The sequence below is a fragment of the Hesperophylax consimilis genome, chromosome 3 (assembly GCF_061612785.1).
Source record: "Hesperophylax consimilis isolate HC1 chromosome 3, BYU_Hcon_1.0, whole genome shotgun sequence".
NCBI classification, from domain to species: Eukaryota; Metazoa; Arthropoda; class Insecta; order Trichoptera; family Limnephilidae; genus Hesperophylax; species Hesperophylax consimilis.
In genome coordinates, this window is record NC_142838.1 from 13150032 (window position 1) to 13438389 (window position 288358).

At 35.1% G+C, this 288358-nt stretch overlaps 9 protein-coding genes across 14 annotated transcripts; 4 read left to right on the plus strand and 5 right to left on the minus strand.

The window, feature by feature from the left end:
- Positions 1–2712: 2712 nt before the first annotated feature.
- Positions 2713–8441, minus strand: LOC149424983 (uncharacterized). The gene is made up of 4 exons (XM_089648342.1): positions 8189–8441; positions 6850–7637; positions 5193–5382; positions 2713–4404 (listed from the first exon to the last, which is right to left on the minus strand). The coding sequence occupies exons 1-4, from the start codon at positions 8321–8323 to the stop codon at positions 4258–4260; spliced, it is 1260 nt and encodes a 419-aa protein (XP_089504468.1). The 5' UTR covers positions 8324–8441; the 3' UTR covers positions 2713–4257.
- Positions 8442–10256: 1815 nt separating this feature from the next.
- On the plus strand, positions 10257–125291 carry yki (Transcriptional coactivator yki). 3 transcript variants are annotated; one of them, XM_089648359.1, is made up of 6 exons: positions 10257–10907; positions 94794–94900; positions 99597–99761; positions 117638–117807; positions 118679–118993; positions 121672–125291. In XM_089648359.1, the coding sequence occupies exons 1-5, from the start codon at positions 10423–10425 to the stop codon at positions 118982–118984; spliced, it is 1233 nt and encodes a 410-aa protein (XP_089504485.1). In that variant the 5' UTR covers positions 10257–10422; the 3' UTR covers positions 118985–118993; positions 121672–125291. The 3 variants fall into 3 exon arrangements, with proteins under 3 accessions (XP_089504485.1, XP_089504479.1, XP_089504492.1); XM_089648353.1 differs by having other exon boundaries at positions 10260–10907; positions 118679–118969; XM_089648366.1 differs by lacking the exon at positions 99597–99761 and having other exon boundaries at positions 10261–10907; positions 118679–118969.
- A 5386-nt stretch (positions 125292–130677) lies between these two features.
- On the plus strand, positions 130678–146629 carry LOC149424985 (uncharacterized). Its single transcript, XM_089646957.1, has 18 exons — positions 130678–130947; positions 131353–131462; positions 132143–132233; positions 132873–133058; positions 133144–133535; positions 134008–134076; positions 134190–134358; positions 134876–135055; positions 135227–135379; positions 139675–139836; positions 140726–140835; positions 140923–141013; positions 142365–142550; positions 142639–143015; positions 143236–143304; positions 143640–143808; positions 145985–146164; positions 146279–146629. The coding sequence occupies exons 1-18, from the start codon at positions 130785–130787 to the stop codon at positions 146452–146454; spliced, it is 3033 nt and encodes a 1010-aa protein (XP_089503083.1). The 5' UTR covers positions 130678–130784; the 3' UTR covers positions 146455–146629.
- A 151-nt stretch (positions 146630–146780) lies between these two features.
- On the minus strand, positions 146781–167888 carry LOC149424986 (myrosinase 1-like). Of its 2 annotated transcripts, none has more exons than XM_089648386.1 (9): positions 167764–167888; positions 163167–163261; positions 161137–161405; positions 160178–160582; positions 159482–159781; positions 158706–158840; positions 158466–158572; positions 157342–157477; positions 146781–149370 (listed from the first exon to the last, which is right to left on the minus strand). In XM_089648386.1, the coding sequence occupies exons 1-9, from the start codon at positions 167808–167810 to the stop codon at positions 149359–149361; spliced, it is 1506 nt and encodes a 501-aa protein (XP_089504512.1). In that variant the 5' UTR covers positions 167811–167888; the 3' UTR covers positions 146781–149358. The 2 variants fall into 2 exon arrangements, with proteins under 2 accessions (XP_089504512.1, XP_089504504.1); XM_089648378.1 differs by lacking the exon at positions 146781–149370 and adding an exon at positions 156152–156194.
- A 12032-nt stretch (positions 167889–179920) lies between these two features.
- Positions 179921–211088, plus strand: LOC149424987 (double-stranded RNA-binding protein Staufen homolog 2-like). Of its 3 annotated transcripts, none has more exons than XM_089648397.1 (15): positions 179921–180088; positions 180231–180371; positions 186581–186744; positions 188382–188803; positions 193342–193576; positions 195545–195819; positions 196248–196425; positions 196719–196846; positions 197016–197222; positions 198012–198255; positions 199304–199483; positions 201699–201803; positions 207862–208049; positions 208495–208673; positions 209203–211088. In XM_089648397.1, the coding sequence occupies exons 2-15, from the start codon at positions 180247–180249 to the stop codon at positions 209264–209266; spliced, it is 2694 nt and encodes an 897-aa protein (XP_089504523.1). In that variant the 5' UTR covers positions 179921–180088; positions 180231–180246; the 3' UTR covers positions 209267–211088. The 3 variants fall into 3 exon arrangements, with proteins under 3 accessions (XP_089504523.1, XP_089504532.1, XP_089504541.1); XM_089648406.1 differs by having other exon boundaries at positions 207865–208049; XM_089648415.1 differs by having other exon boundaries at positions 195563–195819.
- A 3952-nt stretch (positions 211089–215040) lies between these two features.
- Bug22 (cilia- and flagella-associated protein 20) lies at positions 215041–217761 on the minus strand. The gene is made up of 2 exons (XM_089650894.1): positions 217341–217761; positions 215041–216343 (listed from the first exon to the last, which is right to left on the minus strand). Exons 1-2 carry the CDS (start codon positions 217614–217616, stop codon positions 216026–216028), a joined length of 594 nt encoding a protein of 197 aa, XP_089507020.1. The 5' UTR covers positions 217617–217761; the 3' UTR covers positions 215041–216025.
- A 1968-nt stretch (positions 217762–219729) lies between these two features.
- Positions 219730–257561, plus strand: hpo (serine/threonine-protein kinase hippo). Its single transcript, XM_089648428.1, has 9 exons — positions 219730–219918; positions 237261–237519; positions 238475–238702; positions 239669–239987; positions 241071–241204; positions 243846–244011; positions 244313–244574; positions 252382–252502; positions 252595–257561. The coding sequence occupies exons 1-9, from the start codon at positions 219905–219907 to the stop codon at positions 252751–252753; spliced, it is 1662 nt and encodes a 553-aa protein (XP_089504554.1). The 5' UTR covers positions 219730–219904; the 3' UTR covers positions 252754–257561.
- Positions 257562–259638: 2077 nt separating this feature from the next.
- LOC149424990 (phosphatidylserine lipase ABHD16A) lies at positions 259639–261387 on the minus strand. The gene has a single exon (XM_089650895.1). The coding sequence runs from the start codon at positions 261230–261232 to the stop codon at positions 259721–259723; it is 1512 nt and encodes a 503-aa protein (XP_089507021.1). The 5' UTR covers positions 261233–261387; the 3' UTR covers positions 259639–259720.
- Positions 261388–264944: 3557 nt separating this feature from the next.
- LOC149424991 (uncharacterized) lies at positions 264945–272374 on the minus strand. Its single transcript, XM_089650896.1, has 6 exons — positions 272288–272374; positions 271933–272033; positions 270336–270453; positions 269674–269759; positions 269302–269434; positions 264945–266527 (listed from the first exon to the last, which is right to left on the minus strand). The coding sequence occupies exons 2-6, from the start codon at positions 271993–271995 to the stop codon at positions 266349–266351; spliced, it is 579 nt and encodes a 192-aa protein (XP_089507022.1). The 5' UTR covers positions 271996–272033; positions 272288–272374; the 3' UTR covers positions 264945–266348.
- Positions 272375–288358: the final 15984 nt, after the last annotated feature.

Here is a 288358-nt window from a genome sequence, read left to right on the forward strand (position 1 = left end):
CGTTACGTACTTAGTAACATTATTACAACACACAATAAATAGTACATGAAGTTTATAGTATACTCGTAGATCACAGAATAAAAGTAAACACTGAAAGTAAAACCTATGAATGTCAAGTTCTATGTTTAGCAGTAACAGTCTTGCAAAAATGGCACGCATTTTATTTGTTATGTTATAGTCTACAGTTTTCTTATATCTTAAACCCTATTTACGACTACATTATTATTATAAGAAACAACTATCGTTTCCTACATGTATTTATGACTAACACAACAATGTCTACAAACAGATCTATATAAATCAGTGTTAATTGACCACAATAATAAAATGCGGAGAAGATTATCAGTGAAATATACACTTTCCGGAAATCCCATTTACCTAATTCATCTATTGTCAAACACATTTCTTAACATTTAAGATTGTAATATATGTTATGAGTATTTGATGCATATTTTAAGCAATTTGTTCAACTGACATGTCTGACTTAAATCATTTAGTGTATGGGGGATATCCCTACTAAAAGCATGACAAATTCTGGTATATTAATATTTCCAAGTTTACCTATGTGAAATTTCCATTAATTCAGACTTAAGAATATCATCCGCAATAGGATAAACATGATTTTTACTTATTTTCTATGAATGTCAGGCAAAAACATATAAAATTTTTGAACATTAATTAAACTGGTGTCAATTACTCTCACATAAAAATAAAATAAAAATTATCTGAAACATGCTTATTAAAAAAATATGGTATCATACACTAATCTATCCACGTAGTAGGTACATTATATTATATTGGCTTAAATTGACAAACTATTTTTTAATCTTCTAATACAGATTTTTAAAAATTGACTCCTATAAAAATAATATCAGTCTACTTAAAAAGTTTTCTCTCTCAAAATTTATTTGCATTTAAATAAAATCAGTGCATTTACCGGCTTGGAATTCCACAATTTTACTAGGTTTCTTAAAATGTAGGTAGTAACTTGATTCTATGTATTGTGTAAGTAAGCACTGACCAAATTCCACTTTGTCTACTAAACCATTGACTATGTATTACCGATGGGCCATAACTCATTTTATTAAGAGTGGAAGCCACGAAAGAATCGACTCGATTGAACAGAAGCCGTGAGCTCAGAGCGTTTGAGCAATGTGCTAGCCCGATATGGCGCCCCAGGTTCCCTGCTCCCAGCGTTTGAATGATTGTACGACTCTTGGTACCGGTACGCCGCCTCATACCATGGGAAAAATAAGATGCTAGGCAGTTAGTAGGTGTAGGTACTACATACTCGTATGTCCAAGTCCAGATCTCAGACTGTCAGACGCCGTTCACATGAATATTTAACCGGTCAGCAACGTAAGCAGATATACACGATAAAATAACGATAGCAGTCAAGTACAATAAGCGTGTTTACACGTCAACGCGTGTGTTTCCACAAAAATCGTCATAACTCCGTTATTCTTCTAGTGACATCCCTAAAACAAAAAGTAGAATATTCGTATTGAATGAAGCTTCACATCTCTATTCAAAGTTATCCATAGAAACCCGTAAAAAGACCTACTCAGTGGAAGCAAATTTTACCCGCCAAATCGTAAAACGACGCCAAGAAAGCCGTTTGACGTGCCGACCCGCCTCGCAAGTTTAATTATTTTTTTAAAAATATATTTTGTATGAAATGGTCAAAAAGTGAAGTGACAGAATTGTTTATTGTACATTTGTACGATGAAATAAGTGTTTTTTTTTTACATTATCCGTCATTTTAGTATCGTTTTTACATAAAACATTACAGGTGAGTCATTTTTACAATTTTTTCATGTTTCCATTCTAAATTTAAATATTTACAAATGTTAATATTTATTTATGATACAACAATTTGAAAGCCTATTTTGTAACCTTTCTAAAACAGTTTTTACTATTCGGCTCCGTTCAGTAATGTTTCATTTATAGAGCTTTGATTGTGAGGCGGTAATAACACAACGTTTTCGTGAAATTGACATTTCGGTAAAGACATCTTAGCTTCAAGTTCGCGAAAAGTCGGAGGGGTTAATAACAATCAATAGTTGGATAATTTTTATTTAAGAGTAACCATTCAATTGAGCCATGGTACAGTTTACCGGGAGTCGTACGAATACCGCTAATCAAAAAGTGCTAGCTCCATTTTGTGGCTCATTTGTGAACGACTCATCACTACTATGTACATACTTCCATGTTAATATTTATAAAGTTTTTCTGTAAAATATTATTTGGTAGGTATCTTATTTGGCACACTTAACCTCGTATGCTTGGTTTGTTGAATCAACAAAATAAATGATCTACCTGGGATTCCTGTTCAAAGAGTAGAAGTCAACATTATCATCACGGCGCTACATCCCAGGGTGGGATTAGGCCTCCTACACAAATATTTTCCAAAGGCTCTTGTCCCTGTCCTTAGGCCCTCACCAGTCTCACCAGACTCAAAAGTCAGACCACATCTTCCCTAGACTGCCTTTTAATCACTCGGCCTGATCATGATTTTCTGTATCCTTCATCTGACATTCTTTCTACATGGACGAGGCCAGCCCATCACATAAACTTATAATGGTTTCAAACCACAGACCAAACATATTAACGTTTCAACCACAATTATATTCTTGAGTTCATGTTTCATTTTAATTTTATAGGTTTCATTCTATTGTATCTATTATATTTTATTGAGGTCCAAAAAATTCCACGTAACCTGGTCTTTTTTCATTTTGTATATGAACAGTTTGCTTCCTTTATTCAGAACTTTTGACCACGGTAGTGAAAATCTAAGAAAAAAGCGGTTGGAAGTAGGTACAGTACTCTTTCACTAATCCTCCAAACCAAAAACCGGGCAAGTGTCCAATTAGTGGAAGTGGTGGTTTATAGTGCTAAACTAAATATGCTAAAAATTAAAACAGGTGCATATTTCGTAAAAACCATAGGCATCCAAATTAATAGACTTGCCCAAACGTGAAATCTGGGTATCATTATGACGAGCTGGAGGCAAACCAAATTTACACATTTTTGGCACCAGGAGAGTTCGAGAATGCTTTGAATAAACTATGATATCAGTTGTACATTGACCACCGAAGAGCGCACACTGAAATAACCAGACCATACGCAGAAAAGTAAAGTTCGCTAAAGTAAGGTTAACAGCGCAGTCCATTGTAGGTTGTGCAGGATTCGAATGTTTTTTCTTATCGTAATCGCCTGGCGTAGCGACGCTAAAATTGAGTGAGGTGGGTAAATTTGTTAACCCGATTTGGGATATGTAGTGAAGTTTTTTACACAGCCAGCAATTTGCGCCTTAAAAGGATTATGTAGTAATTCATAGGCAGATTTTATTTTTGAGGGCCAAATGGTGAAATTACAAAGCGAGCCTGTATACTGTCAGATTTATTTATTGACAAATCACCAAAAGTGGGACGGTCACGTCATCTCCCGCGCTCTGCGCAAGTTGGTTTGTTCCCCTTTCCCTGATTTGGCTCATCTATTAATTTGAATTTATGGTAAAACATTTTTACTTATACTGATTTTACACTTGCGAAAAAACTTAATGTTGTTAACTTATTCAAACAAAAAACATGGCAGAATGAAACAAACAGAAACACATGCGACAGTTGTTGCTAGAATACACAGGGGACTAACTGAAATGTCCAAAAACAGTTCGGTCAGTTCTACCAAGCTAGATGGCAGTATAGTAAATGTATAAGATTAAGATTACCCAACCCGTCGGTGTACAAACTTGACGCTCAAATCTTGGCATGTGGCGGACTACTGATTTTAACATATGAATACTGGCGAATTATAGAACATGATTTTGTGCTTTCGATCAGTAAAATCACAGCAGATTATAGTAGTTGTCGGATAATTGAGCAGCGGATTACTGAAAGAGTACTTCTAAAGGAAAATGAGCACATAATCAATTTTAGAGGGGAGAGTTGTAAATAATAGCTATTAATTAAATAAGTTGTTTCTTCAATAGTCACATAATTACTTTGTTGCGTCATTTTAATTATATGAAAATGAAATACTTTGGATACACCACTTTTAATTAATAAAAATCCACATGTTTCAAAACCATTCATCAGGATAATGAAAATTAACTAATTATATTAAATATTATTATTGTTAATTTTCATTATCCTGATGAAGAAGTCATTGGCTTTGAAACATGTAGATTATTATTAATTAATTAACATTTCAATTGGTGTACACAAAGTATTTAATTTTCATGTAAATAAGTTGTGTTTAGTTGGCACGTTTTTCTCTGTCCCTTTCTACTTCCATCGGATGCATTCTTTTACGATGGGAGAAGCAATTACCAGAGCTGGCAAAAGCCTTAGTACAGTACGGGCAGCAATATGGTCGTGCTCCTGTGTGCTGATTAATATGGAACTGAAATCAATTAAAAATACACGTATTCAGTTAACATTACATTAATTGTTACCAAGAATTATGGAGGAAATTCGGGAATTTTAGTAAATAGTGTAACTCCTGGGAATCTAGCACAGTAGATCGATAATGTCGTTAACTTGTTCCCGAGCCTGATTGCAGATTGCAAATGAAAGAAAAATAGTTCACAGCGGTTAAGTATTCTTAATTTATTCGACGTGAACTGTTGTTTGTTTGTTGGCGATCTGCAGTCATGCTTGGGAAAGATGACAAGTCACCTATACTATTGATAAAAATCTTTATCAATCGACCGTGCAAGATACCCCGGTCACCAGTAGCATTCAACTATAATAAGCAAGAGACATTGACACATTGAAGATGATACTTGAAGGGCTATGGTGAATAATTATTATGTATCTCATAAAAGTCTTCTGCATTCCAGAGAATATAATATCTTAGAAGTTCTGTGATACATCTTTAAAAACCTTTTGGGAGATTCTTTTTGATAATCTTTCAGATGATTTGGCATAGCATTCTTATACATATTGCAACCATTTTTTTACTTTAAACACATCATTTTTTTTAATTGTAATGCAAACATGTATTTATTGTCATGATTATGATATTAAATTATTATTAATTAAATTTATATATACAACTCAGAGTTTGACGGCAGTGAAATCAGGAAGTACAGGCGACTACTTTTTTTTCACCAAAATAAAGGTTGTTCCTGATTTCACCACTGTCCTCACTGTGCTAGAGTATCATGGACTACTAAAATGAGTACCTACCTTCAAATCCTGATTCCTTTTAAATGTTTTATTGCACAGAGGACAGTTGTGTGGGCGGGCATCACTGTGCGTGATGCTGTGGGCTCGCAGGGTGCTATTGGTTGGATAAACCCGACCGCAGACAGAGCAAGAATGGACTTCTCCGCCGTGATATTCCTTGTGCCGAACCAGGTTCGAGTTGGTCTTAAATCTGTAATCACATAATAAATTGAAAACATTTCCCTCAAATATCTACATTTTATAGTTTTTTAAGTTACTATTTGAATAAATAACATAACACCGCTGAATCAAAATAAAAAATACCACCATTCAGATTTGAAAGTTGCTTGAAATGGCTAAGAGTTAAGTTTAGTAACCCGATAAGAATAGATAGATTCTCTCGTTTCCTTACTCTAATCTTCTTCCTGATCCACAAAGTTATAGAACAGAGAGCGATAAAAAACGTATGACAGCAATCTATTTAATGGGTGTTGCAGACCACTAAATTTGGTTGAGCGGTTGCATCAATCTGGTTGAGTTGAATGTAAAGTTGAACCGTGTGGAGATATGTTGTACGCGAAAAGGGGGCGTGGCTATCTAGTTGAACGGTTGTACCACCAGAGCATCGAGCCACCAGCACCAGTTGAACCAACTTTACTGCGAAGTTCTTGTGATCCTTTTGAAGCAGTTCAAAGGAATTGAAAACGATGCAACAAATGAAACCGTACAAAGCTAAAATTTTATTCATTTAGTAGAACTGAATTTTTTTTCATTCCATGAGCCATTTTTTTCCCACATTTTTTTTTTTATAGATTTTTTTTTTATAAAGTCGGAGGCATGCTGCGCTTGTTCCACTGGCAAACTCACTTAGCACTGGCAAAATTGAACCAACCATCACGTCGTCTGTACGCAACACTCAACGGTTGACACACAACAGTTGAACCAACCAAATTGAGTGTCTATAGAGGGTTTAAGAAACCAAAAAGAGGGATATCATTATCTTGGTGGAATAATGTTAAGGTGCTGGTAAACAAGCAAGATAAATTATAAATCAAGATAGTTTGTCTTGCGCGTCTATAGTTTCGCGTGACGGCTGTTAATATTGCCGCGTTCCGTCAAGATTGCCATAATGTGCCTATAAAGGTTCTGGTAAGCTTTTACGGCAAGAAGTTGCATTAAAAGTTGTTCATTTACCAGAGCCTACAAAGATTCACAACACACAAAAATGATCTCCTGCAATAACTCCAAAAAACTTGCATACATTTGGAAACAAAATGGTGAAATTATTTTTAATATTAATCGAATTTGAAATTGTGACCAGCAGAGATGCACGTAATATGTAACAGAACGAGATGGAAATAGATTTGGCTTAGCAATATTGACATGCCGAACAAACTCACCGGCAAGACAGGGCAATTAATATGTCGACAAGAATAGGCGATACACGACAATCTTACGAAATCCTGCCTGAAAATACGGAAATCTCGGTGGCAATACCTTTCAGCAAGAAACTTGTTCGATTACCTGAGCCTTTAGACTGTCAGTCAAGCACAATGAGATTGAAATGTACTTGTTTACTCCCTTTTCAGGTTCAGCTGAGTGAAGACATAATATATTTGTTTACTTGTAGTACAAAAAAAAAATAGATTTACAAAATTCTACAACAAATGGAACTCACACTCTTCCACATATTTCACACCCATATTTTCCTTTGGGGCGGTGTGTATCCATATGAACTTTCAAATTTCCTTTGGTAGATATCTCCTTTTGGCAAATTGGACAAGAAACTCTCTCGTAAATACTGTCCCGCACCTTGCTCTTCAAATGCAACCAGGAGTGATTCTGTAAAGCGATGCTAGACAGGAAACTCCTCGGGCAAAGACTGCAAATAAATGGCTTCACGTCGGCTCCATTATTCTTCTTAGTAAATTTAATTGGTTTTAAATCTGGCAACGTCTTGGGAACTTTCTCAAACTCTTGTTTAATTATAACTTCCTTTTGCACCAGCTCTATTGTTAATGAATTGCCTCGGTTGTCACCATTTTGGTGAATAGCATCTTGAAAATTATTGAAGGAATAATCTTTCGCTGAAGAATCACTACAGTTTGATGTATCGTTGGTTCGACTGTCCTCAGTGTCACAATCCAGGAACATCATTGGATCGAGATTTACTTCCATTTCTGTGACATCAGAATCAGCTTCAAGGGGACTAATATTGTTTTCTTCAATAGGACTGGGCTCCTCCTTTTTCACTATAACATAGTTGCCGTTGTGCATAATTACTGGTAATCTAGACAAGTTTTTGTCATCTGTTCCTTTATTTGTATATTTGTCATCCGTTATCACAATATGTTCATTTAATTTTATTTGAGAGAGCCGAGCCATTTCTGCAAATAACCTGAAGCCATCAAGCCTTGTGCAACAGCTGATGCAAATCATTTTGGGTAATCTGTCATCTGAAGCTATCTACAACAATCAATACAACCATATTATAATTAAAAAAAAAAAACTTTAAATTCTTCCTCCCGTCTGACTTTTGCTAACACAATAATTATTTGGAGAAACGTACCAAGAAAAAATTATGAACACAGTCCTCAAAACCAGGCTTTTTTCATTTCTCCTGTTAATATGAAATCCTACCACAATTTGTGGTGTAAAAGACAAAAATGTTTTCGTTTTGTTTGTTTCACAAAAAAATAAACGACATATTTGTGCATTTACGTCGTTTCGCTTACTTATAAAACAGCTGCACAATTCGTCAACAATCAAATAATAACAATTTAGAGGGTATATTTTTTAAAAGTAGACAGCAGTTTCATGACCATAAAAAGTTTACTAAACACGCACTATAAAATATAACGATATGCTGTCAAAATACTATCATATTATTGAATCTTGAATGTTGACATTTTATGGGGGTTGATTACCCCTACACTAAACAATCACATTATGAGCACGAATCTGGTCAGATTCCAATAAATGTCATGTTATAAACACAGAAATGCATACTGACTCACCTCTATGTGGAGATATTTTGTGATTTTTTCAGGCAGCATCATTTTTTCTCCTTCCTCCCCGAATATCGTGATCCCTACTTCCTGCTCAACGGTACAAATCCGGCAAAAATGTTCAAATCTTGGTTCAATATCCATCTTGTTTTCGTTTTTTAAATACAACTAAACGTAATTCATTCCGACCCATCGCACAAAACATAAATTTAAATTATTTGCTTGATTATTTTAACGATCTCTTTTAGTTTAACACCCTGACCCTGTGGAGCGACGCTCGGCGACGCGGTCGTAAAAACATCGCAAGCGCCGCGCCGTCGATTGCAGATTGACGTTTAGGGCTGTTTAGGGCAATTACAGAATTACGGCTGCCAGCGGGAGACGCACCAAACATTTTTTTAAATGATTTTTTTTTTAATTTTTATAAATCTCCTTTATTATTTGAGAATTTTATTAAAAATAAGATTTTATTTTGCACCTACTATGTACTAATTATATTTTGGTTTAGTTCACGTATTCTATCACAAATAAGTGTTTTATAAAATGGTTTGGAGATTTGCTGAATACCAGTAAGAGGTTTTTTATATGTTGTAACCATAGATGGCACTAAAGGAAATAATACAAATACCTTGCATTCATTTTTATTCGTGGACGATCAATGGCAATCAATGGGCACCTAAAAAACTATAATAAAATTTACCATTATAGTTACAAATTATACATTAGATATAAAAAACCTTTTTTTTAATTATGGCGTTGTTCCTTTTGGATTCCTTCCTAAAACAAAAGCAATTAAAGATAAGTAGATAGGTACCTTTATACATGGCCACACACCGATACACCCTTCGAACTTTCAAAAGGTTTTCTCAAAAAGGGAAAAATGTTACCAAAATGTGTCTTAATTATTATACAAAAACAACTATAATGCATTGCTTATTAATTAAAATGAGAAAATATGGTTTGGCTAATAGATAATAAAGATAACATTATTTGATAATAAATTATTTTCCTTTGTATTTATATTAATATATTATGTTGCGTATACATTTGCGAACCAAATTATGGGAAAGGAACGAAGCAAAAGCAAATGGCGCGAAACGCCGCTTGCGGTCGCTTCGTTTATTTACCATAATTCGAGGCCCGGCTCGCGTTTCGGTTTGCAAGTGTATACGCAGCGTTAGAATCGATGACGGGTTCTACCAAACCCTCACAATAGGGGTTTTGGTTCTACTCATCTAACATGGTCTAAGGCTAGCATTACACTTGTAAGTTTTTTCGTAAATTTACGACTTCTAGCCAATGGGCATCTTGCATTTTGAAAATCCAATGCGCCCATAGGCTAGAAGTCGTAAATTTACGAAAAAACTTACAAGTGTAATGCTAGCCTAAAACAACACAGCTTTACAAAAAATATATTTATTATTATTAATTATTACACTATTAGTATCTTAAAATTCTTCAAAACCGCATTTATAAGAAAAAATAGTATTGCTGAAAAGGTACTTCATATATTTTTCTACATTACTAATAGTTTTACAATATGAAATCAGTCGAATCGTTACTTAATATTTTTACTTTAATGAGTAGTTTCTTAGTACCTATATTTATTTAATAAACGCGGTGTACAGGTACAGACAGCTATTTGATTTCTGTACTTATTACAGAAAGGAATCTCGCTTTATTATTTTGTAATTCTGGTCAATACTGGTCTAGTCACTAGCAAATGTCGTACAGTCGATATTGTCACAGGATCAGATAAGCTGAACACGATCTTGTGCAATTTGAATGGCCTGCTGGAAAAACGATTATTTTTGTTCTTTAAAGGTAGGTATTTCCTGGCCTCTTTGTTGTATGATTGCGACATAGTGTGGAGTTGAGTAGGAATGCTGGAAGAAGCTGGAGCTGGAGTAGTGTGGAGTGTGGACTTGTGTGGACTACGGCCGGGGTCCGGGAACGAGTCCGGGTGTCGGTGGCCGCGCGCTGTGCCGGCGCGGCGCCGCGCCGGACCGATCCGCGGGGATAGGGGAAGTGGCCGGCGGGGCGAGAGTGCGTGGGCCGAGCATTCCTCGGCGCGGGCGGCGAGCGCCAGCCAGTCAGCAGTCCTCAGATCGCAGTCAGTCGGAAAGTGCGCGCGGAGGCGGCCGCTTCGCGAGTGTGAGTGTTGTGTCGCGACTCGGAGGTTGCCTTTTTTTAGTTTTGTTTTGTTTATTTTTTACCGAATCGCAAAAATAACAATCTTAAAGATGGCTCTCAACTCTGAAGTGGATCAGAAGTCAAACAATCTGGTGCTGCGAGTCGACCAAGACTCCGATTCGGATCTGAAGGCGTTGTTCGACAGTGTTTTGAAACCGGACTCGAAGAGGCCACTGCAGGTGCCCCTGCGCATGAGGCAGCTGCCCAAGTCTTTCTTCATCCCGCCGTCCACAGGCTCCAAGTCTCCGTCCATATCACACTCGCGGGAGAACTCCGCGGACTCGGCCTTCGGGTCGTCGGGCGGCCCGGCCGTGTCCCACTCCAGGGCTCACAGCTCGCCCGCCTCTCTGCAGCAGACCTACGCCGCCGGGCTGGCGGGGGCCCCTAACCCTGGCGCTCCGCCCACGGCCATCCGCCATGCCAAGCAGCGCTCATACGACGTCAGCAGCAGCGTGCTGCTCGGCGAGGAGCTGGGGCCCCTGCCCCCGGGCTGGGAGCAGGCGCGTACCCCCGAGGGGCAGATCTACTACCTCAAGTAAGACATCACTCATCACATAGTCCGTTTTGCCAAATGATCACACTTTGTTATTGTTTATATTCAAACAACGATCTAATCTGCAGTCGGGCGACAGTGAAACACCCATCAGATTTGTTTCCAAATAGTAGTACTCAATTACAAGTGTAAAGGTATGCTTATAAACACAAAACTAACAAAACCCATCAAGACAAAAGTCATCCGAAGGGAAAGAGACCCCGCTGCCCCGCATCTTCCATTTTAAAAGTATCGACAGTCACCTGTTGACGCAGCGGCCATGTTGGGTGGCACGAAATTTAGACTGTTATTCGTGTGCATCTCCCGACAGGTACTTTTCACACAGTACGCAGGTAAAAGTAACATAAGTCGGGCGCACAGGTGGGCCAAGCACCAAGCACTCGAGCAGCCAACATCCAAAATCCAAACGGGGCTCGGGTAGTTTTAGTGAGACCGGGTCATAACGAACAGTACAGATTACTGGTTTTTAAAAGTATTATTTACCTCCTAGCACATCACTATTCTCTCGCAGATTTTGCTTGCATCGGTAGGTAGATACAGGAAAAACATTTTTATCAAAGGAACAAAATAATTTTGTTTTTGTTTAGGAAGCTGAAGAATAAAATAAGAAAACATTAAAATAACATTTTCGAATTGGATCGCCAGTCTCAATTTAAACGGAACTGATAAACTGTATCTTTAGGCGTTTGCGGGGTAAGAGGGGACTGCGGGCGGGTGTTTCAAACCAGTTAAAAACTTTGTTGATACTATCGGTGTACACAAATACATTCAAACGTGTCCTCTTTAAAATGATTTGCCTATTCTAACCCAAGAATATTGACAGTTTTTTGTCTACTTAATCTTGTAACTTATTAAACTTTTTATAATATGGAAACCAACAGATACATTTAGTTTAGATAAAATGACTGATATTGGATAGGTAATTTTATGTCAATATTATTATTTAGCTATTAGCTAACGTAAAGGCGTACCGCCGATATCTCCGTTGTTGCCTCTCCCTATTTTTCATAAACGATACAATACATGCAAATAGAATTTACAACGGGGCTCTCCGCGGAAGGCCGCATCAAGTTGTTCTTCAGTACCTACCTACGTTCATTGGTCTTCAGTAATGAACTGGTTATTTTCTTTGAGCAGGGGCGTGCCGTGACGTTTTTTACTATTTTTTTATGACCGCACTGCTTTGAATTTTGGTTCCTATAATTCTCATCGGTAATGGAATCGCTTCTTTTTCACATTCACTTTCGTGAGTTATTTTATTATTTGTGATTTTCAAGGATTAAATAGTTAAATTGCATTGCTTATCAACATAAATCGATATAAAGATTCTGAATAACAGCACAGTACTACTGTAACGTTGAGAAAAAAAAACATTATTTTTACCGTCTAAAAATATTAATACCTTGTTAGACACAAACAAAACGTGTACGTATGGGAGTTTGTACAATATAACTTCTTAATATAGTAAACATCAATATTAACTCAGCTGTTCTTTCACACAAAACAACGACTTTCTTAAATCGCAATACGAACAACATAAATTTAATGAGGACGTTGCGAAATTTAATTGACATTATGAAGTTAAAACCTTATGTTGTTTTAAAAAATAGATCTGAAAAAAAGGAAATAATGTTATTTTGAGTCAGGTAATAGACAAAATTTTAATTGTAAAAGTAAAAAAAATGTGTAAATATTATTTCCCTTGTCTTATTCTGGTGGAGACCTATCGCTTCGATAAGGCGCCTCCAGTGTCTCTTCGTCATCACCTGTCATACATAGATTGTGTTATTTATGTATTTTCGTCAATTTTTTTACGTGTTTTTATCATTTTTATACTTCCATTCCGTTACTTTTAAGTTTCCAGCAATACCAGGTTACAAGAAGTCGGGATTTTTTCGAAATCTCCCTAGATTTCATTAAAAAAATTCTCCTGGAAGATATGATTTGAGATTTTCACGGCCAAAAATATGCCGTGTTGCACTACTTCTTTAGGCAACTTTTCGATGTGTGCCACACATCTACCCTGATGTCCCTGATGGTGGACATTTAAATGCTGTCCGAAACTTTGGTTAAAGAAAGAGGTAGCGCAATACCCCAAAAATAAATCACCATAAATATCTCCTGGAATTTAATATTTTTCCCTAGGTCTAGAAAAAATCTTTAGACATGGCAACGCTTTCGAACTACATTTTGTTGCACAAAGCTCCGTCGAGTGTACGAGTACCTTGCAACTACTGCATCTTGGATTCCGAGTTTGCCGAAGTTAGCCGAAGTGTGACGGAAACAGCCGAACGTCTCGACGGTCGTAGCTTGCAATGGTAAATCGTTCAAGAGGGATTCCTAACAATGGAGTTACGCTAAGAAATTCTGGAAAATAATCAATTTGGCGTTAATTTATTATCATTTATAAGTTGAATAAAGGTTTACTGCTACTTATCTACCTATTGTAATAAAAAACGGAAAAAGCTGTTCCAAATTTATAAAAAAATATATATACATACATATATACTAATGTTACATTTTTCCTTAAACCGATTGATTATTTTACCGATCATTTTCATATTCACTCTACTGTTATTTTCTATGTATTTTCACTCATTAGTTTACTGTCCAATATTTCTAATACATTTTTAATATTAGATTGGAAAATGTTTGTAACTATTACCTACTATTTTTGAGCAATTATAGTAAACATTTATTATTTTTCAGCATTAGATAATATTTCTTTACTAACTGGGTAATTATAGTACACATCTGCCCTGATAATGGTCACGGTAATGCTATCCGATACATTGGCTAAAGAAAAGGTAGCGCAACATGGATTAATACCCTAAAAATAAAACACTAAAATACTTTTGGCCGTGAAAATCTCAAATCATATCTAAGAAAATTTTGCTTAGTTCGAGCCCACGGATACGACCACAGCGTATTTTCTCTGTTTATTTCTTCAGATATGGCGGCTCCCTCATGGGCCGGTAAGGAATCAACATAAACCGAGTAGCGCTCCGTTCCATATATCATTTTACGTGGCGCGAGAGCAGTACCGCTTGCCCGTTTATATCATACTTTCAGTATACAGGCAAGCGGTACGTATTTTAAGAAGCTTCTCGATATTACCGAGATCAAGGAATCTTTAATTTTTTTTTAATTAATAATATTTCTTTTTAAAAAGTTAGTCCATGGGCACAAGAGCTACTTTAGTTGCAGGAACAGTTTTTAGAACATGAACACTCGAAATTAGGGACGGTAAAACAAAAATCTGCAATACTGACCGTTTGGTTGCATCTGCAGACCCGCGTGCGCATTTTTGCTGCATCCGACTTATGTCGATACCTTACCGGTCCATGAGGAAACCGTCTAACAAAGTCTCATACGTTCGACGCTTATATCAAAATGGGAGACTATAGCGGAATTCTCAGCGGCAAGATTCTGCAATAATAATGAATCACTTCGGTTGGCTGATCTCCCGAGTTTCCCTGCTCGTTGGTTGTGTTTACGTGTATAGACGTACATATCGTGTGTGGCGACTTGTACATCATGTGAGGCCACGTGTATAGACGTACTACTGTGCTAGTGTATTTGTGTGTGCCCGTTGCGTCGCCCGCCGCTCGCTGCCTTGGCCGGCACGCGTGTTTGTTTTTCCTTCACAAATAATATATACTGAATGCACCGAGCAACCAAGGCCTACAGTTTTATAACATTATACTGGACGTTGTGTCTGGCTCCAGAATGAACCCAGCGATGAATCCTAGAGAATTAGTCACTGTGCGCACAACAAAAATTAACCATTACAATGTTTACAAAACCAACATTCGTTGCTGTTAGAGGTGATTTTGAAAAAATGATCCAAATACGATGGTTCTGCCGCTGAACCAATTAACCATCCTCTGTGGTAGGCAGAGAGAATAGACTGCCAAACAAATCTGTTTTGTCACACACTACTGGCGGCTTGATTCTCTTTCTCGGGAGTTTCCGAGTTCTTCTACCATTCACTTCCACGACATATATTCTCATTGCACTCCTTTCTTTGTTCATCCATTCTACACGCTCAAAAACTCTCTAAGAACCTTTTTCCTTATCTTATTCATTAACCTTACATCAGCATTGCATTATTTCCTAATCTTCATACATGGTTAACACGGCCATACATGGTTTTACACACATTCCCCACAGGGATCTCATATCTACAACGTTCAGTATATTTCCATCCTCCCTCTGCAAGGACCATACATCAGGGTTTGCACCAGTACTTCATTGTGAACTGCTAGCTTCACTTCTTTGGACATTTTATTAGCGCCCGCCGCGTTCAGTCCTCTGTTGAATATCCTCAGCCACTTTGATTATATTGTAGACATCCCAATTTGAATATGATTATCGTATATTATTTTTCATCGTTTGTCTGATCATTACATTTAAATGATCTGTGTAGATTGGACCAGTCTGCTTACGGCCGGAGATGTAACCAAAGCTTCAAAGTTGGATTCGCATTGAACGGAGCTTTAGTAAGGTCGCCTAGGTAGACTAGTAAAAATAAGCAACTATCAAAATGCCGAGAGAGCTTTTTACACACAACAATAACTACTATCGTCTGTAATGTGAACGCACTATCAAAAACATACGAAACATTACAAGAATGCATGCAATCCAATAATTTATCTCATGTTTCTCTTGCATTCGAAATGCTGGAATGAACCATAATAAATATTTTGACACTGGTTCGGTAACGGTACGAAATCGACAAAACCGGAGAAAAATGTAAAGTTCGCTAAGGTCTGCATTGCAGCCATTGTGGAAGTTTTCTGCGCAGGGTCTCCACTTTTTGTCGATTTCGTACCTTTACCAAGCCAGTGGGACGACGCGACGGGCTTTCATTAGTATCCAACAATAATTCTTAAGCCTGCTCTTGACTTCACTTGCAACGTCGCAAAACTTTTCCTACGGCGAGAGGGCCCGAATGCTACCTCTTAAATCTCGTACCGCGCACTTGTTGCTTGTGTTATCAATAATTATGTAGGGGCTGTCATCACTCCCTCCAAACCTCAACGCTGATGGCATAAACCTTTAAGTGAGTGCAGTAAGAAAACGTGGTAACTTTCAGCATGTCTTTCATCTCCTCAAACATTGATTTTGACAGTAGCTGGGTAAAGATGATAAAATAATAGTTTAGGTCAGGTTTGTTGTTTGTGTGTTCTCTTGTTTGCTCTTTTTCTTAAATGTACTGTTTTGTCTTGAAACCGTTAAAGGTAGGGCAAGTAAGACCATCCCTGAAGTAGACGTAATAGTCTTCAAGCCTAGAATACATGAGTCTGATTGGGGAGCTCCCTCTAGGCGGCGGCGCCCCCACCGGTCACAAGGTCGCCGGCCTATATTCTATTTCGGCATCCGTCGGCCGACGCGGGAAGCGTCGCTACACGGACGCCCGACGCCGACGTCTCTCCGATTCTTGATCGCCAAAGTCAGACGGAATAATAAAATAATAATCATTGGACAATGAAGCAGTTCTCAGCTCTTATGTCTTGATACCACGTGGGTTTTCCTAATTTAGCATTATGAATAACTAGCCTGATGGGGTATTTAGTGACATAAAAAAAAAGTGGTAATCCCTAGTGATGGGGACAAGGGAACAATTTCGAAACTCACAACGTGTATCTATTTATTCTAACTTTCCTTTTTAAAATAAGTTATTTTTACTTGATATATCGGTGCTTAGGGTTTATAGCTCTTGTCCATAACCTTTCTCTCATACACGATGCACATAATATCTTGAAGAGAGTTTACAATGGAGCTAAATAGAGTTCTGATGGAGTACCATCAGAATTATTTAACAGACAAAACATATCATTTTAAAGGTAACCGGATAAATCAGAACACTTATAAAGTTTTGAAGGTTAGGTTTCAATTGACTGATTTGACATGTCACATGAGAACGGGTCTCTTCTACGACTCGTTCTTAAGTTCAACAACTCTGCTGTGGAACGATTTTCCGGCTTCTTGTTTCCTCCCTCCTGTAACATGGGTCTCTCCTTCCTCTCCTCAAAAAGAAACTTTATTTTCGGATCACCAAATTCGTACAATACATGGTTTTATCACATACAAACTTTAGAGATCTCATTTTTACTGCTTTTAGTTTGCTTTCATTCCAAAAAAAATATTAAAAATTTATAATATTAACTGGAACATTGTGATGTGAGCTGATGGCAAAATATCTGTCATAAATACAGACCCACAAATTTGAATTCACGAATTATTTGATCCCCGGCGCATGTACAATTATTGTACAATGTATCACTACCGTCGCTTGTACTGATTCATCTCCATTAGACCTGGTACCTGGCGCGGGTCCAACTCAGAGGCGGCGACTACAGAACCAACCGTCGATCTCTCGCTAGTATTTACTTTAACATTTGTCCTAGGTAATAATAATGCTGTTGTGATTCGTTCTCCAATCTCCATTTGATTACCGGACAAGAGTTCCGAACACTCCAAACTGATTTGGCACCCCTAATTTAGGGATGGGGTTGTGAAGGATATGTAGAAGAATCTGACTATTCAGGTCTGATTACCAAACACCTCTAAAGCCATCTGAATTATGATCACCTATTTTGTTAAATATAAATTGAATAAATATTCTTCCGGGATTTGAACCCGTAGCCAAACAAAAATATCTGCGTAAATTATTATTATTTTACACCTGCCAAGTTTTCCGACAATCATTTTCCTTACCATGTTTCGGGATTTAGTTGGCCGGCTGACATTGGCCAACTCCATTGAGTCTAGAGATGAAGCGCCAATTCCTTGGGTAATGTTGTTTTTTTTTTTTCAAATTGTGCAAAACATTCATACTCATCTGGTTATTTATAACTTCTACCGCGCGCCGCTCGTGTCTGCGTGAGTTCTTTCCAAAACGTCTAATTTAGACAAAATATGTACTATAAGTATACAGCAAACAATTGATAGGGACGGGAAAGTATGCCTTTTTTCAATGTTAACGAAATATGTAAAATTCCAAAGCAAACAAATGAATGATAGTTAGAGTTCAAGTGTTATCTAGACGGAGCGAATGAACCTTAAAATTAACTCCGAAACCAAAAATATTGGTTTTAGAAAAAAATATCAAAAAGAAAGTGCGTATCTCGCAGTCGAAAGATCGGAAGAAGCATTGCTTTTTTTCTTCGTCTTTCAGCAAGTTTGTCCCAACGCTCAATAGCTTTTTATTATCGTATCGTTCCATTTTTATTAATGGCGTAGTTTCTACTTGTCAAATGTCAAAAATGAGAGCTTCAGAAGTAACATCTACCGAAATAGCGGGCTATTCAAAATAACACCTCTTATTGGAAAACCCTGTAGTTAATACTAGATATAAATAAGTTTATCTTTCCACTTCACAGATCTGAGATCACTTATTTATTTTAATATCTAAAGCCTTTGATTGTTCTTCTGGAAGTGGTCTGGCTTATTTTCACTCAATATATTCCAATTTAATTCTGCGTTCTTGATAACAGTATTAAAGTTTCCACGATTCGCGTACCTCGATGTCAACGAGGTCAGATGAGTATTAAAAGTTAACGTTTATTTTCACATCGATTTGTGATTGCCAGATTGAATATTTTAAAAACACGAAGTGCATTGGCTGGGGTTAGGACTATATTATGATAGCTTATCTCAGTGCACGTGGAACCGAGGCTTTATTGCGACTAATATGGATTTTTGAAACCAAGTGAAACGGCTGGCGCCGTTGTGGTGATTAGGTCCAAGCCGCGCTGACTGGGCAGTGAATAGGTTAAGAAGTAACTACAATGCACGTACCTTTACCTACCTAGAACTATAAAGATAAAGAACTTATGGCCAGCCCGCATACATTACGCCTTGACATTCAGTGTGTCCATTGTGGGACCAGAATCCAAGAAAGTTCCCAGGAAAATAACGAAGGCCGACAATATAAGTACTCTCAGTATGTCTGACTCGTGGCGAACGTTTGCTTCATGTTGCTGGTTTCTTTGGCGATAGTCCTTATCAGTTCCCGATTAGATAGGCTTTATCATTCGAAAGATCGGTCTTATTTTGCAAAATATAAAACAGTTTGTTGTGTTGTTCATCTATGTTTTCTCTTCGCTGAAATTGTTTTAATTTTTTCCTTGCTAGGCTGACATTTTAATCTGATTTCAAAACTTCGAAGTTATTATTATCAATTTAGTATAATATCAATTAAAAAAGCAAACTGTTCATATTATATTAAGTTCAGAAAACGCGCTTCAAACTAGGAGGCCCCCGTTTGTTTTAACTGTATGGCGAAACTCAAACTTATCTTTTGCGAAAATCGTCTTAGTATAATGAGACATAAAAATTTTACGATTGTCGGGAAAATATTTGATGTATGAATGTCTCAGGAAGATTTGGCAAATTCAGGGTAATCAAAAATGTTGCGCATATTTGATGGATGGAACAGGGAGTGTGCGTATGTGGTATTTTGTCCCCTGTGTGTTCTAAATACCTGATTATGCAAAAAGTCCTTTAGGTGATTTTTATGAAAGTCATTGCTTACATACGTTATCCAGTTATATTTATTACGTGAATCTGGAAGACGATCTTTCCCAAACGCGCACACACTTTGTGCGCCCTATTTCCAAGATTAGCCGAGTTTGCGATTAATTTGGTAAATATAGTGCAAACTTGTGTCCTGACCTCGTGTCAAGCAATCTGTCTGGCATCACTAAGCTGAAGATGATTCACGTAGCGTCTGCGAGAGATTATAGTCTTGCGTGCTGTTTGATGTTGTCATGCAGTCGGGAGGAACAAGGAACAACGCCGACATCAAGCCAAGCGTCGCGTTGATTCTGTCGCACGATCTTCGTAGGTAGCGGTAGTAGATCCTGGTCTTTATTGCCATTAGTGGTAGATAGTTGTTCTTGTTTGGTTCGTGTTGGCTGCAATCACGAAATCACTTACATCACTGTTCAGTGGCGTGAACTCCATACAGACTGGAAAGGTGTGCCTAACCTAAGAAAAACGTACTATTCGTCAAATATTACTATTACTAAACGTAACTTCTGTCTGTTTGTGCGCTTAGTTCTTCTAAACTACCCAACGGATTTTGATAGGGTTTTCACTATCATTTAGATAATTTCTTCCGGAAGGTTTATGTATATAATACAAAGAAAAGTCGATGTTTTGTAATCAAGACGTAAATAAATTTCATTTCTAACGCTGGATAAACCGGTTCCATGCCAACTCAACACAGTGACTATTCAACACACTTTTAAAAAGTGATTCATCACTTTCAAAAGTGTTTCATCACTTTCCATGACTTTATATAACTTTTTAAAGATGTGATGAATTATCATTTTGGTGATTTATCCGGTCACCGGATAAATCATATGAGATACATCAAAATAATATGCTAAGTAATCTTAAATGGGCTAAAGAAAAGCCCGCGATGGTATATTATGTCTAGTATTTTATTATGATACTACAGCTCTTATCATAATAAAATACCATTTTTCAAATATTCAATGAATAAAAATATCATACCCGAACTGCAAAACTACCCACAGTCCATCTTTGGTCATATAGCCAAGTTGTTCAAATCATCTCTATTTATAAATAAATATTCTGGATGCTTTAATTAAATACTGCGAGTAGAACACATCTTGGGCTTCAAAATAATCGATCATTTTTTATATAAGCCCGGGAAAAATAAAGTCTTCGCGGTTATAGTTTTATTGAATAATGTGGCACATTAAGTTCTTCCGAAAAATATCGTAAAACATTACAATATTTATGCCTGAAAAAACAAAAAAAAAAATAATAATCTTTTTGCGATGTTTTTTTTTCATAAATAAGGTGGCTGGTGTTACCTTACCGCCATCAATATAAGGCATTTTATTGTTAGTGGCTCAATTCCTAATGTTGCACGACTTAGTGCATCCCTTTAAGAGGAAGCTACAAGCCAAAAATGTGTATATTCTTGTTATACCTTGTATTGTAGGTAATAGGCATTAAAATCGCTTGACAAATGGAGTCTAAAAACGTTCGATTTCAAGCACTAAACTGGTTTTTATTTATTTTGTAAATAATTTTATAGGAAAGCAAAAAAGTCAATCAAGTGAAACTGTCACAGATAATCTTAGCTTTAATACTGTATTTTTTAAAGTTGTTTCCTTTACGCGTTCATACATTTCTATTGAAAAAAATTTTTTTTTAGTAGCTTACATTTATATTTTTTACTAAGTAATTTATTTTTTATTTGTATTCTACTAAAGCGAAACGATAGGAAAACCTTCAATTTATCTAAAGCATATTTTTTGGTATTCATAATGTTCACCAATCCGCTAAAAAGATCAATCAAAATAGTGATTTAGCATTAAGCTTCGCCTTAAACTAGTATAATCACTAGCGCAGACCCGTGAAAAATCACGGGATATTATAATTTTAGGATTAGTTTTTTTAGTTTATGTAAAGAATACATCAGACATTGTCCTTGCTATCAAGAAAAAATATTCACGATAATGTACTAATTTAGACGTAGGTACGTACTTTAACGCTTGTCTGAATTCTTGACACATCAGTTCCAATTTTTCTTCATTGAACCAGAGTTACGATCACTCATAGACAGACAGCCCCGCAACCAAAATTAGTATTTTTGATGGTAAAGAGCATTCCTACTCTAAAATCACTGATCTATAATTTATTTTATTTTCGATAGAACTCTATTTTTCATCTCTTAAAGATTGTTTTCTGTTGGAACCGTCGATCTTCCTAGCAAAATGTAATAAGTACAATAATTAGGTTTAGGCGTTTTTTGGATAGTAAAATTTAAAATGTCTTCCCCAGCACGGGAAATCCCAGTAGGGAAAACATTATGTAATAAAGTGATATCAATACAAATCATAGTAAATAAATCATTGTTTTTTCATGTGAAACCGCATAAAAAACCCAACTACTCCCAACCGTCTGGAGCCAGTGAGACTATGGCTTCCCCAATTGGGGTATGTCGTGAGGCTGAAGGTAGTAGAGAGGGGAAATAGATGGGGGAGAGGAAGGTGGGGTAGTATCTGGCTATTCCGATCTGGTCACACGGCCAAAGCCATTTCAAACAACGTTTCAATTCTGAATGGTGGTCTTACATCAGGGCGATACTGAGAGTGTCTTCCACTCTGTAACGTTCCGCAAATATACAATATATTATTTGTAATTAATAAATTGTGAAATAACACAAATTAATCTAATAAAATTTACTTACGCACGCAGGGATTTGAACCCGCGACCTCCAGATTGCTCCAGAGAGCCTTACCCCTCTACCAAAGAGGCTGTCTGTCCAATTATAATTATTAAGTATAATTATTCACCGTTTATTTAGTCGATTAAGTTTAGGCGTCAGCGAGGTTTTACAATTTGTCAAATTTGAATGGACGTTTTGTTTGTCTTGTCGCCGTAACAGTTGGGCGACGGACTTATCGTGCGTCGTGCCAGTCGTTATCCAACCCGCCAGGTTTGGTCATCCGTCGTAATGAGATGCAGGTGAGCTGGTTCCGTTAGGCCCGCGCCGGAAGCGGGGCGGCCTTGCCGGTCTCCGCCGCCGCCCCCGCCCCCGCCCGCAGGAAGCGCGGAGCACCAGAGGCAGTACACGCCGCGCCGCGCCGCCCACGGCAAGCAGCAGGCAGCAGACACCGACGTACTTCAGCAAACAGCCACACATGAGAACTTATATCACGCTACACGCAAGCGACGAACCACTGTCTTTTGGCGACCTTGCTGACGAATTGTGAAAGTTTTATTGTAGATAACTGAAAAACGTGCAGCGTCCAACTGACAAGTAATGAGGGGTGTGTCGTAAAAATCACTTCCTGGTTTTACAATTTCCTTTTTAAAATAATAATCGTGCACAATTTTTCATATTTATAGTATATTATTATAGATTTGGCACATAGGTAGGTACTACTCCTAAAAGTAGGTGAGGGGTAGGTAAATTTAATTTGATTTATTTTCGTTATTTCACAACTTACACATTTAAAATAATAGTATATTTTTGGCACGTTTCAGATTGACTCTCATTAAAACATTGCTTGAAATGGCTTTGGCCGTGTTTGATAGCCCAGGTACTTCTCCACCTTTCTCTTTCCCATTTCCTCTTCCCCACTAACCTCAGCAACATACCTCAAAAGGGGATGACAGTCATTGAAAATGATGGTAAGCTTCAAAGCACAATTTTTAGATTTCATTGAACCGGTGATACAGGCATAACTTAGTTTTTTTAAATTATATCTCGTGTCTAATAAAAATTTAAGGAAGACTCTATGAATCCTTGAATGACAGATGACTACTTATTATAATATACGAGTATAGTTTTATAATGTACCGTACCGACCTCATGAATGAGTCTGGCTTGTTTAGGGATGAACATATTCGACATGTGGCCTGCGCGTGCGCAATGAGGTCACTCAATTTCTATCAATGAACCGTAGTAGAAATGTAGTGAGTAGGTACTATATCGTACCCAACTTCCCATTCATAAATTGGGGTGCCTAATTAGTGTATGGCCAGCAGTCTGCTATTATAACGGTTGTAGCCGTAAATACAATTAAAAAGGTTTGACGTCATTTAGGGTACCTGTCAAAAATAATTGTTGGAGTTGATATATTCCGACATTTTAAAATGTATACCAGTTTAAATAATTTATTTTAGTTATTGTTGTATTTAAAGCGACAAAAATACAACTTATACTACTCTTTTTTTTCAGTGAGATTTAAAAAAAAATTATCGAGTTTTAATTAAAGATGACAGAAAACAGTACTAGTAGTTTTGTGAATACTTTGTACAAACCTCGCCTCCATAAAAAATATGTTTCTAATTTTACCTAAGATTTGTAAGCAGGTACTTAAATACATACTAAATTAATAAACACGAGATTTCACGTTTGAAACACACTGAGGCAAAATTTTCGTCGTGCGTCAGCTGATTCTATTTTTGTATAGCTACTTATATGCAGAGAAATTATTTTTGATTTTATGCGGCGCACGACAGGTTAAGAGGAAGCTACAAGCCAAAAATGTGTATATTCTTGGTGTACCTTATATCGTAGGTAATAGGCATTAAAATCGCTTGACTAACGGAGTCTAGAAACGTTCGATTTCAAGCTTAAAACTGTTTTTTTATTTATTTTGTAAATAATTTTATATTAAAAACAAAAAAGTTAATCAAGTGAAACTGTCACAGATTATCTCGGCTATAATACTGTATTTTTTAAGTTGTTTTCTTTACGCGTTCATACATTTCTATTGAAAAAAATAGTTTTTAGTAGTTTACATTAATATTTTTTATTGAGTAATTTATTTTTATATTTGTAATCTTCTCAAGCGAAGCGATAGAAAACCTTCAATTTATCTGAAGGATATTTTTGGTATTCATAATGTACACCAATTTGTTGTAAAGATTAATCAAAATAGTGATTTGGCATTAAGCTTCGCCTTAAGGTTAAACGCAACGCTCGTTGTATTCTACGTGTTCACAGATGGCGTTAATTAATTAATTTTGTTTAAATACGCTTTTGCAAGGTATTGCTTTACAGTATTAAGACAAATTATTTGTTTGCGCCCTCATATACGCAATATGAATATGAATAAATAGTTTTGTCCATATAAAAACTCAATTCTATCGAGAAAGGCATACAAATACAATATTGGATTGAATCATCGGTAAAATATTGTATTTGTGTGCCTTTCTCGAAAGAATTAAGTCTTTAAACGAACAAAACTATTGATTCATATTCATATTACGTATATACGGGCGCAAACAAATGATTTGTCTTAATATTGTAAAGCAATATCTTGCAAAAGCGTATTTAAACAAAATTAATTAATTAACGCCATCTGTGAACACGTAGAATACAACGAGCGTTGCGTTTAACCTTTAAACGGCCACCATCTTTATCCGGAATCGGAACGTATAAAACAAATCTACAGACAGATGAAATATCAAACGGAACCTCGCTACGCTCAATCAATAAATGCTTATTTAACCCTAAGCGGCGTTAGAAAGAAAATCATATTTCACTGTTCGCTAGAAATTCTCGTAATATGTGGAGACAACCATATTATATGAATATTAAAACAAATTTTCATTAAAATATTCAATCTGTAAAATTGATTTTTCACTCTAATTGCATATTATAAGAAAGTTATTTTAGATAAGAATCATTTAAAATCTGTTCAAAATTCATGAGATAAATAAATAATTGCTGCAATATGAATTAATAGGAAAGAAGGAGAGAGTAGTTGGTTGTGGCAGTTTGGCAGATGCGCGCTCTGATTGGTCGGCGGTCGTTGCTCGATCGCGATCACACTCCATTGTATTATATTATACTGATTGTGGAAATGATCATAAATCTCCCGTTTGTCATCGACTCCCCATCTCATCATGCCCGCATACACTCCACGATATAAGTTCACGTTTATTGTGATTTCATCCTTTGAATAATAAAAATACAATTTCGGCATTAGATACCATTAATTCATTTTGATTTTTGTTAGATTATCAGATGTCAATGAGATGTACAGAATTGTATCGATCATTTTAAAATACTTACATAATATACATATACATATGAGTCCCTTTCGTGTAGCACACGCGACGAAATAAAATATCAAAATGGTGTCTGTTCTGTTTTGCATAACGACTTAACGGAAATCATAAGTCTTTCTTCAAAGCTTTGAATCACAAACCAAGGAAGGGTTAAACCAACTTCGGGGTTTAACCCTTCCTTGAGGGGGCTGTCAACTGAGTGAACATCATCTCTACGATTTTTTTCACACTGTAAGGGAAGGGTTAATACGTGTTTTTGACGTGTTTAAACAGAGAGATACAGACTTTTTTTCTGCATAAATATGCAAGAGAATTTCGTGGTTCGACCTTAATTGTAGAAAATTATTATTTTTTTTTTGAAAGAAAGACAAACATTCCCGGGTCACGAATAACCTGACAATATTTGAAAATCTCCTACTACCATCACAGTAAGCTGAAAATGTTGCTTGTGTTGTGATGGAGGACTTAGCCAGCCGAGGAATTGAACACACTACGCCTGGGTGGGACCGAAACGCGTTGTCAACTCAGCCACCGACCGGTCTATATAAATGTTCGTATGGTAGACATATATTTTACGAACCATTATTACGAGATGGGGGCAACCTGTTAATATTTCTTTATAATGAAAACTATTCGTAAGTACATAAATAATATATAATATAATGGATGCTAAAAACAATTGATATATTTTTTTAAATATTTGATCAAGTGTTTGATCTTACTAGTTAGTACATATTTACCAACTGAAAGTCTGGAGGTTTTATTCTAGAACCCAAACAAACATATTGTACTCTCGGAGAAACACCTACCTACTCAAAAACCACGAATACGTTTTTAAATTTTTTTATGACGTCATTGCAGCTAAACCGTGGGATAAATTGTCAGCGTACTCGGCATTCTCACATATAAATAATATTGTCCAATATTAATAAATAATGGTGTTTCGGTTCATTATACAATTCAATGTTTTGAATTCCTAGGCTTGTTTTGCTGACGATGCAATCTCAGGCGCAGTACTACTAATAGCAATAATACAAAGAAACTGGGTAGGTACCGAGGTGATACCGCTTTCCGAGCGCTGGTTTTAGTTGCCGACTTTAATTCCTTCTTGCTGGCTCCTTGCTCGTGGGAAAGTAAGTACCACTGCATTAAGATCGTTAGTATTATGCAGTGTGTGTTGAAATGACTTGTACGAAGTGAGGCACAATGGCTCACAGTGTGCCCGCTTAGTTTAAACTTAATTTGAATTTAGAATAATTATTGTTGAGGAAATGCATAACTAAGTATTTAAACGAAAGTTAACTTTGTGGTGCCCCAAGATGGCTGTTTTTCACATTTAACTATGTCATTTTTTCAACGTCATCGTTTATTCCTAAATGCAGTTTTGGGTGCTGTCATCTTAGCACACATTTTTAACGATATAGGTACGTAAGAGATACATTTATAAGCGAAACGTGGCAGCATTACGCATCTATTCGGTGTCATATTGCAAAATGCATCTTGTTTCAATGTGTTCTTTTTTATATTATTATTTTCGTGAACAGCGTTACTATTATATTTGTCATTCGGATGCCACTACTTATGAACTGATAATTGTTCATTCATAGCACTATCGATCGAATGCAGTTTTGTATGCAAGCACCAAGCTCGAGCACTAATGGGGGTCAAATAATACATTAACTGGCCATCTTGGAGATCCCAAATTAACCTATTTGATTTTTTATCGAATGTATTCGATGTGGATTCTTATTGTAGACTCAATAAACTAAATACTCCCCAACTTCGGATAGTAAAGTTTCAGTTTTTTGTCATATTATTATTATTTTGACATAAAAATTAAAACAATTATTTCTAGTATAAAACTTTCCGGTTTTTTCTGAAGTGCGTTTGTGCAGTTATTCACAAAAAAATATAAAGACAAACTTTTAATATAATTTTACCACACTGTAAACAGCGCGCTATTCAAAATTCCGTGCTAAAAAAATCACATTATTAATACTGCCCGAGAGCGAGTCCGAAATGAATTCCGTACGTGCGTTGTAAATTCAGCTCCTATGGGTCTTTCTGTTCTAAGAAATAGTTCATACATAGTTGCCCGGGTGCACAACGCCTATGATATGTATCAGCACAAAATTTGTATGGAATAATATTTTGTAAGAATCAATAGATTTTTTCTTTGATTATCGTTAAAAATTAGTTAATTACTGAAGATATTACATTTTTATATAAAAAACGAATAGTTTCTTGCACTAATTATGATTTTCGTACTCAAAACATGTTTTTGTAATCTACAACTTTATATTCATTAGCCTTACTTGATCTTTTTTTGCTAATCTCTGGTGAAGTGGTGAAATTCGTTTAGATTTTAGATCTAGGGAAAAATATATACTATAATAAGGATTTATAGACATGGGGATTTTTTCTCTCTTTTTAATCTCCTATTGAACTCCCATTAAGAAAGTTCACAAAACGCCTCTGTCTCCTTTTACGTCATATATTATAATGTTGTATATTTTATTTAGTTGTGGTTCCTGGTTCCAGATAACGGGAAGGTTGTCTCCGAAACAAGAATTTACAAAATATTTCTTGATTGGATTGATTATACGGAGAAAAATGAGTATTACTGTTTTATTAAAAACGGAACAGCATTCCGTTTCCTAATAATCATTTCATACATTTATATATCGGAACTCGTGTACATGGATCTGCGTTTGTCTTGATAATATACAATGACGAATGCGAAAATATTAGAATTTTTATGAACACGTCATCATCTAGACCAGTGATACTCAACCTTTTTCTTCTGCGGGCCACATTCATATGTTTGTAAAGCTACGCGGGCCTTTGAAATCCATGGGGGGGGGGGGGTTGTTAGAGAATTTCTGTAAAACATAATAATTCCCCACAAAAAATTCTAAATGAGTGCTCCCCACAAAATATTTGAAATCTATGGGGGGGGGGGGGTTGTTACAGAACTTCGCTGAAAAATTTCGCACAGCCAAAAACATCATATGTAATTCCCCACAACAATTTTTGGAAATCCATGGGGGGGGGGGTGGCTACGGAATTCCATTTTCGAAAATTTCCGGCCGCAAAAAATATTATATCTGATAGATATATAAAAATAAGTTGAAGAGGTTTTTGTTATGTTTAGTAGCCTAAATGGCGATACATCGCCTTCGTTGTAGTAACACTGGTAACCATTTAACTTTGGAACTGTCAAAAATTTATGTGTTGCCACGGTCAAAATTATTTGCGCGCATATTTGTCTGTCAAATCTTTGTTTTTAGAGATAGATCTAGCGTGTGCAGTTATGGTGTGCAGTAGCAACACTCTTATACCATATTGTATTATATAGATAGTATATTATACTTATACTATCCTCTTCGGGTTTCAATGCTGTACGTCAAAGTCGCAATTAATCTCAAATTAACGTGATATAGAATGCCAGATTTTGTAAATCATGTTCCTGATATTAAATGTATTGAGGGCCGCACAAAATAGCTCGGCGGGCCGCATGCGGCCCGCAGGTTGAGTATGACTGATCTAGACCATGTCATCGACATTCGCGTTTTACTGATGGTTTATTAAGAAACCTGTCAATTCATTTGTTAAAGGCCTGCAGTCCCGTTTTTAACTGGAATACGAATGTTATTATATTTGTATACGAACAATGGATCCCCAAAATTTCCACTAGCGGTGCCATCGCCTGAAAAATAAGCATGTCGATCTTCTTATTATTTGTCTAATCAAGGGTTTACGTTGTTTTGTGATTTGTGTTGTAATTATTTTTTTTAACATTGTTTTTTCTTCTTTCTAGGTAAGTTTCCATTCAGCTTGCAAGCTCTTCCCGAGGATAAGCCCATAAAAGTTTCACAAAGGGAAATTACGTGAGTTATAACTCCATAATAATATTATTAGTTATCTGTATTGCTATTAATTTACTAATAATTAATTAAGTACATGCATAATATAGATCTTCTAAATCTAAAAGCAAGATTAAAGATACCGTACTCGACGCCTTTTTCCATGTGAAAGATTTTTCTGCCAACGCATAAATTTAGGCACTATTTATTTATTTATTTTATTTATTAATCTTAAGTTAGCTCACATCTTCGTGTGTGCTAATAGTTGAAATATCAACACCTAAATGCACCGATCTGTCATTGACACTTTGCAGTATATATCACCATTTACTAAACCCTATACTAATTCAGGAACCTGTTAATTATTGGGGACCTCGACGTACTGGACATCGGAAAATAACACCTGCAAATACGGGGGTACAAATTACTCCTCCTCTCTCTCCTGAACCAACAAGACAGAACACAACATGAATATATCAACAATAACACCATTTTGTGAAAAATCAAATCAAGGGCGCTCTACAATTTTACTTACTAAACTATAATAAATTCTAAAAAAATCCCACTCATCCAAAAATCGCAACAAAATTTATAACAAAAATAATGCTGGATACACAATGTAGGGAGATCCGAAATGGAAAAAATTGTTATACTAACACCAAAAACAGACTTTGGGAGGCAAACAGGGTATGGGTAGCGCCGCCCTGGGAACCATTCATTGGATAACCAACACCTCTGCCATAGGTCACCCCAAGTGGTTCGTTTGGCGACTTAGCAGGGGTGCCCAGGTTTATCGGGTGAGGTGTGTATAGTACACTGTATTGTGTACACTGGCAATAATATATTAAATATAACTAGCTGTAGTTAACTAGTAACTAGGTAGGGATTTACGCTTTTTTCGAAATCAGTTATGTGTGCAAAATTTAATCAATCTCGGAATAAACTGTAAATTTGTATAAAAAATAAAGCCAGACCGTTATATATGTATGTTTGTTGTTTTAGCTTCATATTATTAAAATAATTACATTTTAAAATTATGTAAATGAAATCCTCAGCACGAGAGATCCCAGTGGTGATATCATTCTTCTCAAGATAATACAACATTTATTTATTATTTAATTTAGTAAAACCAAAAGTAGTAAGTAACCTCGCCCCTCACTTCTTCTTAGAAAACACTTGTACGTGAATAATGTGTCGCCCTAATTTATGTTGGTAGTGGTTGTAGCTTGCTTATTTCACGAGGGATAAAATAATGTTCCTACGCAAGACATTACGACACTTCTCGGAAGAATCATATCTTTACGACCATCATATCTCTGATAACGCTAATTAGAGCTTACCGTGTCACCGTGCCGTGCTCTTTCGTTCTTGTTGTCTGCAAGATAACGTCTAACTTTACTTCGAGAATCTTTCTTCAGCATTTCTACACATTTATAATAGTTCCTACCTGCTAATTTTTATATCACCATTTTTTTTAAAAGCTCACTTACAGCTATAAAGGTACTTAGCCATTAGAAAAAGTTCAGATTGTTCAGTTCAAAAAGAAATTGCAAGGATCAAAACATGATGAAAACGCGATGCACCACGTCGTGTAACATTTGGAATCGGGTCGCTAACAATAATACACCTTATGTAGATGGCGATAAGGTTTAAATTCCCGCTAAATACCTGCCGCCTGTTTTGATTTTTGGGAATAAAAAACTTGTATGCCAAAAAGTGTTTTAATTGATTTTGTAAAGTTCTGGCACTAATTTCGAAATGTTTTACAATCATTTTGTCAAGAACTTAATTTGCCACATTATACAATAAAACCATAACAGAATAAGGGGTTTTTAAGTAGAATATTTTGAAATTTAAAACAATCAAGTCGACATGATTTTGCATTACTACGGAGTGCTTCGCCTCCTCTTCTTCCTTTCCTTAAAAAAAGACCCTTCACACAGCATCCCAAAAGATGACAGGCCCCGAGGGAAGTTATTTTCCTCGGGACTTCCTGTGTGGCGTTAATATGAAATATTTGTAATTTTGCGCAGTACCTACCTACCTTCGTAATGCTAAAGTAAATACCTAGGTTAGTACTAGAAAGCTCAGATGTAATTTTTCTCTTATTTTCGTGGATATAACATTAAAAAAAGATGAGTTGGATTCTTCAGTGTCTTCTAATATTTAATTAGATCGAAATAGTCGTGCGTAATTCGGGAATGTACACCTTCAGACAGAGCGCAGCAGAGCTGACTGCGAATTCTATTATTTTGATTATACAGCATGGCGTGCATATAAGTAATTACGCCCCACGTTAATGGGTCGTTGTTCATCTCGCATACTATCCATTTGCCTCGTAGACTTTTTATTCTGTTGTCCGCTTTCTACTACCTAGAAAATATCTCATGTAAACGGTTTACGTAACATGTGTCCGTAACACTTATTTAGTACATAATGCATATACCGGTTACCGGTTACTTGGCCGCCTCTGTTACCAAACTCCCCGGTAACGAGTAACGATATCGCTGGAATCGCCTGTTATTTTTTAAGCCGACTCTTTGCCTATACCGCTCAGAGTTGTGTGCGGTTGTGAAAGCAAAATGGGTTGCGTTCAGTTTTGATTTCCTTTCATTTTTCGATTGTCCATTACCGAGTAATTAGACATCGGCTAACAAGGTCGGGAGAGCGCAGCGCTCGGATCTGTTAAATGTCTGTTATCTGGAAATTAATAACAAAGCTTTCGATTGTAATTATATGATAGGATTTCAAAGTACTTAAATATTCTCCGTAGATTCGCGATTCATTATGTATTCATAAATACTTGGCAGTTGCTTTTTTCGAGCTCTGGGAAAACGACTTGTGCATGATTCTCACACTAGTATTTTTTCAGGTGTTTGGAAATTATTCATCAGGGTTTTGAGCGAATTAGTGTTTTTCTGGTAAATATTGACGCCCAACACGAAACATCTGTCAACAGCGGAGTGTATTGTTCCGTTGTGTTGTGATATGAAACTCGAGCAAGTTGAGCGAGTGGCGGTAGCGAGCCGGAGCGCCTGAATGGTATTTTTAAATGTCCGCCATGCATTCTGTCAGCTCGGAGAACCGATATTATAATGGCTTCATTCCACGTGAAGAGTAGTCGGCTATGAAGTGTAGCAAACTGATTAGTGTCGCGTGTGACCTGGCGCCACAGGCTTAACTCCTGGCAGTCCTCGCCACTCACCAGTCAGTCCAGTCACCACGGAGTACGGCAATCAGCGGAGACACTTTGGGAGTAGCGCCTATACATTATTACGGATCATTATTAGAATGGACCGGACCTGTATTGCTTTCGACTCGTTGGTATACTTTTACATGTAAATGCGCTTAACTCTGGCTCAGTATAGATAGACAGCTTGAGTCCGATTCGCACGAACCATTATTTGAGTGGAGTTGCTAATTTAAGCGACGTCCGACGTTCATGCAGAAAGCTCGCTAGAAGCTACTAGCCACTAACTATAAACTCTAACAAAGGTATATTTGAGATTTGCCTTTTTACACACGCGCTGTTTGAATTTTGTATCCCTTCGCGAACCTGGCTAATGTGTAACACGCAAGACCGACAAATCAGCCCCGGCCAGTTCATTATTCTCGGCAATAAAGCCTCAAATCGAACAGTAGGTACTAAATCAAAGCGACCAGCCGTAAGCCGTAGAGCCGTCAGCCGCGTAAAGTTTGAACACTGATCCCATGCGCCGGCAAACTGCTCTCTGTTTTGGGTGTGTTGTTCTAAATGCGTGGAACAATACTTATACATATGTGTATATATATTCTGTCAGAGTCTGCATTACTTTACGCTGCTCTGTGCTCATTGCTGGCTGTTCCATGTATCGATGTACCGCTTCATACATTACTATGTTTGTTGCTATGGAAACTTACTGGCGCCTGGCTCCGGCCGGAAGTTGTACCTATTCGTATTTAAACACTTCTTTGTCTTCGCAACTACTTTATTATTGGTAAACAAACATCTATTTTTCTAAAGCAGCAATAAATAACCAAACAGGGATACACTTCACAAGACTTACGGAGAAGAAGTCTTGAATGTCCTTTGACGCTGGATTTATGGAATAAAGAGATGCTGTAAATTATGTGGACATTTGAGGATGAAAATAATACTCCGACATCTTGTAAATAATGGAACTTTTTATGCTGCTTATAAACACAATAAAAATTGCGCGAATCACGGGAAGGAACGAAGCAACCGCGAGCGGCTTTTGCGCCATTTCCAGTTACATTATTCCTTTCTCCGTTGTTCAGCTCGGCCGTTCAGCTCGCGTGTTTATACTCACCCTTAGGTGAATCAAGACTCTGGTAACGACGAATTCGTAACTATAATTCATTTTTTGTATATTTAAGATTAATAAAAACAGTACCTTACAATTAAAATATTTTATTTAAAACGGTGTGAAAATTTTATAAAACGTTTTTTCAGCTATAAAATTTGCGGTAAGCACCTGATTTTATTTTTCTAGACAATGAATTAATAATTTACCGATGTATTTATTTAAAAACATCTGAGATTTTAGTAATACGTTTATCAGAATAATTTATAATAAACCCCGCGAAAAGATCAATTTTCAAGACATGTGAGTGCAAATTCGACTGCAGGCCCGTCCAATCAAAACCTTCTAGATATACACTAGGAAGTTTTGGTCCAATACTTCTTCACTTAATTTATTCCGACTTTATTTTTGGGTATTGTGTCATCAATAATCAATAATCAATAAATCAGTAAAAATAATTATAAAATAGTTTTTTTTCCCTCGTGGTATAACACTATTTCTGAATTTATTTATTTACAGAAACAAACATCATCGTGAACTCGTTCCGCGTTTATGATTTCCTACGTCTGATCTTTGTGAATATGCACCAGAGTTGTGCATTCCACAGAACCGTTCGGAAGACTTAAGGCGAAGCTTGAGGAAGCTACAAGCCAAAAATGTGTATATTCTTGGTATACCTTATATCGTAGGTAATACTCATCAAAATCGCTTGACAAACGGAGTCTAGAAACGTTCGATTTCAAGCACAAAACTGGTTTTTATTTATTTTGTAAATAATTTTATATGAAAGCAAAAAAAAATAATCAAGTGAAACTGTCACAGATAATCTTAGCTATAAAAATGTATTTTTTAAAGTTGTTTCATACATTTCTATTGAAAAAAAAAATTTTTTAGTAGCTTACATTTACATTTTTTATTGAGTAATTTATTTTTTATTTGTATTCTACTCAAGCGAAACGATAGAAAAACCTTCAATTTATCTAAAGCATGTTTGTTGGTATTCATTGTACACCAATTCGTTATAAAGATGAATCAAAATAGCTTCGCCATGATGCTAAATCACTATTTTTCAATTAATCTTAATGACAATTGGTTTAAATTTATTTATTTTCATAATTATGAATACCAAAAAATATGCTTTTCTTATCGTTTCCCTTGAGTAGAATTGAAATAAAAATTCAAATTACTCAACAATTTTTTTGAATTTAAACTCCATTTTTTTTTTCAATAGTCATGTATGAAACCATACAAGAAACAACTTTAAAAAATAGAATATTATAGCTAAGATTATCTGTGACAGTTTCCCTTGATTAACTTTTTTGCTTTCTTATAAAATTGTTTACAAAATAAATAAAAACCACTTTTATGCTTGAAATCAAGCGTTTCTAGACTCCGTTTGCCAAGCGATTTTAATGCCTATTACCTACGATATAAGGCCTACTACGAATATACACATTTTTGGCTTGTGGCTTTCGCTTCTACTGTGTTCCTGCAATCGGGTCTCAATTTACTCCGTCAGTACTTGTTACTCGTGCATTTCGCAAGGTTACTTGTAAAGTTGCTGTCAGGTAAACTTATACTTATTATTACAAAATCGGCTAAATACATGCTGAATATAAATTTCTTCCTAGAAATGCACGTGACTCGCTTTGTTTACAAAGTCGCAAATGTATTTTTTCACATCGACTGCAGTTTTCTGGCGCCAACATTTTTCGAATGTCCAATTTCTATGAATGGACAGAATTATGACTCACTATGTTCGTCGTATGAAGTGAAGCGTTAGGTTAATTTATATTATTTTGTTCACTCTACTGTAATCCTGTAAATTACCAAACAAAATAATTAAACTTACCTACTAATTTCGTCTGTTGATGCATGGGTAAGTAAATAATGTGAAATGTGCATGCGTAATGCGTAATATTATTCATGTTCAATTAACATAATTTTTTTTTTTTAAATTGACACTTATCATATCAGGCAAGCCATACAAGCCAAGTAGGTACCAAAATTATTTTATTAATTAACATTTCTTATTTCGAAATGCGTATTTGTTTTATTCAATGCTTGACAGAATTTATTAATAGAGTGGAGATACGTAATTGAGACAACGTGCTTTGTTTCACAGGCGTCATATACATATTCTTTGAATGGCTATTATTTTTCACAAGCGTTGCTACATTTTTTGTTCAATTAGTATGAAGATAACGTTTCTTGTTTTTTTTTAAATGTCATTGGATAGATAGTCGTAATTTTTCAAGTTTAGTTACATTCGATAGGTTAATTTCTTATTTTGAAACATTGATGTATAATATTTAGATGAGACATGAAGCGAAAAAATAGGTTCCACTTTTTTACCTCGGGTAAACTTCGGTTTATGGGCGAAATTCCTAAAAAATAAAACTAGTTATTTTTATACTAACTTTGGGCCGGGGAATCCGAATCTGGAAGAATTAGGTTGCGGCAAGCAATGTTAACTGAATTACACGACTTTAAAATTTCGACGCACAAACAATTTAACTGGTTAATAACTAATTAACTAATTTAACTTTACCTCTAACTAAAACTATCGAATCCGGTCTATGCGCAACGCTTATATATCACATATAATAGTGGAACACGTTTCAAAGAAATAACGCTTCTAATATTATAGCCAGTGGCGGTTCTTCCCTTAGGTCAATTGGTGTTTGACCCCCCAAAATTATAAGACAATAATAATAATCAATTATTTGCATCAAAACAACTGGCCTTATTCTTAACCCTTGGGACCTTCTAAGACCCAAACAGTCCCAAATGCCGTGCGCGCATTATACTCTCCTAAGACCATATTTGTCCCAGAACGACCGCACATTATTAAAATGCATATATCTCTCTTCCTCTCATCTAAAAATTAATTATTTCTTTTATGTCAGAAAGAGAACGAAATAGTGCTTGTTATTGTCTTTGAAAAAATGAAAGCTTCTAGAAGGTTCGATCCGTGCAAATCAACAACGTCTCAAGGGTTAATTTATTTAAAATGTAACACAAAACAGTGGCGGCGGCGAGTGACAGTAGTGACATCTGTTGTCTCTAATAGAATCTTTCATTCACAAGTCCACACGATTCGCTGGGTCAATTTAAAGAATGTCCACTTTGGCATCTTCTGTCCCTATGCGCGCCATAGAATAAACGAGATGGCACTATATTTTTCGTCGAAGTAAAAATTAGTTACCGAAGAAAGCTTAGGGACGCTTAGGTCATGACCGTGGGGGAGACAATATGATGAATATTTTACGTTTTACAGAGATGTTGACATAAACAAATTTCGGTTTTTCATTTTACACGCTTGTAATGTGTGGAACAACGGTTGTTTTTCAATTGGATAGTTCTGGAAAGGTTTGGAATAATTATTTATGTTGAATGAAACAAAACAAAAAACGTAAAAGATCATTGAAAAATAGAATCAAACTCTTATTTTATTTACTTTAATGTTGTGCACAACTACATTAAAACTTAATATCTTAAAAATAATTTGCCGTAAGTACATGGATTGTGTATTTATTTCCAAAGTATTTAGAGTCGCGGACTCTATTAAACTATAAGACTATAACAAATTGATATAGATAATAATATATAGCTATTTTTCACAATATCAAATAAAGATTAGTCACACATTTTATTTTTCAAATGACCTACCACGACTAGATCCCTAGAGCCGCTTCTGATTATAGCTCTATGTATTGAAAGGAAATTATTCTGGGACAATTTTTGTTTTTACAAATATTTGCAGCTTCACAAATCCTACAATTATCGTATCCAGTGAGTTTCACGGGTCTGCGTTAGTTCGTTCATAAATGAATAGGGTTTACGTGTTCACAGGAATATCTTACTGTACTCTTATCTCAGGTGATTAGTGCTGGAGGCTACTTTTGTTGGGAAGGTAGATTCGCCCCCTTTAACCGACCAACCTGTCTGCTTACATGTGAGCTTGAACAAGGCCACCGCACTGTGGGACGCTCAGGAAAGCTCGCATTTAGTTCCTGCGCCAATTCATTCCATTCATATGGGCATGAAAGCAAAATCATTTCTTTCAAATGCAGCGAGAGGGACGTACTGATATTGTCCCATCACTGTCACCAGCCGTATTAAATCTACGTCTTATGAATAAATTGCTAATATTATTTATTAGGTATATATATATTTTTACATTTGATCAAACAGACGAAGTTTGACTTATAATGTTATACCTAATTAAGTTAATTAGTTCACGAAAACAAAAAAGGTTAACATAATATTCGGCTTTCGGCATTGTCACGTTTCGTGTTAATTAGCATACAATGAACAGCACACCTTACAAGAAGCTGTTATATGGTATCACGATTTAATAGGATTTACTATTTTTTTTACGAATAAATTTTCTACAACGATAATATATGCCATTTTCGATTTGCAGCCAAAATTTTTATTCGTTAATATGGCGGCGTTGATGTCACGCCGGGCAACCTCGGTGCAAACCGTCTTACCAGCCAGTGGCATTTTATACGTCATAAAGACGTTGTAGCCAGTTTGAACCGTTTCGGAATGCGTGATTTTAGATCTTTTTTTAAAATCAATAATGAAAATTACACATGAAAGTACAATGATCAGAATCAGAAAAATAAAATTAAAATCTTCCACACATTTTTGTCAGTATTCATAGTTTGTAAAAATACCCCATTGTTGTAAAAAACCGATCTCTCCTGACAATGTAAGGAGAAAAGGATCTTATTGATGGTGTTCGGACTCTACGTCCCATGTCGGGACTGTCGGGTTCTCTGTGTGTCCGCCTGGCCTTGGGGCGAATCCCTCGCCGGACATCTCAGAACCCATCCCATCCCTCCACCCACCCGACCACCCCCTCACACCTCTCCACACGACACCCTTGAACCACTGCAGATATCAGAGTTCATCGCATCAATCGGTCCCTAGCCTAAAGGAAACCAAAACCAACTGAGTAACGCGAGCTTTCGTAAAAAGACCGATCCGAAATCATATTACCATGCAAAGCACTTTTTAATATCATCCCTCTTTTTACTAACTGGTCACATTTAGCATGAAGCATCTCCGCAGCATCTTGCTTTGTACGTTCGTCTATAGAGTTCATCGAATCTGATTTGAACAATCTCTTAATTGCGAGTGTGTGTAAGAAGCACGGCACTGTCTCGAAAGACCCTCGTGTTCATGGTGTTTCCTGGTGGCCAATTTTCTTCTTGGTGGTTCAGATTTCTTATCCCCTCCTCCGGGCGACTGCCGCGGTGTGGACAAGTCAGTAAGGTTGTGCAATTCCCATGGAAGAATGGTTCTCTATATTGCCGACCACTCGCGGAGTCGAGGAGTCCTTTGTTCGCCCTACATGGAGGACCATTTACATTGCGAACATTCACACGGCTAGCAAAAAATGCTTATTACTTGTATTTATTTATGATTGTTATAGCGTCCACTCACTACTTGCCAGCAGATGGATTAGCATTCCTTGTGCATTCTGCAGTTTCTGCGGATATCGAGGATTAACATAAATAATACCAATATAAGGATCACTCATAAATAAGTTTCACACGCTTGGCTATTTCCGTTATCCTTCTTCAACCCACAGTTATGTACCTACAAACAGCTAATACTATCCTCTAGGGACCGTCCTATATTTATTTATATATTTTTTTGTTAGTTAAACATTTACAGGTACTGACGAAGGAACTTCGCCAAGCTCAATCAATTATTATTTGTAGAAATCTTATAAATTCAGGGGCAGTTCATGTCAATGTCTTCATTATTGTCTTAATAATAATAATAATTGAACCATTTGTATAGCGCCATTTTCCCGAGTATTGGTTAGTTAAATACCTTGACATTACGTGTAGGTATTATATTAATATTCACTTCATCCCAATCATCTTTTCGGACATAATACACAACTTCCTGATAGTCTGCCGTTTCGTGGCACCATTATGGAATAAATAGCTCGGGCATGTGATCGAAGTGGGGCCATAACACGAAAGTATCGCTATTTTGCATACAAATGGCAAAAACTCTTAGAACTTCGCCGCTGGCGTTGCATTTTGACGACAGTGAACGTAATATATTATTTCGTCAAGAAAGAATACTGAATTTATTCAGATAGGTAATTGTTAGTTCTGTTACTTTTTTTTAAAACAAAGATTTAACCCTTTTCCTGCGCCGCATTCTTCGGATTTTTATAAACACCTGCAGATCCTGTTTCAATAGCGCAACAATTAGCTTTTGGAACACGTTTTCAGTGTCAAAAAATAAAGTACTAAAATAATCCGGGGTTACTATGCTTCCGAAGGTATAACTTTGCTCCAAAAACTGTGAATGTTTAAATTTAAAAATATATATTTCAAAGCAGTGGAACATTTTTAATTATTATTTCATCACTGGAAACATTCTAAATTTAAATAAAACAGTTTTATATCTTTCAACTATTTTGTCTATGATAATTCGTTACCCTTTGTTTCAAATAATAAATTGAATTGTTGCGATGAAATATAGTGAGATTTCATTGATGCATCTCCTGTTTTCATTGAAAATTATGATATTTAAAATTTAGGTGCAAAGTAAACTTGCCCATGGTTTTATTTATTTTGCTACAAACTTCTGTATTTTTTTTGGCGAACCAAATATTTCAATGTAAAATTACGCCAATCAAATACTTGAGTAATGCCTTAGAAGGAAAACAAGCTAAAAGTATACATTATAATGATTTATTAAAAATAAGTAATGTAGTTTGGTTAGGAATTTTGGCCTCAAATTCAAATTTAAGTTTTGTATGAAAACATTTTTAGTAACCGTTAGTACATTTTTTTCATTTATTCAACGGACTTGAGAAAGATAGAGCAAAGTACATCGGATTGCAGTACATAATACTTTTATGTGTTTTCTTGTATAAAATGTAATGATATCATCGTATTTCTAATATGATTTGGTCTCGAAATGAATCGGTTTAACCCTTGGTGGGGTTCGGTCTCAGGTGGGCTAACCTTCCCGGGCAGTGCTGGAAATGGTATAGGTACATATTATAATATTCCTCTATTAGTTCTAAGGCTTCTCACTTCGTGTTGTAAGCAGTGGCGGCTCGTGACTTTTGGGTCACTAGAGTGCTAATATTACAAAAATGGCTTAATTGATGTTGTTGTAGCTGAAAACGATTTTTATTTTTCGAAAAATTGATTTTTTGTATTAAGATTTTCAGCAATTCCGTGCGGCGCACGGCTATACTGAAATTTCCTGAAAATCTTCATACAAAAAATCGATTTTCGAAAAAAAAAAAAAAAAAACATTTTCAGCTATAATGACATCATAAATGCCATTTTTTATAATATTTGCACTCTAGTACATCCAAAAGTCACGAGCCGCCACTGGTTGTAAGGTCCATATTTCATGTAAGTATTTATTTATTATTTTACGGATACATCGTCCATTAACAACGTATAATAACATTACAAGAATGAGAAAAAACAGAGATGACTGCGTGGAACTACGCGTGACTTATTAACATATTTTTGCGTATTTATGGTTAAAACGGCATTAAACCAAAACCTCCTAGATCACAAGGCCGGGACACTCATTCAAAGCAACCTCCTAACTTTTATGGGATTTTACCAAAAATTTCGTTTTATTTTTTTTTTCATTTTTTCTTATTTATTAAAACATCTTAAAATATTAAAAAAAATAAATTAAAAACATTTTTGGAGGTTCTCATACCCCGGTGGTTTTGACTAAACCCGGCTTAGGACCGGTCTATCTATACCGAAACGGAACCGGTGTGTAAAAATCTAATAAGACGAAATATTGTCTCAATATTTTATACATTTCTTTCCACCTTATAAACCCGTCAGAATGTGCTGGCCGCCCCCCCAGAAATTCATATAAGAGACAGACGGTGACAGTTTTTAATGATGACAGTGTATTTAGCCACTTGTAATATAACTCTTCGTTGATCGTAACTCATCGACTTGTTTAGTTTGGAACACCATCACAATATTTCTACAACTTTGTTGCTTGAATACTTCAAATCTAAGTTTTGTAACAGATCATAACTTAAAGTAAAGTGTTCCACTTGGAATGTGTACATTTCTAGTTTTACTACCTGGCAATCCCGAGATTGGAATTTAAAAATATGTTACGAACAATATGCGCGTCGCATCGTGTTTTAGTGTTAGACGGTTGAATATTATTTTAGCCATAGCTCATGATGGTAATGACGCTGATAGCTTAAAAATAGTTTTCATGACCTAGAAACCTAATCTAATCTAAATCTAATCTAATCTAAATCTAAACACCTAATCGACTTCTTCCTGATAAAGTCGGCAATCCACGTAGACAAGGATGCGGGAAGTTCGTAAGAGGGCAGGTTAAGGCCTTGGAAATATCCAGTGCGACCGTTTGGGTCTCACCGTAACTTTCCAGGCACCGCCCCAAACATACATCACAAACGCGAGAAGATCTCTGCACTAACGGTTCCGCCGGAATCCGTGGTTCTCTTAATCTCGAAGTATGTGAGCAGTTTGTCGTTGATCACACTTTCCATCACTTGGGCAGAACAGATGTGATTGCTATGGGGAGATAGTTGTAGCTGTTCTGTTTTGTCACAGAACCCTATAATATATTAAGTAATTATTACTTAAATAAATATGATTTCATTTTGTCTGCGGTCAAACTTCCAGCACTGCGGGCAGTTACCAAGTTAGGCCACCGAGAGGCGACCTCAGGTAGATTTTCCGAGAAGGATGCTGTTAAGTCCCATACACAGGTACACAGGCACAGACAGACCTGCCGATCCCTTCCCTCTACCGATCCCGCCGCGGGCGTGGGACCATTATCCTTTCCTTGGCACTGGCTCAGATTCTCTGGATAACGTCCATCTTTTGAAAATACCCTCCGATTGACGCTAGCCGCCGGGGCCCCGAATTTACATAAATAAAAACACACCCAGATATTGGTCGTTGGCTGATTTACTTCAAAAAGCGTTAAATCCGTACGTAAATAATGAGATTTAACGTGTAAATGTATGTACGCAATAATATTTAGACATACATATGGTAGTGCTGTGAACAATAGACTTCGCGTCCAAAAAGTATATTTCTAATTTTACCTTATTTAAAAATCAAAACAAAAATTTCCTCTGAAATCATAAATAAAAATATTTTATGTAACTTTTTAAAATAATTAAATAACGAATAATTATACATTTAGTCCAAAGAAACGTCAGTATCTCAATAAAAAATCGTTTTTAAAACTTTCTTTAGGCAGGTGGTACCATAATATTCCAAAAACGCGATAAAGAAAATCCAAATATACACGACGATTTCACATTTTTAAAAATAATCATTACCGAACCGTTAAAACGGCCCCCATCTTGAATCCGAAACGAAACGTAAAAGTAAATTTACTGTCAGACGAAGTGCAAAACGGTTGAGTTAAAACAGCCATTTATGTATACGAATTGATTTGATACATAAGCGGTGATTTGACGAGTTGAACCTGTCGCTATTATAATATATGAATAATTTAGCCCGTCAAAACTAGTTACATTAAATTAAGTATTTTTTAGTCATTGCGAAACTTGTTTTTTTTTACAATTTAGAATATTACGATAATGTGGTGATCGAAAAATTACTACGTTGTTGAAAATATCTTCTTTATATAAAAATTCATCCTGCTTGTGTCCGTGTTCGCAAAACTCGAAAAGCAGTCGACCGATATCGCTGAAAATTTCAAAGTTTGTTCTTATTAGTGCCAGGAGTGTTTAGAGAGTAGTTTTAATGGTAAAAGAAGTCGGGAACGCCCGAGGAATATGCAATATCTCAGCACCGTAATGAGATAAGAAGTTGAATCAATTTCCATGTAATGTAGTTTTTTAACATTAACATTGTGGTATAGTGGTACAGTAGAGAATGGTGGAAGAAGTTGGAGACGCCGGAGAAAAACATTAGCAATAGCGAAGTGTATTTATACATATATAGGTACAATAACGTCAAGATTGGATTTAAAAAAACATCAATTACTTTGAAAAAAAATGTTATTAATGAAACTGCCACCTCGCTTCACTCAAGTACATTAGCTGAGATTCTATTGGCCCGGAGAGTGGTGACCAGTTAGAGGCACCTGTCGTAAGCATCTTACCAGACCGCTATTATAATACACGTTAATATTATGTCGGTACCTAACCGCCTAGGCTGGTAGGTACCCAAGGACAATCATAATATTAATATTATGACTGCTGGCAATACCGGATATTCGATTTTTGAATAAAATATTTACTGATTTTCCTAGAAAAAATGGGTTACACAGTCTTCTAAATACACATGACCAGAGATCTACTATGCATAGGTACCGTCATTTTATGTGGTACATCAAGGGCAAGTTTTCATTGGACATGTCAGTACAGATACGAAGAAAACAGGTCGCGGTTGGGATGGCTCGGGTGCACCTGCACCCAGTTTGCATTAAATCGTTCACTTATTTCTGAACCAAGCTTTACTTTCAAATGTTGCTTTCTTGCACTGAACATGCATTGTTGAAGCTCGTTCTATTACTTAGGTACCTACCAGTGTAGAGCTTTTAAGCAGACCCATTTGTTCTGGTGATATTTCCTAACGAAGGTTGGCTATCACAATGACAATCTTTATTCTGCTTGTTGCAGCTCGGATCAAATCAGCGAACTTTACTTCTACCAGTCACTTACACAAATTTAACAGACATAATGTGTAGTTTTCTTCTCTATTATTTTTGCCATCAGTCTTGTACGGTACCGGTTCTTTGTTAAGTAAAACTTATTTCTTATCTAATATAAAAACTATTTATTTATTATTTTATTAACGCCCTTTTAGGGGCTTTTACATATGAATAGTAGAAATGATATATTAATACATTACATATTTATTATACATAACTAAACTGACTCAGTAACAATATTTTGTATTTTTTAAGGGGGGGCTAGGGTTAATTCGTACGAAAAAAGGCATTTTTTTGTGAATTTTTTGTGACAACACAGTTAAAATTTCTTTATTAAATCTAATAGGACAGTAAAGTATGACATTTTAAGAATGTTGTATAAAATTTTCACGGAGAAATATTAAAAAACACGGCAATGGCAGCAATTATTCGGACGTGTCTCAAAAAAAAGTAGAATGGCGGTGCCCCTCATAACTCAGTGCTGGGTCATCTGAAATAAAAAAATCAAAGTTCATTCGTTAGATAATAGTTTTTCCCAGGTAACGCTGGGAGGGTTTTTCGAAATTTTAATTTTTCACTTTTTTGGAACACTTTGAAGGGAAAAACGTTATTTTTAGTGAAAAAAATCGGCTTATTTGTTATTGTAAAATAATAATTATTAACAAATTTGAAAAAAACTCTCCAGCGTTACCTCGTAAATTATGTACAAAAATAGTTTTCAAAATTTCAAAAGGATCGGTGCAGTAGTTTTGAAGTTATGACGGTCACCGACTTTGAAAACGTGAGTTGTGGGAAAAACGCTATAAAGTTTTGAACACTAAAAAATCTGGTACGTTTATAAGCAAATTTTATCGGCTTACCTCACACTGAATCATCAATGCCAGGTTCATAAAGGATGTTTCTATCATCCATGATGTCTAAAGCACCTTTTTGCTCCTGTCTACGACGAATCCTGCCTTCTTTAGTTTGTTTCTCAGCTTCCTGCTCTGCTCGGCTTATACGTATGGTCGGGAAGGGATTAAAATCCGACAGGTATAAAAATACTCGTAACTTCGTCAATTTTGCTCCAATCAACTTGAAATTTGAACACAATATTCTTAACATATTAAGCATTTATTTAAAAAAAAAAAATGATTTTTTTTTTTTTTTAAAACCCTAGCCCCCCCTTAAGTGATTTGGCACTTCCCTGGTTTTAAACGTTACAAAACATTTTTGAAAGGTCTCATTTGTAATGAAAATCTTTAATAATATATCTTTATTGTAAAAAAAAACAACGAAAACTAAAAGTATATTATGTGAAATACGATGTACAGTGGTTTATAAATAGGTAAGCACAGAAAATTAACATTTGAAAATAATATATAAACAGTAGGTAATATGTAAATAATATACACTTAGTTATATAATATAATTATAAGTTGAGGTTTCTCATAGCTCGCCTGGCTACTGACTAGGTTAGCTTGTGTTGAGGCAGTCATTTAGCAAATTATTTTATAATAGGTACCTACTTTTGAATTTATTCATTTCTATTCTCTTACAAACAGTTTACATAATAAGAGCTTTCATCCCGGGATCATGAGAACCGGGAATCCCGGACCATATGCGGCACCGTAATCCCGGTGCTGCGCTTGTCTCAATCCCGGTAATACGGGATTTTCTGGGTTAACGTCGTTGATTCAAACGTGGAAATGTCTTATTTTTTGGCGGCATGTCGTTTATTGTGCATTATTCTTGAGATCTTGAGATGCAGGATACAGGTCATAACGATTTTGTGGTAGGTTATATTTATTGTAATGTTGCTTAGAAGCGAAAATAGTTCTATTGGAGCCAGAATAACAGTAATTTTTCTGTAGGTACAGGTAAATTATTATTTTAAAGATACCCTTGCTTGTTTAGTGGTGTACGGGGTGGATAAAAAAAATATATATATGTATATTTTTTTTTTAGTGAGTTTTATTAATCACAATGTACATTGTGATTAATAAAACTCATTAAAAACAAAAAATGTCTAGAAATTGTTACATAGTGAATGCCAAATAAAATAAAATAAAATTGTTTTTGTTAGGAAGCTGAAGAAACGAACAAACAAAAACCAAACAAGTTCGAAAAAATGTTTTGAAACTTTCAAAAAAAATTGTTTTTGTTAGGAAGCTGAAGAAACGAACAAACAAAAACCAAACAAGTTCGAAAAAATGTTTTGAAACTTTCGATACTATCGGTGTGCACAGATACATTAAAACGTGTCCTGATTAGCCTTTATCTACCTTTTCCACACAGAATAAACCCACACTCCATTGTTTCTCGTAACGTCTTATTACTTACGAGATCGAATATTTTCGTTTTGTTGACTGTCTCCGCGCCAATCCACTCCCTAAACGGGCCGTCGCAACAAATAATATTAATAATTATTTTTAGGTCGACATTTCCTTATTTCATTCGTACTTTTGGATTTTGTCAGGATTTGCACGGTCGCAAATGAGAACTTCCGCTCGAAACATCCGCTTTGACCAAACCATGTATGCGTTCCTTCCTTATTTACTTTTATAACGCACATCCGATTATTACAATCATTTTTTCGTTTCGTTTGTCTATCAAAAGTCACGAGCGTAGCAACGTCAGCGGCACACAACTAACTTGCCAATGAACGTCAGTAAGTAGCACCACTATAAACTTGCAAATTTTCAAAAGGCGAAGCTTAATGCCAAATCACTATTTTGATTAATCTTTATAACGAATTGGTGAACATTATGAATACCAAAAAATATGCTTTAGATAAATTGAAGGTTTTTCTATCGCTTCGTTTGAGTAGAATACAAATAAAAAATAAATTACTCAATAAAAAATATAAATACAAACTACTAAAAAAATTTTTTTTTCAATAGAAATGTATGAACGCGTAAAGGAAACAACTTTTTAAAAATACAGTATTATAGCCAAGATTATCTGTGACAGTTTCACTTGATTAACTTTTTTGCTTTCTTATAAAATTATTTACAAAATAAATATAAACCAGTTTATTGCTTGAAATCGAACGTTTCTAGACTCCTTTTGTCAAGCGATTTTAATGCCTATTGCCTAAGATATATACATACTTATTTATATGTACATATAAATAAGTCGTCGCCGTGTGGACTGATTTGTTTGTTGTTTTTCCCTGTGAAATGTGAATCCTAGTTTAATGAACTCAAAGTTTGTTTTGAATTTAATTGTCATTTTCAAAATTGGAACTGCTCGTGTGATGAATAATGTATTAAAAAAAGCTATAAGTCAAAATTGGAATTATATTATCCCGTGATTTTCACGGGTCTGGGCTAGTATAATAATAATATAACACTTGCTTATTTCAATAGCGTCATTTTTATTTTCTAAAGGACGCTTTACAAAGCAAGAAAATTGTGGTGTGCAAGCGAGTACCTATCTACATTATCTATTGTGTTTGCGATCAAATCATATTTTAGAATTTGATAATGCCTTTAGAGGGCGAAACAGCTGTCACGCGTAATAATAATTACACAGCAGAACTTGTTTAAAAATAAACTGTTTTTATAAACCCAATAATAATATTATTGTATATATAAAAAAATATTTTAGAATGTTTATTTACCGTAATATATTATAGTGATGTGCACCCGGGAGTTCCCCGATTTATAATAAATTCCCCAGAGTCGGGAATTTAGGTTTTTCTTTTTATGATGTTTTGGGAGTAAATCTAATATGGCACGTTTTAAATTGACATAGAAAATGTATTAGACAACATTAAAATAAAATAAAAAAATTCCCCCAGTATCGTAATTTTTTCGAAAATTAAAAAAAAAAAAATTGAAAATACCCTATTCAGTACAATTCATAATTCCGATGGCAATATGCCATTCATCTTTTATACCTTGGCATTAGCCTGACGCAAATATCAACACTTTGACGGTTAATATTATCGTAGTATTTTTCAAAAATTGTAAATATCATTCTAGGTGATTTCACGATTTATATGAAAATTCCCTTAAAATTCCCCGTTTCGGGAATATTTCCCAAAAATATTCCCAGGAATTTACCCATCACTAACCATATACAATAATAATATTATGTTGCATCAATTAACATTATCATCAATGAATTTTATACACGAATCTTTGAATGCCCGAGGGTAGTAGAGCAGCAGCGACAATAAGGAGCGACTTAAGTATAATAATAATTTACTTTTATATTGATTGTTATGTGGACCGGTTTCAGTTTTATTATGTTACTTCCCAGCCGCGCTGGTGGTCCGTATAAAATTGTACTGATCATAATACGTATTTTAATCAGGCGACGCGGGGTGACCACTGACCACCCAGGAAATCACAATAATAATTGATGATCCTCGCGAATTTGACTTCATGCATATGTAAAGCCTTCATTCATAACACAGGATATGTTTAAGTAGGTACCTTATAAATTAATCCATTACGAGCTGGCTAACTCATTTTATGCAGATATTGTTTTTCAGTGTAGATTCGTTGTAAAGTCGAGGCATTCATTATTTTTTTATAATTACTATGGACCTGCCGCTGAGTCTCTTATAAACGCTAGAGTTTAACGTAAATAAAACTTAAATTAGGTACGAGACCCGATTGGTTTTGTTAAGAGGAAGCTACAAGCCAAAAATGTGTATATTCTTGGTATTGTAGGTAATAGGCATTAAAATCGCTCGACAAACGGAGTCTAGAAACGTTCGATTTCAAGCACAAAACTGGTTTTTATTTATGTTGTAAATAATTTTACAAGAAAGCAAAAAATTTAATCAAGTGAAACTGTCACAGATAATCTTAGCTATTTACTGTATTTTTTATAAGTTTCTTTACGCGTCCATAAATTTGTATTGAAAAAAAAAAATTTAGTGGTTTACATTTATATTTTTTATTGAATAATTTATTTTTTATTTATATTCTACTCAAGCGAAACGATAGGAAAACCTTCAATTTATCTAAAGCATTTTTTTTGGTATTCATAATGTAAAGTTATCTTATTTTTGTGGACATTCTGTAACTATTTGTGACTGAATCGACTGCATTTAATTGTTGCATCGGGTTATCCTCGTTTGCGGACAATGTAAATCCAAACTGACAGCAAGGAAAGTAGCAAAGATATGATATTATTATAATCGAATAAATTTTTTTTTATTATCAACTGATCGAAGTGACTCCTGCTTTTAAGTCTACATACAACTTAACTTGTTTGGATTCCAATAACATGAGCCATTTGATTTGTTTTGTACCTACATACTGTAAGGAATTTCATAGCACGTGTTTGAAATTTGAAGTAAGTCTTTTCGTATTCAGCTATGGATGACTCCAACCTAAAAGCGGTTTGTTCTCTACCAAGCTCAATAACACGTGTACCTCAACGAATTAGCGATGGATCATGGACTCATTTTATTAAGAGCGGGAGCCACGGTACCTGCTCAATATTTTCGTTCAGCTCAAAGAGTCGACTCAATTGAACGACGGCTTAATTGAACGGGAGCTGTGAGCTCAGAGTGTATGGGCAATGAGAATACTGCGCTCGCCCGTTACAGGTCCCCCAGTACGGCTCCCCCGATACGGCTCCCCCGATACGGCTCCCAGCGTAAGCATATAAATGATCGTACGGACGGATGTCAGACTGTCGGACGATGTACACGTATGTAATAACAATCAATAATTGGATAAGGGTGGAGACATATTACGCTATACGCATCGCTTGACATATTCGTGGCTTGGCATATTTCATCATGTCGATCGCCATACACTACCAATGAGAATGTATGGCGAGCCATATGCTGAAATAGGCCAAGCCACGAGAATAAAACATGGTCTGTCACAGGCCTAATTTCAATGGCGCTATTTTATTTTGTTAAATCGATAAAAAGTTTAACCGTTCAATTGAGTAGTGGTACGATTTACCGTGAGTCGTGCACAAACGGCTCTTCAAAAAGAGCTAGCTCAATTGTGCGGCTCGTTCATGAACGACTGATCGCTACAACGAATTGTTTCCTAATATTAATGTAATACATTCCTGATTAAAATCTTTTCTTAGCATTTGAGAGCGCTCTCACCACAGACATTCAAATGAATAGACGAGCCAATCGGGAAAAGGGGGACACGTTGCGAGGAGCGCGGGAGGCGGCGTGACCGTCCCACTTTCGGTGATTTTTCAAAAAATGTATTCACATTATAGGCAACTCGCTTTGTAATATCACCATTCGATCCTCGAAAATAAAATCTGCTTACAAATTACTGGTTCTTTTTTACAATGGCGCGCAAACCGCATATCCCAAATCGTGTGAACAAAAGTTCGACTTGCTTCCAAAATTTAATTTATTAATTTTAAAATAATACAAAAAGACAATATTTTAAAAACTCCTTCTACCACCACAATAAACGGAAAATGTTGCTTGAGTTGTGATGTAGGACTTAGCCAGCCGAGGAATTGAACACACGACGCATGGGTGGGACCCAAACGCGATGACCACTCTGCCACTGACCGGTCAATTAAATATTTTGTTAATTATTACTTATACAAATGTCTACTTTACCCGCCGTACTCAATTTTAGCGTCAGGAGATTCGTTTAAGAACGAACGTTCAAATCCCGCACAGAAAAATCCCACAGTGGACAGCACTGCAAACCTTCGCCGTACTTTAGCGAACTGCGAATGGTCTGTTTATTTCAACGTGCGGTCTTTGGTGGTCAACTTACGATGGATGTCATAGTTTTTTCAAAGCATTGTCGAACCCTCCTAATGCCAAAAATATGATCACGTGCTTTGCCTACAGCTCGTCGAAATGATACCCAGATTTCATGTTATGACAAATCAATTTGGATGTCCATGACTATCACAAAACATTCAATAAAACGCACTGTCTTCAACGATAGTTTTTCACGATCTCGCTTAGCAAGCTTTTCAAGCAACCTTCGAGGCAAAACCAAAATTATAACAACACAAGCGCTGAACGCTGTATCAGCAACAGGGTAACACACTGTTTGGGCGCTGGAAGATATTTACGTGCTGTCTGCTGTCTGTGAAAACCTTTCTGCGATGCAGACACGCGTGATATTTGTTTAAAATATGAACGAAATTATGATTCACTCGGCTATTAATTTAACCAGCACGTAGATAATAATTATTTTTCAGTAAATTTGTGTTATGAATTCTTCACGGCTTCGGTACTGTTCTAATATGCTAGCAGCAGATTGCGACTGAAAACTGTGCACGTTCATACCGCAATACTAACTTGTTGAATATCCAAGGGTTCTATTTTTTTTGCGGCCGCTTGACACAATTCGTAACGGGCAATGTTGCGACCTAAAACGATTGGTTCACGCAACTTTAGTAAATAAATCGTAAGGCTAACTCACACTTTTTTTTAACAAATTAAGAACAGAAAAAATCAATTTTCGTGAATCCCCTGCATTTTCACGGTATGAGCGTGAAATTCTCTGTATTTTTCTACTGGATAAAATCTCAACTTATTTCACTTTTCTGTCACTAAAGGCCAGTTGTTTCCCAGAATTTTAACAATTCATCAAATTTCACAGTTAATTTTCAAATCTAGTGGTTAGTGAAAGTTCTCCTCAAGTTCTGTTATTATTCTACCATGGGTCGGTTGTTTCGCTAAAGGAAGAAGAATTACTGAAAAAATGATAATTTAAAGAATCTCTTCAAATTATTCGTAATCTGGTTACAAACGGGATTGCAGACTTTTAACGAATGAATTGATATTTTTCCCGATAAACTTTTAATAAAATACCAATGTTTTGTCACGATATCGGAACACGCGTTCATACAAATCTTAATATTTTCGCATTTCGTCTTTATATATTATCAAGACAAACGCAAGTGTATGAACACGTGTTCCGATATTATTACGAATTTACTAAAAGTTTATCAGGAATCGGCCTGAAATCCTGTTTTTTACCGGATTATCAATAATTTGAAGAGACTCTTAATAAATTAGCAAGAGTCATTTTTCACCGTGTAAACTGAAAATTTTTAATAATTTTTTACAACTATTGAAAAGAATGTGACCTTACAGAGGGGTACCCCGTTCTAAGATCACATTGCACATGGTTATTTGTGTGAATTATACATTTGTTCAAGTTTTTGTTGTTTGTTAATTTACTTTTTTGAACAATAACAGTACTCGAAATTTAACTTTGAAATTTGTTTAATTGTTCAAACAGGATAGGTATTTGTAACTAAATATCATCAAAATAATATATAGTAGGATGTGCACGCAATGCGCAATTACGAGTAGGTAATTAGTGTTCATCAACACACGAGATCTCTCGGTGGTCTTATCAAGGACACCGATAAATGTAGCAAAATAATGCTCTTTCTTATGAAATTCAAATACTGAATGAACTTTATTTCATCACTGAATGAATGGTGATCTTGCACTAAGACGATAACGAATACTTCTTTTGAAACGACCTCCACTTTTTATCTCTGACAAAAACTCAATTATACTTTCAACAGCTGAATAGGTACGCATTTTCGCTGTACAACATTAAAGGAACCCGTTATTCATCAAATGTCAATCATCTTATGAAAAATGAATAGAAGAAATTCTAGTAAAAAAAATTCACAGCAGACTTAATTGTTTTTCATACTTACAAGTTTTGGCAATTGGAAATGAAAATGACAAACAGTAAAACATTCCTTGTAACCTACAACTCATTGTGCGACACACATCAATCACGATTTTTTTGACTGCCACCAAAATGAAAATAATGTCGCCATTTTCTCATTCGAAATAATAACCGATCACTGTCAGAAACTAAAAAATTATCTTGCAAAATCTACGTAATATTCTTCTCGTATTATTTTGGCAACTTTGTTCGATTTTACACATAATTTGTTATTTTTATGTATTATAAATATCCACCTTGAAAATATGAATTCATAGAATTATTATTTTGTTATTGCATCAATCATATTGATGTCATAAGAGTTTGCATTTTCACTATATTATTCGAAATTATTCAAATTTTTTTATTATTATTTTATTACAAAATCACCGAAAATAATTTTACAACTCAAATCACTTTTTATTTTGATGAAAATATACTAACAAATCACTCCGAAACGGGGAAGCATCTTCGCTGCGATGAACTTTTCCTGTGTTACTTTATTATTATAGTGGTAATGAAATCACCTGGAAAAACCAAGCAAACAACTCATCATTATTATTATTATTATTTTGTGGTTGGATGAAGCGCATAAAGAGTATTGTGTTACTACGGCGCGGCATCTGTATATATTAATTCTACACGCGGTCTTATTCTCACACGTGTCAAATTGCAAGATCGTTTTTATGTTGTAAAGTGTATCACACCTGTTTTGGAGAAAAACAGACGTCCGACATATTAATAGTAATATTAGATGTCCTAGGCTCTGTGTATCCTCTGATAAGGTTTGTCTCAGAAATTCTAACATAACACCTTTTTAGTAATAGATTGTAATGATTGATTGGCGGTAGGAATGATTCCGGGTTTGCAATCGTATCTAAGTCTCAATACCTGCATTATCTACAGCTAATTGCCATCTATGGGTAAGCTCTTAAACTACTCTCTAGGATATCAAGTCTTCCATTACAACACAAGCAACATTTTCCGCTTACTGTGGTGGTAGTAGGAGATTTCCAAATATTGTCAGGTTATTCGTAACCCGAGAATGTTTGTTTTTCTTTTAACAAAAAAAATATTCAGGAATGCAATTTTTTCTGTTTAAAAACTAACCATCTATATTTACATCGAGAAATAATAATATCATATTCTTTTTAATAGGGAAAATTTGCACCTTATCATAGGGAAACCAAAAATTGCATTGATTGAGTGGTAATTAATAAATTTGTTGTTGTTTAACAATTCGTTAAAACTAACATAAGGTATTTGCGGTACTTTTAGAGTGGATGATAATGTCAGTATCACCCTTGTGAGAGATCACTACTCCGAACTGAAACTTTTGCGATGCTTGAAATGTCTTTCAAGCATCGCAAAGCATACACTCTTCCCTAAAAGACCTTCCACACAGCATCCCCAAAGATACCGTAGGCTCCGAGGGCCGCCTGTGCGGAGCTAATGTAAAAAAACCTCAATTGGGAATGCCACAGTCTCACTGGCTCGGTGGAAGCAGCTGGAACTCTTGTGCGGTATTCACATTTAAAAAAGCGCTTGGTCCACAGGCCGCAGAAACAGGGCGACCTCCTGCGCTGCACGATCTTCGTTTCCGCCCGGTACAGCCCGCGCCGCTAATAACATAATGAGAAGGCAATGGCGTACGTTCTACCGAAATGCAATAATACCGCAAAGAGCTCACTCTGCAAGGCACAAGGCACAAGACACCGGTCGTGTAATCGTGTTGCCGAGGTGAACCGAAGAGAAAGGATAGGCCCACGAAGGCCGACTGCATCGAGGAAATGATCGCGGCTACAACACCACGGCGCGGCGCGGTGGTGACAGAACACAGAACCGGTGGCGGAGAACTACACTGTGCCAAGAAATCCACTGTTGATTTGCTAGTTACTCACCGCACTTGCCTCGATTTTATGGTATTTTGAACCTTAAAAAATGCTCCTTGCATACAAAAATAAATTTCATTCGCTTGGCAAAGAAATAATGTATCTTACTATTATTGTAACTTGTTCCGTCATTTGCAAAAAATATTTTCGTTTTTCTTCATTATGTTTATTTATATTTTTTATAACATTAGAGAGAATTTTGTTTTATTTATATAAGTAGGTATCCTAGTAAAACTACATAATGTTAAACTAGTGTCAGCCGGGCATAGCGGGCCGCTCGGCATTTTATCTGGCACACGAAGGGTTAAAAAGGTTAGCGACCGGTGCTTCTTTACTTTTACAACATATTGCTAGAGTGCTAAGTGAGGTTAGGATGGTCTTAACATGTAACAGGGGCGCATTGAGCGGGAAACACCGCGGAGATTGCCTCGACATTTTACCCACATATTCCGATGGATCGGAGCGCGGGTTAAGAATTAATCACTTATTTGGTATAGTGATTGTTATGAGGAAGCAATGTCTATCATTCACAGTAAACATAAAATAACGCTTATCACAATAGTACCTACTGTAACTGAAAGTATGAAGTATGGTTAAAAGATAGTGGGTATGCTACTAAAAGAATATACCTGTTGTGTTTCATAGTCTTAATTCTCTACCTTCCGAGCTTGTAACTTCTTACAGTCCTACGAATTATACCAGTTAAACTCTACCCACAATAATTATACCAGTTAAAGTCTACCCACAAGAATTATACCAGTTAAACTCTACCCACCAGAATTATACCAGTTAAACTCTACCCACAAGAATTATACCCGTTAAACTCTACCCACCAGAACTATACCAGTTAAACTCTACCCACCAGAATTATACCAGTTAAACTCTACCCACCAGAATTATACCAGTTAAACTCTACCCACCAGAATTATACCAGTTAAATTCTACCCACCAGAATTATACCAGTTAAACTCTACCCACCAGAATTATACCAGTTAAACTCTACCCACAAGAATTATTATTCTCTACCGACGGACAATCACCACAAGTACTTTAAAAGGTATTTAGTGTTTTGTGGTTATTGAAGCTATGTGCACACTTTATTCATGCTTTACGGTTTGGTTCGATCGACCACGATGACTTGGAACCATGTTCGTCATTGCGTTTAAACGCTCTAGCAACTCGACATGAGACTATTATACAAGAAATACATGTACCACCGAGACGCTCAGTTAAATAATAAAATTCTGTCGAAAATCGAACATGAATTACTGCCCTTGAATCTTTTCGCATCGAACAATTCGCTTGATATCGGACAAAAAGGCATGGAGCGAGAAGGTACAGATCAAGAATGAATAAATTACTGTTGATATATATTTAAGTCGGTTTGCTTGTACTAAGGGCTCAAAGGTTTAAAAAAAATTCTAGCGCGACAATCCGTACACTGTACTTACCTTAGAATGTAAAATAGCACACGTCAGTCATTTATCACAATCGAATGATAGATTATACCAACAGCAACTATGATAAAGTATCCAAGCAGCTATCACCGGCAATCTGTTTCTGAGGCGACCCTGGGCGAGCAGTCACCTCGCAAGGCCGCTCGGCTCCCACAACCTCATCCAACGGCAAACTCCGATCAAAATAGACTTCGTCACACGGCGAGACCAAGCTACAAGCTTCACCGCAGTCGATAGAACAACGCCACTCTACACAGAACATACTTTAGCAGACTGTACCGCACTTCTATCACTATTATTTCTTTGCCTTGCCTAACTACTATTCCGATAATATAAGGATTTGTAAGGATTTGTGGATTTGTGGATTCTATAGCCACACTAATTTTTCTTATTATCGTATAATCCCGCTTCCATTTCAGACTAACTATATGTTCATTCGCCTTTCCTAAATATTGTTCTCATAATATTAGGATATGTAGATACACACGGAGAAAAAATTATTAAGAATCTCTTCAAATTATTGATAATCCGGCTGAAACGGGATTGCCGACCTTTAGCGAATGAATTAACAGATTTCATGATAAACTTTTAATAAACTGTGAATATATTATTACGATTTCGGAATACGTATTCATTCGTTAAAGCCCTGCAATCCCGTTTTTAACCAGATTGCCAATAATTTGAAGAGATTCTCAATAAATTAGCTACACTCATTTTTCTCCGTGTAGCCATATTCATTCTTTTTATCATTGCATATTTCCTCTTCCATTAAGTAGGTACTATTCGTACATTCGCCTTTCCTAACTCCTATGCCGATATTGCAAGGATTTGTGGCAGCCGCAATAATTTTTCTTATTATTGTATAATTGCTCTTCCATTTGTTTCGTTCATTCGCCTTGCCTAACTACTATTACGATAATATAAGGATTTATAACTTCAATTTGTTGGAAACATGACGTGTATTCCTCGTGATGTAATATTGCTTCTCGTAATGAGTACTCAGTCTAGCTAGCAAAAACTGTTTTAAAAATAACCTGTTGCTGTACGCAGTTGATATCAAACAATAAAGGCACAAAATATTACGATTCAGGTTACGTAAATTGAATAGTCTACCTGCCAACAATTGAGTACATAATTTATTAAAATTAAGAGTTCTAGCTGTCATTTTGTATGTCTTGCTCCTCTTATTAATACGCTATTAGTGTTAAACCATTGTTTATATTGCATTGTACCTTAGCACTTTATTTTCGTTAGTCTTAGCCGTCGATGGAAAAAGCGTGAAGTACAGAGACAATGGTTAAAATCCATGTTACACGTTGAGTGAGTACGGTGAAAATCAGATACGAACCCGGATGCGGCAATGGACACTCGGCAGGTACTGTGTGCCGTGTGCTGTGGAAGGTAGTATCTGTCTGTGGCGTGTCTTTATGGTCCATGACATTGTCCGCAGATTTCTAATTGCACATGATTTCTTTGCCCGCAGTTGCTTTGACATTTTACGTTATCTTTTCCGCGGATCTTTTGCTTATTCTTGACTTTTTTAATTTTGTTCTTTGCTAATGCACGTCATCTTTCACGTGCTAATTATTTACCTATGAAGAAAAAACCCGTTTTAATCAGATAAGACATTATACATATATGTCACTTGTTGCTTCTGCTAGAACATATATTATTACGTATATACGTTTTCCGGAGATTATAAATGCATTTAGTTTTCTCCTTGATCGTTATTAATTTGTTTTAAAAACACCAGATAAAATTCTTGCATAAAAACTAGAGAAATTAGCAAAATCTCCAACAACCTTGCATAAGTGATTACAGGATGTTTTTAGAGTTAGATGAATCTTAATAAATAATGTGTAAAATGCTTACTTTGGCATTCTGTTTATTTCTCGTTGGCTTCTGGCCAACTTTCTGGCAGGAAGTGTTTTTGAGGATGGACAATTATTTTTGTTGTTTTTCGCCGGCTAAATATTATTATGTGTACCCACCTTTCTTTTCAACTTAAATTAATATTTCGTAAAGGTCGTTCCATGACTTTACGGAGTGATTCACAGTTCCTGGATCTCATTATAATGTATTACATTTATTAGTTCCGAAAACTATGACTGAATGTTTGTCGTGAAATCACGAGCTTTCGAAATGAGAATGCCAAAATACCTTTAATTACGGTTGAGGTTAATTCGGTGCCGTGTTCAAGTCATTTAGTAGGCAACAACACTCGTATGCTTCTTGATTTCGTGGGGAAAATACTGACAAATCTTTATTGCTTACTGTAATAACACAACATTACTTATTATATAGAAGCGTTAAAAAAACTTTTGGAGCCGGGTCTATGCTTCTTAAAAACCTAGGCGCATTTTAAAAGACCTTAAACAACTTTACCTGGTAGCTATTTTTTTCTAATTTATAAAAAATCTTAACTTTAGGACTCGGATTTGATCGAAAACGAAAGCACGAAAAAAAAATACTACAAAATCGACTTGAAATGTGATGTAGAATCACCAGTTTTCCGCGTGTACTACGAATTTCCGGACACCGTGTATAGTATAGATTAATCAAAGAAAACTTACAGATTTCGCTGGTCGTGTTTAGATTTGAGAGATGAACTGTCATTAAGAAAACAAATGTTAACCTACAGATGATTTTAATTGGTCAAGTAATAGCATTGTGTAATATTTGCAAACGTATTCAACCTTAAATCCTATCGGAGAAAACCTCCGACCTAAGCCAACCGCTGCACTTGGTAATATAAATATTATGGTTCTCCAATCTTACTCTATTATCTTTGTTACGACCAGTTCCTGTTGAGCCAGTTGAAGTGTTTTCCTAGGTTACTGCATCCGGAGCCATTCAAGCGGCAATCCTGGTAAATCACGGTACTGTTGCACGATATAAATAATACGGACCAAGCAGTGCTCGTAGTTGCAGACACATTAGTATGTATCTGTTGTAGTTATAGGCAATGTAGTACTTGTAGTTCCTGCCATGGACCTCACAGACCTCACACGCGATGGATCGATACTGCACCGAATGTAGTTAAGTAAACTGTACCGATGATGAAAAATATAAACTATTGAGGAAAATGTACCGAAAAGCCTATAAGGCCCACCCTAATTGCTGGTACTGCTAACATTTTCTCGATAAAAAAAGTAAAATTTATGTGCTTTCAGGTTGCTTGTGTTTCGAATAATATGAAAACTCGAACAATTTTTTATCACAGTTAAATTAAAATTTAACAGCTCCTCCGTAGCTCATGCTGGAAAAGACGTTTTGTTTTGAAATAGTCAAGTTGGCTTAGAGATTCCTACCAGGAAAAGATGTGAAAGAGTTTTGGCTTTAAAATCGAAGTGCCATAAATAAACCACTCACCGAAGTGCTAATTTCGGTTGTGCGTGTGTCCTAGATAACCTGGTTCAATGAACGCTGGAATGCTTGATTGTAAGTGTCATTTTCAAAATTGGAACTGAGTATGTGAAAAATTCAGAGAAGCAATAAAGTGCCTACGCATAATATAATATTTTAACAGTAAATTATTTTAATAATTGTCATTTTCAAAATTCGATCTGATTTGTCGGGAATTTAGACTTAGCCCTATTTTTTTACGGTTCTGGGCTATTGCAGACAATACATTATGTGGTACTGTTTGAAGAATTCTCATTTAAACATCAATTTCTGTTATTTTCTATGCAACATGGATAATGTTTTAAACTAACAATATGACTAAATTAAACATTAAAAATTCAGCTAGGAAAAACCCTGACTTTATTGTATTTATTCTCTGTGACAATAGATCAACATGACCAAGAATAAAAAAAGGTTCTCCCATAAAAACGATGATATTGTGGATTAACCCATTCCGCCTTATCGATATAAAGTCTATTAATATTTAAAAGTAATGTGACTCACGCTGCTGTAATATGCTGTAACCGTCCCAACTGCTCTTCGTCCGTCTGGAGCCAGTGGGACTTTGGCATCCCCAATCGGGGTATGTTTTGAGGTTGAAGGTAATGGAGAAGGGAAGGAAATGGAATAGAGGAAGGAAGTAAAGTACCCGGCTATTCGGATCTGGTCACCTAGGACAGCATAAGGCGACTTTTCGATTCTGAATGATGGTCCTTTACAACGGCGATTAAGTATTGTCACTGATTAATTAACAACATTCTTTATTTGAAATGTGTATTTATTTTGTTAAAATGTTTGACAGATGCTTATATGCATTCATAGAGTTAAGATACGTTACTGAGACAGCGCGTGTGGTTTCACTCAACTAGGTCCATTGTACATACTTGCGAGTCATTCATATAGCCATTTCATTCGTACACACATGTTCTCTGAACGGCTATCCTTTTTATAAGCGGTGCTATATTTTTGTTCGATATTCGAAAGGAAAATGTATTGTTTTGAAAGGCAATGATCCTGAAGCTAATCCTAACTAATATTATAAATTCGAAAGTGTGTTTGTTTGTTTGTCCTTTTTTCACGTCTCGTAACAGAGTGACCAATCAACGTGATTATTTGCATAGGGATAGTTGGAGGAATGGGAAGTGACATAAGCTACTTTTCATCCCGAGAAAACATTTCATTCCCGTGGGAAAATTCTTTGTACGGTATATTTTCCCTAATACAAAATTTTTCACAAATTTTATAATATCTCGTGATTTTTCACCGGTTTGCGCTAGTACTGTCGTAGTTCCCTGCGTCCTTTACAGTGATATAACTGTGAGGTGTGTATACTCCTCGGGCGCCATGGAAACGCTAGCGTGACGTGTGATGTGTGGTGTTATGTAGTAGTGGCGAAGAAGACGATACACGAAGCCCCGACACTCGAGAGAGGTAACAATAATAATCCACTTTAAAGAATAACGACCCCGGCCGAAGGCACTCTTCTGTGAAATTTGGGAAAAGTCCAAATTTGCATAATCGATTTTGTATTAATCGGTGCTTCTGAAATGAAGAGATGCTTTAAATCGAGCGGCCGTTGGAAAAACATTTTACTGAATCGAGCCGTCTATTTCGTTGAAACAGAATAATAATGACCTGCACATGGAAAAAATAGAGTACGTCTTTTTTTATCAAGATACTGTTAAAAGAATGCTTGACCAATTCCCAATAAAATATTAGTTATTCAGAATATATCTGGAAACGTGTTCAACGCAGGTGGCCTTGTCGGAATAAATATAATGGACAAGATGGGAAAATATTATTATTTTAAAGAACACGTGTTGACTTCCTCATAACATATTCGTGCTTACTGATAGTTTGTTAAATTTTCCAAATCATTCGTTATAGGCCTCATGTCATACCAGTAAGTCTTCTCTTTGTATTTGTATACCTTGTACGACGTCCCCGGTGACAAGGGGTAAGGCTCTCGGAGGTAAATTGGGTAAATTTTGTTTGTTTAATTTGTGTTATTTGACAATTTATCAATTAAAAATAATATCTACTATATTTTCGACACGTTCCAGAGTGGAAGATATCACCCTGGTGTAAAACCACCATTTAGAATTGAAACATTGAAGACAGACAGTTGAAAGCAGCTGCTCTTGTGCGGTATTCACATTTAAAAAATCCAGTTTTTCAACTACAACTACAATACAACATATGAATATTTGTTGCGTTGACTTTAAATTGACAAAAATGATAAAAAAATATACAAATTTTGTGATGCTAAAGCTTACTGTTAGAAATCTTTTACTACGACAGTTTTTTTTCTTCATTTTATTTAAAAAGTACCGAGCTGTGTCGTTACCAGAGATGTGCAAAATGGGTACCCAAAACCATTTGAAATGCAAAATGGAAATGGGTCAAAACTTTTCGATTTGAAAATACAAAATGCAAAATGGTTTTTAGAAAAGCATTTCAAATGCAAAATACCTATTTTCAAAATGCATTGAAAATGCAAAATGGTTTCTCAGGTCAAACAATCAAAATAATTATAGAATTTTTAAACGATTTTGTCATTTAATAATGGACATCAATGTAGAACAAACATATTACATGATGGTAAATCCAAAAACACCACGACTACGGATTATGAAACCACAAAAAATTTGCGCGGGACTAATGTTGCCAACGTAAAAACATAGAAACTGCTATCTATGTAACATTTAACATTACAGCGTCATGGCACCATGTTCAGTATATGAATCAGTATTTTTTGTAATGGTATCACTCAATTGCCAGGGCTCCTACCAGGGAGCAACTTGACAAATGTAAATTATCTCTCATAGCGAGGTTGAGGACCGACTGATATTTGGGGCTTATGAAAAAAAGATGAGTGGAGATAGTAGGAAGAATATTGCAAAAAAGCATTTAAAATGGAAAATGCATCGAGAAAAGCATTTAAAATGCAAAATGGTTTTTAGAAAAGCATTTAAAATGCAAAATGGAAAATACCATAGACATATGAATATTAGTAGACCTACCCTAAGTGATTAAAAGCGTATTATTCCCCACTCCCCATACCGGTTCCATTGGAGCCGGCTGGGCTCGCGTATGGCTTCCCGTGAATCTTGAGAATGTGACGTCATCATTCTTGTTCGAACTAGCGTCGAGCTATGGTCGAGGCATTTTACGAAATAACACGGCAAAATGGTGGCTTGTGATCAGAGATGTACTTTATTTCAAATAAATCCATTTCAAATGGAAATGCAAAATGCAAAATGGGTATTTTCCATTTTGCATTTTAAATGCTTTTCTAAAAACCATTTTGCATTTTGCATTTTAAATGCTTTTTTCAATGCATTTTCCATTTTAAATGCTTTTTTGCAACATTCTTCCTACTATCTCCACTCATCTTTTTTTCATAAGCCCCAAATATCAGTCGATCCTCAACCTCGCTATGAGAGATAATTTACATTTGTCAAGTTGCTCCCTGGTAGGAGCCCTGGCAATTGACAAAAAACATTGATTCAAATACTGAACATGGGGCCATGACGCTGTAATATTAAATGTTAGATAGCAGTTTCTATGTTTTTACTTTGGCAAAATTTGTCCCGCGCAAATTTTTTGTGGTTCATAATCCGTAGTCGTGGCATTTTTGATTTACCATCATGTAATATGTTTGTTCTACATTAATGTCCATTATTAAATGACAAAACTGTTTAAAAATTCTATAATTATTTTAATTATTTGACATGAGAAACCATTTTGCATTTTCAATGCATTTTGAAAATAGGTATTTTGCATTTTGCATTTGAAATGCTTTTCTAAAAACCATTTTGCATTTTGCATTTTCAAATGGAAAAGTTTTGACCCATTTCCATTTTGCATTTCAAATGGTTTTGGGTACCCATTTGCACATCTCTGCTTGTGATATGAAAACTTGTAAAAATAGATGTGAAAAGGAGAATAAACCCAATTGTCGTATTACATTCCATATGTAAGCATTATTTTAAGCTTATTCACATCGTATAATATGGATTAGTTGTAGAAACATATACTATCACATCGAGATACATCTGGACGCAAAATACAAAGCCGTGTGCATAAGAATCAGGGATGTGCCTTTGCCTTTTGCGCTTTAGGTACCACGTGTTAGGTACGCGCTTGTTTCGTATGTACGGTACTGCTGGAACGAGAAGGAGTGCATATCACGTAATGCGCTAGGTTATACCGAGTGGCGATGTGTGATAGAAAATCATGTCTTTTGTTTTTAATTGAAAAAATGTCATCGGAAGGCAAAATGATGTCCAAATTTTTACTCCAAATACTCTTAGGAATCGCTGGTAAAAACTGTGTTTTTATAATTTCATTTGTTTTTTTAGTTGTTTCACTTTTCTTTCTTAAAGATTTCAATATTTTATTATTAATAGGAACATAGCGGTTGTGACAACCCTCCAACATTGGTCGAATGTAGCGATTCCCAAGTGTGCGCATCGTTGTTACTGGGAAGTAAATTATGAACACTTATAAAAGTGTCTTAACTAAATACGTAAACAAAATATTCGACTCTGAAAATAGAAGAAATTTTTTTTGCCGAATTTGGATTCGCAAATTTGTTCATAACGTGGCGAGTAATTTGCGCTCCCATGTAAAAATGTCTATTCATTCAAAAGCAGATTTTACTTTTAAGAACTAAATGGTGATATTAAAATGCGAGATGCCTATATACTGTCAGATTGATTTATTGACGAATCACAGTCAGCTTTACCCCCTTCGTTCTTCAACAGTTGATTTTACCCCTCACCTTTAATTTCTAGTCTATATATTCATATGTCTGTGGAAAATACCCATTTTGCATTTTGCATTTCCATTTGAAATGGATTTATTTGAAATAAAGCAAATCTCTGGTCGTTACCACGTAGTTGTCTTTCACTTACTAATTGAACTAAATTAAATAATAGTATTAATTTTCTGTCTGTCATGGCCCCTACCAGAATAATGGTGATTATTATCCATGGCCTTACAGCATCAGTTCTGATGTGCAGACAGACAATGCACCGTGTCCTAATATCTCCAAGGCAAAACGGCTTACCTACTTAACCCAGAAATTAGCAAGTCTTCTCAATGTTTACTGGTAGAGTCAGAAGAGACCAATAATTATATCCGTAAAAATTTGTCCGCCTTGGAATGAACCTTGCAGGTGTGCGAAGGAGAGGATTATTTCTATAATCCTTGGCATTTGGCATTACGTATTGTAAAGATAACCTGATTCAACTGGGGCACACCCCTTTATTAGTTGAACTCTTGAATTTTGGACCTCGAAAAAGGTCCTCGAGTTTGTGCCTCGCGGTAACTTTCGCAATTTTTGGTGTTGGTCTGATCTTTGCAAAGTGCAAGAGAAAGGAGGCTGTTGGAAAATCGGGTGCAATTGAATTTTACAAACTAAATTAGAATCTAAAGCCCAACCTGAAATTAAACCTTTTATAATGCCACACCAACCTTTTTTACACAACTAGTAATAAAACAAACGCTGCAGCCAATTTCCCCATTTCTTGCATCCTTCAAACATTCAACTCAATCCAAACAAGCACAAATAGCGATATATTTTTTGATTCTCTCCCTCTATTTAAGAAAAACTTTTTAGCACACTGAATTCGCACACTTAACACACACCCCTCTCCTTCCCTAAAATACTAACTAAATTAACTAAAGTAAAATGTATAATATACTACTTATGTCTATATGTCAGCGACATGTCATTGGGACCAATTATTGTATTAACTTGTATAACTTTGTAACTATTGTCCTCTACGTAATTATTTACTGTTTTTTTCTGCAATAAAAATCAACTAAAATACTTGTGCCTAATGCAATTGCAATCTTCTACGTAAATCGAAAAATCGTTGTATTTTCTGGGGTTACTTTCTTACTACTCAAGACCCTTTTTGGTGCCCTGAGGTATCCTCTTACAAAAGTTATAGTTTGACAGCAATTTTCTTTATTTTCAGGGTGTTTTTAGATATGAAATTACTGAATTTTCTCCTTGATTTCATCTTGAATTTTCTTTTATTTAAAAATAAATGGTTAGTTTCCGTATAAGTAATATGGATCTAAAAATATGATGTCTTGTTTTATTTTGTTCGTAGCACCGTCATGATGTAAATCGACTACTATTGTAAATTTGGAATTCATAATAATAATATGCGGTTATTATTGAAAACATAATATGTATATTAAACAAGAAGATAATACACAGAAAGTTAGAGGCGTTGTACACGTAAGACACAGATCCTGGGTTCGATTCCCTGTTGAGATCGTTACCCTTTTATTTTTCTCTGTCTTGTTCTGTTTCATGTTTTGTTTAGCTTTATTAGTAGTATCTTCTTCTTCGATGATATATTACATTGATGGGTATAAACTTCAAAATTTATTAAAAGTTAATCCGATAAAATTTAAAAAAATGACTTTTCATTATTCAAAAATTCATCACTTGCTTGATGATATTTCCATCGACATAAAATGAAATGTAAAGATTAATGGTAATGACTAGACATCGGATTATATGCATTTGCATATTTGCATATGCAAATGCATATATCTATCTAATTACGACGTTAATGCATATTTCAGCCTTTTTTCCCAAATCGTGCATATTTCGTTTAGCGGGAGGTGTCATCTACGTATAGGGAGCTGGGTGACTCGGACGCTAGGGGCACGAGCGCGGTGGCTGACTGACTGAAACGGATTGTTATGCATAAACCACCTTACAAAAGCGTGGATGAAAAAATCTGCATGTTTGTTTCTGATGCTGCGCCATACATGGTGAAAGCTGGCCAAGCCTTTTTATCCAAATTTACTACACATTACCTGTTTAGCTCACGGGTTTCATCGCCTTGCAGAAGAGATACGGCAAGAGTATGGGAATGTTAATAAATTGATTTCCTCTACAAAAAAAGTGTTTTTAAAAGCACCGTCGCGTGTGCAGTCTTATAAAGAGCAATTGCCAAATCTAGCATTGCCGCCAGAACCCATAATTACTGGATGGGGTACTTGGCTAAAGGCAGTATTATTCTATGCTGAAAATTTTGAGGCCGTAAAACAAGTAGTTGGGAAATTTGACAGTTCTGAGGCCATTGCAATTCATTCAAGCAAGCTAGCATTTGAAGACGCATACATTAAACAGAATATCGCGCAATATCTCAACATATTTCCACAAGTTACCAGATACCATAAAAAAATTGGAAACAAAAAACCTTCTCCTAATTAAAGCAATAGAAATACTGAAAACAATGATCGAACTCGCCAACGCCCTTCCTAATTCAATATCAGAAAAGATTCGTAAAAAGTTAGACTCTATTTTGCTTAAAAACCCGAGTCTTGAAGATATGAAGAACATTAATGCCTACATCGACGGCACAGGTCATACCCTACCTAAACAGATATCTCCAGAAATGGCGCCAAATTTTAAATTTTGTCCAATGACGTCAGTTGACGTAGAGAGGTCGTTTTCTGCGTACAAATTAATACTGGGTGACAAACGTCACAAATTTGAGCTCGAAAATTTGGAAAAATACTTAGTTGTATATTGTCACAAAAACTATGCATAATTTTAAGAATATTTCGCTGTTTTTGTACGGTCTTTAATTAAAATATATAAAAATATAAATGGTTTTTTGATTTTGCATATTTTGGGCAAATCAAGAGTTTTTAGTGCATATTTCGGCCTTTTTTAGTGCATATTTGCATGCTTATTTTGGCACTTTGTTAGTGCATATAATCCGATGTCTAGTAATGACATTTAAAAATAACTGGATATTTTAATGATCTGTGATCCACTTATGTAGAATTTTCAACTAAATTTATCATTACAGAATTTAGTTACCAGCATAATAAAGTTATGAGAGTCACATTCTATTCGGATTATCCTGAAATGTCTATGGTACCAGGAATATATACAAATTTAAATGAATCAAGGAGTGTGTGTACTTGGTGTATGTACATGTACGTACACACAGAGTTGTGCGGCGATCCATTCGTCTACCTACACCTGCGGTGAAATAGCGTAATGATAGTTAGTTCTGACATACATTTACAATAATATAGTATTTCAGTTGCACTCATTCTACGATTTGTTGATTTCTTTCTCCGCTGTACGCCAAAGTTTATTATTGTATTTTTTCGTTTTGACAGTTCTGACGTCACTGCGTTATCAATGATGGATTACTTGTTATCTGTTATGTGTTGTTTTTGGTGATTCCCCTTCAACATTATCTAAGGTACACGTACAAATATAATTATACACGACGAAGATAATTAGTACACTTCATTAAATGCGTGAATTTATCCATTGTTTGTATGTATTTGTGGCTTATGACGTCATAGTTGACATTTACACGACTACGACACTGCTGGCATTTACCTGAGATTCGTTGGGACTAGTCTCCACCTATTTTACTGCTAGTGAACTCCGCGATGATTCGTTATTGCTAATGTCTTTCTCGGGTGTCTCCAACTTCTTCCACCATTCACTACTATATATCACAATGTTACTGTTAAAGAACTACATAACATTGACTTAAATCGACTCTGTATCCCGGTCGTCCCGGACTTACCACTCTCTAAACACTAATAAGAACAAAGTACTTTTGTACATTATTTTGATGTATCTTATAAGGTTTAGCCAGCGTTAGTGATGTAAGCGCCCTAAGATAATATTTTTACGACTTGATCACAAAACATCGACTTTCCTCTACTTTCTATAAATATAATATGCATTTATTATTTATATAAACTTCCGGAAGAAATTCTCTAAATGATATTGAAAACCTTATGAATATTTGTTGCCTAGTTTAGAAGAACTCAGAGCACAAAAAGACAGACGCGGAGAGCGACTTTATTTTATACTATTTAGAGATTAGAAATTAAGATAATCCACTGTTATACGGATATAAGGTTGGTTATATTTACTGTAGTCCTGCCGCTGAAAGCCTTGTCGTATCCTCTCGACATGACATACCGTCGTTATTTTTAGAAAGAGGAAGTGGTTACAATCGAGCTCTCGGCGGTACGCCTATACGGAGCGAGTTCATCGGCACAGTCGGCCAACTGTGCTGGCGGATATTACAATAAACATAAAAAAAATTAACCATTCACAATAATGTTATGAAAGTTTTTATTCCCATTGCGAATTACGCCGTGACGGTCAGTGAATTACCGTGCTGAAGGGCTGAGCTATAAAATCCCTTATATTTTTATTTTTGTTTATATTTTCAGCTTTTTAAAGCACCGCACTAGATTCCCGAAAAGCATCAAAAATTTTAAAAAAATGTGTGTTTTTTTAAATCTTAATATTCATGGACGAACAGTCACCATCCCCTATTGATTACGAATACATGACACTATTTCAATATATAATGTATGTGTAATATATATGTATAACTATATATCTACATAGTGCGAATGTAAATGAACCAAGGAGTGTGTGCCAAGACCGAGTTGTTTGGCGGTCTATTCTCTCTGCCTGCACCTACGGATAAATAGCATGATGGTTAGTTAGTTAGCTCCTCTGTGACTTCTCCATTCTATCTTTCTCATAAACGAAGCGTGTTATGCTACGTATACATACGCGAGTAGAACTGCCGAACTGAACCTCAACTTACGGGAATGGAACGAAGAAACCGCAAATGGCGCGAAAGGCCGTTTGGTGTTGGCTTCGTTCCTTTCCCGTAATTCGTGGCTCGGTTCGATTCTTAAGAGGAAAGGCAGCGCGGCCTTTTTCATACAAAACTTAAATCTGAATGTATTATTTTGTCAACACGTTCCACCTTTACAGCATCTGAATCTACTCCGCTGCATTCTTATTGCCATATATAATAATATTATGTACACTCGCAGCATCAGATCTTCGTTTATTTGTTATTGTAGCAACTATCAACCCGTCACAAGATATATGAAATGCTCCCACGTTCCTGAGCCAATTGCATGTTATTTTTTTCTATTCCATTAGACTTTCGTGTAAACTGAAAAAAAACAAATCCGGTTTCGCAAATATTTATGGTTTATTAGGTTATTTTTAATCTCTGTGCGGTATTTTTAGCACAGTTCGAATCGCACGTCAGAGTTGAAGTATTTTAGCAGAAGTTCTATCGTTATGTCTTGTACAATTTCTATTTTGAATTGAGTTATTTGCCAGTCCGATGTATTTTGGCCGATACTGCGTTGGCGGGACGGTGTTTTCCAAATACATTCGCGCTTCCTGTCACACACTCACCGCTGGGCTCTATTTCAGGCACTTTCCTTGTCCCCTCCATCTGATTTGCTATTACCAAAAGCTACTTCTCAGATGTTTTTACTTACTATCGTCATCAGCCCCTCGTGTTCGTGGAAAACTGACCCTATTTCATGGACCTAACTATGGTCCTTCACTAGTACGTATACAACGGGAGTTAGACGGGTTAGAATTTATCAAACATATTCATTATTTCGGTTTGTGTCATTTTAGAAATCATTGTGTCGAGAATTCAGCGATAAAATAATTATTTATAATAGTGTTTGTAAAGGTCATTCATTGCATATAATATATTATTTTAATTGTTAATTTGAAAATATCTCTGTTTGTTTGTTCTAAGACCCTTTAAAGGTGAGCTCTGGCGTCATGAATTTTTTTAAATTTTTTTACCGAATTTTCTTCTTTTTTTTATTGCTTATTCTTCTTCATAAAACTTGCTTAACTGCCAAAGTCAGCAGGTTAATTCGCAACGTCATTTCTATCACATATTTTATCTGTCAAGAAATATAGAAAAAAGTGTTAAAAATCGGTCAGCTATATTCATATCTTCCGCTGCCATCAAATGTCCCACCGCAAAATATTGAATTACATTATTAAATTCCCTGAATTAGTGATTCAAAGTCTAAGCTTTGTCATTCGCGGTGAAACATATTTTCACCGCGAATGATATTTTTTGTATGAAAACCATAACCATGATAACATTGAAAGGCTTGTGACAGATTTTGAACACCTTCATATTACGGATGCTACTGACACGACGCGTCGTCAAAATTGGTAAAAATAAATTGACGTATTATTAATTTGTTTGGCTACCGGTTCCTATAATCTGTCCGATAAGGCGGACAGCGGGCACACGAGAATAAAAGCCACGGATCACATAAAATACAAGAGATCGCCGTCCCTTGGTGGCTGAGGAATGTGCCGTGTCTAGTTTAAGAAGATAATCACACCATCCCGTTCAAGCCCAGCTCCGCGGCCCACAGCTGATGAATCCTCCTATATAGTGTTTTGAGCGTTTAGTTAACCATGCGAGTGCAGGTTTGTAATTGCGACTATGTATTGGTAGTTGATATTGACCGTTGCAGACTGACCACGTGACGTGGCCGAGGAGATTTTCAATATCGATGATGCTCGCCGGCGGTTATTTTTGACTCTCCGCTGTGAGATGGCGCGTATTCCAATGTGACCAGCAATCCAGCATTTTAGAGTGGGAATTATGTGTAAATACAGAGGAAAAATAACGGAAGGAAATCCACCGGTACCATTTCCTCGTGATTTCTATAATTTTTACAAATTATTATAAAGCTTCTGGTTCCTGCCAAGTTCCCACTTTTGCTAGAGAAGTATGTAATTCGTTTCTCATAGTGAATTGTTAAAATTCACCTTTGCCTCTTGTAAATAAACAGCTCAAGTACCTACCTATTAGGCCTCCATTGATCCCGTGTAAATCTAAAATACTAGGCATTCCGTGCAAGGCTAGAAGATTCTCGATAGTAAGGATCTCTACATATATATTTTTTTTTTACTCTTTTTTATTACATCCTATAGTGGAAGTTGGTATCCACCTCTGGCCTGGACCTCCCTAATACTGAATTAACCTGCTTGAATGGACAGAGGAGAGTGCTTCATCCGATTCAATCCGATATTAACACTCTGCTTCTAATGCACAGTATTACAAAGAAGCCAGGTCAAAGGAACTAGCAGCTTTGATAATGTCTGTCCATTAGGCATTTATGTGAAAAGACCTGCCAGACTTTCTGCCTGTCTGACTTGGACCTGTTTGATCCCATTAGATGACATCTTCAACCCTCTCAATAACTTTACTAATCTCCTCAGGACCCCCTTCCCACCTACGAAGCGTCATAGGTTGGCGACAATGTGTGTGGTACTGTATTGGTTGGTCGCCTGACTGTGATGCTCATTTCGCAGTGTATGCACAACTGGATAAAACATTATTCTATGAATACGTACGCGAGCCGAACTGCCGAGCTGAACCACAACTTATGGGAAAGGAACAAAGCATCCGCAAAAGGCGCGAAATTTCCGCTTGCAGTTGCTTCGTTCCTCTCCCGTATTTCATGGCTCGGCTCGCGTTTCGGTTTGCAAATGTATACGTCCCATTACGTGCGCTGACGGCTACATTGTTTGCTGAGAGTAATTGTCCGCTGTATCTGTTTACTCTTCAGTAGTCTCTCTCTCTCCCAACGACTACGACTCGGCTAACTTTATTTATATTTATTGACATGAAAACATCTTTAAAATTGATGATTGAAATACTGGTATGTATAGGTAAAACTTTCATAAAAAAATTGACTGGAATAATTCCTTATTGTGACTTGTTTGGCTTTCCAGTTCGCTGTCAGTACGTAATCAGATTATGTGCTACCGGGTAAATAATAAAAAATTCAACCACAGTATTATTATTAACCGTTTGAGTGCCAAAAAAATTAAAATGCCACCAAATAAACATTATTTTTTATGAAACTATATATTTTTTTAAAACCCCATAAATTCTATGAATTTTCAAGGATTTCGATGATTTTTTCGGTGTTTTATTAAAGAATATTGGTTTAGAATCACGCGGAGGAGGATTCCGAAGTCCAGGCGTTTCGAAAAAATGAGAATTTTACGTACAGACGTACGCGCGAATCAGAACACGACTGACGCAATCGACGGAAATCGACGATCGGCAATCTTCGTTTAAACACGAATCGACGAAAATCGACGATTGGCACCCAAACGGTTAAACTTCACAATATTTCACTTTCAGAAAGTTTGATAACCTCATATTTTGTGTAATGTGTATTATATTTATAATAGAATATATTAATAAGAATTTAACACTGCGCCTATGTTCTGAATATATAAAAGGGACCTGAAATTTCAGCATCTAAATTATTATTAACATGAGCCAAAATTCATGTACATTTTTTAAATGTCGAAGAACATGTCAAATACAGCTGTAATTGCTAAAGCAAATTAACCCCTAGAGCCTCTAACATTTTGCAATGTACGTCTCAAATGAGGACTGTCATAATGCAAATTGCGCAAAAAATATTTTCACATTACATTCGATTTCAGATAAATTCGCATTTTTGGACTTATTTTATTAAAAGACTTCGATTGTAGTATTACAAATAGACGTATTAAATAAAATATGTACTAACATTTTGAACGCAAACATAGAAAAAGTTTTTATCGTGTAAACTGTAATTACCACTTCAAAAGAAACTATATAAAATATAAATAAAATAAAATAAAACATATTTAATTAGACATAGGTATTATAAATGGTTTTACTTTACTATTTTCGTTTAATATAAAAATTTATTAAATAATATCCAAACCTTGGCATAATTGTTAACCTCGATACAGGCTTAGTCCTAGTGAGGTTGATTTTTATGTGAAAAAAAGTGTTTTGTGAGATGCAATAAATAAATAGATATTATTTTAATACTAAATGTTGTTTCATTGAGTTAATTTAATTTTTTAAGAGCGTTTACGTTAATTTTTTAAATGCAAACTTAAAGCGCGCTAACCTCTCTTTCTAACAATGTATAAATCATTTTTCTCACCGTAACACAAAATGAGATAGCATATTTTTTATGAGACCATGTCAGGCTGGGTTATAATATATCTCCCAAAAATACTCTACCGCTGTTTGTTGTCTGTGAAGAATACCTCTCAAAATTGCCCAAGGGGTTAATAAAATACACGTTTGCACATACTATGATTTTACACCAGGTGTGTAAATTGTCATAGCATTGTGAAGTTGTAAAAGTTCCATACATAAAATTAGACATTTTGATATTCTTTTTATTAGGCGAATCCTGTTGGTTTTATCCTTTTTTATTATCATTTTATTTAGTATGTATGCATGTTGTCTTCTTTAGTATAAAATTGTAAAGTTTCTTTATATTCTCTTTAATTCTAGCCTTATGAAACACCTACTGTATCCTGGAATACACGAGTTACATGTTCCCAGTTCCCAACTCAGGTGAGCAGCGAGCTGCGGAATAATAGAAGCAAAACACGCCAACCCAAATAGCCCCATCTCTCATAATAGTATAATTAGCTCGGGCACCGGCCCCCGCCCTGCGAAGCGCCGCCCCCGGGCCCCCTGGCCCCCATTTAGAACTAGAACTCGCCTAACCCACCTATTTATCATGGCTTCCGTCCTGCCGGCAAAGCTGTGTGCCAGAAATCACTTCTTTGTACGCTTCTTTGATGTGATGCATGTTATTTAACTTTCTTTCAACACTCCATACATAATTCGTTTTAATTGATGTTTTCCACCAATCTTCCATTCACATTATTTTCAAGTCGAAAAACAGTTTTATGAAATATGCAGTATTTCCCGAATCTGTATCTACTTGAGATGTGATTTGCAATAAATTTACCAACTCTTGACGCCAGATAAAATAAATTATAATTCTAATAGTATTTGCATATAAGGCTCTAATTGATACGGAGCTGCTAAGGCGTATTATCAATCAAGTTAATTAATTAATATGATAAATATACAAATTACAAACAGTTCGTAGTAAATAATAAAGGTCATCGGTATCTACGTTTACAATTTTCCTTCAATATACGTTATTTGCTTGTGTTTATCTGTGGACGCAAAACCTTTATCTATCAATGGAGTCACGCACTTCAAGAGGAAAATAATAATATAATTGATTACGTAGCAATGTCAGTCACATGCGCTATTCTAGTACTCGTATCACTGTTTTATAAAGTTTGATTGGACGCAATTCATTGACGTTCCTGTTGTAAAATGTATACGTGTCTTACGCAAAGGAAATACCCTGAATGCTAATCTGCTATTTTACAACTGCCGACTTAAACGAATTTGGTTATGACATGTCAATTTTACGGACAAATTATGGCATTACAAACTACAGAAAAACGTTTTCGATGGTAAAAATAAAGTAACAGATTTGCGGATATGGTGCTGATGCTGGGAGCTCTATTGTAAGCTATCTCTCTGTTATGCATTGTTCGTGAGAAAGAGGTAGAAGTTACAACTTAGAAAATGACAGGATTGTGAAGATTGTGAGGATCGTCGACAGGATTCCATGACCTTATGGGGTTTCAGGAACGTGCTGAGACTTATCCCCAACGTATTCTGAAAGGTTCAAGATATTTTTAAAAGGTTGTACACATTAGAAAATTGTCATTTGTCGCATTTGGAGTTACAGTGGCTTCGTATCACCTAAACCAATTAGGCTGGCGAAAACAAGCGTGCATTTGGTGGGAAGACGGAAATAAGACGGTGTGACGTACATTGTATGGCCGCCCGAACCACATCTCCAGACTTCCACACGACCGACCGCAGACACGTAGAGTTGCTTCGGCCGATTCCGATGTTGAAACAATCACAGTGACGTAAAGAATCACGCTTGACGTGGATCATTTCCGATCTGGAACCAATTATATCCACCATCATACATAGAACAAGTAATTACAATAAATATTTGCTTCGGCTGATTCTCGGGATGCGATTTCGCTTATCGTTAATATTTTTTTACCTAAAGGGAAAAATCATTTCCCTGGTTACGGATAAGCAACCTCCTACTACCATCGTTGTATGTTGCTTGTTCACTGCAGTAAAGGACTTGACGGAAGGAGCAGAGGATTGAACCCACAGGGTCTGGGTGGGAAATCGATGCTTTTAACCACTCCACTCGGCCTAATATACCGGTTAATCTATTTGCTCTTTTTAACACATATTTTTAAATTTAACAATTGTCGTAGAAACTAGAGTTACTCCATGTAAACAAATCGATAATCCTATCAAAGGATATCTCATTTTCTTATTTTTTCGGTGTTCGGTATTGAAGGGTTAATCGTATTAGTAAGCTCGTTTATTATTGACCACAACAGCCTGAGGAGGTAAACAGTGCGCGCGCATGTACCGCCGCGCTTGCGTAGCCTGCCTACGGAAATAAAACCACAGGATGCGCAAGGCGTCGCGACGCCCATTCGAATTCAAATTCGGCGTCATCAGTGTCGGAAAAATACGCGACCCGATCAGGCAGGGGAAATGGATTTTTGTTCATTTTCAAAAGACACGTATTTTTTCCCGACACGAGATATAGAATAACAAAATAATTCGTATTTATTTAATAATCACTTACCTACGTTATGTTATATCATATGAACTGCTAATATTATATTTTTTTGTTAAGTATAGACATACTCGTATTATGTAAAACAAGAATATTAACTTGAACGTATTTATTAAAAATTATAAAAAAAATCACTGACTTCCGAATTTGTAAGGCTCTATCGACTATTTTATGTATTATTAAAAATGTTATTTTATTGTACTTGCTGAAGTCCCCGGCGATGCCCGGGCTTTTCGCAGAGTTTTTTGAAATATCATGTAGACAGTTAGTTCCTCTTGTTTCGAAGGTCAAGTGTGCAAAATTTCATCAATCTCAGAAAAAATTATACCTTGACACCGCCAAGGTAGAACTGTAAAAAACCCACGTTTTCCACGACTTATTACTGAGACTATTATTTGTGTTAATGATTTGATGTAATGCGAGCGTGGGCAGCTGTCCAGCGCTGTTGAGACTTTCCCACACCATTTTATAGCGAGCTAAAATTAGTCAGACAATTGTGGAGACTTCAATTATGAACGTCTTATCCTTTTTAATTGCCAGCGAGAGAACAATGGCTTCATTGGGCTCCAGCAGTGTCTAGGACATGGTCATAGGCCAGGAGGAACGACCTCTGCCATAATAATTCCAAGTGCTGTATGCTAACTATGTGCTATAATTGTTTTAAAACCAGACTAACGCTGAATGCGTAAAAATAGTATGCGTTCATTGGTTCACAATTCCCTGGCATTGCAAAAGGCCAATAAGCAATTTGCACGCATCTCGTGTCCATCTAGTATCTTCTGGTTATAATCGGGTTTTACTAGCTATTCGATATGAGAACCGTTTGGTATTGCAGTCACTTGAGGTTAAAGTAATTTCAAAGGCAGTTTTATTTCGACCCTTTGTTTTCAAACCATTTTGTCAATTCGACACATCAATTGATTGAACATTATCGATTGATTCAGAGCTGAAATAGGCTAAAGCGACAAAAATATTGAGGTTGTTCCTTTTTGTGGTCGTTGAGTCTTTTTTGAGAGAAGGACAACATGTTGCAGACAGGAGTAGATTATCCTGTGGGGTTTTGGCGGCTCTTACGATGTGTCTAGGAATCGGTCCTTTAGCCACTCGAGAATGCAGATCCCCGGGAGACCACAACTAACACGAGGGACATCTGTATACTAGTACCTTCACGGAGAAAACTTAATAATATGAAATTTATTGGTTTTCCCGTTCAAAATGGAACTGCGGGCCTACAACAAATGAATTGAAAGAGTTTCTAACAAAGTATCAGTCAAAAGCAAATGTTTTGAGGTCGGCTGAACACGTATTCATACAAATACTGATATTGACTTACTTATATTGTAGCATTCTGTCATGCTATCTATTACGAAAAGAACACGTCTTCTCGATGGCTAATATTTTATCAGGAAGTTAGCATGCTGTCACTTTTTTAACAGGATCATATTTCTCCGTATACATAGATGGTGGTGTGATGACGTCAGTTTAATCATTACTCTATGTCTGCTCCATTTACACAGATAATAGCTTCATTTATGTGAATTCTCATCTCTTATTAGTGGTCGGTAATGAAAATGAGAAATATTCCATGATTCATTATTTAGCTTAATCTCCAAGTTGCAGCCACATTGGCAGCGATTCGCGCCAAGAGACGCGTCGGCGTAAATATCGCGGCCGGACCGTTGAATGGAGCCCAGTTTAACATACGAGTACATAGGTAGGTACTAGTGTAAATATCGCGGCCGGACCGTTTAAAGGAGCCCAGTTTACTATGCGCACATACATAGGTACTAGTGTAAATATCGCGGCCGGACCGTTGAATAGAGCCCAGTTTACTGTGCGCACATACATAGGTACTGGTGTAAATATCGCGGCCGGACCGTTGAATGGAGCACAATTTACTATGCGCACATACATGGGTACTAGTGTAAATATCGCGGCCGGACCGTTGAATAGAGCCCAGTTTACTGTGCGCACATACATAGGTACTGGTGTAAATATCGCGGCCGGACCGTTGAATGGAGCCCAATTTACTTTGCGCACATACATGGGTACTTGTGTAAATATCGCGACCGGACCGTTGAATGGAGCCCAGTTTACTATGCGCATATACATAGGTACCAGTGTAAATCTAATAACAACATTTCGCCGCTTTCCGTCCCACGTGAAAATGCAAATATATAAATAAAAAGACGTGTAACATCCTGTTTAGCACAATGGCGGGCGGCCGTCTCGTCCTACGTTGCTTGATGCATCGGCCGCGATCCGCTTCTCGGAAGCCATTGCTACTTACACTGGGAAGCTGCACAAATCTATCAATGGATGTCTACATGTAACGATGCAACATAATCTACAAGCCTCCGGACTCCTTTCACTATCAAATAAAAACTTTTTGACAAACAAATACTTACGTAATAAACATACACGAAAAAAAATTAGTATTCCTAATATATTAAGAATCTCTTCAAATTACTGATAATCCGGTAAAAATGTGATTGCATGCTTTTAACGTATGAATTAACGGGTTTCAAGAAACTTTCAGTAAATGTGTTCGAACATGTGTTTCGACATCGTGATAATTAATATATAGGACGTTAACTAAAAGTTTATCAGGAAACCTTTTTCAACCGGATTCCTAATAATTTGATGAGATTTTTCTCCGTGTATACCAGAAACACCAAACTAGCAGTTGTGTGAGCGTCTAAAAAGTAGTCTTCTTTTATTAAACAAATTTCTTTCAGGGGTGCAGAATCGTAAGATTTGGAAGTAGTTACTTAAATACCTACCTACTCCATTATTAACCATATATTTTATATAACAAAATATATTTCAAATAAGGAATTATACAGTTTTGTTTCAATAAAGGCCAATAACAATATTCTTTTTTCAAACTGTCGTCAGGCAGTTAGGTACCATAAAATTGATTATTCAGATTTGACAACTCGTAGAAGAATCCACGCTCATGAGAATTCTGGCGGGATAAAAAGGCAGTATCCAACACAGCCACCATCTTGAAATGTAAACGGAACTTACGAACAAATTTACAGACACACAAAATACATCATCAAATAATGGTTTATCGAATACGAGGATGAATGTATTTTATCAACAGGGATTTAAATTTTATTTTAATTTTAAATTTTTGATGATTTTCTGAGAAATCACCCAATCAGACACCTGTCATCAAGCCAAAAAATACTCTTGAATACAACGGATTAAGCCAAACATTTTCATTCAACTCATCATTCAACGTTCATTCATTAATCCTGTTGATTATAATGTACTTAACATTATCTTAATTACAACGATTACGAAACCTCCAACTTGTGATAAGCATAAGTGTTCGTTAACAACATACAAGCGCATTAGACTGCATTACATACTGGCTGCGGAGAACGCAAATTATCCCAATCGAATATCCTGCGATCGTACCTCTAAATTACTGTTATTATTAGTGAGAAACATTTAGTCGTGATGCTACGTCGCAGTAATTGGTCATTACCAGTACTCATTACAATGGTTTATGCTTTTGTCATTCAACCTCCTGAATGAATGACCAAACTCTAATTGATACGAGGGCTTGCTAAATGAATTATTATTAACAATACTGCGCAACACGTAATAATTATTCCTAACCATCCTTAGCTCATGTTCTTAATTTGCTAATTTAGTTGATTTATTATTGTAATCAACGTTAATTAATTTTTAATTGCGAGCTAAATGCGAACCGATATGTTATTCGATTTGTGATTTATTGGTTTTAAAACGATGGCAATATTTTAAAATCTTAATGAAGAAATGAACATTACTCGATATCGTTACTTGTCTTTATTTGTAAATAAAATTATTGAGACGGGAACGCCTACAACAACTGACAGATGTAATCGCAACCGGATGTTCATGATTTCAAAGTCTACAGAGATAATTTCGCTGGAGTGGTGATACACTCACTAATTTGTTTATTTATGTCATTTGTACAAAACGGCGTGGAAAGTCGATGCGTTTTAATTTGGCTAAGTTTAGGCGTAGGTGTTGATAATCACATGCACTTTTGTTGAGCAAATGTTTATCTTTTTATATGTAGTTTTTTTTAAATAACGCCCACAGTACCTTGATTGATGATCTTACAGTTCGGGTAACTGCAAATAATCCCTTATCCGTAACTGCACGGAAACAAATTAAGAATTTACAGTGGGAACTTATTTGCACTACGCTTTTCATTTTCTGAATAATACACTGCGTAATTGATGGTTTTTATGTCTCAGTTGTTCATCTCATTGATGTTTTCATCTTAATTAGTAATATCTGTATGCGTTCATAAAGCCGGCGTGAATTGGGTATGTTTTTAATCTTCAGAATACATATTCTAACAATCGACGTCCCAGTGAGATGACAGAGCTGTTCCTTTCACAGGCTAAAAGGGGAATGATGTCACCTTCTAGCAGGCCTTACTTAAGCACTGAGGCAGTAGCTGGTCTTATTAATATTGCCTTGTATTTTATCTCTGGAAAGGACCGCAAATAACCGGACTAAATTAATAACGCACTGTAGATAATCTAAATATAAGTTTCATTCATTCGAGCAAATTAAGAGAATGCGATTCGTATATGACAGATCTGGATCTATTAAAAGACCAGGATTTTTTCGAATAAACAAGCACAAAATGTTTTCTTCCGTCATTAAAATATTCCAACCCGTTTCTACTGATACGTCATCGCCAACTTAGAATTGCAATAGCAAAGGTATACATGACCATATATGAACCTTAATATTATATTTTGCAAAATATGTATGTAAATGTAACCCATATGATGTATATTAAAATAAAAAAAATAAAAAAAAAATAAAAAAAATAAAAAATAAAAAAAAGTCCTTAGGAAGAGCAATCGACAATACGTGTATTTTGCCGCCCGCTCCCTCATGTGTTCCGACAAGGAATAGTAAGAATTAAATCATCCAACACCGCTCCTGTGCGCGCACCGACTCGTGTACGGCCGCCAATAGAAATATATGGAATGGAGTGCTCTCGGTATCACGCTTTCTTACTGCATCATGTCGATTCCTTCCAGACCCATGAGCGACCTAGCTACCTGCGTGTAAAGTAACTCTTTTATTGCCTAATTGTTTTCCTCTTTTCCTTCTAAGTAATTCTTAGTATTGTTTTTACCTTTTTTATTTCTTATTTATATTACAACTAATTTACGCACCTTTGTAAATTGATTTAATAAAAAAAAAATTTAATATTTATTATGGAGTGATTTGAATGTCACATTTGACGTTTGTTCCTGAGGAATTTCCATCGTTTTCCTCAGCATGGGAAATTCCAGTGAGGAAAACATTACACTTTAAAAAAAAAAGTTTTTCGAGAATTATTTTTCTTACATTTTCCTCAACAGTCCAAATAACTCACACCGATTAGGAATTATAATTATGAATACACCTTTGGTACGTCATATTTTAGCAAAACATCACGCACATCCTAATGGTCTCAACCACAGAATTAGCTACGTGTGTTTTTTTATTATCATTTTATTTACAAAATGTCGTACACGCAATTTGTATTAATACTTGTTGATGCATCTTATCTAATGAAAGTCCATCATTTGACGTAGTTAATGTTCCTGGAAATCGATAGTGCAATCGGCGACAAGTGATCTCAGTGCAATTTGTTGAACTTTGTTTCATCCGACTACTTATCCCTGGTTAGCACTTTATTTTAAACAACAAAAAAACAATTGATTATACTAGGCTAATATTTGTGGCGCCATTTTAAAAAATATCGACACGTGACCACTTGAAAAAGTAAATTAAAAGTCATGGACTATGAAAGGTTGGCATTATTTGGGATAAACTGTTAAGGGTATATGAAAATAATTCATAATTCGCTCTTCCCATAGACAGCGATAATTTAATTATTTTCGGAAAAAACACTGTTTGCAAGTAATGCTTTAGAATATTAAGGTGAATTATTTGTTTGCGCAATATTGTTATTATAAGCCTTTCTTGAAAGAGTTAAGTTTTTATATTGACAAAATAAATTATTCATATTCATACACCGTATGTACAGGGGCAAACATACAAATCGTCTTGATATTTTGAAGCACAACTTTAAAAAAAAATCACTAAAATAATTAAATTAACACAGAAACTGGGATGATCTCGATAAATGTGTGCATCATAATAATATTGTTATACTAATTTCGGCTGACTGTACGTGGTTGTTTGTCCCTTTAAATTTGGTTCAATGAACTCAAATATGCTTTGAATTTAAGTATTATTTTTAAAATTGGAACTGATTGTGTGGATGATTCAGACAATCATTAAAGTAGTTACCTTTTTTTTTTTTAAAGAAAGACAAACATTCCCAGGTTACGAATAACCCAACAATGTTTGAAAATCTACTACCACCACAGAAAGCCGAAAATGTTGCTTGTGTTGTGATGGAGGACTTAGCCAGCCGAGGAATCGAACACGCGACGCTCGGGTGAGACCCAAGCGCTATGCCCACTCAACCACTGACCGGTCAACCTACTACTCGGACCTACTTGAAATATTATATTTTAACACCAAATTTTTTTTATTGTATTTTTCAAAATATGAATTATAATATTTCTTGATTTTTCATGGGTCTGCGCTAGTATATTGTGTAATTGAGAGGGTCCGCCTTAATAGTTATCACAATGTGTGTGGATGCATTTTCCCTTGATACCCTGTCTTATATTCTATTTCCGTGAGGCGTTGCTTCAGACACGTCTACTCCAACAACATTGGCCGGAACGGAGTTATTTTTTAAAAAGATGTTTGAAAACGCACTGAAACGACGACAACGGTAGAGCAGCAAGCATCTTGGCTTTTAACCTGTCGGTTGCGATTTCGAAAATATAAATAAATTAATATCTAATATATTTTCACACCTTTACAGAGTGAAAGATAGTCTCAGAATTTCATTTGTTTTGGTGAAAAACCACCATTTAGTGTCGAAATAATTTTGCTTCACATACCTTTGGCTAGGTATTGTGAATAGGTCTGAATAGTAACCTAAGCTACTTCTAATCCTACTTCTTTTATCTTTCTTCCTGCACATTCTTCAGCATCTCACTATGATGATGATGATTTCACTGGCGGGCACTTGTAGATAACTATGGGGCCATACATAAATTTTTAACTACTAAACGTCATCTGCTTTAGATCACCTTTGCAAGTTTAGTATTCTTTCGTTTTATTATAGATATATTCTTGGATAATTTTGTTGTTAGGACCCTTCCTTCAGTCACTTTCAGTTGTCGTTTGATACACAGACTTTATGACAGATCCAATCGGTGGATGTTGGATGAAAAGAAGCTGGTTGGTTGGATGGCTTCGAGCGGTAGGCAGTGGTCAAGAGGAAGATGGGTGATGGGAGAAGCAAGGAAGAACAAGGTAACTCTGCCGCTTGCGTCTCATTTCGTAGTGAGCTTTTTGTGTCTGGGAGCTTGTCGGCCAGACGGTATTTATTCTGGCTGACAAGGGCGGAGACTCTTTTCGGAAGATAGTTATGTTTTCTATAGGGGCATTTTGCAAAACTGCATAATTCAGTAAAGTTTGGGTTTTCAAACTAAGTTCTAGTAGGAAGACCACCCCTAAATGAATAATAATTAAATAATAATATGTATTATTGTAAATAGGTAGGTATATCTTGTGTTGAAAATTATTATATAATTTGTGGAGCACTGAAACAGTGGGTCAAGAATTAAGGCTAATTACTCCGAAATCGTCTTTTTTAAATTAAGAAAATTAAAGAGAGATTATTTATTATTAAAAAATCAATCCAAAGTATCTTTTTGTGGTCGTACGTGATGTCATCGTTCTAATATCTTGTGTCTTTCGTTTTCATACAAGACGTGAGAAGGAAGAGGGCGATCGTCGCGTCGGTGACGTAAGTACGAGCTCTCGCTGGGGTTAGTATGTAAAAGTAACAATCGAGTCATTGATTTTAATGTCTGTATAGTTGAGGGGACCCACCGCCTTCCCGCCCTGTTATAAGTAACAAATTGTTCTTTTTTTAAAGTAAACGAAACTACATTTATGTAAAACTAATCTGGCCCCTCAGGTGTTCTTGCACAGGAATTAGTAAAATGTGTATGTGGATGATGGATTAGTATTTATACATTCTGGAACAGTAATGAAATTTCACCAGAAAACAATCAAAAACTTTAAAGAAGTTCGGATGATATTATGTTTAAAAAAAATCATGAAAAGAAACATAACGATGGTCAAAAGTCTTATGTGTTGGAGCAGGGACGAGGATCTATCCATCCCCTGTTGTCGGAATAGTAAAATAAGTACCTAATGAAGTGTCCCTACGAGCCGCCACTGTAGTGAGTGGACGACGCGACGGGCGACTGGGCCGGGGACACGCGCCGCGCAGCTATGTTTAGAGTGTTTGGCCGCCTGTTTATTTACTCGGGCCTGTCAACTGAACTGCGGATACCTACATAATATCATGTGCGTCCGGTACACATCACTGCACCGGGCACTCCCGTCACTGCCAACCAACCAACCAACCAACCAACCAACCAACCAACCAACCAACCAACCAACCTACCAACACACTTCCAGACATAAGCACATCGCTCGCATCCCTCTTCGAAATGCCAAAATAAATCATTTAAATAAAACTGCAGCGAATGAACATAGCCTGTTTCCTATTGATAGTCAAAAAGGTCCCGACGTCGTTTGCTTACTAATAACATGCCCAAAAAAGTATCACTATGGTCTCCATTGTTGTCACCACTGTTATCACACGGAGAAAAATGAGTATTGCTGATTTATTAAAAATCTCTTAAAATTATTGGTAATCCGGTTAAAAACGATACACGTTTAGTAAAGTCGTAATAATATCGAAGCACTTGTTCGTGCATCTCCGTTTGTCTTAACAATTAATGATTAATTGCGAATTCAACAGAACTTGAATAGCACTTTCACAGAACCCGAAAATGAATGTTGAAATTTGATGAATTGTTTAAATTCTCCAAAACAACCCGTCCTAAGAGCAAGCATCAACTTTTGAAATTGAAAACTAAACCTGATATTTTACTTTTAATTCATTGAATTTTGTACGTATACATCTATACAATAGTGGATATAAGTTATTTTCAATTCATCGTTTTCTATTTAACACGTGTCTTGAAAAATAATCTTTTATCGTCGTTGTCGCGGTTTCATCCATCGCCAAGATTATTGTTATTGCCATAGTTAATATCCTTTTAACATCGCTAAATTTCTAAACAGACTTCGGCGTTGTTTATTGTTTCATCTTTGTAAATAAATAAATAAATAAGTGATTGGACTGAAACTGGTTTAGCAATAAGCTAATCAGTGACCCCTTAAGTAATAATGGCGGCCACGTGCTCCGAGTGTATACACAGAAACAACGCCTAACAAATTTAACTCGCCCAGTCATCAAAATGTTATATTTTTGTCCATTGGCACATCCGCAAAATTTGACGATCGCCGAACTATTGTTCATCCTTCTAATAATATCTCTTGACGAATTCGTGTATCGCAAAGGCCAAGGGGAATGATTGTTATAATAATAAATGGATATTTTGTACAGCGCCGTTTTTGTGAAAAAACACCTCAAGGGAGCTGTTACGTACGTTGAAACGTAAAAGCTCGAATTAAGCCTACGCGGATAATGTCAATACTATATGTTTCCTTAGAGTGCCAATGATCTAACCAATAAATCCACATAAAAAAACTGTTTACTGTACGAAAATAACTAAGTATAATCTACAACAGATTTATATCATTAGCCGTTAAAAAGTGGTAATCTTTTAATGGTTCTTACAAAATGTGTAACATTATATATTTTTTTATATTGGTGTCCTTTTTTACTCATTTAAAGTACGCGCTAGCGTGTTTAAATCGCACTTTATGGAACGCGCGTTTTTTTAAAGTTACCATGGCAACATCAACAAATCAACAAAATGTGAAGTCTAAATGTCAACTTTTATCTATAAATCTGACAGGAATATTTTAAACGTCAAATAAAACATTGCAAATTAATTTTTGTGTTTTTCATTTCCATGACAACAAGATATTGTGATGTCACATCACGAATTCATTAATAGTTCTTATTTCCAAATTTTTAATAATAATATCAATATTTATGTTTTCAAAGTGTACCAATAAAAAAAAATAGCGTAAAGTATTCGTGGATAACTGGTCTTTAAAACACTTGCTTTATTTCGAGCAAATCGCGCGTGTTTAAAGACCTGTTTATCCACTTATACTTTAATATACTATTTTAACTCCTCAGGATTATTAACATATATAAAATATGATCTGATAGAAATCATTGCGTCTCCCTTACCGTCATAGTTAGAAATATTATCTAAACGTTGTTACAAAGAAAAAATACCAAGCTTTACATCCAAATATAGTAGTTAACCACAGAATAATTCAAATGTACACCTCTGTGAAACCAAAAGTACCGACCGAAATTTGAGAAAAAATTAAGAATTTTTAATCAGTAATTTTAGTTCGGTGTTAAGACGAAAAAACCCAAGGTTAGCCATTTTAACAACTTTTTATTTTTGATTTAATAAAATGAACATTTAAAAAAATATATGTTTGTTTCTAATATTTGAAATCGTACAACCTTTTAAAGCAGTCATTAGTTTTCGGATACGTTCAGAACTATCCCATTTATTTGGTTTTATTGAGAATCGGAAATACACGTTCTCCGACTTTCTGACAGCTTTATTAATCAATTTGCCAAGGTCCTGAAGGGTTAACACGCTTATAATAATTATTACCGAATTTTAAGCATTACAATTACATTGTAGGTGGAGATACGATGATATTAACAATCGAAAAATCAACATCTTAAATTACCTTTTTATATATCCTTAGAATTAATCTTAAAATAATGATTATCTTTTTGCGTTTCCTGTCATGATTATTGTTATAATAATACCGTAATTACATTAGAATACTGATTATTTAAACTTGTCAGAATTATCAGCTGATAAAAAAGCGACAAGGCGCCAGTGTTACAAAACTTGGCGTTGTGGCATTTCGGGGAAATCGCTTGTACAAAATACTGAATGTACAGTTAATACTCCCCTTTAATTACCGGCCTACTGAACTTATTTTTCATGGCGATGGCGATGGGTCGAAAGACCAGTTGGAGAGATCAAAGGGTCTCCCCAAACCAGCCTCTACTGATCTGACATGCCACGCAGCTGGTGGGCGGCAGACGCATCCTAAATCACCAATCGTAGCGAACCACTGGGGGTGACATTCAACAGAGGTGCTGTTTATCCAATAATGGTTCCCGGGCGGCGCTACCCAAACCCGCCTCACAAATTGAATCAACTTGTCTAATGAAAAATACATTTTATTCATACAGACAAACACATTGATGGCGATGTTTTACTCAATAATGTTATTTTTATCCATAAGGAAGAAGCTATCTACAATCTACAGCCCAGAGTGTTTACGCAAGCCCCTAGCTTCTCGACGAGGAAAATGAATTGAGGAAACGTTCGGGACATTGCACTATTATTTGTTGATCTGTTTGAGAGGTTGAGGTTTTACCATGTCTTTCCACTTACGAGCAGCGTATGCTGGCTGTCTTGCATCACGCACATACACAATATTCATTTGTGGAATTATTTTTAGACAATTCTGTAGTAATAACAAGAGCGGCAACTTCCGATACACGATATACACGCACGGGTCGGACACACGTCACGCTGAGATAATTATATTCGTTCTCGTACGCTAATAACTTCATCGGTGTATTCCACAACAATTTGCCAATCATGGTTCTCTAAGTTCCGCTGGTCGCTGGTCGCTGGTCCTGTGACGTCACGCACTGCGTGACTCATCCAACTATTATCAGACGTGCTATCAGCTGAAATATGAATCATCGCTTTACGACACTTGTAAATAAATAGTGCGACTGATATTGCAGCCACTCCAATCGTATTGTTTTCATAATACTGGATGTTCTATTTATGTACACTTTACAGGTTTTCTTGGATTCTTATTCGCGAGAATATAAGCTATGTACATTTCGTTTCGATATAACTTTTTTGACAGGTTTTTTTTAGTGGTTACTGACACTACTTATACTGTATAATAATCATAGCGACGTTGTTGCGTGCTAATATCTCGTTGAAGCGTGTTCCACTATTACCATGAGAGTAGCAGTGCGCTAGGACCGGATTCGGTAGTAATTTTGAAAATTAAGTTTTAATTCATTTTATCGGAGTTACAGACAGAGGCACAAAGTTAATTAGACTGTGCATATCAATATACCTACTAATTATTATTCTCCCATTACATATTTTGTCAAGAGTCTGGCCTGTTCAGATTAATAATAATAATAAATAATAATTGGATGACTTGTATAGCGCCGTTTTTGTGCAAAATCACCTCAAGGGCGCTGTACAAACTTATAATACATTTCTACGGTGATCTATATTATTACTTAACTATTTATGGAGAAAATATACAGTACAATACTTACCTGGTAGGTCACTTGAGATTAACACTTAATTAACATTATCTAATTGTTTATTGGCGAAATTTAGATACAGGATTTAGGACTTTATTGAAAAATTGAATATAGATTGAGAATAAAATGTGCTCAATCCCTTCTGAGTAGGTACGAGATGTTAATAAGCTTGATAAAACCATTAAATTAAATTACTTATCGAAATCTAAATTGCCATTACTTTCTTTCAAACTGGTCCAGTGCAAGAAATATCTCCACTTTATCTAGCATATTCACCGCGAATCCTGAGCGGAAAGAGAACACAAAAATAAAATAATAAATGCATTCTGCGTTATAATTTCATTTTTTGTCGCATTAAATTGCCGACTTCAATCTTGCAATCACCTTGAGAGAAATTTATACGTGACAGTACAACGCCACATTCCCTAGCATCGTGTACCAGTGTACAGAGTACCTATCTAGTTTTATAATATAATGCCAGCTTACTAAACTCGTAAACATTTCTAGGAATTGTATTTTCTCGAGTGGATGTCCCGCGTTATCTTGATAGTCATTATGTATTTTATTATTTCATGTGGAAAATGTTTTCCCGATAAAATATTTTGAGTCACCGCGATTTGATGACATCGCTAATACCGGACGGCGACAGCGGTGGCGCCAACTTCTGGACTTGTTCAAATGGAAATTCTCTTTTTGGCTTGCGTCGCACTGTGGCACGAACCAATTTTCCGCGTGGACAGCAAGAAAAAATATTCTTTTGCTTGATTTTTTTAATGCTTTTGAGGTGTGAGATAATCTTTTTCGTGTGCATCGCACGTTGGCACTAGACAATTTTCCGCACGGTCAGCTAGGAAAAAAAAGATTTTTGTTTCCAAATTGAGTATATGACACTTAAATTTTACTTGTGTGGGTAGATGAAGATTCTCTTTTTTAATTTAATTACATGATGGTGCGGAATAGTACTTAAATTGAATGCGGTGCTTATGAAGGGATGTAATATATGCAGAAAAAAAAATGAATTCAAAATTCTATGTTTCACGTATACCCTAACTGGTTTTCTTCAACTTCGTAAATAATAGGCAAATGATACCTACATATTTCGCAAAATTAGTTCTGTGTATGTGAAAATCTAATTGCCTCTCACTACGTAACGGCAACCGCGGATGGTTTTTAGTTGTGGTTTCTTTAAGACAAGACAAGATTTCTCTACTAAAAAAATCGCATTTACGCTATTCATAACAACTAAAGAATGAATTAATAAACGGTGTTAATTTGCAATTGTTTACTCTCCAGAATGTATGAGCATTAAATTTAATCTTTGTGGTATGAAATTTGAAACGTGTAGTGCATGCTTCAATTAATTGCACCATTATAGAGGTTTAGTCAATGAGATCAATAGAAGCCGCGTAAAAATGAATAAAATCATCCCTCATCTTCATCCCGTACTTAATTCGTGGCAATGTTCTATTTCTGTATTTCTGACACAATCTGTGCAAGGCAGTCATGCCGACATAATTGACTAAATAACGTTCACGCGGTTTTCCGGGATTGACTGGGACTGGACTGCCAAATAACTCGGTCTTGGTACACACTCCTTGCTTCATTTACATTCATACGTCGTCTCATACACACTGTTATTCTGACTCTGGTCATGGCCCGACTCAAGTGTTTGATTAATGATTTTGATCGTGCCATGTCCTCAGACGTCCCCGACTTTTTATATCATTCACTCCTTTCTTCGTCCATTCGCATATGCTCAAACCAGCTAAGCGTCCCATTCTTAAGCTTACTCTTACTTATCAGCCCTGCATTATTTGTGAATCTCTAAATTTTGCACACGATCATACATGGTTTTACACTCAGGAATCTTATTTCTAGCCATCATAAATAATACAAATAAAACATTCAGTTCTTATCAGTAACATGAAGAATAATGACGCTGCACATATTGAAATTTTCTTGTTTTTGCTGTTTTCCACAAAATAAATATTAATCTGCTTTCGTAATCTAACAATATTTCCCTCTCCGATATTCTAAAAGTCGCTCAGCCAAAACATCGGCTTACTCCCTGTTCTTGTAAGAACTGCGCCCGGATTATGGTGGATTTAATGATAATTTATGAAGACGATCCGAAGTACTCTAAACAACAAGGTCATTAAGCACATCTGCTGCCACCCATTACCACTTAGCTCCTCTCCTCTAGTAAAGTTAGTATCATCTCACGTCCCCGGTTCCGAGTTTAGAGAAGACGGCTACTGGATGTGAAATGTTAATGAAAATCTGACGCACCGACCTTCCTTCCACGGACACTTACTTCTCGGTATATATTATGACGTGGACGTGAAACTGTGTCAGATGACTTCTTGTTTTTTTCTGTAATAAGAAAACCATATGTGATCTTTGGAGCCGACCGGTTGCTAGGCAACCAACAGGATGCTGGACGCTGGGCTGCCAGATTAGTCACAAGTCGTAAATGTATCAAACGGTTACAATACAAACTACCTTTGAATGTTACTGAGAATTTAAAATACATAATATAGCTTTGTCTAGACACTTGATATAACGCAAATGAGGCGGTCCCAACTAGAAAAAATAATCCCTAAAACCTCTGACATTTTGCTATTTACTTCTGTCAGGAAAACTTTCAGAATACAGATTCCGCGGAATATATGTGTGTTCGCATTTCATTTGATTCCAGTTTAATTCACTGTGTAAGTCATATTTAAACAAAATGAGATACATTACTTTTATGAGACTGTGTTAGTCTGGGAGATATATCTCCCAAAGATACTCTACGGTTGTTTGTTATCTTTGAAGAATATCTCCCAAAACCAGCCTAACTTGTGCATCTTGTCCCCTCGTTAACCCTTTCGTTTCTTGTTTGATATTTTCGTATCTTTCTCTCCCAGCGAGTATCCTTCCGCAAAAGCTCTATCTGTTTGGAAAGTTGAAAATGGTGACCACCTCGATAGATACAAGTTTAGAATATGCATCCGTTCAAAAAGTCAAAAGCTTAGTAACTTTACGTCTGTAGGCGATGTATTAATCTATGTAACTACGAATGTCAAAAAAAATCGCCCCTTTCCATTTCTTTTATTTTCAAATCACCCAGATGTCATAACACTGGGATTACTTCATAACATTCCTGAAATTTTCGATTCAATTTTAGTGTCCGCATAATAGACTCGGGCGAAGGTGCAAATCACGCTGAACAAGAATATAATATACCTGTCGCTGACAGTTTACTTCGCAGAAGGAATTAAGTGTCATTTATTCAGGGTGTGATTTTCCCAAGAATGAAATTTTTATGTCGGCGGAGGCGGACAAGGCGCCAGCTCCTACCGACCATTATCAAATTTCTGCCATAGATCGATGTCGTACAAATGCACGTATAATCAACTCGATAATATAAATTAGCAAAACCACTTTGGCTTAAAGACTCTTAATAGATGGATGTTTTAATCACTGAAGACAATATTAGCAACTCTCAGTCAAATATTCGTTTGAGTGTCGCTAACATTGTTTTTAATGATTAGACAAATGTTTTTTTGTTTGTTTGCCCTTTTCAGCAATCTTATGCTACGTTTACATACGCGAGCCGAACTGCCGAACTGAACCTCAACTTATGGAAAAGGAACTATTGCAGTTGCTTAGTTTCTTTCCCATAATTCGTAGTTCGGTTCGCGTTTAAGTTCGCAAATGTATACGTACCATTAAACGCTTCCTATTTTCACTAATAGAGACACAATGATATCACCTACTGTAAAATCGATTGTATAATAATTTTATAAATAACGACACGCGTGGATGAAGTTGTTTTGGTGATTTTGCCAAGTTTTAAATACGAAAAGTAAGCATTTTCCACGACTATTCCAAGAACAAACGATAAAACGATTTTAATCGATTGTGATGATTCCATTCCACCGATGCTTATACGTACAAATGACTGGACAATGACTATTCCCGAGCACTGTTCAAGTGTTCAATAGGTAAGTAATCTGTATCACGGCGTTCCTTCAGTATATCATCGCCAACGAGTACATTCATCACGTCTCAAAGGCATTTTTCAATCGGTTTTTTCCGAATTTATAGTCTCCAGATTTTCCTCGAGACAACGGCTATCTATCAACTTGAGCTTGGTTAAATGATGCCTGGGTCTTGGGCGGCTGGGCTTGCTTGGGTGCGGAGGCGGCGCCGTGTCAGAAATAAAGGCGCTTGGCATTCATCCAAGCCCGCCGCCCTCGCCTCTCCTTCCGCCCTCTCGTCTCCTGGGACATCACCATTCAAGCGACCCAACCGTCTTATCAATACATATCTCTCATTCAGCTCGATCAGATGGAGTCAGTCCAGCCAGTGCTGTTTGCCGTTGACTCGGCCAAGACTTGTTGATATTATTGATTCAGGAAAATATCATTGCTTGTTCTGTGTTGATGGTCATTGCTTATATTATTATGTTTTTAGATTGCGCGTTATTCCACTTGTAATAAAAAGTTCATTTCTTTGTTGCAATAGGCATGGTGCACTAAAAGATTATATTATTTTAATAACGCATTAGGTACCTCGCTTTCTGTAATACAAAACTGCACTTATAGGTTATGTTGATCGTTTGTACATGGCTACCGTATTACCTGCATAGCCAAATGCTGTATTCCTCCACTCTAGAGTCGCCCAGCTGTTGCTTAGATCAGTGGTTTTCAATATGGGGGTCGCGACATATCAAATAAAATTAGATAAAAATATTTTTTTCACTTTATCATAACAAGCAATAACAGTGGTTATATTAACAGATGAGGCAGGTCACTAAGCAAATAAAAATGGTACCCAAGTAATACAAAATAATACGACAAGTGTGCTTATTTTACTAATTCATCGAACCTGGTATCTGTGTTCGAGAGAGAGTATGGGGTCATCTACCAATTTTAGTTTGTTTCTATATTTAGTTTTTAACATAAAGAAAAGATAAATAGCATTTATATTTTCGATTTTATTTACGAGAAGTGCACGCCATTTAACACGTAAAAATGCTAAGGGGTCACGCGGAGGTGGGTTTTTTAAGAGAGTCGCGTCTTTAAAACGTTTGAAAACCGCTGGCTTAGATTATTATTGGAGCGCGTACTTTAATCCATCGCTCCTTTGGATATTAGTAGAGCAGTGATTCCCAACATGGACAATATCGCCCACCAGTGGGTGGGTAGTTTGTGGGGCGATCATGAGTTTATTATAATTCATATTAATTATCCATATCAATTCAATATAAAATCTAGTAAAATATTCGAACTGTTTTGTTTCAACTTTATTCCGCCTTAAACATTGTAGTATCTTCGCTTGTTTGGCCATTAAAATACTTATATCGTGGTGGGACTATCATTCTTCAAGTTTCAGTAGAAAAAATAACATTGTAGCTAAAACGCAATTATTTCAGATATTTACTCGTAAATATTTATAATATATATTGTTTTTACGCTTTTATTTAACTATTTAGTTTGTTTTCAAATAAAAAAAAGTGTTTTCAGCTCTCCGTTATAGTTTCTACATATGCTTGGTACACCTTCAATTTTCTTTTAAATTTGGTATATTTTTTAATTATTTTTATTATTCTTAAGGCTCATAAGTTACCTATCCCACGAACAAATGTTTAATTAAAAGAAAAATTAACTTGGAGTGTTAAAAAATGATGGATCCTAGTCCAAAAAACAGCCGAAACGGGATCTACAGATTATTAATTATATTTACGGTATTTGTCGCTGGAATAAAGATTGCAATCTAGCTGCAAAAATAAACGCCATGAGGAAAATTCTTCACAATCGATACGCAAAATACGGGGCGATTAGTTTAATAAAATCAAGAGATATTAATATTTTTCTTAGAGTTCTTGAGGAGGAACTCTGGTATTAAAAGAGTTAAAAAAAAATGTTTGCGATTTTAAATGATTTGGTGGGCGATATGCATGCTTTGTACATATACTTTTATTATAAACACCGAGGTTAATTTAGCGCTTTTTTCGTTGAAATCTAAGTTTGATTTTAATTAGGTACTGTATAATTCGCTTATCCCTGTTCAAGGTCGTTCATTTTCCGCAATGTAACGTATGCATTCTTTGTTACAGTCACATGACTTGCACCACGACCTGGGATGACCCCCGCAAGACACGACAGGCGGAACTCCTGGCATCTCAGAGCCCCCCGGCCCCACCCGCACAGTCCAACGCCACAGGTAATCAAACAGACAATCATTCTTTAACATCGTAGCCTCCGTAGTCGAGGGTGTTACTCTCGACTACGAATCCGGAGGTCTCCGGTTCTAATCCCGGTGCGTGAAAATAAAATGTATTTAATCAACTAATAGTATACATGATATCCGGAAACTCTTTGTAAAGGTAGGAAACTGGTGAATCTAAAACCCATGTAGAACCCAAAATAAACTTATTTTTGTAATCTTTATTAGTTGAGTATTTAGATTTTTTTTCGGCAACTAAAGCGTTAAAAAAACCTTTGGAGCTAGGTCCACTCTTTTATATATTTTAAGAGATATTACAGCTGAATATTAAACCCCTAGCGACCGATTTTTTTTTCAAAATTTGTCTTAAAAATTCTATCTTTGGATTCGATTTACTCGAAAAAGAAACCTCAAATCAATAAAGTTATAAAATCGACTCCAAATTCACCTGTTTCCGGCTTTTACTGCAAGTTTCGAACACCGTGTTGATACTATACAAGGTGTCCGGGGGTAAATTGCGCTTACTTCGAGTGATGGTAGAAGTAAAAAAAAGTAACGTTTTTATAAATTCCAATGTTTATTTTACGCTACAAAAATAATTTTTCATATAATATTTATTTTCTAATACAAAATATGAAACTTTTTTTTAACCTAAAAACTACCTTAAAATGTTGGAATTTCGAAAAAAGGTACTATCATGTAGAATCACCCCCTGAAGTTAGCGCACTTTACCCCCGGACAACCTGTTTATCGCTATGGTAAAAGACAACCATTCAAAGCAAAACGTTGCCTAAAATGGCTTTAGCCATGTTTGGTGACCAAATCTGAATAGCTTGGTTCGACCTTCGTCTTAATTGTCTCTCTTTTGGCTCTTTTGTTAATTGAAATATTACATAATTATAATATCTGTTCATTTGTTGTTTTGGCGGTAATAAGGCAATTGTTTCTTTACTTTTTAATGTTTTTATTGGTGGTGGAATAATTCTTTTCGGCTTGTATATTTTGACCTAATCGGTTTCACCCTACTACAGGCCTCTTCAGATTTGAATACCTTTCTTCATCTTGATAATGAGTTCATAATCAAATTTCTAACATATTTTGAAAATAAATGCTTTTAAACTGAAGATGCGAGTAGCATGTAAATCATTTTAAAGAGACCCTTGCTTATGTAGTGGTGTATTGGAATTATAAAAAAAACTATTAAATTATTATTTTACTGTATTTTTGGGCATGGGGTAAGAGAGAACTGCGGGCGGGTGTTCCGAACTAGTTAGTTGGATACTATAGGTTTTCGTACAAATTTATTAAAAAGTGTCGTCGCTAAAAAGGCTGTAAAAGCGTTTTTACTTACAATTTAAAATGAGTTGTTGTTTGTTGCGTCACGTCTTCCGTTCATGGCCGAATACGTGAGTTTAATGTTACTTTATACATAGTGCCCGCAAACTCGTAAGCATTACAATCGGAAAACTGGTGAATCTACCTTTATAATTTACATTTTTTTTTTACTTTTCGAGTACATCTAACCCGATGTTGAAATCGAAAGACGTCTTCCATTCAATCTGTCGGGGGGGGGGGGGGGGGGTTCAGTTATCAGTTGTCAGTTGTTTAATATCTTAGACGATATTGTATAGTCGGAGCCTAAACCCGGCTCCAAGCGTATACCCTTCAGTGACCGAAAAAATCTAAAAAAACTTAATATAATATAACATATATATATGTATAGAAATGATCAGATCTAAAAAGGGTTTATTAGGGTTCTCTATGATGTTGATTCGCCAGTTTCCTACTTGTACCTATTAAGAGTTTCTGGACACCGTTTGTAATATATAATATTTGAACGTTATAATATAATCGATTGTAAGAAGTTGTATAATTATTCCAAGACGCTTTAAATCGCTAGACCTTTTTTATCTTATGTGATCAACCTTATGACTTGTCAAGTAGGATTAATTCGCATGATTTCTCATGCGTGTTAACGTATCGTTCATGACCACGTGTCACGCACAGCAATACCTACGCAGCCAACATATTATATTATAACTAACTTGATTCCTTGAATCATTTCCATTTCTTGGTATTTATTGAAAAAATAAATTCCCAGACAGTTATTAAATACATCACGGTAATGGGCGAAGTTTTTTACACCTGTTTTATGAGCTTAGCTGTAAGAAACAGGAAAATCTTTCAATCCAAACAATTTATAATATATTTTTTTGCATAACATAGATTCAGATTTTTTCGTTCGTACATGTTAGTAAATTTTAGATCGCCTTGGTGTCATTTTGCATGCTTTATAAAAAAAGTTTTGATTTGTGGAGGTAATATTATAATATTATTACATACTGTCGTGATGGTGTTATTTATCAGTAGTTTTAGTAATAGTGTCTCTCGGCTTATCTTGTTGAGGTTGTTTCACAGAATTTGAACAATTCATAAAATCTCAATGTTTATTTTCAAGTTCTGTGAAGGTTCTCTTCAAAATCCGTTATTATTTCAGTTTTGAAGAACAACTGGCCATTAATGATATAATCACATAACTTAAATAGATCCTTCACAGTAGTTACTTGAAAATTAATGTTGAAATTTTATGAATTGTTCAAATTATGTGAAACAACATGTTATTAGTGTTTCTAGCAGAGAATAAATAATTTATTCAATTTATTTATATTTATTTCTCTCTTATGCGAGGTTTACTGGTTTAGACGATGCCAGTGTTTAGTAAATTAGAAGGCGCGACCCGCTTGTGGACAGTAGTATCTAAAATAACACCTCTTATTGGAAAACCCTGTACATGTATAATGCACGGAGTCCGGAAACTCGTAGCACAAGCGGGAAACTGGTGAAACATATTTAGAGTCGATTTTGTTGTAAAACTTTTTGTTTTTAAATTTCCTTTTCCAAGTCCGAAGTTGGAATGTTTTACGTCAAATTTGAAAAAAAAATCGGAATGCTAGGGGGTTAATTTCAGCTGCTTAATGTATTTTTAAACTCACCAATATTTTTTTAGTTATTTATAAAAAGGCGCGAAACGCCGCTTGCTATTGCTTCGTTCCTTTCCCAACTCGTGGTTTTTTTATAAATTTTCTCCATTTTATTGCTCAGCATAAGAAAGCACTGTGGATATTATATTATTGATATCCAGTGTTTCAATGGCAAGTATGTCTGCATTTTGCCATTGCCTTTTACCAAATATCTAATAAACAAACCATCATCGTGCAAGATTTCATAATTTCATTTCGCCTTCAGCTAATCTAGATTTCAGCAAAGAACGAGTTGTTCCTTCGGTCGATGTTAAAAACTAACGTTGCATGATCATAACGCAGCATAGATATATTATTATTGATCTGTGAAAACTGGTCCATGTTGTGATTTCCTTTCATTAAATGCAGCATGTCCACTCATAAACCAAGCGTGTAATATAATAATAATTTATATATGTTTTATGTGACGTAATGTAATAAGATTGGTTCTGTTCTTGTATCGATAACCTACCTATTTTCGTCATTCTCGGTGAACAAAGGCTAAACCAGTATTGCGTCGGCTCTGAAACAATATAGTATCCGTAATATAACTTTAATCGATGCTGTCTTGTTGTATGACCTATTCGTTCTGTTAGGAAATCTGCTATAGAAACTAGACACTTCAAATAGACTTCTCCATTATAAAGTGTTAGGTAGGTTAACTATATTTCCTGACCCGATGATGCGTTAATAATTAATACACTGATATATTAGCCAATCAAAGTAATGTTTTTTTTACGTTTAGAGTTTCGACACAAATCCGTTCATTTGAAATTTTATGGAAAAGGTTTTTGCAAAACACATCACGGGCTGTGATTCACAGTGTACTGAACTTGAATAATGTTACACATTACGCAGGATTTTTATTTCATTTACTTATTTATTTGTGAATTTTTTAAAATAGTTATATATGTTTTAGAAATAAAAAAAAATAAACTTAATCGGTCACATATTTTTGTAATTTAAGATTAAATTTTTTTTGCGGTAAACAAATTCATATTATCATTATTTTTATGTTAACCTTAAATTATTGGTAGATGTTGTATGGAATTTTGCGTTCCTTTGCTTTTCTGCTGTGCTGTCATATTTTTTGGTACGTTAAGGCACTAGACCAGTGGAGGATAGAATGCTTTTTAACTTAATTTAAAATACTGTTTTACCTAGTGCCTCGATGCCCCGGATTGGAAATGTAAATTTGTACAACTGTTGAATGGTATTCAAACATGTCAATGTTATTTTAATTTTGTTGGTTGTGTTCTCGTAACTTTTATAGCTTTTTTGATTGTTTCTTCTACATGCTGTGGGAAATTTGAGTGAAAAATATTAAATATTATTAAACGTACAATTCATCATTCGATTTTGAAAAAAGATCAAAATGGTCGGGCTCTGACGTCATCTGAATCTGATCGAGACGCCTCGCGGAGGCATTGACAAATATGGTGACGTCATCTGGTCCGTTTTTACGAATAAAAATCAAACTTAAAAAACTTAACCTATTTTTTTAAATACTGGCATTTATGATGATATGTATGTATATATATTTTAATTTTAAAAGTTGACTGGAATTCCTCATAGCGGTTGATTGTTGGTAGTATTGTTTTGGCTGTGCTGTGCTGTTCTGTTCTGTTCTGGTTGGTTTGTTTGTTTGACTTAGTTTGTTGGTATCTCCGCAGCGAGCAAGAATAGCCCTGTTGGTGTGGGAGGCGGGGGCGCGGGCGCCGCGGGGGACCCCCACGGGCCCCTGCCCGACGGCTGGGAGCAAGCAGCCACCCCGGAGGGGGAGATCTACTTCATCAACCACGCCGCGCGCACCACCTCGTGGTTCGATCCCAGGATACGTGAGTGCTCTCCTTTCTTTCTTCATTAGTCATTATCATTAGATTAGCCTGCTTTTGTAGTCCTGCCCTGCCGCTGAGAGGCCATTTGTCACTTTCCTCTCTGTTACAGGAGCTTTCAGCGGTATGCCTGTATAGTCCTGCCGCTGAGAGGTCCGTTGTCACTTCCCTCTCTGTTACAGGGGCTTTCGGCGGCATGCCTATATTATAGTCCTGCCACTAGAGATCCGTTGCAACTTTCCTCTCTGCTACAGGGGCTTTCAACCTTATGTGTAAGTAGTCCTGCCGCTGAGAGGGCAGTTGTCACTTCCTTTCTGTTACAGGGGCCATCAGTGGTATGCCTATGCAGTTCTACCGCTGAGAGGTCCGTTGTTACCTCTCTTTCTGTCACTGTATCTATTATCCATCATTGATATGCCAGTTCTACTGCTGAGAGCTCAGTTGTAGGTAACCTCATCCACTTTTTTATAAACGACGTATGTAACAGAAAGAGAGACCTGCCGCTGAGAGGTTCGTTGTAAATAGCATTTCTGTTGATTAGAGTACTTCGTTGATGAGAAAGAAGGAGGGGTTACAACGGAGCTAGAAAAGGTATTCCCGCACAGTTCTGCTGCGGATAGATCCCTACAACCCCTACAAGATATGCTACAAACAAGCTACAGCGGAGCTATTATCGTATTAGCGGTTTTCTTGTATACTAATATTTCTGCTGCTGACAATTCCTATGTAACCTATATTTCAGTTAAATGCATCCTATGAGCCTGAATGAACAGCGAACATCAGAGGTATCATTTCAATGAACTAGAATTACTTTTAATTTCTATCTTCTTATATCCAGAAAAGATTATCCCGTCCAGGGCGCTGGAAGTTTGGTACAGAAATTTAATTTGCACTTATAATGGCATTTTTACGAGACGAACAAAAATTCATCACATTTAATTTTCCATCCCAGACAACGCCCCAGAGTTCAGAAAATATATTGAAAAAGTATATTATTATATATTAAGGGAATATTCATGCCATGCCCTGCTTGTGAAGCCTCGCAAATCAATTCGGATACCTCAACATAACTTAAAAGCTAAACATCGTAATATTATTACTGACCTTGATAATCTTAAATCACACCTTAATTTTTCCCTGTTTACTAGTACTTTTCCCCATGAGACCAAAATGCAAACGATGATTTGCTTCCCGAACAAATTCTTGAGAATATGACATTTCTTCCATTACCATTTTACGTTATACTTCTTTCTCTCCTATCAGCACTATATGTGGTGAATAATAACACAATTCGCATTCTGTACAGTGTGCGTGTACAGCGGGTAATGTTTACATCCATGCTCCAAGCATGAAGCACCTAGAAGCTTATTCGCAAAGAGCCAACGCCAATAGCAATAGTCAATCTGTCCAGTACTGAGCTGAGAGTTGTGCTAGTAGCTTTAGTTCGTAGAGGCGCTCCAGTCGCAGCTCGCAACATGCCGGGTCATTCACCCGTCCATCGCTCATTACACGTCTGCCTGGCCTCTGCTTCTGCCAGTCCAATGGTGGAGGAACTAGAGACGATACGTTGCACACGTTGTCAACAACTGTACAAGTCTATTCTAAAATGAAACTGTTTAATAATACCCATAAACCATAACAATAAAGTTGGCCTTCTTGCAAAAGAGTGTTAAGTGTGCCATGCCCTTGTATAATATCAATTTCTCCGTCAAAGACTCTGATAAACTGGTGGTTTTCAAGTAGCCACCCCTTTCGTCAAAATAGCGACTCATATTCGAGGTCATTACAATAATTCAACATCTAATACTTTATTAACTATCCCGGAGCCAAGTGGGGGAGTAGGGTAGTACCCAAAATTACTATCCTCCTTATATTAGCTTAAATACTTGACTTATCATTTTAGTATTTTGCGTATTCCTGCGCAAATACATAAGTTACCATTAATAATTGACTGAATAATTGGGATTTCTATAGTTTTACAGTAAATGCATAGGGTTTTCGGTAGACACACTTGGTTACAGACGTTTTGTTTGGCCTGTCAAGAGTTAATAAAATGCGTTTTCATAAAAATATGGGAGGTTTCCTCAAGGTCGCTTAAACATACCCAAATTAAATTTTATACTGGGTCAATTTGAGTTGATCGTTCTTAAAGATATTTTAAGGTAAACAAATGCCGATACGATGAGATCCTATGGTTATCTAATTTCATGTTATGCTTTGCTTAAAAACAACATTTTGAGGAATCCTTAGTAGTAGGTATCTGAATAAATATGAAACTCATATTTGAACAGCATTCTTAAGGTAATTTTTCACAAAAATATCGCTATAATAATTATCCAATTATTATTATCGCAGTTATTTTCCCATATTATGTAATCTCAACTATTGTATACCAGTAAGTATATTGTAGATATCAAAAGCTTGAATGTTTATGATATTTACAGGTTGGTTGTTTCTGTACATCCTCCGCTGTTGTATAATCCGGCCAGTGTCAAATTGAAATTCACCTGCGACAACGGCACGGACATGCCAGATTACCGTTAATTATTTGTACACGGTTACGCCCAGACCCAAGCAGCATGTGCCTCTCCGGCTCCGGCCTACCGACACCGACTCTCAGCTCTCAGCTAGCCTCTTTACTCTGTACAGTTTAAACACTCCTCACTCTCTCTGCGTTGCCATTCATAACAGAACAGCTGAAAAGCTATCAGAGAAACAACGACGACAATTAGCCGTCCATTGGTCATTGCGCCTCTATTCTAGATCCATCAGATCTTCTAGCCCAGCACAAAGCAATGCAGCTCATAGACAATTTTAGAACCTACCTAATGGCTTTTGGATTAAAACAACGATACAGATTCTAAAATTCGCAAAAAAAACGGCACCTCTTGACTAAATTTTGTGATTTGTGAGAAAGTTCAAGAATTAAGCGAGGTAAACTTGTTCTCAATTTACACATAAAACATATTCTTTCAGGTGAAAATCGTGTAGGTCGTCAGATAGTGGGGTATTTTCACAAATTATGAATACCGTTAAAATTGTGTGGAAGATTTAAAGTTTATTTTTCTGATTCTGATCATTGTACTAAAAATGTGTAATTTTAATATTTTCATTAATTAGTATTGATATTAAAACGATCTAAAACTACAAATTCCGAAACAGTTCTAAATGGCTATAACGTCATTATGACAGGGAAAGCGCCAATGTCTGGGTAAGATCGCTGGCACCAACGTCGCCCGGCGTGACGTCAACGCCGCTGAATTCACGAATAAAAACGAACATGTCGTTTTGGCGGCAAATCAAAAATGGCGCATTTTAAATCGTATGGAGGTATTATTATTCAACATAAAATAACATAATTTGTCAAAAATACATTCATTTTCCTTTTTTTTTCGAAACTAAAAAAAAACTATAAATACCCTAGTAGGGCAGGTACCCTGTATCCAATAATGTGGATTCCTTTTTTTTTATTTTTCAATAAGATTTAGTAGGCTTTATGAATTTTGCCACATAATTTTATACTCTAGAAAGTTAGTTTACGTTTGATAAGACAATATAGTTACGATATTAATTTGAGATTAAATCCTTATTTCTGAAACAATCTGTTTGCTACTGTCTGAAATTTTCTGCATGTTTTTATTAGTGTCAATAATGTTACAGCAAAATATACTAAACGGGAAGCTGTGTCATTTCATGACTCTCCGGGAATTTTTCGCCAAAAAAATTCAGCGTTACGATAGCGAAACACTACACATAAATATTATCGTTACAAAAGATAGGCATGGGCGTTAAATCAGAACCACCTCAAGCCAGGCCAAGACCCGGGAGTCAAATCGGCCTCTTATTTCCATAGGATGCTCCTAGTTCATTTGTATGGAGTATATAAGGTAAAACAGCTAGTAACATAATAGGAGGATCTTATAGAAATAAAGGGCCGAATTGATTCAGTGTCATGGCTTGGCTTTAGGTGGTTTTTGGTTAAATTCTGCACAGCTGATAATCATTGCAAGCTTGCATTACAGGAAGGTCCAACTTATCTCGAATTTCATTCGGTTATCAAATTTCAGCAATTGTTAGGATTAGCACGCTATCGACAGGAAGTACTGTCATGGAATATTATTTTACGGAGAAACATGAAACACGATGCCGGGGAGAAGAAAAAAATGCATATTTATACAGCGCCCTTGAGGTTATTTTGCACAAAAACGGCGCTATACAAATCATCCAAATATTATTATTTTATTATTAGCGGAAATATTAGTAAGGGCTATTAAACATACTATTACGGGAACACTAACTTGTTTCCAGTGCATTAGAAAGTGTAGGTACACTTCTACACGCCTCCAGGCCAGAACTAACAGAAGAGCGTACAATAGTTGAGATATTATATTCGATCATTAATTGAAGTAACTTGTATTCATTTTTTATTATATTAGAACAAATCATTTCAATAGATTTTTTTATTGAGAGTATGGAAATGCTTCAAAAATATTTTATAAAGTTTTTAAAAATAGGTATAATATAAATTCAACAATTCTGGTTTTTACATGAAAATGAAAATTAATTGATTCTTTATGCACTTTTTTTGTAAAATTTTACACTGAATGTTGTTTTTACAGAATCACGTAGTCGGCCTTAGGATTTGGGGTTTTAAATTGTTGATTTTAGATTTTTATAGATTTTTTGTTTTTTGTACAGTTCTCGAACAGCTGTAGTAGAGCTAGCTGGTTGTTCGAATGTCAATAAATTCCTCTTATTCCTAATAGAGTATAAAATGTTTCACTTTCGCAGGTTTTAAAATTTAATATTTTTGACAATTAGTTACGATTTTTTAAATAGATTAAAATCCTTAATTGCTCTGGAATCAACTTTTATTTAAATAATCCAGCTCATTATTAATTATGTATGCATATTGAACCATAGCTATCTGTCGCGATTTATTTATTATTGTAAATTATTCGACTAATCAACGCAATATTTTATTTATTAAAAATTATAATGATGTTAGATAAGAGCGCAGAGTTGTCAACTAACGCTGTGTTCTTGCATATGTAATCTACAGGAACAATGGTGTTATGGATTAGCCGATAGTGAAGTAAATTAAAATATACAGCATTGATTCAATTCTCGCTATTATCACCTCTTCTTCTGATTTTCTCATTCACAACGGTACGAATCAATGTCAATTAATAACAATGAATGGAAGAGTGATAACGTGCTGTAATTTGAACTTATTTATATCACTAATCTTATTGTCGTGGGCGGGGATCAATAATCTCTAAATAGTACAGGGTTTTCCAATAAGAGGTGTTATTTTGATATTCAATCGTAAAAGATCAATGGTTTCGTTGCTTGTGTGGCACGTAGCGCCGTCTTGTTGAAAGTAAACGTTGTCCAGATCAATACCATCCAATTCCGGCCATAAAAAATCATTAATCATCTCTCGATAGCGCAATCCATTCACCGTAACTGTTGCTCCAGCCTCCGCAATTTACTATAAATAAATATAATACTGATATTTTATTAACTTTTTTTGCCATATGGGATTATCTTCTAAGCTAGCTGAAAAAGTAAGGTCCAATGACTCCGCCGGACCATAAACCGCACCAAACAGTCACACGTTGAGGATAGAGAGGCTTTTAAACAATAACTCTTGGGTTTTCCGAGCCCCAGATGCAACAATTCTGCTTGTTGGCGAAGCCACCGAGGTGGAAATTGGCCTCATCACTAACAAGATGATTTGCATTTAATTCACTCAAGTGAATTTTAATAATTTCAATGCGTTGTTGAAGCGTGTATCGTTCCATTTTTATTAATGGCGTTGTTTATACTTGTCAAATGTCAAAAAATGACAGCTTCAAAAGTAACATCTACCGAAATAGCGGGCTATTCAAAATAACACCTCTTTTTGGAAAACCTGTATAAGTCGCTACCCGCGTCTGTCTGTTTGTATTTTAATAGGGTTTTCACTATCATTTAGGGAATTTCTTCCAGAAGGTTTATATATTTATATACATATAATACATGCGCATTATATTTACAGAAAGTAGAGAAAATTCGATGTTTTATAATCAAGTCGTAAAAAAATATTTTCGGGCACTACATGGCTAACGATGGCTAAACCTTATGAGATACATCAACATAATGTACTACGGATTTGTACATCTTAAAAGGGCCTACAGAAATGTTTGCGATGGTATATGTCGATATTGCCTATCTCCTAAGTTTGCGATGGTATATGTCGATATTGCCTATCTCCTAAGTTTGCGATGGTATATGTCGATATTGCCTATCTCCTAAGTTTGCGATGGTATATGTCGATATTGCCTATCTCCTAAGTTTGCGATGGTATATGTCGATATTGCCTATCTCCTAAGTTTGCGATGGTATATGTCGATATTGCCTATCTCCTAAGTTTAACTACCAACAACGCCAGGTACACGTCAGCTAATATTATATATAAATAAGATATTATACTTGTACTTAAGTTTTCATGGGTATACAATGTACGTAATCGAAAAGCTATCAAACTGTTATGAGGGACGCCCTTTTTCATACAAAATTTAAATTTAGTTTTGTGGCCAAAATACCAAATATCTAGTACTGATATGTGCTTCTTGATGTGTTTGTGTTTTTAATCATAAAATACAGGCCGTTAAAGAATTCAATTTTGAATTATTTTAGAAGAAACACGGTCATTTTTTTTAGTTAATTGTAATCATAAAAAAAACTGTATGAATATAATTAAAACTAAATAAAACGTCTTAAAAAGGCGGTTTTTCGGTAGAAATTTTAATTGATAAGATGTGTCAAAACATCACGTAAATCAGTTATTAAAATTTACGCAATTTTTAATTTTATAAATTGGAACAGAAAAATATTACATATAAATCAATTTAGACAAGCTCTTGGTAGGTGCCATGATTATTTTATTAATTAATAATTCGTTATTTGAACTACGTATTTCTTTTGTTTAAATGTTTGACAGATGTCAGATTGATGTTTTTTTGAAGTTTACTAACATTTCAAAGGTATTTAATTAGAATAAAATAATTTAGTTTGAATACCACTTTATTTGAGGTCAACATATTATAAACCAACCGGTTTCGATTGGACCTGAACCTTCATCAGGGTTTTATAAAACATACTGGGTTATATAAAACACGTTTTCGATTCGACCTGAACCTTCATCAAGGTTATATTTATTTATTTAACAATATTATTACAAAAGGAGGTACAAATTACATATTAGGAAGCTTTGCCTGTCCAACTAGGAAAGTTTCGCGTTCCAGGACAGAAAAATAGACAGGTGTAGTTCATATTATTCCTTAAGAAATTTACATAATTACATAACAAAAAATTTCATTTTTCTCTACAACTATGTTGTGTAAAGAAGAAAAAAATAATAATTTTTTTTTTACAGTGGTAGTGGCTTTGTAAAGATTATCACGGTAACATATATTGCATTCGGATTTACAAGTAGAAATAGAGTTTTTTTGTTTTTGTTTTTTTTTTTGCTGTTGTGACAATGTAGAAAAAGTAACTTGGTAGCAAATATTATATTCTGAATTTACCGAATTAACCTAGTAACATATAATATATACGGATTTACAGTGTATGAGATAAGTTAGGTAAGTTTATAAAACATACTGGGTTATATAAACGTGTTTTATGTAACCCAGTTTGTTTTATAAAAAACTGATGAAGGTTCAGGTCAAATCGAAACCGGTTGGTTTATTATATTAAACTCAAATAAGATGGTATTCAAATAAACTTATTTTATTCTAATTATAATTGTGTGATTTTTTATATAGGATTTTTTTTCTTTAGAAAACGAGCATGCTTCAATTTTTTATAATAAATGCTTCACAAATTATAATATCCCGTGAATTTTCACGGGTCTGCGCTAATAAATACTGATAATAATCCTAAACTGTCGCAAGCAATACAAATTTGAAGCGTGAAAACGACACGAGCTTCCACGGTTGCAAAGCTTATCATATGTGGGAATTTCCCTTCGTAACAGATAACCTGAAGATGTTCTTAAGCGTTTAATATAATATGTAATCAACACTGCGCACCATTAGGTTGTAGTTGTGTTGTTATATTATGGTTGTTATGTACTCGTATGTAGTGTGTTGGTGCAGTGCCGATGTTGGTTTCCCACGGCCCGTGTGAACCTCGGCCACTTGACCCGCCTTTATTACGATGCAGCTTCGCCTTTTTGTCAGATTTATACACTTTTATTACCCACTGTGCATTATTTATATGAATGCTTAATTTTAATTCAAAATGTTATGATCGTTGTTACTTTTAACTATAAAACGTCCGCTAATGAATATGAAAATTGCGATAGAAAGGGAAAGCATTACTTTTACCGCAAAATCAACAATATCAAAATTTATAGAACTATTCAAAATATTTACCATTGCAACATTCTTCAAAGACAATATGAAATCCAGTGATTTTTGATTACAAAATCAATAACAATGCTATTGAGACATTAAAACAAATCAAAGACTTAGGCATCACTTTTCAATCAAATCTTTCATTTGTTAACCACATAACAGAAATCTCTAATAAGGGCTTAAAAATGCTGGGATTTATAACTAGGCTAACCAGAAATTTTAACAATATAAAGTGTATTAAATTGTTATAATTTTCCTATACGTAAGAAGTCAACTTGAGTACAATTCTCCTGTCTGAAACCCACATTATACATATATGTACAAGCTGTTGAAAGAATTCTTACGTTTTATAAAATTTAAAATGGGTATTTAGGAATATGCTCAAATTGTCAGACAGAAGAATTTTCACTGACTTGGTATTTCTACGGTCACCATCTTCAAACGGAAACGGAACACACAAATAAATTTACAGACAGATGAAATACCAAACGGTCAAGTTAAACAGGACTTCGCTACGCTGATTCAGCTGTCAAAATATATTCATTTGGAATTCTTCAATTTTTGTTGTTTGTGACATGAAACCTAAGAAAAGTGGTACATTTTGGCATGGACCTTGATTACCAACGACCTTTAAGGCGGCGATACACATGCCTGTAAAATGGAACAGTAGCTTGCATGCATGTTAATGGCATGTACAAGTTACTGGCGCAATGAGAATACACATGCAAGTTAAACTTGCATGCAAGTTGCGTCCTTGCATGCCTGTATTTGCAAGACGTATACACATGCCAGTCACTAGACAGTACGTGTCTCAAATCATTCTGAGACTGAGTAGTCTCAAGCTTTTTGGCAATGGAAAACATTCGAAGTGAATTAAATATCATCGTATTGCAATTGGCAGTACAATGTGTGGCTAATTTAATGAGAGACTGAGCTACTGGCTTGCCCGTACCTGTCACGACGTTCACACATGCCGGTTTCATAGCCCCCCTCGTCCCCTCCCTCAACTTGCATGCCAGTAAATCAAATGTTGTGCAATCTACTTGCAAGGCAGGTACAGGCATGCAAGTTAGCGTATACACATGATAGTAGCTGGCATGTGCAAGGAGCTTGCATGCAAGTGTGCCAGCTACAGGCATGTGTATTCCCGGCTTTAAAAAGCCCGATAATTCCAGTATTAGGCCCACGAGAAGAGTTTATTTTTGCTTGGTTACCTACTTTATTTTATTTCGATAGTAGGTAGTACGTTATACGAATAAATTAGAGATATACTTTGTACATGTACCTACCTAAGCCAGGGGTCGGCAGCCATGAGCTCGCGAGCTAGGCGTTTGCTGCTCTTCAGACATCACTCCAATTTACCTCCTCTCAACCGGACTTATGAGATGGAGCCGCCGAACGAACTTTGACTTGAACAATATCAGTGTTTAGCTCTAAAACTAGGAATGAATGAATTGATATGTTTCCTGATAAACTTTCAATAAAATACTAATGAATTATCACGTTGTCGGAACATGTGTTCATACAAATCGTAATATTTTCACACTTCGTCATTATTTATTGTCAAAGCTAATGCAGGTGCTTGAACACGTGTTCCGATATATTAGGACTTTATTAAAAGTTTATCAAGAAACGGCCTTCAATCCCGTTTTTAACCGAATCTCTAAATAGTATAAAACAATGTCACTATCCGCGACTGTCTGTTTGTGCGCTTATTTCTTCTAAACTACGCAACGGATTTTGATAGGATTTTCACATCATTTATAGAAAATATAGAAAAGTCTCCGAGCAACGACGGGTAAACGTCAGCCAGTTACCAATAATTTGAAGAGATTCTTAAATAAATTAGCAATACTCATATTTCTCCGTGCATTCACGTAAAATGAAAATTTAAAAGTTATTTAATTTTTAGTTTCATCAGGAAGTATCAAAATGTTGCTCTTTACTGGGTGATATTCCGAGGAACTGGTTTCTTTTTTCTCGGAAATTATCTAGCCACCCCCCTCCCCCCGGATCATATGGCTTTCTGATATATTTGTTTTCCTGTTTCCTTGTCAATACTGCTCTTCTCATTTGAAGGTCTGCCGACCCCTGACCTAAGCCATACCACCGACTGCAAAGTTGTATGTTAGTCGATCTGTACTGTTATTATTAGGTGTACGTAATATTAACGTCATTATTCTTGTTCTTATCCTCATTCCTTGTGCAGATTAGATAAGATTGTGTTCATTCGGCCGTTATTCTGTTTACTTACACTATATTTATATTTGCGCAATTTATTACTTAGATTAGATAATAAATCTACGTCTATCTTTACTAACTTATCTGTTATTAGTTTTTGCTCGAATCTTAATTTTATTATACCTAATCATTTGTTATAAACTTGAATAAACCCAGGAAAGCCTCAACGGTTGATCTAACAATATTATAGTATTTTTATTATAACTAATCATTTGTTATAAACTTGAATAAACCCAGCACAGCCTCAACCGTTGATCTAACAATATAATAATATTTTTTCATACTGTATCGTTACGGCGTCGTATTGTATCATATTTATGGTGTCGTACTTAATTGAATCTTATCTATATATAAATAAATATATAAATGTTGAGTTTGTTCAAAATCTTAAATCTCCGAAAGTTCTTCACCTATTGCTTTGAAATTTTGACACAAAGTTGCATTGGAATACGAATGTATTATGTACAAGGGAATGGGATGGTTTGTCGAAATCTCATGTAAACAGTGACCTTCCTCTTGTTTTGAGAGTAAAGTATACAAAATTTCATCAATCTCGGAATAAAACTTTAGATTTGTATAAACGTCAAATCCATCCCGTCGTCACAGACACTCTTTATACACTCGTCTTGAGTGCAGACAAAAGATACTCGAAGGATGACGTCACGTACTATTTTTCTCTCTGGGACTAGTTTATCCGATAGGCTTTTTGACCGATGCCATTTTGTTCCACGACCTTTTTTTCACATATCGCCATTCATTGCTGAGAAGAAAGAATTAATTCTATCTACGTGGATATGAGGTTGTGTACCACGTGTTTGTACACGTTGGGAATGGTCTCAGGGCCGACCCTGAGCCAAACGGTTCCTGGCGCGAATCAAATTTTAATGCTCCTTGTCCAAACCAGTACACTCCTAGGTAGGTGATTACTGTAATCCATAATATTCGGATGATTTGTATGTTTTGTGTAGCGCCGTTTTTGTGAAAAATAATCTTAAGCGTGTTGTGTTAGGATTGTTAGGTGTTAGACAATTCGGCACCCGGTTCGGCCCTGTCTCTCGGGTACCACCTACGTCATGTTTCATATTGCAGTTGTTAAGCCCTGTATATTGATTTTTACTATTTGATTCACAGGGCAAACAATGACAATACAACATAATATCTGTTTTACTATTAATTTATCTCAATATATTAGTATGTCACGGAAAAGCACCTACGCTTAACACGTTTGAAGCCGTACTTTGAACTCCGCCAAGTAAAGATTATTACTTTCAAACTACGCGGTGTTTTAATCGTATCTCTGATTATTAAGTAATATTGTTTGTTTGCTATACCTACATAATAAACGAATAAACCTACTTGAATATATTTGTTTAGCGCTCAGGGGACATGACGATGGCGCTTACCTTGGCCGTCGATTAAATTTACACGAAAACTTTCGCAATCCTCGAGCACAATAAACTAACAACACTATCAGTGACGCATTATTTTTTTGGTCTAATATGGCCTTCGCTAGGTCAACGATAGAAGCACGCGGGCGGCACGCGGGCGGCACGCGGGCGGCACGCGGGCGGCACGCGTGCTCTCGGTGATGCGCTATCCGCTAAATCGGCACTCTACGCGTGGGCACTTCAAAATATCGACAAATACGCAAATCGAGCTAATTTTCGGTACTTACGTTTTATCTGCTCATCTTGACACGCTTACCATTGCTGTTTGTAAGCGGCCGAAAAGGAACTAAACAACGAACAATATTTAATTCGTTGATTTTTTTTATAACCACAAAATCTAAACTGCAAAGTTAAGTGTGTCAAGCCGTCATGGTCTGGTTAGTTGGTATATTGGAGGAAATATATTCCTCCATGGTCGGTACTGTAAATGTCATAGTGTCTGTATTATCCGCAATCATTTTGAAAACCAAACCTAACCTAACTTTTGAAAATGATTCTTTATAAGCAATACAGTGAGTATACACCCTATGTAATATTAATAATACCACCATCTTCTGACATTTTCCATACATTCTGATGGCAACTTGCTACACTAGCGCCTCCTAGCGGCATGAGTTATGTGCCTTGGTTTTCTTTCATACATTTTAATGGATTTTATGCGAAATGTATTATTTACTCGTTAATAAATTATAGTAATAAAAAAGAAATAGGTAACCTATTATCTATTAGTCTATTATCTTTGCCTACATATGACCATACTACTGTTTTTTCTCATACATAAAAAAATATTAAAGCGCCCATTAAGTCTGTCTTTGATGGTTTAGCTAGGTAATAAAATATTTTATAAATAAATTTAATAATGGTTAGCATTTATTATATTTAAATTGGCTTTAATGAGGACTAATTAATATTATAGGGTATTTATTATTTATTGTAACTACATATTTGTTTATTATTAATTCCCACAATTATAACTAGCCTTTTAACGTTTTTTGGCATTCTGAAAAACAAGTGTTTTTGTTTATCTTTTTTTTTATCAATATTGATCAAAATATAAATTAGGAAACGCAAAACACCACCAGCAATTACTAAGTAAATTCAATTTGCCGCTATTGAAAGGAATGTCAACGTCACCACAAGCGACCAGAGTTGTTGATATTGCCAATATTTTACTGAAGTTGGATGCATTATTAATTTTATAGGGTATTTGCTATTAGTAAGTAGAAAATATTCTTTGTCGAGTTGACAAGCAACTCTGTTTTCAAAAGTCTCAAATTCGGTGATGAAAGAAAATTAAATGATGCGCGAAATAAAAATTATTACTAGCTGAAGTTCCCGGCTTTGCCGATTAATCATTATCAAAATTCTTCTTTAATGGGTGGAAAAAGAGATGGGGGATCTCTTTTTTTGAAAGTTAAGTGTGCAAAATTTCATCACTCTCAGAATAAAAATGTAGATTTGTGTCAATTACAAAAAACCACTCACCCACAGACACTCTTCTTTATACATATAAAGATGGAGAAGAAGATAAAAAGATTTCCTTGACTAGTTAGTTAGCGCCCTTTGTGGCAGCTGGACGCGTCATGCCGTCTTCCAACCGCTTTGTGTTTTTTTTTGTATTTTCAAGGGAAACGAGGCAACATCCCTTTGAAATTATTTTAAAAATCAGTCAATCAACATTTAAAATTAACTTACCAATTAGTAATCAGAACTTTATAGTAATGTGATTAGAGTGCAGTGTGTTAAAAATGAATAATCGAAAATTGTGCTAAAAAATATTCTAAATTCGATGAAGTTGAACTTGGGACGAGAATCGGTAACTGTAGGTACGCCAGATGTTTTCAATGGAATTCTTGGAAGCCCTAACAAGTGCCCAGGGTAATTTATTATGACAATGCACCACTAACATAATCACCAGGAACAAGTGTACAAGGAGATGGACTTGCCGAACGTCACAGATGTGCGGCTAAGGTTTGTTATCTATGTGAGGATATTGTGTCAGCGCTCTATTAGCAGCAGACACATACCTGGACGGATGACGAACCTCGTGCTGGCACTGTTGGTGGGCACGGTGTACTCTTTCGCTGCAGCAGCTGGTCCAGTTTCCTCACCACCAAGGATTCTTGCTGCAGAGTCTCCATCCTCTACCTTCGTCGAATGTCACAGCGGTGCTGCCAAGGTCTGGAATCCATGAGAGGACATTGTGTCAGCGCTCTATTAGCAGCAGACACATACCTGGACGGATGACGAACCTCGTGCTGGCACTGTTGGTGGGCACGGTGTACTCTTTCGCTGCAGCAGCTGGTCCAGTTTCCTCACCACCAAGGATTCTTGCTGCAGAGTCTCCATCCTCTACCTTCGTCGAATGTCACAGCGGTGCTGCCAAGGTCTGGAATCCATGAGAGGACATTGTGTCAGCGCTCTATTAGCAGCAGACACATACCTGGATGGATGACGAACCTCGTGCTGGCACTGTTGGTGGACGCGGTGCACTTTCTTGCTGCAGCAGCTGGTCCAGTTTCCTCACCACATAGGATTCTTGCAGCAGATTCTCCATCTTCGTGTCACCTGTTTCTGTACTTCATTTTATTTAACTTAATTTCAATTTCAATTTGTAATATTTATATTTTTTTTGTAATATCTGCATTAACTGTTAAGCGCCCCTGAGGTGATATCTCACAAAAGCGGCGCTATATAAATCATCCAATAAATAAATAAATAAATACACAACAGGCAGAGAGGATGCAACGCCGAACAACTATTGTGTTTACATCATCTTTTGTATTCTCTTCTGTTTTTTTTTTTCTTTTTTTTTATTGCAGAAAACACAGATACAGACAGTAAAAAAACATTAATTGAAAAATTAGCCTGCATCATAACTATTTTTCACTTATACCGACTCTTGACATTACCTGACTTCAGTATTTAATTCACTTGATCTTTGTTGATCTTCGACCTAATGCTAAGTACTTACTTATTTTATAAATTTATTTTTTTATCGGCTGTAGTAATATGAATGAAATAAAAAAAAGTATAATTGAAGATTTTGAAAGATTTTAATAGGGTTATTGACAAGAATTAAATACTCTTTGAATGAACAATTTTGATATTCATAATTATGACACTGAATTGAAATCAGTCTAACAAAATGAGTCTTTTCTTTCCCATAATATCCATGTAATAAATTACACATAATAATTCTCCCCTACTTTCATATTATCCCAAGACTTTCATATTATCCCAAGACTTTCATATTGTAAGTGAATGCTCTAGTAGACTCGATTTGTCGTAGTACACATTTAAGTAGTACGTAGTTGTTCATATTATGTATCATGTTTATTAGATACTACAAAAGCACTGCAGTGTTGAGTCACCCTGTTGCCGGGGAAACCCTTATGACTCCACGGAAGTGAAAGCTGAATAATTAATACCCTACATTCCATTTCAACTACCTGGTCAAGAGTACCTTTCTAGTGCCTACATTAAATTGTGCCTGCATGTACATTAAAATAATTTTCCACCCCTTTCTAAAGATCATGGGAAAATGATAAAATTCTTTGGAATTTTGGAATGACCTGAATGAATGTTCGTCCGTATTATACTTATTATTTTTTTTTAACTGAAAACCCCTTTTATTTTTATTTTGAGTTCTTATCAAAGGTTCAATTTTTATTAGAAATCAATATTTTATTCATTAAGCCTCGTATTCATGGTAAACATTAGTTTAGCAACATTTGATCAACATTGTTGATGAGCGGAGAGAATGTTGCTGGAAACTTTGTTGAAATAAATACAGGTTGTCCACACACCAGTCTGCCTTAAAATGTTGCCCGAGTAAGTAGTGTTGTTGTGTTCTCTATATCTGATGAATAGGATTTCAATTAGAAAAAAGAAAAAGATGGTGGATTCGAAACTATCTTCTGCAAAGAGAAAATTTGATGAGAAATTTCTTCAAATGCATCGTTCTTTTTGTTTCTATCTTTGTATTCTTTTATAGAAGAATCCCATAATAATGGTTTAGATTGAAACAATTCTATTGATTGCATTATTTTATCATTGCTCCACACTACTGCAGATGTTTATAAACTGTTGCAAACACGTTCACACACGTCAACATTTGTTGTTAAACTGATGTTTAAGCTCGTCGGGCGAGAGCTTGTCAACATGCCGTTATCAAGTCCGCAACACGCAGTGTTGCCAGCAACATGTTGACAGCAACCCCGCAACACGTTGATTCAACTTTGTTGCTAAACTAATGTTTACCATGAATACGGGGCTTTATTCTATGGTCTGCCTCCATATTCATTTTAAATCCCCTTTCTATGATAAAAAGAATGCTAATGGCAGACATTCAGTACGAAATTCTGGTATTTCTGCTTTACGAACATCTGCTCTAACCCCTGAGCTATTGCGATAACCTTTAGACCCTACCATGTGATAAAGGCCTTAAAAATAGTATGTAATACCGTTTCTGGTTTATCCGTTCGAGGAGGGGTTGAACGGAGCTATTCAAGTTTTTTAATTGCAGCCTTATTAAGTTGTTGCAAATTTATGGCCCTCACCTCTCAATTTGTTACAAGTTTTATTATGAAGAGGGAGTGGTTACATCAGAGCTATCAACAGTACCATAAATAAACCACTCACTAGATCGAAATCTTCAGGCTTTTTTTAAACAAATTGGTCCTAAAAAACCATAGATATGCCAATACATAGACAGTAAAATTCTCATTCGGAGCCTACTATACACCAATGAAAAATGTTTATTCCATAGACTTTGAGTTTTTGATTGGTGGATATAGTTAGGCAATCATATAATAATAAGAATTAATTCCAGAATGTATGCAGGGGTAGTGCAATGCAATACATTCCATATTTGAAATAATATAAATAATAAGTAATAAAAATAATAATAAGGTAGGTAATAACATAGGTGATTCCGACAGGCACAAAAAAGCGGAATTTAAGTGAAAAAAGATAAAATATAAACACTAAAATGAGTGTGAACAGCCATTTATGGGGGATATTTGCACATATCCCGTCTACAGAGGGCCATCAGAGGGGACTCCATCCAGGCAACCATGGCAGTGATGATTTTGTTACTTGATTGGCGTAGTCTGCGCCATAAGCTTCCCATGTGATGGCGGAGAAGCGCTCCGAAAGAGTGTAATGACGTCACAATATTTCGATATTTAATATTTTCGATCGGAATTATACCCCCCTGAACAGTACGATTAGCAAAGCAACCATTTTTTGTGTTAACTAGTGGTTTTCAAATATAGAATAAAAAATGAGAAAAATATGTTATAGGTGGGTACTTAATCTCTGGCCTGGATTTGTAAAGATTCTTTTTACAAATTGAATAATATTCTTTAAACAATTTTCTAAGGATGGATTGTTTTTACAGATTTTGAACATTTATCAAATTTCACAGTTAAAATTCTCTTTCTATTATTATCGATGTACTATGAAACAACTGGCCCATAATGAAATATTAACAGAACTTTTCCTATTCACGTACTGTGAAACAACAACCGGCCATGATTAAATAATACCAGCACTTGACTAGAACTTTCACAGGAAATGAATTTTAACTTTGAATTTTGATGTGGTTCAAATTCTGTCAAGAAACTGTCCTTAAACTTTGTTCCAATTTTGAAAGTGTCACTTATTATCACCGTATTTATGTTGGCATGAGGAAACTATATTGTTTAATTATTCCATCTATATTACCACATTTCTCAAATTGTCTACATTCCTAACCTCATTGTTGTTGACTTTTCAGCCCAGCACCTGCAGCGCACCCCAGCAGCGGGAGTAGTGCTGCCGGCAGGAGTAGGCGGCTGGGCCTCGGGGGCCGCGTCAGCGCTGCAGGCGTGCCAGAAGCTGCGACTCCAGTCGCTGCAAATGGAACGTGAGCGCCTCAAGCAGAGGCAGCAGGAGATCAGATTACAGGTATAATCATAACACTTTATTATTCCTCGCAATCTGTTGACATCTTCTTCACAAGTCTGTTAAAAGTTCAACGTTTCAAATTGGGAAACTAAATCACCATTTAATCTGTTTTAATATAAACTAGAGTAGATCAGAGAAAAATCACAGGATATTATAATTATTGTAGGATTTGTGATTTATAAAATATTTGCTTCAGGATCCATGCCTTAGAGAGATGATCAGAAATTTACTTCAAATCTTATTTTCTTCAAATGAACGCAATAAAGCTTTCTTGAAAATGGAAAAGCTACCATTACCTAGAAAAATCACAAAATCTAACTTTACTTGTCAAGATTAAAACCCAAATAAATTTTAAACAAAATAAATGCACATTTCAACTGATAGAATAAAAAATAAAAATAATTTTCTTGTACAAAAATACTATAACCCTTAGGTACATGTCTGAATTCTTCACACTTGCACTACCAATTCTTAAAATGAAACAGTTAAATTCAAATTGTTTTATTCTGTTGCAATGGGTGATTTCTAGTGGTCAGATATCGAAATGTATCATTTTTGTTTTGCTGTAGTCAGTGTCAGTGGAGTCAATATACATGACATTAAGACGAACTAAACGCTTTAAACAAACTTTTTTTTTTCAATAATTATGTTAGTTTATGTTTTCCACCCACCCAACCCCCTGCCTCCATCACCTGGTGGTTTCGATTACTGAGGTTCGGATTACAGTGAATGCCGCCCTTGAGGTGATTTTTCATGAAAATTGCGCTTTAAAATACAATTTTTTACTATGATCCTCATTTTTTAATAGGAACCTGAATATTTTTTTCATATATTTGTTATCAATTATTCATATTTTTAATTATAATTACAGCAAGAGCTGATGGCGCGCCAGGTGCCGGTGGTGTCCGGTGCGGCCGATGTGGCCCTGGACCCCTTCCTATCGGGACTCTCGGAGCACTCCCGCCAGGAGTCAGGAGACAGCGGCCTGGGCATGGGTTTGGCACACTCCTACTCCATGCCCCACACGCCCGAGGACTTCCTCGCCAACATAGACGACAACATGGACTGCGCTAGCGAGAGTGGTAATACCACCATGGACGCCAACGACATATCTCTCAGTGATAATATAGACTCCACGGATGACCTGGTGCCCTCCTTACAAGTAAGATTTCTTTGAGTATAAAAAGTAAGTTTAAATTGAATTTACAAGATTGTAGATTAGTGGTTTAGCTTTTTGCATTAATCATTATAACAGATGGGGTAGAGCGGCTATTTTTCCAATATTCAATCCAAATCCATCACAAAGTCCATCCATCCATTCGTGTTGAAACAACCAAACTTATTTGGCTCACCATTTCTTTTCAAATATATTTTTATTCAGTGCCCCAGAAATCTCTTCCACACCTCTTGAAAAACTCTGCCCATTTTTTTATCCAAAAATTAATCAATAAAAATTTGAATGCTTTTTTTAACATAAACGAGCATTGTCAAAGTACCTACATGAAATTCAATCAGCTGTAATACGCTTCGTTGGAAAATCCTTTATAGCAAAGGTGTTGTTGCAATTAGTCAATCAAATCAATATCTTCCCTTCCCTTCCCTCAAGATATCTCTAGCCAACCCCCACTCTGAATAACTGGTGCAAAGCATATTTGGCTTCACAAGAGAACAGCAAAAACTGGTGACGCTTTTTCGCTTTCAATACACATGCGGTGATACCATTGTTGTTGATGCACCATTCCTGACATTTCTGGCCGGTGATGGTTTGGATGAACTAATTAGGTTTGTGAAGTGGATGATTCATCGTTTCATAGTATCTCCCACATACATCAAATGGTATTTGGAAAATGCCTCGGTCTATGTATTGGTAAAATCACCGCACAGGATAGATAGTGGGAAATCACATCACACATTTCTGCTTTAGCTTAAAACCACAAATTCTTTTGCAAATCCTCTAACAGCAAATTAATCATCAACTCCTATATTCCTCACGCTTTTGTCATTGAATTCAACTTCACTAACTTAAACTTGAATGTATTATTTATGAATAAGTGTTTTTGCTAACCAAACTTATTGCTGTAAGTATATTGATTATGTTTCTGCATTGGGAATGAAGTTAAACAATAATTATTTGTAATTTTTATAAATATTTGTCATCTAACGTTCAATCGTAATTAATAAATAATTTAATCTACCATAATTGCACCTGATATCACAGATCATTTTTTTAATGATAAACTAATGGTTATAAGACAAGGTTTTTTATGCATACCACAAAGGATAACAAATTATTATAAGCAATTATCGGTTGCTTGAAATATCCATACAAATTGAAAATATCTCCCGAGTAAAAATAAATGCCGCCAACGGGAATTGAACCCGCGCCTTCTGATGTCCGGTCAGGTGCTCCGAGACCACTGAGCTACGTCAGCTTATTTCCAACACGCCAAATAATTCAATATGTAGTAGTACTTCAATCAACAATTACTGCTTATTATATTTTTTTCACCTGTAAACAACCAACTTTATTTTGTAGGAAAGGCTTCGTTAGTGCTAAATTTCCCACTAGATGGCGTCAAACATAATATATCTACATTTGTCAAATATTATTATGTTTTTAATGATAGACTAACGTTTCCAAGACAAGGTTTTTGTGCATAGCACAAAGGATAGCAAATTATTATAAACAATAATTAGTCGGCTTGTTAGGCGCGGTTCAATTCCCGTCGGCGGCATTTATTTTTACTCAGGAGATATTTTCATTTTGTATGGATATTTCAAGCAACTAATTATTGCTTATAATAATTTGTTATCCTTTGTGCTATGCATAAAAAAACTTGTCTTATATTTTCAATTTGTATGGATATTTCAAGTGATTAATTATTGCTTATAATAATTTGTAATATCACAGACTTAAAGCTTGCACATCATGTACAGATTGCATCGTACAAAAAGTTGAAAGTGCATTTTCCAGAGTAATTACTCATTTTGTGAGCAATAGTGGAATTTTCATCAGATTCACGGTCACATTCAAAATTCCTTTGCATAGTCTAATAATTAATACATACTTAAATATGTTTCGATCCATGGCTTGAATTAATAAGTCTTTGTTTATTACTTTGCTGGGTTCTTTCTTGCATGCACAAGCGCGTGAAAGGGTTGTAATACATATCATAATAGTTGATTTATATTAACATTACTAGCCTTCTGATGTTTGTATGTTTACCAAGATCATCTGCATCACTCTTTCGTTAACTACTTAATGCTAGGGTTTTTATACAACCTTAGAGATACTTATTCAATGATGGCCTTTTCAACGCAATCTATCTCATCATGCGGCACGTTTTAACACAGTGCTTGTGTTTTAGTGAAACTTCATGGATCACACGTGATACATTTGCGAACAATGATAGCCGCCGATGGATCACCTAGTATGCCACAACGTTTATGTTATCACATATTCAGCGCACAAGATGATCTCGTTCAAGGTCGTTGAGTGGTTAAAGTCATTTTCTCATGGCTATTGCTATCCCTAAAATAATTTCTGCATTTGTTTCTAAAGTTTTTGTCTATTTCAACTCCTATTAGTGTACACCAACCCAAATATACAACACGACAAGAAATTACATTGACATTGCCACTCTAGTTAGTTGTTGTTCAGTGTGTAATTTCCACAAAATAAGTCATATATATAATATGTACAAGTATAAATTAATGAAAACTGGACGAAATTTAAATAGGATTAAAGTAATCCCTTGCACAAAAAACTACTAGTTGAGTTTTTGCACACCGAATGACAATTACTTTACCTTTGTATGTTTCTGCCGCATGACCTGTCTAATAATTGATTTGATTTGATTTCAGCTTGGCGAGGAGTTTTCAAGTGACATTTTGGATGACGTAGAATCACTTATAAATCCCGCAACCAACAAGCAGGATAATGTATTAACTTGGCTGTAGCAAGTGCCTTTAACAGTTTAATGTGAACTAGTGAAATACTCAGTGTGCAATAACATGAAGAAATGCCTCTCTTCTCTCACAACACTTGTGTGCGCGGAACACTAACATGAGAGACTATATCGGGGGCATTCTAAATGAGATTAGACTATTTTTAAGAACAAACTATATTTTCCAGAGACAATATGAAGTGATTTGATTGAAATGTGGTGCTGAAACTGAAAGAAACAAACATATTGTAGCGACAGTATGTTCTTTGTGTTTTTATATGAAATATACGACATGGCATCTATTTTATGAGGTGCGTATTTTTATTTTATTGATAAAAATATGATGACCGAAACACAGGTGCCTTTTGTTTGTGCCTGAATATTTTTGCAATTTTTAGTAGAATGATTGTCTAGTAATTTTAATCCATTGAATATTATTTGAATCATAGGTTAATGCACTGATGTAATAAAAGTATTTTTCTTTATTTTAAATGTAATAAGCAATAAATGCGTTTTTTTATATTATTAATTTTTTTACTCATTTATCTATCTGTTAGCATGAAGATTTAGGTGTGAATATTTCAATGAAAATGTTCAATTAAATTTAATGTATTATTGATTTTGGGTATTTATCTATTTGTTATTCAATCTTTTCTAATAAAATGGGCAATAATTGTTGTTTTATTATCGTCTTTATTTCTATCTTAACATTTACAAGTTGAACTAAAAAATATAATTTTAACTATTGTTTTTCAATGAATTTGTGTGATTTTATGATACGATTTTGGGAAATTAGCCTTATCCATTTAAATATACACTTATCAATGCAGAGCCATGGAAGAGGATTAAAATATTTTCATTATTTTGTTTACATCTAAAACTCATAATCTAATGAATTTCAAAGTATGTATATACATACTTACTTATGAATATTACCTACACAATATTGTGATTTTAACAAGCAACGTTATATATATATATATAAACTTTTATTAATATGCTATTTGAAGAAAACCGTTGTTTGTCAGAAGTGACTGTTGATGGTAATGTTTGTAAGCAGAATTATTTTCATAAATATTTGTTTGAAACAGTGAACTTAATATGAATACATATCTTTGTTTTATTTGAAATCAATTAATCTTAAAATGTATCTTTATAAAACCACAATCGTAATGGAAATGAATTGCCAATGTATCTATGTAGCATCTATCGTTAGAATTATGAGTGTAAGCCAACTTTGACTTTGATTTCAATAAATTTATTTGTCATTAATTTGAATGATTTGTTTGAAAGTGAGGTAAATGGTTGCAACTGTGTTTTGGATTTTTTCTAAATTACATATCACCGTTCATTATTATTATTTTGATGATAAATAAAATATCATGTGTATTATAAATATGTATGAGTATACCTACACCATTGCAGTATAATCATTTATGTTTTCAGAATAATGTAAGATATTGGCAGGGTTGAATTTGAAAATTATAAGAAAGCAATAACTATTTAATACAAATGCCGTCCATTTGAAACTAAATGCCTTTATATAGAGATTACGTTTTTACAAAGTTCCCAAGTTGTTGGAATATTGTTGTTAAAAATTTACATATTTACAAATGAAATGTTGATTAAATAATTAGGTGTGATTTTGAAATGATCAAATTCTTGATTATGATGAAACTCTTGTGGAGTAAAGGTGATTTTTGGCAAACGCTAATGACTGGTCTAATTGCACTTTAATTTAGAAAGAGGGGCAACTATACATCAAATGTTACGATAGAAAACTTGAGACTGCAATTTACCACGACGATTCGTGTCTTGCCAAAGGTTTCCATTGGTGATATTTGAAAACGATTAATATTTATTAGGGTAAGAGACTGTGAGAATCCCGAACCTTAATACGACTCGGCCATCGCCCTATCCCATCGCCTTCAACACATATCGCCTTGCTTATACATAATGTATGTGCACACCACACTCTGAGAAGAGTGTGTGCTCTGTCGCACACATGTATACATGCATGTAGCTCTCCCCAGACGCATAGCTTTAACAACTCCTCACTTTTACGTTGAGGTGACATTAAGGCTGATATGCTGTTATTAAGTTCATTGTATATTTTGTATTTTTACTATTTAATCTCAACATTGGACATCTGAAATTATTAATATAACATGATTTGGTAAACTCATTCTGCAATTATACATTTATAAATTGATTAAACATATTTTTTCATGTCATATAGGTACTGTAAAAACTTGAAATATCGAAGCCAGCCAAAGAAACAAGAATGTATTGAGGTTCTTTCCAAATGCATCATTTGTTGAGAAGAATACATACTGTGTGCATTAAATAACAATACATAGCACATGGAAGTGAAAGATCGTGGATTCATTGAGTTGCGTGGTTATTTATGCATTTCTAATTTTATCATGTATGTATTTACATTTTTCTTATTGCATTTGAAACAAACTCAGCGTTCCGTTCCCACTATGAGTAAATTTTTTATATTTTGAGTGTCAAATTTTATACATATTAAATAACTTATTTGAAATTATTGTAAGAAGATGCTCAAATGGTGCAAAACTAAATTTTATTGTAAATAGTGAGAAAATAATAATAATTAAAGATCTACAAAATTGAGCTTGCTAAGTGTTGCCTAAACTTTTCATCATGAATGAATTTATTGTCAGTATTTTATTGTTCCAGTCTTGGTATTAATTTTACACTATTTTATACATATAATCGCTTTTCTTTTTACATCCCCTGATACTATTATTTGTTGTTCAAATGTCATTAGTCAAAGGGAATTTATTTTCGGTAATTCTATTTAAATTTGAGATTAGCCCATAGTATTATAATATTTAAAAACAACAATTTGTATTTTTCACTCACTGTTGATTCATTTTTAATATACATACCTATCTATATTCATTTTTTTCTGTCCTGTATTAAAAATAGCTCACCCCGTTGAAGAAACGTTAAAAGAAAATAAATCATACTTACAAATCACTCCATAGATTTTTTTCCTCTGGAAAAAAAAAAGATGAATACACATATTTTGGATTATTTAATTACGATTCATGTCCAATGAGATACATTTTATGTGTAAATTTAGCTTTTATGGGCTATTACTTATTATTAGCATTGTAGTTTTAACAGTTTACAGACTGAAGGAGATTGTGACGCAGTAGACTTAGTTAGAGTTGACGTGTATTTTCTCCATTTTGCAAGTCTACAGAAGTGTGAGAGGAAGAATAAAGTATAATCAATCCGCAACGTTTGCGAATGAAATACAGCACGATAGATGCAAACTACATTTAAAGATTTCTTATTTAGTAATAATAATTGTAAGGATATTAATTAATTATGTATGTAATATTCATAAATATTATGAATATAAAAATTGTTACTTTTCCAATCAGCACGTTTGGAAAGGAAAAGGATTTTTGTGAATTATTTCAGTATTTTTGTAACAGCATTGTTACTTCTTTGTAAATATACCCACTCAAGATTTCCGGACCTAATAAATACTGATACTTTCTTTTGACTTTTTATTACACCCTCACCAGAATACACATTATTATATTGACCCATAAGCCACTATGTACATGATGTGAAAATAATCTTATTTAAATAAATATATGTCAGGCTCTCAAAAAGATGCTGCGTCCGTCTATTATACTATCTGGTGTCCTGAAACTAGTGGTTCAAGCGGCAAACTGACAAATCTGCATCACACAGAGAATCCAAAATTATTATTTTTTAGCGTTTCCATTTTTTTTTCCTTATTTTTCATTTTTTCTTGGCAACTTCAGTGTTCAGACACTATTGAAGCTGGGTGTGTGCTTCGATGCATTTGAAAGACAATAAATAGCAGATAGCAACTACGAGTTACTATAGTAACCAATTTTCCTCAAATTTAACCTAAAACTTCCAATTAAGGAATCGATTTTCTTGAAAATGAAAATTCAAATCACGTCATGTAGATTCACCAGTTTATCGCTTGTACCACTTGTTATGAAGATTGAGAATGCGGAATAAGCTTAAAATTATTCATAAACTCCTCGTTTGATTGAATTATTTTAGACAACAATACATCTTAAGGCAAAGCATCACGTCATGTAACATTCGGAATCGGGCCGCTAACAATAACACTTCTTATGTAGACGGTGATAATGTTGAAATTACCGCCACACCAGCTGCCTGTTTTGATTTATGCAAGAAAAAAGTATGTTTTATTTTATTTTGTAAAGTTTAGGCACAAATATTTAAATGTTTTGTGATCATTTTCTAAAGAACTTAATGCGATCAAATTTTCAAACCAAAAACACACAATTTTGCAATACTTCTTAGTGCTTCGCCTTAAGGATGTACTTAAAAATAATTCATATTCTGCTCTTTCATCGAAAAAACACTTTTTGCAAGTTATTCTTTAAAATATTAAGATGACTTATTTATTTGCGCACGTAAGTATATATGTATATTAATTATATTCATCACTATTTTTTAAGCACACGGTCTCTAGACGAAAAACGACAGCTCTCCCATTAAGTTTAAACGACCGCAAGACTCATTTTGGGTCACAGGAGACTGTGACAATCTCGACTTTCCCAATTTAGTTCTGTAAAAATGTTGTGTATTTTGTCTCACCAAAATCAAACACGTTCCCCGCATTTTAGACGAATTCAGGGTGCATTTTCGTGAACCAGCCCTGCCCGGCAGTTGCGCTGTTTCACTTCTGAACAACGAGCTTTCGCTAATTATATTTCATAGATCCAACTAGCGGTGGGATTTAAAAATTTGATAAATTTATTTGCAATAATTGTAAAATTGCTATTTTGCCCATAGAGTTTCGTCGTATTTCGAATTTCTAGCGGTAGGTTCGAAAACATCTAACTAGCGTAGATTCTCCACATTGTTTCAAAATTCAGTTGTTGGTTTCAGGGTGGCGAAAGAACGACTGCTCCTAAAATATTAATTACTTTTTTTATATATATCTATCTTTAAAAACGTACTGATCGAGGAACAGCATGGATTTAGATCTGCTAAATCTACTACTACTAACTTACTATCCTCCACCAATTCCATCGTCAATGGCCTAGAAGATAACTCACAAATAGATGTTCTATATACCGACTTCTCTAAAGCTTTCGACAAATTAAACCACTCAATCCTTCTTGCCAAACTATATGCTATCGGTATTAGAAACCCCTTGCTATCCTTCTTTAATTCTTATTTAAGCAATAGACAACAAAGAGCTAAATTAAACAACTTTATGCCTACTATTATTGAAGTAACGTCTGGCGTACCTCAAGGAGCACATCTAGCGTCGCTTCTTTTTAACTTGTTTATAAACGACATTATTAGTATTTTCTCTCATACATGCTTTTGGCTTTTTGCGGACGACAATAAGATTCTAAAAATAATAAAAAATCACAATGACTGCCTTCTTTTCCAATCGGATATCGACTCTTTCAATAACTGGTGTAAAATTAATTGTTTGAAACTAAATGTCGATAAATGCAAAATTATGTCCTTCTATAGATCAAAAATACCGATTGTCTTCGAATACAAACTTAATAATATTTGCTTAACAACTGTTACATCTATTAAAGACCTTGGTGTCTCTCTTGATAGCAAGCTTTCTTTTCGGGATCACATAACTGCAATCGTTAATAAATCCCTCAAACGTAAATACCCTTAGAACTCTTTACTGCTCCTTGGTTCGCCCCCATCTTGAATATGCTTGTGTTATCTGGTCTCCTCTTTATGCTGTCCACATTCGACGCATTGAATCTGTTCAACATCGTTTCTTAAGAGGGATTGCTAGGAGGCTAGGATTAGAAAAAGGCAAATACTTATATGATGAAATTGAACTAACTCTAAACCTCTCTCCTTTGGATGTCCGTCGGGAAAGAAATGACCTCATTTGCTTCTTCAAAATTATAAATGATATTATTGATTCACCTACTCTACTGCAACTCATTCCCTTCAATATCCCCCCGCACAGACTCAGAAATAATGAACTGCTCTTCCTCAATCATCATTCGACAAATTATGGATATAATTCACCATTGTCCAGAATGTGTAGACTGGTCAACTCAAGTCAAAACCTTAACTTTTTTGGGATAAGTCTGAATGATTTTTGCCAGTCGCTAAACAAGTGACGGAATATTATAAGTGTCCTGTGGTCCTGACCCACGACGTAGTCGTGACTTGCTTTGACTTGTCACTTTATTTTCTTATATTATATCTGCCTTATTTATTTTTTTTATAGTGAATATCTCACAAGAGTCCCAACTGCTCCCGTCTGGAGCCAGTGAGACTATGGCATCCCCAATTGGGGGATGTTGTGAGGCTGAAGGTAAGTGGGGAAGGGAAAGAGGAAGGTGGGGAAGTACCTGGCTATTCAGATCTAGTCACTAAACACGGCTAAAGCCATTTGGAGCAACGTTTCAATTCTGAATGGTGGTCTTACACCAGGGCGATACTGGTAGTATCTTCCACTCTGGAACGTGCCGCAAATATACTATATATTATTTTAATTAATTAATTGTGAAATAACACAAATTAATCAAATAAAATTTATTTGCGCACGCCGGGTTCGAACCCGCGACCTTCGGAATGGCAGTCCAATGCGTTACCACTGGACTATGCCGGCCTCTTTGCTTTCATGTACCTTTGTCTACTCCTGTATTTTTCATTTTACTGTATTTGTGTTATTATTTTGTAATTTGGACGATGTCCGTTAATAAATAAATAAATTATTATCAAATGAATTAAACTTATTATTTTTTTTTAGGAAATCGTGTACGGCGATTACGGTACAAGAAACATTTCTCAAGTTACGATTTGTAGAATTTTTTTCCCTGCATTTATCATTGTTAAAAATGATTTATTATGAAAAGAGTATACGCGTTCATGAATTTAAAAGGTGGACACTTGATCGATTTCATTTCTACAAAAATACAATTAAAAAGATTACTTGTATATGTAGGTACATACTCGGTGATATTACATTATAACTATTTTTCAGTTAATGCTTTCTTTTTTTGCAAAAATACAAAGGGAGTTGATATAATTTATTTATTTATCATAAAATTTACATAGTGTTATTTTTTACATTTTGCGTGCTTATTATAATTATTTGATTTGGGTATCGCCACCCTGAAAACCATTCATCGGATGACAAACATGTCTGTAACAGGTGATTCGCTTCCCGTTGATATGAAAATCTCTATAAGTGCGATCTGTACCGATTAACAAATTGCTGTTTTTCAGTGACATTTCGCATCAATCATTACATATATGCAATCAGTACATAAAATACAAATCAAGATACAAAATTTAAAAAAAATTCTCGCCTCATACTGAGTGCCTACTTTAATTAAATTTAAATTAATATTGAGCTAAATTTATTTTTATTTTGTAATAATATATAGGTAATTTTTCAGACCATCTTTGCTTCATCCACTTTCAAACATCAAATCATAAATACAAAAGGAGACGCACACTCCTTGCTTAGTGCTCATCCAAGCAACATAAAAAAATTTAGGATTTCAAAATATTTTCTAAATTTAAAAATAATTTTAAACAAATTCAAAATAAATTTTGGTATATCATACATGATTTTACCACAAGTTATTGTGTATTTTATAGTAGTAAAATATTCATTCAAAATTAACAATAGTATTATTATTGAAATAAATTTAACTGAGTTTGATGAAAACATATTGACAAATTTTACATTTAATATTTTAAAATCTTTATGGCAGTTGGAAATGTGGCTCTATCAAATAGTACTTAATTATTGTTTGTGAGCTCAAGGATTAATTGGCTTCATAGATATACATAATATATAATTATGTTATCAGCAAGTGTTATTGCGTTCTGGGTATTTCGCGTGTATTTCCTATTGTACATACAGTCACAATATCTCTGTTGCTGATAAACCAGTGCTTCTCCATTTGGTGTTCATTTTCATTATTTCCTTTTTTTTTACATTAACAGGATTTATACATATCATCTTTGGGGATGCTGTGTGTAGGGTCTTCTTATGTAAAGGAAGGAGTGATCCTGGGTCTTGAAGAGACCCATGTTATAGGAGGGAGGAAACACAGAGGCCGGAAAATTGTTCCACAGCTGAGCTGTAGAACTCAAGAACGAGATGTATAAATGACCCGTTATCATGTGACAAATGTCAACTGCTGCAAGTAAACCTTGAATGAAAATACAACTACACTTTGTTTGTGTTTACTAACAACATTGGTGAAGGTATAGTTATATGAAAAGATGATAATTAAATGAAACAAACAAACGGTATATATGGTTTCAAAGGGAAAAATATATACTAGATTGATTGCTTATATTGCACTTCATCGTGCCATGTCTTCCTCGGGCGTCCACGACTTCTTCTAACATTAACTTCCGCGTCATATATCCTCCTTACACTCATTTATTTGTTCACCAATGTTCATTCGTTCATATATTCACTAGTGGTTGTCTGATTTTTGTGTGATAACAAAATAAATTACAGTTTGAACGCAGGCAATTATTTTTTATCTTAATACTTAGTTGAAAAACAATTTAACTGGGATAGATAAAAACAACTGATACTTATGAACATAAATGAAGTAAGGGACTAATAAATGTAGTTTAAATTTTACACAACTGATAAAAAATTTACCATATATATAGGTTGTTTATCAGTTGTGTAAAATTTAAAACCCGTTTATTAGTAAGGCCCAATATATATTATATTATGAACATTTTAAAAATAGATCGATCAATCTTTTCCCTAGCAACAATCAGCAAATCATACATTTAATTTTTAAAAAGCAACCTGTAAAACATTCACATATTAAAATAAAAGTTTTAAGAACTTTGTAAATTACTTCAACTTATATTTGTCTAAATATAACTTGTTAAGATTGTAAATCGTAAAGACAGATCAGTTTACACTCTTGTTTTCAACAAGGTTAGTTTCAAATTGTTATAACTAGTGAAGTAAATAATAATATTACTATATTCAAAATGTATACAATCTTAAGTATAGTTTTAGCAAGTGTTGTTCTGTTTCTATATTGTGTAAATTATTACATTTTCAAATCTAAATCCGCGAGGCTCTTCAGTAAGGTGCCTGGTCCCAAGCGACTGCCAATAATTGGAAATTTAATGAATTTTTTATTGAACCCAGGTATTGTTTTCAACTGCATAAATATTTTAGATGACACAGCATACAAATATGTCAAGTACTATGAGAAAATTTAACTGTACAGTCAACTTTAAAGTTTAAGAGTAGTATAATATGTTCATGTTTTCTAGATAAAATAAGTAATGTAATTTTCACATGAACTTCAATTTACTAGTTAAACTTTGGAATGCAAGCTCCCGTGAACTACCTCTGAAGTATGCCGAGAGTAAAAATCCATCTGGTCAGATATCCAATTGGATTCACCGGCGCTCAACAGATATACATGTTTCGTATCCAATGGGTATTGTCGCTTGAGAGGTTAATCTATATAAAGTTTAACTTTTTTGCGCTGTGCCATTTATCATCCATAAATAAAACCAAAATATAATTTTTTTTTTATTCTTTCAGTTCCACTTTTCTACCAATCAAGATGGATGGGAAATACATTTAAAGGTATTTACGGTGTTCAGGTATGCAGGAAACGTATTGTGAATATATTTAGCCCATGGGATATAGAGGTAAGTACCTACATATTTATAATATAGATTATGCTGAAATAAATAGAATGTGTTTATAATTTTTATTTTTATTTACATTGACCCCACACAGGATGCCCTGAGGATAATAATTTCCATCAGGGCCTATGTCATCTTTGCGGATGTTGTGTGAAAGGTATTTTTAAGGAAAAGGAGTTCTGGGAAGGAAAGAGGTATGAGGAGTTGTTAGGAATCTAGGGACCAGTGTTTCCAGGAGTGACAGATGAATGAATATGTGCCTCCCACTCCCACTACAGCGCAAGGTGATGGGTCGAGGGACCAGTTGGAGAGGTCAAAAGGTCACTCCAAACAGATCTCCCGATGTGGTGCAGCTGGGGGGCAGTCGCATCCTGCACACACCTCACCCGATGAACCCGTGCACCCCTGCTAAGTCACCATTTGGTGTCACCTATGGCAGAGGTGTTGATTATCCAATAAATGTTTCTCGGGGCGGCGCTATCCAAACCCGCCTCCCAAATTGTAAAGTATAATGTGTGGCTTTTAAATAGGCAAAAAGTTGTGATCAATTTTACTTTAAAACCAGCTGTCACCTGTAAAACAATAACAGTATTTGAGAAACATGATAATCTTCATTGAATACGTTTTATCAAAGTTTAGGGTGACCACTAATAAAATGCATTAATTGATTATTTCTTTTTTAGATAATCCTGTCCAGTCAAAAGCATATAACTAAAAGCGAACTTTATAGTTTCCTTCACCCATGGCTCAATGAAGGACTTTTAACAAGTGGTGGTCAGTATTTATAGTGGATTAATTAATTCTTGATGGCTGATGCATGAATGAATTTAATGTTTTATGATGACTAGCAAATTCATGTACCTGTAATTACCGGTAGTATCTCTAACTAACTAACTAACCATCACGGTGTTTTACCGCAGGGGTAGGCTGAGAGGACGGACCGCCAAACAACTCGGTCTTGGCATACACATACATTATCTAATAATCCTCTACTATTATTCTGACTGCTAACATGGCCCGACTCAAGTATCTGATTCACTTAATTGTGCCATGCTTCGGGTGTCCTCGACTTCTTCTATCTTTCACATTTGCGTCATATATTCTCCTTACGCACATTTCTTCGTTCATACGCTCTACATGACTAAACTATCTGAGCGTCCCTCTCTTTATCTTACTCATTATGCTTACATTAGCCTTGTATTCTTTGCGGATCTCCACATTCCTCACACGATCATACATGGCATTCAGTCTAGTTTAATCCTTCCTCTGCCAGTTCCATGCATCGCTCTACCTCTACACATATAATAATTTTCTCCGGCATATATAATGTGAGTTTTATATTGCAACTAATTGTCCAAATGTTTTAAATCACATAAATTAATAATATTATTTTAAAATTTGATTTGATTTCAGGAGAAAAATGGCAAAAAAGAAGAAAAATCCTAACCCCAGCTTTTCATTTCAATATTTTACGTCAATTCTGTAACATCTTCAGTGAACAAAGTATAAACATTGTACAGTCTTTGAAACAGGAGATTGGAAAACCTGAAACAGACATTATGTCATTTGTTACAAAATTCACAATAAACTCCATCTGTGGTAAGAACTAAGAACTATAATTTTTTACATTCGACCAATAGTAATTTATTATTATGCAGATTATTTATTTGATGTTTTTTTTCAGAGACAGCGATGGGGATTCAATTGGAATCAAGTGAGAACTCACATTTTCAAAAATACAAAGATGCTATATACAAAATGGGGGAATTCCTCATATACCGACTTGTAAGAATATGGCTTCACATTCCCATAATATTCAAAATGAGTCCTGCTGGTAAGGAATATTACAGGACACTTCCAGTTTTACACAAATTTACGTTAGACGTCATAAGGAAGAGGCGAGCCGCCATGTTGACAGAAGATCATTCAGCCACTGTGGAGAAGATAGAGGATGATGATTACATGAACAGCAGCAAGAGAAGGCTGGCCATGTTGGATTTATTGCTGTCTGCTGAATCCCAAGGGAAGATTGATGAACAGGGAATCAGAGAAGAAGTCGATACTTTCATGTTTGAGGTGAGTTCGTATGGAATTTTCCTAAACTTTCGAAATACCTAATACTTCCGAAGTGTGCCGAGGGTAAAAATCCCACAAACAAAATGTCAGATATCCATATTGATTTTTCGGAGTTCGATGCACAAGCAATTAAAAATAGAGTGTCATAGGTTAAATTAAAAAATATTATTTACTCATTGAAGACAATATTATGATTCGAGGTTTTACTCATCAAGTTAATCAAAAAAAAAATATATATATATTATAATACGTAATAATGTAAATTACCTGAATACTGTAATTTCCTTTATATAAAATTTCTATATTGAATTGAGAATCCAATTTACCTAACCATTTCAAAAAATCATATTACCTATGACTACAGAAAATACCTTATTCAATTTATACTACACTCCAAAGTGTCAATAAAGTTATATAATCTATATCAAAATTTCATATGACAAACAGTAAAAATGTACATCATTAATTCTAGGGCCACGACACTACGACAATGGCTATAACTTTCTGTTTGATGTTATTAGCCAATCACCCAACTGAGCAGGTAACATTTATTGACACTTCAAAATAATATTCATTACCTGCATAAATAATTACAGTAATTTTTAAAGTGCATTTATTTATTACGAAATTAATTATTGTAAAATGTTATTTTAGGAAAAAATTGTGGCCGAATTGGATGAAATATTTGAAGATTCAAAGCAAGCAGCGACCATGGAAGATCTGAACAAGATGCGCTATTTGGAGATGTGTTTGAAAGAAGCTCTCCGATTATATCCAAGTGTCCCATTCATTTCACGGTTTCTTAATGAAGAAGTTCAAATGAGTAGGTATCCTCTTACTAAAATTAAAATGATATTTGATACTTTTTACAAGTAGCTACCCCTTCTGTTTTATATAATATGTGGATCGAAAATGAGTGACTCCTGTGAGGAAGAAATGGAAATCAAAAATCAGCTTGGTGCTGAATTCCATATGATATGGTATGAGTAGCTATTTGTTTCATATTTATTATGCAGTGTGACATGCATTCACTTAAAACTTTAGTATGTTCTTGGGTACTACGTTATATATGTTATTATAACATAGTAACTATGTACATTGTCTTCTGTTCTATGTATGTATTCAATTTTGTTGATTAACTTCTTGATCACCGATCCAAAATTTATGCCGTGCGCCAGCTGATTCTATTTTCATGATAACTTCGTGGTTGCTTTTTAGCTAGTTATATTCAGAATAATGTATTTTTAATAGTATCCTTACGCTGCTGAACAAGACGTTAATAACTAGTTTTAAAGACCGTTTAAATTTATTAAGAAAACATATTTACATAATTTTTTCAGCAAATTACCTAATTCCTTCCGGTACCACGTGCCATGTTCACATTTTTGATTTGCATCGAGATTCGTCTATTTATCCTGCTCCAGATGATTTTATTCCTGAAAGGTTTAATCAAGAAAATTCTGCCAAGAGGCACCCTTTCGCCTACATACCTTTCAGTGCCGGGCCAAGAAACTGTATTGGTTCGTATCATTGAGTTATTTTAATATGTAATTCATTCATTTTTTACTTTAGAATTAATAAAAATTAAATTAATCATAAAGAATTTTGAATTTAAAAGAGAAAAATCTTATTTTTTAAATATGTAACATTAACACAATGTGTAACTTTGTTTATTTATTTTTTATTTTCAGGACAAAGATTTGCACTCTACGAATTGAAGTCAGTCATATCAACCATTTTGAGGAACTTCAGATTGGAGCCAGTAACCAAACCACATCAAATAGTATTCTCTGCTGATTTGGTACTAAGATGTAGAGATCCCATCAAAGTGAAAATTCTTCCACGGAATTCTTAAATATGCGTACTTAAATATGCGTACTTAAATATGCGTACATAATTTCTTCTACTCGGTATTTTTATGAATTAAATCCACTTTCTCTATGATACTTTGATTTATCAGTGACTTAAAATTATTCATTAACTAAACAATTGTAGAAGGGGCTAATTTAATTATTTAAAAAAAAAAACCATTTTTCAAGTTATGCTTTAAAATATTAAGATGAATTGTTTGTTTGTGCCTGTACATACGGTATATGAATATGAATAAATAATTTAGACCGTTTACAAATTCACTCATTTCAAGAAAGACATACAAGTACAATATTGTATTTGTATGCCTTTCATGAGATTTTTTACAAAATTTAATGCTGCATTTCATAATTTAAAGGTAACAATAGCACTTTATAGCTTGTTAAGGAACAGTCTGCTCACGTCAAGCGGCTAAAACGTACTGGCCTAGTAAGCCACGTCCAATTGTGCCCGGTTGAGTTTGTTTGACGTGATGTGCCCACTTGCCTTAGTGCCATCTCTTCTCCCTTCCTTTCTTCATGGTTAGCAGTTTACACTTCGAGAATGATATTATGCAAAATTTGGAATGGTCTTTTCGTTATACAAGACATTTTTTGGTTTTTCTTATTTAATACGGCCGATACGCAGCGTCAAGCAAAACAAGTCAAGGTGGCAAACAAAATTTTGCAGTTAGCCAGAATAATTCACCAATACTAATATCTTCAATGCTGGCTAACAGCTACATATCTATTGTTTTTAGCACTATTGGACGTAATAAAATAAAAAGATATTTCAGTTTACTCTCAATTGTTATCTTTATTTTGGAATGGTCTTTTGGTTATGCACCTTCCAAATAGAAGTCTTATTGGATATATCCGATACATAGTGCAAAGCATCAAGCAAATATATAATGGGAAGCAAAAAATAACCAAGCTCTTTTAGCATAGTCATTGTAATAATATTTTCCAACGCCTAATGTTTTCAACGGGCTCAACGATCTCCAACATTTTCAACTTTCAACATTATAACAGGATTATTATTACAAGTTTAGTTTAGTTGTCCTGGCTTGCGTGCGTATATTCGATCTGGTTTTTAGTTTATTAATAATATTTTTGTTTTACTTCTAAAGTGCGATTATGAACATATATGGTAACAAGTTTTAATGGTTAGTGTATATTAAAGTAAAGCAATATATTTTTTCAGTAAACAATACAACCAAAATATTAGGTTTGCTGTATAAATCTTTTATTTTACTGATTTTCATTATTGGTGCATATAATTATTTTTGTTAAAAAACACCTTATCTTATTTCAATACTTGATATTATTAAAAAAATCTTAAGTGTCGAAATACTCAGATCTGTTTTTCTTTACAATGCTTTATGATTGTAATAGTAATGTGTTTGGATAGTACCTACCAGGTATATTTATAAAATGGGGAGCTTCACAGAGTACCTACGGACCTCTATAACACAAAAGTAGTCCTAATGAAAACACTAAATATCTGACATATATTATAAGAATAAAATATATAAAGTAAATAAATCACTAGAAATAAAATATATTGACATTATTTCCAATGGCAATTATTAACATTTTCTAACAGTTGAAAATCTCCAATGATATAAGCATTGGCGGTGGATGGAATAAAGAACTGCAGTGAAAAATATACATATCACAAACACTGATTCTGAATATACATATAAGTTTTATCATATATATGTAGAATTTATAAATCGTCATTTAAAAACGAATAAAACACCATTTTGTTAAAACACACTGTTAGGATGGTATGACTTTTTTTTTTTTTTTTTTTACAGTGAATGCCTCACAAGAGTCCCAACTGCTCCCGTCTGGAGCCAGTGAGACTATGGCATCCCCAATTGGGGGATGTTGTGAGGCTGAAGGTAAGCGGGGAAGGGAAAGAGGAAGGTGGGGAAGTACCTGGCTATTCAGATCTAGTCACTAAACACGGCTAAAGCCATTTGGAGCAACGTTTCAATTCTGAATGGTGGTCTTACACCAGGGCGATACTGGTAGTATCTTCCACTCTGGAACGTGCCGCAAATATACTATATACATTATTTTTTAATTAATTAATTGTGAAATAACACAAATTAATCATATAAAATTTATTTGCGCACGCCGGGTTCGAACCCGCGACCTTCGGAATGGCAGTCCAATGCGTTACCACTGGACTATGCCACTATGACTGAGCCTGCAGTTTTATCACAACCAGTCTACATGAGTAATGTATTTATGATTTAAAAAATCCACATCAGGGTTGCCACTTTGTGGAGAATTCCCCAAATTGGGGGGAATTTATAAGATTTTCATAATTGGGTTTTTTGCAGGGAAAAACTTTTTGGGGGGAAAATGCAGGGATTCTTAGCATTTCTTAATTTTCCAACCATATTGAAACATAATGTTTTCAATAATTATGAAAACACACTATATTTCGTTTTCGTTTGCCTCAAATTTTCAAACAGTCTATATTGAAGCTTGAATGAAGGAGAAAATCAGAAAATGACTAGATAATAAAAAACCATTCTTAGTTCAATAGAATTTTTTTTCATTTTGGAGGTGAAGGAACTTGTCGGAAATTCGAAAAATTTTCATCTCTTGTGGGTATTTTAGAACATATGAATTGGCAACTCTGGTCCATATTCACATTTGAACTGATGAAAATATTTTAATGCATGTTTAAACATCGGTAAATTGTTTAACAGGTGCTGTCATAAATGCATTTTTAATCTACATTTTTACTCCATTTCTGATCAGGAGTTGTTATAATAATAATAAGTCTTTCGGGTACATGCTGATACGCCCTCTATGGAGGTACTGTCCAACATAATTATCTCTGCAGTCGGTAGGTATTGATGGCAGTAATTTTTTTTAAATATATAGATTTATCAGATTTATCTATGCTGGATCCTCTTTTGGCTGCCTGCATAGATAAATCTGTACATCTGTAAACAACATTTTTAATAACACCGATTTTTATTTATTCTTAGATAAAATAATTTTTCTCATTTGACAGATTTTTAAAAATCTATTAGGGCAAGTATATTTTAAATGGTGTTTTGTTATTGATTAATCTGTAATTAAATACATAGAAATGAGTTGATTACTGAATGGCCTCATTAAAATCATTGTTTTTTACCTAAGAATGGTAATAATAATAAGTGATAACCCGTCTTCTAGAAATAAACAAAGTTGTTATGCAGTTATTGCAATAATAACATGCAATTAGTACACACTAGGTTTCCCAACCTTTTAATCCAGCTTCTTCTAGGCCAAAATTGGTAAACTAAAATTTTATAAAAGGGAAAGTAACGATAATTGGCTAGAGCGTGTTACGTAGGACATTCATATCTGATTTCAGAAACCGTCAAGATTAACACACTTCGGCCGGTAAAATGTAGTTCTACCCGTTCAATAGATTGATGCTGATATTGATTGATGGCGTTAGCTGGGAAGGGTAGTTCTACCTTTTGTGCCGGCATCATTTCAATAGCAGAAAATATCAAATATTCTACATTTTTATGTGAATATTATATACCAATGTCTTTGTAAAAGTCCCAACACTATGTACATAATCGAATCGTAATGCAAGACCTCTTTTTATATTTATCTTTGTGTCTTTCTTTTTAAAAGAAAGACAATCATTCTTAGTTTACGAATAACCTGACAATATTTGAAAATCTCCTCCTACCACCACAGTAAATGGAAAATGTTGCTTGTGTTGTGATGGAGAACTTAGCCAGCCGAGAAATTGAAAACACCACGCCTGGGTGGAACACAAACTCGATGCCAACTCAGCCACTGATCGATCCTTATTACGCTGTACTGAGGAGTGTTAAATTTATGGTCAGTTGAATCGACAACAAAAAATCAGGTCCTTGAATAAAGAATGAGTTAATTAAAAATGTTTTTTAGCCACCAAAATAAGGCCATTTTTTCTTGTTAGTTGGTTAAACGAAAATTAACCTGGTCGAACACTAAGAAATTGAAAAAAAAAATAATGTCATAGAATAATTATATTGATAATACATTCGGCAATGAAGGTTTTCTATGCTGCATACAATAATTGTTTCAAAAATTATTTAAAAAAATATTTTCATTTAAAGGAAATATAAACAAAAGTTACTAATTAAAACCTTTAGTATCTCTGGCTATCAACAAACGAATCAGTGCAATTCGCTACATATAGTATTCATGCCGCCTAGAGAATTTGAGTTACTCAAAGTTAGTAAGTGTAGTGGGAAGTCAATACTAAATAATAATAAATCTTTCCAAAATGTGGACATGGATTTTAGCAGCTATTGTTCTTGTTTTATGTTGTTTGGACTATAATTTTTTTGGTACAAAAGCTGGAAGGATATTTGGTAAAGTTCCCAGTATAAGGCGATGGCCGGTACTTGGACATACAACATATTTTTTGACGGACTCTGGTAAAGTTTTTAGCTCCTATATTTATATTGTTACATATAAGTCAAAACGTCTATTGCCTATTCGGGAAGCTGGCTAAGGGGCGCTGACGCCGAGTTTCGCTTGCGGCTGGTCCAATTGCTGCACTCATTTTCAGCAGGACTGCCAGACGACTGCAACTTAGCTGCTTTGGTCAAGTCATAATCTCATCTTAATATTCAAGTTGTAACTTTTTTCTCTTTATCTTAATAAAATTTTAGCAGCAACGCTAATTGGGGGAGATGACATGTAATCGAGTTATATAACTAACAACATGTACGCACTCGCTTACTGCCTACTAACACTGTATGCCTGGACATTGGGGTCTAGAGTCATTTTTACAAAAAGTAGCTTCCATTATAAATAAAAAATAGAGTCTTGTCTTGTACGGTGAAGGACGAAACCATCTATTTCCTTAGAATTTATATTATTTAAGTTTGTGATTAACTTTCTTATTCTCTTAATTAAACTGTGTTATTAAATTTATCATCTAGGATTATAACTATTTGTTAATTTTTACATCAATTAATGAAATTCACATCTTATTAAACCATAATGACGCCACTCCCCAACTCAAACACGAGAAATAATTTCTCAATTGAGTTGGGCAGTTTTTCGCAATCAGCCTCGAAATATCTACATTTGTAAATTATTGTAATGTGTTTGTATATTTAATAAAAAAAATATTATCTAGTAATACTTGTCTATCATCTATGTCAAGCATTTGGCAAAGTGGAGTAGGCATCATTATGGGGGTCAGAGAGTTATCAAAGTTATGACCCACCCAAAAACTATATGTACTGTTTAGTTCACTTTACAAACACCAAGAACAAAAACATTTAATTATTAACTAATAATTTTCAATATTTTTAGTTTCAGTTTTTAACACATTCAGAAATTTGGCAAAAAGATTTAAATCGAGATACAGAATTCAATTAGGTAATAAACCCCTTATAAACATTTATAATCCAGATGACATTAGGGTAAGAATACGCACACACTTATTAAACTTATTATTTTGTAAGTGAACTAGCTAAGACAGCTTTTGTAGGTACCATTTTTCTTTCCAGATAATATTATCTAATGGAATACATAATACGAAAAGTCATCTTTATGATTTAACTATGCCTTGGCTTAATGAAGGTCTTTTAACAAGTAGAGGTTGGTATTAAATATAGATAAAATATTATAAGACATAAACATTACAATAATGATTAAATATGGATAGATTGTTGAGTTTATGTTGTTACTGTATCTGTTACGAATTTTAGTAAAAAATTTGCCTTAAGAGGAAGCTACAAGCCAAAAATGTGTAAATTCTTGGTATACCTTATATCGTAGGTAATAGGCATTAAAATCGCTTGACAAACGGAGTCTAGAAACGTTCGATTTCAAGCAAAAAATCGGTATTTATTTATTTTATAAATAATTTTATAAGAAAGCAAAAAAGTTAATCAAATGAAACTGTCACAGATAATTTTAGCTATAATAGTATTTTTAAAAGTTGTTTCCTTTATGCGTTCATACATTTCTATTGAAAAAATATTTTTTTTGGTAGTTTGCATTTATATTTTTTTAGAGTAATTTATATATTTATTTGTGTTCTACTCAAGCGAAGCGATAGAAAAACCTTCAATTTATCTAAAGCATATTTTTTTTGTATTCTTAATGTACACCAATTCATTAGATTAATCAAAATAGTGATTTGGCATTAAGCTTCCCCTTAGTATGTATATACTTGTATGGGTATAAAAGTAAGCAGTTATTGAGGCTTCAATTTTTTTTAAAGCATATAGCTGTAGTGAATGAAAGTTATTAAAAAGAGAATGTATGCTAAAATCTAATTTGATTTAAAGAAAATCATACCGCAGTGTTTAAGTAAAGTGACAAAAAACCCTCATAATAATCTCGAAAAAATATTCTTGTAAAATTTTACAAGCAGTAAAAGAAATAGTAGTTATAATTAAACTTTTTAAGTGAATAACGCACAAGAGTCCCAACTGCTCCCAACCGTCTGGGCCAGTGGGACTATGGTATCTCCAATTGAGGTATGTTGTGAGGCTGAAGGTAAGGAGATGGGTAGGAGAAAGGAGGGGAAGTACTTGGGGTTTGTATATGGGGCATATTATATTTGGTCACCAAACATGGCTAAAGCCATTTCAAGCAACGTTTCAAATTTGTCAAATGACACAATGCAATCAAATAAAATTTTCTTGCGCACTCCTGGATTTGAACCCACAACCTTCGGATTACTAGTCAAGAGCCTCACCCCTCGACCACGAATGTCAATTAGGAGATCTTAACATTGCTTTTCAAATGAGTTTGCATAACAAATGTGCATTTATATGAACTCTTGGTCCTCCATGGTCAAATTGAAGCAAATGAAAAAGTTACATACCTTTTTTATTTGTTCCTCATCAGCCCCGACAATTCGTGGCACGAGTGTAAAATATGGTGTTTTGTTTGAGACGTATTAATATAGGTTACAGAAGTATTAAAACTTTTTTCTTAGGTGACAAATGGCAGAAAAGGCGTAAAATTTTGACTCCCGCATTTCACATTGACATTCTACGCCAATTCTGTAACACCTTCAGTGTTCAAAGCGAAAAAATGGTACAATCTTTGAAAAAAGAAATCGGAAAACCAGAGATCGACATCAATGCTTATGTGACTGAATTTACTTTGAACTCTATCTGTGGTGAGTTCCAATTTACAAAATAATATTGTGTTTTTGTGCACTGTAATTGAATAATGCTAGCTAAAAAAAAAATCTATATTATTTATAGAGACTGCTATGGGAATACAGATGGGGAATTCTGCATTTCGCAAGTATCTTAGTGCCATACACGAAATAGGAAAACATTTCTTCTACAGGAGTGTAAGAATTTGGCTTTATCCTTATACACTGTTCAAATTGACTGCAGTTGGTAGAAGACATGATCATTTAATTAAAGTTTTACACGCATTTACGTTGGACGTTATAAGACAGAGGCGTAAAACCATGTCTACCGAAGGTGCCACCACCGATGATGGGGAAATAGGTGAATCTGTCAAGAGCGGCAAGAGAAGGCTGGCCATGTTGGATTTATTGCTGTCTGCTGAATCCGAAGGGAAGATTGATGAACAGGGAATCAGAGAAGAAGTTGATACGTTCATGTTTGAGGTGAGATGCTTAGAATTAATTTGTGCATTTAAGCCTAAATTAGGAAAGAATTTAATCCCTCAGACCTCTGGAATATTCTGTCAGAATTTAGACCATGTTTCTCACCATGACAGTAAAGGAGAGATGCAAGGATTTCTGTTCCTAAATATGATAGCTGTTCCTAAAAGCGAGCAAATTAGCCTGACGCGTTCAATGAATTCAATTGTTTTTTTCATTCCAGGGTCACGATACGACTGCAATGGCTCTAATTTACAATCTTATGCTGATAGCTAATCACAGTGACGTTCAGGTAACATAATATTATACTTTAATAAGTATGTCGGTGCCCAGGGCCGGTCCTGAGCCAAACAGTGCTTGGCGCGACTAAAATTTCAACAGGTAGGTGATCACTGTAATCAATAATATTTGGACGGTTTGTATGTCTGTATAGTGCCGTTTTTATGAAAAATAATCTCAAGGGTGATGAGTTAGGACTATTATGTGTGTGAGGTATTATCAGGGCCTTGGCAATTCCGGAACGGACTGTTCTTATTACGCCCGCATAGGACCGGCTCTGTCGGTACCAGCACACAGGGGATAGCATCAAAATAATTTATAATTATGTTTCCGATATTTTTGTTTCAGGAACGTATCGTAGATGAATTGCGTGAAATCTTTAAGGATTCAAAGCGTGCGGCTACCATGGAAGATATGAATTCAATGCGTTATTTAGAAATGTGTATAAAGGAAAGTCTTCGCCTATACCCAAGTGTACCATTTATATCAAGGCTTCTAACTGAGGATGTACAGTTGGGTATGTATTGTTGTATTATTAAATTCTCTATATATAACCTGTTGAAAGCCATAGCAGAAAACATTAAAATTATTTTTTAAGCCATCAGTGAGGCCCCATGCATAAAATAAAAGGTGGAATCTAAGTTTTTATCAGCATAAATTATCCTAATTTCGTTCTTCACACATTTTTCAAAGCATAAAGGTCAAAATCGCATCACAAATAATTCTAACGAGGATAATATTAGAATGCTAGCGTGTTCCTGGAGACCCGGGATAATCGGTTTGGTTCGTTTACTTCCTCAAAATAAAGAACTCCAGTGAAAAATATTATGGCAAATATATATTCATATAGATCAATTAAGGCTGATTCTGAATAAGTTTTATTAATTATATGTATGTAGAGTTTATAACTCATCATTTAAACACTAATAAAACACCATGTTATTAAAACAAACCGTTTGGTTGTTATGAATAAATATGCTGATTCATCACAACCAGTCTGTGAGAGTAATATAATATCTATAGTCTGCAATAATCACATCAGGGTTGCCAATTCGTGGAGAATTCCCCAAATCGCAGGGAATAACTAAGAATTTTCAAGAATTGGATTTTTCCCGTGGAGAACCTTTTGTGGGGAAAATGGGCTTTTGTTGATTTTCCAACTAGGTATATTGAAAAATAATATTAATAAATTAAAATGTAAAAAATTCTTATTATTAGTATTAAAAATGATTATAGTTAGTTTTATAAATTATACTGGTATTTATGTTAGAAGGTAATGTAAAATTGATAAAAAAAATGGACTGGAGTTCCTAATAGTGTGGCAGCAAACCTGTTAAAATTAATTAACACTTCCAAGAATTATCCGTGTGACAAAATGACAGTGAACTTCTTTTAATTAATTTATTTTAATTTTTGGTTTTGTTTTTTTGTTTAATACCTTTATTTTTCCCAATTTTTACATTAATTACATACAATATTTTAAAAATCAATAAGAATAATGGGAACCCACTAAGGCGTAGCCTGTGCGTGGGTAATATAGTTAAATACATTATATTATTGTACCTAGAAAGAAACAAACTGTGGGCATATAAAACAAAAACATGATTACATTTTGTCTAAGGGGTTTGTATAAAAAGTGTTTACAATAGTGTATAGTGAAGTTATAAGTGTTTAGTGTAATATATGGTGAATAGTTTATGGGAAACATAAATTGATACAAATTAAATAAAAAAGTTTCAACTGCTGTATCGAAAAGCCATAATTTTAACTCTTTTAAATATTGATGAGTTTATTTATTTATTTTTTCATGTTCTCCATAAAACGGTTATACACCAATATATCATGGAGAAGATTACAAATTAAAAGGTTTACACATGAAGTTTTACTATTTTGTGACATGTGTTATAAGATAGTTACTGAATTGTCTGTAGGTGACATTGAAAATGTCGATGGCTAATGCAGAATCGTTAAGCAGTTGAGTCGCTCTGTTTATTGGCGAGTTCTGATAGGCAGAAGTCCTCGCTTTCGGAGCATATAAGAGTGCATGGGATCTCCCTCGAGTATAATTGTTAGGGACATAAAAGTTAACCTCTTGCAACATAGGCGGATTGTGTATTGTACCAGAGATTAACTTAAAAAAGTGTTTGCCTAAAAATATTTTTCTGCGGGCTTCTAATGTATTGAAATCGAGCATTCCTGTTAAGAACAAGGATGGATACAGGAATGGATAGTATGTATATTCCCTCATATACAGGCATAAATATACCACTCTAACGGGTAACGCATAAATTAGTAATCACTCATTAGTAATCACTTGAATATTTTTCGGTAAAAGATTGAAAGTACGAGGTCCGATGAAACTGAAGTGTTTTTGCATTTGTTTTGTGTTCGTTTGGGGAGTATAAAATACATTATTATTTCTAATGTTGATTCTGTTTTCATTTATTTCGAATTTATTTTTGTTTTTAACACCTCATAATGGTGTTCCCCCGTCCCCCTGTCATAACGCCTCATAATGATGTTAAGACAGGGGAACTATATCGCCATCCAGTTAGACAGACAAGGATTAGGAAGGGATTGATTAATGCAGGTCTTGAAGAGGTCCGGATTATACGAAGAAGAAAAAACAAATGCTGAAAGCTCATTCCACATGTGTCGCATTTCCGTGATTTTTGATATGTGTTATTTCCCAGGAGACTACCTGATACCAGCGGGAACTGGGTGCAATATACACATTTACGATCTGCACCATGATGAAAGTGTTTATCCATCACCAGATGAATTCATCCCGGAAAGGTTCTCTTTAGAAAATTGCGCGAAAAGACACCCCTTCGCTTATATTGCCTTCAGTGCAGGACCAAGAAACTGCATAGGTTGGTATTAATCCATCAAATTTCCTTATTAATAGATAGTCATTTCAAAATAGTAGGATTTGAGCAGCAGCTTGCTGTCATCATTTTATTTATTCATTCATGTTTAACATTTAGGACAGAAGTTTGCACTCTACGAAGCGAAGTCAGTAATTTCTGCCATACTGAGGAATTACCGACTGGAGCCAGTGACGAAACCAGAAGAGTTGGTGTTTTACCTGGACCTAGTGCTGAGATCCCAGTGTAACATTAAAGTCAAGATTCTGCCGAGACGACTCTCCGATGCAAATTAATAATATAAGCTATCCTAATATCTCTATCAATATCAAGTTTGAATATCTCTGCCGTCTCTTCTCGGTGTCCTCTACAAAATCCCTAACTATTTGACCTATCTAAATCAATATTTTCGTAGTTACTCTTTACGCACAAACGCAGGCATAAACTTCCCACCTTATTCTGATATAATTGTGTATTCCGTTTTACATAATATCATCACCATCAAAAATACAAAATTTTGTTGAATGTGCGTCCTGCGTAACTCTGGTTCAATGAACTCAAATTTGCTTTGAATATAAGTGTCATTTTAAAAATTGGAGCTCATTGTGTAAAGAATTCACATGAACCTGTCTATTTTATGTCATATTTTTAAAAGAAAATTATTTTAACTGTCATTTTTAAGATTGAAACTGATTTTTCGAGAATTCACACTATCCTGTGATTTTTGACGGGTCTGCGCTAGCACATAAAAATATTGAAAGCTGTAAAATTTTGCTTTTTGCATTCTGTGACCCTGATTAAATGTAGTCACTTCCTCTCCCGTTCTTTCTTTAGCATTGCGGCGATTGTGGATCCATTTCTTGAGATTTTTAGTATTTTTTATGGCGATAGCTTTTTTTAGGGTTCACATATTTTCCAGGTGTAAAATGAAACACTTAACTTGAATACTTTGGCTATAATATGTATTATGAGCAATGGTAAACATAAACAATGTAGATATCTACTACAAATATTTTAAAGTATATTGTGTAGGTGCATTATTTGATTTGTTGTAATTTAGTTGATAATAAATATCAGCAGACAATTAACGAGAAGTGTGAAAATTGTAATCTTGTGATAAGTATGTAAGTTCATTAAGTTTTGTATCCCCCTCTCATTTTACGTATATATCCTTATTTGAATGTTCGAATGGTTCTGGTGTTCCAGAACATTCCACAACATTCGAGAACATTTTTCAACATTGTTCTGGAATGTTCCACAATGATCTGGGATGTTTCTGAACTTTCCAGACTATTCCCGAATATTCTGGAATATCACCGGTATCCTTTTTGAATATTTTGTTTGTTCACCAATATACAGGGTGTCCGGAAACTCGTAGTACAAGCGGGAAACTGGTGAATCTACATCACATTTGGAGTCGATTTTGTAGTATATTTTTTTTTTATTTGAGCTTTCGTTATCGAGTAAATCGAGTTTGAAGTTGTTTTTTTTTTTTTTTTTTTTAATCAAATTCTTATAAATTATTACTGAAGATCAAAGTACCCAACTAATTAAAACTATTTGAAAGTAAAACAAATGAAGAAACTCGGATTTGAAGCATTATTTTGAAATCACCCTTCATTTAACCCGGTGTAATCATAAAATATTTCTGCTCTGCAGGGTTAAAACATCTGTTATTCAACCCTAAACACCAGAAAAAACTTTAACCCTAAAATAGCCGAAAAATATTTTTTTTTGGTTTTTTTTTTTTTGAAAATGCTCAAATCAAAAAACTTTATGTTTTTTTGGGTTCCCCATGTGGTGTAGATTCTCCAGTTTCCCGCTTGTACTACGAGTTTCCGGACACCGTGTATGTATATACAGGGTGTCCGGAAACTCGTAGTACAAGCGGGAAACTGGTGAATCTACATCACATTTGGAGTCGATTTTGTAGGATATATTTTTTTATTTGAGCTTTCATTATCGAGTAAATCGAGTTTGAAGTTGATTTTTTTTTTTTTTTTTTTTTTTTTTTTAAATCAAATTCTTATAAATTATTACTGAAGATCAAAGTACCCAACTAATTAAAACTATTTGAAAGTAAAACAAATGAAGAAACTCGGATTTGAAGCATTATTTTGAAATCACCCTACATTTAACCCGGTGTAATCATAAAATATTTCTGCTCTGCAGGGTTAAAACATCTGTTATTCAACCCTTAACACCAGAAAAAACCATAACCCTAAAATATCCGAAAAATTTTTTTTTTTGGTTTTTTTTTGGTTTTTTTTTAAAAATGCTCAAATCAAAAAACTTTATGTTTTTTTGGGTTCCCCATGTGGTGTAGATTCTCCAGTTTCCCGCTTGTACTACGAGTTTCCGGACACCGTGTATATATAACTACATACGTATATTTAAGTGATGTGATATAACTACTTTCCATACAGACATGTAATTCATTTCCAAAGAAAGTACTTTCAAAACAAAACTTTTGCCCTTATCAAATTTTGACCCAAGACTGTAGATGACATATTATACATTATCTGTAGACTTGTACAAGTATAATAATGGATTAAGTAATTAAAACACTATGTAAATTTACGGCGTTGGTATTTTGCCAATACTTATTAGTTTTTTTTTCTATAGATAAAACACATTACTTTTCTTCTTTTTTTAAACATTTGTTTTATAATACAAATCAGTATATTATATTATTATTTTCTATTTACCTGACGATTAAATTATTTAACTGTTTTCAGTCTTGCTGGGTTTGCAACAAACATGAATGATTAAATGCATATATGAATGTACGTACAATGTACATACTTACTTTATACTTAAAAACTTTTCTTTATTTACAATATTATTTTAATTGGATTTTATGTTAATCTTAGTATTAGCGTTTGATTATTATCTTTTTTGTATTTAGTAATACTATTATCCATGTATTATGTTACACTTACATACATAAACTGTCAATTTACTCTAAAGCCCGATAGGGCGTTAATGAATAATAAATAAATAATATTTTCAAGTTAAATAAATGTTTTTTTTCTTCTTATTATTGTTCCGTTGTTGTGATGCCACTGCAACAGGTGGTAGAACTTTATGAAAGGCTTGACTCTCCATTGTGGTCTGCCGTTCATGAAATGTCTGTTCTTGCTGATTGTTGATCTTCTATGGTCATCTCTTTTTTCTGGGTACTGTTCTGCCAGGTTCCTTTAGAGCTCGCCCTGTTGAAATATTGGAAGATAAAAATATTGCATCAGAACATAATATTAAATTATTTTAAGGGACCTGTATTACTGTCTTTTGAAAATAAAAGGATAGTTTATTCATGTTTGCAAATTTTGTAATCTGATAAATGAATTACCTAAGGTCTAACTAACTAACTAACCGACATATCATCACACCGTTTCACCGCAAGGGTAGGCAGAGAAGACGGACCTAATTAACTAAGATCAGCTGGGGTAAAGACGTCCTATTAGGCAATTGGATATATTCTAATAGGAGGAAGATTGAACTTTTTATCGACTGTTATTAAGTTAAATTTGTAGAAATCCATTTTAATTTAAAGTTTTTCTTTCATATATTAAATAATATTGTTATTTATGATTTAAGATTTTCACGGCCAAAAGTATTTTTGTTATTTGTTTTCGTGTTGCGACACGGCATAATACCCCAAAAACAAATAACAAAAATATTGTTATTCAATTTTATTAAAAAAAAGTTACTTGCAAGTTCTGCAGGGTAATTATTATAGATAGCTGTTGCTTTCTGAAGGCACTATACACCAGAGTGGAAGATACTCTCAGTATCGCCCTGGTGTAAGACCACCATTCAGAATTGAAACGTTGCTTGAAATGGCTTTAGCCGTGTTTGGTGACCAGATCTGAATAGCCAGGTACTTCCCCACCTTCCTCTTCCCCATCTCCCTCCCCTCCCCAATACCCTCAGCCTCACAACATACCCCAATTGGGGATGCCATAGTCTCACTGGCTCCAGACGGGAGCAGTTGGGACTCTTGTGCGGTATTACTGTAAAAAAAAAAAAAAAAAAACTATCAAAATGTAATTTTTGGTCATTTAACTGTAAATTTTTACTAATATTTTTTTAGGTTGAACTGACACAATTCCCGATAGGACGCTTTAACCCCAATTGGTATTAGCAAAATTGTTTAGATTCATATCTATATAAATAACATAATTTGTTTATTCTAAATTTTAAATCTATGAAAGTTCTTTACCGATTGTTTTAAATATTATTTATTTATTTATTAACTGACTTACGTCCAATATATTACAAAGCGACACGAGATTTGGGACAATGTACATGCAAAAGGATGGTACTCGTATATAAAAGCAGAGACAAACAGGGAAAACATAAGAAAATAGAAATGAAATAGAATATATAACGATATAATACAATTTTGACACAACTTTGCATTCGAATACACATGTGTTATTATATAACTATATTGTTAGCAGCGAATTCAAATACTGCCGCCACAGTGTTTAGTTCACCAATTGGCCGGCAGAGGCGCTGCTGGTTGATGGCGGGAGCGACTCCACCGCCACCTAGCGGACACCCGCGGGACGAGCATTGCAAGCGGCTGAGACTTGGAACTGCGCTGCGCAATGCGCGATATAACCTTACTGAATATTGGATGTTATTATTGTAATAGACCGTGAAGACAATATAATATTTCATCATAACCATTTACTTAGCGTTTTATTATTGCTAACATCAGAAGTGGGATTCGGAAAAGCATTGGCTTTTAGTTAATTCGCCTGACTTGAAATATCGTGTTGTGAAAACAATGCAGCGTGCGCCATTGCGGCATTCACGAGTTTTGTTTACCTTTGGTACTGATACCGGTGACTATTACTTTCGTTTTAGTGATAATCTGCGTATCAGCGTGAAATATTTGGACTACTGTTGTGAATTTACGTAAAAATGCCGCGTAATTACAGTGATGAGTGATGACAGTTTGTGAGGGCGGAGGAACGCTTTACTCATAGCTTATGTTACCGCCGAAATTTCATTGGAGATTTCATTTTTATATGGTGCGTGAAAATTCATTTGTGATTCAATGGATTCTCCAAGAAGACCTTTCCCTTTCGTATTTGTTTCGTGAGCCGAACTTCACGATGATCGAAGAAATTGTCAACCGAGCTGTCAAAACGAAGTCGCTATCTTTTTGTGCTGGGCGCATAACCTGAAATCTAGAACAGGAGAAGAACTGTAGAAGCCCTCCTGAGGGCAAACATATAGCACATGGATATTATTCTCGAGGGCGGTTGGTGAAATGTTCGAAACCTCAAAATGTTTCGAAATTCAGTTGATAAAAGTTGACGCGGCGGTAACGAAACTTGATCCTGGTACCTGATCTAGCTGCTAAAAAGGAGACCAATTCGGTGACTTGCCTGTTATGGATACACTGGTCACAAGCGGAATGAATGAAAAGTGCCGATCAATGTTAAAGGAAATATGTTTCCGAAAATTAAAGCCCGTTAATATGTGTGGCGACAAAGAGTTTTACATCATGTCGACTGTCAAGTCGAAATCCTGTATTATGGTTTGAAGATGTTCAAACTGGTTTGAAATGGTTGGGAGATAATCGAAACCATTCGATGCTGTTTGGAATGATTCGGAGATAATCGAAATGATTCGAAGATATTCGAAATGATTCACACCCAGAAATGCCAGGTGTGGCATCCTTTGGATTCTTCACGATGAGAGTGGACATCGAGATGTTTATCAAACACTGGCTACTGTCCGGGACAAATACTGGTTTCCGTGGATGAGGAATGTTATCACAAAATATGTGAAAACTTTTAAATGTTTGGTTGAGAAAAGTGATACGGGTCAAAAGCCCGGGATATTGAAAAAAATGGAGATATCTTTTGCCGATGTGTTGAGCATGTAGCAAGATCAATTTATTGTGACCCTCCGTGAAGAGACTGGATGGAACACAGCGTGTTATTGCTCTTCGGGGTGGCTTCACATAGTACAGCCCATTAGAGGCGGTGGCAGAAACAAATATGAAAAGTGTCGTCAAGGCACTTTCGGCGATGGCGTGCCATGGGAGCTTTTGACAAGTATCAAAGGCGGCAGATGAAACGGTTCAACTCGAACCGATTCATTATTTCAAGACTTTAGGGTCATACGTGCAACGGCACGGAAGCTTTTGATGAGTATCAAATGCGGCAGGTGAAACGGTTCAACTCGAACCGATTCATAATTTCATGATCTTATGGTCATTCGTGCTGTGGCACGGGAGCTTTTGACGAGTATCAAAAGCGGCAGGTGAAACGGTTCAACTCAAACCGATTCATAATTTCATGACCTTAGGGTCATGCGTGCTAAAGCACGGTGTGGATAAATAATCTCACGTAGGCTGGTGAGAGGCAGAACCTTACGGTTGTACGTGCTGAAGCACGGTGTGGATAAATAATCTCACGTAGGCTGGTGAGAGGCAGAACCTTATGGTTGTACGTGTTGAAGCACGGTGTGGATAAACAATCTCACGCAGGCTGGTGAGAGGCAGGACTTTAAGGTCATACGTGCGGAAGCACGGAAGCTTTTTGATGAAGATCAAAGGCGGCAGATGAAACGTTTCAACTCGAAACGATTCATTAAACCTTCATATCGCGTTGGCGATACGGTTTTAATCCGGATTTCCAAGGGAAATCCTGGGTACAAAAAAAAAATGTTGAAAGATCGGTTTCGGAGCTTGCCTTATAAAGTGGATGAAGTCTTGCCGAACGATCGCTTTGACGTGTTGGGTACCAGACCCAACGGCAGCACTCACAGAGTGACGGTCACATATGAGAATATGAGGAATTGGCCGGCTGAACAAATTTCGGAGTAACGGTCAGGAAGGGCGAACAGTAAAATTTTTTCGTCAATACCGTCGTGGAGCTGAACAAGTTTCAATCAGTCTAATTATTATTTTATTTTTATTTCAGCAACTGCTTTGAGGTCAAAGCAGTGGTCAGTATGGCCGTGTTAGCAGCGAATTCAAATACTGCCGCCACAGTGTTTAGTTCACCAATTGGCCGGCAGAGGCGCTGCTGGTTGATGGCGGGAGCGACTCCACCGCCACCTAGCGGACACCCGCGGGACGAGCATTGCAAGCGGCTGAGACTTGGAACTGCGCTGCGCAATGCGCGATATAACCTTACTGAATATTGGATGTTATTATTGTAATAGACCGTGAAGACAATATAATATTTCATCATAACCATTTACTTAGCGTTTTATTATTGCTAACAATATATATATTTACTTGTGGCAGGTAAAAACATGCTTTTTGAAAACAGCGCCATCTGTTGGACAAATATGCTTTTTAAAATAAAAAACCCCATATGTTGGACGTAAAAATAACACAAGCTATTGTTTCTCTATCTGCACAGATAGACTGAACCAAAGCAACGTGGCGGGGTACAGCTAATTATTTAATAAATTTTAAATATTAAATTATGTACAGTAGAATTTTTTTTTTTTTTTTTAACTTTATTTATTCTCATTTCTTTAAAAATAATACATAATAACAAATAGTATATAATAACATAATATATAATAACAAATAGTATAAACAAGAAATGAAAATCCACTAAGGCACTGCCTGAGTGTGGGTAATGTAAAAACGATTACTATATTTCCAAGTACTTATTAAGTATATAATACAAAAGTAGAAAAGATATTTTTTTGTTTTTAGTTAATATAAAAAGTAAAGAGAAAACATAATGTACTACAGTTTAGAAAGTTACAGCAAGTGAGTTGTAGAAAGGATAGATAAATTTATAGAAAAACGGTTTCAATATCTGCGTCATTCAGCCATAATTTTACCTCTATAACATATTTTATCATTTTATTTATCACTTGAGTTTGTAGTGGTAGAAGGTTAAATGTACGAGGACCAATGAAATTGCTCTGTGTCTGCATTAATTTAGTATTGGTTTGGGGGGTGTAAAATATATTATTTGTTCTTTTGCTTATTCTGTTTTCATTTATTTTTGTTTTTAAATAAATATTTCATTGTAATATTCTTTGTATAATAAGTTGGTCGAAAATTTTTTATTTTATTTGTTATATATGACTTTAATTATGTGTTTTTGAATTACTTGTAAAGGCTTAATAAATGTATCAGGTGCACTACCCCATCCTATTATGCCATAAGTAATTTCAGATTGCACCAGGGAAAAGTGGATCTTTTTCAATTTTTCAGTGTTTAGAATTTCCTTAAGTCTATAAAATTATGAATTATAATATATAATATAGAAAGATTATGAATTATAATACATACATTACCATAGTAATACATACTAATAATAATGAGCTCAGCGGTGTCTTTGAAATCATTCCATAAACTGAATAGGCTGCTTTTCTTTTAGTTAGTAGGAATATATTGGTAAGTGTTATTTTTTGTGAATAGTTATATACAATTTAGATAAAGATGTAAAAAAACAAAAATAAATTTAAATAAAGTTTGTAGGACTGGTTTGGAAAAAATCCAAGAAATATAAAACAAGATGCAACTTTTGTGAGCTAAGCAGCCTGCAAATGTTTTAAAAATAGGTAAATAATTATTCACTGTAGTAGACCAAAGCCATTGAAGAGAAATTGCAGGGAATATAGCATTTACGTACAATAGTTTTAGTGGAATACCAATCTTCAATCTATTCTGATTTACATTACTTATATTAATTAGTATTTATGGGTTATTTTATTTTATGACATAAAAAATTCAAACCCAAATTTTTTCACTATTTGTACTATTTTTAAATGTCTTTTAAAACTTAAAACAATATATTAAAAATGAACCTTCCTACCCAGGAACTGGAGTCGACATTTATTTCGTATACTAACAGCTGTAATGTCATCTGACAAAAGTTGATAGAATGCATTGTCATCGACAATGAGTTTATCTGCCGAGTGTCATCTCGATTGGGTGTCGGGAAGTGGGTTCATTTCCACCTCCAAGATTTTCATTAATTTATTACCGAAAATAAAAGTGAAATCAAATAGATTTACATATATAAAAAGAATCGTAACGTTTTTACATTACTGCTTATTTAATCAATAATACTACTGGTTAAGAATCAGTATATGTATTATTATTTTTTTTTTTTTATAGTTAATACCTCACAAGAGTCCCAACTGCTCCCGTCTGGAGCCAGTGAGACTATGGCATCCCCAATTGGGGGATGTTGTGAGGCTGAAGGTAAGTGGGGAAGGGAAAGAGGAAGGTGGGGAAGTACCTGGCTATTCAGATCTAGTCACTAAACACGGCTTAAGCCATTTGGAGCAACGTTTCAATTCTGAATGGTGGTCTTACACCAGGGCGATACTGGTAGTATCTTCCACTCTGGAACGTGCCGCAAATATACTATATATTATTTTAATTAATTAATTGTGAAATAACACAAATCAATCAAATAAAATTTATTTGCGCACGCCGGGTTCGAACCCGCGACCTTCGGAATGGCAGTCCAATGCGTTACCACTGGACTATGCCGGCCGTCAATTAGAACAAGCCATACAATATAATACTGACACTGTGTATGGGTAACACGGGTAATAAAATTTATTTAAAATAATGTTTCATATTATAAAGTGTTATATTGAAAATAATGTTTCATATTATAAAGTGTTATATTGAAAATAATGTTTCATATTATAAAGTGTTATATTGAAAATAATGTTTCATATTATGAAGTGTTATATTGAAAATAATATTTCATATTATAAAGAGTTATATTGAAAATAATGTTTCATATTATAAAGTGTTATATTGAAAATAATGTTTCATATTATAAAGTGTTATATTGAAAATAATGTTTCATATTATGAAGTGTTATATTGTAAATAATATTTCATATTATAAAGAGTTATATTGAAAATAATGTTTCATATTATAAAGTGTTATATTGAAAATAATGTTTCAATTATAAAGTGTTATTATTTTGAGGAATGAAATAAGAAAGTCTATACTATAATTTTTTATTGTTTTTGTAAATTTGTATGTTTCTGCCCCTTAATTTTGGAAGACCTGTAATAATTTCAAATAAATTACATATTATAATATTTTTTACGGTAGGTTAGTACATAAAAGACAATATTTCAATAATAGTTTTTTTTATAAAATAAAATGTTGACAAATTAAATACACAAAGTACAAAGATACTTGCGTTACAAAATATGCACAGATACAATGAAGAGTTATCTATCTTTCTCATGGATGCTAGTTATCTTTAAAAACAGCTACTTCCCTGAATCAATTCAAATCTCAGGTATTATTCGCACAAATAAGTAAATCTTTTATCTTTACATTTATTATTATAGTATATTTTCCAAACGTTCTTCTATAAACATGTCATGTGCATATAACATTGTTCATAGAATAATTTGTTTATGGCAGTTATGTAAGTCAATTACAAAACCGCAGTATGTGTACTTGCACATAAGAATGTATTATTGTAATATTATGAAAAAGTTGATTGAATTTTTAAGGGTAAACTTAAAATTATTCATAAACTGCACATTCACAGATGGAACTAATTTAATTATTATGTAAAAAATATGCAAGTCACACTTTAAAATATTACGAAAAATTGGTTGTTTGTGCCCTTAAATACGGAATATGAATAAATAGTTTTGTCTGCAAAAATACTCAATTCTTTCAAAAAAAAGCATACCACTGTATTAGTGATTCAATCCAATATTGTATTTGTATGCCTTTCTTAAAAGAATTGGGTTTATATATTGACAAAACTATTTTTTCATATTCATATTGAGTTTGTACAGGAGCAAACCCATAATTCATCTTAGTATTTCAAAGCATAACTTGCAAAAGTGTATTTTCATAAAATAATTAAATTAACAAAATCTAACACGTAGATTATAACGTATATTACATTTACCCTTAAGTAACTGCAGTCACTAATAATTCAAAGTATCGTAGATCAAAGTTCTTAGCTTTAGCTTTCTGAAAATGATAGACCAAACTTCATTGTACTTATTTTTTGTTATTGAAGGTTGGGAAAAAATATTAGTTTTAATTATGGTATAAATTTATTGTTAATAGGTTATTGTAGGTTTTCTAATAGTATTGTTAACAGTGTTTATCTATAAATTTTCAATACAACTTATTATCTCCAGAACATTGCAAACATTACGGAGACAATAATAGTACTCACATGGAAGTTTATTGATTCTGCACCAGATAATATGGAGCGTTCTTTTATCATGTTTTTAAAGAATTGTGCAGATTTCTTTGCTGTTCTGGGTAGTGTGGGATCTGTAATGTCTACAGCATACAGTCCAAAGCGTTCACTATAAAAAAGAGAAAACATAATAATTACCTCAAACTATCTAACATCTGTTTGGATATTACGATAAAAACTCTCAAACAGTGAGCTCTGATGTTATTTTTAATAATAATAATAAATTTATTTCACATAAAAATCATACAATAAAACATGCGGAAACTTTGACTAGCCAACTAGGAATGGATCCTGTTTTAGGCCAGTCAAATTGACAAGTTTAGTTCATATTATAATATAAAACAAAACCGGTAAAGTAAATAACATCCAGATAGTAGTAATAAAAAGACAGATCACCACAGGAGTAGTAAGATAGAAAAAATGGGAAGGGTAGTTTATAAGTTTATAATATAGTTGGGTGATTAGAAAATAATCGATAGCATTGATAAATAAAGTACAGATTAATACAGAATTGACAATTGTGTTCAGAGGTGATAAATATGTGTTTTTGTACTTTAAAAAAATATGTATCAGTGTTTTGACAATAATGTAGATATATATTTTTTATGATGAGATTATCTATTGATCAACATATCTTCACTTTTTACCCTCCCTAAATCAAGGAGCCAGTCGTTGACCAATTTGCGCAAAACATTTGTACTTTTCGTTTTCCAAGCATTAGGAATGATATTAAATAATTTAGGTCCTAAGTACGAGAATTATAATACATTTTAGTTGCTATATCTGCTAGGAATTCTAATATTTAAATATTTTTAGTCCGAAACATTATTTCCATAATGAGCATTTAACCAAAAAATAAGCCGTAATACCACGGTTTTTCTGTATTTATCGATTAATAAGAAAAATGAGAATTGAAACTCGGGCAAAGCGGGGTAGTTATCACTAGTGCTAACATGAAACATTGGGACAATGTTTTTGTTTTCCTTGGTCGATGGAAAACAAAAAACGTTGTGGCCCTGACCAATTGTTTTTGTTTTCATCCTGATGTATTGAAAACATTTGGTCTCTGAAGACCTGACGTATTTTTAAATACTTACGAAAATCCGGCTCTCCATTCAAAGTTATCCATTAGAGTCCACGCCACATATCCTGTGATGTTCACTTTATCATCGTACACTGCTATCAGTAATTCAGCCAAATAATCCTGTAAATAAATGAATGATAAATGGAAAACCCTGAGCTAGTTGTGTTAAGTGAAAAGGTTTGCACAAAGAATCTAAGTACCTAACTTTAAAATAGGGTAAATAACTACTAATATTTTGTTGTACGTGACTTACTTGGAAATACTTAATTCTGGCATCATCAACTAAACCTCCCTTATCTGACACACCGTTCTCTGTGATCATTATCTCTGGGTGGTCATATTCCTTATCGGCCCATCGCAGCATATCACCGAAGCCCTTGGGATATACCTGAAAAAAGTTCAAAGTTTAATATTTACCTTTTAACTTCCATTATCTTCAAAATAATAACACAAAACAAATTACTGAAACTTGTAGATTGTTGGTGACTGTAGTATGATTATTAAGACAGAATGTTCGTTAATCGTTTTTATTGAAGCTAATTTTCCTTTTCAATGGCACGGACATTGCTTCTCATGTTATGATACATCTTTACACATTCATGTACGAGTATATTACTATTGACTGTGATTATGATTAAACGAAACATACGTTATAATCTTCGCGTTCATAGGTGGCGTTAATTTAATTATTTTATTTCAATACCCTTTTTGAGTTATTTGTTTGCGCCGTACATAAGCAATATGAATATGAATAAATAGTTTTGTCCGTATAAAAACTCAATTCTTTCAAGAGAGGCATACAAATACAATATTGGATTGAAAGAATTGAATTTCTGTTCGGACAAAAGTATTTATTCTGATTCATATAGCGTATGTATGAGCGCAAACAAATAATTTGTCTTAATATTTTAAAGCACATCTGGCAAAAAATTGTTTAAAAAAAAATTAATTTCACCTATGAACGCATACCTACATTGATAATGATGTACGTTGCTTTTAACGTTAGGGTTAAATCTCCAAAACACCTACCCTCAGCCATTCCGAAGCAGAAGATTCGCCAATATCAAGAGTAACAGTGGCTCCAATGTCTTTAAGCCATGATGGTTCTTGTGCAGTTTCGTCTACCCCAGCGGTGATTAGATGTGTGGTGTAGTGATTAATGCCCAAGATGTCAGCTGTTCCTTTGATGCGAGCAATTGTGTCTGCGGACATATCGGGAAGACGAGATCGACGCAAACCTTCCAAAACGCTATTGGCTTTCACTCTATCTATCATCTCTTTCGGGTACCCCCCGTCCTTTGAATAAATGGGATGTCCAAACCATCCAAACTGCAATAAGAGTTTTTTTCAAGTTACGAGTATATCATTCAGAGTCATTAGACGCCTATAATTATTTATTTAGGTGAGATGTAAAATCTCTTTAGTCTATTACAATGGGTAGCACATTCTACCTGTTGTTTAGTATTGGAGGTTACAAGCCTTCTAATGAATTCTATTACAATGGGTAGCACATTCTACCTGTTGTTTAGTATTGGAGGTTACAAGCCTTCTAATGAATTCTATTACAATGGGTAGCACATTCTACCTGTTGTTTAGTATTGGAGGTTACAAGCCTTCTAATGAATTCTATTACAATGGGAAGCACATTCTACCTGTTGTCTAGTTTTGGAGGTTACAAGCTTTCTAATGAATTGGGCTATTATTTATAACAATATAAGGATGTACCTTGAACTGATTAGCGACTACTGCCAAATCAACATCGTCTTGGTTTTCAGGATTCTTAGGAGCATACCAGATGGAGTTGATGCTGATCATTATTCTTCCTTCTTGTTTTGGACGGAATGTCTTATCGTAAAGGTGGTAAGACTCGGCGTGGGCTTTCAGCAATGTATCACCGCAGAGGTAGTTTCCTATTCCGTGACTGGATATAGCTGGGGCCTTCTTCTGATCTCCGTATCCATCTTCGCAAATCTCATAGGGTTCATTGAAAGTGATCCATAGTTTAACTCTATCACCGAAACTTCTGAAGCACAAATCCGAATAGTCTGTGAAGTAGTCAACCATGTTAGGATTTGCCCAGCCACCGAGATCCATCAATGTTTGGGGCAAATCCCAATGGAATAATGTCACCTAAGAAATAGATAAATTTGTTATTTCAACTAGTGAATGCATCAGGTTCAAAAACCCTTGTGGAGCCAAGTACTTGCCTACTTAAATGTATAGAGTGATGCGATACAGACTAGCCTGATTAGAGAATCCAAATCAAAGAGTTGTGGCTGGAGTTTTTTACATTTCACATATAAACTAATAAAATTATATTTTTACAGTAAGCATCAACTTTTTTAAATACATTCATTATTCAGACTTTTACATTTTTAGTGCAGTTCCGTGACTCTGGTTTTCTCATACTTCTTCTTTTATTTGCATTTCTGGTTTCATAATTATTTGTATTTTTACTAAAAACTATTTCATTCTTAAAGTAATAGGACATTTGGTTATTCATAATTTTATGATTAAAATTGGTTGCCATATCGAGCTCTATGTCCCGACGAGACACCAGCAAATTATGGCAACCCTAGAAAATGACCACATGAAAATGAAATAATATATTGCTGATGGTTTAGAATTCATTAATAGGTGAATTAATTGAATCACAAGGTTTGTAAAAACTTTTTTCGTCTTACCATCGGTTGGATGTTCTTTTCCAGCAGCAAGTCGATCAAACTGTTGTAGTACTTGATTCCCTCGGTGTTGATGAAGTCAATCCTTCCAGTGGGTAAGATTCTGGCCCAGGACAGAGATAGTCGGTAAACTTGCACCCCGAGGTTTGAGAGCTCTTCCACATCCTCTTTGTATCGGTTATACGAATCTACTGCGATGTCGCCGTTAGTTCCGTCTGCGATAAGTTCTGGTCTTGAGTGGGATAGCCTGTCCCACACATTTTCAGATTTTCCTGTATGAAAAATAAAATTAAATTGAGATCCAAATACAGGCACTTTCTTTGTTTCTATCCCTGAATGGGTGAGAAAAAACACGGTAAATATTTAGCAAACCGCTGCACACAAATTATAGAAATTACATTTCGTTTCGACTTAATTACTACAAGAAACGACTTTTTACGTCGGGAGATGTAAAGATGAAGTAAAATGAAGAGATGAAGTAAAATTGCATTTTTATTCAAAGTTCAAAATTCCCACATAAAAAAACGATTCCTTTGCCACCATTTTGGTGTATGGATTTGGCGTCAGTGGTTTATTTATGGATTTGCCGTTTGAGAATGTTTCGTTTCAACCTAAACACGTACAAATAACTCAATTAACCCAATATCCCAAGATCCCAATAACCTATTTTATGCAAGTAATAGTTGTTTCTTGTAATAATTAAGTTGAAACGAAGTGTAATTTCCGTAATCTGTGCCTATTAAAATGGTCATGAACCTAAAAAGCCTTTTTATAATGCATTTTAGCTCTAAGCTTTTCGCAATTTACTGGCATGATCTATAAAAATCCAAAATTAAAAATGTATTGCAAATAAATTAAGCAAAATAAGCGCTATTATTACGCTACCTTGACACAGATTATTACAATCAGGGCCTGTCAGGGCCCTATTATTTTAAGGACGAAGTGTTTCTACAAATTCATTCGAATAACTTACCAAGTTGAAAACGTTATTTTTTATTACATACCCAGTAATTCATTCAAATTTATAGATTTATGGTGTTAGAATTTTATAGAGTATTGACATGATTATATTTATAAAAATAGAAATGGGACCTTTAGTGCCTAAATGTTTTTTTTAATATTTATTATTCTTTATTTTGGCTTTCACCCATTAGGGGTGATCTTGTTGGCCATACACAATTAACATTTTTTATTTTTAACAAATTACAGAATATAATTGATTACACATCATAAACATAACATAACGTAACATAAATAAACCTAACATAACATAACATAAACATAACATAACATACTTAACATAAACGGTACAGAGCTGGTAACAGTAGGTTATAACAAAATTATAAAAATAGGAACCTGTGTAGAATATAAGTGGGCGTTTTCCGTTAATCAACCAAAGATTTTTCAACAGAACTTTGAAATTGGCAATCTTATAAACAAACACAGCATATGGGAGTAAATAAATGAGATCATAAAACATAAAGATAAACATAACACAAACATACCATGAACATAACATAAACATATCATAACATGAACATAACCTATCATAACATGAACATAACATATCATAAACATAAACCTACCAGTGTTAACAAACCAGTTTAAAATGTTCACGGAATTAGAATTGTTGGAATTTCAGTACTGTGGCTAATACAATAATATTTGTAACTTTTTAGGTATAACACTGTTCATTCAGTAGAAAATGTTCAGACAACTGTATGATTTTCAGAACATAAAAAGAGAAAATGGTACTGACTTATACATTTTTGAATCTGTGAATCTAAAAATTGGTATATTTCGACTACACCCATCGTAGTATTTTCGACCTTCTTGAGCAGAAAATTAGTAGGCCTTTACAGATTTAGAAAATGAACTATGCAGTCTGGGGCGTCGCTGTTGTTTTGCGCTGTGCGAATAAAGAGCTTAGGCGCCGACTTCATTATTTTTAAAGATGGCGGTGGCTCAAGACATTGTCAACTTTCAGCAGCATGTTTGAATATTTTCTAATAAAAATATAGTTTTTTTCTAACCTGATACATTCCAAGCGCCCTCGATTTGGTGAGCTGCAGTAGCCACCCCAAATATAAAGTCATCTGAGAAGTCTGTATATTTGTATTCGGCCCAACTTAAAAGGAAAAAAATAGAATCATCAATTCTTATGCAAAAGATCACGGAAACAATTAAATCAACAATCAGTAATCAGGTACGTAGATAAATCCGAGATTATGTAGATATGTCCCACACTAACAAAAGGGTTGAGTTATCGTTATCTAGATAATGGATTTTTCACTATCATTGTATAATTTTAATTGAAAATTAAAATAAGTATCGGTAAAGTGTTTTTTTTAATTCCTTTGTTAAGTGATTCATTTTTAAGTGATTTTAGCGATAGCATTAATGCTAGATTTTTATAAGGCACACTATTATATATTATATTAGCTCTAGTAATTATGCACGAAGATAATAAATATAATGTTTTTGGGTTTCAGACATCGCTTAGATTTCCGCGAAATGACATAGACCTAAAAACCCCGGACAAATAATTCGAGAACAATTATTTTAAAATGCCAAGACCTACTTAATTTTTTCCTTGTCTCATCAAATACCCTCAAAGAGTATAAGCCGTTATAACTCATTAACAACACAAACATAAAATAGTTTATTATGCACCACTTTGTATACAAATCAGTTCAAAATAGTCATACAAGATGGCTGCCAGGCAACTTCCCCTCACCCTAGATTTGGCTTCAATGCCATTCATACAAAATCGCACTTATGCTCTGTCCAGAGCGTCTTAGGTCCATGCCATGTCCATGCGTAATTTCGTATAGGTACATCCGCGAGCCGAATTGCGGAACACCTCAACAAAACGAAACAACCGCAAATGGCGCGAAACGCCGCTTGCAGTTGATTCGTTCCTTTCCCGTAATTCGTGGTATGGTTCGCGTTTCGGTTCGCAAATGTATATGTACCCTAATAAGCTGCGGTTTTAATTTTTTAGTTTACGGAAGGATTTCTAATACTCGTTTTACACGATACTTTTTCATCCAGTTTGTCTAATCGGGATGAAAATATGGACACGTTCCATTCAATTCATTCACGCGTTCCAAAATAAATGTATTCAAAATACACTTACAAAAATTTACGACAAAATTGCACTAAGTACTTCAGCTACACAAAGATATTTTTAATGAAAATAATACCTCACTGCTAAATAATAGCATACGGAATACTTCTGTTGGTGGAATAACTGTACCACCCGTACGAACCACAACAGCACAGAATCAATATGTATATAAAGGAATAAAATGATTTAATCCATTACCCGCTGATATGCGAACAGAAAAAAATACGACAAATATAAAAAAAAATTAAATCATATTTTTGTAGTACCACCATTTTAACTTCCTCTTAGACTTCACTGTTTTGTTATTCGTGATGGTTTATGTACATCCCATGTGTATTTGTTGTTTTAATTACGAGTATCTTTATAATCTTAAAAAATATTATGTCTAAATCTCTAATATGTTAAATTATTAAGTTACCTACTAATAAGTTGTTCTCTCCTAACCACAAGCGTCAGCTTTTATAGGAGAGTGTATAAAATATGGGTTAATATGTTATACATATTTTGTAAAAAAAATTGAATGTAAATAAAGAAATGAATTACCGATTTTCGTACAGTTTAAGATGGCGGACATTATTTGACATCCTCTATCTCTCATTGCTTCTGGTGAAAATGTTGCATGTTTATTTAGTTTTATATTTGAAATATTAATTAAAAGACTACAATATGTATCTATTACTGATTCTGAATGTGTATTACGGTTAGGTATTGTGAATTTCGCGTGTATGTTTGGTGATTTGACATTTTGTTTTGAGGAAATAATATACGAGAACTTTACATGCGTGCTGTTAACTCATAGAATAAAGAATATATTTTATTTTATTTACTTATTAACTTCATATCGTAGCATACTTTTTAATTCATTAATAGAGACGGTGCTTATTATACGAATATCGTACCGATCAAGAAACGGTGCAATTCAACCAAGGCATAGGAGGTACCTACACAAATCATCGATTGGATAATGTAATGACCAAGCACGTGACAAAACTCGCAAATGATAGTGACAGATGATTTCATGATTATGATCTATGGTTATGTTCAAGATGTTTTTGACGATTTAGTACCGTCTCAAAACATTAATTCTTTTCTAATGTCAACTATCTCTATGAAAATAATTATCGTGTAAGCGTAAATTTTTTGTATGGGTCCAGATATGGGGATCGGTATGAAAAAAGTATCGTGTAAAGCAGGTACTAGGCATCCAGAAAAAAAACTTTCAAATCGCATTTCCAAAGCATCAGATTTTTTTTTGAAAAAATATAATAACGCAAGAAATGAAAACATTTTTTTAAAAACATAAAAAGTTTTGTTTGGTCTTTTGACCAAGCACATGTATACTGTTCAAAATAGATTCAGATGTCGTCTGTTTTGTATACAAACAAAAAGCAATTCTCATTGTGCATTGATACAATCATTAAATCGCTTAGTTCTCCTTTTCAAATATAAAATTAAGGACGGGTTGTTTCGGAGAATCTGAACAATTCATCAAATTTCAACGTTCATTTTCAAGTTCTTTGAAAGATTTTTTCAAGTTCTGTTTTTGTTTTCAATTTTTTTAAGCAACTAACCTACAATGATATAAAAACAGAACTTGAATAAGTCTTTCACAGAACCCGAAAATGAACGTTGAAATTTGATGAATTGTTCAGATTCTCCGAAACAACCCGTCCTAATTCAATTTTATTTGAATTACTTCTTTATTATAACTTAAGGTTAAACCAGTTAAACCCATCAATGTAATATTCATTTAAGGGGAAGCTTAATGCTAAATTACTATTTTGATTAATCTTTGTAACGAATTGGTGTACATTATGAATACCAAAAATATGTTTTACATAAATTGAAGGTTGTCCTATCGCTTCGCTTGATTAGAATACAAATAAAAAAATAAATTACAAAAAATAAAAATGTAAACTACTAAAAAACATTTTTTCAATAGAAATGTATGAACGCGTAAAGGAAACAACTTAAAAAAATACAGTATTATAGCTAAGATTATCTGTGACAGTTTCATTTGATTTACTTTTTTGCTTTCTTATAAAATTATTTACAAAATAAATAAAAAACAGTTTTGTGCTTGAAATCGAACGTTTCTATACTCCGTTTGTCAAGCGATTTTAATGCCTATTACCTACGATATAAGGTATAGCAAGAATATACACATTTTTGGCTTGTAGCTTCCTCTTAAGAAGAAGATGATACTAATAAATATAAACGAAACATGAAACACAACAAGACACAGAAAAATAAAAAGGTAACTATCTCAAATGAGAATCAAACCCAGGATCTCTGTCTTTTCGGAACATGAGTCCGTTACCTCTATATTTGTATATGTCTTGTTCTGTTTCATGTTTCGTTTAGATTTATTAGTATTATATTTTTCTTCAATGATATAAAATTAATTCCGTATTAATTTCGTAAACACGTGACATCTCCAGGGGACCTATACAAATTAAAATTCAATAAATAAAATTTTCGAAAGTAAAATGTATACACAACATAAAAAGTCGTATCGCCCAAAAACTAAATTAAAAAAACTTGTAGTAGCGAAATGGGAATGCCTCACATTGATCTCGATAAAAATATGAAAAACTTTTGCTAAAACCGAATAATTCAATTGCTCTCACGTCAAAACAATTTTAAGGCAATGCCATAAGTAGTAATGCAAAATCATGTGTTTTTGGTTTGAAAATTTGGTCGCCTAGAAATGTTTCAGATGCTTTAATTAAATACTGCGAGTAGAAAACATCTTGGCCTTTGAAATAATCGAGTAGTTTTTAGATAAGTCTTTTTATAAGCCCAGAAAAAAAAATGTATAATGCCTATGAAAACGGCTTAATTTTTCAAAATTTCCTACTTACCAACCCATTTTCGGTTATGATTTTATTGTATAATGTGGCAAATTAAGTTATTTATAAAATGATAGAAAAACATTTAAATATTTATGCCTGAACATCCACAAAATAAAATAAAAGGCACTTTTTGGCCATGTTTTTTTCAATAAAAAAATTGATGAATAAATAAATCAAAACAGGCGGATGGTGTTAAGCGGGAAATTAAACCTTATCGCCGTCTACGTAAGGGGTGTTATTGATAGCGGCTCGATTTTTAAAATATTACACGACGTAGTGCATCGCCTTAAGTATTTTTGGCCTGTGCTTCCCATAAACAGACATACTTTAAAAAGTCTTGTAAATGGTACCTGCTTTAAAAAGTCTTGTAAATGGTACCTGCTTTAAATATTCAAGCGTTCGTATACCTATTTCAAAATGCATCTATTCAATCTACATACAAAATGTAATGAAGATATCAACATGAGAACTTTAAAACAAAACACGGCTCTTAGGCGGAGTTTGTAAACTTAGGTGTTTGTAGACGCGGACTTTAGAATTATAGAACGAGGACTCGGCAATAAAAACATAAACTGTCGTAAGTTATCTGATCAATATTCAAGGAGGCATCCTTTATCAATGGATAGTTAATTTTTTTAAACTTACCACTGCCCAAAGAAGGCTAATGCCAATACTAATAAAGGAGTCTGCATCGTCCCCTTTATCGAATACCACCAGAGAGAAATACCAACTGCAGACTGAAGGAGTTGAGTAGTCTGTTTTCTCGGGCGTGTGAGCCTTTTCTGAGGCCAACGTACCCCACTACATAGATTATATAGGTAGATACATATACACTTATACCCACATGCGTATAGGTTGATTGCCGACAGCCGCCTGAACAGCTGACCAGCTGTCACTGATAGCCAGTGGTGTCACTCGTTTTCCGTAACAACACAACGGGCTTCCAATAAAAAAATCTTATAAATCATAACGTAGTTACAAAAATCATTTGCTAGCATACGAAGACGTGAAATTAGGTTTCCAAAATCTTCTCATGATACGTAAACATTTGCGAACCGAACCGCGAACTGAACCACGAATTACGGAAAATGAACGAAGCAATCACAAGCGCCTTGTCGCGCCATTTGCGGTTGCTTCGTTAATTTCACGGAAGTTGAAATTCAGCACGGCATGCGGCAGTTCGGCTCGCGTATCTATACGTAGCATTACAAAGCGTAACTTAGTTACAAAAACCACTTGCTAGCATACGAAGATGTGTAATTAGGTTTACAACAAATGCCCACAAAGTATAGCCTATTTACAAAAACCATTTGCTAGCATATGAAATTAGAAAATGTTGTACTTTTTTTTTTAAGAAAGAAATATTCCCAGGTTACAAATATCCTGACAATATTTGAAAATCTCCTACTACCAACACAGTAAGCGGAACATGTTGCCTGTGTTGTGATAGAGGACTTAACCAGCCAACTCAGCCACTGACCGGACAAACTTCATAATATTTTTAAATTCTTTTCCAGCCTGATTTGTTATGGATGACGCTCAATGTTCGATGTTTTAATTTTCTCATCGGATCTAAATAACTATAACGATTTAAAATACCCTATAATATTAATAATACCTCCAACTTCTGACATTTCCCATACATTCATGATGGCATAATGTCTCCTAACGGGTTGTGCTGCAGTATTCTTTCATACATTTTATTCATAAACTGCTCGTTCGTAGATGGCGCTAATTGAATTATCTTAGAAAAAAATGTTAAGTAAAAGTTGTAAAAGTTATGCTGCAAAATATTTGTTTGTTTGCGCATGTGCGTACGGAATATGAATATGAACAAATAGTTTTACGTAAAAATTATATTGTATAGGTGATTCAATCCAATATTGTATTTGTAAAGAATTTAACAAAATTGTGTTACCTTTATGTATTTCACCAACTAACCTGTCCAATTACTGTCGACCTTTTATGGAATCCTGAAGAACGGCCTAGTATTTTTGGTGTTTGTAATTATTACGTCCGTAAACTTCACACACAGAATATAATTTGTTCCTAGGACATATTTATTATATTTTATTTATTAAAACATTAATTATATTACAAATAAGAAGGTTTGTAGAAAACGTATTTAACAAGGTTGGCTCATATAGGCACTTTTCTGAAAAAAAAACGCATCAGAAAGGAACGATCTGTTTCTCTTTTCACTAGGTATATACTATTATTTTTTGGTAAATCTAAGTTAATTTCCGGAATTTCGGAATGAGGCAATCTAAAGTACTCATAAACGGACCGGACCATAACCGAACCAGGCAACTACTCGATATGGACAGAAACTCACTGAGGGAACTGGTAGGACTATTAACGGGACACTGCCATCTCAGGAGACACATGCAACTGTTGGGAGTGGAAAACACCAACATCTGTAGGAAATGTGAAGAGGAGGAAGATACTCCAATTCACCTATGGTGCCAATGTCCCGCTCTGCTGGGAATAAGCAGGGCCGGTTTTAGTACTATCAGCGCCCTGGGCGAGATTTTTACGGCGCCCCCTAACTGCAATTCAATTCCATACGAAAAAAGGCAATGGGTATAATGGAATAACCGTTTATTAAAAAAAAACTATTTATTTAAAAAAACTTCACTTTTCTAGCCTTTCTATCGGCGAACTCTTTTATAAGGTTATCAAAATCGATATTTTCAGCAATTTCATTTTCGATTGACAAAGTTGCCAAGTTTGTCAATCTAGATTGTGATATTGTCGATCGCAGATAGGTTTTAATCAGCTTAAGCTTAGAAAAACTCCTCTCCCCACTAGCAACCGTTAGAGGTATAATCAATAATATACGCAATACTATCCACACATTTGGATACAGTTCTTGTAGGTTGCGATCTTTGATAAAATTTAAAACATAAGCAGGGGTAACCACATTCTGATTAGGCAAAAAAGATTTCAGGCTTACGAGTTCATCACACAACATACTCGTACAACCATCTATATCAGATTTAGAGTCTACAGTTAATTTCAATTGGAGATTACCACAGAGTTTGACAAGGTCGGGTTTTTCCGGAATCTGTTTTATATTTTACAAAAAAGACCAAGATTCCGAGTACTCATTTAACTGTTCAAATCTTTCATTAACTGATATTAATGTAGTGTCCAAGAGAGAGTTGAAAAATTCAACCTCAATTTTTTTTTCTGGAGAAGTTATAGGCTCGTCGTGGGCAGTTTCACCAGCTTGACGCTTAACAAATCGAATTCTTGTTGTGGCTCTAAACACAGGTTCAATTTCTAGTTCTTCAGCCAATCCCTTCGCAGTTAAAATGGCGCTTTTAAAGCCAGTATTTCTATATTCTTCCAAGAAAGTGCAGCATTTTTTCAACATTTCTGTACATTTACTGATATCCATATCTGTTGATTGTAGAGATTTACTAACGACATTAATTTGAAAAAGTATTTCATACCAAACAACCAACGAAACTATGAAGCTGAAATCTTTTAACTGTTCGGCTAGAGTAGTAGCCTCATGAGGGACTTGAACATCAGTTTTCTGAGTTTCAATAGCCAAAGTAATTAAAGCGTCATGGATGGCACTAATTTGATAACGGACTGCTTTAACACTGTTTATTTTATTGTTTTTCTCTATGGTTGCCAATTGGTTGGGGATTCCCGGTAAAATGAACTGCATGCGGTGCAATCGAAGGTTCCATTCTAGATTCTAGCGTTGCAAACATAACAATTTTTTCCTTATATTTAGGGAATTTACGAGTAAGTAGTTAAGTAGGCCTCGTTCAAAGAACGAGGGATATAAAGGGGCGCGCCGGGCGCCTGTGGCGCCCCTTTAAATCCGGCGCCCTGGGCGGTCGCCCAACCGCGCCCTACCCTAACGCCGCTACTGGGAATAAGGCTCAGATACCTGGGAAGACACAGTGTGGAACCAGAAGACATCGCCACATATCCAATGACAGCCCTGGTGAACTTCATAAAAGGGACCGGGTTACTGGCAAGGGAATGAGGTAAAATGGGAGATAGTACAATGGGTCTATGGCCTAAGTGCTCGCGGGGAACGTAAGTAAACCGCCTCCGACTTTAAAAAAAAACAAAAGTTTATTTCCCCGCACTTATCCTTGTACGAGTCGCATTAAGGTCGATAAAATGTTGTTTTTCACATTAAAAATTTGGTAATCAGTAGTGAATGGTAGAAAAAGTTGGGAACGCCCGAGGAAGGCTTATCGCATTATCTCTGCATTGGGATGAGATACAAAGTCGAATTAAAGACGTCATAAAAACAAGGCGCGATCAATTGATACAAATGTGTGCAAATGTGACTGTATGTTGTGGAAGTGAATGGTAGAAGACGCCGAGGAAACCCGACGAGAATTAGGCGTATGTAATGACCGAAGAAAGGGGTCTGAGGAGACTGTATGTTATGGAAGTGAATGGCAGAAGACGCCGAGGAGAATTAGGCGTTTGTAATGACCGAAGAACGGGGTCTGAGGAGACTGTATGTTGTGGAAGTGAATGGTAGAAGACGCCGAGGAAGCCCGAGGAGAATTAGGCGTATGTAATGACCGAAGAAAGGGGTCTGAGGAAACTGTATGTTGTGGAAGTGAATGGCAGAAGACGCCGAGGAGAATTAGGCGTTTGTTATGACCGAAGAAAGGGGTCTGAGGAAACTGTATGTTGTGGAAGTGAATGGCAGAAGACCCCGAGGAGAATTAGGCGTTTGTAATGACCGAAGAAAGGGGTCTGAGGAGACTGTATGTTGTGGAAGTGAATGGTAGAAGACGCCGAGGAAGCCCGAGGAGAATTAGGCGTATTTAATGACCGAAGAAAGGGGTCTGAGGAGACTGCATGTTGTGGAAGTGAATGGTAGAAGACGCCGAGGACGCCCGAGGAGAATTAGGCGTATTTAATGACCGAAAAAAGGGGTCTGAGGAGACTACACCCAGTTTTCAGGTAGGTACACTAGAATTCACAAACTCAAAACTTTACTCAAAACCATATCTTTCCACTCCCTTATGTTGGTTATATATACATACCATTACATACTTTTAACCACTGTTGAATTTGACATCCACCTCTCGTCTGGAGCCCCAAAACTCTTGACACCAGTTGGCATTATTGGTTTAATGTTTATATTAAGAGAATTTTTACTGTTTTTGGTCATTAGTGCATATTTGACGATTAATGCCGTCGATATTGCACGCATATGTGGGCATTTTCAGTGTTTAATATAATCCAATGTTCAGTCAATGGTTGTACAGAAATGGCAACAGCAAAAACAAACGAAATAGCGAACTCAACTCGAACTCAAGATCGAGACCTAGGAAATATAACTATGTATTTGCATTTAAAAGTCTTCTTAAATTATTACATTTATTTAAAAACAACAACACTGCTGATAGTTCATTTGTGAAGACATTATTTTATTTTTAACACATGATTTCCGGAAGCCAATGGAAATCCGCTGGATGACAGCACTACGATGATAACGATATGATTCCGCTGATTACCGCTGATCTATTTCTAGATCGTGAGATATGGAAAACAACCAAAAAATCTAAAATAAATTGCCGCGTTTGTTACCTACTTTAAAATAACTTAGTGGGTAGGTACCCATTTAAGTGTTTTCCTTTTTGCTACGTAATATAATTATCTTTTAATCAACAATTAACGCAATTTAAATAGGTAAATCTTGTTTGAAGTGCTCACAATAAAACTAAATAAGCATTTAGATAATAATCAATCGATCAGTTTACACAAGATTAAGAATGTACTTAAATAAAACAAAAATAATTTTCTTATGATTAATAAATCTTTATTATTTGTAGACATTTACCGATAATTTTCTTTGATTTTTAAAATGATAATACAATTACAATACGTAGGTACGTAATTAACTTTCAAATAACATTGTTCCTTTTTATAAACATGCATGTCGCGCAGCGGTTGTTCAATTGAAATCTGAAAATACGGCGCCATAACATTTTTATTTCTGAAAAAAAAAGGAAAAGTATTTTACTGGTACGACACAGACAAAGCTGCAACAGTTGACAGAAACAAAACTGACTAATTCGTTACATTTTTACAACACGCCTTATTTTTTAATTTATTTATGAAGGAAAATCACACGAAATCATAAAAAAGTAAATTTAATATGGTGAATTTTTTTGGTTCTCCTCGAAAAGCGTATTTCTTTTTCAAGTACAACAAGATACTTGAATCTATAAGTACCTACCTACTTCTCGATTTTCTAATTTACCGACATGTTTTACCTCCATTATAATATAGTTCCTCCTTTCTCATAAACAATTCACGTAGTTGACAGAAAAATTCAATGCAAGGTTAAATTTTAAAATATCTTTGCTTATATGCCAACGTTTGTTATATTTTTTTTTATTTATGATTCAAAATATATGTAACCTAAGTTATCGGCACAAACAATGATGTGAGTTAACTTAAGTTTAATAAATAATAAAAAAAAAGAGAGGGAGGTTTTAACGGAGCTCCGAAGGACCATATTTTTTTGTGATATTTGTTTATTTATTTATTTCTATACATACTCTTACATTACAGTGTAAACCAAATTATTAACATTTGTATAGAATACTGTTGTTAATATGGTGTTTGTTTATGCTGGGTGTAAGGTAGGTTTGAGTAGGTGACACTGTGGTGGGATATCCCACGAGTCTTTTACTCGTGGTCAATGCAACGTTTCGATTTTGATTCTCCAAAATATATTCCACTATAAAAGATACAAGAGTATAATATAGTATAAATTTATTGTGTAACATTATTGGAATATATTTTTGAATAAATTTGAAAGTTAAACCCATGTAATATATTATAATTATTGAATAATAAGATAATAGGTACTAATAAATCTAAACGAAACATGAATCAGAACAATTAGTTAGCGCCCTGCGTGGCAGCCGGACGCGTCATGCCGTCTTCCAACCGCTTTGTGTTTTTTTTAGTATTTTCAAGGGAAATGAGGCAACATCCCTTTGAAATTGTTTTAAAAATCAGTGAATCAACATTTTAAATTAACTTACCAATAAGTAATCATAACTTTATAGTAATGTGATTAGAGTGCAGTGTGTTAAAAATGAATAATCAAAAATTGTGCTAAAAAATATTAGAAATTCGCTGAAGTTGAACTTGGGACGAGAATCGGTAACTGTAGGTTAGGTACGCCAGATGTTTTCAATGGAATTCTTGGAAACTCTAAAAGCCCTAACAAGTGCCCAGGGTAATTTATTATCCCGACCGTCGCCTTTTATTGAGGGCACATTGCATCACTAACATAAACACCAGGAACAAGAGTAAATGGAGTTGGACTTGCCGAACGTCACAGCGGTGCTGCCAAGGTTTGTTATCTATATGAGGATACTGTGACAGCGCATAATTAGCAGTAGACATATACCTGGACGGAAGACGAACCTCGTGCTGGCACTGTTGGTGGACGCGGTGCACTCTCTTGCTGCAGCAGCTGGTCCAGTTTCCTCACTACCTAGGATTCTTGCTGCAGAGTCTCCATCCTCTATCTTCGTCGAATGTCACATCGGTGCTGCCAAGGTCTGGTATCTATGAGAGGACATTGTGTTAGCGCTCTATTAGCAGCAGACACATACCTGGACGGATGACGAACCTCGTGCTGGCACTGTTGGTGGACGCGGTGCACTCTCTCGCTGCAGCAGCTGGTCCAGTTTCCTCACCACCTAGGATTCTTGCTGCAGATTCTCCATCTTCGTGTTACCTGTTTCTGTACTTCATTTTATTTAACTTAATTTCAATTTATTTTTGTTTTATTTAACTTAATTTCAAGATTTTCAAGTCCCATCACTAAAAAATACATATACGAAAAATACGCTACTTCAAATCCATAAAGATCTGTATAAGAAGTCACACCATGCCATGGTTCGTGTCGAGAGCAATAGGCAAAATACAATGGGTCGCTTATGGACTCCATTAATGCATACCAGTTTTGCACAACACTATTACACGTACACTGGAGTGGTATGGTTTAATAAATTAACGACTGAGATGAGATTAGAACCGGATTTTAATAAATTTAAAAATAAAATTAACTTCACTACAATAAATAATTTAACGAATTAGAATGACGATGATATCTCACTATATTATTTTATAAATTATTGTATAAAAAAACTAAAATCTCTTCACTTTATATGTTTTTATGATTCTTTTTTTCTTCTATTTACATATGTATGTTAAGTTTTTATTATTTTCCCTTTACACACGAGTTTTAGACTCTTGTAAAGGTAAACATGTTAATTTTTATTGAAATATGCTCTTACTATGTAAATTTAAACATTATACTGTATTTTATAAAATAAATAAAAATATAAAAAAAAAAAAATATATATATTTATATATTTTTTGTAATACCTGCATTAACTGTAAAGCGCCCCTGAGGTGATATCTCACAAAAGCGGCGCTATACAAATCATCCAATAAATAAAATTCACAAAATATAAAAAGGGCAACGCGCAACGGTCGCATCTGGGAATCTAACCCAGGATCGGTATTACCGAAACCAAACCTGTAACCACTCGGCAATAGTGACCTGACCTGTTCATTATCTATGTGTTGTTTTGTTTTACATTTCATGTTTCCTTTAGATTTATTAGTTTTGTCTTCTTCTTCAATGATTTAATATAACATTGATGGGAATAACCTTCATAAGTCATTCCAATAAAATTAAATATTCATTCAAGACTTATAGAAAAAGTCAATAGGTGTCCCATATATAATAATCGGATAGTTATATCCGAGACCCAATCCACATATATGTAGGTTACAAATAAATTCGTTTAGAACTTCGTAATCACAGAAAAAGATGGCAGCCAAAAAATTGGAATAATTAATTGATTTATTAATATCATCCCCATCTTCAATTATTAAGTAAAATGATTTATTTCTGTGAAGTAAATAAAGTAGGTACATAAATTATTTAAAAAATATATTATACAGTATATTTGTCCACGAGCTTCGAACCCACGACCTATGGGTGCGAAGCAATGGACATGAATGGACACTACTTCTACTTACAATGTAAAATTTTCTATGGCAGCATATTCTGAAGAAGTTGCTGCATGATTTGAAGATAGTCCACAGAAGTGGCGATGGAGTTGCACATAAGCACTGATCTAAAGAGAAACTCCAGAATCTCCCTCTTGTGCTGATGGCTGTACTGCGCCTGCCAATTCCGGAACACTGTGGCCAGGTGCATTGTGAAGAACACGTCACTCCCGTAAGTCTGGCCAAAGTCACTGAAACAATTATATACACTGTGTCCAGAAACTCGTAGTACAAGCGGGAAACTAGTGAATCTAACATTAACGTTTATTTTTCGATCTGAATATGTTCATTTTTTTTTAATTTTCGTCAGCTAAAGGTTAAAAAAGTGGGTGTGTCAAGCCTACGCAAGACAGAAGTGAAACTTCTAGTATTCCTCTCTCTCTATTTTCATTTCATCAAAAATTAAATGAATTAATTAAATGAACTACAACTATAAATGTAAATGTAAACGCAACACAAAACGCGAACACAACTTATCACAGCGGGAGCACGCTGCTAACTGATTCACTGGCCGTGGTGGGCGTGGCCGCGCAAGTGCGCTACCGGCCGACCTGCTAAACCGAACTCGTATCTCGCTCGTAACTCAAAGCAAAACGTTCGTGAGCGGCTCCCCCACCTCAACAAGCGCATATGGTGAGAGAGGGACAGTGAACGGTGAGCGGTGGTGGGGGTACCCGCATTTTCGTGTCGATCCTGACTCGGTTTTACTCCGTCCCCAAAAATCCATTACGCGCCTAAAGAAGTTTCACTTCAAAAAGACTTTTTGAGAAACTCTATGTATGTATAGCGGATATTCCACCTAGCGACCGAATGTTTCAAATTTGAACCAAAAATTCCAACTTTGGACACCATTTACTCGAAAACGAAAGCTCGAATAAAAAAAGGTTATACCACAAAATCGACTACAAATTAGATATAGATTCTCCAATTTCCCGCGTGTACTTCGATTTTCTAGACACCATGTATTATAGGTACTTAAGTAAGTCAAGTGCTGAAATTTTGTTAAATACAAGTAGTATAAAGATTTATGTACTGAAAAACTGGGGAGTAAAAATCAAGTCATTTTTATAAGTTCGAAACTGTTTTATGGAAGTTTGGAGAGGTATTATTTTTCACGTTTTAGGGTTATCCTCCAAACACATTTTATGGCGCGAAGACATTTGCGATCCGAAACGCAAATGGCGCGAAACGACGCTTTAGGTCGCTTTGTTCCTTTCCCATATAATTCGATGCTCGGCTAACGTTTAGGCCGGAAATGTATACGCAGCATTATATGTAATATGAGTTAACTTAGTAAAGTACCTACTTATGATGATTATTAGCTAGAACGTATCGTCTAATAAGTAATATAATAAAATAAGTCGTAAGCAGATGTAAAGGAAAAATCGGTAAAAATTACCTGATAAAAAGCATCTCGAACGGCAAAACAGTGACGCAAACAAGAAACAAAGGAAAAGCCAATGCACAAATTGCGACCATACATAGCAGGATTGTTATGATCAGCTTTATAAATGTTGGAAACGGCAACTCCAGCAACCATACCTGCTTTATGTCCAGCCCCACCAATTTTATGAACGCTGAAGTTCGATCGAAAAAACTACCCATTCTCTAACAAAAAAAAGTTTAGTAAGTAGGTAATCCTTATTTGTAAAACATTTTTCTATGAAATATTTCATTGTTGTTAAGAGGAGAAAGAATAATTTTTCATGTATGAGCGTTTAACCTACTTTTAATATGGTTACGTAAAAGTCTATCAACGGTCAATTTGCCCAGCTGATCTTACAATACGCATTGGTACCTTGCATAAAAAAAGTGATGGAAAAAGTATTTTAGCAATGCTCGCCTGTACATTGTACTAAATACCCTATCCCAACTTCTGACATTTCCCATACATTCTGATGGCAGCATGCTACACTAGCGCCTCGTAGCGGCGTTAGTTGTGCGCCTTGCTTTTCTTTCATACATTAGGTAACCTACATACGACCTAACTGTTTTTTATGCTCACATAAAAAACATATATTACAGCGGCTATTAATTATCTTTGATGGTTTAGAAAGGTAACAAAATGCCTGTATAATTTTGAGATTTTACCAAAATATTTTAATGCATTCAGTATATAAAAAATATACTGTGCATCACAAGCTCCCCACAGGAAGCCTTAAGGAAAAAACCCTCAGGGCCTATGTCATCTTTGGGTATGCTCTGTGGAGGGTTTTTTAGGGAAAGGTTTAGGAAGTTCTGGGAAGGAAAAGGGTAGGAGGGGCGGGTAGGAATCTGGGGGTCAACGTGTCCAGGAGTGACCAGGAGTGACGGACGTATGAATCCATCCCTCCCACTGCGGTGCAAGGCGAAGGGTTGAGAGAGTCCGGCTGGAGAGGTCAAAGGGTCTCCCTCAACCAGTTTTTCTCCCGATCCGGCCCACCACGCAGCAGGTGGGCAAAGGCATTCGCCGTCAAGATCTAGACAAACCTTACCCCACGCACCCGGGCACCCCTGCTAAGTCACCAAACATTACATAATTCAAAACAATTATTTTTTAAATGTTGTAAAGCATTGACGATGATTTATAACTGCGACATGAATAATGGGGCTTACAAATTACGCTATACGCACCATGGCTTGGCCTATTTCAGCATATTCAATCATAATATACAATCCTAATGGGAATGAATGGCGAGCGATATGCTTAAATTGGCCAAGGCACGAGAATATGGCGTGCTTTTAGCGTGGTCTGTCATGGGCAAGAATGGAACAAACACAGCTTTAGCGTTGCACAGAACTTACTTTTTGGGACCTTCATACAGATATTTTTTTTATCAATATTGATCAAAATACACATTAGAAAGCGCAAAACACCGCCAACAAGTACTTAACAAATCAATTTGCCGCCATTAAAAGGAATGTCAACTCCAATATGCTGCATGCGGCATGTGCGGCTTTAGCGGCCAGCGTTGTAGATAATTTCTAATATTTTTACTGGAGTATTTATTAATTATTAATGTTATAGGGTATTCGGTTGTACTCGTATCGCAAAATAGAAGGGAGACATTATCACATTTTCATTGCAGGGAGTTAAATATTTAGGTAACAAAATATGCCACAAAACGAAATAATAATTGAAGGCAAAATACATATTTTCTCATTGAGAAATTTGACGTACTAAAGAACGTTTTCTCCTAATGTATGGTCGCATTTTGAAAAATATTTTCACTGTTAGAAGTCCGAATGAGTACTATAATTTTGGATTCTATAAAGTCAGCTCATATTAAAAATTTAGTGGAAGTTTTTAGCACTAAATAAAATTTACAAAATAATTTACTGGTAAATATTCTTTGACAGTAAAGTTGTCATGGCTACTATAATATATATCAAATTTGGTTTTTTGTTTGTTTACGACTTATTATGGGTTCGATCAACATGACCGCCATACTAAATACGTAAAATATTAATTTTGAATTGAAGGATTGCACTATTTTCCAAAATCGCAAATGCAAAAAGTTATTGTTTTATGTCATTAAATTTAATCAATGGTTTGTTTTTTTTTTTTAATATGTATAAAAAACGGAAGTAAAAAAAATACCTGATTTTATTTTTCAAACGACCTCTCCGAGTCACTTTACAAAGAAAATGGATGGGTTCCTACCAGAAGAAAAACAATCGCGAGAAAAATATTATTAGAAAGTTTTTCACAAGGCAACACTCGACAAGTTAAAATAATCCGACACAATAACATGGCCGCATGTTGTTCTTAAATTTTCTTTACTGTTTGCCAAATGTATTTACCCCGAAGCGCGTCAATTGCGTCTTATTTAATTTCTCCGATCTATTAAACGAATTTTCCCTCAAAGAGTCTCTCCCATATCTCGAGGTAAAGTGAATTTGAAGACAAGGCGCAAATGTCAATGGCTGCCGGGTGTCTTGACAAATACCTATTGTTACTAAAATGACAGTACTTGAATTGACACATCGAAATTTGATAGAATAGCCATTAGATATTTATTTTTTTGCAGAATCAACCATTAATCAATGATGCATCATCTTAATCTACACCACCAGGCCGTGGCTGGACACCCTGGCCAGCACCTAAACCACCACAGTATGCCTGGTCATCATCAGATGGGTCCCCATCAGATGCACAGAGATCAAAATAGGTAACTATGCTTATTATTCAACTATTCTTCACACTTTTTTCGGTATCTGAAGTATTGTTGTCACTTTTATAAATACGTAAATATACAAACTTTTGCATTTCAATGTCAATGTCAGCCGTAGTGTCAATACTTTCTTCCATCATTTCCATTGTCAATTTGAATAATATTGGCTGTTCTTGATCTGATGTCAACATTAATAGATTCATTTGATCTCTTGGCATTTCACTGTTTCAAAATACGCATATAACACTGGTCGACATTTATTTTTTTAAGTGCTGTCCCTTAAGCTTAGCTAATTTTTTTATGTGTATTTAGTATCCATAAACACGAAATGAAACAATTTTTTTTTTTTAATAGGTCAGGTTTTTTTATTATTCAACAAAGTTTTTTTACATAATTCTTCCATAGTATGACGGGTACTTACTTAACAAAATTTCAAAACTAATTCAATTTAATTTTTTTTGCTCCTGATTTGCGCTTGTGAGTATTTTGAAAGTCTCTCTGCAGGGTCCAGCAATAGTCTGCTATCATAGATGGACTCCACTTTCCTTGGTATCACTTTTCCATATCCGCAATGTCCTGGTAAAATCGTTCGCCGTGCTCGTCACTGACATCTCCCATATTTTCGGGGAAAAAATTCAAATGAGAGTGAAGGGAGTGTATTTTTAGTGACATGTTACATCCCATATTTTTATAGACTATGAGCATTTCAGACACAATGCTGATATAGTCTTCACTTTTATGACTTCCAAGAAAGTTCTCGACAACATTCTTGAAGGCTGACCAAGCGGCTAGCTCGACTAGTCTCAACACTGTTATAAAATTCGGATCAGTCAAGACCTCCCTTATTTGTGGTCCCACAAATATTCCTTCTCTAATTTTTGCGTCGCTGACCTTAGGAAACTTTTGCTTTAAGTAAATCATGCCATTTCCATCCTTAGAGAAGCCTTTTGAAATATTTCATCAATCCCAATTTAACGTGTAAGGGTGTAAGTAAGATATCTTTAGATTTTAGTAAGGGAGCATGTTGAAAATTCTTCGTGCCAGGTTTAAGGTGCTTTCTAGTAGACCAGTCCTTCTTGGCATAATGGTTTTTCCTGTCTCTGCTGTCCCACTTGCACAGAAAACAACAATACTTTGTGTATCCCGCTTGCAGTCCTAGTAGGAGCCCTATTATTTTTAGATCACCACATATTTTCCATTTGTATTTTACGAATTTATTTTTTGTTAACAGCAGCTTCATGTTGTCATAGTTCTCTTTCATGTTTGCAGCATGACCAAATGGAATGGATGGTCAAAAATCAAAAAATCAATGATAACTCACGAATAAAAATGAATTAATACACATTTTAGTAAAACTTAAAACCCATAAAAACCTGACGTGATAGAAAGAAACTAATCACATATCTGAAATCAGCGTGAAATTTCCTGTCAGATTTGGCTACTTTCGTTAAAGGGACAAAAAATGTGTTGACCAGTGTAATTTGAGACTTTTCCAGCTTTATATTATAGAATACTTATTGATATTCAAATAAGAGTAATAAGCCCTTACACATGATCCGACATACAGAACCCAACATGTGAACCGCCAATCAAATTATTATTATTCCGACGGCCCGATGAAGGGAATAATAATAATTCAATTGGCGGTTTTGGTAAATATTCAGAAAACAGGGACACGCTTAATACGCAAATTTTATTTTTAAAACACTTTGTATCGGTTAGATAATAATGAGAAGTAAGTATTTTAGTTTCCAGAAACGGAAAATTATGCATTATAATAGCTATTTTGTTAAAATTAAAATCGATTGTTCACTTGGGGCCATAGTTATTGAATGCAAAAGTTTTAAGGTTGGTATTTTTTCATCTCTTATTTAACACAGAATATGATCCTAAAATAGGTTCTTAGTTTGAATTTAATTAAGAAATAAACAAAAAAATTGTTTTAAAAACTTCTGCGTCTTCGGTGCGATAAGCGTGAGGATTTATTACCCGTTAAACGGGTTCAAATAGTTGCCTCTTAATAAAATATTCTTCCACACAAAAGATAAGAATTTAAAGAGGATATAAAATTATCAGACAGCGATGCTTTTTCTGCCATTCAAGAAGGACCTGCGTAAAAGGTAGAACTTCCTTTCCCGCCAGAAGTGTGTTAATATTATCATGTCAAAACATGGCTTGAAGAAAACACGTCAAATTATCAGTTTTTTTTAACGATAGAAATAACTACTAAAATGCATTATTTTCATTTCTGGAAACTGAAATACTTACTTCTCATTATTATCTAATTGATACAAACTGTTTTTAAAATAAAATGTGTGTATTAAGCGTGTATAACTATTTACCACTGTTTTGCAGAAACCCGACATGTTGGGTTTTGGGTTCTGCAAGCCGGATCTGTGTAGGGCCTATAAGTATTCTCTCTTCAATAATTTAGATCTTGTCCTTTTCATGGCCAACTTACTCCTAGATAATTTGTAAAACTTCACATTTAGATAGTTATTTCGAGAATATATGAATGCTATTTTCCAGAAAAATATATTTCATGATGCGGATATATACGAAACCTGTCATGTTCTGTGTTTTATCCACCCTTTTTACAGATGGACCTTGTATTTATAAGTGTTGCATTGATGATTGATGTGCAACTAGATGCTTTGCATGATATAATGCTAATTCTGTGGAATGAATGAATGCATCAACCAAAAATAGACTGGTCAAATTTTCGTAAATTTAGATTCCAGGGTAAACAAATCAGTAAATGGACACATCAGCTTTGTGGCTGCTACTAATAAATAATTTTAAATGTTTGCAGTGAAATGATCTCTCCTGTTCCCAAATTTAATAGCTTACATATTATAAGAAAGTGACGGAAGAAGTCGGGGATGCCCGATAAAGACATTGTGCAATCAAGTGAATCAAATAGTCAGATCATGTAAAGAGTGGTGGTTAATTAGTTCCATAGAATAAAGAATAACATAAGAATAGTCAGATCATGTAAAGAGTGGTGGTTAATTAGTTCCATAGAATAAAGAATAACATAAGAAGTGTCTTACGGGTGGTGTGTTTTGCGATTCAAAATTTTACTAATGGAGACACAAATTTCCAATACAAAACTGTGTTATGAAATTCAAATGGGATGGAGATCTACAATCTCAGGCGAGTGTCAATGAGATAGATCGCTGAGCTATTGGGCTAAATGAAAAATTTGTTTACATTTAAAGTTGTAAGGAATCACTTCTAGTTTTATTCTATGGTTAGTTACTGTAATGTTGTTTTAATTACAAGTACCATTTATATTTCTTGGAATATGTATCGTGTGATTCTTCAATAAGTTAGACTTTGATGATCTGTGATCACTTGTTAGTTTATTACAATAATATCGTTGCAAGGACAACATCCTATACTTTAGGGTCTCGAAGTGATTCAGCTCATCCCTCAAACAAAGCCTTGTGTCTCCGGTGGTCACCCAGTTACTATAACAGAACCTAACCTGTTTTGATTTGGTTTTTAGATTGGGTTATTATTATATAAACTAGCAAAGAAATTACTCCAGATAACAAGAAAATACCAAATTATTATCATGAAAGTTTTATGTTTACTTATTTAGTGAAGCTATTTGTTATTCATATATTTTTTTAGTTTATTTCCATTGATTTAGTCTGAGAAACAGTGTTATCATTCTAAATAATAAAAATAAAGGCCATAAACTAAATAATATGATTAAAGTGTCAAGTGTTGTTTGCATAAATTGACCTAGCTCGATTGTGAAGATCATATGGTCACTCCTTATATGGCCCCCCCTATTCATTTGGTCATTTGATCCCGGGAAAGGGGTTGTCAGTCCAGTGCTATATCAGGTTATACATTATTGTCCATGTAGTAATCTTTTATTTGGGGGCTATTGTGCCGTGTGTCTTAGAGAAGTATTTGATTGTGTTAATGCAATTTGCATATTGGTGAACTGTTTACTTAAGGGTGGAGCGCCTGTAGTGTGAGGGGAAGGGAATCCCATTCTTTGCAACCCGCAGACTAGACATAATTTATCATTTTGACCAGTACAATTTAGTGCACCTTTGAAGTGAATCCAAACTTGCTAAAACGTACCTCTTTAGAAACCTTAACGCTTGATCAACAGATCAAATTTGACTCTTTTAATTATTAATAAAACAAAGAATAATCTGTGAAAATTGAAATTTTTCTACTGTGTGCAACAAAATGTCTTCGATAGTTTTCAGGATAATAGTAGCACGGAAAAACTTTACGTCATTTGGCTATTATGGAGTTTAAAAAGTATGTTTTTTTTTCTAATATGGCTTATAACTCTAATTTTTGGTTCATGACGTTGCAAGTGGTTCCACGACAAAACAGAACCTATAAGAAAAGTGAGGAAAAAAAAACATAACCTATGTTTTTTTTTATCGTGTTCAGTTTTGTTGCAAGCACACTAATTAATTATTATGAATTTCTTCACTCTTAATCGGGGGCTTGGGATCACAGGGGCCTAACTACAAAAACTTGTGTTTGTAATCATATTTACAGTGCCACGAAGTTCTATCTCGTACATACATCTGTTTAAGATATTCAGTTGTGCATATGAGCATGCTAATCTTTATTTGCATTTATTTTAAAACTATGTTTTGGTAGTTAGGCCCCCGTGATCCCAAACGCCCGTAATTTAGATGTCACTATACTATATTTATTGCGTGTCAAAAGAATCGACCGGCAAGTCAATGTATAAATGTATTTTGGAAGAACAATAAATGGGGGAACTCTAAACTGACAAGCATGTGCTTAAATATTACTTTGTTTACGGCATTAAATTTCATGTTTATTGTACAATACAAAATGTGTCTTTATTTGCGCAAACATTGCGATTTTATTAATCACCCAAATGCCGGTGAAATCTATACAAAACTACGCAAAGAAATAAATCCTTTATCAACATTGAATATCGTTGATGCACCTGCTATATAATATATTGCATCCCATGTGTATTTTAGTACATTTTGAGATGGCCAAAAAAAAACAGATTTCTTCCAAACTTTTTTAAAATCCATTGATTTTTGCACATGTTGTTTGAAATATAAATGTGTTTGTTGCATGGGATTTATTTACGAAATAGCACAAAAAATCTACATTAGATATATTGGAGCATAATATGAAGGAAGAAAATCTGAATCAAACATTAGAAATTACCTACTCATTTTGGCACAAAAAGTCACATATCGGGTGCGGTCCCTCCATACATGATTTGGATGCGGCGCATCTCTCGTGCTGTAGAGTAAAAAAACAAAAATAATTATTATTTATTCTGAATAAAAAGCTTCGGAATTATTTTTCTAGCCATTAACAGCACAGCTGAGCACTGTTGCAATTCCCGTCCTCAGAGACTTAACCTAACACACACACAACAAAACAACCATGACGAACGCACAGAGTCGAAATACATAGGTACACTTACAATCTCAATGATAGAATGCACAGATGCCAGCAACAGTATGGAGTAGATTCTATGTTCATTCCGCATCCACAAAGGCCAAAAATATTAGAATTTTACACACGCATTCAGTCCAAACATCCAAAAACCGACTTTAATGTATATGTGTATAATGAAGAGAATGACATACCTTTTTATTACGAAAAAAGTGGATTGGTACTAGAAATCCCAGTATATGTACTATTTTTGTCAGTAATTGCGTCTCGTTCGCTAGCCTATAAATTTGTGTATTTGATAGTAGGTAGTTAGGTAGATATACCTATACGTATTGTCTAGTATTCCTTCTACAAAAAGTTCCGGACCGCCACTGATATACAGGGTGTAAAGGGACGTACTTATTTTAACCAGTGATTCTTGACATTATTTGGAGTAAAAAATGAAAATAAAATTTTGGGATCTGTTTTTGGGAAACATTTTTGATGTTTTTTTTTCAACATAAAACATGAAAAATCAGTAGATATTGGATAGTTAGGATCGGAGTGAGGGGTTGGTCGGTTACTAGGCTGAGTGCCCAGTGACGACATGCGGAAGAAATTATTTTTAACTCCAAATAATGTCAGGAATCACTTGTTAAAGTAAGTCAAGTATGTCCCTTAACTCCTTATATAAACATGACGTGTGTGAATGTACGTTGAGATTGTTGATAAATAATATGGTAATATAGTAAGTCTAGTAGAATTAATATGAACCTTCTTGTTTGTGGTTTCAGGATGGTGGGAGGCCCCAGCGGGCAAGTGAGGATGGCGCACCTGGGCCCCCCTCAACGGCCCCCGGGTCCGATGCTGCAGCCGCCTGGCATGCCTCAGCACACGCACCGGCCCCCGCCGCCCCCCCGCCACCTCCAGCACCCACAGCACCATATGCCACACCCAGGTGAGCCACAGATACCCACAGTACAGATTGTATTATCGTCCTCCAATAGCAGATCTGCTGTGTATCTAAATGTATCTATACATTTTTCGAATTGTACGGAATACACGCTCGAGTCAGTCAGGTGCCACAGTGCATTCTGTACAACAACTGCGTTAAGATTTTCACCTGCATATAAAGGCCACAGGCTAACGTAGCCATACGCTATGTACTAGAAGTGAGTCGTTCGCGAACGAGTCGGCTCAGTGAACCGGATCTTTTTGCGGATCCGTAAGATCCGGTTCCCAAATTAGCCGCTCACTCGTTCGCGGATCAGTAGTGACTCACTCGTTCGTGTGAGTCGGTTCACTCGTTCGCGAATGGTGAGCCGGTTCACTTGTTCGCGAACGATGAGCCGGTTCACTTGTTCGCGAACGATGAGCCGGTTCACTCGTTCGCGAATGGTGAGCCGGTTCAATTGTTGGCGAATGATGAGCCGGTTCACAAAACAAAAATTTTGTGGGGAATTATGTTTCATAGAAATTTCGTAGCCACCCCCCCCCCCCCCACGGATTTCAAATATCTTGTGGGGAGTATGAATTTTGTGGGGAATTATGTTTCATAGAAATTCCGTAGCCACCCCCCCCCCCCCACGGATTTCAAATATCTTGTGGGGAGTATGAATTTTGTGGGGAATTATGTTTCATAGAAATTCCGTAGCCACCCCCCCCCCCCACGGATTTCAAATATCTTGCGGGAGTACGTAGTTTGAAAACTTTTGTGGGGAATTATGTTTTTCAGAAAATCTCTAACAACCCCCCCCCCCATGGATTTCAAATATTTCGTTAGGAGTATGTATCTTGAATTTTTTTGTGGGGAATTGTGTTTTATAGAAATTCTGTAACAACCCCCCCCCCCATGGATTTCGAATAATGAAAGGAGGAATCACGCTCACGCAGAATATTTGTGGGGAATATGTGGGCAGAATTACTGCAACTGAAAAACGGCGACATTGACCCGCTCAATTGAGCCGGTTCACTGAAGCGGATCTTTCAAGTGAACGGGAACTAGTGAACCGGCTCCCTCAACTGAACCGCTTCGCCCATCTCTACTATGTACACACATAAATTCATGCTCAACGGTTTGGCTCGATCAAACATGTTGACTATACTCGTCATTGCGTCCACACGCTCAAGCGGCTCAACACAAGACACCATGGATATATCACCAAGACGCTCAGTTAAATCGTAAAATTTTTTCCAACATTGAACAAGAATTACGGTCCTTTAATATGGCAACAATATTACAAATTGTAAAAAAATTCGCAGACTGTCCACGGGGAAAGTTGGTATCTTTTGCGTTAGCCTCACTCTGCATTTTGTGTGGAGGCAAACACAATATCATTGCTCTACTTTGAATGGACTCAATGTCAAATTCGGTGTTCGATTTGAAATCGACTGCGCTACTACGCGATTGGTTAATGCAAATGATACAGACTCACCCCAGGAGGAACAATCATCCAAAGCAACCTTTAAAGGTCAACTGAACTTGGATTGCTTGTAACGAGATAATTACGAAGATTTACAAGATTTCAGTTAGCTCAAAATTCTTTAAAAAAACGTTAATTATTTTTACGTGACATGTTCCTGAATTATTTGCAGGTTTAATGGTGATGCCTCCAAACAATGTGGAAATCAAGCCGTCCCCCCCGACATCCATGGTACCTAGCCAGATTCTGTCCCACCCTCCTCCGCAGCACCAGTCTTCGCAGCACCAGTCTTCGCAGCACCAGTCTTCGCAGCACCAGTCTTCGCAGCATCAGTCCTCGCAGCACCAGTCCTCGCAGCATCAGTCCCAGCCGCACCAGCAGCAGCACCACTCCTCACCACCCGTGCACCAGCCGCACCAGCAGAAGCCACAACTACAGCTGGAGCAGCACCTTGCACAGGAGAGCCAGATGGATCAGCTGGAGCCGGTGCAGGCCACGGTGGGACAGATCCTGCCTGATATTTCCAGCAGTGTGGCCAACAGTAAAGAGAAGACGTCCATGTGCCTGGTCAATGAGTTGGCCCGGTTCAACAAGGCAAGTGATGCTGCATGCTCTTTTAATACCCTCTTAGATAGATTGGAGGGTATGTGTTGAAAACCATGTATTACGTACGTGGAGAAGTGAGAGGGATGTTTTGGATATATAGAGCCAATGAACAGAGACGAGATTTTCAGGAGAATATATTTGTTCCTTCTGTGATTTGAAGAATCAGGCCCCTGGAAGACATGGTAAAATCGATTGAATTTTTAGTCGGATCATGTCAAGAATCGGTGAATCAGTGGAAAGAGAAGAAACAGAGTAAACTTTTGTCTGTTCACGTCAAAATTCATTTTTGTTCAACAGCCTTCCAAAAATTTTGAATTTTAAAAGGAACGTCAAGGTCATCATTTCTTTGAAAACACCTTTTGATTATTGTTTTTCATGTATAGTTTTTTCAGGTTTATGTAAAAGTTTAAAACCAGTTTTATTTATGTATTCATTTAAACGAAGTTAAGTTGTCAGTAAGTTTGCAGTAAGTTTGCAGTAAGTTGTCTACCAAATGCTTTTTTTAGTTTTTTTTTTTAGATACAACAAACTCTTCTGGGCAAACTTCTAACAATGTAAACGTGGAATATATAATATTATCTGGTAAACAGAAAACAAATAATTAATCATAAAAGCAAATTACAGTTTTTGTTCCCATATTTGAGCAAAACTCATCAAGGTAATTTTCATGCAGTTCTGCATATCGTCCCTTAGCTAACAACACCGCATAAGTCATTTTTACCAACTTTACAGGAGACGAAAAAAACTGTTTATTTAAAAAAATCGGTGGATTTTTTCTGTTATTACTTAATAAATACCCTAGTTAGAGGTTAAGAAATAATTATTTATACTTACTTTGACAATTTACTTTATTTTAACTTTTATTTTATGACTTGAGCTGTGTTGACTGATATTTTATTAGATTTAGGCGGTGTTGCTTGCGGAAATGTTATGGAATAAGGTATTAAAGATGATTTACAAAGAAAAGTTATTACCAAGAAATATTTCAAAAATAATTAACAATCGTTATAAATAGGTATTTATAACCTAAATCTTAAGAATAACATTGTTGAGATCAATTGCTTAAAGTTATTTGTTGACACACGAACCTTTAGAGCGTACTTAAGTGTAATTATTATTATTTATTTTTTATTTTACCATGAAAATATTTAAAACTTAGTCTTTAATAAACTCCAACTAAACAAGATATAATAGTAATAAAATTATAAAAATAAAAAAAATATACTCGAAATCTCCAGTCTAATAGTTAGTTGCAGTCTTTAGCGATTGCTGTGCGGAAGGTCATCATAAAAAGAGTGGCACCTAGATGGTAATACACTTTTTAGGTCTTGCAAATCTTTATACTTTCGATTTGTAATTGGTATTCTAGCTGCATACAATTTCTGCAGGTGATTTATTTGTTTAATGCTGTTAATTGGCGTGGGACGATGTGGTAACGGCTGAAGCTCGTCATCAAAACCAATTTTATACCAAATTGTGCTATTTGGTCTGTATTCTAGCATACGTAAATCTGTGACGGCTGGGTCACCTGCTTTTTTACAAGGCCGTATAGATTTATAAATTAATTCTTTCGAAAAGACGGTAAAAAAGGTATAGTCCAAATAACGAGCTTCGTAAGGCATAGGATCACTCCTAGCGGTTTTAGTAATAGCCATGTATTGTTGTGGAAGGTAAATTTCTTTACCTTTTAATTTACACTCTATTGCAATGTGTACGGAATCACATTCCATGTGGGTATGGCCTTTTACCAGGTACTTTTGAGTAATTACAATATTTTTTTCAATCGCTAAACGTAATAAAGCATTGCGGTAACATAGCGATTTTGAGCACAATAGCCATCGGAATATAAAATCACAGGCAATAATTTCTGGCTCAAAACTTTCTCTAGATAGTCTACTAAGCATGAAGCAAAAACAAAGGCTTCAAGTGTGCTATTTGTCTCGTCGAACCAATAACACATTACTTCTTTAGTTGCTAAATTGTATAATGTAAAATTATGGATGCATAATTTAGTTTTATAATAAATTGCATTAGCTTGAAGATACGGAGCCAATTTTACCGATTCAACATTCTATGTGAATACATGACAAGCTCCGGACTGTGCAATATCTTTGTCAGTATCTTTCTCTCTCCTGGCTCGATCTTTCTTCAAAACATGTTGTGCGTATTCTTCATCCGTAATGTTTCCAGTTTTATGACTGCAACAATCGTTACATTGATCTTTCTTCGGGTAGAATAGGCTCAGATTGAGTTTCAAAAATAATTTGTCAAATAATTTACGTCCAAGGCATTCTCCACCCTCTAACTCACAATTCTCTTGATATGTGTGGTAGAGCTGTGTCATGTTCGAGAAAATTGGTTCTAAGTATTCTCGTGATGTTTTAGCACGACAGTAATGCGACGGCATCTTTGGAAGACCTGCTGAAAACTTTTCAACATATTTGTGGTCTTCAATTTTCTCTGGATTTCTGCGGTTACTGGTTGAAGTAGACAAATCTGGAGGCATGGCACAGTCTGTTTTTGTCAGCCAATATCTTATAAACGAATCTTTAATGCGCCAATCAAGAGTGGCCAAGAACATTTTTTTACAGACTTGGTGACGTACATTATCAATCGTGAAAACGTAAGTTCGACTATCAGTTCTTTTGGATGATTTCTGGATTTTTTGTAATTTTCTTTGGTACTTTATTAACATGAGAAATTATAAATGATCTTTGCTGCTCCCAGTTCATGTTCTTCCAGAAATTTTCAAATAAATATTGCCGCTTTTGTTCGTTATGTTGTCACATGATCTGAGTTTAGATTTCTTGCAAAACACCATCATCACCTGAACTCCATGAATCAATTTTTTCTCCATCCATAGTGTATTTCAATTATTGAGCTTCCTCAAAGAAATAAAATACATTTTGAAACACCGCCCAAGTTAAAAAAGCTGGTTAGTAAACACCGCTTAAGTAAATGAAGATATTCAATAATGATTTCTTTCTATATGAATATTATGTGATAATCAATAAACATTACTGTATTATATAGCTTACCTCTTAATCTTCTATTAAAACATCTCGCAAAGACCTTTCAGCGATAAAACTCACATCAAAATATAATAATCACGGAGCGCGAAGTACTCTTACGAGAAATGTATGACAGACTAACGACTTGTGCGGTGTTGAGAGGCTAACCGACTTGCGCGCTGTTACTACTTTTTGAATTAAGGCTTCTAATTGACTGAAATCTATATCATGTGACCAATGGTTAGACGCGCAATGAGCAGCTCTATCTATCGGCATTAAAATGTGAAAACCGCCAATTTTCGACTTGAGCGGTGTTGTAAGCTAAGGGACGATATTTTCAGCTGGTACTGGACTGTATTCTGAGGATTTTCTGCTCTACTTTTTAACAGGTTAAGCAAAAATGTGTGTCAGAACAGATTAGTGTGGTGTCCCATTCTGTCTTCCTGCAGTTGCAAAAAATGGCACGTAACTTATTTATCTAAAATTGGATTTTTCAAGGAAAGAAAATAAATCTATATAAAAAAAAAAATTGGAATTGAAACTTGGCACAAATAATAATACATGTGTACTGAATTCTACTCTTAATTTTTATATTTTTTCATAAACTGTTTTTCTAATACATATCTCGAAAAGTATTTTTTTGGAGATGACCACAGACATGAATATATAGACTAGAAATTAAAGGTGAGGGGTAAAATCAACTGTTGAAGAACGAAGGGGGTAAAGCTGACTGTGATTCGTCAATAAATCAAACTGACAGTATATAGGCATCTCGCATTATAATATCACCATTTAGTTCTTAAAAGTAAAATCTGCTTTTGAATGAATAGACATTTTTACATGGGAGCGCAAATTACTCGCCACGTTATGAACAAATTTGCGAAGTCCAAATTCGGCAAAAAAAAATTTCTTCTATTTTCAGAGTCGAATATTTTGTTTACGTATTTAGTTAAGACACTTTTATGAGTGTTCATAATTTACTTCCCAGTAACAACGAAGCGCACACTTGAGAATCGCTACATTCGACCAATGTTGGCTCGATGTGATAGTATATGTTTCTACAACTGATTCATATTATACGACGTGAATAAGCTTAAAATGATGCTTACATATGGAATGTAATATGACAATTGGGTTTATTCTCTTTTTCACATATATTTTTACAAGTTTTCATATCACAAGCCACTATTTTGCCGTGTTATTTCGTAAAATGCCTCGACCATAGCTCGACGCTAGTTCGAACAAGAATGATGACGTCACATTCTCAAGATTCACGGGAAGCCATACGCGAGCCCAGCCGGCTCCAATGGAACCGGTATGGGGAGTGGGGATAATACGCTTTTAATCACTTAGGGCAGGTCTACTAATATTCATATGTCTATGGAGATGACCAATTTTGATTTTGTCATTTGGTCATTGCTGAGGATCATGATCCTCGCTCCTATTTCTTCAGTTGTCAAGACTCTTTCATTCGTCGCAGTCCTGTTTTATCTTAACCGTCTCATTTCCCTCTAGATCCAGCACCAATACCGCCTGACTTCGGAACAGGGCCCCGCCCACCGCAAGCTGTTTGTGGTGTCGCTGCGGCTGGGGGGTGGCGAGGGCGGCGGGCCCGTTGAAGAGTACAGCGCCGAGGGCAGCCGGATCCGCGCTGCACAGCACGCCGTGGCCGCCGAGGCCCTGCGCCGCACCGCCTACCCCCGGCCCCCTCCCCGTGCACCGCGCGCTCAGCGCACACGCAGGGCAAATGGTAACCATTCACTTTATATACTTACATATCGTAGAGACTGACGTAGCGCCCTACACATAGCAGTATCCTCTCGGTTGATCAGTGGTTCCATAATATTGAAGAAAAGAATAAACATCAAACCTTAACTAACCTAACCTACTTTTTCTTTATTAAACTCTCACGTAGAAGATTTGTTTCCAACTTGACTTTAATTTTTTTAAATTGTTGATGTTATTATACAGGGTTTTCCAATAAGAGGTGTTATTTTGATATTCAATCGTAAAAGATCAATGGTTTCATTGCTTGTGTGGCACTTAGCGCCGTCTTGTTGAAAGTAAACGTTGTCCAGATCAATACCATCCAATTCCTGCCATAAAAAATCATTAATCATCTCTCGATAGCGCAATCCATAAACCATAACTGTTGCTCCAGCCTCATTTTCGAAAAAGTAAGGTCCAATGACTCCGCCGGACCATAAACCGCACCAAACAGTCACACGTTGAGGATAGAGAGGATTTTCAACAATGACTCTTGGATGTTCCGAGCCACAGATGCGACAATTTTGCTTGTTGACGAAGCCACCGAGATGGAAATGGGCCTCATCACTCAAGATGATTTGCATTTGATTCACTCAGGTGAATTTAAATAATTTCAATGCGTTGTTGAAGCGTGTATCGTTCCATTTTTATTAATGGTGTAGTTTCTACTTGTCAAATGTCAAAAAATGACAGCTTCAAAAGTAACATCTACCGAAATAGCGGGCTAAATGCAAAATAACACCTCTTATTGGAAAATCCTGTATTATGCCCTGATTTTCTTAGCCTAATTGCCTTCCATATACCATCTAGAACTACCCGATCCAAAATTATTTTTAATTATTATTACATGTTATGAGCAGGCAGCATTCATTCTGCTGATGTGCTCATATCTAATTTCACAATAAGTGTAACAGTAATTGAGTTAAATTTGTAAATGGCTTAATCCTTTCTTCTCTATGATTAAGCATCCAATCGAGCTTTAAATTGTTTTATATAAGTATCATTGATGACATGTTGTGGTAGTTTTTTTTTTCTGTGTTTACTCTATTTGCAAGGATTGAATGCAAAAGATGTTATGTTAAAAAAAAATTAACATTTTGGCTGGTGGTGAAGATTTCTTATTCTCGATCAAGTCATCCATTTCTCTTCTTTCCAATACCTATTCTTACCAATTTTAACATTGGTAATCTTTTATAATAATTGTAACAATAATATCACGGCTGAGTCTGATACTCCCTTGTTATCTAGATTGCATGCAGTTGGCAATATTTTTGCAGAAATAGTAGATGTGTTCCATTAAGTGACCACATTAGTTTTCGAACACCCTTTTTAGGGGCTTTTACATGGGAATAGTTTATAAAATTATATGCAATTATTTTACTACTAAACAGCTCTTTTTTCATACATAACTGAAGTGCCCCAGGAACAATCTTTTGTATTTATTAAGAGATAAATTGATAATGTCCACTGAAGAATCCACATTATCACCCTCCTTTGGTACCTATTCTGGCCAATGAGGAGTGCATATTATGGTAATTAGTCCCAGAATTTCTGCACTGACAAAAAAACCCGACTTCTAGTAATCTGGTATTGGTTGAAACTTATAAATAAAACATAAAAGTAACGTAAAAGGAAAGTACAAAAATGATAAAAACGTGTATAAGTTTTGGCAAAAGTGCCCACATCACTCTACTAAGTATTGGTTCTAATAATTATTGCATTAGCTAAATTTACTTCACGTCAAATAAATCGTATTTTGTCAGGTAAAAAAATTGTGTTATCTAGCGAAAGTATCATCTGAGATTGTGCAGTGCCTTGACAAAATAATTGACTTTGAAGATTTTAAAACTACGGTTAAAAATTGTGTTTTTGTCAGTCTTGTAAATCGTTGTCAATCTTGTCTAAATTATCTGCATTGCCTTACTTGAAAGTACAAACGATTTATCCTCAGATGTTTGTGGGTCGGCAGGTGCGGGCGCCATCATGCCTACGGTGGAGCTCAATGCCCTCACCATGAAGCTAGGCGAAACAGCCGTCTACACCCTGGAGGGCCCTCCGGGAGCCCTAGAGGCCCCACCGCCGCGGGGTGGGAGCTCCTACCCGGCGCCCTACCGGCCGTGCCCCCCTTCCTTACAATTGCAGGCATATAACCGCAACAGCCGATACTACAATCAGAACAACAGGTTCATGAATAATTACAAGTATCCAAGCAACACCTTCAAAGACGTAAGTTTCATTCATTTTTTGTTTAAATCTTATTTTCAATCTGCAAAAATGTTTTGACTTGACGTTTGTAATCGATATAATGTTAATCTACTCTGGATTAATTAGGATCTTTTTACCGACAGTGGATTAATCTTAATATATAAAAATTCGGCCTGCTTTGCTTTGTACTCGCAAAACTCAAAAAGGTGTGGACCGATATCGCTGAAAATTTCAATGTTTGTTCTTATTAGTGCCAAGAGTGTTTAGAGAGTGCTTTGAATGGTAGAAGAAGTCGGGGACGCCAGAGAAATACTTAACGCAATATCTCTGCCCCGGAATGTGATACGGAGTTGAATCAAAGTGGATTTAATTTAGATTTTCAACAGTAACTTGTAATTTGAGGCTTGTTTAAATATGAAATGAAGTTTTAACAAGAAAGTACATTTCAGCAAATAGTCTACCAAGGCAGTTATCGTGTGCGACTGAATGTGGGGGGGCGTGTGTACCGCGGAGAGGGTGGGTCGCCCCAGGCCGCGCGACATGACGCAGCCTCTCAGGCCCTGCGAGACCTGAGGCAGAATGAGGACACCGAAGCCTGCAGCGGGGACCCCTCCTCACACCACACAGGCAAGGCTTTTTCTGCTCCCTAGAAAAATCTATTAGAGAATTTTACTGTTGCAACAAAATTTAATAATCTATTAAAATGGATCTAAAAAGTATCATTGTTTTTCCTTTCAACCATCTTGGTGTTGTCATTTAAAACCATTTTACATTGCAGTGCCTTTTACTTTATTTTGACAAAATCCAAACACAATACTAGACTGCATTATCTTTAAAATTTAAATGTAAAATGGTTCCTACAACCCTTTTTGAGAAATGTTATGTATTTTCATGTTATTAATTTAGCTCTTCTCTAACAGATGGTGATACAGAAGACGACTTGTGTGACCTGAAGTCTCCCGTTTCCATGGTTCATGAGATAGCACTCAAATTTAACCTCCCTGTCAACTTTGACGTCAAAAGCGAAAAAGGGCCTCCACATATGAAGGTAGAAAAATGCATAATATGTGTATGTCCCGTACAACTTAAAGACAGTATCCTTTATCTGGATTTCCCTGTGTTAAAGATTACAATACATATTTGCATTAGGCACTAAACACACCCAAAGATTACAATACATATTTGCACTAGGCACTAAACATTCTTATTGTTTTCAGCTTTTTATAACGACGTGCACTGTGGCAGAACATCTAACGGAAGGCGAAGGTAACAGCAAGAAGACTTCAAAGAAGCGGGCCGCCGAGAAGATGCTGGAGGAGCTGAAGAAATTGCCCTCGGTCAAGAAGACAGTGACTCAGCCCGAAACTCGCAAACCCAAACGAAAACAACAGCAACCGAAAAAACGAACACGAAATTTGATTAAGGTGAGATAATCTGGAGTCACTAACAGTTCTGCATTTGATTCTATCTTTGTGGAAGGTTCAAACTTTGATACCAAACATGAAATTCAATACATTTTTAATACCACATTTTAAAATAAAATAAATAAATGAATATAAACACATTAAGTAAATACTACAGAAAAAATTAATACCTGTGCCTTTTAGGATCTTTTTACCTTAACCTAAGTAAAATAAAAAATAGCTAAAAATTAACACAAATTAATATGTTTTCACTATCTCCATCATATGTTTCAGTGAAACAGTTTTGACACTTGTACATTTCACCCTTTTTTGGTTCAAAAAGGGTGCAATTTATTTATTTTCTTTTTATAAAAAAAAAGAAATGAATTACTACATACGAAATAACCATTAATTACAATTACAACATTATATTTACATCATAACAATCACAAATACAATTAAAAACATTTCAACATTCTTATGTATGTGTGCATAAGTAAATACATAAATTATACTTACATGAGTGGTCACGCAGTGAGCAATTTGCCGTCGCGCTTGACTTGCGGGTAACAACCGTTTCTTGCCACGGTCGCCCACGTACTGACGGCCACTAGGATGCTTGTCCTTGACGAGTGCATAGTTTAGAAATAATAACATTTATTTGCAGAGGGCGGCAAAATGCTCTAGGGTTAATATTAAGGAAACTAGGGAAAAAAAATCCAAACATTACGCGAATGATATTTTTAATAAAATTCACGAGTCGCTCTTGCTCCTCAGCTGTTCCTATTTCATTGTGACCAAAAATTCCAGGAGAAAGCGGACACGTCGGCCTCCTCGGAAACGAATCCCGTGTCCCGCCTGCTGCAATGGGCGGTGAGCGGGGGGGGGCGCGAGCCTCAGTACACCATGGAGGAGTCGGGTCCCGGGGCAGGGGGCGGGGGCGGCGGCCGGGCAGCCAAGCGTGCGGGCTACACGGCCCTCTGCGAAGTGACGGCCCAACGCACCACGGGCACGGGGGCCAGCAAGAAACTGGCCAAGAGGGACGCAGCACAGAGTAAGAATGTTTTTTATTGTTCCGTGACAAAACAGAACATTGTAGAAAATTGGAGAAAAAAAATCTAACATAACCTATTGTCGTGTTTTATTTTTGGGGTATTACGCCGTGTTGCACTTCCTCCTTTAGCCAACGTTTTGCATGCAACACGGACACTGTAACACTGTCGATATGTTGGATAAAGGAGGAAGCGGCTAAATACTGCCCTTACGAGGATTGTACGCAACACGGACACTGTATTGCTTTCTGATATGTTGGCTAACGCGCAACACGGCATAATACCCCAAAAATATCAAGATAATTATTTTGGCCGTTAAATCTGAAATCAAAATATCTATCATAACCTAACCTATTATTATCTTAGGTATATTATCTTGAAGTGATATACGAAGTGCAGGGAATAGAGGCATATTGTTATTATACTTTTAGTTTCATGGTTCAAATCGGAGGAACGGTTTAACACATATCCATCTCTTTCCGCGAGCCATCTTTCCGTGGGCCATATCAATGCTGGAAAGGCTAAAGGGTGTAAGTGACACTGGTCAATTTTAAAAATGTGTTTGGGTTATTAGATTTAATTTATCATTACCAAACTCTTTTGAAAAAAATTAAAACCTAAAAATATCTTCATAATAAAGACTCGTTTTAACAACAAAAAAAAAAATTTCAGAGAAATTATATACATATTTAATTTTACCTTAGTTCAAAGGTTTCATATTTTTCTACATAAAAGCTAATGGTGATGCCATGTAATTTGTAATTAACAATGAATGATGGAAAACATTTTTGGTACATCTGTGATCCAATACTTTGTATTTTCCTATCTATTGATCTTTTACTAATTTTGATTGACAAATGATACAATGATTAAATTACGTTTTATTGCAATAAAATGGGGTGATTTGTCTGAGCCGTAAATCAAAACCCGCTACTAGATATCGACTATTAAAAATACAATGATGAATTTCCTTGGATTTTTGTCTATCCATCATTATTTGTGGTTCTGTAATATATCTCAATTTATTAACAATATTTTGCAATTCATCAGAGATGCTAGTGATCCTGGGAGTGCCCAACACTGTCCCCGTGAAGGCGGAGGGAAATCCGGGAGCAGGCTCGAGCTCCCCGCCCGCACAGGCCGAAGCCCGCGGCCGGCAGATAGCCCCAGGGATACTCATCGTGCAGGAGTCCCCGCCCACCGGTGGCTACCTAACACCCAACAAAAATGGTCAGTCTCGCAATCCTCTTCATACTCTCTTTGCTCTTATGCATGTTAATGATGACCGATGATAATGGATTCTCTATTCTACAAATCCACAAATAAATAAATACATACACAATTTTGTATTAGGATCATTTTGCATTATCAATAAGTAATTTACACAAGAATAATAATAATAATATTTGGATGATTTGTATAGCGCCGTTTTTGTGCAAAATCACCTCGAGGGCGCTATACAGTTGTTACAAAATGTATAGGCATCAGACCCTTAGTCCTTAAAAGCGGAGTTAGGCAAGGGAGTAATATATGTCTCCCACTCTATTTATTGTTTATATAAACGATATCCTGCAAGAGCTCAACAATTCACGAATTGGTTGCCATATCTGCGGGCAATGCTGTAATAATATTAACTACGCAGATGACATGGTGCTGCTGGCACCTTTGATTAAAGCGATGAGACGACTTGTACAAATATGCAAAGAGTACGCAAACTCACATAACTTGCTGTACGATTCCAAAAAGTCAGTCATCGTCGTTTTCAAACAACAAGGAGCCACCAAATGTTCCACCAATCCGTCTAGAAGGAAGTGAACTGAGAAAAATGAAACTGAAAACTGAAAATGAGCCTCACAGGTTAAAAATCTGTGACATAACCTTACAGAAGATTGTATAATAAAAACCAAAACCTGAAGGATTCTGACATATTTTTTGATACATATGGTACTGGTACTTTTGGTAGGAAATTGAAGTTTGTTTTCCTAAAAAAAAAAGAAAATTTGTACATACTTCATTCACTATATTCTAAGTACTTTTTTTAAACAAACTCGTGTCCAATATTAATTATGATTTATCAACCTTGCATAAAAAAATATTTGTACACTTTTATTTGACATTGAGCATTTTCTGTGTACAAAATAGTTTTCTTATATGCTTTTTCTCTATTTACATGTAAAAAATATTTGAAATTGTTATCTACCAAGTCAATCCGTGAGAAATAGTTAGGATGCAGGCAAATTCTCAAGTTATTGTTTTATAAAATTTTCTTTTAATTACTGTCTGGATCTGTTTTTTCTACTTAAATAAATAAATAAGAAGATATGGAACGAAAAAGGAGAACAATCCGTATAAGGACCGGAACCCTCTCAAGGCTAGTGTTAGAAAAGTGCTCTTTAAGAAATACTGCACTGTCCTATACACGTCGGAACTGTGGACACAATATCCAGTAGCGCAATGGGACAAGCTGAGGGTGTGCTACAACAACGCATGCAGCAACTTATGCAACTAGCAAGGTTCTCTAGTGCCTCCACGATGTTCACAGAAGGGAGGGTGCACTCATTCAGACTGGGATTGCGCTACCCTCCTAGTCCTGCTGGATTAAAAGCTAATTTGTTTACTTTTGGGAAGAACTCATATAGTCTCACAGAAATCATTGTGTCTCTTTTACTGCTGTGCTAGAACGGTGTTAGAAAGAGAAAACATCATGCTTTATATTAAAATCTAGAAATTAACCACAGAAGAATTAAAATGTGCACCTTTATGAAACCAATGTTTCCTATCGCAAATTGAAAAAAACTTCAACACATTCGTGATTTTTGCAACAACAAAAAAAGTGAGGTCACCTTAATGTTTGCACTTAATTAATACATTTTTCTAATAAAACAAGCGTTTTTTCATACATTTTTTTGTTACACAAAATTTAAATTCACAAAATTTTAATATTTCATCTAATAATATAATTTGAAAATGTATTTCATCACCTTTTAAAAACAGTTTTCGGATAAGTTGAGAAATATTCCATTTACATATTTGGATTTTATTGTAAAGCGGAGATACTCCGATCTTCTTACATAATATGCTGAGGCCTCTGGAGTTAAAATTTCAAAGTCCGAGATTGCCTGTAAAAAAAATTGATAGTAGAATAGATTTTTTTAATGAATGCCTTTTTTTATTTTCATGCTGCTTTGTTATCAATAGATGAAGAAGGTATGTGTCTCTTTCCTCTTATTCTTTCTTTTTCTGGTGCCCTCTGCTATCGGAGGATGGTTATCATTGGTGCAATCTTTACCCTGCAGGCTGCAGCCCGGTGCAACTGTGTGGAACTCTTCTCCTACTAGTCAACCTTTCATGAATTGAGACTCTCGGGATCAAAGATACATCGGATTTTGTAATTAAGTTACCAAATAAAAAAAATTAAACAATTTGTTTTATTATTATTTTTCAGGTGTGAATGCACAAACTACAGCAAAAATTGCCAAAGAATTATTGCGCGTTGGAAACTCACCGACGGCAGACGCCCTGGCTAAGCAAGAACACAATCACAGAACTGGTAAATAATTATTAACATATCCTTGTTTAAAAAATGGCTTTGGAAAATTCCCATATTGGGAAACTCCAAACTTGGGAAGCTCGGTCACCTATATTCAACACGCTATAACTTTAAAATTAGAGTAGGTAGTCTCTCTCCCTCCCATAAATAAAATACAGATAGTTAGTCCTTCAGATGACAGAAGATAATATATACAAACAATAGTTTTTGTCACCATTTGGTGTCTGCACAATAAGGAAGATAAATACAGTGGAACCTCATTAATTCGAAAACCATTGGACATCAAATTTCGAATAAACTAATTCCCATGTAATTTGAAAGTACCTATATGAAGAAAAAAAAACCAAAAATCGAGTTGCTCGGCTGCCCCTTCAAATTCGGAAAGTATTTTTGGAATAAATTTGTAAAAATATGAAATATTTACACGTAAATCGAATTTTCTCGGCAGATTTCCGTCGTGGCCGGCCCTTTAAATTCAGATATTCTAAATAAATTCGTAAAAATATGACATTCCAGTTTTAATCGATTCAGATTTAAATAAATAATAAAACTAATTAGGATCATGTAAAACCACATAAATATATTTTTTTCGGCGTTTTACCGCCACGGCTGTCTTAGATTCAGATTTATGAAATTCTATGATTTATTTTCGCAAAAATCGAAATTTTTCGAATTACACAAACAAATTTTCGTACGCGGACAAATAAATTTCGAATTACAGATTTCGAATTAAAAAACCATTTAGAATGAAAATATGTTTTTGGTGAAAATTTGGAATTACTCGTTTTTTCGAATTAACGGGGTTCTACTGTAACGAAGATTTCTACACTTTGTTTTTCTTAATTTCCTCTATTCAAATATCACCAAACTAGGCTCATGCCCATATTATATTATACAAATAGATCTATTGACAATAGCTTCATCCAGATGCACAGTAGCGATGTGTAGGTTCAGCCTGAATGAGTTCTTGAAATCGAGGCCTTTGCGGGAAGCGGATCCCTCTCCTACTCCTTTTCCAAATCAACCACTCCCAAAGAATTGGGACCCGGACTCGGACCCGAATGCCTCTTCATTTGTACCCAGCGCTCGCAGTGTAGCTTCCCGGTACCTGCGTCCCCCCGCATCCTTTCCAGTTCTCAGTGGGTAGTGAGTGGTGACATGTCAGTCTTTGCTTATATTAGCGGTCGTTTCTGTTTATGGATTTTACGGTGAGTGAAAGTTTTCTTTATTGTTCAATAATATTAGTGTTATATGCGATTATGGATTTCTTTATAATTTAATAATTATATCGACTGACACGGACTTAGTATTCAATACCAGCAACAAATATTTGAGTGATTGTAAAAACTAATTTTAAAAGTAACTCTTGGGAATGTAATGCATGTAGCCAGAGGTGGCTCTAGGGGTCCAGAAGTGGAATGTCAATTGAAAAAAATGAATATGAAATGTTGGTTCCATGATAAATCAACACATTGACAATTCAACACACCTTTAAAAAGTGATATAAAATCAAAAGAAACGATGAAAAAAAAAAATTTAAACCTATCCTAACCTAACCTACTTAACCCAGTTAATAAAGTTTTTGTTTCATCACTTTCCATGACTTTATATAACTTTTTAAAGATGTGATGAATTATCATTTTGATGATTTATCCAGTCACCGAAATCTTAATACATATTGCTAATGCATAGTGAATATAATAAAAAAGCCGATGTATGTATGACCGGTCGGTGGCCGAGTTGACATCGCGTTTGGGTCCCACCCAGGTGTAGCTTGTTCAATACCTCGGCTGGCTAAGTCCTCCATCACAACACAAGCAACATTTTCCGCTTACTGTGGTGGTAGTAAGAGATTTTCAAATATTGTCAGGTTATTCGTAACCCGGGAATGTTTGTCTTTCTTTTAAAAAAAAAATGTAATTAATTTGCCGGTACCCACCTATTATTCTGAAGCCAGTAGTACAATATTGTTTAATTTAAGATTATTTACACATATAAATAATTTAAAAAAATTGTTTTCTTTTAAAGATGTTTTCCTATTAAAAGTTTTTTTTAATTACTAATTCAAAACTCAGTCCATTGTTTATAAGTAAACTTAAAAAGTAAACAATAAAAGGAAAAGTACCTATAGGCTAGCACCACACTTGACGGAAATTCCGTCGCGGAAATTCCGCTGGAGTCAATCCGTTGGTTACGTTGCAGCCACACTGAATATTCAGTGGCGGATTATCAGTCGACTTCCAACGCTTATACAGCGTGGTCGTAATGGATCCGATAGAAGTGATAGCTATTTATGAGGCATTAGAAGAAGAAAGAAAAAGAAAGCGTAAATATTGGGTTCATCCCATAAATACTCTTCGACTAGAAATTGGGCAATTTCATACCTTGTATATGCAACTAAGAAATTATCCAGATAAAGTATTCGAATATTATCGAATGTCCATACAATCATTTGATGTATTGCTGAATTTAACGAAGGACTATATTACCAAGCAAAATACAAAACTTAGAACGGCTATATCTCTCCCAAAGGCAAACTCTATTTTGCACTTCGATAATAAATCTTTCAGTGTTGAACATCCTGTGCGTCCGTCGCCGCCGCGTGTTATCCGCCAAATGTGGCGCGATGCATACAAACACTTGGAATGCGACTTTGCCGATCTTCCGCCGACGGAAGATCGGCGCGCGGAGGACGGAACAGACGCGAGTGTCGGCGGTCCGCCACGGAGCGACGGATTGTCCGCGACGGAACGACCGATCTTCCGCGTAGTGTGCCCGCTATTTGTAATTTATATGCAATTACATGTATTGGCGTTCCGTCGCGGAAGTTACGCGACGGAATTTCCGTCAAGTGTGGCGCTAGCCATACATTCATTTTATTACACCCGCAAATGCATTGATAATAATTCTAAGTTTTGTTTTCAACCTCTTTATTTTTCTCTCTTGTAACATAAACTAATTGTCACTTTATTTGAACTGTTTGCGATTTCTTTCAATATGGTATCCAAAGAATTTGACATTTTAAATTATTCCATGCAAATTTATGTATTTACTTATTCAAACGCCATATAATGGCTTTTACAATACAGTGATAGTCGAATTACAAGCGTACAGTGGTAAACAGGATAATAATAGCAATAAATTAAAGAACAATTATTTTTAAACAAAAAAACTATTGCAAGTGATGCAGTTATTAATATAAGTGCAGTAAGACAATGCATAATTCAAAAGAAATATATACCAGTGTAACAATAGTTGAACTACTTTATACTAGGTTTGTATAAGACCTGCCATAAGTCGAAGTATGATATGTGGTGAGGTGACTTATTGTTAATGAAATGTACTTGGAATAGCTGAGTAGGCGTCGCAACTTGGCATTAACAAGTCAGCGATTCAGTGATACTTATAAATAAGAAATAATAATTTATATGTTAGTTAACACTATAAGATATCAAGGAGCCAAGCAGAAGAATATTATCATGTTGATTATTGTGTTTGAGGTATGTTATTATAGCCTTCTTATAACTATATTCCATGCAGTTGAACACATCTACTACTTCTGAGAAAACATTGCCAACTGCATGCAATCTAGGTATAAGCGAGTATCTAAATGACTCAGTCCTGATATTTTTGTTGCAATTAAAAAGAATTAAGAATGATGACTTAATTAATTAATTAAGTCAACAATGATGAACATAATTTTGCGAACTAATATTCAAGTTATAGATGGTTATCATTTATCACACAAAAAACTTTCAACTGACATTTTTTCACATCTCCCTCTAGTATAATACCTTAATAGTCTTAGGTCGTAGATATCTCTATCTCACCGCAGTCATGTCTGAAAATTCCTTAGCATACGACAGACATGATAGTGTTTACCTCCTTTGTCTGTATAGCAAAGAGAAAGAATGAAAATAGCTTGGGGACAAAACTTGAAGTGACCTGTGATAGGTACATACAGTAGCTTCTTATTTGGACGCAAGATGGCACTGGAACCCGCTATTACCTTATGAATAGGTACGAATACTAAAACTAAATAATAATCGGGTAGTTTGTTAAATCTTTTTCTTATATTAATACTATTGCAGCATAATTTGGGAGATCATTGACCAAAAGACCTCAGTAGAAGAGCCGCCACTGCATGTAGCCATGTTTTATACATATACCTTTTTTAAATAAAAGGTGCATAGGTCCGAGTCCTGGTGCTGGTCCTGGTCCGAGACCGAGTTCGGAGCAGCAACCGTGCATCCCGGCATCCGCCATAGCACCCGGTACCTAGTCCTCCTAGGCCTCCGGCAATACGCAGAACCTTCTCATCTCTAATGCACAACACACATTACCAACTATCAAATAAATAATTTAGCTGGCAAAATAAAGTATATGAAATCGTTTGCGACTATAAAAATATATAGACATTTTCATTAGTATTCGACCATTGCTTGATACTGGTTAGCACTTGTCTATGTCTTGCTCAGAACCAAGCTAATGACATTTTATAGTGCATTTTCTTTTTTCTTCTTTGTGTTTTTTTTCATGGCTGAGGGTTGCAATCATTCTATCAGGAATAACATTTTCTCTTTTCTTTTTAGTGGTTTATTTATTTGTTTGACCGTTGTCTTTTTATTTTTCTGGGTCTTGTTCTGTTTCATGCTTCGTTTAGGTTTATTATTATCTTCTTCAATGATATTATTATTATTTACTTTGGTAAATCTATGTTTTATACTGTGCCTGTCTCACTAGAGATATCCTGTCTCGAGACGGGCTAGCTTACAAATATTATATTTTAACAATATATTCTTCGGTAGTTTAAATTTATATTTTATTTTATTAAAAATATTTGACCGAATTAAATCAGGTTGGTATTGGTAACAATAATGGGATTAGACAACTTTTGACTTCTCAGGCCTCTGCCATATTTTGACAGAAGGTTGGAGTATTTCCGCTTTGCAATAAAATCCAAATAAATGGAATATTTCTGAATGTATCCGAAAACTAAAAACTGTTTTTGAAAGGTGATAAAATACGCTTTCAAATTTTTTAATATAATTTTTGAAATGTAAAATTTTTTAAAGTTTATTGTTTATTGCGGTATTTTAAGTAGGTACATAGTTATCTATGTCCTAATACAATCCTTATATACATATAATTATAGTAACACGTTTAAAATGAATCAATCACATATTTTCGTAATTTAATTTTAAATGTTTTTATGTTTTCTTCTGGTAGCTCTCCAAATATCTTCAACGCTCCGTACATCAATGACTTTTGACTCTTGTGTTTTTTTTCCTTAAGGGGAGTCTCAATTCATTTCTTTTCCTTGTCTCATGTGTGTGTTTGTTCTGTAGTTTATTGATTTTTCTTATGAATTCACTAGACGTATGGCCATTGATTATCTTGTAGATTAAAAATATGGTATTAAAGTAAATAATTTGTTTAATGACAAGATATTTAACTCCTTCAACATGTTCTTAATTTTTGTGTATCTATTTTTCTTCAATATGGTTCTCATTGCTCTATTTTGCAGAATTGTCATTTGTTTCATTAAACCGTCGTTGGATAAGAATAGAATGCTGCTACAGTAATTTATGTGTGGTACAATAATTGCGTTGTACACATTTGTACAAAGTGAACATAGAAAAATTTAAAAATGGCTCACTTTACGTTTTTTGTAACTAAAATTACTGATAACAAAAAAATAAATCAAAACCCACGCATTTTATTAGACAAATGTATTACAAACAAATGTTATTGTCACCTCACGTTTTTTGTTGTTTCATAAAAATAAAAATTCAGAAAGTTTCATCATTGTTCTTCAAATTGCGTTTGAAACCTTTAAACCCTTTTACAAAAAGCTAACAAATTAGCCTTACAGGTTAATGTAGATTTGTGTGAGTTGACTAATTATTGCACAACCTTTGTTGATGATGAAGTTTTTAAATTTTTTTAGATTTTTTATGTTTTATTTTGTCATGTAGGTTATTATATATTTTAGTCGCCATGTATTTGAAGTTACTGACCTAGAACATGCTGGATTATATCTTGCCAATCTCATTAGCAGGTTCTTCGCCGTCTCTGGCCCAGCCCATCTCCAGCTCGGTGGTGAGTTCCACCAGCAGTGGTGTGGCCCCCTCCTCTCCTCTCCAGGGGCCCCCGGTCGCTAGCCAGGTCATCCGCCCAAAGGACCAGCTGCTGTACCTGGCCAAGCTTCTCGGTTTCCGGGTGCAGTTCACCGAGTTTCCCAAGGTAAACTTATCTTATCCTCACTTCTACTTAAATTAACCTATTCCTGAACTTGAAAACTACACATCACGGCTTTGAAACCTATGTGATCGGTACCAATGCAGTTCTGCTGAATCTTGACCTACATTATTTTCTGTTTCTCCAAACGCTTCTAAACCTTTTTTTTTTCAAACAAACGTTCCCGGATTATGAATAACCTGACAATATTTGAACATCTCCTGCTTCCACCAAAGTAAGTGGAAAATATCGCTTGTGTCGTGATGGTGATTCCCAGCCGAGGAATTGAACTCACGATGCCTGGGTGGGACCCAACTTGGCCACTGACAGGTCAAAATTATTGAACTAATCGGATAACAAAACAAAAAGTATTTTTAAAATGCTTTCTAAAGGTATTGTTTGATGGTTATAGTAAGGTAAAAGTCATTATATTGAACTGTCCTTCCTGCAGGGTAACCACGAAGAGTTCCTGTCCCTGGTCACCCTGTCGACGGTGCCCCCGCTCATCTGCCACGGAGTGGGCCCTACCACGGAGCAGTCCCACGACCAGTCGGCCCTGGCCGCCCTGCAGAACCTGTCGCAGATGGGGCTGGACAATGTCACACCAGGGAATGTCCCGTCACCAGAAGGGTAAATACTATTTATATAGTATTCTTTACTGAGTAAGGATAACGACATACCTGGTTCACTCCTTGCGCCGAGTCGCTACCCTTTCGTAAAATGCTACAGTACTTGCATTTGTTAGGTGTAAGCATATTTGTATTGTCTTTACTATTTTCCACTATCCTTGGACAGCAGCAGTACTTGCAATTGTTAGGTATAAGCATATTTGTATCGTCTTTACTATTTTCTACTATCCTTGACAACAGCACGAAAACTTTGACGCTTTACCCTAAATAGAAATGTTTAACTACGGAAAAACCTCTCTTGAAGATTCCTTGGCCATAAGATGCACCTTAAGCCAGCATTTACATTTACAAAGTAAAAATAATGAAAAAAATTAAATAAAAATTCTTGGATACTCCTACATAATAGTGACTCTTGCATTCTCTTATTTTTCTATCAATATTATGTTCTTTAAAGGAAATTCAAAAGATGTAACTGTACCTACCTAATTATTCACCTTATGTCTAACAGTGTTGTATTTTTGTGTATTCAGGATGCGGGACCTCCCCCACAACACGAGCAGAGGTGGTTTATTGGCAAACGGCATAACGAAATAATGCATTTCCATATGAATGTTAGAAACATAATGTTTGTTCGCCCAAAAGTCTAACTGTTATTATTTATAATATATATTCTTAATTTATGCAACCCTTCGAGTGGCACAAATGATTATTTTCACTTTGCTCAACTAAACCTGATGAAATTTAGCTAATCCAAACGCATTTGATTTATTGCTTTGACGAGATAAATCAACAATTATTTATTGACACATTGTGTTTGTTTGTTCCACATGAAATTTAGAATATGAAAGCTCAGCTTCTTACTTGGTGTTCTGGCTTAGTGTTATTTATTCTGTTGAGAAACTGAAATTATCATTTCCGCTCCGAGGGTTGAACTGTTTGCCTAGTATAATTAGGATTAATTCATATTGCTAAGCAAAGGAGTCAAGTAGTAAGGAGTAAATTACATCTGCGGTTCTGCCTGCTCGCAAGGCTTTGGACTTGCTTCTTCAAATTTAAACCTATCTGCTTCTCTTCTGAGAGGATTATTGTAATCAATGGAGATGTTTCGGTAAGAATGCCATGCGGCCATGGTAGCGTATATGTAGTTATTTATTGTATTAAATATAGTTAAGATTAATGTTTTGTTGTCAGTGTAATTCAAATTCATATGTGCATTGATATACAAAGGGAAAAATCATTATAGATTTTGCTAATTTCCAAACAAACAGAATTGACCTTGGTAACCAATTAGTTAAGGTTAATGTAATAGTATTTCAAGGGAAAGCTATTGCACTACGCTGACTGCTGACCTCCAGTCTTCTCTTGCGGTGGCTTGTCTGCATTCTGAACTATCTATGCACTTTGCTAAATGCTTCAAGTAAATTATTAATGAAGATTATTTGTTCTGTGGGTGTAATAAATAATCTACATTACTATTTATTTTAGAAGATGCAGCAAAACAGGGTTGGATGTAATTGCACCAATAATTTGCACATATTTACCAAACATGTTTTCTAACTAGCTAGCAGTGTTTATTTGGTCATTTACTACATAATACATGTACATTGACTGAATAACAAAAGTCTAGTTAGCTACATAGGTCAAAAATAATAAAAAAATATAGGCAAATTAGAATCAAATTAAATAATTCATCCACCTACTTGACAAATTTAAATCTTAACTCTGTACATTTGCAATGTATACTTTTAAGTCCTACACCATTGGTAATTAATATTGTAGTCGTAAATTAACTCTCGCTCTAATTATTAACTCATGATAGATTTAACTGATTTTATCAAGGTCATTGACGTGCAAGTTGGTTCAGTCTGGGTCCGCTGTTTCCCAACTAGAATTAAAATATCATTTAGCTGAAAGTTAGTCAAATAAATATATGCCGGAAGAACTGCAGATGAATATGTAATTATTTTATTTTACCCAAATGTATTAATTTTGCATGCATTACAAGCAGTTCTTTCATTTTGCAAAGGTTTGGCATCACGAGTTACGGAGCCAACTTATAACCCTTTCATGTTTAACCATCACACAACATGAATGAAAAATCTGCTCATTAATAATTTGTAATTATCTTTTGATAAATTTTATTTGCTTGGGTTAAGTAGGAATGAATAGATAATTCATTCAAATGATTATTGTTTCTTAGTTAGCCAATTATGTTTGTATGAATGAAGGCCAGATTACCTGTATTCTCCATTGTTCCCAATGGATGAATGGGTCTTAATTTCTATTAAAGGTTACTTTGGTTTAAGTCGACTTCTACGAAAATGTTTATTTTTTTTGTGATGTTTTCTAAATTAAGTTATATCATGTTATTATACATCATCAGATTTAATAAAAACTGAAACCTCTTCCTTGATAACTGCTGTTTTAATTACTTCTTGTCACAAACCCCTTCCATTCGCCCGCAATAAATAAATTGTGTATCCAATTTTATTGGAATAACTTTTTTAACACCTATTTATATTTGGGTGGGTGAAATTTAGTCTATATATATATATGTATAACCTTCCAGAAGAAATTCTCTAAATGATAATGAAAACCCTATCAAAATCCGTTGCGTAGTTTAGAAGAACTAAGTGCACAATTAGACAGACGCGGATAGCGAGTTTATTTTATATTTATTTAAAGATACATGTTAGAGGGAATGCCAGATTCATTATTATCATTCATTTTTTCATTTTTGAAAATTTGTAAATGTTCTGAGGATTAGCAGTCGCCATTTCTTCGCAGTTATCAATGCACTTTAGTTAACATAACTTGGACATCTTTTTAGTAGTCGTTCTTAGTTCACAAAATTTAGTGTAATCTTTAGGATAGTTTGAAGATTTATACACTTTGTGAGCAATTATTTTGATAAGATCTTTACTAATCATTTTGGGTAATTATGCTCTGTGATTTTAGAAATGGGTACAAACATACCAATAGCATTGTTTAACCCTTACCACTACCTTACTTACCTTTGTCAGGTGCCAGCCGACATCACTATTTGTATGCTACAACTCAGTTGTCGGCTGGCGGCCGACAAGATAAAACTTGCGCGCGGTGTATTTTCGTGCGCAAAACTTCACACGTGACATTGTTTCTTGTGATTATTCGATAAAAAAACATTTAAATTCACATTTCCATAAGATTTTGACTGTTTTCTGTTTTTATTTTACTATAAAATAACCTTCGCAAATTCACATAAACTAAAATGCTGGGAACTTGGCGTGATATGGCATCTGAATACCAAGTGTTTTTGGAAGATGAATCTTATGTAAGTGACAGTGAGTACGAGCCTGTTGCTTGTGATTTTGAAGATCCTGATGATGATAGTGTTAACAGCACAGAAAATAACAATGATAATGATGACAGTACAACAAATGTCGAAAGTCATAGTGAGCCAAATAATTAGAACGAAATGACCGAAACTTTCGTGATTCCCGAGTTTCCATATTCTCCTACGACTTCCGGAATTAGAATTCCAGACAATCTTAGACCAAACATTGCTTTAGGATTCTTCCAATTATTTTTTACAGAAGATTTGATGTCTCAAATTGTGTCGAAAGGAGCTTATTACTCAATTAGTAAGAGATAAAAGGGTTGGTTGGGAATCCAGAAAAAAGGGGACGCCCAGGTACGCTAGATGCAGAGGAACGATTAGAAAACAAGCAACACTTCATTGCCAAACTGGACAAAGGTTCTAAAGACTGTACTATGTGCCGTAACAGAAAGATTCCAGGGGGAACACACGAAACAGTGTGGTTTTGTGAGACCTGTTCCAGAAAACCTGGTCTCCATCCTGGAGAATGTTTTATAAAGTACCCTACTATGCAAAAATATAAGTAGTCCATAATGTTTTCTGTAAACTGTTTTTTATTTGAAGAATAAATCATACAGAATGAATTTTTAACGATTTTTTTTGTAACTGCCTATCAATAAATTAATATTTTGCCATTATTTAAATTAGAGTTGGCTGGCAAAAAATATTAAAAAATGATGGAGTGGTAAGGGTTAGAATTAAGTAAAATTTATATGTATACCATTTCATTGATGTTTTCTCCAAGATCCAAAAAGTTCAAATCAGCAGAAGATAAAAGACGAGTAATTTGATTAAAATCTGCTTTGAAAAAGTTCGATTTTGTTAATGCTGATGGATTTTTTATTGTTATTGAACTGTAACCTTTAATTGTTAGGGGGGGTGATACTTATCGTTTAGAATAATAGTATGAGCAGATGCGAATACTTTTACAAAAGAAGAATTGGTAAATACTAGTTCGAAAAGACAAGAGGTAACATTGTATACACAGTTTAACTGCCGGAGACTTAAAAAAATTGTCTGTGCCATAAGTTTTGTTGTTATCTATGTCCCATACAATATTAGGTAGATTGTAGTCTCCAATCAAAATCATGTTGGCACCAGGAAATCTTCTCCGCATAGTTTCAACTTCGCGGTAGTGGTCTATATATATTTGGGCATCAGAAGATGGAGGAATACCTATAGATGCAGCCGACAATAATTTTTTATGAGCTTTTAATTCGCCATTAACAGCCAATTGTTCTTAATATTCTAAGAATTATTTTGGCGATATGTCCTTTGGTTAATTTATTATTAGGGTCCGTGAAAATGTTGGTCAATAAGTTAACTGTGTCCTTTGCCAGAGAAATATATGCTTACACATCGATTTTGGAAATGGTTATTGAAAAGCAAAAATTTTCACAGCCTTGATTTATCTGCGCTAGTAAGAAGTACTATGATAACAGTTATGTCACTGGGCACCACGCACTGCGGCGGTAGTGGAGAGGACGGATACCTATACCGTTAACGAACAACAATGTCACCAAATTTACTCAAGTATAATCACACTTGGCGTTTTAGTTCATTACGCTATAATTAATGTTAACCGGTCAGCAACGTAAGCAGATATACACGATAAAATAACGATAGCAGTCAAGTACAATAAGCGTGTTTACACGTCAACGCGTGTGTTTCCACAAAAATCGTCATAACTCCGTTATTCTTCTAGTGACATCCCTAAAACAAAAAGTAGAATATTCGTATTAAATGAAGCTTCACATCTCTATTCAAAGTTATCCATAGAAACCCGTAAAAAGACCTACTCAGTGGAAGCAAATTTTACCCGCCAAATCGTAAAACGACGCCAAGAAAGCCGTTTGACGTGCCGACCCGCCTCGCAAGTTTAATTATTTTTTTAAAAATATATTTTGTATGAAATGGTCAAAAAGTGAAGTGACAGAATTGTTTATTGTACATTTGTACAATGAAATAAGTGTTTTTTTTTTACATTATCCGTGATTTTAGTATCGTTTTTACATAAAACATTACAGGTGAGTCATTTTTACAATTTTTTCATGTTTCCATTCTAAATTTAAATATTTACAAATGTTAATATTTATTTATGATACAACAATTTGAAAGCCTATTTTGTAACCTTTCTAAAACAGTTTTTACTATTCGGCTCCGTTCAGTAATGTTTCATTTATAGAGCTTTGATTGTGAGGCGGTAATAACACAACGTTTTCGTGAAATTGACATTTCGATAAAGACATTTTAGCTTCAAGTTCGCGAAAAGTCGGAGGGGTTAAATAAACAATGCATGATGCAAACCATTACACTTGAACACTTTAAAGATTAGACTACAACTTATGGTAAAACTCTTCAAATCAGGTCTCCCTGTCAAGACAATATATGTATTATGCGTCTGAACAGCACTTATATCATCACTTTTGGCTCTACAACCCCTGGTGGGTCTTGGCCTCCTCAAGAGTCTTCCTCCACTCATCTCGGTCCCGCGCCCACAGCACTTATATACAATACTATTTATTTTTACTTTTAAAGGTTATATTGATCAATGAAGAAGAAGGTAATACTAATAAATCTAAACGAAACAGAACAAGACAAAGAAAAACAAAAAGATAACATTCTCAACTAGAAATCGAACTCAGGTCTCTAACCACTGGGCCATTGGGACCTAACTATTTTACGCCATTTTTATCAATCTCATATTCCAAATTCAGAATTAATAATATTATGAGTGATACAGAAAATAAAAAAGGTAACTGCCTCAACTGGGAAACTGTAACCTTTTTATTTTTCTTTGTCTTGTTCCGTTTCATGTTTTAATTAGATGTATTAGTATTATCTTCTTCTTTAATGATTAATTATATATCGTTAATAAGTATATAATACGTAATATATTTTTAAGAAGTAGCGTGCTACTCATTTAGGCACAGAACAGTTTCTTATCGCTTTGGGCTCTTTCAACGAGATATAAATCTTCTTAAAAATAATGTACATTGGTTTTCGTAATCTTTTATTTATATCAGAAGATAATTCCTAAAGAAAATATTTGTTACACAATTTTAATTATAATATTTAAGTTAATTCACCTGGTACCGTCATAATTTATTTTCTTGCAACTTTAAAGGAAATTTTCCTCACAGTAGAGGAACAAAAAGGCACTGGTACAATACAAAATATTGTTTAGTATGCCCCTTTTAATTTAGTTCTTATATTTTAAAGTTTACTTTCATTGTACTCGAATTTTTGCAATATTCCCTTTTTTTACATAATAAAGTGCATGTTTAAAATAAACATCCATTATGTGTAGAATTTTTCCATGCAAAGATGCAATCAGCTTGGTGTGAGGATTGTACTAGATGTATGTATCATTGTTCAGGTGTATTAGTGGCTGTTACACACTTATTGAGCTGTGAGTTGTGAATCAGCAAACAAACTGTAAGCCTCTTGTCCCTCGGGTCGGTAAGCAATTCACATAAACCAAATGCTGTAATGCTGCGTGTACATTTGTGAACCGAAATGCAAGCCGAGCCTCGAATTAGGGGAAAGGAACAAAGCAGCAGCAGTTGCTTCGTTCGTTTCGGTACGTAAATGTATACGCAACATTAGACCCTTTGCAGAAAAGTTCCAAACTGAACTGAACTGCGCTGCAGTCTGCGCAGGGTCTTACGACACTCGCTTTATGTTGAATGCTTACCTACCCGTGGGACGACGTTCTTACTCACACTAAGCCAATAGCATTCCTACAAACAATTCCACCAGAGAAATTTAAAATTTCATAATTACCCTTCACTGTTTAAAATAACATTATGAACTATCTTTGTACATAAATCTTACATAACCTTCAGATACGTGGCAGCATTATAAAGAGCAAATTAAATCGATATTAGTTATTGAAGGTAGTTTTAGTAGAAATGTGCAAAAAGTGAAGATGCTGTCGAAAAAATAAATAATTCAAAACACAATAATATTTTTTGTCGAAAGTTTGTTGTGCGCTAAGTGGCCACGGCTGCCTTTGATTTATTTTGAATAGGGAGGAATAGCTTGAACTCTGCGGGCAGTTCATCTTCAGAATAGAGTCTGTCGGAGAAGTAGACCCTTCTTATCCGGCAGTTGGCATGTATCTGCACCCTCAGGGTTTCCACATAGTTGGTTCCATAAGCTCTCCGGGTGAAGTCAGCAAGATTGAACTGGATCTGGTTCCATCCTTCGTCCAGCCTCATGGGCATGGTGCAGATGAACGGCTTTACTCTGGTAGTCGACTGGTAATTGCTGGCGCGGAAGCGTCTCCTCACATTTTTATCATCAAGTACCTAAGGAAGAAACAGAATGGTGAAGGTGCATACACCACCAGAACTTTTCTTTAACAAACCTGCAGAACCAAGTTGGGAAGTCTAATTTTATTAGGTGAAACGGAGAGGAGGTTAACACCGCAGCCTTAGACATAAGGTAAGGAGGGAAACAACAGGAATGGAGACGTTTCCCATAGGAAAGACTCCACAGGGGTCTTTCGTAGGGCCAATGTCCAACTTAAATATATCTAATATTATTGTCTCTTTAATATTGTGGCATTATACATTATTTCTATTACTGTTCTTATATATCTAACGTTGCCTTGAATACTCTGTATATTTATATTCTTGTTATGTTTTGATGTTAAATAAATAAATATAAAAGTATAATGATGTAGTTAACTAGTCCCAGCGAGAGCTCGTATGGACGCCATCTATATTAATCCTATTCCTTCTCGCGCATTTCGTTTGAAAATGAAAAAGACAGGAGATACTAGAACGACGCTGTCATGTATGATCTCTCACTGGGCATGTAAGAATGCATAGAAAAAAGGTGATTATTTAGGATAAGTTTCACGGAATATGAAAAATTCATCAAATTTAAAAGATAAAATTTAAGTACTACAAAAGTTCTGTATCATTGGTCGTTTATTTGACAGTGCTGAGATTTTATGAATAATTCATTCATTATGGTTCAAATTCTGTGAACCAACCCGTCTTTAGTAATATGTATAGAGAATAATGTAAAAGCATTGATTCTGCAAATTTGAGAAAAATTATTGCTTTAATAGGTAATATTGGTTGACTCGGTTAAATTCCTTTCACAGTAGAAAGCTTGTGAGGATGTCAAATAATCAGTAGGTATCTGTATGATGTAGAGAGTAACCTTCAAGTAACGGTGAGTAAACTGGCAGGGCCAACACATTGTTATGCTTCATTACCGTATGTCACAATGAATGTAAGCGAGGCCATATATGAATTAATTAACTCTAGTAGAGGGTAAAAATAATACACTTACTTGAACTTCAAAGGTATAGTATTTCTTCAAGTTTTTTATTATCATAACCAAGAAGGGTAATTTTATACCGAGGGTCTTCTTTGGGTCTGCCGGACATGTGATATATGTTGTGCTGACATTTGTTCCTACTATTTCTAATACAAGGCTCTGTATATCATTATCGGTAATCCTTTTAATGTGTCCATTGCGAACTTTCTTGTCCCATATCTGTAAGGGCTTACTTCCGATGCTGTACAATATGGATAAAAATCCCGATTGGAAAGTATTTTTGAACATTTTTTGTATGATAATCAAAGATAAATATTAATTAAATTACTCATTCAGTTACTAAGGTAAGGTTACATCGATAATTTCCCACGACATGGTCTATTTTGACAACACAGTAAACAAAAATTTGAAAGAAATGAGCAGCCGGCTAGAAGCATTACCAACCCGACAATCATGAATACCACCATAAATAAACAACTCACCCGAAGAAAGTGTTTACACCCAAAAGAAATTTTATTTGAAGAATAATTCACTGTTCCCGTGTTGATGATAGATCCCATCATAAATAAATCACTCTCGATCCCACGGTCCACATTTCTGATGATAGTGAGGATTTTTGTTGTCACTAATTCCGATATATCAGTATTTTTTCGTAACGCTATCACCAGAATTTTTTTGCTAGGATTCCTACCAGGGAGCAACTTGACGGATGTAAATATCTTTCTTAGCGAGTATAAAGGAGGAAACACATTATTAAAACGCAACGCGACGCCACGTCTCGACACCCGATGTGCACCGTGCACATTACCAACACGCGACGCCACGACATACTAGCAATTTCTGAATACAGTTAGCATGCAGTTAGCTAACAGCAGTGGAAGTAAATGGTTTTGTACTATGGATTTAATAAATAACGAGTCAGATGAAGACTTTGATGCAAATTATGGGTACATATATGATACTTAAACGACTCAAGAAAAAGAGAATAACTAGGCGTTACTGGGTTCATGAAATAAATCAAAGGAGAAGTATGTGTGGTGAATATCATACTCTGTATCCAGACTTACTTGAAGATAATGAAAGATTTCATATGTATTTTCGGGTTACTAAAACACAATTTGAAGAAATACACGAATTTATTCAAAGTGACATACACTACACAAGAAAGATAAGATAACATAAGATCCCTGTATATAGCTAAACTCATGTCATATATAACAGGATATCGTTTTACCAACTCAATTAATTGTTCGTCGGTCATTTCGCTAAATAAATGCAAAAATAATATTAAATTGGCATAAATTCCTTATATGCTCTGTGACAGTTCTCCAACGACTGACGCGTGGCGTCGGGAGTTGTCTAGAAACATACTGCGCAGGCCGCGTCGGGTAGCGTGTTTACCCCCACCATGGGCAACACACCGACCTGGCACGTCTGGATCGGGTGGCGTGTGCGCGCATGGCGTCGCGTCGGATGTTCATAGTGTGATTCTGGTCTATAGAAAACAATACATTTGATTCGACTCAACACGCATCGCGTTTGATCGGGTCGCGTCGGGTTTTAATAATGTATTTCCACCTTAAAGGATACTGATTATGTTACATTGAAAAATATTCTATTATTCTCTTACCATCTCACAAATCACACTGATCATTCGTTTATATTGTCAGTTTTTAAATTATTCTGGTGTACATTTGTTTGAAGGGCCATCGTTATATTTTATAAAAATTGCATCCAATATTATGTCTGTGTGGCTTTGATTTAGAAAGTTTTACGCAGGTTTCCGATGAATGTGTTAATGTAAAATAAACTAAATGTTATGTAAAAATAATAACATTTATCGAAAAAGAAGAAGATAATGTTAATAAATCTAAATGAACGTGGATGAAACAGCACAAGAGACAGAAAATAAAAATGTAACGGTCTTAACTGGGAATCAAACAAAGGATTTTTATCTTACCGGAACATTTATAATAAAATAACTTTTAGTTAATCATGGGTCAAAATTTTAGTTGCTTGCTCATTATAAGTGGCGCCTTTTTTTAATAAAGGCCGTTGTTTCAGGCATTAGTGAACTTAAAAGCAACTGCACTTTCTGATGTTATTTCCATTAAGCTAACTTTTTTTACTAAGGGTCAGTTGTTTCTCAGAACTTGAACAACTCATAAAATTTTAAACTTAATATTCAAGTTCTGTAAAACGGCAGGCCCATAATTGAACAATTAGGGATCTTGGGTAATTTTATAAAAAATTGAGTCTTCTTCAGTTCTATCTCTATCTCTTAACTAAAAATCGCATAATATACGCAATAACGAAGTGCAATAATAAAACCATAAACAATAACAAGAAAACTTTTTTTGGTCTGTTTGTCTGTAGCAGTCGGATGTTTGCAACGAAACAAGAAAAACTGAAATCCTATTCATGTCAATTTTGCCATCTGAGAATCATGGAGGCGGGGACATAGTAAAGTGCCGCTTAATTTTAATTTTATTAAAGCAAATCTATAGTTCCGCAATGAAATTAGTGTAATTGCAATATTTGTAGTGATTTACTGTTTGTTCAATTGAAAACCGGCAATGTCGTCCAAAAGGTTAGTTTATGATACATACGTATTCTTTTTGCTTATGTTGACATTCATTTATAACTTATTTCAAGTGAAATACTGCAGATTTGTTACAATGTTATTAAATATTTAATGAATGCTTTATCATTATCTCATGTACATATTATTGGAACTCTGTTTTATTAGGTTTTGTGTAAACTATATTGTACGTCTACATGATTTTTACAAAACTATTTTTATAATAACATTTTATAACTGTATACGGGTTTTTTGTTTTAACCATAATAATTATCTTGCAAAATATGTATCTTGCTATAGTAAACATCTCACTATTTTGAATATTCTTTTGTTAAGAACTTTTCTGTCTGCCAATATATTTAATAAAGGAAGTCAAAACTCTTCATTTTTATTTATAATTGCATAAAATTTTTGTTGCACCGTGAAATATAAAACTTACATTACACTGTATAGTCAAATAATGTCAGTAATAAGACAATTTGTTTCAGAAAGCATGTGTGCAAATTATGCTGCTTTGTTAGACATTACATTAATTTAAAATATAGATTTGCATTAAAAACTAATAGTTTGACAGCTTAGGTTCACATGTCTAATGTATTTATTCCTGATATCATGTCTTCTTAAACATAACCTCTGAAATGTTGACAACCCATTGCAATCGCAATATTATCATTAAAAACATAAGGCTAGCCGCCACGAATAATCCTTTGTTCAGATATTATGACATATTTTGAACTGAGTAGGAAACCTAATGAACGCTCTATATGATAGATCTCACGGTAGAATTGAAACCTTAAACAACAATGTATGTTTTATTTGTACACCGTCAAAGGTTATCAGTACCAGTATAGAGTTGCCCTAAGTTGTAATTTGATAATTGCCTATCAGGATGAAAGCCCATTGTAAGTTTTGCCTTTTGATATGACATTGAGGTTGGTTTATTTTACAGAATTTGAACAATTCAAATTTAAAGGTTAAAATTCAATTTAATTTCTATTTAAGTTCTGTTTATATTTCATAATGGGCCGGATATTTAACAATACTTGGATCATAATAGAACTTCCACAAAACTTGAATATTAGCTTTGAAATTTGATAATGGTGCCATGGTCCAATCCAAGTGCAGCTTATGCCTATGTAGCAATCGGCAGAATATTGGATAACAGCCTGATCGAACTGAATTATCGATCAATCGTTTAGTCAGTAGTCTGCGTCTACCCTAAAATAAATCACCATCATTATCTTTATTAAGTTACTGGTAAATGGTTATTCAGATTGTTAAATTCAACATATTAAGAGAGTGCGCAAAACTTAAAATAATTTAAATATACAATGTATTTTTTTAATTTAATTTTCAAAGTTAGATAATTATTCACGCATGTTTGAACCATTTCCTGTCTGATTCATAGATTAAGTTTATTTATACTAATGGCCGATTTAGAAAGCCAATGTGTAGGTATTAATATATTTTTTCCTTTGCCCATAGTTACTAGATCTTAAGTCAGAAGCTATGTTGAATGGAAGTAGATTACTGTATGTATACCTGTATGTTACAACAGTTCATACTGATACTCTGTATGCAATATATTTCTAAAACATCAAGAGCGTTTGAGAGATCCCAACACAACAAAGAATTGTCCAAATTAAACCCATCAACAAATCAATTTAGGTTTTAAAATGATTTCCCAAAAAATACTATAGTTTTCAATATAAAATTCAATATTATTATCTATGTTATTCAGCACTTTTAGAGTGTTTCATTGATGCAATGCATTATTGCAGCTGCCCATAATACCCATCAATATAATAACAACTTGGTCGATGCAGCTGCCCCAATGTGACAGCAAATAGGCCGATGGTTTAACAGAGATTCAGTCAATCTTCAATTAAAAACAATATTAAATTAAGTAATGATGCTGCACAAGAACCCAACTGATTAGAACTACATATACAAGTACGTAGTATAAAATTTTCCTATGAGTGAGAATTGCCCCTAAGGAAAACCTCAATACTATTAATAAATATTTTTTTCTACATTATTTATTTTTCGAATTACGTTGATGTAAAATTTATATTTAATAATCTTTTATACCATTAAAACAAAAGGACAGTGCCCCAAAATAACAACTGCACCTGGGGAGTGATTGAATTCACAAATGAAGTGTTTTAAAATTCAAAATCACAATTAACCAAGGCACCTCAATAAATAAAGTATGTATTTTTAAAGATAAATAATTATTTAACCTTTGGAACACCAGACCCTTTTCGAGGAACTAAATGCATGAAATCAAAAATTAACTTAGTATTTCAAGCGCAAGCGATTCAGTTAAAAAAATTTAAGCACTTTCTCATGACATATAGGTTTAGATAGCATATCTAGAAAAAAAATCCAGCTAGGGCGAAATTCCAATGCCACCAGCCCACAATCGGTTTGTCGGCGGGAAAAAATTCTTGTTATTTGTGCACACACGGTTTTCCAGAGGAGCGATTGCCGGGCTTCGTTTTCTAACCAATGACAGATCACGGTGAAAAGGTGTGTACATTGTTTATTGTTGTCACAATGCGATGCTATTGATTACTCGGCCATCTAAATAATATGAAATGCTTAAATTTTTTGTGATATCATTTATATTACATTTTGCTGTACACACTAACTAACCATTACGCCTCAGTAATAGGCAAGGAGGATGGACCACCTCACATCTCTGTTTTGCTATAGTCTCCTTGCTTTGTTCACATTCACGTATCTTCTCATACAGTCTTCTGTTATTCTGATTCTTGACACGACTCAATATTTGATTAATTTGATCGGGTAATTTCTTCCTTGGGCGTCCCGGACTTCTTCTTCCATTAACTTCTCCTTGCATTCTTTTATTTGTTCATCTGCTCTACATGCCTAACCATCTAGGCGTCCCTTTCTTAATCTTAACATTACACTTACAGCAGCCTTGCATTCTTTTCAGGGCCTTACATTTTTAACACGGTAGTATTTTCTTATAATCCAGTTGTTACTTATGAAAAATCACGGGATGTAACTTGACTTGCCTACGTGAAACTGAAAAAGTTTGGTAGGGATTAAAAAAAATATAATTTCCTTGTAGTCTAGCAAACTATTTAGCTGTATTTGAAAAATTATTATTTCCACTTCCCAAATTCTTCCCTTCAAAAGTAAGCCAAGGGGAGTGGACGCACATTTCAAATATAGAATAAAAATAAATGTACCTATTAATCGCTTGAATGAATTTTTTTTGTTTTTTTTTTTAATTTGAATAATTATCTTAACTTATCATCAGTTCCAGTTTTTAAAATGTTGCAATTGCTTGATATACATTTAGAAAATAAAGTAGACTAAAATGGAGGGCGCTGTGATTAATTTAAATATTCATAATGCTAGTGATGTAAATATAACCAGTTTGAAATTTGCACATCTTTTTATGTCTAATATTTCTAGGTCATTTCACCATTTATCAGCTTACAATTTCCATCACGATCTATGAAGCTTTGAAATTTCCTTTTAACTATCAACATTGTTCCACATTTTTAATTGTCCAGTAACAAAAATAATTTAAATTTCAGGCGATGCCGAGTATGTAGTGAAGATATATTTTGTATTAAGGCGAAGCTTAATGCTAAATCACTATTTTGATTAATCTTTATAACGAATTGGTGTAAATTATAAATACCTAAAATATTTTTTAGATAAATTGAAGGTTTTCCTATCGTTTCGCTTGAGCAGAATACAAATGAAAATGTAAATAACACGATAAAAAAAAAAATGTAAACTACTAAAAAAATTTTTTTTTCAATAGGTATGAACGCGTAAAGGAAACAACTTTTAAAAGATATAGTATTATAGCTAAGATTATCTGTGACCTGTGACAGTTTCACTTGATTAACTTTTTTGCTTTCTTATAAAATTATTTACAAAATAAATTAAAACCAGTTTTTTGCTTGAAATCGAACGTTTCTAGACTCCGTTTGTCAAGCGATTTTAATTCCTATTACCTACAATATAAGGTATAACAAGAATATACACATTTTTGGCTTGTAGCTTCCTCTTAAGTGGAAGATGAAATCTAAATATCGCACAAAAAACGTTAGAACCGAACTCTTGTAAAATTTTTTCGCTTGAAATTGTTCTACTATAATGGGGTTTTTCACAAACTATATGATGTGTGGAATATTTTTAGTCTATTTTTCTGATTATGATTATTGCACTAAAAATATGTAATTTTAATTTTTTTATTCATTTTTATATGTATATAAAAAAAATCAGCCTGCGTATGTTGGCGCTCGCAAAACTCGAAAAGGTGTATATATATATCCCTGAAATTTTAAAAGTTTGTTCTTATTAGTGCCTGTAGTGCTTAGAGTGGTTTGAATGGTAGAAAAGTCTGGAACGCCCGTGGAATACTTAACGCAATATTGCTGCACCGGAATGAGATACGGAGTCGAATTAAAATCGATGTAATGTAGTTTATTTTCAGTAACATTGTGGTATACAGTAGTGAATGGTGTAAGAAGTCGGAGACGCCCGAGGAAGACAATAGCGAAGCATTGCGGGGTCCACTAGTAATTATTGATTCCAAAATCGATCTAAAACCGCACATTCCGACTGGCTACAACTCATTATAACATAGAAACCCCAATGTCAGGTAAGACGGCTGTTATCCATGTCGCCTGTCGTGACTACGTCGCCGAAGTCACATCGTTTTGGCGGCAAAAAATGGCCCATTTTAAACCATGATAATTAAGAAACTTCTCTTAATTTTTTCGAAGAAATAAAAACAATGTAAATACCCTATTGAATATAATATCTGTAGCACTTGAATGACCCGCATTAAGGCGATGCCATACGTAGTAATGCAAAATCATGTGTTTTTGGTTTGAAAATTTGGTCGCCTAGAAATGTTTCAGATGCTAAAGATGTATTATGCGAGCATAATACATCTTGGCCTTTGAAATAATCGAGTATTTTTTAGATAAATCTTTTTATAAGCCTAGAAAAAAATAATGTATAAGGCCTATGAAAACTGCTTTAAAGTTCAAAATCTCCTACTTACGAACCCATTTTCGTTCATAATTTTATTGTATAATATGGAAAATTAAGTTATTTATAAAATGATCGAAAAAAAAATAAATATTTATGCCTGAACATCCACAAAATAAAATAAAAGGCACTTTTTGGCCATGTTTTTTTCTTGCATAAATCAAAATAGGCCGATGGCGTTGAGCGGGAATTTAAATCTTATCGCCATCTACGTAAGGATTGTTATTGATAGCGGATCAATTTAAAATGTTACACGACGTAGTGCATCGCCTTAATTGTGTTTCATCGCCGGAGAATTCTCAGCAGTTCACGGCCTTGCGCGGTGAGTACTGAGTACCTTGTCCCTGTGTGTGTGCCCACTCTGTACCTTGTTCATTTTCCTTGTTGTCTATTGTTAACAGTGCATCAAACTCCGTAACTACGCACTTTTATGCACCTAACCTATCTTTCTTTACTGTACTTCGTCATTCCTATCCTCCCTCTCTCTCATAACCTTCCTCTCCCCACTTCTTTCCGCTTCACAACATACTGAAAATTGGGGATGCCATAGTACCACGGGCTCGGATTAGTTGGGAATCTTCTGCATTATTTTCAACAGAATGTATGAGACGATGAATGAGTGTGAATTAATCAAGAAATTTGTGTCAAGACAGATTTTCGTGACGGTCAATCCTCTCTGATTAACCCTGCTGGAAAATGGAGTGTGTAACTGTAACAAAAATATTGTCCAATATGAATTCTCGATCCACAAAATAAAACACTGTCACAATTCGTTGATTCGTCATTCAATGGTGCAGGCGTACCGCTGATAGCTCCGTTGTAACTTATAACCTCTCCATTGTTCTCACAAACGGCCTGTGTAATAGAAAGAGCGGCAGAAACGCTGCGATTCCATTTCAGCTACAGAGCATACAAAGGATAAACTTGAACTAAATCGAACCCCCCCGTAGTCCGCATCATCACTGACATGTTAAATAGGTTCCGACAAAAATTGCCGCTAACATTACTTTGATTCTCCCCTTCGATGTGTTTTAGAAGAAGTTTTTGATGGAATACAGGCATTATGATATGCAGTTCTTCTTGAGTGTTGTAGAGCAGTGCTCCGCAACCTTTTCTCACCTACGACACACCAAATTGCTTCCTAGAATTCCGCTTTTTTATAGTGGTACGTATACATTTGCTAACCGAGCCACGAATCACGGGAAAGGAACAACGTTTCATAAGTTAAGGTTCAGTTCAGCAGTTCTGCTCGCGTATGTATACGTATCATTAGGTACTATCTGATTTATTTTACTTGTGTTCTTTTGAACACCTATCTTACTATAGATTCCAATCGTCGGCAGTACTCAAAGATATTAGAAGAACGAGATATGCTATGTTGGCCGCCGGACCGTAGCCGGAGTACTACCTAATTAGGGTACTTTGAACGGTATCGGGACGTGTACGCACAGAAATCTGTTCTATGTATTAGTGCGGATACCTTAGCGCAAGCGAAGGTGTGCAGTAGTATTGGTGAACAAAACCGGCGACACTCGGCAAAACAATTCCACTCAGTACGAACTGCGCATAGCACATCTCGTTCTTCTAATATCTTTGGCAGTACTGGTATAGTTGTTGCAAAAAATATTAAATTTGATGACTGCACCCCGCCCGATCGACTTCACCTAATTTTCCCGGTAATGTAACATTCTACCAATGAAATATTATTTTTATTAAATTCTGTTCCCATAAATCTTCTCTTCAATCTTTTGATTTATTTCACACTTGATTCGTAAAAAAATGTAAATCATGAACTGATTTACCTTTTTCCCGATTTTCTTATCCGAGTACAAATAATATTATGATAAAAATGCGCATCTTATTTCGGTTGTGACTTCGTAAAATCAATATTGACAATTTTCTTGTAAAATACATTCCACTGTTCGAGTTCCACAAGCCGCATTCAGACGGGGAGTAAAATAATATTCGCCGAAACGTTTTTTTTACTCAGGAGTTGGCGCTCTCGCTTCGCTTCGCACGAGAGCTATGAGATTCGGTTCCATGACATTTAAGAAAAATAACAAACAACAATCCTAACCTAACTTACCCAACTCATTATTATGTTCAGTTTGTTAATTGTGTTTTATCCCGTTACCATGCGATTTTTGCTAAAGTGATATGTCAGTTTAGGGCCAGTTGTTTCACATAACTTAATAGAACTTCCACAGGACTTGAATATAATCTTGGAAATTTGATAAATTGTTTAAAAGTGTTCTGAAAAAACTGGCCCTTAGCGTGCATAAATGGCGCTTACGTCGGTATTTACCGTGAATTTTAGAACAATCGAATAGTTGGAAGTGCCAAGATGAATAAGATGGGGGTTTCAAATTCTCGTCACATTTTATGACCATCAAATCAACAATCAGCGCCATTTTGATTTTTTTTACATTTGAACGTTCCCCGTTGAACGCCTACTGACCCGTTTTAGCTCTTGATCAAATTGCATTAGCTGCCAAGATTACTTGAAGGCTGATCATAAATTGACCAAAAACTGAAACGGGCCGAGAATCGGCGTTCTGAGACTGTTCAAATATCAAAAATCGTCGATTTGGTGATCTCAAATTAATATAATTAGGGTTTGAAACACCTCAACGTAAATTTCGTGCTTTGAATATTTTAAACTTGGACGGGTTGTTTCGGAGAATTTGAACAATTCATCAAATTTCAACGTTCATTTTCGGGTTCTGTGAAAGTCCTAATCAAGCTCTGTTATTATATCATTATAGGCTAGTTGCTTGACAGAACTGAAATAATAACAGAACTTGAAAAAAATCTTTCATAGAACTTTAACTTTGAAATTTGAAGAATTGTTTTATTTCTCCGAAACAACCCGTCCTTATAAATAATTCTAAAATTATTGAAACGTTTTAATAAAAAAAATATTTTTAAGTTAGTACTCGGTCTCTAGCTAATTTCAGCGTTCTAGTAGGCAAATTGCTCGGAAAAATATAAATGATTTGTATTTGTGTTGTAAATGTATGTATTGCACAACTACACAATTTAAAAAAAAACTTCTAAAACAGCCGTGTGAAACACTACTGCAACGCGTTAAAAGATTCCTTTTATGAATGAGGCCTTAGCAGATAAAATCAATGTCACTCAAGGTTGTTGTCTAAGGACGGGTTGTTTCGGAGAACTTGAACAATTCTTCAAATTTCAAAGTTAATTTTCAAGTTCTGTGAAAGATATTTTTAAGTTCTGTTATTATTTCAGTTCTGTCAAGCAACTAGCCTATAATGATATAATAACAGAATTTGAATAGGACTTTCACAGAACCCGTAAATGAACGTTGAAATTTGATGAATTGTTCAAATTCTCCGAAACAACCCGTCCTAACAGTGTGAGCATAGTCCATTCAGTGGATAATGCAGTAATTTAGCAATGTAGTAATAAATCGATCATTCTATTTTTACTATAATACTTCGCAGAGGAAATACATCCGTACAATGCGCCATGCAATGCGCCACTTGCATACACTTTTAATTGACTAAATTGATAATTATTATTTAATGTAAAATAAATAAAAATAATGTGAATGTATCTGGGAGTATGTGCCAATACCGTTGTGTGACGGTCCATCCTCTCTGCCTACCCCTGCGGTGAAACTGCGCGGAGTGATGGTTAATAATCATAACATATTCGTGATTTTTTAGCTCGTGACGTCACTATTAAGAAAACAAGTTTTATAATTTATTTATACGGCCCACTGGGTTGGCTTTTGAAATTGGACGTTGACGAAGAAAAAACAATAAAATTTTTGATGTTATTTTAATTTACTTATTGATTCTATTACTACGATTTTTAAACCTATTGATTAAAGTTACAGTTCAATAATATGAACTTATTAAAATTTGCATGACTGTTCAAATTTCGGTAAAAACCAGTGGCGGTATTGTGGGGTTGAAAAGTGGGGAGGCACAAATATATTTCTGAAACTAGTATGTATGCAGGGTGTAAAAGACAGTGGCGGCTCGTGACTTTTGGGTTACTGGAGTGCTAATATTACAAAAATGGCGTTATTGATGTTGTAGCTGAAAACGGTTTTTCATTTTTTTTTGTACGAAGATTTTCAGGAAATCCGTGCGGCGCACGGCTAAACTGAAATTTCCTGAAAATCTTCATACAAAAAACCGATTTTTAGAAAAAAATTAAAAATCGTTTTCATCTACAACAACATCAGAAATGCTTTTTTAAATAATATTAGCACTCTAGTACACCCAAAAATCACGAGCCGCCACTTGTAACAGCACGTAGGTACCCGAAGGATTTTAACCATTTTTGCTGTCCGATGATATTTGTAGGTACTCAATTAAAAACAAAAATATATTTTTCCATCACAAGTAACACGATTAGTTGCACTCGATCTAAACAATGCGCAACCGTACCAGCTACCGTTAATTTCGATTCTGCGTGAATTCCCCCCCCCCCCCCCATTCGCCTACATGAAATCAGCGGTTCTCGGAGGCGGGCCGTACATCTGCCTCACTAGTGTATTTCGTGCTGCGATGTGCTCGGCGAGCGGAAATCCACATGTAACTGGCCGATATAATGAGTTACATACTTGCATTATATTATCTTTGGTTACATAATTTTATAAAGACAACCGATCATAGTCAGTGGCGGCTCTAGACTTTTAAATGTTATAGACATTATTTATGTTGTTTAGTCCTAAACGATTTTTTATTTTTTTTGATAATTCGGTTTTTGTACAAAGCTTTTCAGGAAATTTCAGTATGGCAGTGCGCTGCACCGATTTACTAAAAATCTTCATACAAAAAACCGAATTTCCGGAAAAAAACTACAACAACATCAATAATGACATTTTTTATGTTAGCACTCTAGTACACGCAAAAGTCACGAGCCGCTACTGGTCCTAGTGAAATTCGAATACATAAATGTCAGTAATATTAAAATTGAAGTTAGTTAAATGTTCATACAATATATAAATTGCTAATATTTAGTAAACCATTTAATTTTAACGCTTATATTGTATTTTCGAAATATTGGTCTGTGTATCTTTTTTCCCCTTTTCTCCTCTATTTTTTTTTTAGAGGGGGAATAGCCTCCCCTGCCTCGATTGCACGAACTGCCACTGGTAAAAACTCATCATGCAACTGGCCCATTTGATGTTCAAACGTAGGAATGTACGCGCGCTCCCATGTCGACTATCGACTGAGTTGCAGCTTCCGATTTGCTTTCTTATCTCGCTGCGTCTGATAACAGTACAAAAGCGGTTCATGGCTCGCGAGTGGCATAAAGTCGTGGGGGAACGGCCATCACTTCTAGTTGCCCTCTTGGTCATTGTACGGAGTGACGACCTCAGTGGCGGCAGTCACTGAACAGAAAATCTCTAGAAGTGTGATCTACACCAAATTGAAAAAAAAATTTCGCCAATTTACAGTATGACCTTTCGTCTTCTAGACCCAGACATTTACAGTGAAAATGAAAGAGTTATTTTTTGAAATAATGAAAAGAACATACTTAAAAACTTTTTGTATTTCTTATAACTGTAAAAACTTTAAATATTCAAATTCGATGATCTCGTGCACTCGTTGTCCCTTTCTCGCCAGTAACAAACAGTAGGTAGGTAGTAGTAATTTTTATAGGTATCTTTCGTACCCGTAGTCACTGTACCTAGTAATGAAAAAAATAACTGCAAAAGCACCAGAGGACAATTATTTTCAATATATTAAAATATTGACATTATCAATTAATTTTGAAAATTGCTGGGGGGATTCATGCATCGGAAAATTTTTGTGGGGAATTAACTTTCACAGAAATTCTCTAACAATCCTCCTCCCTTGGATTCGAATAATCATGGGGTAATCAATATTCCTTTTTTATTGTGGGGAATCGTTGTGGCCAAATATCTGAGTACAGTTACAAAAAAATACTTGTTAAAAACCTGAGCATTTATTATTGTCCCCAGATACTATAATCCTCAAGTCGGTATAAAATACTTTTGAGTATTTTGTAACCGGTATTTTTTGTACCTGTACTCATTGTACCCAGTAACGAAAAGTACTCACAGGACCCACCTCTACTGTACAGTTGGTAGTTACGTACCTCTCCTTTGCGAGTTTTTCCCATTTACAAAACAATTGAAGCGGCTGGAGGTTGTAAGACTGTGTAAACCAGTGATGCACAACCTTTTTAGCGAGTTTTTAGGGTCGGTATATCAATTTTCGATTTGGTTGAGTACCTACCTAGAGTTTGACATGGACATAATTTGAGTCGAGATTGCAGACTAGAATTTTTTAAATTTTGAACACCGTACAAACGTCGTAACTCTCCGGAGACATTGGGTATACATGTTATAAACAAAAAAATTACTAAGAACTTTGGTACCTACCTAAAATATTGCATTTCAAAATAACTTCGCTAAAGCTAAATGCAAAATTAAATAAATATATGTCAGAGTTTTTAATTAATATTTACTTTCGTAACCTTTTTTATAACGGTAAAAAATCACGAAATAATCATAAATGGCAAAAAGCGCCGCGGGTGAATTTTTTTCCATCTCCAATGTCAAACCTATAAAAGATATCGACTTCCCACGTAAATTTCTATCCGAATTTCAATCTGAATTTTTGGGCGAATGATTTATTTAATATTGAAGAAAGACAAGTTTCGTATTTTGTAAAACAGAGTGGAAATATTAATTGTTAAATATTTTGATCTTACGAGTAGCACACTGATATCCGAACAATTGCTATTAAATAAGAAATATCAAATCTCACTTCAATGTTGTCGAAAACAATATTTGGTAAATTGGAACCCATTAGAAATCAATTCTAGCGGTCATAAATAAAAGTGCAATTGTCAAAAATTTGTCCCTAGGTATAAACAAAATAATGCTGTTGATTTTTATTTGTTTTATTTAACCAAGTGAGCTGCACGAAAGGGGCTCGCAGGCCTCTGGTTGTGTATCATTGCTGTTAACTGTAAATTGTCGTGTAATTATTTTCCCAGTATTGTTCCAGAGGAGGGCACTTTCCTCTCTGTCTCGAGAGGTCTCGGCTTATTTATTTTTCACGCCGTCTGTCTCATACTGTTTGTCCAACATGCCCCTTCCCCGTCGCCCCAGGGATGAAAACTTCGCCTTCCAGTCAGAAAAACTGACAGATTAATTACGAGTAAAAACATTGCGTCTAGCTCTTGACGGATGAATATTGATAGACCTTTAGATTGCTCCCCATTGTGTCGTTACATTCCCAACAGTATCGAAAATATTTTCTATCTTTTTTTTTGTATGCTTTTATTTACTTATATTTTTTTTTAACATTTTTATGTCAAGTATAAACCTTTTAACTTATTTATATTACATTAAGAGGACACTTTACAATACATCTAAAACATATTCTTTATCGTATTTAGGCATAACCCACGAAAATCAGCAAGGCTTTTAGCTTCTTTAACATCTGTCGGTAATTCATTAAAAATCTTAAATCCTTTAAAATACAGATTATTTTGGGTTCCCGATAAATTTGTTTTTCAAGTCTAAAATCTCCAAAGTTTCTCGTGGGGTAGCCATGTATTCCGAAATTAAAATTAACATTCTTAAACATGCATTTTGGGTGCATCTTATTTTTTAGCTTAAATATAAATATTTAGGTATTGTAAATTATTCGCTGTCTCACACTTAACATTTCTAGTTTTTTCTGCATAATAATTATCTTAGAATACCTACTACAATTCAATACTGCTCGCATGTCTCTATTTTGAATTATTTGCAATTTATTTATCTGTGTTTGATTGCACAAGAAAAGGACACTAGAGCAGTTATTTAAATGATACGCTACTATACTCTTATAAACTAATTTACTTGTATTTACATGTAATTTATTCCTTATTCTTCTTTAAAAATTTGCCATTTTCTTATCTAACAATTCAAAGTTAGAGTTAAATTTTAGTCGATTGTCTATTATAATGCCCAAGTATTTGATTTCCTCTACTTCCTCTATTCCTTCGTTGTCTATAATAATCTAAAAAGTAAAACTTTAGACATAAAGTTATGCAGGTATCGATCATTTTAATTTAGGCAAACTTTGGCTGGGTTGTTTCGTCTTCCAGTCGTGTTTAGCCTGATTTATATAGCCAAACTTAAAATTTTGAACTCCGTTCTAACCTTAGCTTAGATTAAGTAGCGTGAGCAGCCATGTTGATATAAGCACATAACCTTTTGAACGGACATATAACCCTTTTCCGATATAATATGAAAAGTATGATTTTTATGTCCCGATAATTTTACAAGAGAGATTATAGTTATTCCGAGATGCAGACCTAACGGTAACCGCACAACCCAACACAATGATAATTCAACACACCTTTAAAAAGCGATGAAACAAATACTAGGTTAAATATATTACGTAAGTTAGATTTATGAGTTAGTTTTTTTCATCACTGTTGATGACTATACACTTTTTAAAGGTGTGTTGAATTGTATTGAGTTGTCATGAAACCGTCATATTTGGAGATGCTGCGTGAAGGCATCAGGTATCACTAATATAGACCGAAATGGTATATTAACATTGCTACAAAAGAAAATTCTCTAATCTAACTGGTTATTTTCTTTTACTCTTTTCCACAAGTCTTTTTATTGGAAATGTAAAAATAAGCCAACAAATTTAAGTTAAAGATCTGGAATTCGAATACATTTTTTTTTGTATTTTGCTTCTACGATGAGGGGATAATAGGATAGTGAAGGATAATAAAAATGATATCTGAGACTGTTAACATTCTATTAACATTTCTCCGCTGCATTTTCTCGGTCGCATTGTACCGAGCCCGTCATGTCAAACTCCAATCATTGGTCGTTGTAAAATTATGTAAAACAATTTGTAAGTAGTTATTACATAAAATCGTAACATTCGCTTTTACGTCAAGTGCAGTTCCTGTAAAATGAAAGGTATCCGCTAGCCGCAAACGTTCAACATTTTGGCGGAGAATGCGAGAATGTGTAAATATTTCTGTCGAGAATGTTAGTTGGCGAGAAAGGTTTTTCTCCCATTTTTGCCAATGCGCCAAATGAGGTTATGTACTTCTCTTTGCATTTCAATGTCGAGCCAATCCTTTAAAAGCTGGGCGTTTTTGTTCTATTCGCAGCCGCCAAAAGGGATATGGTCGCTGAATCAAACTGCTTCGCTTTTCTTTATGGTAACGTCCTTAGATTCGAATCTACGTAAGGTGAGGTGTGTTGTTCATGAATAAGCTAACAGCTAACCGCATCCGAAGTGTTCGGTGACCAGCTGTTTATAATACTAGACGGGACATTACTAAATATCTGTGTGCAAAGGAAAGCTGTCGTACAAAGTACTCTTTTTCAGAGTGAATTACCTTATACAAAAATAAACTTATTTGCTAGATGGGGACGGCTCGTGTGCTAGCCGCGCGGAGTGTGAACAAAGCTAATGAAAGCGAAGGAAATACTAGTAATATTACGTCTCGGTATTTGAAAAACACTGCATGGAGAAACGGCTTTTCATTTTCACAGCTAATCTAGAGTTCGTCAATGGTTATGTACTTCCTTTTGCATAAAGATGATACGATCGTTTTTTAACCAAATGTTTCAACTTTTGTTGTTTGATCGGATCTCCTTATATTGTATCTGTGTTACTTATTGCTGACTTCTCCGTTCGTCGACGGCTAATTCGACACCGCGAAACTACTTAAAGATATAGATGAACTTAGTTGTAAACTAAGAGGCACATCAATAGAACAATATACATATTTATTTCAATGACTGAATATTTGAAAGAGCTTATTTCGGACGATTTCACGGCGAGGGATAATTCTCAGGTAATAGGATTATAAATACACTTGGTGAGCTTCGATATCGACGTTCATCGAAACAATTATTATGTGTAGAGACGCGCGCTTCGCATTCGAATCAAGATAATCCGAATTGCAATGCGATCTGAGCGCATTAGAGTTATAAGTCGTTACCTTTTGCACGTAATAGTTTTCCGGTTAACATTGCATATTTATTTATCTACATGTATTTTTTTAAATTGCCGAATTTATTGGCAAACTAGCTGAAGTCCCCGGCGTTGCACGGACTTAACGCGAGTTTTTCTAAATCAGGCTTTTACAGTGACCTACCTCATGTTTTGAAGGTCAAGTGTGCAAAATTTCACCAACTTTGGAATAAAACTGTAGGACTGTATTTGGTACAAACCCTTCAAGCCACATTTTTTGGGAATGTTACTTTTCAGTGGTTTCATATACAAGTAACAACACAAAGTAATTTTTGCTGGCATACTTAAAACTAAATTTATGCGTAGATGTTTTTTTGGCTACTTCGAGAAATCCGTAGATAAAATCTCTCGTAATCTATCTATATAAATAACAATTTTAATGTTCGTTTGTCCAAAATCTTAAATCTCCGAAAGTTCTTCGCTGATTGCTTCGAATTTTTGACACAACTTTGCATTCGAATACGCATGTGTTTTTATATACCTATATTACATAGATGTCGCCTGTGACAGGTAAAAACATGTTAAAAAAAAACAGCGCCGTCTGTTGGACAAACATTCTTTTTTTTTTTTAAATAGCGCCATCTGTTGGACGTAAAAGCAACACGCACTATTGTTTCTCTATCTGCACAGACAGACTGAGCTATATAAACGCGGTACAGCTATAGAATTTCAACATTTTGTTAAATTTAAAAAAATTACCACTTTCATGTGCACTTTATTTAGTTTTACGAATTTTTTCGTCTCCTGCAAAGTTTTTATTTTGTGACTTAAAGGGTTTTTCCAAACCACGGTCGTTATAAATCGATAGATGGATTATAACGAATTTGAAAAAAAATACGAAATATCGGACGGGTGGTCACCTGAAGTTTATGCTCTTCCTGTTTTTAAATACTCTTTTTGTAAAATCCTGCATCTTATTGATTTAAAGTGTATGATTAATCCAGTAGTTGCCGTTTCTTTGAATCGAGATGTTCGAAGCACTGACTTATTTCTGTAGTGCAATTAATTAATATCCATTTGCCAGTTTTCGTGTTATTTCGAGTCAGTCCTTAGCTTTGAGGATAAATAAGGATTACCATCAGGAAAATATTCTCATTACAATGCTGTGGTAAAATAAATACCATGCCATAGTCCATCTTACCTTGACTGACATTCTAATTCTTCTTTAGTTCTTACATTAATGTAGGCGTGATTTTAATTTCGAAGCATAAATTTTATTGTTCTCAAATATTATTTTACATGTTATTTGCCATTATTTGTCACCAAACATTTGAAAGAAATTTATAGGTTATAGATTATCGATTCCTGGAATTAATATTTTGCTACTTTTGATAAAAGCTCGATCTTTTGATATTTATAAAATGTTAAGATTTCGCCAATAGAAATCGTATTCTAGCAGCTAAATATTAGTTATCGGTACTCTAATAATGGTATATTGTCTGTTTAACAGGAATAATAAGGCATGACAGTTACATATTCATTTATTGTTAATCGTCTAGTTCTGGTATAAAATTCTCATCAAGATTCAGATAAACAAATAAAATTGTGTTAACTATGTTTTTACTGAATGAAAATATATTCACGTACATGTGAAAGGAAGAAGAACTGGAATGGCCGTGATTGATTGATTATCAAGTGAATCAGTATCATTCAGTCATGTCAATAGATGGGTTTTTTAAAAAAAATATATTGACGCCACACTGGAAGTCCCTAGAGAAATAATTTTTCTCTGGGCTATGTCATTTTTTTGCTTATTCTTTTATATAAATAATATGTACATTTTAACACAGCATCCCATTAATTAGTCAAATGCATTGAACATACAGGGTGTCCAAGGGTAAAGTGCACAAACTTCGGGAGGTGATACTACATGATGGTAGAAGTAAGATAGTTATTTATCTTTTTTACCTCCACTATTCCCGAAGTTGGTGCACTTTACCCTCAGACACCTTGTGTAGTTTTGTATTATTGATGGATGAACTGGTGGATGCAAATGCTTATCTGTTAGCCATAAGTTGATATAAATAATAGATTGTCTTTAGCTAGTGATTTTACACAAAAACGGCGCCAAACAAATCATAAACATATGATTGTTATTATATTTGGGAATCCTGAACTTATGGAGGGCCTTTTTGACGATACGATAACAGAAGAGTTTGTTTGAAGGTGAATGTCAAGGAGCGTGCGCTTAATATGAGAGTAGTGTGGCAGTCCACCTGTACGGTGAAATGGGGTGATGGTTAATTAGATAGTTAACCTGAAGTAAGTACCAATTTCCACTTGCAGCAAACTGATCTTCTCGGAGGAGAGCCTGACGCGCCAGCCGGAGGAGGTGTTTGACATCATCTGCAAGCTGGGCGAGGGATCCTATGGCAGTGTGTACAAGGCGCTGCACAAAGAGTCGGGTCAGGTGCTGGCCATCAAACAGGTGCCTGTGGACACCGACCTTCAGGAGATCATCAAGGAAATCTCTATCATGCAGCAGTGCGACAGCCCCTACGTGGTCAAGTATTACGGGAGCTACTTTAAGAACACAGACCTGTGGGTAAGTGACTGTTCATCAATCTGCATCATGCAATCAAAATGTCTACTCATATTTACCCAGAGATGGTTGATACCTAAAATAAGCTGTCACTACGGTTCTAGATACCGAAGACCAGTTATTTATCCATGTACATTTTGAACTGGTTATCAAAAAAAAAAAAAACAGCCCCTCATAAAAATAATATTAACTGTTCCAGTGACAGCAAAGTCACAGGAAAATCATCATAATTCTACTTTTAACTTCTGGTGTGCCGGCGTGCCTATCGGATACGAAAGGTGTCCCCTTGTGTCCAAGTATCCTTTCGTAACATTTTTTATTTTAAAAGAAAGACAAAAATTCCCTGGTTACGAATAACCTGACAATATTTGAAAATCTCCTACTACCACCAAGCGGAAAATGTTGCTTGTGTTGTGATAGAGGACTTAGCCAGCCGAGGAATTGAACACACAATGGCTGGTGGGACCCAAATGCGATGTCAACTCAGCCACCGACCGGACATTATTTAAACCGACCGAACGGTATTTCTACATTATGTAATTTATATTTATGTTGCATAATACGTTATTTAAAAACGCGTTAAAATGGAAAATTTGTAATGTAAATTAATTGAATTCCTTAATTCCTCACATTTTCTTAGGGTTTTCTTAAATAAAAACATGTTGGCGGCATATTAAAATGAATCACATTCTTTTGTAAACAAAATAACCCTTGCATCGCATGAAGCCCGGTACGACATGAAGTTATGTAATGAATATATTGTATTTAAAATGGATATGAGAGGAAGGTACTGACTTTGAGTCTTGTTCTCAAACTAATCTTTTTTCTTTTCTGTTTATTTTTCTAATTCATATTGTTTAAATATTTAGAATATTGTTTCCATAATTAATATCATAATGGAAGGACAAGTATTAAAAAGTGAATTGAATATAATTTATTGTTGTAATGTGTTTTTCAGATAGTGATGGAATACTGCGGGGCAGGTTCGGTGTCTGACATCATGAGACTGAGGAAGAAGACCTTGTCGGAGGACGAAATAGCAACAGTTTTATGTGATACCCTCAAAGGGTTAGAATATTTACATCTACGTAGGAAAATTCATAGGGATATTAAAGCGGGCAACATTCTACTCAACTCGGAGGGGCATGCTAAACTTGCTGATTTTGGAGTTGCTGGACAATTAACGGTGAGTTCAATGAACATCCTTTACTTGCTTATTACATGACCCTCTCACTACCGATGCCCGCACACTGTTATTTTTCAGGTCCATTAAAAAAATATTTTTATCTTATAATTTTATAACGGGATATTTACGGTATGCACAATAACTACATGTCTTCAATCCATAATATGTAACTATGATATTAACTTAAAAATGCAATGACGGCCTCCGAAGGGTAAGGCTCTGTGTTATTTCACAATTTATTCATTTCAAATAATATATATGTAGTATGCTGGCGCCACGTTACAAAGTCGATATTCAATATTCAGGACTGAAACGTTGCTTGAAATGGCTTTAGCCGTGTTTGGTGACCAGGTCTGAATAGCCAGGTACTTTCCCACCTTCTTCTTCCCCATCTCATTCACCTCCTCACTACCTTCAGCATCACAACATACCCCAATTGGGGATGCCATAGTCACGCTGGCTCCAGACGGTTGGCATTCGTGTGCGGTGTTCACATAAAAAATTTAAAAAACTGCGCTTCAAAAGTCAAATGCATTAGAGTTTTGTTTTAATTTTGAGTAACTTCATTTATATTCAGATTCTAAAAATTGCCTGAAATGGCTTAAACCATGTTTGATGACCAGACCTGAATAGCCAGGCACTTTCACACCTCCTTCTTCCCCGTCTCTTTCTCCTCACTACCTTCATAGTCTCACAAAATACCCAAATTGGGGATGCCATAGTCCCACTTGCTGCAGTTGGTTGAGAGTAGTTTGGACTCTGGTGCGGTATTCAAATAAAAAAATAAAACTTATCCTATAACTTTACCATAGAATTAGACAGATTTACGCAGAATTTTTTTTGTGCAGTACATTATTTAAAGTGTGCTCAAGTTTAAATTTATTCATCTTTCGTTTTCTGTCTGTTTCAGTCTCCCTCTCTCTTTAAAATTGTGTGATTGATAATAAATTGCGCACTGTGTTCCAGGATACCATGGCGAAGCGCAACACGGTCATCGGCACCCCCTTCTGGATGGCACCTGAGGTGATCCAAGAGATCGGCTATGACTGCGTGGCGGACATCTGGTCGCTGGGCATCACGGCCCTGGAGATGGCGGAGGGCAAGCCGCCCTATGGGGACATCCACCCCATGCGTGCCATCTTCATGATCCCCACCAAGCCGCCGCCCTCCTTCCGCGAGCCCGACAAGTGGTCGCCCGAGTTCATCGACTTTGTCAGCCTCTGTCTGGTCAAGAATCCAACTGAGAGGGCCACAGCGGGCGACTTGTTGAATCATGAATTCATTGGTAAATCTAGCCCCCTAACTAATTAAGCATTGCGCCGAGGATAACTCTGTTTCATTCACATTCATGTATTGCCGCATTCATAATGTTATAATATGGATGTAGGCTGCTGTACCACTATTATATTAAGGTTCTGGGATTATTCATATAATGATACTCCGAGATTGAATACTTAGTTTATTATTAACCTAGTACAGAGATTATAGATGCATGCTTACTAATTGCGAGCTCAAACTAATACATGGGTTTTTATACTACTATGATATGTCTAACTCTCTCTACACAGACGATTCAAAGACCTGACTTTATTGTCCACACAGTAATAAAAAAAAAAATCATAGGTACTCTTTTCATATCTCATCACTTTACTTATGTACTTTAAATTGACTGGTTGTTTCACAAGTTGAAATGTAACATTGTTAATGGCCATTCAGAGCCATTTTATTTTTTCAAAGATCCCCGTTAAATGCCAATTCTAAGGGCCTGTTGTTTCACAGAATTTGAACAATTTATAAAATTTCAAAATTAATATAATTAGCGCCCAATCCCACCTCTTTCAATTTTTGCATACAATTATCCATGTATAGAATGAATAACCACTGTGACATTACGCAGGCTTGTTTAACACCTTATGTGATATCAAACCACCCCGTAAAACCACCGTTCACCCTAACACATGCAAAGCTTCCCTCATACAGAGACGCAATTGCCTGAGTGAGATTCGTATTCACTCCATACTTGGACAGCAAAATTCTACCATACAGCTTGCCAACTGAGCTTAGCAGGCAAATAGCCCTATGATTCCCACATTCCATACGTGACCCTTTACCTTTGTATAACGGCATGATCATAGCCCTTCTCCAATCTAACGGCATGTAGCCCTCCTTTAAACATTGCTTAGAAAGATTGCAAAACCATGGGCAATTCATGTGAAACATCATTGGGCAGTTTGAATATGAACGTATTCGATTATATCCTTTACTACAACCCACTGAAGGTCCCTTGATCGTCTAATCATTCAATAAATAAAAACTACGTTTTGTGCAATATGAATTACCAATCTCTAATGTTGTTTGTATCCACTAGGGGCGGCAAAGCCGGCGACAATATTAGGGCAAATGATCGCCGAGGCTCACCAGCTGAGGGAGAACATGACTTTCCGGAGCATGGCTGCCAATGCAGTGCAACAAATCAACAATAAAAACCACACTGAAGAATCTGTAAGTGCATTTGTTATAATTATACTAGTTTGGGATGTTTCACAGAAATTCAATTTTAGCATTGTCATCAAAAGCTTTGTAAATTTTTATAGAGCCATTTAAGTGAAATACACGCTTAGTACAATTATTTTATTTCAAAAATACTTTCTGTAAGTTAGATAATAATGAGAAGTAAGTATTTCAGTTTCCAAAAATGGAAAATAATGCATTTTAAATTTTATTTCATTAAAATTAAAATTGATTTTTCACTTGGCTTCCATTATTATTGATCCAAAAGTTTTGTGGTTAGTCTTTTCCTTCTCTTATTTAACGCAAAATATCACCCTATGATCTTAAAATATGTTCTTAGGTTCTTAGTTTGGTTTTAATTAAAAAATATGAAAAAACTTCAAAATATGGCATGAAGACAAAACGTCAAATTATCTGATTTTTTTTTGACAAAACAACTACTAAAATGTATTATTTTCCATTTCCGGAAACTGAAATACTTACTTATCATTTTTATTCAACTGATTTAAGGTGTCCGTAATTTCTGTATATTTGCCGAAATATCATCTCAAGAGCTCTTTACAATGCTTTTAAAAATCTATAGATAAAATATGTTCTATTTTAATGACAGAATTAATCCATCAATCAATGATTTGCCAAGATTTAGTTGGTATTTTTAAATTTGAAATGTTTTTTTTTTAATGAAATCCCAACTCTTTTTGCTTTGAAAAATGACTTAATATCTGAAATAAAGTAACGGCAGCCCTTCAGTCATCTCTCTGTTTAAACAAATTATTTTATAAGAAAATATTTTTAAAATTTAAATAGTGCACAATAAATGAAGAATATAAGAAATTAGGAAACATGATTTTTATAAATGTAATGACAATGTTTTACGAAAAAATAAAGATAACATTTTGCTTTATGGTGCTGCCACACGCAAAGCTCACATCAAAAGTTAATGTACAGCGCATCATCTTTTCTACCGACACACGACGCTATCAAATATTTCTTCCTATGGTAGGAGAGGGGGTCAGTTGAATTCGAGAGCGGCCGAGGAACATAATTTCATCTGTCAAAGTGACAACTTTACTTACTGACAGCTTGAGCACGTTTTCGAAATGGATGATACTTGTCGCCTATTGCTGGATCTGTTGGACAGCTCATCCTCAGATGATGATGCCGCCAACTATATAATTATAAATGCTATTTATAAACTTTTTAGATTTTAAACAATCTGCGCGTAAATAGCGCACTTTCACATAACCTGACATAACCTCTCCGTCGAATCAGGAAATTCGCAGTTCGCACGCCGATCGACGAAAGCGACATATAATAAATTATTGTAAAATAAGCTCAACTTTCGTCCAAGCCGTCCAACTTTTATCAAAAAACCGAATGATATTACCATATAAACATACTGAGATTAAAAATATGATTAATTTTGAAAGGGCGAAAATTTGTTTACTTCAAATTCAAATATTGATTATATTTATATTTTAAATATATGTTAAGTATGTTTGCCAAATAAAGTTTTTTTTTATGTTTCTAAATTTACTAGCACACATGACGATATGAGCTAACATAATAAATAAGAAATGCATTATTAGGCTGCTTATGTCATGGCTGTCAAAGGGAACACGGAACTTAGTTGGTAGCTCCGTAATTAAAATGACCCCCTCTCCTTTTTACGGCGGAGAGGGGGACGCATAACTTTTCAAATATCGCGTCGGGAGCGGTTACGTAAAATAAATTCGGTTAGCGAAGTTCAGAACCACACTTATAGCGCGTTATCTTTTTACGTGTGTCGGGTCTGTATGGGATTGTATGGCGAGCGCTATTGTGCTTTATATTATCTGTTGATGTGAGCTTTGCGTGTGGCAGCACCATTACTTTTACATTGTATCATATTTTTCCTCCTGAAAAATGTTGATTTTTACAAGGTCCACAAAATATTGAAATTTTTACACAGTCCACAAAATATTGAAATTTTTACACAGTCCACAAAATATTGAAATTTTTACACAGTCCACAAAATATTAAAATTTTTACAGTCCACAAAATATTAAAATTTTTACACAGTCCACAAAATATTGAAATTTATATTTTTCATCTCTTTTGTTGGAACACGAAATCACAGAACACAAAACCATTTTTCACTTAAAAGAATAAATCATGGAAGCCAAATCGAGCAACCTAACTGCACAAGCCTAGACTAACTGCGATAGAATGATGTCTTTACAAGTTTTTTTGCCCCAAACAGTCTGACCTTGACCCCAAGTATGCATTAGCATACTTTCCATACAGATTGCCATTCCTTAGGTTCTTACTTCTATGGTACTGTCTTGTTACCGTCCTGCCTGAAACGTGGAACAAAAATAAATATAGCCATTCAGGGGTATTCAACATTGAATTAATAATTTTAAACAAATCCATTAAATCACAAATAATTCTTCATTCCGGTAATTTTAATAAATTTAATGAATAAAGTAGGTAGCTGTAATGTAGGTATTATCTAGGAATACTTGCACGTGTCTTAAGATTTTATTTTAGATTCTTTCAATCGTGTGTGAGTGAACAGTGAGTGACAATGTATTAATAGTATTGATATTATGAAAGTCAGTGTATCATATGAGACATGTGACTGTTCCAGGATGATGACAGAGGGGACGGTTGCGGGACGTTACGCAATCCCGGTGGAGACGGGGTGGAGTGCGGCACGCTGGTGCCGGGACGGGGCGGAACACTCCTGCCCGACCAGCAGCCCGACCTTGGCACCATGGTCATCAACAGCGACTCCGATGAACAGACCATGAAACGTGAGTACCATTTAGGATAGACGCTACGGTCTGCCTAACTCACTTGGGCCACAGACCCATTGTGCTATCTCCAGTGTTTAACCTGTTGACCATCTTATTATTGATTTACATTTCATGTTCATCATAAGATGACCCTGATTAACCCCGGAAAAGTTAACTTTAAATATCCAATTTGGTAGATTTTTAAATTTAAAATAATTATCAGTTAGATGTCTAAATTCACATTAGGGTTCTTCATTTTGGTTTTAAGTCAAATTTAATTTGAAGAACAGCGGTTAATAAAATGTTTTGATATTTCCAGGACATGACACTGGAACCTGTGACAACCAGCGCCCCAAATATCGTCCCCTGTTCCTGGAGCACTTTGACAAGAAGGAGCCAGATCACATCATCATAGAAAGCAATAACTCGGAAACAAATAGTAATATAATGATGGTGGCCGCCAAGGAGAATAAGAATAATATGAACAACATCGGCATGATGCATCACCCCGTTCACAGAGAAACCATGGACCCCCATCAGCCAACGCATAATTATAATCAACTCAATGAAGAAAGGCAGAGGTAGCTTGCTCTTCATTCAAATTAGTTTATTATCATTTTTTCTTTTGAGGTAAAAGTTTTTCGTAAACCGAAACTACGAGAGTTGTCTGTTTGTTTTAAATGAAAAAAACGATAAAAAATTTTAAAAAGGGTATACATACTTGCAAAAAATAACATCAATTTTCTTTTATTTTATGTTTGTTCGCGCAATATATATGGGATTGTTAGGTATGCATCCACAGGCTTAAAGGACAAGTGTAATGTCAATACCAAATCCTGCAAATGTCCTACCTACCCTCTTACCCATCCCAAAATGTCACCATATTAAAAATATTGTTGCAACACATGTAAAATCTGACAAGTGGTGTCAGTTGCTTATCAGAGTTCGGAGTGATAATTAATATCAGACAGGGCGATAATACATATATTTTGTGAAGTGAAATCAACCAATACTCCTGGAGACGTGTGATAGTCATCAACGGGTGAGTCCATCTTTCCTGCATTCCAATCTGGGCTTATCTTGTGCTCCAGAAGCCCAGATTTATACCTTTGATTATTGCACTGTCCATCGGGTTTGTCGGATGCATATATCGTCCCATACCTATCATTCGGAGTAGTTTGGGACTGGTCCTTTGGGCGTGTGGCATAGGGCCTCATAGAGCCTCTGCACCACCTCTAAAATATAGTGGAGTCGCAGCTTCGCGACATCATTTTTGGTTCTTTCGAGCCGGATTACCAACGGGGTATTTAAAATTAACATATTTAAAGTTATAAATAAATATTATTTCCTCTTTATACTTTGTTAATTTGTATGTACTAGGTTGCATTTGTAATTATTGTTGTGTTTAAATTTCTACATACAATTAATCATGGCGACTAGCGATAGTACTCAGGATATTAAAATCAAGTTAGTAGAATCGAAGATTAATTTGATGCATAATCGTGTTAATGAATTATACGAGAAAGCGAAAAGTATTGCGGACAGGGAGACGAGAAGTTCGGAGGATTTTCTTAAACAAACGGTTAATATAGCTACATATTATGCACAATTTAACACATTTTGTGATGAATTTCATACACTTCAGTTGAAAAAGGATTCAAATTACAATATGAATTTCGATTTATGGAGTAAATTCGAAAATAAGTACTGTTTTGTAGTTTCTATACGCGAAAGCATTATAGCAAAGCAAGATTCATCACGTGATCGACAGAAGTTAAATAATTCACCATTAATTAAACTCCCACCGATCGAGATGCCATCGTTCGATGGTAATCAAGAGAATTGGTCGATATTTTATGAAGCTTTTAAATTAAACATTCACTCAAATCAAAATTTGAATACGTCGCAAAAGATGCAATATCTGATAGGGAAACTCCAAGGAAAGGCGTTGTCAGTTTTTGCGGGAATACTTCCGAACGAACAAAATTATTTTTCAATTTGGGAAGCTCTCGAAAAGAAATATCAGGACAAACGCGTGCTAGGTACCTTTTATCTGAACAATATTTTGAATTTAAAATTATTGGCACCTAGTAACCCAAATGAGTTAAATAATTTTATTGAACGGTTTGCGTCTTCCATAGCTGCACTCAAGGAATTAGGTATTGATGACCTAACCGATTTTATAATATTACATGTTGCACTGAAAAAATTAGATATACAGTTGGTGCAAAATTTCGAAATGTCTATACGGGAGAAAGCTATACCTACATATACCGATTTAATAGAATACATTCGGTCGCATGTTAAAATCCTAGAACGAACTGGGCAAAATGATAATAAAGTTGTTAATAATAAAAACAAAGTTACGCATTCATTCGCTGTGGTCGAACCGAAGTCAAGTAATAATAATCGTAACAGGTGTCGGAAATGTAATCATTCTGATCATGTTGAATTGTTTAAATGTGAACAATTTAACGAATTAAGACCAAATGCTCGCTTTCAGTTTGTGAAATTAAATAATTTATGTGTAAACTGCTTAAGCGATAAACATAAAACTGTGAAATGTCCATCTAAATCGGATTGTAGAATTTGTAAAAAACGACATCACACCGCTCTGCATTTTGAGAGCACGGTGAATACTGAAAGTCAATCGAAAAACGAAGCCATTACATTAATAGCGCGTAATCATAAACATCATAATAATTTTTCTTCGGGTAATATAGCTACGAATGTACTACTGTCAACCGCGCAGTTATTTGCTTATGACAATAAAAATAATCAAGTAACCGTAAGGTGTTTAATTGATTGCGCCTCGCAACAAAATTTAATCAGTTTAAACACTTGTAATGAATTAAATCTTAAAATAATTCCTTTAAATAATTCAGTAGTTAAAAGTGTTGGTTCAGTAGAGACACCAATATTGGGACACGTTGCGTTAAAAATTAAATCCCGCGTTTCAGAAGATACTTATAAAATTAGTCTATTAGTTGTCGATAAAATAACTGATAAGCTTCCTACACAACATGTTGACACAAAGTCATGTGAGCATTTAGTGGGTTTAAACTTAGCGGATGAATCCTGGAACGTTCCATCCGATGTTGATATCTTATTAGGTGCACAGTTATTTCCATATATTCTGCTGGGGAATAAGGTTTTATCTAAACATAATACGAATGCACCACCGGCTATACAGACAGTATTCGGGTATATTGTAATGGGTGAAATACCTACGTGTACGCCGGAGGTTTCGTGGACGTTCGGCCCCATAACCAATGTAGATTTATATAATGCGTTATCCAAGTTTTGGACGATGGAAGACATGCCTATTAAGTCGTTGATGAGTGCTGAAGATGCAGAATGTGAGAAAATGTACCTCGAGTCAGTCCAACGGGATGAATCGGGAAGGTATATTGTATCTTTACCGTTTAAGATAGATCCTAATAATTTAGGTGATTCGCGCCGTGTCGCGCAGCGTCGATATGAATATTTAGAACGGAAATTTAATACTTCGCCAGAATTGCATTGCAGTTATAATGAAGTAGTTTCTGAATATCTGGAAAAGGGATATATGAGGGTTGAAGTTCCGTCTTCATCTAATATTGATGAGGGATATTTCATTCCTCATCACGCAGTAATTCGTAAAGATAAATCAACAACTAAAACTCGTGTTGTATTAGATGCAAGTACAAAGACCAGTTCAGGGTTTTCACTTAATGATACTTTGTATACAGGTCCAAATTTGCAATCTAATTTATTTACACTTTTAATTAAATTTCGCTTATTCGCTGTAGCATTAACCGCAGATGTTAAGCAAATGTATCTACGTATAATGGTAACGGAAAGCCATCGTAAATATCAAAAAATTCTTTATAGATTTCACGAAGATGAACAAATTGGAGTTTATCAATTTAATTCACTCGCGTTTGGTTTGAACTGTTCACCATTTCTAGCAATGCGAACTATACGGCAGCTAGCGAGCGATGAAAGAAATCGTTATCCGAAAGCGGCGGAAGTTGCAATTAATGATTTATATATGGACGATTTTGTATATTCTGTAAATACTATAAGTGAAGGCATCACTTTGGCTACAGATTTAATGGCGATGTTCAAGTGTGGAGGATTTGAATTAGTCAAATGGTCGAGTAATTCTCCTCATTTACTGGCCCAATTACCAGAGTCGCACCGCGCGACAATGGATTTTTCGGATAAATGTAGCATTTTAGGATTAAAATGGGATCCGATATCTGATTGTTTTCGATTTATGATATGTCCGACGGAGGAAAAAACTATATGTAAAAGATCAATTCTTTCCACAATAGCTCGTTTATTCGATGTATTAGGTTTGGTTGCTCCGGTAATTTTATATGCCAAATTACTTTTACAAGAGCTGTGGTTAGAGAAAGTAGGATGGGACGAGGAACTACCCCAAAGTATTGTTAATAGATATGTCAAATTCAAGGAAGAATTACCGATGCTTTCTAATTTAAATTTACCTCGATATTTGGGAGTAAAGGAGGACTGCACGATAAATATTATCGCCTTCGCAGATGCGAGTATGAAAGCATACGGTTGTGTAATATATCTTCATGTCACGGATAAGGGTGGCAACACTACAATGAATTTGATATGTTCTAAATCCAAGGTGGCCCCTCTGAAAACAGTGTCACTCGCTCGATTGGAATTATGCGCTGTGCTTATTTTATCTAGACTCGTTAGATCTATTATAGATACTTATAGAAATCGCGTTTCGATAAACGATATATTTGCTTTTTCAGATTCAAAAATAGCACTTTCTTGGATTCACTCGTCCCCTCACCGGTGGCAAACTTTTGTAGCTAATCGAGTCAGTGAAATTCAGGAAAATTTACCCGCGAAACATTTTTATCACATAGATGGCGTTACCAATCCTAGTGATTGTTTATCACGAGGACTACTGCCTGCTCAGCTGGTCGATCATTCTCTTTGGTGGCACGGTCCGCCCTGGGCTGTGAACCCAGTATCCGAGTGGCCTGTCGAAAGATTTTCCCCCTCACGAGAGGAGGAGAATACTTTGGAATTGAAAAAATCGCATACATTTACGATAACGTCAATAGAGGAAAATTCTCCGATATATAATCTCGCTTTAAAAATTTCCTCATGGCCAAAACTGCTGAGAATTGTGGTATATATTTTACGATTTATGCGAAAGTTATCACGCTCAACAGTTATAAGTTCCACGGAATTAAACATTGCTGAAATGAATGTATTAAAAGCTTTACAGAATAGGTATTTTAGTGCCGATATACAATTAATACAGAGGGATAAATTATGCTCACCTTCAATCCGAAAACTAAACCCGTTCTTAGATCATAATGGCTTGTTACGTATAGGTGGTAGATTAACAAACGCGAATATACCTTTTGAAAACAAACATCCAGTACTTCTGCCAAGACAGGATCATATTGTCGATATAATTATAGACTTTCACCATCGTGTGAATTGTCATACTGGTGCACATCTCCTTATGTCAATAATTAGACAGCGTTATTGGATCTTATCGGGGAGAAATCTAATACGCAAAAGAGTACATGCTTGTAATTTCTGTTTTAAAACTGCACCTTCTAATATTATACCGCTAATGGCAGATTTACCTACAGCTAGAGTTCAGGAAGCAAAGGCATTTACACATACGGGTGTAGATTTTGCCGGACCAATAAATATAACCCTTTCTAGGCGTCGTGGGGTAAAAAGTCAAAAGGCATATATATGTCTATTTATTTGTTTAACAACGAAGGCTATACATATGGAAGTGGTATCAGATCTAAGCACGGACAATTTTTTAAACGCATTTAAGCGTTTTCTATCCAGACGCGGACCGGTTTCGTGTATGTACAGTGACAATGCGACAAATTTCATAGGCGCAAAGAATTGTCTGGATGACTTATATAATTTTTTAGAGGCAAATTCAACTAAAGAAGTTCTTCGTAATGAATTTAACAATCGGAGAATTGAATGGAAGACGATTCCACCCCGCGCTCCTCACTTTGGAGGATTATGGGAGTCAAATATTAAATGCATTAAATCGCATCTGTATAGGGTTGTGGGTACTCAACTTTTATGTTATGAAGAGCTTCTCACAGTTCTGACACAAATAGAGGCTGTACTTAATTCACGGCCATTATGTTTATTAAGCAGTTCTCATTATCCAGAAGCTCTTACTCCGGCTCATTTTCTGATGTCTACCCCGATTCAGCATCTACCTGCTTATGATTTGACTAATGAAAGCATTAGTCTACTGAAAAGGAAAGAGCTTTTGGACCACCTCGTTCAATCTTATTGGAAGAAGTGGCATATAGAGTATCTTCACTCTCTGCAGATGAGAAAAAAATGGAATAGTCCCGCGAATAACATTCTAGTAGGTACCATAGTATTGGTGCATCAAGAGGATGCGCCTCCACTTTATTGGCCGGTGGGCGTTGTTGAGGAGGTGTTCCCTGGTAAAGACGGAGTGGTTCGTGTCGCACGCGTAAGGACCCCTTCCGGGAACTTTAAACGACCAGTCGTAAAATTGTGTCCTTTGCCTACACAATAATTATTATTTCTTTATTTCATTATTTTATAAATTTTCGTTTTAACTTTGCAATATTAATAGCGTATTGATAAGAATATTTATATTTCATCTTTCGTTTTACATTTAACTTTTTACTTTATTTGAAAGTACTTAAAATTTCGGAAGGTACTTTCAACGCCGGGAGAATGTTCGCGCAATATATATGGGATTGTTAGGTATGCATCCACAGGCTTAAAGGACAAGTGTAATGTCAATACCAAATCCTGCAAATGTCCTACCTACCCTCTTACCCATCCCAAAATGTCACCATATTAAAAATATTGTTGCAACACATGTAAAATCTGACAAGTGGTGTCAGTTGCTTATCAGAGTTCGGAGTGATAATTAATATCAGACAGGGCGATAATACATATATTTTGTGAAGTGAAATCAACCAATACTCCTGGAGACGTGTGATAGTCATCAACGGGTGAGTCCATCTTTCCTGCATTCCAATCTGGGCTTATCTTGTGCTCCAGAAGCCCATATTTATACCTTTGATTATTGCACTGTCCATCGGGTTTGTCGGATGCATATATCGTCCCATACCTATCATTCGGAGTAGTTTGGGACTGGTCCTTTGGGCGTGTGGCATAGGGCCTCATAGAGCCTCTGCACCACCTCTAAAATATAGTGGAGTCGCAGCTTCGCGACACCAATGTTGGCTTAATGCGAGAGCAAACCCTTGTCTCTCAGTCTACTCAGAAGTGAAAGTTCGTTATACGATGCACCATTCTCTTGCGCCCATTGATTACCCAGCTCAAATTTGTTAATCGTTGACTTATTTATTGATTACCGCAGCTCAACTGTATTTCAAATATCATTATTATTTAAAAAAAATTATTACTTTCAATTGCAAAGTTTGTACATGATGTAGGTATAAAGTATGAATTCAATTTTTTTCACAATCCTCATTAGGGTTTTCTATCCTGAGGCGGCCTGTAGTTTTTAAACTTTTGTATTTAGATTCAAGTTGTCTTTAGATCGTCTTCATAATGTTTGTAAGTTGAATATCACTTTGTTCTCTCATCCATGTTTTTACTTTTGTTTTAAATATATTCATTTCTGTTATTTTTTGCTAAATTTGATAGAGCATTGTATAATTTCATAGCATAGAATTTAATATTTCTCTGTCCAAAAGATGTATTCAAACTGGGAGTAACCAGTATATTCTGACTTATTGATCTGGTTGAGTATGTATGTTGGGCAGTGGAGTATTCAGATGTTTTATTTTAAATAAAATATTTTTTGAATAAAAATTTTGTAGACTGACGGAGTCTTAAGTACTCCTTTTTGGGCTATGTTGAGCCGCTCTGTGTGAGTGCTCAAGGCAGAACCCCAACCAGTTATCCCGTACTCTATTAGTGATTGACACAAAGCATAGTACACTTTTTTAATGTCGTTAATGTTGAGGATATTTCGGATGTTTCTAAAAAAGTATATGTACATGATGAGTTTTTTTTTGTAATTACGCCAATGTGTGAGTTCCATCGGAGATTTTCATGGATTTCAATTCCAAGATATTTGATGGTTTTGGAGTGTGCTATAGTGGGACAAGGCATGATAAACATTCATTATCTTGACAGATTCCTTGGCATGTATGTAATTTGAGAATAAAGTCATCCGACGGCTGTCCTCTGGCTGTTATAGAAAATGTCAGATATTATGTTTTATTGACATTAAGTGTGAGGGAATTTCTCTTAAGCCAGTTTTGCAGGAGACCATGTCCATGTTCCATATTATACTTAGAGAAGATCAACCAACTATATGTTAGTTTTAATGAATTGATTGGATTGCAGGTTGGAGGCCGGAGAGATGACGCCGCCCCTCCCCCCACCTCCTCACCCCATCAACTGTCACCATGACAACAACCAGCCCAAGTTCCAAAGAAACTTTGTGGATAGTACTGATTTTGAATTTGTAAGTATACTTCATTATCAGTGCAGGAGAGCACATCAACTTCATAGAAGTCCATAGAAGATAGATAACTATAGTGTGTTGTCTATTTGCAGCTGAAGTTCCTCACATACGAAGAGCTGCAGGAGAGGATGTCCAACCTGGACTCGGAGATGGAGCGGGAGATAGATGAGCTGCACCGGAGGTACCAGACCAAACGCCAGCCCATCCTGGACGCCATGGACACCAAGAGGAAGCGCCAACAGAACTTTTAGTACCAAACAAACCACCAAGGCTCAATACTCGATACGTATCAAATTAATCATTATTGTGATTTTGTCGGGAGTTCTTCACGCTTATTTGATACCCATTATTGTTTGGATCCAGATAGATTATTTATTCATTAAGATATATAAATAGCTTTCAGCGAGATTGTGTTGAAACAAAAATGTTGTTTAAACAAGGTTATGATTATGAAAATTTTACTTTATTGAACTCTTTAAACGCGTGATGTTTCGATGCTAGGTGCCCCTGTTCAAGACAACTGTTGTGTTGTCCGCGTACGGGGCACGGCCGCTCGCAACCCAACTGCTGTGACGTCTGCGTACAACAGGTTAATGCAAGCATTGTTGATCCTTGTTACATTTATTTATCTTGCAGTTAAAATAAAAAAAGATGGATTGTTGCGAGTTGAATAATATATAAATTTTACCATTAAAATACCATTGAATCTAATTATTATTAAGAACAACAGAAAATTGTACAAAAGTCAAATGAGTGAATATTACAAAAACTTTTAATACATCATATTCACAGATCAATAGCTCTGCCACCCGTACAAACTGATAAATTATATTTTTAAAGATGTTTGAAACCTTGATGGGTTATGAGTGCGTGACAATTTTAATTGTAGTAATTGTAGTAACATGTGGTACTAACCAAACAATAAAGTAAAACATTTTTACTTGCAAAAAATTAAACATATTCGCGATACCCGGTACTACTAATATTTTTCTTATTTCTGTGTATATAACATGTACAAAATAAATTGTTGCCAAGGATCTACTTGTACTGCAAAGAAAATTCCGTTCAGCCACTTGAGATCCACGGTAGCACACCAAATCCATTTCTTTTTTATGTGATGCCATTTCATAATTTGAGTTCAACAAATTGTGATGGCAGGGAAGCACACTATATTTTTTGAGATCTTTAGATAATTATTTTTAACATTTTGAATTCCGTTGTACGTGAACAATTTACTAGAAATCCAATAACAATTTTTAAAGCTTGGCTTATTTATCCTTATTCTGTTGTAGAGGTTATTACTTTTATATATATGTATAAATAAACGAGAACAAATAACCACTTATGTCACTCCACGCTTTTTTAAGGTTGATTTAAACTTTGAATTAGCAAGGGGTTAGTGTTAGCCACTATTAAACCAACATAATTATTGTATTTTCCATTTGGTGGCCTCTCTTCTGGTTTTACCCTAACACTAATCAATAATCATTTCCAATCAATGTGTAATTCGGCCTTTAGGCTTATGTAAGGTTTATTGTGATTTGGGAGATCGGCTATGTCCATCTGCTTGAAAAACGTGTAAATTGCAACAATTTTATATGTACGTATATATACGATAAACTTTCATATTTTATTGCAAAAAACTAGTATGCATATGTATATATAGTTTTTTGCAATAAAATATGAAAGTTTATCGCAAAATGAACTGTACAAGAATGATCCGGAATGAGTTTTCTAACTCATTGGAATTTATAAATATATGTATTATAAAATATGTTCTGTAATATTATATATTACGCAAATAAATCCTCATTAGATTATCGTCGCTTTGAATTCATCACTGCATCAGTCACCCAGAAATGTAACTTGACGGTGACAATAATAATTCTAATAATAAAATCCCTGCTTCAGTTTTAGTGACTTGTAGTATTTTCACACTTATCCCAAAATAAAACTAATTTAAACACTAATAAGCCCCATTCACTGTACGTGCGTTTTCCTTGGCAGCCAGCAAGCCCAGGCACGATTTTTGAGGCACATCAACTCCACACACCGTAAGTTTTGGCTGTGTGCCAAGCAAAACGCACATCCAGGATGTATAGTGAATGGGGCCTATTATGCTACATATACATACGCGAGCCGAACTGCCGAACTGAACCTCAAATTATAGGAAAGGAATGAAGCAACCGCAAATGGTGCAAAACACCGCTTGCAGTTGCTTCGTTCCTTTCCCGTAATTCGTGGCTCGGTTCGCAAATGTATACTTACCATTATACAGACAAAACAACCAGCCAATCCCTAGAGAATCATTATCTTTTATTACAGTGAAACTCTCTTAAAAAGTTTTCCAAGGGACCGGGATAAAAACGGGAAAGCCTTAAATCATGTGGGATAAGTGGGCCATTTTTCAAATTCAGTCTTCAAGTAACCGAAAAAACCAAATTTCTTAAACGAGTTTCACTGTTTTTAAGTATATAATTCTTTGACAAGGCAGTTGAAAGTATTAATAAAAATTTACAATCTTAATTTAATTATTATAAAAAGGTTTTTGTCTCTTAAAAATTTGAATTACGCTAAGATGGATGGCATTGACGGTATGTTTAATGAGGTGGAAAAACAAGCTCATAGCTCTAACTCTTTACCAAGCTAATTCTGTCTCTGTTCGGAATAGGCTCAATATGTTGCATTTTATTTGGCCTTGAAATGATTGTTTATTTTTATGTATTTTATATCATTGAGTATTTGTAAGTACGTAATAATATGCACCTTATATGAGTGAGTCGTTGGATTTCTGTACATACTCCATATTTTTCTATTGTGACTAAAACATTATAATAATATAGGGAACATAAATATGAATAATGAACACCTATTTTATTTAATAAATAAATGGTCAGAAGTGATTCTAGATTTATACTTTTCAATGAATGCAGTATGTAATGTAATACACAAAGGTTGGGGAGATATTTGGTCAACTTTCACCTGCCAACCAATCAATCCCTTCTACATATTTATTAATGATAATGCTTGTTACGTTGGTTTCCTCACGCCCTTCTTCCACAGGGATATGCAAGTATCTGGTCCTCATATTGTGTACTCACATCGCAAAAAAACTGGTTGCGCAGTCTGTACACGTTGCATTTACCTCATTCCTTTAACAGTAATCCGGTCCCTTTAATGAAGTTCACCAGGGTTGTCATTGGATATGTGGCTATGTCTTCTGGTTCTACAATGTGTCTTCCCAGGTATCTGAGCCTTGTTCCCAACAGAGCGGGACATTGTCACCAAAGGTGAATTGGAGTCTCTTCATCCTCTTCACATTTCCTGCATCTGTTGGTGTTTTCCACTCCCAACAACGTGCCTCCTGAGATGACAGTGTCCCGTTAGTCCCTGTAGTCCTACCAGTTCCCTCAGTGAGTTTCTTTCCTTATTGAGTAGTTGTCTGGTTCGCCCACACATCGTTAAATATACAAATTAAATCTACAATCATTCTTGAATTCTCGAAACGTGAAAATAGAATGTCTTCATAACCTCATTCACAACCAATCGGTTGCTGTAGCTGTCATTCTTTGTTGACTTTTTTATTCCTAGCATTGATCTAAAGCACACATAAGGACAGTTTGACACAAGTGACTCCATGTTTAAAGTCTAAACGACCTAGCCCAACTGGTTGCGGGAGACTGGCGTCGGCGACAAGTTTGCAAAATGTCGGCAACGTGTGTACGAACTTCCGCACATATGTATGGCAGTCGTCAGCAAGATACTTGAATCCTCGAATATCAGATACTTAAATATCCCCTGGAAGAAGGTGCATTTTTGAATTTGAATACATACATACTGGAAAACACGTCAGGGTTCTCTCCGCTGCAGCTCCGCGATTGTATATCAACCCTGACGTGCGCACCGAGCTTTTATTGCTTTTATAAGTCATGCTCACCATTAGCATCTCGCAAAGGCCAAGTCTATCTTTGGCAGGTTCAGCTTCCTTGTATTTATTTATATGGAAGGATATTTGCTAGTGCGAGAATCAACTTTGTCTAACAGGTGGTATTATTGACTGGCCCGAATTGAACCAGCCAAAGTAAAAAGACTTGAGTGATGTGCCAAATCTAATAGTTACGTTATGTATTGATAATGCTATTTGGACAATTTATACAGCGTCATTTTTGTCAAAAACCACCTCAAGGATTTCAAGGATGCAAGTGTTGTCAATGTAATATTTAGATTTGACATATCAACAAAAGTTAAGTTAGTTATACATATTTAGGGCAGTCAAAAGAAGGAAGTTAAAATCTAGACATTTTGCTATCTATTTTCTTTTTATAGTCCGTAGTGCAGGATTCAAACATGCTTCCCCTGAATAAACATATTTTTATAGTGAGGGATATGTATAATAATTATTGTAGATTTATTGACCTTTGTACGATACAAATGCACTATTTTTGGTTATTTGACTCCATACAATAAAGAAGAAAACTAGAAGTGCCTTCCATATAAATTTGATTAGAAGCAAATGTATCACGGACTTCGTACCTTTTGGTTGTAAACCATTTAGCATGCGGTCTGTCTCTCTTACACTTGCCTGAAAATTGTATATCACCATCCCATTTGAATTTCATCAACATTGTGAATCACAATTTTGTATGGAAATATAGGATCAAAGTGGGGCGCTTCTTGTGTTATTCTTTATTATATGTTTGACTTCCTTAGTTTTCATCTTTTTCTTAGACAAAGTATGTGCGGATTAAAAAAAATAGTATTTTTACACCGTGTTGAAAATATTTTGTGATAACATTGCCATTTGACAAATGTGTGTATTTTTATAAGTCATGATCAACAGAGTGGTATGTGTAATGTCTAATCAAGAGTATTTATAAAGAATTGTGTATTTATATAGTGTTTGTTTGTTTGTTGCAAGAATGGGTGGAATCTCCTAGCAAATAATTCTTTCACTTAGTACAACTGCTATTTCCTTATAATATTATGTAATACGGCATGAGAAATGCGTACAATGCAATAAGTGTCGCCATATTCAATAAATACTTGTTTCATCAATAAACCAATTACATTTATTTACACAATACATCACTATAAATAAATGACAATATACATCTTATCAATACACATTATGTTTATAAATTACCTTTCCTCCGAGGAAAAAACTTATATCAATTTAAAAGTTCCCTAGAATGAGAGGCTACTAGTTACTACAATATACATTGAAAACTATTAAGTTTTCAGATTAAGATCAGGACATGATTTATTTAACCTCTTGTTGGCCAGCGTATCCTTAAGGATACATTGAAAAAGAAATCATTTCTCTGAGTATGACTAGCTATTCTGGGGAAACTACATATGGTAGATTATAATAATATTTTTATAAATACATATATTATATATATCTGGTAAGACATTAGAATTAAAAAAAAACATCATATTGCAGTAGAAAGAAAAGGTATTACGAAAATAGCATCAGCTGGCAATTTAGCATCGGCGATCAAGAAGTTAAGGAGAAGAATATAATCAAATTTCTAAAATTATGTAAATTAAAAAATAAATACCCGATAAAAAAAAAATGGTTCCATGATAACTCAACACAATGACAATTTAACACACATTTAAACTGATATAAATTCATTAAAAGTGATGAAAAAAAACTAACATATAAACATAACCTATTTAATCTAGTTTTTGTTTCTCACTTTTCATGACTTTATAATACATTTTAAAGGTGTGTTGAATTCACATTTTGACGAGTTATCCGGTCACCGAGACAATCATTGATTAAGAAACTAAAACATTAGTGGTCGCAAGCTAGAAGCCTTGAATGTACATAGGATAATGCACAAGGGCCATCCAGACAGGAAAAATCGAGACGTGGGACATGAGACACTACACCCCAAAAGACAATCACTTCAGTGGCGTCATTCATCATCCACACCAACTAAAAAGCTCAAGACGATAGCTGGAAAAGTCATGACATCTGTTTTTTGGGAGCGTAAGCGGGTTCTTTTTGGTGGATTTTATGCCTAAAGGGACTACCATTAATGCAGGCGCTTACTGCAATACCCTAAGAGGAATGCTGACTCAGGCAGTCAGCCTCCTGCATGATGCCAGGCCCCACACTGCGAGTTTCTCTGCGATGGGATATTGTTATCCACCTCCCCTATTTACCCGACTTGGTGCCTTCAGACTCTCACCTTTTCACTAAACTAAAGAACTTTTTGGATGGGAAATGTTTTGCCAACAATCAGGCGCGGAGGTCTATGACACTGGCAATCGCTGGTGCACTGAAATGTCTCGATCTCGACGGCGATTATGTTGAAAAATCTATATAAATAAAAATTTTAATGTTTGTTTGTTCAAAAAATTAAATCTCCGAAAGTTATTCAAGTATTGCTTTGAAATTTTGACATAATGTTGCATTCGAATACGTGTGTTTTTATGTACCTATATTATATAGATGTCGCCTGTGACAGGTAAAACATGCTTTTTTTTAAAAACAATGCAATCTGTTAGACAAATGTGCTTTTTTTGAAAAACAGTGCCATCTGTTGGATGGCACTGTTTCTCTATCTGCACAGACAGAGTGAGCCACAGTAACACGTGGCGGGGTACAGCTAGTAGTTTAATATATTTGTGAAGTATCCTCGGAATTTCAATTAAATACAAGCATTTTTCAATCGTACATAAATGCTGACCCTTACTTTCGGAATACCCTCGTACATATATTATTATGTGGTTTTAAAAAGTTTATGTGGGTGTGTATGTGCAAAAAATGTTGTGTCGGGGTCATTCAAGACGAAGGGCAAGTTGTTTCAGAGAATTTGAACAATTCTTCAAATTTCAAAGTTAATTTTCAAGTTCTGTCAAGTAACTGGCCTATAATGATATAATAACAGAACTTGAATAGGACATTCACAGAACTCGCAAACGAATATTGAAATTTGATGAATTGTTTAAATTCTATGAAACAACTCATCCTAAGAGAGTTCATTTTTCTTGAATGATTGATAATTTTTACAGTCTGAAATTTGTAAGCTTTTGATGGAGTGGAATACCTTATCTCAACTAATCAGCAAAATTTTAGTAATAAATAAAGGAAATTTAAATAAAAAGCACAATTTATACCACCAACACTTAATATTTATATAAACACCTGTAATAAATAATACCACCTATAAATTTCAATAAAATTAAATAAAATAGTTTACATGTTTATGTAAATATGAAATCTTCGTCCAAGGTAACTTCTTGAGGAATTTGAAAGAAGTCAACGGGAAGCGGATTGCAGTGAGTAGATTGGTAATCGACTAGGTGTTTCCCGATCAAGAAGAACACCTTCTTGTTCTTGTCCGAGTCCCCGGGATGATCCTTGGAGGTAAACACGTTGAGGGCAGGTCCCAGCAGACCCAAGTAGTCCCTCAGCACCTTCACCTGCTCTGGTTCAAACACCTGAGGATATCGGTGGCTTAAAACTTTAACTAATAAATCGTTGCCACGATTCGTGGACAGTTTTCCATCTTCCAAGCAAATGATTTCATCCATAGTACGCCTTATGAATTTTATAGGTCCAGCGTAAGATTTTAGTATTTCGGCGATATTTAGATCAACGTGGCCTCGAATAACTTCATTGACTATCATATTCCAAGAGGAAGGCATGCGAGCCAGCGCCAGAGGGAGCAGGTCATCGAAGGTGGCGTCCAAGATGACTCCTTTAATGTCAGGATATTGCACTGCTGCCCAGGCCACAGAGTAGCAGCCGATGCTCCATCCAAACAGAAGTATATTCTCGGGGAGAAATCCCAACTTGTGAATAGCAAACTGCATGATTGCATCCATGGCATACCTCTCTTGAAGGGGGTAAGGTTGCCCTGTACTTCCGGCAAAGCCCGGGTGGTTCCAGCCCAGCACCGAGTAGCCTGCCTCCAAAGGAGTGGTCATGATGCCAATCTCGTAGAAGCCCGCATTCCCTTCTGAAGTGATTACGAGGGTCTTTCCGTGAGTCGTCGCTTTTCTTTTATCAACAAACATACAGTCGACATCATTGTCATCCCTTGTGTGCACTTTGAAGCGTTGTCCATGGTGCTGCTCTACCAGTTTAATTCTTCCTTCCAACAAATATTTATTAATGGTCATCTGAAGCAGAGAAATAGACCCTGGATATATAATTTTCAATGCAAAACTTCTGATGGCTATTTCACCAATTATATACATCGGGATCCCTTTCCAGCTGCGCAATATCCGATTGGAGGGTTTGTAATAATCTATCCCTTTAGTCTCCTCGACAACCTTACTATCCCAGTCCACTGGCCAATAATGAAAATCAAAGTCATATTTCCTGTGTGGAACAGCAGTGCTGGATTTAGAGTCGGACAACACCCGAATTAGAATCTTCGTGAAGTCTCGGTAATGAGGATTGGTGGCCCTGCCATAGGCTCTGATACATAGTGAAGCAGTCACTACAAATCCTAAGCCCGCCAACATTTTGATTAGAGGAGTCGAGAATGTATTTCTTTCCAAATGTTCTGATCTATACAAGTAGAGTATCACCAGCGGTGAAGTGTAGACAGTGATCTTCCAAATAATATTAAGGGACGTGATGACTTGATCGCCCCATTTTTCGAAATTATTGGGGTTATACAAATTGTCCATCGACCCATCGCCGTGAATTTTACACAAGCGGGGTCCAAATAAATACGACCAAATATTTTTTAAAGGTAAAATCATTGCGAAATGATTAAACTCAGCCGTAGTTTAATCAATAAAATACCACTTCACTTAACTATACTGATGCCGCCGAGATATTGCCTAAGTTTACAAAATTGTATAATTCAACTACAACTACTACCTGTCAAATGTCAAAAAAACAGGGGAAAAGAATGCCCTAGTCGCCCTAGTACGGAACAGTGTTGCCAACGGATCTTGGCCTAATGTCGCCGTTTTTCAAACATTTAGTTCGCATAAATTCTGCCCACATATTCCCCACAAATATTCTGCGTGAGCTTGATTCCCCCTTTTATTATTCGAAATCCACGGGGGGGGGGGGTTGAGGTAGCCTAATCGGCGACCAGTCGCCTATTGGATTTTTTCGTCGCCGATTCTCGTTCTGAGTAGCCTAAATGGCGATAAATCGCCTTCGTTGGAAACACTGGTACGGAAGGCTAGAATCATGCTAGAATCTATAATCTGAAAAATAAACGAGTGGCAAGAATAACAGTTAGGCATAAAAATTATTTTTAGGCGCAACAAATATTTTTATTAGTGTCAGAGGAAAGTTTATGGCGTTACCCAATAAAATAATTTATTGTGTCTTCTATCTTATTTATGCCTCTTTCCTTTTAGGTAATCGAAAATATCTCTGTTCACCGAGAATAAATCAATCAATAAAAACGAAAATTTCATTACTCCGCTCCTACGCTCAAATTATTTAAATAACACTTCGTTTCAACTTTACTAGAAGAAACAACTATTTACATCGCGGGTTTAAATCTCAAATATACTAAAATAAGGAGGTAAAATAGACGAGTAAAACGAGTGTGATATAGATTTACTAGTTCCGGCTTCCATGTAAGTACACCAGCATTATCATTGCACTCGGAATGTGCAAATGGTTTACCTCCTAATTTTGAAACTTATGGTCTGCAACTATAATTGAATTTTTCCTCTCAAATTCTCCGAACAGCGTTAGCAGATGAGGGAACGGCTCGAATTTTATAATTGCAAGTTCAAATAATTAGTGCAATTAGAAGATGCAAATGATTTTCCTCAGAATTTTGTAACACTTGAGTCTGAGCTAGATTTTTTACTATTAAACATGAGAATAGTTTTAAATTTAGAGTTCGACTGCATTTGCACGCGAGTTCATAACCACAGGCTAAAAAAATTATCACTACATTCGGAACACGAAAATGGTTTTCCTCCGAAATTCGCAGCATATGAATTACCAACATTTGTTTACACTTGGAAGAAGTGAATAGTTTTAACTATGTTTTAATGCTATGTACACACGTATATTAATGTTCGAAGGTTTGGCTCGATCGAATATGTTGACTTGGAACCATGCAGTGGCGGACTAAGCCCGTCAGAGGCAAAGACATAAATATACCACTCTCGGCAAAGATGAATGAGCCCCCCCCTAGTTTAAAATATTGATGTCATTTTACAAGATTTTTATTCAGTTCACTTTTGTATGTATATGTGTTTTTTATTTATTTAGTTAAAATGTTGCAAGCGAAATTTAAATACAGATATGTACGAGGAAACTAAAATTCGAATCGATCCGCAAAAAAAAAATCCGATTTGCACCAAGTCTTAAACTTTTTGAAAATCCAGTCACTATGGCCAGGGTCTTATTATGCGTAAGGCAGTGTAGGCAACTGCCTAGGGGCCCCCATCGGGTAGGGGTCCTGGCATGTTTAATCTGGCCCTGGCAGGGCCGTATTGTCTATTAAGCAGTGTAAGCCACTGCCTTGGGGCCTCTAGGGTAAAGAGGTCCTAGCCGATGGTAGCTAAAGGTAAATGGTGCATGCGAATCGGATGTATAGTTTGTTTAACATGTTGTCAACCAGGTTGAAAAACGTGTAAAAAAAAGGTTTTGAGAAAAACGCATTCAAAGTTTTGCTGAAGGTTAATTCAACATACAAACTGCTTCACATAAAATGATCTATCTATCTCTAGATCAGTCATACTCAACCTGCGGCCCGCCGGGCGATTTTGTGCGGCCCTCCATACATTTAATATCAGGAACATGATTTACAAAATCTGGCATTCTATATCACGTTAATTTGAGATTAATTGCGACTTTGACGTACAGACGTTGAAACTCGAAGAGGATAGTATAAGTATAATATACTATCTATATAATATAATATTCTATAAGAGTGTTGCTACTGCACACCATAACTGCACACGCTTGATCTATCTCTAAAAAACAAAAATTTGACAGACAAACATGCGCGCAAATAATTTTGCCCGTGGCAACACATAAAATTTTGACAGTTCTAAAGTTAAATGGTTACCAGTGTTACTACCAACGAAGGCTATAATATAATATGATATAATATTTTTCGCGGCCGGAAATTTTCGAAAATGGAATTCCGTAGCTACCCCCCCCTCCATGGATTTCGAAAAATTGTTGTTGGGAATTACATATGATGTTTTTGGCTGTGCGGAATTTTTTTTCAGCGAAGTTCTGTAACAACCCCCCCCCCCCCCCATGGATTTCGAATAATAAAAGGGGGAATCAAGCTCACACCGTTGGCAACACTGACCAGTATAGTGTTGCGGCCCGCGTAGCTTTACAAACATATGAATGTGGCCCGCAGAAGAAAAAGGTTGAGTATCATTGCTAGATCAATTTTTCGAATTTCTTTAAAACATTTTGTGAGAGCATTCTTAACAAGTGCATCTTTCAAAAAATTAAATTAAAAATAATTTTACAGTGTCCTCCTGGTGCCTTGTTTAGGATTTGATCAAGGGAACATGGAGGCGTTTGGGCCCACCCAGGGCTGCCCCCTACATTAGTCCGCCACTGGAACCATGCTTGTCGTTGCGTCCACACTGGTCCATACGCTCCATACGCTTGATACAAGACGCCATAGATATACCACCAAGACGCTTATTCAAATCGTAAATTTTCGTCGAACATCGAGCAAGAATTACGGATCTTACGTCTTTTTCGCATCGAGCCGTTGGCTTGATATCGAAAAAAAAAGAATATGGCTCGATTTTATTTAACCCTACAGGTTTTACAATATTTCTACAAATAAGTCCCAAAGACATGGTGAAATTTCGGAATGCTTCAGAGGTATTTAAAATGTGCTTATTTTTTAAGTAGTCATTAAAACAAACACCATTTTATAAACTAGATAAAATTATCTTTGCAATTTATGTATTTGACATAAACATATTTATAAAAAATAAATTAAAAAAAAATAAAAGAAAAAACTCACCGGAACATTTTGATTTGGAGCGTCCATAATTTTGAAAGAATTCGATATTTATAAAACACAGTCCTTTTGTGTAGGTAATTAGTAAGAAAACTGTCCCTTAACTTGCAATTTATTCAATAAAATTTTAACTTTCAGCTGTCTCTGAAAGAATTCAGACATTTCGTAATCATGCACTTTGGCAATTTATTTTAATTTTATCCATCTAATAATGTATAAATATTTGATACAAGCTGAGAACAATAATTATTTATATTTCCAATGACAAACAAATCTACAAATTATAGAATAAAATATAAACTTTTATAATGTATGCACGCCCCAGACAGATCAGAGGCTCGACTGGGTTTTTCAATGCTCAGGTTCAGATAGCAACTTGACGAATGTCAATTGTCAATACCGGCAATGCTTTTCAAGAGCAAAGGATCAACCTTACCTTAATCTGATGTGGGTTAATCGTTTTAAAATAAAAGTATTAGTATAAAAATAAAAATAAATTATATGGTGGTGGTAGATCATCTCCCTTCCAGAAAGTAAGTATATTGGGACTTTTTGCCTTATATATTTGAAGTGTGTGAAATAAAATAATTAAAAAATACACCATGGAAAAGACGGGAACACATTTACCAGTCATCCAAAACAAGCCCAAAGGAAAATAAAACAACCCTTTCTTATAATTTTTTTAATCATACTATGAACATGACTTTTTTGACTAACCTGATTTTGAAACAAATACACACTTTTAAAACAACAGAAAATAACACGCAGCACTCATTCAAATACATTTAAAAAGCTAGGATTAACACGGAGCAAGAGAATTAACATGGCACATAACATGCTTGACAGTTAAACATGCAACGAAGATGTGTGAGAAATCAAATCTGCAGAGGTGACACATTATGTAATTATTATTTCAGATACAGTGCAGAAATTTTTTGCCACAAAATGCCCATTTATTCAATTTACAACCAGGGTTGGGCAAAGGTATAGTAATATTTTAGGCACCTGACTCCGGGCGAGCGATATAAAGGGCGCTGAAGTCTTTGAACGAAAACCTGTAATAATGTCCAAAACGTGGCACATAGTTCTAACTGCATTTGGCAAAACTTCCGGAAACACCTGTATGAGAGCGCTGCTCTTTAGAAGTTTTGATTTCATATTTACTAGAAGATATTTATCATGTGTCAAAATTGTATTATGTTAAATTGGCTGAAGTTGCCCAAGCTTTATGCAGAGATTTTGGAAATCAGGTGTAGACAGTAATTTTCCACATAATTTTGCTCCGTAAGGTGGTTTGAAAGGAAGATATGGAAATACGAACATTAGAGGGAGCGCTATAATATTTATTAAAAAAAAAACGATAATAATAATAATTTGTTCTCATTTTTCACATAATCACTGTGAAAGTCGAAAACAATTAACGAAAGTAGAAAAAAATATATGATTAGATTTGGAAACAGCATAAACATGAAATATAAGATTATTGATCCTCAATAAGACAAAAATAATCACTACTGGCTTCTTGCGCTTAGCACAAACTTTCTTGAGAAAATTTTAAAGATGAAAACAGTAAAATTTAGAAGATATTTTAATGAACAATAAATTCCATGTCATATATTATTGGAAATCGAAATGTAATAATGTGGAATGGAAATTTTTCGTAAATTGTAAAACCCAAATGCTATCATAATATACAATAGTTCTGTGGCAGGACAACATCTGTCAGGCCCGCTAGTATATTATATTAATAAACACACAATACATAATATTACTATTCAAACATATTTTGTTTGAATATACTTGTTTAATGTTTAAGCGGCTAGGTAAAAAATTAGATCTATGTAATTACAAAATATGTTGTCAAACATTTTCAGAATGAGATTTTGACGAGAATATTAAATCTTTTCTTCCTCCAAGCGGACATAAGCAGGGGGCGGCGAGTTGTGGGTGACCAGGCTGGTGATGATAGCTCCAGCTCCGACTCCCGCCCCGGCTCCGAGGGGTCCCGCCATCTTTTCCTGGCGCAGCTTGTAGAACAGGTACAGGATCGACATCCACAAGTAAAGGTAGATGCCTGGAATACCATTTACCAGAAGTGGTTTAACTAAATTGCCATTTACAAAACATTTCATGGATAAAAGATAAAATTCAACACATTATGATGTGAATGTAGACAAAGATCAATTTTTAAATGTTGAAATAGCAGAAACAAAGAAAATGAATTTACTATTATATTTAAATAAAATGACTTTGATGTGAATGACAACATCTCTAAATAGTATGAAACAAAGTCACTATCCACGTCAGTTTGTGCGCTTAGTACTTCTAAACTATGCAACGGAGTTTGACAGGGTTTTCAGTATCATTTAGAGAATTTCTTCCGGAAGGTTTATATATATAATACATGGATATTATATTTATTGAAAGTCAAGCAACGTCGGGTACAAGTCAGCTAGTTCAAACTAATTTAACTAGAGTAACTTTACTCTTTGCACGCGGCTGTATCAACTGTTGATACGGCAAAAAGTCTATACTCACACGCGGCTGTATCAACTGTTGATACGGCAAAAAGTCTATACTCACACGCGGCTGGCTGTATCAACAGTTGATACGGAAACTTTGACGGCCGATATTCCAGCGCTCTTTCGTCATAAATGTATTTCTTGCTCACTTGGACATTCGTAGAACTATCACGATGCTGACATCTACAAGAATTTCTCAAAAATAAAATTGTATTTCATAAAAAAAGATCGATAATCAAGTGCGCCTCTTAGTCCTTTAGTTTACATTTTTGTCAACGGATGGCGTTAGTACTAGTATGTCCTAAGCAGGGTACTCACCTAACCGTGTAACCTGTAACGTATCTGATACTGTATCAAGTGAGTACGTAGGCACGAGTCTACTGCGAGCCGCTCGCGGGTGGAGCGCAGTGTGCTCGCAGTGACCCTGTTTCACTGCGAGCACCATAGCGAGCACTAAAGGCGGATCCGGGAGGTCGTAGCTGATATACGCGGTTACCGTGGACGAGCCGTACCCACTTGCAGATTGATATAGTATCAGATACATTACATGCTACACCCTAGATGAGTACCCTGCTATTTACAACTTTTCATAACTAAAAATGATAAGTGATCATGGTGTCCCACTTGTGTCTATCAACGCAGTGGCCTAAGTACACACACGCTAGAGTGGTTTATTTATGACGCCGAGTGAATGGCGGGACCACATTCAAAAGATACGGCACGTCTTTGTTTGAAATTTTATGTTTTTGTTTTTATAAACATCTAAGAGTGTTGACACACGAGGATTTGTTTTCATATTGTGGAGAATAATCTGTTCTGTCTATACAGGGTGTATCGGCACATACCCGACAAACTTTAACCAGCTATTCCTTAGCATATTTGGAGTAAAAAATCTTATGTGCACTTTGCTGTCCGGTAACGTTTTTTTTTAATAAAAAATTTATTATTCATATTCTCACTACATGTCACCACTGTTTTATCCTTTGTCAAAGTTTGAAAACCCATCTGGCAAATATTTTATTCGAATTCCGTTGAACAATGCACGTGTGTACCTATATTGGCGCACTTACAATCACAACGAAATGGCACGGCACCATTCGTCTCATTTTTAACTATTATTATTTTGTGTGCGAAAGAGCGAAGACGCTTTTTGACATACTTGCTTATAACAGCTGGTGAACACGAAACGCAATGCCAATGACAGTGATGTAGTGTGGAAATTTTATTATTTTTTATTTTTAATAGAAAAAAAATGCTACTGGACAGCAAAGTGCCCATAACATTTTTTACTCCAAATGTGCTAAGGAATAACTGGTTAAAGTTTGTCGGGTTAGTGCCGATACACCCTGTATAGTCCAATAAATCATGCCAGAATGCTATAATTTGACATTTAATTGCGTGCATAGGTATTTGAAAATATGTACCGCGTACGGGTATAGATAAAACGGAGCAAATTAACGCGTTCAAAAGGTTAATAAGTAAAACCTCCAATTGTAATATTTAATTATTGAAGATAATATTAGCGATTCCTAAATGAAAATTTGAAACAGAAAATCAGAAAAAGATGCGGTCACATCTAGGACACATAAAGATAGCTGCCAATAAAAATGTGCAGTGAGAAAAATGAAGACAATGTTGGTAGTTCTTATTCAAAGTATGATACAGTTAAATATGACCGAATGAGATGCTCTTTTAGCATAATTCAACTATTGATTTTGAATGGAATTTGAAGGAAATATGGATGCACATGCAGGCGTGTGCATTCCGTATAGGCATTAAGCCCTGCACAATTTATCCTTTTCATCAGATAATATAAAACTTAATTATAAAGTGAAATATTATTTGATATATTAATGAGAAAAGGGGGAATTGGGCGGGACTTAATGCCTAGGTCGAACTGACGCAATTGCCCCATATGACGCTTTTACCCTATCTCGTATTATTTAAATTTTATCTATATAAATAAAAATATTTGTTTTTGGGGTGTTATGCCGTGTTTCGCTAACTCCTTCTTTAGCCAATGTTTCGGACAGCATTGCAGTGTCCATTATCAGGGCAGATGTGTTAAGAAGGAGTTAGCGCTACACGGCATACACCCCAAAAACAAATAACAAAAATACTTTTGGCCGTGAAAATCTTAAATCATAAAATATTCGTTTGTTCAAAATCTTAAGTCTGCGAAAGTTCTTCACAGATTGCTTTCAAATTTTGACTCAACGTTGCATTCGAATATGCATGTTTTATATACATATATTATCTGTACAGACAGATTGAGCCAGAGCAACGTGTGGCGGGGTACAGCTAGTAATAACTATAAAATACTAACCAATGAATATGGCAGAAACGGAGAACAGAATTATATTTTGAAAAACAAAAGCGAGGATTACACACACAACGGCTATGGCGAGTAGCTGCAGCATGTTCATCAAAAGCCATGGCACCAAATAAGATTCGTTAGTCTGCAAAAAGAAAAAATAAAAGTAATAATACATGATAAATTTAATAATTAATTGTAGTTTCTACTAGAAATAATTTTATTATTTTTTTTTGGTAAACTAATGTTTAAGACAAGATTTTTTTATGCATAGCACCGTCCCGTTGGCGTCATGTATCTTTTATCAGGAGATTTTTCAATGTGGATGAGTGTTTCAGGCTAATAATTATTACTTATAAAAATAATAAGAAATAATTTTGTTACCTTGCAAATTCCATACATGAGAGCCAGGTTCATAATCAACTGAATGACTTGAGATCCGATTAAGGTAGCGGTCAAACTGTGAGCAGCTGAAAACACAAATAAAACATTAATATCATCTGTGCTACGGCATCCACTATCGTAGGCCTAAGAATGTGGCATTCTTTTTCCCAGTCCAGCCCCAAATGTAATACTTTGATATTTAGGCTCATTATGGAGAAGCCTCTATGGTGGTCGGCTTACTTGATACATGATCCAAGCTTACATTACAATAAGATCATTTCCATATTGTATTTTGCCTAATTATTGTAATTTTTACCATACTTGAAAGTTTTTAGGCTTTCCTAGGTTTAACATCTAGGTTTTGAAATTGAACAGCGGACCACGGAGACGTTTGTATGTCAGGGTGTGTATAAACGTCTGGGCCGAGCTGAACTACAGCTTAGTGAAAGGAAGGAAGCAAACGGCGCGAAATGTTACTTCGTTCCTTTCCTAATTCATACATTACAGCTGAATGAAACAAAGTACAAGTAGGTACTGACAAGTGTAGTTTCTGATGTGAAGGTGAAAACTTTCTGGTTATGTTTAAAAGATACCAACCATTAGCACATTTTTGTTCTGCGAAAACAGAACTAACATTGGTTAGAAAATGATTTAATGCTTACTTCGATTCTCGATTTCTATGTTGAACAGTCGATGGTTTGGAGATCCACCAAAAGATATGTTAGCATTCACATCCTCGAGTGTTGGGATCAGCCAGCATAAGCTTGCGATGACACCAGCCTACAAGAGATATCCATAGTTAGCTAACTCTTTGCACGCGGCCGTATCAACTGTTGTTACGGCAAAAAGTCCATCACACACGGCTGTATCAACAGTTGATATGGAAACTTTGAATGCCGATATTCCAGCGGTCTTTCGTCATAAATTTATTTCCCGCTCACTTGAACATTCGTAGAACTATCACGATGATCTACAAGAATTTCTCGAAATAAAATTGTATTTCATAAAAGAAAAACATCGATAATGAAGTGCACATCTTCGCCCTTCGAGTGCCATAGTTTACAATTTTGTCAACGGATGGCGTTAGTACTAGTTTATCTTATGGATAGTTATCTGCGCTTGCGTGCGCCGAGTTAATCTGCGGAGTCTGCTCCGATAATATTCTTTGTTCTTGTAATATTAAATCATTACGAAAAATTTTACTTTTTTCATTTACTTGATATATTGTGCCGAGTGAGTGAGAATTTTTTTTTAAAAATATGCACAATAAGGTGATGAAATTGAAATGAAATTTTTATTAAAATATGAAAATGAAATTTTTATTAAAATATAGCGATTTAAAACAAAATTAAAGAAATTCACACGAGACCTTTATTTTCGCCCGGAGACAGCGCCAGCGCAAAATATACCGGGCCTAAATGTGTTAATACTTTTTATTTTATTTTAAATAAAACCTTTTGATTCAACTTAATTACTAGAAAAGGAAACTGACTGCATTTGGGAAATTTTTAGCATTTTAATGTTTAATTACGTAAAATGAAAATTCAGTAAAATAGTGCCCTAACATATCATAACCCAACCCAACCTACAATAACCCAACCTACAATAACCCAACCTACAATAACCCAACCTACAATAACCCAACCTACAATAACCCAACCTACAATAACCCAACCTACAATAACCCAACCTACAATAACCCAACCTACAATAACCTAACCTATAATAACCTTACCTTTTTTATAAAACGTACCTAAATACCTTTATTTTATTTTTCGAGATGGGCCAAAATAGTATCTACCTAGTATTTGCATTAAAATGTAGTTGGATTTTTTTGTCAGGTAAAAATTCTAGCCACTCATATCAGGAATATCAACAAAGGAAAATGACATCAAGACATCATCCCATAGAACGAATGCGAATTTTAATTTTACGTAACGAAAATGCTAACATTAAAAATTTCCCAAATGCATTCAGTTTCCTATTAAACTAATTAAGGTGAATCAAAAGGTTTCATTTAAAAATATTTCGTATTATCCCCTGGCCAGCGATCCCGAACAATTACCATTATTAGTTGTGATGTCTGCGACCACCCATTACCATTACTCAGAAACGAATAGAAGCCATTTTATAGGCATGGAATTGCCATGAGGTAGCTCAAAGGCATCAAAGTATTTTATATATGGTTACTGATACACAAACAGACTTTCAACAATATACATAAAACATATTGACCCTAAAACAAATTATAATAATTACCATTCCCACCCAGCCGATGATCATCCCACCAGTTTTGAGATTGAAACCGCAACACGATTGCATCTTGATAACTTTACCAATTTACCGGAGTTCAGAAGACACTAGAATAAAAAGGAATAATTAGGAAGGTAACAATAACGAGAGGTTAAATTCCAGGAGTTATATAGAATCCTTGAATCGGCTTAAAAACATACATTTGAAAAAATGCACATTGGCTTTGAGCAATAATTATTTTCGCAAACATCTTAAAAAGTTAAATAAAATACATTTCCAATCAGATTTCGCCTTCTGAAGATTATTTGCCGGCAAAAGCCGCTTAGTGAGCGCGAATTTGACGTAAATATATGGTAATTACCGAGAAATAAGCACTTATAATCTGGACTGCAGATGATGCACCGACCACGCGTCCGTCCGCCGCACGAGAGATTTCTAGAAGAAAAAATTTCAATTTCAAAGCAAAGAAGGTACTCGGTAAACTCCGTGACTTTAACATGACGCCACAGGGTGGTAAAACTAATAAAAACTTCCGCCGTTTTGTTGATTTCTTCATTTGCCACCATGGTTTGAATTTCCAATGCGCCGATGCACCAATTGAGGCTATTCAATGAATAATTACGCTGCTACAAACGGTAGGTACCTACCCCGAAGAGTTTATATAAATGCGACAGAATGTTAATCGACGACAATTTTTACAAAACGTTTGAATATTATTAGACAGATGCACGGTCATGCAATAAAGTCAACGTTGTATGCGAGTTTTTTTTTTAAGTTTTGCGATAAGATATTTTTATCACATTTTATACATGCAAAAAATAGAAGATTTTTCCTCATTCACAGTCAGATAAGAGAATCATGATCCAGAAATGTCAATAGCTATTGGAAGAGTACACAGTAATAGTACATCTAGGTGACTACTTAAAACTTGTTTTCTCAGAAAAGCATAAATTGATAACTAATTAAAAATAATGTTGGAGATACTATTTCATAGCTAATAGTATTTGGATGATTTGTATAGCGCCGTTTTTTTGTAAAAAATCACCTCTAGGGCGCTGAACTTTAAAAGTCCCTATTTTTGTCAAAATTTTTGTGCAAAATTAGACCTATTTTAATAGTAAATTTTGTTCGTAAAATTTAATTCTCACATTATTGTGTTTGTAAATACCAGTTTTCTCTAGTTATTCTTAGAGTTGCTTATTTATAGTTTTCGATAGATTTAGAAGTTAGGTTTAAAGTGTACATATAAATTTTATCAAGGAGAAAATAGTCTACCGTGATTCATCGATTCGTTTCTGATTTCTTACTTGCTAAGCGGGGCTTTGTTAACATTACAACATGGAATTTCAGTTGCTCTCTGGTTGAAGATATTAAGCCAACAAGATCCCTCTCCTGGAAAGTTAAGCCGGTTAATTTAGTTAGACATTACTAAATAATATACCGGCCCTATGGCCCCGTATATCAGTCAGTCCCTATCCTATTTATAATTTACTGTATATGGTATATTTTATACCGTTGATATTAAAATAAATAAGAGATATTTACGTCTGTCAAGTTGCTCCCTGGTAGGAGCCCTGGCAAGTAATACCAGTACAAAAAAAACCTGGTACACGGGGCCTATGACTTTCACACGACATATAAAAGTCTGACGGGGAATCCCACTGATAAAATATTATTTCGTTTTCGTAAAAAGTTATAAGGGGAGAGTTAGTTAGGTCGTCTATTCACAGATGTCGCGAATCACCTCACAGTATTTATTATTGATATAACATTATTTATAAACCGACAGTTACTAATTCCCAATTTCTTACTAATATGTAAGTGTTTTATGCGGTTAGTTTGTTGATATGTGTACATATAATTTATTTGAAGCAATAATTATTGTTGATAATGCATTTTAAAAAGGCAAAACGTCTGTTACGCCAAAAATATCAAAACTAATTAGGTACTTACCTAAAAAAGTGTTTAAAAAAATGAATTCTATTGTATAAATATTTTTTTATTTATATAAATATTTTCATTGCGTTTGCAATAAAATTGAAAATTTTTCCTTTTGTAATTAGAAAAATATAGAAGAATTTTGTGATGTGAATTTATTTCTTATTTTAGTAAAATACTTTAATTTATTGTACTAGCTGACATGAAGGTACCCGGCGTTGCTTGGGGTTGCGAATGGTTTGGAGTAAGTTTTTGAGGCTGTGAATTCTAGTGTACCAGAAAACTGGGTACATTTTTAACATGTAAAGAATTAAAAAAATGTTTACTTCCACGTCATACTTTCTCCTTACATCTACATATACTTTGATTAGACTTCGTAAGTACCTCATTACAGTGCAGACATAATGCTCAAACCACTCTCTAAACCGTCCTGGCACTAATACAGTTGTTTTTGAGTCTATAGGGCATAGGTAATGCAATCCCGCAAGAAAATGTCAATCCAGGTATTTGCGGGACTGAACAATCTTAGTCCCGCTGGATCCAGGTATTTGCGGGATCCAGCAGAGTGGTCTTAGATATCTAATCAATCGTATAATAAAGACATAAAGACCTCGATCTACCAACCTTGTTTTTAGAGTTTATACCTAGAATAAAACAAGTTCTTTGGGACATTTTAAATAATTTATTAATAGGTATACCTTTAGTTAGACATAGGTAAAGTTTAAGTCATAAATTGGCAAAGAATAAGATAAGACATACATTTACATAACATACCCGCCTCGGAACAGACTTTGTCTAGTGAGGTGGGTAAAAGAAATCTATGTACTTAGCCATTAGCGCATTGTAAGTGAATTGAAGGTGTGTGCCTTTTAATCCACCGGTCTCGAAGTAATTTAGAGTAAGTGAGGGTAAATCTGTAGTTGCTCTCTTTCAGCACATATCTTGAATAACCATCATTTTTAGTGTCTTGCCGTAATTCATAACCATTAATTTGATTGAATTAGACGATGTTGGTAAATTAAAACCCCCGGCTTTAAAAAGATGTCGCAAATCCGACGAGGTACAGAAAACTCGCAATGGTAAACCATCTTTAGACACCATTCGTGATACCCTCTTTTCGACGGTATTGTTTTCGCTTGTTTCGCGGTCAGTGATTTTATGCTTCTTTGCCAAAGTTGATGGTTGAGGTTCACAGTGAGCCGATGTGGAAAAACTGGACGTCAATGAGGTTGTAGAAGCTTCTCTGTAATCCCGCCAGTCCAGCGGGATCCCGCAAAATTTTCGACCGAGATTAGTCCCGCAAAATGTCTGCGGGATCTCGGTATTTCGGGATCCCGGTATACCAGGATTGCATTCCCTAATAGGGCACAAACAAATAAACATATATTTTTATAAAGATTTAAAAATTATACTATATATTATAATTATAGTAGAGATTGGAACATCTTTTTATATTTAGTGCAGTAGTTTTCGAGTCTATAGGGCACAAACAAATAAACATTCATTTTTATCCGTATAATATATAGGTGGATAATAGATGAGAGATTGGAACATCTTTTTTTTATATTTGAGGAGAGTTCTGTCAAATAGTGTGTTTGGTTCTTTCAACTAATGGTACAGTTTCATAATGACATTTTGCATAATGTTTTGTCCCTCTTCAATCTCCTCACTCCTCACCAATGATCTATGAAAGAATAGTCACATTAAAACAAAACTACACTCAACAATCGTCAAATTAACATTTAATTGCACCGTATATTTTATTTTATTATTTCCGTATAAAAAGGGGAACTTCGAAAGAGAGTGAATCATTTTAGAGCATTAAAAATGGTCACGGTTGTCAATCTCGCGCCTTAAACAAATTAATATAATTTTTGACAAATGTCATGGGTTTTTATTTTTTACCCTTCTCACCCCACTTGTCACTCTAATTCTCTTTCAGAAGAAAACTATTTAGGGACAATTTCTTATAATAATGTAATAATTATTTTATTACAACTGATACATACATACTTTTAAAGGTACTATATTCCTGATTTCGTCACAAATTTTTACAAATTTAATAATTTAATTTAAACAATTTTTTAACTATCCAATTGTTTAATTCAGCAGGATTGGGTGGATAGTGTTATCTCAGTCTGCCATATTATACGATATGAGATGTCAATAAAACATAATAGGCAATAAAATATAAATTATAAGTATTAATTAGTTACTACTAGGTAACATTTCATGAAAAAAATGGTTACTTACTATTTTTTTCCTTTCTCTTTGTATTTTACCTACCTACAACTTATTTGTAAACACAATCCAAAAAATCTCCCGCATAGCTGCCAATTTTTATGTTCAGACGCAGTAAGCCTTTTTAGTAATTTCCCCATACAATAGTGCCTTAAAATCATTGAGGATATATTATATAAATCTAATACAAAACCGGTTATTAAACAAGACGCATTCGATACGTGTGAAAACCAACTACATACATACTTTATATAATACGATAAATTTTATCAACAAACGACGGTTTGCCTATGGGTTTGCCGCTTATTAATACCCATATATAGAAATATTTAGTACATCATTTGCTATGTTCGTTAATATGTTGACATCATTCTGATCTCTAAAGACAATTAGGTATTTTTATTAAATTGTCAATCTCTATCAATTTACAGTGGAAAGACAGTGTAATAAGAAAAGAGTGTGATAATAAAAAAAGTGAAATGAACATTTTTTAAACGAGAAAAAAACACCCTTTATTTTTAAATTTTCCGTAAGCCTCCTTTTCAGACACGACCATTAGTTATAAATCTTTGCACCCATGTTCACATTAATTGCTTACTACTCAATGATACGTCTAATAAAGTTGCCAAAGTTCTCATAATAAAAACAAAAAAATATAATAATAATAATCACAATTTGAAATACATCTGCTAGATAATAAGATAACAATTAATAATATAATAAGTTTGTGTAACACCTTCTACATACATGGCTCCTTCCTAATTTGGATATTAAAAAAATATGAATTTTAAACATTAGTGTTTTAAAACGAAAATATAAAAAAATATACGACGGTTAGAATAAAATAATACTGTAATGAACTATCCGACAGTAAATAATTACATAAAAATATCACTGAAATAAACAGTAAATACACGACGGTTAGAATAAAATAATACTGTAATGAACTACCCGACAATAAATAATTGCAGTAAAATAATACTCTAATGAACTACCCGACAGTAAATAATTGCATTAAAATCTCACTGAAATAAAAAGTAAATATAAGACGGGTAGAAAAAAATATTAATGTAATGAACTACCCGACAATAAATAATTGCATTAAAATAATACTGTAATGAACTACCCGACAATAAATAATTGCATTAAAATAATACTGTAATGAACTACCCGACAATAAATAATTGCATTAAAATAATACTGTAATGAACTACCCGACAATAAATAATTGCATTAAAATAATACTGTAATGAACTACCCGACAATAAATAATTGCATTAAAATAATACTGTAATGAACTACCCGACAATAAATAATTGCATTAAAATAATACTGTAATGAACTACCCGACAATAAATAATTGCATTAAAATAATACTGTAATGAACTACCCGACAATAAATAATTGCATTAAAATCTCACTGAAATAAATTACAAATCTGCCTTTTCCTTGGTTCTCGATATAATAATAATATCTTGCCATAAAGCGAATTTACGAGCGTAAATATTATATCGAATAATTCAGCATTTCGCTAATTTCTACATCGTAAATTCGCATAATACGCACTTAAAATGAAACTGAATTCAAAAATTGATTTAATGCGTGACTCTATTATTACTATTTTAATGCAACATTTATTACATGAAGCGGTCAAGTAAATGCATTGTCCGTATAAATGGTTCCAAAACTACGTTCGTTGTATCATGGCGCGGAAGCAATATTATTTTTATTTTTAATACATATATTTGAATTACACTATTGTCTTCAGTAATGAATAAATTTAAATCTTAGAAACGGAAATTAACCCATTTCCCGACATCCGATCGAGCTGAATCTCTGCAGATAAACTTGTTATCGATGACAATATATTCAAACAACGATTTGTTTCCTTTCCTTTCCTGAAATTGGATATTACAGCAGTTAATATACGAAATAAATGTCGATCCTACCCAATCGGGGTTTGGATCAGTTGTTGAAATACTATTATTTATTGAATTACTTGGTGGTTAAAAATAAGCACAGTGGTTCCGTGCACCTGACCGGCAATTAAAAGGGTGCGGGTTCAATTCCCGTCGGCGGCATTTATGTTTGCTCGGAATATTTTTTAAATTTATATTTTTGTTTCAGGCTAATAATTTTTGATTATATTAATTTGATATCTTTTGTGCTTTGCATAAAACCTTGTCTTGTAAACATATGTTTAGCTATAATATATATTTTTTTCGCAGTCACGATGTTTTCTTAACTTTTGCAAATATTAATTTTCTCTCTTTGTACTGTTTTACTTATTGTTTTCCATTTATTTTGTTTTCGTATTCATATGTACCCATTGACTAAAGTATAGTACATCAAAGTATGTACCCCATTATAATAGATTGTGATATTTTTGCCAAGTATTTTATTTTTACGCGTGATATCTGTATCGCATTCAAATGACAAAACGAACGTTTAGAAGACAAAACAGCTGTCACACCTAAATAATTTATTTGATCTAAAATTATAATTTTGTTCTTCGTAAATTCTCGGTACCTATTAACAGAAGAAGTTAGTATGTTTGTTGCAAAATTTTTGTTGAATATTAATTGAAAAACTCACAAATTTTAATCTAAATAACATTCAACGATTTAATTCATTCAATGTAACTGTTGCCAAGCATTTTTGAATGGACTTGTTTCATAAACGACACTTAAAAGTAGGGGTGAGTTGATTTCGTTGACCATTGTTGGAGAGGTTGAAACGAGGGGTGTGTTACGCAATTATTACTCCAGATCATCACGTACCCAACAATTCACGAAAAGGGCAATAGCAAAAGTACGATGATTATGACAAAGACAATTAATTCGTTCAGTAATATTTGTCTAAACTCCAACATCGACTTTTTTCGGATTCATTGCCCATATTTAAAAGGTACATCGTGTCAATAATATAATCTGTTCAATGCACATATGTATTCACACTCACTCACATATATATATATACACACACACACACAGACATCCATACACTGCATACGTCACCCGGTAATTATTAAATATACATACCACATATAAGGCATTACTAGGAAACATATCATAAGTACCACCTTGGAATATTCAACATCTGGAAATTGTTTCATTACTGTGCTCAATCTACTGTTTGTTTCTATAATATAAATAATGAAATAAATTGTAGTGACCATTTCGATTCGGTGGTATCAAAAATTGCATCAAATGTTTGCTTGGCGGAGACGAGAATTAATGGTCAGTTTGTTTAACCACTTGTTCCATTAATGTCTTCGTACAAATTAAACATGAGTGAAATTTACAAGTGCATAAGTCCGTAACAGATGTGAGGCAAGCTTCATAAGTGAAATATAATAGGTAAGACACGCTTCCCATATAAATAACTATTTTCAGAGTTGATACGAGTATTTTTGTATAATGTAACTAATCAATATATACTAGCCGATATCGTTTAAAAGTTGTGGTAAGAAATTAAAAATTTTCATATTGTTTTAAAATATTTTATACCTACGAGAACATCTGAAAGCCGTATTAGGTAGGTACCTATAACCTAAAATAATAGGTTTGCCCAGGGGCCGGGATTCTGTCGTTACGTCACTGTGTGTAGATACATTATTCAGCGTATCCGAGGGGTAAAGTGCGCTAATTTCGGGGGATGATTCTACATGATTTTAAAAGTGAAAAAGATAAAGAACTTTTTTTTTAAATTCCAATGTTTTTCGGTAGTTTTTAGGTAAAAAAGTCGAATTATATATCAGGGCAAATGTATTTTCGGTTCCATGATAACTCAACACAGTGACTATTCAACACACCTTTAAAAAGTGATATAAAGTCATTAAAAACGATGAAAAAAAAACCTAACCTAACCTACTTAACCCAGTTAATAAAGTTTTTGTTTCATCACTTTCCATGACTTTATATAACTTTTTAAAGATGTGATGAATTATCATTTTCATGATTTATCCGGTAACCGTATTTTTCTCCGAGTACCAATTTCGTATTTGAAATTTATTTAGAACTAACCGTACCCCGCCACTTGTTACTGTGGCTAAGTCTATATGACCAGATATATAATATGGAAGATGGATGTTATTTTTGTCGTGCATAGTAATCAGAGAGGTAGATATTGTCATTATCACCCTGGTGAGAGAAAACCATTGAGAATCGAAACGTGTCTTGAAATGGCTTTAGCCAATTCTGATAACCAGACCTTAATAGCCAGGTACCTAATTCCCCACCTTCCCCAATCAGCCTTCCAACACACCCCAATTGGGGATGTCATAGTCCTACCGAGAGCAGTTGGAACTCTTCTGCGGTATTCACATAAAAAAGCGGCAGTAATTATAAAGTTTGATGAAAACTTTACGACCTGCCTTTATAAAAAAAAATCCCCGATAAAATTATAGTAAAGGGTCTACCATAGTTATACTAAGTGTTACATTGGATTACAAATAATTATTTAATGCTGTTATGCAAATTTTATGCGGTGGTCATTTATTACTTGCATACCATTAATTCTGGACCCCTTGTATTTTGATAACTTTTTCATAACAGTCCAATGAAAAAAATAATGATTATAAAAATAAGGGAGCACTTTCATGAACCATGCGGAAATGGTTCCATAATTGAATTATTTAAGGTACCTACCCATAGAGATAAAAACATGGTCAGTAGTAATTCAATTATTAGCTGATATTCAAAACGCATATATTTTTTTCCTTCGGGATTACTAATTGAATGCTGGGTAAAGTGCATTCATTCTTTCAGGACCGGTTCTGAGCCAAACGGCGCCTAGCGCGACTAAAATGTTGGCGCTCCTTGTCAAAACCAGTAGATGCCTAGGTAGTAGATGGGTGATCACTGTAATCAATGATATTTGGATGATTTGTATTTTTGTGTGGCGCCATTTTTATAAAAAATAATCACAAGGGTGATGTGTTAGGTGTTAGATATTAAGCGCCTTGGCGCTTTGACAACTCGGCGACCGGTGCAAAGTGCTCCAATTGCGCATAGGGCCGGCCCTGCATTCTTTACTCGACATTGCAGATTTATTAAAAATCTGTTCAAATTATTCGTAATCCGGTTAAAAACGGGATTGCAGGTCGTGTCTGATAAACTTTTAGTAAATTCTTCATATATCGGGACACGTGTTCATGCACCTGTATTTGCCTTGATAATATAATGTGAAAATATGATGATTTTTGAACACTTTTATACACGTGACAATAGGTACATTCGTCTTTTACTAAAAGCTTAACAGGAAACGTATTAATTCACTCGTGAACGGCCTGCAATCCCGATTTTACCGGATTACGAATAATTTGAAGAGATTCTTAATAAATTGGCAATATTCATTTTTCTCAAATAGTCTTCTTCTTTTGATGTTCTCTCTTATAGAAGGCTGGCTATCATCAGGCCAATCATCAACCTATAGGCTGCAGCAAAGAGTCATTCAGCGGATCTGCACTCTTACCTGCCAAGTGGGTTCCCACCTGGTGGCGGTCCTTCACGGGGGACAATAGGGATGATCCCCACCATATATTTTAGAAACCTACTTGAAGAAAAAAATAGTCGACACCTTGTCATTAACATTTTTGCAGAAATATATCACAAAAATTCACTTCGGATCATTTTAAGACGAGAATTTTGATAATATACCCAAGGCAACAGGCGACCGGCGACGAGCGACCGACAGGAATCCTAAACCAAGGAGTTCTATCTAAGTGTCTATGCATTTTTAAAATTAAAGGTTTCAATTTTAAACAACAGAATATAGAAAACATATCAACGAATTATCATGGTTTCTTCGTTTCAACACAGAGCGGTTAATAATCTTACTATCGCCCTCAAAGACCACAATTGAGAATCGAAACCAGATCTTAATAGCCAGGTTGGTAGGTACTGCCTAACCTTTCTCTTTTCCTTCTCCTTTCCCTGCGTACTTCCTTGAGCCCCACAAAATACCCCATATTGGGCATGCTATAGTCTCACCAATTCGGGTAGACTCTTGTGCGGTAATGACATAAAAAATGACAGATAAACATACTGACTACCTACCTATATTGAAATAAATAATGATTGTAATTGTTGGTTCCTACTTTTGTCGCTGAATGTATAATCCCTGGCTGTGTAATCTACAGCAATTTGATAGAAAACTGATGTCGCTGATTTACATTAGACCTGTAATTCCAACTTCAGACAAGCCAATGAAATAGATTATTGGTTCAAGATTTTTGAAAATGTTTGATCAATTCAATCAGATGTAAGGAAGCATTAATCTTATTCGAGCACATGGACACGTCCACAATATACTTGTATCTGTTTACCTCTGCAAGGGTTTCTAGTTCCTACAGTCAATTATCTCCCAACCCGGAGATGTGCAATTGTGCATTCTGCCGATTGTAAATTCATTTATTGCACAAACAAGTGGCTAATCATTGCATGTTGTGTCTGACCCCAAATAGAATGCTGCAGATTATTTGGCGACAGATGCCATTGATTGTTCCATGATTCCTATATATTATGCTGCGTGATTTGCCAATAACGAGAGAAGTGCTACATATATATTGGTGGGTACCTTTGTACATACTTTAAAATAAACCGCATTCCCGCGAAGTTTCCACCAATTTCAACTCATCAAATCAGGTAATTTTTAAATTAGGTAGTGTTGAAATTTATAAATCGTAGGTGTCTGAGGTTCTCAATATCATTAATGACTGAGAGCAAGTGGCTCACCAGGGATATTGAAGTGGGAGTGGCGATCCTCAGAAATGATGCGAAGAAGGCTCAAGTAGAAGAAGAATTTTTTTTATTTTTTTATTTATTCACATTTAAACCCGCTAAACTACTTATGTAGTTTGTCAGCAGGGACATAGAGACAACATTTATACACTCATAAGATACAATTTGAACGGTACATAATTACATAAATTGGTTACATTGCAGAAAAGTTTAAATAGCAGCATAAAAGCCTTATATAATAAGCAAGTAAAAATAAATGTATGAACAAATTAGTATTTTCAACAAGTACATCAATAGTTTCATAAATAGAGGTAGGTAGTCAGGTATTACAAAATAATTGTTTTTCCATTTTCTAAGAATATGAATTCCATTTCAGGGGCATCAGTATAGATCATTATTATCCAATAACCATTTCCTTAGATTATATTTAACATTAGCAGTATACATGTTATTATTTTTAATTGTCATTGGTAATAAGTTAAACATTTTGGGTACTATATAATTTAAAGTTCTTTCACCATATTTATTAGTACATTTCGGAACTACCAGTCCTTCATTTTGAGTGAATCTTGTGTTATGTTTATGGCAAACTCTTTCCCTATACAATGAATCAGACAATATAACATGTTGACTTACAATATTATAAAACAATAATCCTCTGACAGGTAAAATATTCAGAGACTTGTATATTAATTTAATGTTACTTCTGTGTTGATTGTCATATTTATGGATTAACAATTTTATAATGGAGTTTTGTAATGTTTGTATATAGCTTATATTAGTTTTACAAGAATGTCCCCAAGAAGTAATTCCATAACGTACCTATAGTGGATTCAGCCAGAGATAAGTAGATTGACTTTAAAGTACTTATAGGCACGAAATATTTTATTTTATAAATCCTACCCACAATAGCTCGTAGACGTTTACAAACATTAGCAATTTGTACATCCCATTTCATGTAGCAGTCAATAGTAACACCCAAATATACATAACTTTTGACAAAATCAATGGTTTCACATGAACAGGGCTGTGCAACATTTTTATGTATGCAGTCAAATGTGTGTGTATATAATGAAGGAATTACATTACATCTGGCGTGTGGAGATCTGATGTGCATAATTTTAGTTTTTTTGGCGTTTATAAAGAGGCCTGCATCATGCGACCATTTCAGTAGGGCAATAAAATCATGTTGCATAAGGTTCATTGCAGTAACCAGATCTTCGTGCGATATTACGAGCGCCGTATCGTCTGCATATACAAAATGTTTAACAAATGAAAACAATTTTCTCATAATTGAGACATAAATAATATAAAGGGTTGGCCCTAGAATTGACCCCTGTGCAACACCTGTTGAGATATATTTTCTTTTGCTAAATTTTTTAAGAATTTTTACTCTTATTTGTCGATCAGTTAGTAAATTTTTTAATAAAACTAGCAGCTTTCCTCTAATTTCTATTGCCTCCAGTGTTTCTAATAGTTTATTTGTATCAATGGTATCAAATGCCTTAGAGTTATCTATGAATAAAACCAAAACTTGTTTTTTTTAGATTTAATTCATAATTTATGTGATTTGAAAATTCCTGAAGCAGCATTTCCGTACTTTTTTTCTTTTGAAATCCATATTGGTTGGGATCCAACAAAGAGAAAGATTCTAGATATTTAATAAGTTTTATGGAAATGTATTTTTCAAGTATTTTTTCTAGGGCTGGCAATATGCTTATTGGCCTATAATTTTGAATATCTGTATGTTTGCCCCCTTTGTAAATTGGCCTAGTGGTGCTCCTTTTTAGTTCATCTGTTATTACTGCTTGCGATAAAATTAAATTGATAAAGTGTGTTATAACAGGCCCTAAAATATTAATATGTGTCTTAATGTCAAACATTCGAATGTTGTCAATCCCTGGTGACTTTGAATTGTTTAATTTGCTAACAATAATATTGATTTCTTGGCAGGTAGCTCTGGGTAGGTACATACTATGTTGCACTTCATTCGGCCTGACGGTCGATGCTAAATAATCACATTTATGTATCATAGAGCTAACACTATTTGTAAAATATTCAACAAACTTATCTGCTACGGTTTCTTCATTATTCGTATTTAACATATATTTCGAGATTATTTCGTCACAACTACTTTTGGACTTGCGTCCTAATAATTTATTTATTTCATCCCAAGTTTTTTTTGTATTTCCAAAATAATTTTTGAATTTATTGTTAAAAAAGGTAGAATTACATTTAATAATTTCTTTTGTCACCTTATTTCTGAAAGTTTTATATTCCAATTCAAAGAATTGATTGCTAGGCAAATTCTTCCACCTTCTGTACAATGAATCTTTTTTTTAATGTTTTCTAAGATATTAGAAGTTATCCAAGGTTTTATTGACAGAGGTCTTTTTTTGGGTTTATAATTCATAACGATTTTACTCTGTTCATACAAATTCTTAAAGTTGTTTTTAATTTTACTATATAGTATATTGCAATCTTGTTCCTCAAGCAAGGAGTGCCACTTAAAATTATGAATGTTTTTGTCGATTTTGTTTTGCGATAAAAACGAAATTCCTTCCCCGTGTTCTGGGGCTTCTTTCCTTGCACTATATTTAATATTAACTGCAGTTAAAAAGTGATCCGCTATAGTAATATTATTACATACACATGAGGAAAGAGAATCGCTTTGTTTACATCCACTGTTAAATCGGACAAATATGTGGTCTAAACAAGTACGAGTAACTTTTCCTGCTAAAACTGCTTCTCTAGTTACGTCACAAATACATTTGATTAAATGATTATCCGACATTATATTTTCATATGCCATAATAATAGGGTTTTGACAATTTAACAAGTCTAGATTAATATCTCTTATAAGTAAAACATTTTCTTTGGGGCTTATAGTATGCAGAATGGCAGATATTTCATTAAGAAATTGTGGTTGGCTAGAGTTGGGGGGGCGGTATATTGCTATGATGTTTAAAATACTCTTGTTTGGAAGTGTCATAGAGCCAAGCACACATTCAAAATGATTTGTTTCTATTGTTTTCTGTTGAAATGTGAATTCATTACGAACATATAGCAATATACCTCCAGATTTTTTAGTTCGGCAATAGTTGTAACAATTAAATCCAGGAATATTATACAGACAGACAAGATTCGGTGTTATAGCCGTTTCACATAACATTAACACATGAATATGCTTCCAACAAGTATTTAAGTAGACATTCAAAGTATCCCAGTATTTATAAATCGATCTAACATTCAACTGAACAATATTAATATTTTCCATATTGTAGTTGCTATGAAACTTTAGCCAATCACAGAAATTATGAGTATTTTCGTAATCTACCTCGTCATCTTCTTCAATGTAATTAGACGCCATAATCAATAGTTGCAAAGTCCTTGACAAGGGCAGCCTTGTAGGCCGGGCAGGAGTCCTTGTCTCCAGTCGGATGTGCAGCGGGCTTCCCAAATCTTGTACAGGTGGCGCAGACAGGCTCGGCGGCGGCTTTTGGGCAGTTTATCCGGGCGTGACCTTCGCCTGCGCAGTGTCCACATCTTTGCTGCTTGCAAAACTTGAAGGAATGTCCGATCATTTGGCACTTGGAGCACACTGTAAGTCCAATGAAGTCACGAACACGGCACACATTCCAGTCCACAAAGACTTTCCCCTGCTCCACCAGCACGTGACGAATGTGGGCAGGAACCTCGAAGACCCGGTGGCAAGTTGATCCAGTTCGAGCGCCAGCAAGGTGACTTAGCTTGCAACTTTTTACTGCGAAATCTAGGCCTGCTTTGTCCTGGGCTCCTGCTAAGGCATTTTTTAGGAAGCACTCGTCCGTTAGGTCACGAGGAACGTTGAAGAAAATCACCCTTGGAAGCCGTTTTGTTGGCAATCGAGCGCTTAGAGTGTCCGAGTTTGCTAGACATGGGGTTTTCAGTATTTTATCCTGATCTTCTTGTGTTGCAGTATGGATTACAACGCCTTTGTTTCGGATACTCCTAATGCCCGTCACACGGATTCCAAGTTCTGATGGTCGTAATGTATCTTTTAGTAGCTGTTTCGTATCGTCGCTATCTTTTGTAGAATCCAGCTTTGGGAAGATGCATACAGCAGGTTTGGGGGTCCCAACGTTAAGTCCTGAGCGGTTGATTGATGGTATCATCTTCTGTGGGCCATTTTTCACAATATCGGCAAACGATAGGCTTGCTTCCGTGGCATCGGCTACTCTACGCATCACTGGTCCTAGATCTGACTCCAACTGCAATATTTTTTCTAACCTGTGTTGGTTTTCTGCTTTTTCAATCGCGATCTCTCCCTTTGCCACTATTAATTTGGCATTGACTGTTGCCAGATCAGCTTTGAAGCCCTCTCGTTCCAATAACAGCTGTGAAACTGATCTGAATACAGCGGATACATATGCGCTTATCCGCAGTTGTTGATCCTTTGAGACTCTTGACTGCTTTTCAGCAAGGACATCTTGGAGTGCTCTTAGACTTGCTTCAGTGTCGTTCAGTATCTGGACTGAGGACACTGGGATTTCACTCTCATTTTCAGACACGTCGGAATAGTCCGATGCTCCGTCAGATTCCTCATCTTCAACCACTGGAGAAATCATTCCCGAGGCCTTTTTTTGTGATGGGGACGTCATCTTATCCAGCATTCTTTTTTTACGCCGATGGCAGCATTCATCAGGCATCGGTGGGATGGACATTTCAATGAGAACAAACACACAATCTTAGGTTGTTTTAAAACTTTCGATAAAAATGTTTAGAATCCGCTAGAATAGTATTATTTTATTACTGTTTTATCAAATAAACTTTTTTGGCAATTAAATTTTCCATATAAATACTGTTTGCACACGAATTCGGAGGTTTTTTTTTAGTTTTTTTGCAAGAGCAAAGTGTAAACACGAACTGCTGTCACTGCGATTATTGTTACAATGTAGTAAGCATTTGAAATCAGCAACAAATTGACACAAAAACGTATAAAAATGCAACCTTGATTGATGGTATAAATATGATGATTGTTTATAAATCGCATGGAACACTCAAATTAGGTAAAAATATGACAATGTCATTTATTCTACGAAAACGTGGTTTAAAAAACTGGCAGTTAACTTAGATTGTGGATATTGTAAAACGTATTTAAAAGTTCACTGGGGTTAATATTAATACAATTTTATACAGACGCAAAATGATGCGAACAAGCCCGTCGTCCCACGGGTCGGTAAGCAATCGACATAAAACCAAATGCAGGAAGACCCTGCGCAGAAAAGTTCCACACTGTTACCTTATTATAGCGAACTTCATTTTCTGCCCATGGTCTTGCAGCATTCGATTTTTGTCGCTTGCTTACCGATCCGTGAGACGACGGGCTAAGGGGTTTTGCACTGAATAGATAATATAACTTGACACTAGACGCTAGGCACTAGACAATACAAGCATTCCATGTAGATTTTAATAGAAACCAGTGTACAGAATAAATGTTGATTCTAGTCCGTTTAGCACGCGCTCTGTCT

Excerpts from the sequence above, each read along its gene's own strand:
- LOC149424990 (XM_089650895.1), bottom strand. The coding sequence starts at position 261,232 with ATGATTTTACCTTTAAAAAATATTTGGTCGTATTTATTTGGACCCCGC.
- LOC149424987 (XM_089648397.1), top strand. The coding sequence starts at position 180,247 with ATGATGCATCATCTTAATCTACACCACCAGGCCGTGGCTGGACACCCT. Across the intron at positions 196,847-197,015 it reads AAGGGCCTCCACATATGAAG|CTTTTTATAACGACGTGCAC; the intron begins GTAGAAAAATGC and ends TATTGTTTTCAG. Across the intron at positions 201,804-207,861 it reads AGAACACAATCACAGAACTG|CAGGTTCTTCGCCGTCTCTG; the intron begins GTAAATAATTAT and ends CAATCTCATTAG.
- LOC149424991 (XM_089650896.1), bottom strand. The coding sequence starts at position 271,995 with ATGCAATCGTGTTGCGGTTTCAATCTCAAAACTGGTGGGATGATCATC. Across the intron at positions 270,454-271,932 it reads TCATCGGCTGGGTGGGAATG|GCTGGTGTCATCGCAAGCTT; the intron begins GTAATTATTATA and ends TATCTCTTGTAG. Across the intron at positions 269,760-270,335 it reads CATAGAAATCGAGAATCGAA|CTGCTCACAGTTTGACCGCT; the intron begins GTAAGCATTAAA and ends TTGTGTTTTCAG.
- Bug22 (XM_089650894.1), bottom strand. The coding sequence starts at position 217,616 with ATGTTCAAAAATACTTTCCAATCGGGATTTTTATCCATATTGTACAGC. Across the intron at positions 216,344-217,340 it reads ACTATACCTTTGAAGTTCAA|GTACTTGATGATAAAAATGT; the intron begins GTAAGTGTATTA and ends TTTCTTCCTTAG.
- LOC149424983 (XM_089648342.1), bottom strand. The coding sequence starts at position 8,323 with ATGGATATTGAACCAAGATTTGAACATTTTTGCCGGATTTGTACCGTT. Across the intron at positions 5,383-6,849 it reads TGTGAAATATGTGGAAGAGT|ATTTAAGACCAACTCGAACC; the intron begins GTGAGTTCCATT and ends ATGTGATTACAG. Across the intron at positions 4,405-5,192 it reads AAAGGAATCAGGATTTGAAG|TTCCATATTAATCAGCACAC; the intron begins GTAGGTACTCAT and ends AATTGATTTCAG.
- LOC149424985 (XM_089646957.1), top strand. The coding sequence starts at position 130,785 with ATGTATACAATCTTAAGTATAGTTTTAGCAAGTGTTGTTCTGTTTCTA. Across the intron at positions 141,014-142,364 it reads AGGTCTTTTAACAAGTAGAG|GTGACAAATGGCAGAAAAGG; the intron begins GTTGGTATTAAA and ends CTTTTTTCTTAG. Across the intron at positions 143,305-143,639 it reads CTAATCACAGTGACGTTCAG|GAACGTATCGTAGATGAATT; the intron begins GTAACATAATAT and ends TTTTTGTTTCAG.
- yki (XM_089648353.1), top strand. The coding sequence starts at position 10,423 with ATGGCTCTCAACTCTGAAGTGGATCAGAAGTCAAACAATCTGGTGCTG. Across the intron at positions 99,762-117,637 it reads GTGGTTCGATCCCAGGATAC|CCCAGCACCTGCAGCGCACC; the intron begins GTGAGTGCTCTC and ends TTGACTTTTCAG. Across the intron at positions 117,808-118,678 it reads AGCAGGAGATCAGATTACAG|CAAGAGCTGATGGCGCGCCA; the intron begins GTATAATCATAA and ends TTATAATTACAG.
- hpo (XM_089648428.1), top strand. Across the intron at positions 238,703-239,668 it reads GAGTTGCTGGACAATTAACG|GATACCATGGCGAAGCGCAA; the intron begins GTGAGTTCAATG and ends ACTGTGTTCCAG. Across the intron at positions 241,205-243,845 it reads AAAACCACACTGAAGAATCT|GATGATGACAGAGGGGACGG; the intron begins GTAAGTGCATTT and ends TGACTGTTCCAG.
- LOC149424986 (XM_089648378.1), bottom strand. The coding sequence starts at position 167,810 with ATGCAGACTCCTTTATTAGTATTGGCATTAGCCTTCTTTGGGCAGTG. Across the intron at positions 163,262-167,763 it reads TTAGCCTTCTTTGGGCAGTG|TTGGGCCGAATACAAATATA; the intron begins GTAAGTTTAAAA and ends TTTCCTTTTAAG. Across the intron at positions 160,583-161,136 it reads AAAAGAACATCCAACCGATG|GTGACATTATTCCATTGGGA; the intron begins GTAAGACGAAAA and ends TCTATTTCTTAG.